This window comes from Panthera tigris, chromosome A2 (assembly GCF_018350195.1).
Source record: "Panthera tigris isolate Pti1 chromosome A2, P.tigris_Pti1_mat1.1, whole genome shotgun sequence".
Lineage (NCBI taxonomy): Eukaryota > Metazoa > Chordata > Mammalia > Carnivora > Felidae > Panthera > Panthera tigris.
Window position 1 is genome coordinate 4,003,399 of NC_056661.1, and position 274,279 is coordinate 4,277,677.

Consider the following 274,279-nt stretch of genomic DNA (forward strand, 5'->3'; position numbering starts at 1 on the left):
GGGGGCTGCGCCTTTTTGTTCGCTGCAAACATTCCACAAACATTTTTTATCTGGCTCCCCACCCCCCACAGCACACACACACACACACACACACACGCACACACATACACACGCGCGCGCCACACACACCCCACTGGTTCTTTTGTATACTTTTCTCCCTCCTTTCTCCCCCTGCCTTCTGAACCAGGCTAATGGCTTTTTTTTTTTTTAATTGTAGGCGTGTAGATTTTTATTTTTTAACGTTTATTTATTTTTTGAGAGACAGAGAGAGAGAGTGTGCGCAGGGGAGGTGCAGAGAGAGAGAGAGGGAGTCACAGAATCCGAAGCAGGCTCTGAGCTGTCAGCACAGAGCCCAACTGGGGCTGGAACGCACGAACTGCGAGATCTTGACCTGACCCGAAGTCGGAGGCTTAACCCACTGAGCCACCAGGCGCCCCATAGGCGGGTAGATTTTCAAGTGTAGATTTCAGCTGCCTTTTTTCTTAACTTTCTTACTGAGGTGTAACCCCTCCATGCCACAAACACACACATCGTAAGTGTACAGACGCATGCCTTTTTACCTAAGCAGGGGACCCGAGGCCAGCGCCCGGGGGGGGGGCGGGGGGGGGAGGCGAGTTTTGCAAGTGCAAGGTCGACCCCTGTTACTATTTGGAATTATGACATTTTGTTCATCCTGGATTTTTTTTTTGCATTAATTTTTATTTTCAAAAATATCTGCAGTCTTAAAAAAAAAAAAAAAAGGAGGGGACGCCTGGGTAGTTCAGTTAAGCGTCTGACTTTGGCTCAGGTCATGATGTCGCGGTTTGTGAGTTCGAGCCCCCCGCGTCGGGCTCTGTGCTGACAGCCTGGGGCCTGGAGCCTGCTTCGGATTCTGTGTCTCCTTCTCTCTCTGCCCTTCCCCTGCTCACACGCTGTCTCTCTCTCTCTCTCCTCTAAAAGTAAATAACATTAAAAAATTTTTTTAAAGATATTTGCAGTCAAATATTACTTACCTTGACTGCTGAGTTCTATGGTGCTTCCTTGAATTTGGTCACTGAGAACCGTGCCTCCCCCCACCATACCCTAGTTCTGACCCTGTATAGAACATTCCAGAAGACTTGGCGTGGGAGGTGGGGGCTACCCCACCCCACCCCCCTGCCCTGCCCCCCCCCCACTCCCGCCAGGTAGCTCTGGCTTCGTCATCACAGATTATTCTGGAAATGCATCTAAACAGAATCACACAGGGCACAGTCTTTGGAACCCGGTTCCTTTCGCTCCATGTCATGCTCTGGAGGTGCCTGCAAAGTCGCCACACGTCTGAGTAGCTCATTCCCTTCCGGGGCTGTCACTGCAGTGTGTGGACAGAGCTGGTGTGTTGATCTAGCCACCGGCTCCTGGGCATTTGGGTTGTTTCCTGTGTTTGGCTGTTCCGAATAAAGCTGCTACGAACATTGTCACACACGTCTCCGTGGGGACATATGTTTTCATTTCTCTTGGGCAAACACGCAGGAGTAGGATGGCTGGGTCATATGGTAGGTGTGTGTTTAACTTTGGAAGAAACTGCCACCCGGTCTTTCTGAGCGGCTGTAGCATTTCGCCTTCCAGCGGCCGGAGGGGGTTGGGGGGGGGCACCTGCAAGCCTGAGTTTGGGGGCATTTTTTTTTTTTTTTTTACTTTTTCTTAACGTTTATTTATTTATTTGGAGAGAGAGAGCGGGCGAGCGGGGGAAGAGCAGACAGAAGGGAGAGAATCCCAAGCCGGCCCCCTGCTGTTGGCACAGAGCCGGATGCAGGGCTCGAACTCACGAACCGCGAGATCGTGACCTGAGCGGGAATCAGGAGTCGGACGCTTAGCCGACTGAGCCACCCCGGCGCCCCCGGGGGGGGGCTTCATGCTTTTGAGCCTTTCCTGAGGTGTAATCTGACGGCCCCGTGAGTTTTGACAAATCTACACGCTGTGCAACCACTCCCTCTGTGGATGGACAGCGTCTACAGCGCCCCAGAAAGCTCCCTGAGACTTGTGTTTGTAATTTGCAAAGCGAGGGCCAGAGAAGAATAGAGACCTGGCTTCGTCTCTTGTTTTCCCGCGCTGCGTGCTGCGTGCTTCGTTTTGAAGTTCCCTCCGCGTGTCTCCAAATGAACCTCTTTGCCCGGCTTTCTCAGAGAGTGGGGGGCGCGGGGGGCCCTAATGTGAATTCTCGTGAGTGGTCTCCAGTCTATTTAATGCTTACTTTTAAGATTTGACAAATAGTGAGTGAGTACTTCCTGTGGCCAGGTGATAGGCCGAGCACTTCACATACATTAAATATCAACGAAGTTATGCTTTATCATCCCCATTTCACAGATGGGAAGACTGAGGCACTCAAAGGCCATGTCTCCGGCCCTCGGCCAAAGTCCCAAAGCGGGCAGGGCTGGGATGTGAACCAGGCCCCGTGCTCCCCGTGCTCTGGGCCTCCGCAGGCATCTCCTCCTGGCTCCCGGGCCCGTGACAGCACTCCATAGACATTGGCCACAGGCCCACAATCCCTCACCCACCATCCCAACATTGAAAAAGCTCCAGAAATAGGACTGCCTGGGTGGCTCAGTTGGTTGAGCGTCGGACTCCATCTCAGATCCCATCTTGATCTCAGAGCCGCGAGTTCAAGCCCTGCCCTGAGCTCCGTGCTGGGCATGGGGCCTACTTGAAAAAATAATAGCACGAAATAAAATATAAGATAAAATAAAATACAATTAAAAAGCTCTAACAATAGAGGTTTTTCATCAGCATGGCTTTAAAACTCATTGAACATCAAGAGTTAATAGTCTTGGGGCACCTGGGTGGCTCAGTCGGCTGAGCGTCCGACTTCGGCTCAGGTCATGGTCTCGCGGTCCGTGAGTTCGAGCCCCGCGTCAGGCTCTGGGCTGACAGCTCACAGCCTGGAGCCTGCTTCCGATTCTGTGTCTCCCTCTCTCTCTGCCCCTCCCCTGCTCACGCTCTGTCTCTCTCTCTCTCTCAAATAAACATTTTTTTAAAAGTTAATAGCCTTAGCTATTAATCAGCTTTCCTTATCTCATTTATTGTGAATATTCCCATTATGTTGCCACGTTTCACGGGGAGGGCGAGTGGACCGCCCAGGCCCAACCGGGGTCTTAGGGTCTCACACAAGATGTCTTACGTGTCTGGTGTCAATGTCCTAAAATCTAGGACATTAAATTCCAAAACATATCTGGTCTCAAGGGTTTCCGATAAGCTCTATGATTAGTTACTATTAAATAATCTATATTGCGCCTACTTGCATGCTGACCGTCCCAGGCAGTGGGGACACCGCAGGGACCAAAGCGGACCCCGCCCCCGCTGGGTTCACAGGCCAGTGGGGGAGGAAGGCAGACACCATAGCAGGCAGTTACGACATGGGCAACTAGGTCCGCAGTGGAGGCAACACAGGCCTGGTGAGGGCTCCGGGGACTCGGGCCGAGGTATCGGGGAGGCTTCCTGGAGGAGGTGTTACCGAGCAAAGACCTGAAGGTTAAGAAAGGGGTAGTGAACGGGCGGGAGGGGGCACCTGGGTGGTTAAGCATCCTACTTTTGAATTCGGCTCAGGTCGTGATCTCACGTCCGGCGGACAGCACGGAGCCTGCTTGGGCTTCTCTCTCTCTGCCCCTCCCCTGCTCACTCTGGCTCTGGAAATATGGCAACTCTGTGGATCATCTATTCATTTCTTCTGCTTCCTGGGCTGGAGACCTGAATCCCCCTTTTTTTTTCCTTTTCTCTTACCCTCCCCCTCCTCCACACGTCAGCCAATCCTGTTGCCTCCGCCCCCCTGCCTCAGTCCCCACCTGGTCCAGCCTCCATCGTGACTAGTCCTGCCTCAGGGCCTTTGCACTGGTCCTTCCCGCTCCCTGCGTATCCTTCCCCCTGCTCTCATATCTCCATTTATTTCCTTTGCTTTAAAAAATGTATGTCAAGGACGTCAGCTTCGAGACAGCAGTGACTTGGGTTTATCTCTGTGACCGTTGGGTCCCCAGCTACTAGCACAGCGCCTGGCACACAGCAAGGGCTCAGTAAAAATTCCTTCCGCGACGGAAGGCATGAATTCACGGAAGCTCAGAACACAGGCTGGTTGTGTTCCCAAGTCCTGGATGGGAGCATTTAGCCGTGGACACAGATAGAGATATTAGGGGGAAAAAAGGCTCCAAATTTTGGTTGCCTCCCTCTGCCTTTAATTATTTTGTCGACAAGGCTCACAATTCAGCAAGTCAAGGTGGCATTTGAGAGGGACGGTTCCCTTTAGCGTAGCTGACAGCTAATTTGTGGGAAGTTTAATTACAGGCGGCGTTAATTAACTGACAGAATGCTGGGCGAGGAAGGCAGCCATCTGTTCCTAAAAACGTCCTCCCCTCCTGGGCCCGGCTGGGAGGCTGGGAGGGGTGGGCAGGGAAGAGGACAGGGCGTGGAGAAGAGGCGGGGACAGAGGAAGAGGAAGGAAGGAGGGCCAGGTGATGAATCACAGGCTTCTCACCCCTCTTCCAGAAGCCACTGGGGTGAGGTCTTGGCACTCCGCCTCCTCGCGGCCTCCACCATTTCGCAGTTGCCTCCGGGAGCCGCGGGGAGGGGGCAGTAAGTTCCTTGGAATCTGCCGCTTGCTGGTTGCATCACGAGGAGCAGAGGGTGTGGAGTAGTGGAGGTGAAAGCACGCGGTCCTCAGCTCACACTGGAGCGGACGGGCACCCGCCAACGGAGGTCGGGAGGAGACGCTGGGCCAGAGGCCCGGGCTGCAGGATGCCCTGAGAAACCTGGCCTGGGAGAAATGGGTCAGTCTGCCCCTCCTGCCACCGTTCTCTCCTTCGTTTCACCCGCTCTCCACGAGGATGGCAGAGAGGCGACGCGCACGGCCTCCAAAGACGGGCTTCCGCGGTTCAAAACCAAACCCAGCTTTGTCCCTTCTGAGCCGTCTGCCTCGCGGCAGGTCACTTAAGCCTCTCTGAGCCTCAGTTTCCCCATTTGGCCACACTCCACCAACCCCCCCCCCTCCCCGTCGCCCCGGACAACACAGATGGAACACCGTCCGCGCGAGCACGAGGAGGCCTCTCCTGGTGCCTACTTAGAGCAGCGGCCAAGGCGGGGCCGATGGGGCTGGCACAGGCTGGCCTCGCTAAGCTGGCGGTCCTTGCCAGTTCTCGGCCCCCCTGAAGGCGGCTGGAGAAGGGCCCAGGCCTGGCTGTCGGGGGAAGTGAAGAGGCTCGGACGAAGCCGAGGCCGCTTCTCAGAGGAGGCAGGTTCCGATTCGGGGCAGGGACTCTATGCCCACTTATTAGGCACCTGCTGGATGCCAGACCAGGCCTTTGCCCCCGCTGTTCTGGCTGCCGGGGTCACTTGCCCTCCGCACGGCGCCGAGTCCTGCTTTCTGCTCTCAGTCTAGAAGACGCCACCGCCAGGAAGCCTCCCGCGTTCTCTGGGTTGGGCCGAGCACCTCCCTTTGGGCTAACACAGCGCCCGAGTTTCCCCAGCACATGGCTGCTCACCCAGTATCACGGCTGGGCTGCGGGCCGGTCGCTTGGCCGACTGCCACACACAGATGACCGTGCTTAGCATCGTCCACACCCGGGGAGCCCCGCGGGGCCGTTGCTTCCGCTGTCCCCACTTTACGGATGGGGAGACTGAGGCTCAGAGAGAGTTCACAGTGGAACCCAGTAGTGTAGCCTCTGCTTGTGGCCTTAGGGCCGGGAGCAAGGCGGGTGTGAGGTCCTGGTCACAGAGCTGTGGCCCCCCAGGGACCCCGTGCAAGGGCCTCAGCCCACCTCTGTGCACGCACGCGCATGCCACGGCCAACACCCTGTTTTTTGCCCTCCTCGATCCAGGAAGGGAGACCCTTTCCCTCAAACCGCCTCGGAGGCCCCCGGCTTCGTCGTGCAGGGCGGACAGCAAAGGACGAGCGGAAAACACTTAAGTGCCCGTCGCGCGGGAAACCTCTGACTCCACTCACACACATTCGCCTGTGGGGGCCAGACCGCCGGGTCCAGACCCCCACCATCACTCCTACACCGCATGCCCCCAAGCAAGCCACTTGGCCTCTCCGGGCCACGGCTGCCTCGTCTGGAAGATGGGGACCTAGCAGTGGCACCCAGGATTTTCTCGGAGCTACTTAAAACCCGTCCAGCGGTCTTACTCAGCGCCTCAGAGTCAAGACCGAATTCTCTCCCCAAATTTACAAGCTCCTGCGCAAGCCGCCCCCTCCCTCCCTCCCCTCCTCCCTCGCCCCCCCCCCCCGCTCCCCCTGCTCCAGCCACATGGGCCTCCTTGCTACAGCTCTTCCAACATGCCAGGTCTGGCCCTGCCCCAGGGCCTTTGCATGGGCCGTGCCCTCCGCCTGGACTACTCTTCCTGCACACGCACCTCCTCCCCACCATTCGTGTCAGCAGCATCAGATCGACTGGTCCCTCCCTGACCTTCCTGATCATGCTTCGCACGGGGCCATACAACTGTCCCGCACTCATTGCCCCGAAGGCCCCTTAATATGGCCCAGCCCTTCTCAAGGGGTGTGGGAGCCCCTTATCTGCTTGCCAGAAAATTAAACCACATCTGAGCTGATCTCTGAATCCAGCTGCAAAGTCCCGGGAGACAGGGGACAGAGAAACCTGCTAAATGGCACCCCAGGGACAGGCTTGGTGAAATTCCGGCTGGAGACGTCACCACATATGACCCATAGGGCTTCAACGAATACATTGCAAAGCAAAAGTAAGGGGGGGGGGGGATGGGAGGAGCTGTCCGTTAAGACTTAGAACACCACCGGGGCTCTGTTGGTGGAGCCGGGGACTCGATCTCGGGATTGTGAGTTCGAGCCCCACGTGGGGGGTAGAGACCGCTTAAAAATAAAATCTTCAAAAAAAAAAAAAAAAAAAACTAGGAGACCACCGACAACTCTAGATTTTACGTAGATCCTGAGCCAGACAGCCCAAAGAAACACACATCACGGGGTCCGCATTTCCGTGTGTCTCCTGGATGGATGTCTGAGGCTGTTAGGGAACCATTATTTTGAACACGATACTGAAGTCCGTGGGGTTTATTATTATTATTATTATTAGTTTAGAGGGAGAGTGTGCGCGAGCAGGAGACAGGGGCAGAGGGAGAAAGAGAGAGAACCTTAAGCCCAGAGCTGGACACAGGGCTCGAGCCCATGACCCTGGGATCAATCCAACCCCCACCCCCGCTGAGAGCCGCTGCTTTCGAAACACCCCATGCCTCCAAATGAAACCCATCTGGCATTGGCATCGAGATGACAAGGGAGGGGGTGAGTGGAAGGGCGCAGGAGTTGAGAGCGGCCCTAGACAGACACTGGCTGAATCTGAGTAATGGGTTTGTGGCAGGACGGTGAGGGGGGGGGGTCATTATTCCATCTCTCTACTTGGGTGCGTTCGACATTCTGCACCATGAAATTTTGCAAGGGTGGGGAAATTCAGATAAAAGCTGGACGTGAGTTCAGCATAACGTGCCCACGGTGCTTTCTCGGGCCACGTGAGAGGTGTGAGGGGTACGTGGGAACCCTCTGGAGTCTCTCTGCCACTCTTCCAGAAACCTGAAACCAGTGCAAAGTAAAACATTTTGGAAAAAAAAAAAAAAAAACCCACCCACACACAGAACGTTGAAATGCGTAACGAATAAGCCAACCGGGGGTCAGCAGCCCGCGTGCCCGGGATTGGAACGGAGGCGCGGGGCGTCCCAGGGCCACCGTCGGTGACCACACGGCGACTCCCCCCACCCCGCCCCCAGGACCCAGCCTCAGGCTCGGCTGGGATCCGCCACACGGGCGGCAGGAGGGGCCGGAAGCCCCGGTGGTCTCACAGCAGCCAGGGCGAGAATCCGCTTTCAGACCCACTTTATTCTCTCTAGACTAGAAACACTCCGCATTTCCACCCTCCCTGCCCCGATCTGGGTCGGCCAGGGGCCGCGGGGCCTCACGGCGGCTCTGGGGGCCTCTCCGGGGGCGCAGTGGCCTCGGTGCGGCCGTGCGAGCTGGCTCGGGCCAGCAGCCGCAGCCTCCGCGAGCGCAGCCGGGCCTGGACGGCCCAGAGCGGGGGCCGGTGGCCGGGCAGCGAGGGGTCCTCGTCGCCCAAGCTCTCGACGGTGGAGTCGGAGCCGTCCTCCGTGCCGGCCAGCGACCGCTGGCACACGGGGCAGGAGCGGCGGGCGGCCTGGGCGAACCAGGGGTCGATGCACTTGCAGTGATAGGTGTGGGAGCAGGGCAGGATCTTGAGCCGGTCGCCCTCCTCGTACTCGTCCAGGCAGATGGCACACAGGTCGTTCCTCCGCGTGAAGGTGCGGACCCGGGCCTTCCGGCGGGCCTGCGTCTGGGCCGCCGGCTCCCGGGGCCCCCGGGCCCCCAGCCAGGCCCACAGCCGTCGCAGGACGAAGACGGCGGACGTGAGCAGGGCCAGGGCGCGGCCCAGCACCCAGGACGCGGCCGGCACGGGGTGGCGGTCCGGGCTGGGGCACGGCGGGTAGTCGGGCAGCCGGAGGACGTGGGCCGACCTGTCGCGGCGCACGATGAGCCGCAGGTCCCGCGAGGCGGCCTCGCCCACGAACACCGAGGGGACGGCGATCTGGCGTCGCGGCCCCTCGAACCCGGGCGCCGTGCGCACCAGCTCGTCGGAGCGCGCGTTGCGCACGACGGCCGCCTCGAAGCCGGCCCGCTGCGCGCGCAGCGCCTTGAGGTCGAACGCGCAGTCGTATGGGCGGATCAGCGCGGTGGCGCCCAGCGAGCCGTTGCCGGGCCGCGGGCCCTCGAGGGGGCGGCGCGCGTCGGCCGGCTCGGCCTCCGTCAGGTAGCCCCGCACGCCCTCGGGGGCCAGGGGCACCCCACACAGGGCCGGCGGGTCCGCGAAGTCCAGGCTGCTGGCGTTGCCGGGCCGCACGGCCCGCACCACCGCCCCCGAGGGCGCCAGCAGGGCCATTAGGATCAGGGCGACCGCCACCCCACGGCCGCCCCCCCTCCGCCTCCTCCGGCCGCTGTGCGCAGCTAGGTCCCGCCGGGGACCGCAGACGGGAGGAGGCCTGCGGGCATCTCCAGGGCCTCCCAGGGCGCCCGTGGCCCGGGTGGAAGGGAGGCGAGCTCGGAGGGGGTGCTCAGAGGCGGGTGAGCGGGGCAGCCGGGCCCCGCGCGGCCCCAGGCAGAAACTGCTCCTGGTGGCACCCAGCGTGCATCGGGCGTGTCTGCGAAGGCCGGTCTCAGGAGCGGTCGACCCGCCCGGGAGGCCTTGCTGGAGGATGACACCGAGGCCAGGGGCCCCCGGGGGTTCCAGGTGCCGCTGGCCTCTGTGACATCGTCCTGTTACATCCTGTCCCCAGGAGCCCCCGGTTGCCTAGGGCTGTGGCCGGGACAGAACTCCTGGGTCTCAGAGCCGGCGGAGCAGCCTTGGAGGAAACCTGTGGGAGGTTCATGCTCAGTTCCTGGAGCCCGTAAGGCTCAGGGGTGCCACAGAGCGGCCCCCGGTGGCCCGGACCCGGCACTCACCACTCGTCCTCTACGGCATCATCTCCCCAGCCTCCCAGAGACCCACCCAGGAAGGTGCCCCCTTTTCAGATACCCAGAAGGACCCAGACTTGTTCACGACACCCTCCCCCCAACGAGGTCTGTTCTTAAAAAAGGACCCAGACTTGTTCACGACACCCTCCCCCCAACGAGGTCTGTTCTTAAAACCCAAATTCCCAACTTCCTCCCTCTCTCCCCCTCTATTCCCTCTGCTCCAGCCACAGGCGCCCCCTCACTGTCGCCACAACACGCCAGGCCTGGTCCTGCCCCAGGGCCTTTGCACAGGCTGTGCTCGCTGCCTAGAGGGCCCCTTCTCCGGGGCTGGCTCTTTCTCAGGACTTAGGTCTGAGTTCATAGGTCCTTAGAGTTTAACTAGATTTGATTGAGGGGGTGGGGAAGAAGGGTGCCAGGGGCGGGGGGGGGCTGGCAGGAAGGGGGGGGGGTCCCTGACCCACTGCCTGGTATGCCTTCAGTCCTGCACCAGCTTTATTCTCCCACCTCGGTGCCTCTTCCCCAGCCTGGTCCCCAGCTGTGTCCCCATCCTCCGCCAGAGCCCTGGGTGACAGCCTCCCGGCCCCCCCACCCCTTCTCCCCCAAACCCCCCACCCCGAGTCTGCCTCCTCCTGGGCTAGGCTAGCCTGCTCAGGTCTGGATTGCCGGTTCTGCCGTTCACAAGCTGTGTGACGCCAGGTAAATCACTCGACCTCTCTGGGCCCCCGGTTCCAGGTCTGGAAACTGAGCACAACGATGAGGAACCCATCCCGTAAGACGGACGGTGTGAGCGGTGAAGGAGACGAAGCGCGATCAGCACTCGGCTCTGGGTCTCACGTCCTCCCTCTCCCGGACCTGACCTGCCTCTGCTTTGAAATCCTTCTAGTCGGGGATCTGTCTGAAATCCCAGGCCTCTGGTCTCCCCGTGGCCCCCCAGTGCCCTCCAGATGAAGTCCAGGCTCCTCTGTGTGGCCCACAAGTCCCCCCACCCTCCCCGCCGCCCCCCGGCCACTCACGGCGGTCAGGACCCTGCCAATCTCTTAAGCCCGATGCTTTTCAACGCTCCGAATGCATCGCGATTCCTCGACCTCTGGGGCCTTGCAAATGCTGCTTGTGGTGCCCGGAAGGGCATTCTGTCCCCTCGTGGCACTTTGCCAGCCTGACTACTTGCTCTGTGGGACTTCTCGGCGGCCCCATGCCTCCCAGGACGGCCCTCAGCCGGCAATGGAGGAGACAGGGACACACGGGCAGAAGGCCATGTGGCAACAGAAGCAGACACAGGAGTGACGTGGTGGCCACGGCAGAAGCCGGGTGGGGGGGGGGGAGGACAGGGGACAGAGTCTCCCTGTGAGCCCTGGGAAGGAGCTCGTCCTGCCGACACCGACGTGGGGAAAGGACGGGTTTCTGCTGTTGGAGGACCTTCCCCCAGCCCCGCCCCAGGGGGTGGCACAGGTTACAGCGGCCCTAGGACAGGAATAGCCCCTGGAATCCTTGTCCCCGACAAGGTGAGGTGTCACCACGTGGAGAATGGAGGGTGAGTAAGCATGAACTTGGTGTCAGAGGGCAGGGAACAGCATGCCGGGAATGCGAAGAGAGTAAGAAGGTCTTGAGAGGAGGGAGAGAGTGGGGGAGAGGGAGGGAGGGAAGGAGAGGGAGGGAGGGAAGGAGAGGGAGGGAGGGACCGGGGGGCGGGGGGAGGGAAGGAGAGCTGCGTGTCTGGAAACAGGGTCTGACCCAAGGACAGGAGAGGGTGGGCAAGGCCACGGAGGACGATGGGAGCCACAGAAAGGCTGAGAGGGAGGGCAGGACCACATTGCCTTTTCCATTTCCACTCTCTAGATTTCTGCACTGCTTGGCTCTTGTGCGATGGGAACGAATTCACTGATTGCTCCTGAAATAAAAAGCAATTTGTGTTTCTGCAAGAGGCCTCTGGCTGCTGGCTGGAGAGGGACAGGGAGGCTGGGAAGCCACGGAGGGGACGGACACTCAGGGAAGGGACTCAGAGGGGACAGGAGCCCTGAGTGAGGAAGAGGACAGCAGGTGCTTGGGGCTCAGTGACGTTACCCCTGCCGAAGCCCTTCCCCCGGGATTCCTCCCCGAAGTCCCTTGGTGCCCCCGCCTTTCACGTCACTCGAGCAACTGATTTCCCTAAGGGACAGGTCCTTGTCCCCGCTGGGATTTTCAAACCTCATCTGGTTCTCTGAGTCTTTGTATTTTGCAAACCCCATCTCCCCGTGGCAAGATATTTGCGCTTTCTGTGACTCTCACGAAGTTTTGAGAGAAAGACGACAGGAGAGCCGATATTTAGGGAACGTTTTGGTCCATAAAGGAACAGACGGACGAGGATGGGGGGGGGGGGGGAGACGGAGAAAGCGGTTCGCCAAAGACCGCGGTGGGTGACGACGGGGCGTCTCGGCTCCCTCGGGCCTGCCGTGACAAAGAACCGCAAACTGGGCGGCCGAGGACATCGGGGATTCACGTTTTCGAAGTTCTGGAGACCCGAAGTCCAAGATCAAAGGCTCGGCCGCGTGGCCCTCCTTCTGGAGGCTCCTCTGGCTTCTGGAACCTTCTTGGCTCACGTGCAGGTGGCCTGGAACGTGCCAGCAAATGAACACCCCTGGGCGCGGCCGGGGACCCGGGACCGAACACCCCGTCTCTCTCCCTTCTCAGATGCCAGGGCTCTGGGGTGCGCATCCCACATCACCTCCTGGAGGACCCAGTTGGGCTGAACTCCCAGCTGCCCCCCGCCCCCCGCCCCCCGCCAACGTGCTTGCCAAGGTGCTTCCTTTATCAGATGCCCTCCCTCTCCGTCTTTCCGTTTCTGCGCCAGCCGGGGGGCGGCTCTTTTTGTCTTACCCCTCTTCCTCCTCCTTTGTCTCTGTGTCGGTACCTCCGCTGTCCGACCCTGCCCTCTGTCTCCGTCTCTGCCCTCTGTCTCTGTGTGGGTCTCCCTTCGTGCCACTGCGTCCCCGGCTCCTTTCGACGCGCTGGGTGCCGGATATACAGCCGTGACGAAGACAAAACCCCCGACCTTACGGAGAGTCTGTTCCAGCCGAGAAGAGGGAAGTCAGCCAGACGACGAATTAACTCAATGAATAAACCAGCCGTCAGGTGAAGCAATTTCAGGGTGTGAAACGCAGCGAAGGAAACGAAAGCGGGGGCAGCATGAGGTGGGGCGGTTCGAGGAAGGTCTCCCCAAGGCGGGCGCATTCGAATGGGAGCCCGAAGAGAGGAACGACCTTTGCTTCTAGAACATTCTTGGGGTGCCACCAAATCACACTCCCCCAAGTCGACCTGGGACGTGCTGGCTGGTGTCATTTCGTTCGGTGCATTTGTTCATCAGATATGTGCTGGGCACCGACCGTGTGCGAGACCCTGGGCTGGGCGCTGGGGACACGGAAGTGACTGGCACCAACCCAGTCCCCACCGTCCAGGGGCTCTGTCCAGTGGAGGAGGAAAACGACCCACGAGGGAACGGGCATATCTCACGTGGCGATCAGTCCCGTGACGGGAGCCAGACAACAAAGAGACAAGCCCAAGTGTCTGAGGAGTCAAGGTCAACCCCGACGAGCTGGGCGGAATTCGTGGGCCAGACCCGGGCCACACTGCCCAGCCCAGGCTCGTCCTGAGCCGATATCAGACAGACCCGAAGGGAGGGGCGGTCCCCCAAACTCTTCCAAAGGTCAAGGTCGTGGAAGATGAGAGACCCATGTGACAACGAAATACAGTGAGTGGCTCTGGCCGGGGTCCTGGGCCGGTCAAACCCCGGATAAGGTAAGTTTGTTGGCAACGTTGTACCCGCGTTAATTTCCGGGTTTTGCCCATCCTACCGGGTTCACGTAAAATGTCATCACTCGGGAGAGCTGGGTGGAGGGTGTCCAGGAACGTGTACTCTCTGTAGCGTGTGGTGACCCCGTTCTTCTGTGAGTCTATGATTATTTCAAAGCAAAACATTCAAAAAACCCAAACAGCCTTAAGGAAAAGAAGAAGAAGGAAGGAGGGGCGCCTGGGGGGCTCAGTCGCTTAAGCATCTGACTTCGGCTCAGGTCATCTCGCGGTTTGTGAGTTCGAGCCCCGCGTCGGGCTCTGTGCTGACGGCTCGGAGCCTGGAGCCTGCTTCGGATTCTGTGTCTCCCTCTCTCTCTGCCCGTACCCCACTCATGCTCTGTCTCTCTCACTCTCAAAAATAAATAAACATTAAAAAAATAATTTTTTAAGGAACAAGGGAGGAGGAAGAGGCGGGCGGAGGAGAGGAGGAGAAAGTCTCAGAAGGAGATGGTGGCTGGCCTAGAAGGTGGTCAGGGAAGTCCTCTCCGAGTGGGTTGTCATGTAAACCAAGACCTGAAGGGGGAGGAGGAGTTGACAGAAGGAGACGGGGTGGGGAAGACCAGCGTTCCAAGGAGCAGGAACAGCACACGGGCAAAGGTCCTGTGGCAGGAGGGGTCGGTGTGTCTGAAGAAAGGTGAACAGTGTGGCTGGCGTGGGTAACTCTGCCTTGATCCCGGAGGGCCTTGCGGATAGAAATGGGCATTTTGTCTTTTACTATAAGCGCAACGCAAAGCCTGTGTATCTGGGTTCCCCTGAGACGAGGATTCGGGTACAAGTACTTGACGGGGTAAGTGATTCCAGGAAGCCCAGGAGGGCCGTGGGATGGTGAGAGAGGGAGGGGAAGGAGCCAGAAATGGGGGCGGGGGAGGGCGGCACTCATGAGCAGGTGACCGTGGTAGGCAGAGGGGGCTCAGTCCCATCCGGGACTTCTGGGACACAGCGCAGAGGGAGGAGGGAGCTGGGGTATTTATGTTCCAGCCACCGGCCGGAGGCTACGAGAGGGAGTGACAGGATTCTGCAACACTTCTAGCCTGCACGGGCGTGAGCAAAGCAGGTTCAGGCGGAGGGCCAGAGCTGGGATGCCAGCCAGCAGCACGGGGAGCTGGTGGGGGACCAGGGGACCCGGGAAGGCCATCGACGGCATCAGCCACAGGGCCTTTACCCTTGCACTGACCGGTACAGCAGCTGCGCTCCACAGGGAGCACACGGGGGCGGTGACGGTAGTGGGCGGCACAGGTCTAGAACATTCCATCCTCAACGAAACATTCTACTGGGCAGTCCTGCGCTGGAGCATTTTAAGCGAGGGAGGGACACGACCCGATAGAGGGTCGAGGAAAACCCTGCTGGCTGCTGACGAAAAGCAGCCGGTTGGGGTTAAAAACGGAAACCGGGAGCCTAGGGAGGAAGCAATCCGGGTGGATGTAACAGAGGCTCAGACCAGTGCAGTAGCAGGCAGGGGTGGGGCAAAGCTTGTCGGAAGCAGCATCACCGGTGGGGGTGGGGGGTGGGGGGGGGGAGCCGCGTGACCATCTGAAGGTAAGAGGAGGAAGGGGAGGTGAGTCTGGCCCCCGCTGTGAGCCCCAGGTGGACACAGGATGGCCGTCCCCAGGATGGGGACCCGGGAGAGGAAGCCACTTCAGAGACGGACACGGAGTTCCGTCTGGGCCCTGCTGGGCCTGAAGGTCAGGGGAAAACCCAGGGGGCAACCGGACTCCAATGGCAGAGGCCGGGGTAGACACAGGAATCTGGGCCCGCGGGGCCCGCTGGCCACAGGCCCAGCTGGCAACCACTGGGCCGTGATGTAACTTGTCAGGCAGAAGCAAAGCCTCGTCCCCAGGCTCGAAGGCACAGCTTGCCTAAATGCTAACAAGTTTTGCCTCCAAATGGTGGCGGGGTGTGTGCGTGTGTATGTGTGTATTTAATTCTGGAATGAATTTAATTCTAATTCCGCCGACTTTGGGGATGGGAAACAGCTGTCTTAATGAGTTAAACAGTGGGTTTAAAATAGCGAGCATCTGTTCGCCGTCTGAGCCAGCACCCGCCGAGGCCACTCGGAGGCTCCGAGCTTCCAGTTCGGGGGCCCTGGCTGCGGCTCTGGGGACGGGAGGGAACACGGCCCAGGATGTGGATTCAAATCCAGCCCCGCCACTGGGGAGGTCGCCGCCCCCGACCCCGGGGGGTTTCTGCTGCCGTATCTGTACCAAGGGGGCTGTGTGCCCACCACACTGAGCGGGACCCTGTGCTGGGACCACAGCCGTCAGACGGGTCCCACGGGGCGGCAGACCGTGAGCACAGACCCCTGGCTGTGCGGCCCGAATCCCTCTGTGCCTCAGTGTCCTCGTCTGGAAGTGGAGATAACGACAGTTCCTAACTAATGCGGGGAGTTGTGGGGGGGAAAAAAAAGTTGAAAGGAGCTACCACAGGTTAAATGCATGTCTGGAACAGTGCCTGACAGACAGTAAATAAATATATAACAGAATTTCAAGGAGCAAAGAGGCCTAGGGAGAGGAAATAACGCCACAGAGAGGCCTGGGCGGGGCTGACTTGGATGGGGAAGTCAGGGAGGTGAGCGGTCCAAGCAGCGGGCACAGCAGGTGCGAAGGCCCTGAGGCAGGCCCATGTTTGGAGACTGCGTGAATAAGGAGGAGGCCAGTGTGGCTGGAACGGAAGGAGCAGGGCCAGAATTCAGACCCGGCTTTGGTTGCATTAAAGGGGTTTCAGTTTTCTCCCAAAGGCACTAGGGAGCCACTGAGGGTTTCAGGCAGAGGGGGAGTGAATCTGATTTGCAGCCAGACTTCTGGCTCTCGTCGTCCGGGCTTCTGTGTACATTTATTGAGCACCTACCAGAAACCAGGGCCTCAGGGGACAACACCGGGCGGAATGAGACTTGCTCGTGGCCAAGTTGAGAGAAAGGGAGATACTGGGTACGCCCACGAGCTTCCATTCACAGCTTGGCGTGGGGGTTTGAGTCCCAGCTCTGCCACCGTCCTGAGGCCCCCCCTTCTTGTCACGGAGTTGCCTCACGGATGGAACCAGACCTACGCCTAGACTTTCACATGCACGGCCATCACATTTCAAACGCATAGCCCTAATCTTAAAAAAGTGGACCACGCCCCAACCATACGACCCAGGAATCCCACTGCGTAAGCGGGTGAGAGGCGGAGAGTGAGGGAGACAGAGAATCCAAAGCAGGCTGTGGGTGCAAAGCCTGATTGATGCAGGGCTCGAACCTACGAACTGCGAGATCATGGCCCGAGCGGAAGCCTGGCGCTCAACCCACTGAGCCCCCCACCCCCACCCAGGCGCCCCACGCGCGGCAGTATCCCCAACAGCCCAACCCGGAAGCCACCCAAACGTCCACCGACAGGTGAGTGAGTAAGGAAGCAGCGATTCATGCCAACCATGGAACATTCCTCAGCCAGAAAAAGAAACAGAGCCCGGAGACACACAACAACCCAGAGGAACCTCAAAGCCATGAAGCTGGGCCACAGGAGCCGCGCTCAAAAGGTGCACTCTATAGCACAGCTAGAAAATGCAAACTAATTTATAAGGACTTCAAGCAGATCGGTGGTTGCCTAGGAAGGGGTGGGGGCGGGGGGTGGGACAGCACGGAGGATATTGGGGGGGGACGCAGGGATGGAGGACCTTTGGGGTGAAGGCGTGAAGGACGCGCGTGCTCTGGTTTTACGCGCGGCAGGGAGCCCTGCACACGCGCGCATGCGCGCGCCCGCGACTGCTCACGTGCGAGAGAATACGTCCAACTGCGCCCGTCCAATATTTGCAGGTTTTTGCCTGCCAGCCCCCCCCCCCCCCCGCAAGCTGTAAAAACAAAGTGAGACAACTACGAAACATTCACTTAGCTCAGCACCCAGGGTGCAGGGGGTTCCGGCTGGGTTGCAGACTCCGTGGCCCTAATGGTGAAGGGGCCTGGGGGTGGGGGGCGGGGCATCCCAGGGGACGCTCGTCCAGGGTCACGAGCTTGCCCGCAGTCCTCCCCCCTCTGCACGCCCTCCGCCCGGAGAAGGAGCCTGGGCCTCGCCAGCCTGCGCTTCCCCCGCCCGGGGCCGCCGCCGAAAGTAATTTCTTAACGCGCTGCTCTCTGCCAACGAGACGCAAGATTAATTACAGCCACAAACACACTGGGCACCACCTAAATATTTCATAGATCTGCGTGTGCGCGCACACACGCACACGCTCACACGCAGCCGGCGGGCTGGCTCTTGGTTTTTTTCTCTTCTTTCTGTTTTTCTTTTGCTTTTCTTTAAAGGGGGCTGCAGGTAGACACGTGGGGAGACTCCCCTCCCCTCCCCTCTTCTCTCCTGTGTCTTTCCTCCCTTCCTCCCCCCAGAGGGGTCTCCAGGGGGTGGGAGCCTTCTTAGGGCTCAAGGAAGGGATCAGTTCCCCTGGCTGTCTCTGTGCAAGGCGCCAGCTGTGCTGGTAGACTGGAAGAGGTGGCAGGGCCTCTTGGCCATGACCTTGCTCTTGGGGAAAACCGGAGGCCCCTGGGTCATTAGGGGAAATGGCCAAGAGTCCCCTCCCCCTTCCCGAAGAGCCAGTCAACGTGCATTTCTTCGCGTGGCAGGCGATCACTGGGGCACCGAGTGCGCACAGGATCCGAGAGACCCCTCAGCTCCTCGGCTGTGTAACCTTGAGTCAGTGCCTTCCCCTCTCTGAGGCTTGGTTTCCCCATCTGCAAAATGGGGGGATGATAGTTCCCTACGTCGCAGGGCTGCTGTGAGGCCCAAAGTAGGTCTAAAATCCTTATAAAGTCCTCAGCCTGCCACAAAATATACACATCCGAGGTTCGATCGATGCGGCTCTCACGAGGGAGGCACGATTACTGTTTGTTGAGCTCCGGGCCCTGTCCCGGGGGTGGAAATGGAACAGCAAAGGAGACGGCCCCAGCTCTCACACCCCTCCCCATGCCCAGACTTCACCTCTTTTTCTTTCACCCTTGCACTTTATATATGGAGGCTCGCGGGGACTCCGTGCGGGACGTGGACAAAGGAACTCAAAGATGCCTCAGCAATCTCAAGGCCTCTTCTTTTTGCTGATGGGGAGACTGAGGCCCAGGGAGGGGGCAGGGAGGGCTCCCAGGCCTCCACCCCCGAGCCCAGCCCTCAGTCTCAAGTGGGGCTCCGCATAGGCCCGGTCGAGTCCTCGCCCGTCCCCAGCCCTGCAGCCGCAGGAGATGCCTGCCTGCAATTTACCAAATGTGACAGGGTCTTGGCCCCGATGGTACAGCCTGAGCCAGTGGCACCTGCAGGGCCGTCACCTCCCCGCTCCCGGGTCTGAGCGATGGACCGAGGGAGCGAGAGTCGGGCAGGTACTGTTTGTCAGGGGACAGCTGGGGACTCTCTCCGACCCCAAGGATGGGCAGATCGGGACCTCGCCAGACAGCTATGGAAACTGAGGCTCCGAGGACAGAAAGTAAGTCATCCTGGATCATACGGGTATTCGTCGGAGTCCCCCTGGTTGCTGGGCCGGGGGGCTGCAGAAGAGCCTTCCTGGGGCTCATGCCCAGTGGGGAAGATGCACAACAAACAATAAACACTACAAATAATCGTGTGGTGTGTTGGTGCTACGGGGAGAGGGAGCAGGGAGAGGGGGATGGGATGGGGACCGGGCCTCACTGAAGGGGTGACATCGGAGCAGACAGCCCAGGGAGGTCGGAAAAGTAGCCAGGTAGCTGGAGGAAGGGCATTGCAGGCAGAAGGTCCGCCCATGCAAAGGTCCTGGGGCAGGAGTGGGTCTGGTGTTCTCCAGAAACAGCAAGGAGACCAGTGTGGCTGAAGCAGCGTGAGTAAAGGGGAGAGAGCGGGGAGGGGAGGACAGGAAGGGGACAGGAGGCGGTCCTGTAGGGCCTCAGGGACCTCAGGGAAAACTCGGGCTTTCCCCCCAGGAAGGTGGGAGCCCTGGAGGGCTGCTGGCAGAGGAGGGGGGGACCTGACTCGAGTGCTCATGGACGCCCTCTGGTGGCCGCTATGGGGCGGGAGGGGGCAAATTTAGCACAGGTGGTCTGGGAAGAAATCTCTAGAGAGGTGCGCTTTGAACTCGAGGTGAGTGAGAAGCCACCCTGGAAAGATCTAGGGTGAGAAAGGGCACACCAGGCAGACGTCGCGGCCAGAGCAAAGGCACTGAGGCAGGAACCAGCCTGGACTGTGTGGAGTAGCACCAAGTGGAATGAGATGGGAGGGGACAAGATGGGGACCACGCAGAGCCCCGTGGGCCCCAGGGAGGAGTTTTGGTTTTAGTGGAAGGCCACGGGGAGCCATGGGAGGGCTTTGAGCAAGGGGGGGACACAATATGACAGATGATGTGGTCCCCGAAAGGATGTCTCCACCCTAATCCTTCGAACCCATGAGTACGGCACCTTACGTGGTGCAGTGGGGTAAACAGTTTCCCCCGAAAATTCAGACCCACCCAGAAGCCCAGAATATCACCTTATTTGCAAATAGCGGCTGCAGACGTAATCAGTTGCGGATCTCGGCATGGAATCATCTGGATCCAGGGTGAGCCTTAAATCCAATGACCGGTGGGTGTCCAGGCAAGAAGAGGAGAGGACACAGAGACCAGGAGAGAAGCTGGAGGCAGAGATGGCGGGCGGCGGCCACAAGCCCAGGAACACCTGGGGCCACCAGGAGCCGGAAGAGGCAGGAAGGACCCTCCCGGAGAGCCTTGGGAGCGAGCGCGGCCCTGCCCACACCTGGACCTCCGACTTCCGGCCTCCAGAACCTCCAGAGAATAAATCTTTGTTGTTTTAAGCCGTCCGTTTGTGGTACTTTGTTACGGCAGCCCCCAGGAGAAAGGAAATTTGCGAGTGTGACTAGAGGAAGGATGTCGACATGAGGAAGTTCTTTTCGATCAGCCATTGGGCCCAATGTGATCACCTCCGGCAGAGACATGGGCAGACCCAGTGCTGCTGGCCCTGGAGCAGGGGCCACTGGCCAGGGATGCGGCGCCTAAAGCGGGGGGACGGGCTCCCTCCCTGGATCTCCCGGGAGGAACCAGCCCTGCCCACGCCTGGGTTTCTAGCCCACGGAATCCCTCGTGGACTTCTGGCCTCCAGGAGCGTAAGATAATAGATGTGTATTGGTTAAGCCCCTAAATCTGTGGTCATGTTACAGCAGCCACAGGGAGCTCGCACGGGTGGTTTCAGTGGCCTCCATTTGGAAGGAGCGCCATCGGGGGCGCCTGGGTGGCCCAGTCGGTGGAGCATCTGACTTCGGCTCAGGTCACCATCTCACAGTTGGTGGGTTCGAGCCCCACGTCGGGCTCTGTGCTGACGGCTCACAGCCTGGAGCCTGCTTCGGATTCTGTGTCTCCCTCTCTCTCTCTGCCCCTTCCCTGCTCATGCTCTGTCTCTCTCTCTCTCTCTCTCTCTCTCAAAAAAAAAAAAAAAAGAGATGAAATCTGGCCACGCTGGGCTTACGTTTTCTTATGGCAACAGGCTGATGCCAAGAGGTACCACCCCTTTAATTGAGGCAGGGGCCTCGGTCCCCCAGCGAGGCCACTCATCTGGGTGACAGTCATCACCGCCACCCGCTGACCCGGGAACCTTCCTCTGGTTTAAAGGTGTTAATAATAGTTTGGTGGCTCCTTGATAAGTTACCCATAAAATGACCATATGACCCAGCAATTCCGCTCCTGGGGATACACCCAACCTCGCACGGAGGTGCTCACGGCAGCATTATTTGTAACAGCCGACAGATGGAAACAACCTGAACGTCCATCTACTGATGAGCACACGCAGAAAACATGGCCCATCACACACTGGAATGTTCTTTAGCCGCGAGCAGGAGCGAGGCGCCCACCCCCACCGCCCCGCGGCCGGACCCTGAACACACGACGCTCAGGGAGGGAACCAGACATGAGAGGCCACACCTGTGTGAGTCCACGTGTGTGAAACGTCGGGAACAGGCTCATCCACCGACAGGAAGGAGGCTCGTGGGGGGCGGGGCCTGGGGAAAGGATGGGAGGTGACTGCTGATGGGGCCAGGGTTTACCTTGGGGTGATGGAGCCTTCTAGAACTAGATAGAGGTGGCAGTTGCCCAACGTGTGAATGTGCTCAATGCCATTAACGGTACATTTCACGGTATGTGTATTTCACACAATAAAAACTTATTTGAAAGTGTGAAAAGGGGGGCACCTGGGTGGTTCAGTGGGTTGAGCGTCCAACTCTTGGTTTCGGCTCAGGTCACGATCTCGTGGTTCGTGGGTTCGAGCCCCGCGTTGGGCTCTGTGCTGACAGCACTCTGCTTAGGATTCTCTCTCTGCCCCCATTTCGCTCACGTGTGCTCTCTCTAAACAAACAAACTTGTAAAAATAAAAATAAAAAATGTAAAAAAGTGGGGCACCTGGGTGGCTCGGTTGGTTAGGCATCCAAGTCGTGGTCTCAGGGTTGTGAGTTCAAACCCCGTATTGGGTTCCACACTGGCGTGGAGCCTACTTAAGAAATAAAAAATACAAACATGCAAAGAAGTAATATTTTGGGGTGCTGAGTCTTCTTTTGGGGTGATGGATGTGTTTTGGAAGGAGAGAGAAGCAGGGCTGCGTTGGGAGGGACTCCACTGGACTGGTGAATTTCGCCGCACGTTTGTGAATTTCACTTGGATTAAAACAAAGTAACAGTAAAACAAAACAAAATAAAACCCTGGGCAAAAACGCCCTTGCCTTGGGCGAACCCCGTTGGTAGTCTGGTGCAAATGCTTCCAGAACTTTCTCCTCCTCCGTCATTGTTCTGCAGCTTCCTCTTGCCCCGCCCACGTATCCCAGAGGTCAGTCCACATGGGCTCACAGAGCCGACCCCAACCTTTACCCTGTATCCTGCTTGCGTCGTGTTCCCTCATGTACGGGCGGCAGGGGCCGCCCACCCCTGGTGGTGAGCTTCTTTCTGGTGGTTTCCACATATTTGCACTTCGATGCTGAAGCAAAGGTGAACAGGTCTGTAGAAGGTGGGTAGAGACGGAGTTTGGTTTATTGGGTCACTGAATGCCACCGACATCTCCCTTTGTCCCCATATACGTGAGGGTGCTCCTTGCATGTGCCCCTCCCCTGCTCCAAATCCTCCCAGGGCTCCCTACTGCCCCTGGAGTAAAACCGGAAATCCTCCCTGCGGCCCCAAAGGCCCTGCACGACCTGCCCCGTCTCCTCCCTCTCCCCTGCTGCCTCACTCTGCTCCAGCCACATGGGCCTCGCGGTTTCTCCTTCACGCCGGGCACGGTCCTGCCCCAGGGCATTTGCACAAGCTGTACTCGCTGCCTGGATTTCTCTTGCCGCTCACCCCCCTCTCCAGGCAAACTCCTCATTCTGCAAACCACAGCTCCAATGACATTTGCTCATTCCACACGCATCGAGGGGAGAGAGAAAGGGGAGGGTGTCGGGGTGAGAATGTGGGACTGTCCAAGGGGAGAGGCCAGGTAGAGACTGGCGAGGAGGGGGGTGAGGAGCCGGGCCTGGGCCCTGGTGAAGGGAGGGAGGGGGCTGGAGGCCGAAAAGTCTGCTGGGCCGGGTGGGGCCCCCCGCCGGCCCCCCACCAACGTGCTAGCTCTCGCGCGTCAACACTCGCCAGAGATGCGGGAAGTATTTTCTCCCCGGCTGACACTTTTGGCAAAATACAATTGCTCCAGCTTTTTTCCTGTGCAAAAAACATGTCCATCAAAGCCGTCCCCGCGGTGCCTGCAGGAAAAGGAGGCCGCTGAATCTGGTCCGGGGATTGCAAGAGGGGCTCTGGGGAGGGGGAGACGCAGCTGCCTCGTCTCTCGCTGCGGTTGGAGGGCGACAGAAAAACAGTGAGAACGATAGTAAAAATGGTGGCTGCTCGCTGAGCGCTCGGTCAGAGCCAGATGCGCCCCCGTCTGCCCGCACAGCTCCACGGTTATCGTGAGCCCCGTTTTTCAGATGAGGAAGCTGAGCCCAGAGAGGGGAAGACACATCCCCACGGCCACACGGCAGAGCCAAGATTTGAGGCCAGACCGTACTTCACTTCCCCAAAGATGCCTGGAACAGCTCCTGCCCAGACGAGAGGGGGGAGGAAAGACACGGGAGGTTGAGGGATCAGCATACGCAAGGGCTTCAGGTGTGTCCAGCAGCCCTCAATTAAATCAGTCTGTGGCCATGTGGCGCCTAGGAGATCGAATGCTCTTGGCGTCCCCTCGCTGGCCAGTCATACCTTCTTCGACTGCCTCCATCGTCCCCGTCACATCCGAGTCCCCACAGACCCCTAAGCCAGGGGTACGTGTGAGCTGTGCAACCTGAGGCAAGTTGCCTAACCTCTCTGGGCCGCAGTTTCCCTGTTGGTTAAAATAGAAAACAAATCCGTGCCTCCCCATTAAAACAGCTAACGTTCCAAAACCACTTTGGACGCGGCCTGGCACGCCGTAGGTGCTTAGCGATGTGGAATATAATTAGATAAGTGACTCCTGACCAAGGACTGGGCCGCCCCGGGGGCATCTTCCTTTCTGCCCGCCCACCCACCCAACCCGGGGAAAGTTCCGACCTCTAGAAAGGCAACAGGAAGATGGCTCTGCTCCTGGAGTCCCAGCTGCTGCCTGTTCTCATGGCAAGGGACTGACTTTTCTAGAACGGTGCCCCTCCTCCCAGTTTCCATCCGGAGCCAGCACCGCCGCATAAATCCCGCTTTACGGCTGTTATTGACGGGGAGCGGGGAGAGCAGCCCTAGCGAGGCCCAATTAATTTTCCCGTCTGGCATCTGTGTGCCGGGTGAATTTCTGAGCTCCTGGAGGGAGGGGACAGAGCGAGCTGGGGACAGGCCAGGCTGAGGACAAGGTCGTGGGCAGGCGGGGGCATTCTACACTCCCGTCCTGGGAGCACTGTTCGGGGAGTCCCAGACTCGGAACCCCACGCTCTCGTCTGGAGCGTAGAACAGAACGTGGCTCTAAATCCTGAGTACAGGGCAGGGTTTGCGATTTTTAATTAGGAGAAAAGCGAGAGTTTCACTGCAGAGACGTTTGAGCAAAAAACACAAAGGAAGTGAAAGAGGGAGGAAGAGCTTGCCAGCAGCGGGAACAGCCAGTGCAAAGGTCCTGGGGCAGGACCCTGCTACCATGTCGGGGGACCAGGGAGGAGGCACGCGTGTGGCTAGAGCGGAGAGATGGAGGGGGAGAGAGGGAGGAGGGGAGGGGAGAGAGGGAATGGGGGCAGGTCACAGAAGGGCTTCTGGGCCTCAGAGTGGACTTGGGGCTTCCCCTCCCCCTTCCCCCCAGGAAGGTGGGAGCCCTGGAGCGCTGTGGGCGGAGGAGGGAGGGAGGGACAGGACTCACAGGCGCCCTCTGGCGGCTGTGAGGAGAACAATTCGGAGTCCACAATGAAAACAAAACCCAGTGACTACATTCTCCTGCTTCGGGGCCCCAAGCTGTGAGCCCACGGCCTCCTCTCTCTTTAAAAGGAAAATCAGGGGCGCCTGGGGGGCTCAGTCGGTTAAGTGTCCGACTTCGGCTGAGGTCATGATCTCCCGGTCTGTGAATTCGAGCCCCGCATCGGGCTCGGAGCCTGGAACCTGCTTCGGATTCTGTGTCTCCCTCTCTCTCTGCCCCTCCCCCACTTGCACTCTCTCTCTCTCTCAGAATAATAAATAAACGTTACAAAGCATTTTTCAAAAAGTTTTAGAAGGATGGAAAGGGAATTGAAGACAATCTATGTTCCCTTTCTTTGGTGTAATGAGAGAATGGTTAAGCGGTGGTGTATCAGTTAGCAACTGCTGCGTGACAAATTCTCCGAAACAGCAACTTCAATTTTTTTTTATGTTTATTTTTGAGAGAGAGACAGACAGACAGAGCACGCGCAGGGGAGGGGCAGACGGAGAGGGAGACACAGAGGCCGAAGCAGGCTCCAGGCTCTGAGCCGTCAGCACAGAGCCCGACGCGGGGCTCGAACCCACGAACCGTGAGATCGTGACCCGAGCCGAAGTCGGACGCTCCACCGCCTGAGCCCCCCAGGCGCCCCTCAGCTACTTCTCTGCTCTCATCCCCTAACTCTGAGCCCCCCTTTATGACCTCAAGACTAAGCACAACAACTACAATGATAGTAATCATGACATTGGTTGAGCACTCTCTGTGTGCCAAGCCTTACTGTCAACGCTATAAATACATCAGGGTCGGCCCAAGGTCAAATACAGCCTCCCCCCCTGTTTTTTTTGTTTTGTTTTGTTTTGTTTTGTTTACATTTTTAAATGGTGGGGGAAGAAGAATCAAAGAATAATATCTTGGGCCACCCAAAAATGATGAAATTCAAACTTCAGGGTCCGTGAATCAAGTTTTATTGGCACACAGCCAGTCATGGCATCTGCTGCACGATGGCCGCGTGGACCGTAGGGCCTGCAAAGCCTAAAATTGGGACTTTCTGGCCCTTTCCAGAAGGTTGGTGGTCCCTGCTGTCCGTGTATTAACTCTTTATAACAACTCTGTAAGTTAGACGCCATTGCTGTCTTTGGTTTATACAGATAGGGAAACTGAGGCATGGAGGGTTAAGTGGCTCGGCTACAGTCTCAGTGGATAAGTGGCCAAGCGTGGGTTTGACCCCAGGTCTGCCGGACTGTCCACACAGTGTTCTCAGCTCTACACCATACCTGGCCATGCCCTTTGGGCCCCCCCCTCAGCACTTAGGGCTGAGAGTGTCTGGTTCCAGCTCTTTCTCCCCACCAACCCGGGGAGGAAGTGGGTGGTCAGCCAGTGCCCGAGACAAGCTTCCTCCGGGCCATCCGGGAAGACAGCCAATTAAGAGCGAGTCAATTAAACAAACTCCATGCTGACCGTTGCCCCCTTTTTCTGACCTCGGCCAAGGGGCTCGCGTTCTGGACTCGGCCAGAACTTGGGTTCGAGCAAACGCATTTGTGGGCAGATCTGAGAAGGGGCTGCAGGATCAGGAATCCATCCGGAGAACTCAGACCCGGCCCCCTGGGAGCCTTGATATTGGATCGTATGATCTGACCCCCCCCCCCCCCGCTTAGGGAAGGGGGTGCTGCGTGAGTAAACACTGGGAGGGGAGAACCTCTTTTGCAGAAGCTGAACTGCTCGGTGGGACTGACAAGTGTGAGCGGAACAGTGAGGAAAGAAGGCTGTAATTTGCTCGTTTTGCCTGTCAATCAAGTAATGAAGTTGGCTGTTTCTTTGTCGCGTGCCATTGGAGAAATGTGACCCCTGGAAATGGAAATAGTGTTACCATGCAGACCCTTCCTGGGGCGCCTTGAGGTGGGGGGGGGGGGCTCCGTCAGTTGAGCATCTGACTTCGGCTCAGGTCATGATCTCACGGCTCGAGAGTTCGGGCCCCGCGTCGGGCTCTGTGCTGGCAGCTCGGCACCTGGAGCCCGCTTCGGATTCTCCGTCTCCCTCTCTCTGTCTCTGCCCCTCCCCTGCTGTCTACATGGAGCCTGAGAACAGAGCAACGCAGAGATAGCAGAATAGACAGAGAGAAATGAGTTCCTGGATCCAGCCACGCCTGAAACTCACATACACCCGGACTTGTCACTTACAACCTGGGTTTTTCTTCACGTGGCTTATGCGTGGTGACAAATAACGCCCTCACCAAGCACTTCCCCATCTCCCACCTTCTGGGGGCTGGAAGATGACCTCATCGTTCGACAAACTTCATTCAACCTCTCCCCAAACTCCGCGGGGGAGACTATACTTCCCTGCCCCACCGAGGTCAGGCCCAGCCGTGTGCCTTGCTTTGGCCAAGGCAATATGAGCAAAAGTGGCAGTGTGAACACTTCTGAGCCCGGGCCCTAAGAGGCACTGCGTGTTTCTGAGTGCCCTCTCCGTTCCTGCCTTTAGCCATGAGACAAACATGCCTCGAGGAGCCACCAGTCCAAGGAAGATCGGCAACACACGAACCAGATCTGGACACGATTCCCAGGTTAGAATGCAGTCCAGCTGGCCTGGGGGCTTGAGAATGAAACAAGTGTTTGCTGTTGTGCCACAGAGTCTTGGTGGATGCTTGTCACACAGCCATAGCTGACTGTTGCATGAGCATACAGGTGGGAAACGATCTGTGTCGTTTCAGAACCTTTACTGCCACCGAGAGACCTTCCGGAGTTCATTCTGTGTGCCGCAGAGACCACAATTTTCTTTTTTTTATATAAAAAATTTTTAGAGCTTATTTATTTTATTTTGAGAGTGTGTGTGTGTATGAGTGGTGAAGGGGAAGAGAGAGAGAGAAAGAGAGAGAGACAGAGAATCCCAAGAAGGCTCCACGCTGTGAGCACAGAGCCCAACACGGGGCTCGAACCCGCAAACCACGAGATGGTGACCTGAGGGACGCCTAACCGACCGAGCCACCCAGGCGCCCCGTCTACCTGTTGGAATTTAAATCAGCCCGGCTTCCCCGGGGTGGCCTCGTGGAATCACCACCCGGTGCTTCCATTCTTTCCACGAGCTCGCCAGGGTCACGTGGGAGGGGCCTTCCGGCCCCCAGACACCCAGAACTCGGTCCTCAGAGAGTCTGAACGTCCCCCCCATCGCTCTGCTCACCTTTGGGACACACCCTCCCACGAACCTGCTGGTGGCTATCCCCCACGGACTCTGGGATGCCACCACGCAGAAGATCCGCCTCCGTTCCGCATCCCGCGAAGGAAGACATCAGCCCCGCCGGCAAAATCACGGCCCCCAGCCAAGAAGACCCATCCCCATCTCAGAGATGTTAAAATGTGAGACTCGCACGCCTCCAAATCGGCAAAACGTGGTGTGGTCGCTGCTGCGTGGCTGTCTCTTCTGCTGGACCCGGGAGGCAGGACGTGGCTTGTCTTGGTCACCGCAGAGCGCCCAGTGCCCAAGACAGGTGTGGTTGAATGAGCGAATGGACCGTCTGGCCCGACGCGAAGAAGTTTCAGGCACTGTCTCGCGGTATCCTCACCACGCGGGCACCAGCACTCTCTGCGTTTTTAAAGGGGAAACTGAGGCTTCTGGAGGGACAGTGACTTGGCCAAGGCCGCGCCATCACGCCTGAGGCTAACCTCCGAGCCTGAGGCCTGCCTCCGGCCCCGGCCCCCTGCCTGCCCGTTCCAACGTCCCCCCGACACCCTTCTCCGCCAGCCACGCTTCCCCAGAACCTGTCTCGTGAAAACCAAATCACGCCTGCCTGAAAGTCGACATCGAAATTACTGCGGAGCCCTTGACTCTGGGTAATTAAGAGCATTTTGGGACGCCTTGCTTGATTAAAAGCAGATCATCCGTTCAGAATGAAAATTCAGAAGGCAAATTGCTTTTGTTGCCTTCACGATGCTATTTTAAACCCACGAGGCTCTCCAGCTAATAAAGGCCCGTCACTCGGGCTGTCGGCCTGCTCGGGGCCCATTTGCATGGCTCCCAGACGCGACACCCAGACCTGGAGGGACCCCTGTCGGGGCATCAGACCTCAGCGTGGCCCCAAACCTGCTCCCATCTCCCATCAGGGACACCCTGATGTTTGCCTGGCCCCCCACCTGGCCCCACTGCCCCACTTACAGACCCCGCCCTCTGCTCCGGGTCCCAGCCCCTGCCTCTCCCGCTGCCTTCTTGCCCCCCATTGTGGCTCTCAGCACCCAGGTTGTAACTGCCCAGTCACGTGTCCCTCCACCCCCCTCCCCAGACTGTGAGCTGGTGTCACCAGTGCCCAGAATAGATCATGTCACTGAGGAGGTAAAGAATGAATGAAGGAGTGAGTGAGTGAGCGAGTGAATGAGTGAATGAATGAATGAATGAATGAGTGAACGAATGAGTGAACGAATGAGTGAGTGAATGAATGAGTGAATGAGTGGGTGAATGAATGAATGAGTGAATGAATGAATGAGTGAGTAAATGAATGAGTGAATGAATGAATGAGCGAATGAGTGAGTGAATGAGAGAATGAATGAGTGAATGAGAGAATGAATGAGTGAATGAGAGAATGAATGAGTGAATGAGAGAATGAATGAGTGAATGAGTGAGTGAAGGAGTGAGTGAGTGAATGAGTGAATGAATGAATGTGTGAATGAGCGAATAAATGAGCGAATGAATGAACGAATGAGTGAATGAATGAGCGAATGAGCGAATGAATGAATGAGCGAATGAATGAATGAGCGAATGAGTGAGTGAATGAGCGAATGAGTGAGTGAATGAGAGAATGAATGAGTGAATGAGCGAGTGAACGAATGAGTGAGTGAATGAATGAGTGAATGAGAGAATGAATGAGTGAATGAGTGAGTAAATGAATGAGTGAATGAATGAATGAGCGAATGAATGAATGAGCGAATGAGTGAGTGAATGAGAGAATGAATGAGTGAATGAGTGAGTGAACGAGTGAGTGAATGAATGAATGAGTGAATGAGTGAGTAAATGAGTGAATGAGCGAATGAACGCATGAGTGAATGAGAGAATGAATGAGTGAATGAGAGAATGAATGAGTGAATGAGTGAGTGAAGGAGTGAGTGAGTGAATGAATGAATGAATGTGTGAATGAGCGAATAAATGAGCGAATGAATGAACGAATGAGTGAATGAATGAGCGATTGAGCGAATGAATGAATGAGCGAATGAATGAATGAGCGAATGAGTGAGTGAATGAGAGAATGAATGAGTGAATGAGCGAGTGAACGAATGAGTGAGTGAATGAATGAGTGAATGAGTGAGTGAACGAGTGAATGAATGAATGAATGAGCGAATGAATGAATGAGCGAATGAGTGAGTGAATGAGAGAATGAATGAGTGAATGAGCGAGTGAACGAATGAGTGAGTGAATGAATGAGTGAATGAGTGAGTGAACGAGTGAATGAATGAATGAATGAATGAGCGAATGAGTGAATGAGCGAATGAATGAATGAGCGAATGAATGAATGAGCGAATGAATGAATGAATTCATGTGTTGGAGTGGGAGGAGCGAGGGGCGGATCTCAGACATCAGGCTCTCAAACAGCCCCACCCCTCTCTAAAGCTGGCCATCTGCAGGACGAGACCCCCCCCTCCTACCACTTTGTCCCCTCCCGTCCCCAGCCTGTGACAGGGACCCCCATGGGAGCCCGGGCCAGCCCCCCAGTCCCCCGCCAGGCGGGGGTGTGGGGGCAGAAACCGCAAAGCGGGCCGCGGGCGTGCCTCTGGGGGTGGGGAGGCTCCTCCTCACAACTGGCCAGGGTTGCCGTTTGGGGTGAAGATGCCACGAGCACCGACAGCATCTGGAAGTATTGAAGCCAGGGGCACACACTTTGGCCCGAGGAGCCTTGACTAAGAATGAGTAACAATGTAAAGCAGCAGCGGGCAGGGCGGGGTGGGAGCCCTCCGTCCACCCCCTCGCCCCCAGGGGACAGTAGGAGCTCTCCGGAGACATTTGTAGCTGTCACAGCTGGGTTGAGGGAGCTCCCAGCGTCACGTGGGTGGGGGGCCAGGGATGCTGCTCAATCACCCCAGGACGACGCCCCTCCCCCCCCCACACAGAGTGACTGGCCCCATGTCGATGTCAGCAGGGCTGAGGTGGGGTGGGGGGGCCCCTGACGCCAGCTACTATTTAGGGACACTGACTGCACCAGGCTTTTCCGGGGGCTTTTCTGTTTTAACTCCCGGGGCGGTGGGCACAAACAGCAGCCCATTTTCCAGAGACGGAAAACCAAGGCCCAGAGCCGCACAGTCACGAAGGCCACACTCTGTTAGAAGGTCAGCCATGCAAGGGCCAGGCAGGTGGCCTGTGTCCTGTTGGCTGCTGGGTCCCCGGGGCCTAGCGCAGGAGCCTAGAGCAGGTGCTTCGGAAACGCAGCGGGAGAGCAGAGCCGGGATCCCAACCCCAGCCAGGCGATCCTTTGGTGTCGGATCCGGGTTGTTCTGACTGCAAGCCTCCCTCTCAGCTGAGAGACCCTTCTGCTGCCCCCCCCCCCACCTCGTGTCCCTGCAACTCCCGGGACAGCTGAGCCCCCTGGGTTCCAGGAGGCCGGGGGCGGGAGCTTAACTGCCCTTATTGATGCCTCTGAAAAGGGAGCAGGTGCCCGCGGCTTTGCCAGGAGGCCCCGGTCGTCGCCGCCTTTGTGCCCGAAGCTGGTAGAATCCTCCGCCCGAACCGGCTTCCTTTCAGTCCGAGGATTCCACGTTCCACTTCTGCTGCCACATCCTCGCCTGAAAATCCCTCATTCTGCTCCGGCCCCGGCCCAGAATGCGGGCGCCTTTGTTCCTCTTTTCTTGGCCTTGTCTGCGTTAATCGCTTCCTCCCGGAGCTTGGGGGGGGGGGGGCGAGAATAAATAATATGGAGGGTAAAATAAAAGAGCTTCTCCCAGCTTTGGGCGGCGGTTTCGCGGAAGGGGATTTTCACCTGGCACTTGGAGATATTGACAAAGGCGGGCAAGGGGTGCGGGGCGGGCAGGGGTGGGGGGGTCGGGGCGCGGCTTTGGGCGGGCGCACTTGGCCCGGGCCGCAGCGCCCTGAGATATTCACAGAAACACACTCATCGGGCCTGTCTTCACGAAGATCTCGCTGCCAGACCTTCATTAACCCGTGCCCGGGAGACCGCCATCAACGCTCCCCGGGCCTGGAGAAGGAAGGGAGGTGGCAGGGGAGGGGGGGCAGGGGGGGATGGGCATCAGCCCAAAGTTGGATGGAGGTTTGGGAAGCAGAGACTCCCCGAGCGCCAGCCTCCTCTCTCTCTCTCTCTGTGACTTGCTGTGTGACCTTGAGGAATCCACCTGCCCTCTCTGTGCCTTGCCAATAATCAGCCCTTTCTGTTCCCAGCCTGGAGGGCTGTACTCTCTAGGAGTGCTTAGACAGTGGAAGGTACTTGCTCAAAGCCACCCAGCCATGGAGAGGTAAGCCCTCAGTTCGGGGGCTCCTTACCAGAGGCTGGTCAGGGCGTCCAGATGGAGAACAAAAGCCACCGTGGCAACATCGTCCCAAGGCTCAGGCCCACATGGCCTCCGGAGCCCCTCCTCCCCCTCTGGACCTTTTCTATAATAATAATTCATCCAGTGTATGTTGATTCATGCGGTTATTCAGGCCAGAAGATTGGTTGAGCTCCGTGTGCCAGGCTGTGTGCTGGGCACTGGGGACACAGCAGCGACCAAAGCAGAAGGTCCCAGCCTTTCGGGGCGGGGGGTGGGGGGGGCCTCACAGATGGTCACATGACTAGGCAGTTCCAGCAGCCCCCAATGTGATGAAGTCTTCACTGGGGACACACAGGCGCTGTACCGCGCCCGTTTCTCAGATGGGAGCACAGAGGCTGCTCGGTGGCTGGCGGGTATGGCCCGGCCAGGGTCACAGGGCAGGGGGGAGCAGGGCGGGGATCAGGGCAGACCGGGCCACCCCGGGCACCCACCACCCTTCCGCACAAATACCCTTTACGCCGGGACGGGTTAGAGCGAATGAAGCCTGTCCTCACCGGTATTTCGAGGAGGAAAGGCTGTCAGAGCCGCCCCGTGAAAGTGAAAGCTTCCCGGCTGCTGTAGCCGAGGACCACAGCTCAGTGAAACACCGCAAGTTTGGTGCCTCCTGGCTCTTTTTTTTTAAGTTTTATTTATTTACTTATTTTGAGAGAGAGGGAGAGAGAGAGCGCAAGTACAAGGAGGGGAGGGGCAGAGAAAAAGAGAGAGAGAGAGAGAGAGAGAGAGAGAGAGAGAGAGAGAGAATCCCAAGCAGGCTCCACGGTGTCGGCACGGAGCCCGAGGTGGGGCTCGAACTCACCAACCGCCGAGATCATGAGCTGAGCCCAAACCAAGAGTCGGGGGCTTAACCAACAGAGCCACCACCCGGGCGCCCCCCCCCCACCCCGCTTTATTTTAAGGTTTATTTATTTGAGAGGGAGAGAGAGGGAGAGAAGAGGGGCAGAGAGATAAGGGGACAGAGGATCCAAAGCAGGCCCCGGGCTGACAGCAGGCGAGCACGACGACGGGCTTGAACTCACAAAACTGTGACATCATGACCTGAGCTGAAGTCTGACGCGCAACGGACAGAGCCACCCGGGCCCCCCTGTCATTGCCCAGTTCTTGAAAGTAAGAAGGCCAAGAATCTCCTGGAGCTGACCCCTGGCGTGGGCAGGGCTGGTTCATCCCGGGAGGGGGCGGGGGTGGGGGTCGGGGGGGGGTGTAGGGCTGGTTCATGGAGGGGGTGCAGAAGGGGGGGGCAGGGGCGGCCTTTTCCCGCTTGCAGAGGCCACGCCCCCTTCGTCCTTAACACCTATCCCTCCAGCCTCTGCTTCTGGCCGCGCATCCTCTCTGACCCTGACCCTCCTGACTCCCTCCTGGGAGGGCTCTGGTGATGCCTTTGGCCCCTGGCTAACCCAGGATAACCCCCATTTGAAAATCCTTACCTTGATCCCGTCTGCAAAGTCCCTTTTGCCGTGTAAGAGACACAATCAGAGGTCCTGCCCGCCACGCCCACCCTCTGAGGGATCGTGGCCCCGAGGGAGTCAGAATAGAGGGTCTGGGCAAAGCCTTGGCATCAGGGGGCCTCAGTGTCCCCATCTGTAAAATGGGGATCAATCGTCCACCTGGGCTCTTAGGGCCCTGGAAAAGTGCTGCTCAACCAATTAACGCCCAATATTCAGCAGGGACCCAGACTCACGTGGGCCCTGTACCCATGGGCAGGATGATGGACACCAAGCATGGGGCGATATCCGTGACCCTGGTTCGATGCAGTGAAACGGGGTCAGGGAGGCCCTCCCTGAAGGGGGGAACCTGTGAGCAAACCCAGCTGAAAATTGGGGAGAACGGTAGCAACCGTTCACAGACTTGGGTGAGGAGGAAGCGACTCCATTCATGACCCACTCTGGGCCGGAAGCACAAGAAGGCAGATACCACAGGCTCGTGACTTGCAGGCAAAACTCGCCCCTAATGACCCTGCACCCCTCCCCTCCGCCCCCCCCCCCCCGGCTCTGCCGCCTTCCTGGCTGGGGAGTCTCGTGTTGTCAAGAAACGAACGGGCTTGATCTCGCAGCCTCGCCCCAGGATCCGCTCACGACGGGCGGGGGGGGGGGGGTGTGCAGGGAGGGTGCAGGAGGGGGCACCGAAGCCCCAGTGACAAGGGCAGAATTAATCCCGACGCCGTTTGCATCTATTCGATAACACACACTTGTTCAGTCCCTTGAGGCAATGGAAGGAGGCTGTTGCATTAGGATTTCCTCTCTTCTGCTGCTGAAGAAAGTGCGGATTCAAATCCTGCTGGTGTGGGGCCCCGGTTCTGGGTTCAAGCCGGAGAGAAGCAGTCTGTGGAAAGGCGGCGGGGGAGGGGGAGGCACTGCGGGATCTTCAACCCAAATCCTGGACCTCTGCTCCCTGCAGACGCTTCCCTGCTCTTCTGTTCTGCCCACGGGCTCCGGTCCTTCTAAACGTCCCCTCCAGCCCCGTCTGGTGTCCGTCCTTTAGGGACACAGACGCCCCGCTCCTGTGGAACTGAGCGCCGCAAGGGGCCAGGGAGAGGTGGGAGGCAGAGATTTGACCCCGTGCTATCGCTCCGGTGGGTATCTCTTCCTTCAGTAGATATTTATTGAGCGCCTGCTGTGTGCTTGAGCCCTTGCAGAGTGTAGGGGACACAGAAGAGACCGGGACGGATTTTTGTTCTTTTTTAATGCTCGCCCTTGTGTAAGGACACGGACAGGCTGAAAAATAGGGCGATGGGGCTAATTTGGGAGGCAGGTGCACAGGACAAGGGGGCCTGACCCGGTGAGGGGAGGCATCACAGAAGGCTTCCTGGAGGAGGTGACTCTGAGCAAAGATCTGAAGGACGCGTCGGAAGGAGCCAAGAGAGGGCATTTTAGGGGCTGCAGCAAAGTCCCAGGGTGGGCGGGGGGGAGACGGTCACTCCCTCGGGTAATTGGAGGGGGCATGAGGGATGCTGGGGGACCAGGGAGGAGGTGGAGGTGGGGGCCCGGGTGGAGGCAGAAAGGAGGAGACTGATGGAAGAGAGGCTTTGGAAGGAGGGCAGGCAGAACCCGGGGGCGGACAGGCGTGGATGGAGTGAAAGGCCGACATCCAAGTCTCCAACTCAGGGACTGGGCGATGGGGCCACCTCGGGCCACCAGAGGAGGAGCGGGTCTGAGGGGAGACACGGCGGCCAGTTTGGGTCCTGAGGATAGAGGCACTGGGGTGCCCAGGGGAGAAGCCCAGGGTAGCGGCTGGGCCTGCAGGTACGGGCTAGGCTGGTTGAACCCTGGCTTCTGTATCCACCCAGAACACGCTTCCCCCCAAACCTCCACCCAACTGACACACTCTTCTCCCTCCAGGTCTCGGCCTAGAAGACACCTCCACCGGGAGGCCCCACGGGGTTCCCACGGTGCCCAAGCTTCCCCCATTACGGCGAGGAGGGTGCTCTGCCGTCACCGCCTGCTCGTGGTGAGCCCTTAAGGGCGGGGGCCGCACCCATCTGAGTCCCGCCGTGTCCCCTGGCACCCAGTCAGCACCCTAGACAACCGTGTCTCTGGCTTTGTCACCATTACACGCCAGGCACCCCGTGGAGCCCCTTGGGTAACTCCCCGCCAGGCGTCCAGTCCCGGGCGCTTGGAGCGTCTCAGGTGCAAGCGAGACCCCGGTCATTTGCAGCCCAGCGAGGCCCCAGAAGAAAGCAAAACCTGAGGACACATCAGAAGCACCGACAGAGACCATTTCGCAGGTGAGGGCTCCCGCTGCCCGCCACACACGATCCCGTGCAAGCGAGTGCGCTCTTCCCAAGGTCATTACCTGGTTCATTCTGAATTATCGATTCAAGGTGCCCCGAAGGCAGGGCCCATCCTTCCACCGACAGGTATGAATTGAGCACCGACTGTGCCAGGTGGTAAACCCTAGGCACTGTGGATGGGGTGGCGGCCAAGAGTCTCACCGCCAGCCCTCGTGTAGTCATTGGACTACAACGGGAGAGACGGCTAAGGGCCGCGTCAGCAAATACACAAACAAGGAAATGTCAGATGACGATAAGCTCAGGGCTAAAAGAGATAGAACGACAAAGTCGAGAAACTCAGGAATGCCGGATGAGTCAGGGACATCAGGGAGGGCCTCCTAGAGGAGGTGATGTTTGAGCTAAGAGAGTTAGTTGAAAGTTGAGATCGGACCCAGCCATGTGGATATCCGGGCAGAGGGCACAGCACGTGCAAAGGTCCGGGGCCAACACCATGCCCGGTATGTTGGAAGAACACAGAGAAGGTCCATGGGGCTGGAGCAGAGTGAGCTATGGGGAGGTGGGGGGAGGGAAGGGCAGGGAGGTTAGGGGAGCAGCACGTACAGGACCTTGTGAGCTGCTGGGAGGATGTGGGCTTTTATCCGGAAGGAAGGAAGGAAGGAAGGAAGGAAGGAAGGAAGGAAGGAAGGGTAGGAAAGAAAGAGAAAGGAAGAAAGAGAAAGGAAGGAAGGAAGAGAAAGAAAGAAAGAAAGAAAGAAAGAAAGAAAGAAAGAAAGAAAAAAAAGGAAGGAGGAAGGAAGGGAAAGAAAGAAAGAGAAAGAAAGAGAAATGAAGGAAGGAAGGAAGGAAGGGAAAGAAAGAAAGAGAAAGAAAGAAAGAAAGAAAGAAAGAAGAGAAAGAAAGAAAGAAAGAAAGGAGGAAGGAAGGGAAAGAAAGAAACAGAAAGAAAGAGGAAGGAAGGAAGGAAGGAAGGAAGGAAGGAAGGAAGGAAGAGAAAGAAAGAGAAAGAAAGAAAGAAAGAAAGAGGGAAGGAAGGAAGGAAGAGAAAGAAAGAAAGAAAGAAAGAAAGAAAGAAAGAAGAAAGGAAGAAAAAGGAAGGAAGGAAGGAAGAGAAAGAGAGAAAGAGAAAGAAAGAAAGAAAGAAAGAAAGAAAGAAAGAAAGAAAGAAAGAAAAAGAAAGGAAGGAAGGAAGGAAGGGAAAGAAAGAAAAAGAAAGAAAGAAGAAAGGAAGAAAAAGGAAGGAAGGAAGAGAAAGGAAGGAACGAAGGGAAAGAAAGAGAAAGGAAGAGAAAGAAAGGAAGAAAGAAAGAAAGAAAGAAAGAAAGAAAGAAAGAAAGAAAGAGAAAGAAAGGAAGGGAAAGAAAGAAAGAAAGAAAGAAAGAAAGGGAAAGAAAGAAAAAGAAAGAAAGAAACTTGAAGTTGACCTTTGAGGGTTTGGGGAGGATAAAATGATCCTCACCTCCCACACGGCCCTGGGCAGACCCCGGAGTCCCCTCTTGACCAAGCCCCTGCCCCGCCCGAGACCTCATCTTGGCTACCCCACCCCCCACAGGATGACCCCGCTGGGCCCCCCACACTGTCCCCACCCTTGTCCTGGCTCCCGCCTCACACACAGAGTGCCCCACAGAATCACTCATGTAGCTCCCCTCCCCCTTCTGTCCCCACACCTGCTCGGCCTGGGGCGGGGGGGCTGGGAGAGAAGCCACCTATCCCCAGTGCCCCCACCTAGTTTCTGGAGGGACAAGGTCATGGCCACAAAGAGAACCATAGTGACTGTCGCAGTGTCTGGACTGCACCCGTGCGCGCCAGCGAGGAATTCCTTTATTCCTTCCACAAACGCTGGCCTGGTGCCCACTTGGGGTCCGTCGGAACCAGGCCGAGCCCCGACTCCAGGCGGCCCCACGCTGGGTCTCAGTTTCCACATCCATCCCCGCAAGAGGCCGGGCCCCTCCCAGCCCCACCACCTCGAGATCCTAGACCCCGAACAACCTAAGTCCCGCTATGGGGCCTGGGGCGACAGACCCATGCTGGCTCGGCAGGGTCCCAAAGAACAGGGGTCCTGCCCCGCCCTCGCCCCTCAAAGCTCCCAGGACTGGAGGTTTCCAGGGGCCCCGGGGGGCAGCGAGTGAGGTCCTGGAGGTTTCCAGGGGCCCCGGGCAGCGAGTGAGCTGGTTAGGGTTAAGGCCTCGGCAGAGGAGGAACCTGCCGCTCTAGTCTGGGAGGCCCTGCCGGGAGCTCTATCTCCTGCCCAGCGGGGGCCGCATTAGCCGCTCAAAACCCATTCTGGGAAATTAGAGCACAGACCTCCGCGACAATCACGGGTCATTCTCGTCTCCGGTTCCCAGGCTCTCCCGCAGGGATGATAGCAGCCAGTCTTAGGGGGGGATGTGGGGGGACTGGGGGGTCCCAGCCGGCCGGCTCTGGGCCTGAGGCCTTCTCCAAGCAAGACAGAGAAAGAAAAGGGGAATCATTGAAGGATCTAAGGGAGTCAGGTCTCTGCTCCAACACCTTCCGTGGCTCTCAGCTGCCCAAGACTTCAGTCCAAATGGATGGACCTGACAAACAGCCCAGGGGACAAGCTTGCTCCGCCACCCCTCTCCATCTCTCTTCCCCCTGAGTTTGTGGGTTTTCTGAATGTCCCCCGACCCCAGCAGCCCACGAGGCAAAGCGGGGCCAGGTCTGAATTTATTTCAGGAGGGTGGACTTCAAGAGTGGCCTGATCCAGCATTCCAGCTGGGCCTCAAGAGTCAAAGTCCACTCTCTCTTCTGAGATCGAATCCCAGCCTCTTCCCCAAATTCCCCAAGTTTTTCCACCCCCAGGTTTTTGCCCACACCTGGCAGGCCTGTTTCACCACCACCCCCCCAACCACCCTCTCCCCCTAATTCCTTGGCAGAAATGTCCTGTCCAAAGACAGCACAGCCGTGGGGTCAGAGCAAAGAGAGGTCAGGAAGTTGTGTGCTGCCCAAGCCCACTCTTGTCTGCCCTTCTCCAGGCCTCAGCGTCCCAGGCTGGAAAATTAGAGGCGGTGACTCCGGGATCCTTAGGACCCCAGCCGACATTAGCACTGCTTCCTGTGAGCCCGGCCAGGAAGGAAGGACCAAAGTAGGTCCTCTGGTCTGTGATGAGGTGGGATTTCAATCCTCAGCTCCCGCGTGAAGTAGGTTCCGCTGTTAGCACCCTTTCACGACTTGACTCAGAGACGTCCCTCCTCTGGCAGAAGGTGACACAGCCGGTGGGTGATAGAGCTGGGACTTGACTGTGGACCTCATTCCAGACCCTACGAACTTAGCCCCCAGGTACAGCACCTTTGGGTCTCCTGGCCAAGATTTCTGGGTTCAAATCTTTAATTCAGGCAACCAGGAGAGGGGTAGAAGGAGGCCTTTTCTCCCAGGAATGCATCTCCAGTTTTGAAAAGGAGTCAGTGGACTCAGTTTACCTCCTGGGGAGTCCCGCTTCCCCTGCAGGCTCCCCCACGTTGCCTACGACGATGCCCCGTCATCTCACAGATGGGAAAACTCAGGTTCACCAGGCAGAAGCGATCTTCCCAAGCTCACCGGCCAGCCAGTGCTGCGGTGGCTTTTGTCAGGCAGGGCCAACTGGTGGCACAGTCCCAAGTGACCTTATGGAGACAGGCCCTGGCCTCCATGAAAGCCCCGGTCGGGCTTTCAGATGAGACAGCCCCAACCAACAGCTTGACTGTGACCTTGTGAGAGATCGCAAGCCAGAGCTACCCGGCTACATGGCCTCCAAATTCCTGACCCACAAAACCAAGGGCAGCAATATATTATTATTTTCAGCCGCTACGTCTTCAAGGGATCTACACAACGGTCGTAACGAAAGCAAATCCCGAATTCTTCGTGGCTTTAAGACAGCTAAGGTTTAGGGGCCTGGGTGGCTCAGTCGGGTAAGCGTCTGACTCTTGACTTCGGCTCAGGTCCTGATCTCAGGGTTCATGAGATCAAGCCCCACATGGGGCTCTGTGCTGGCAGCAGGGAGCCCGCTTGGGATTCTCTCTCTGTCCCCCTCTCTCTGCCCCTCCCCTGCTCGCACTCTCTTCCTCTCTGTCAAAATGAATAAATAAGACTTAAAAAATAATATCTTTAAAAACAAACAAACAAAAGGCGGGTGTGGGAGTTTGCGAGGGCTGCGGTAATAAGGTAACCAGCAGCCCAGCGGCTCAGACAACAGGAAGTTCGTGCCTCGCAGTTCTGGAGGCCAGAGGCCCAAGCTGACCGTGTTGGCAGGGCCCTACTCTCTCTGAAGGCCTAGGGAAGGATCTGTTCCTCCCTCCCAGCTTCTGGTAGCTTCTTGGCTCGTGGCAGCAGAACTCCAAACGTCACAGAGCCTTTCCCTTGTGTGCATGTCTCTGTGTCCAAATTCCCCCTTTTTTATAAAGGCATCGGTCACAGCGCATTAAGGGTCCACCCTGCTCCCGTATGACCTCATCTTAATTAATCACCTCCGCAATGACCCTGTTTCCAAATAAAGGTGCCTTCTCGGGTGTTGGGGCTTAGGCGTTCAACATACGAATTGAAGAAGACACAGTCCAACCCATAATAGCAGCAGCATACAATCGTACCCCGTTCCTCGCAAGACGAGAACTGGAATCCTACCAACAGCCTTTGTAACCACAACACATGCATCTACTGAGTGCCTGCTGTATGCTAACCTCCTTACGAGGCACCCCACACATGCTTGCTCACCCACCTCGCAAGACAACCCTGCCGAATAGGGACTCTGATCCCATTTTTATGGTTGAGGAAACTGGTGCCCAGAGATGGCAAAGCACTTACCTGATGCTGCACAGCAAGTCAGAGGTAGTGCCAGAGAAACACCCATTCCACAGCTTGCCCTCCTTCGTCCCACCGAGTCTGTGGGTTCCCTGAATTTCCTCCAACCTCAGTAGCCGACAAGGCAAAGCTGGGCCAGGTTTGTGTTTAATTCAGAAGTAGGGTGGCCTTCAGGGAGGGTTTGATCCAGTGTTCCAACAGGTCGGCAAGAATCCAGATTCCTTCTCTCTCTCCCCTCTGTCACATTCTTCCTAAATCTGCTTCCCTAAGGGTTGAAGGGGGAGCTGCTGACAGCTAAGGGGATGGGGGTGGGGGGGAGAGAAAGAAGATTCACGAACTGGCTGCACTTGTATCTGCCCTGTTCTCCTTATTTTCATCAACCGTAGCATCTATATGCATCCATAACAATTCTGTCTCCCTCTCTTTCTGCCCCTCCTCCACTCACCCTCGGTCTCTCTCTCAAAAATAAATATTTTTTAATGTTTATTTATTATTTTTGAGAGAGAGAGAGAGTGTGTGTGTGGGCACGAGCAGGGGAGAGGCAGAGAGAGAGGGAGACACAGAATCCAAAGCAGGCTCCAGGCTGCACGCTGTCAGCACACAGCCCCACGCGGGGCTCAAACCCATGAACTGTGAGATCATGACCTGAGGTGAAGTCGGACGCTCAACCAACTGAGACACCCAGGTGCCCCCCCCCGATAAATAGATATTTTAAAAACCAGAAATAGTACCTTTATTCAACTCACCACAAATTATTCAAATTCCAGTGGGCCAGCTCTGCCCTACTGGGACCGTCCACCTCTCCCTCTCCCTCCTTATTGCCCCTAGACTCTCTCCAAACTCCTCCCTCCTCTCTCAAATTACAGAAGAGCCTAGTGAACTGGGGTGGGGGGGGGGGAAATGTCTCTGTGAGTAGAAGTTTGGGCAACTTGCGCCAGGCTCCGTGCTCTGTGTTTTCTCCATGTTGCTGCCATTTAAGCACCATGGTGCTCTTATCAACCCCATTTTACAGATGAGTAAACTGAGGCTCAGCGAGGTCAAAGTAGCTTGCCCACAGAAGGAGGAAGTCCCAAAGCCAGGCGTTATAGGTTGAATCGTGTCCCCTCCAAAAAGCTATGCTGAAGTCCTAACACCCAATGCCCGTGAACATGACCTTATTTGCAAATCGAGTCTTGGCCACCATAATTGAGTTAAGATGAAGTCATTGGGGTGGGCCCAAGTCCAGGGTGAGTGGTGTCCTTACGAGAAGGGAGAGGCGGAGACCTGGGCCCACACCCAGAGAGGACAGTGTCACATGAAGACTCTCAGGAAAGACGCCCGTGGGAGGGTGGGGGCAGGGACGGGAGGTCTGCCCCCAGACGCCAAGGATGCCCCGGGGCCACCAGAAGCTGGAAGAGGCCAGAAGGCTCTTCCTCTGGAGACTTTGGAGGGAGCAGGGCCCTGCCAACACCCTGATTCCAGACCTGTAGCTTCCAGAACTGTGAGAGAATACACGTGTGCCCGTCTGTGATACTTTGTCACAACGGTCACAGGAATAATCGAAAGCAACACCCTTCCCAGACTGAAGAATCGGTGCCTGTTACAGAGGATTCCCCTAACTCTGCCCCCCCCCACCCCCCACCCCCCCCACCCCCCCCGAGCCACGCGAAGCCCGACCCACTTTTGCTCTGTCCTCCTCCGCAGGGCCACTAGAGCAAGGTTGCGATGCCGCCTCTCGCCAGCAGAGGCCGCTCACACACGGCCCCTAAAGCCGCACCACTGCCTTGGTTCTCGGACTGCCCTAGTCCCCCAGATCCTGTCCTCCCCGCGACCGTCCCCCCCACCCCCGCCAGGGCTCCTGCTGCGACATCACGTCCTCAGAGTAGCCTCCTGTGATGGTTCATTCACAGGAAGAGAATTCTCCCTCCTTTCCCATCGCCCTCCCTCCCTCCCTCTTTCCCTGACTGGTTGAGCTGGGACACCCCTCTTCTCCTGCCCTCCCTGGGACTTACTGGGACTTACACCACCTGCTTTCCTGGGGCTCCAGCGTGCAGGCAGCAGACCGGACGACTCGTCAGCCTCGGTGATCGCGCGAGCCAATTCCTTACGACAAATCTCCTTCTAGACACGTATACGTCCTATTGGTTTTGCTTCTCTGCAGAACCCTGACTGATACACGGCCCTGCGACTTCCCTGTCCTAGCTGCTCACGACCACCGGCCCCCTCCGGCCCGGCCCCGTCCTTTCCCATTTTATTTCCTCCACTGAGCTCTGAAATCACCATCTTCCCTTTCTTATTTACACTCTGACTCTCTTATTTGCACTCTGACTCTCCCGCCCCTGACTAGAGTTTCAACCACACGAGGACAGGCATTTTCTCCATCATCTCCGGGGCTGGATTCCCAGCACTTAGCACGGTGCTTGGTATACCGTAAGTGCTCAATGCACAGCAGCTGGATTGAACCACTGACTCCAGGATCCGAGGACCCAGAGGGCACGTGTGATGGTGGAAGAAATAAACGGCCCGCTTTCTCTGGATTACAACCGTCGGCCACAGACACAGGACTCGAGCCGGGGTCTCTGTCCCTCCCGGCTTTGGAATAACCAGGATACAGGGCTCAGAAGAGAAGATGGGGTACCCCAAACTGCCCTCCATGAGAGGCCCCCAAGGCAGGGTTTCCCCAGACATCACTCAGCGTCCCCTGGGGTGGCGGGGGCAGAACTGTCCCTGGGTGAGAACCCTGTCCACCTCCCCGCTTCCCGCACTGTCCTATGTACCCGCGGCCCTCGGGGGGGCCGGGCCGGGAAGGCCCGGGGAGCCCATGCATCTCGGGCTGGGCCGTGCTGGCAGGCCCCGTAGCCGCCAGACCCAGGGAAATTGGATTAACTCGGAGAAGCCAGCCAAGATGATCCGTCATGCCATCTGAAGGACAGCGTATTGATCTCCACGTGGCGAAAAAATGAAATGATATCCCTTTTTGTTATTTAAAACGCTGCTTAAGCAATTTCGTAATGGAACAGCCCGGCCCGGGTCCAGGAGCTTCCCTGGCTGGCCGGCTGCGCCCCCGGATCGGGTGGAGGACAGGGGAGCGTGGACGCGGCCCTGTCTTCCCCTGGGTAATTGATGACCCCCAGGGAACAGCTCCATTTTTGCCGGCGACGGGCGCAGCTTTGATTTATTAAAGACATAACAATTATGAAAATAGCTGATTTATAATCAACTTGCCCGGGGCCCTAATTGATTTCTGGGGCAAAATTTAGAACGGGAGGTATTGACACCTGGAGAAAGGAGGCACCAGGCTTGGGGATGGGCCACGATGGGGTGGCTGGCGGGGCCGCCCCGGGGGCAGGAGGGACTGGGACGGGACTGGGCCTGCATTTTTCAGGGACACAGTTACGCTTAATGGAGAATTCTTTGTGATTTATCCGGGCATTTTGTATTTTATCTGACAGTCCTACCACGATGGTCAGGACCCCAGCTCCCAACAGACCCACCCACGAGGCCCCATTCACCTGATGAGGAAGTAGAGGCAAGAGGATGTTCAAGGCCTGCCCAAGGTCACGTAGTGGCTGACTTCAGTCTCAAACCCAACCCTGGGGTCTGAGCCTTCCAAAGCCTTCAAGACTCCTAAGCTCCTTTCAGAGGGAAGGGATTACAGGCTTTCCTTCCTATGCAGGGACAGGTTAGACCGGCGGCAGGGACCAGGTCCGGTGACAAATGGACATAGCTTCAAATTTCCCCAGTTCAGCCTTGTTATTATTGCTGTGTGCCCTTGAAAAAAGAGCCTTGCCTCTCTGTGCATCGGTCTCCAGAACTGTAAATGGGCATGACCGCGCTATCTCCGTTACAGGGTGTTGAAAACAGAGACAAAAAGAGAGACAGCCATAGAGGGAGTCAGAAAGACAGGGTCAGAGAGACTGAGTCAAGGCAGAAAGGGAGAGAGCACGCACAATGGGGAGGCATGCGCCCCATTTGGAGATGGGGTGGCCCCAGAGCGGGGAGAATTAAGTCTACAAATAGGAAGGTTCAAGCAGTTTCTGGAAGGCAGGCAGAGAGCAAATCATAAGCCCGTGGGACACAGAGCTCACGGCCCAGCGGCCGCCCGTGCCCACTCCCCGTGATGGCCCTGCTGAGCAGTTTTAAGTATTGTTAAAGATAAAATAATTTTTCCCCCTCTGAGCCGTGTGATTGACGAGGTAATGGGCGCCGCCTGGGCCCTGCCGACGGGGGAGAAGGTCAGGCTGGAATGTAATCAGGTTTTTCCAGAGCGATGCATAAACATGATGGCACAGAGGCTGGGGAAGGAGGGACTTGTCCCCAGACACTCTGAGCTTTCAGCCACAGGGCATGATGAGCCAGTGATAGTGGGGGACCAGGAGGGCTTCCCGGAGGAGGTGTGGTTGCTGCTGGGATTGCAAGAAGGCATCACGGGCAGGGGAGACTGCAGAGGCAAAGGTGTGGAGGTAGGACACGTCTCTTCACGCACCTTCCGGCCCCCACCTGATCTCACCGCCAGAACATACAGCTCACTGCATTACGCCCAGCCCTCCATGAACCTTCTGTGGCCCCCAGCCACCTACTCCAGGGTTCAAATCCTGGCTCCCCCCTCTTATTACCTGTGTGATCTCGAACGTGTCAGCACGCCCTCCCAGCCTCAGTCTCCTGATCTGTAAAACAGGATGGGTATAGTCCTTCCCCACCCGGGGACGTGGTAGGAGAACGCCAAGAAAGGCACACTCATAGCAGCGCTTTTGGCCGCGAGTTCTGGAAAAATCCAAGTTAGTCTGTTTCAACGTTAAAAAAATTTTTTTTTTCATTTTATACAACAAAACACTAAGGTCTTTATTCAAAAAGCGCTTCTGCCAAGAACCAAGCTGATCGGTCCTTCTGTAGTCTCTCTTTTACCCTGTTTCTTTTTTCTCTCCCCAGCTCGTACCATTTCCTGACACTGTATTTGTTCATTACCCCCTCCAAGCGCCAGCTCCCCGAAGGCAGAAATGTGTGTCCGTTTTGTTCACGTGTTCTCAGTGGCATATGGAAGGTGTTTCCTAAATAAATGGATGGCTTTCTTATTCATCCAGGGATGATATACTCAGCTCTTCAAGAACAGAGACCCGTGTCTTCCTCAGTACGTCCACCACGTTGCTCCTCATGGATCTAAAGTGATTGCCAAAGCTGACCATCACACCCTCGTGCCGGCCCCAGGAAGGCAGAAGGGTGGCAGGGCAAAGGCTTTCTCCAAAGGACTGTCTCCTTTAAGGAATCTTCCCAGAAGCCACTCCCAACATCTCATTGGCCAGAACTCAGTCACATGGCCATGCCTGGCGAGCTAGCTGCAAAGGAGTCTGGGAAATGTAGTCTTTAACAGAGTGCCAGCCCTCCACCCCCTCAAGCCAGCCGTGATTGGCAGGTGAGGAAGAAGGTGAGTATGGGAGTGGGGGGGTGGGGAGGGGTGGAGAACGAGGGGCGTCCCTGGATCCTCGCGACGTCCCTGGATCCTCGCGACGTCCCCGGACCCTCGCGTCTGACAATACCTGTATTCATTTTCTAAGGCTGCTGTAACAAATTAGCACAAGTTATGAAGTTTTTAGTAAAATAACAGCAAAATGCATGATCCTGCGCTTCTGGACGTCAGCTCTCGCGGGGCTAGAACCAAGGTGCAGTCAGGGCGGGTTCCTTCTGGAGTCTCCGGGGGAGAACCGCTTCCTGCCCGTCTTCCAGCTTCCAGGGGCGCCCGCATCCCTTGGCTCCCGGCCCCTCCTCCCATCTTCACAGCCAGCCAAGGCTGGTCGAGTCCTCACCCTGTCCTCTCTCTGCTCCCCCCTCCCCGGCCCCCCTCTTCCACGTTTTAGGACCCTGGGGACTACACCGAGCACCCCGCACCCCTGACACCCCAGCACGCTCTCTCTCTGGAAGTCAGCTGGCTGGCTGGCCGTGCCCCCTGCGGATTGCAGCCTTTGCCCTCTCGGGCCTCCCCAAGGGGAAAAATACCACCGCACCCATGGCCCAGGTCAGAACATCGAGGCCCCCAGACGCCAAACCGCTAGCCCCAGGGTGGTCCCCCCAACCCCACCCCGAGTCCCATAAATTCCAAAAGCTGGGATTTAGACCCACGGACGTGCGATCGCAAAGCCTGTGCCTCCTCCGCCACCATGCTGTGCCGGCCACTCTTGTGATTTGTATCATTGCTATTATCGGGGATGGTCCCTTACTACGTGGGCACCAGCCTCCGGGGTTCACGTCTGAGCTGAGCCGCTAGAGGAGGGTGTTACAAAGGAGAGCGCGCAGGCGCAGGGAGGTGGAAGGGCACTCCAAGGTCGTCCAGTGCGTGGTAAAGCCAGGACTTGAACCCCAGTCCACCTGGCTGCGGACCACTGCCCTCCCCACCACGGAGGAGAGAGCCGCTGCCTGACAGAGGCCGCAGAGGACCCTGCTGGCTTATCGGGCGGCACCAGGGGGCTCGGTGGGCCCTTTTCCTGGCAGAGGCTGGGGAAACGGCGGTCACAGGAAGCCGGCCAAGTGCTGAGTCTGCAAAGCGACATATCTCCACAAAAGCCACTGGCCACGTGGCCACGTGGGCCCAGGGCTCTGCAGATGATCAATCTCGCCCCCTCCCTCGGTCGCTGCCTGCCACCCTCCTGCCTCCACCCCGGCGCCCTTCATCCCTCCATCCCCCGCTCTCCGCCCAGCTTCCCGCATCCTGGAGGGGGCATGGTGCCAGGGCCACCCAGGCAAGGACAGCCAGCCCGCCCATGACAGAAACACTCAGCAGCAGGATGCACCAGCCAGAGAGCAGGGCGTAGAAGCAGCAGCCGTGGGGGCCACGGGCCAGGTCCTCATCTCAGCTCCTGCTGTAGTGCTGGGCTGGGAGTTGATATGGCGACGTCTCCGTGTTTGTCTGCAAGGTGGGTTTTGCTGAAAAGAATCTGCCCCGTAGGGCCGTGAACTGTTGCAACCACTTCAGATGGTGACAGTAGATACATCCTGCATTAGGCCCTGGGAGCTTTCAGGGCAGCCCCGGAAGGCTCCCTGGAAGAGGCAACGTTTGCTCTGGGCCTTACGATCCTGGAGAAACTGAGGGGAGGGGGAAGTCCTGGTGGGCGAGTGGCGGGAGCAAAGGGGTAGAGGCTGGAAGTTACACAGGGCGTTAGAGCATCAAGAGGAGAGGGGGGAATAAACCGCCAGGCCTCAAACACCAGGTGGAAAAGGTCGGGGCTCTGCTGTGGGTCATGAGAAGCTGTGCAAAATTCTGGGGTGCCCGGGGCTGAGCCGTGACTCAGTGAGGAGGAATAAGATAAGCCTACGGGTGCTGGGAGGCACAGCGGGGTGAACTGACTTTCCCGGGGCCACAGAACAGCCAAGTTCCAGGGCCGGGATTTGAACCCGGGAAGTCTGACGCTGAGGTAGGAGGGCTTCTACCGCTGGCCTGAAGCTGCTTACGCAGCCGCTCTTGTGTAATGCCTCCCAGATGTCCTTCTAAGAAGAAGAGATCTGGACAGAGACACACACAGAGGAGAGACCATGTGGGGACACAGAGAGAAGGCGCCTTCTCTAAGTCAAAGAGAGAGGCCTCAGGGAAAAAAAAAAAAAACAAACCCAATCCTGCCAACACCTGCGCTCAGACTTCTGGCCTCCAGAATTGTGAGAAAATAAATGTCTGTTGTTTAAGCCGCCTAGTCTATAGTACTTGGTGACGGCAGCCCCAGCAAGCTCATATGGTGCCTGTGAGAACAGCTTCGCCAGCTCTGGAACTTCAGCAGTCAGGACTGTTTGGTCTGCAAGTGACACACACACACACACACACACACACACACACACACAATGACTGGAGCCAGATTCTTCTTAAGCCAGAAGACAGCTATTCTAACAAAATAGACAGCTGCAGGCATGGTGCGATCAAGGTGCTCAAATCACACCCGGGTCATCTGTTTCCCTTTCCAGGAACTCCCATTCTCAGGGGAGCGTTTCCCTCGTGGTGATCAGACCAGGCTCCCACCGGCTCAGCAAACTCTGAGGCAGAGGGGAAAGTGTCTTCGCCCCCATAGCAGAACTTTCCCCCCAAATGCAGCAAATGTCCAGGAGCTCACTCTGATTGGACCAGCTTGGGACGTGGTGGGTGGCCCTGAGCTAATCACTGAAGCCAGAGGTTTAGCATCCCCCGACTGGCCGGCACTGGGTGTCTTTGATGGGGCATCCCCAAAAAAGGGACACTGAGGCAAGGATTTGGGGTGGGGTGGAGCAGGAGGGGACAGGTAGTTTATGGGTTGATCCCAGGAAGCATCAAGGAAGAGGGGAAAGTGAGATGGGAAAGGAAGTGGCCAATAGAGGGGTACTGGCGAGCTGGTGGCTGTGGAGGGGTCTCTAGGGTACGGTAGAGGTCGTGCCTTGGAGTTACCCCAACAGTAGGGTCAGGTGGCTGCACTATTTACCCACCGACTCCCCGAGGGCTGCGTTAACTCTCCCGCCTTCTGGCCTGGCCTGCCCAGGGCCGAGTGAGCTCCGGCAGCCGGGAAAAGATCTCCAGAGAGCGGGTTGCCTGTTTCGGCCGTAAGCAGGCTGGCGTGCAAAGGTGAGTTCAAGGGCATATGGGTGGGGCTGCTGCATTTGGTCATCGCTTCCGTACCTGGTGCCCAGGCTGAAGCCAACCCTGCCTGAACCTCATGAAGTAAAACCAAGTCCAGGGAGGTCTCTTCCCCAGGGAAATCCAAGGCTCTGTTCCAAGGAAGGATGCGGGCCAGGTCAGTTCTCCTTCATTCTTCCCACGAATCTCGCACATTCCCGCTGGCTGCCCTCTTGACATTTCCCTCAAATTGTCCAAGACCCCCGAGACCCTTCTCAGTCCCCAGCTCGGTCACGCTTTCAAACATCAGATGGGGGGAGAGCCAGATGGTGGGATAGATGGGCCATTCCTGCTGTTACTTCTGTGGCTGCCCCAAGGTGACGGTGTCGAACACGTGTTTGTGCAGTCCTGCTTCCTTCTCCCTGCTTGTCCTAAGCCAGATCCTTGCACAAGCTAGACACCACGACAGAAGTGAGTGACGTAGGACTTCCATCCCCACCATGCCCTGCATTGGAACCCAGTCCCTTGCTTCTTTCCTTGTGACTAAGTCCCCACTGGGACATCACTGAGGGACCTTTCCCGCCCTTAGATCTCCATCAGGACCACCTCAACCCATCAGAGAGAACCTCAGATGGGAAGGAGCTCCGCACATCAAGGAGTTTGGGGAGACGTGTATCAGCTAGCTGTTGCCGCGTAACAAATGGGCCCAAACTTAGCGGCTTAAAACAACACTCATTTATCATCTGACAGTTTCTGTGGACTGGGAGCCCAGACACAACTTAGCTGCTCCTCTGCTCCAGGATCTCTCAAAAGGCTGCAACCAAAGGGTCAGCTGAGGCCACAGTCGTCTCCACGTTCAACCAGAACAGAGTCGAGGCCTCGAATGCTCCCGTTCCCTCTCCTGGAGCCCAGCTCCGTGCGAGCAACCCCAGGCTGGTCTGCCTAGACGAACATCCTTGATCATCATGGAAGATGATCGCGGAAGAAAATCTAGCTGTCCCAGCTGGCGGCCAGCTGACCCCCAACAAGAGCGCCCAGCCAAGACCCTCGGAGCTGACTCCTTGAGTGCGGAGTCAGGACTGAGGCTGGATGAGACGAGCAGAATCGCCCAGCTGATCTGCAGACTCGTGGACCCAAGTAAATGCTCAGTGCTTTCGGCTGTTGGATTTGGGGCTGGCTCGGCGGATGACGGCATCGTCATCACTGTCCGCCATAATCATGGGCACCCACTTAAACATAAGGAGACGGAGGAGGAATCCCTCACTCGGCTCTCCCCAGATAAAGGAGTTCTGCTCCGTAGAGTTTAGCTGTCTCCACTCTACAAAGGAAAGGTGGCTGGCAGTTCCTTCTGATTAAAAAATGTTAAGTTCCACTTCACCAGGCATCCCACTAGCCTCCTTTTCCGTCCACCTTCTCTGGAGGGCTCAGGAGCCAGGGATGCTTTTCCCAGGCTTGCAGGCAGAACCGGGGCCTGGCCAGGGGCTCTCAGAACCCTCTGGCCGAGGGGTCCGTTAAGGGGACCCCTCCCTGCCAACCCAGTCCCGGCTACTGGCCGTGGAGGCTCGCTGAGGATCCGCTGGCCTTTCCTTTCCAACACCTGAAGCCCTCTTTTTTTTTTTTTAATGTTTATTTATTTCTGAGAGGGCACAGGCAGGGGAGGAGCAGACAGAGGGGGAGAAAGGATCCAAAACGGGCTCTGTGCTCACAGCAGCAAGCCCGAGCCCAAGGTGGGGCTCAAACTCACGAACCGTGAGATCACGCCCCGAGCCGAAGTCGGAGGACGCTCAACAGACTGAGCCCCCCCAGGCGCCCCTCCTGAGGTCCTCTTAAGACGGAGGGCCAATATGTGCCGGGGAATGGCAGAACGGACTTCTGGAAGCCTCAGGCCAACGCACCAGCAGATGGGGAGCAAGACAATTTGCGTTCCGGGCTTGGCCGTGACAGTGGGCTTATCGCTGTCCAGGAATGCTTGGCGAATCAAGGATGTCTCCTGCCCATTCCCCAGGTGTATCCCTGAGCCCGCCGGGCCTCCTTCAAGGTCTGGCCCCGAACAGAGCTGCTGGGACTTACCCCAGCACTGCCAATCTCCTTGGTGGGTCCTGTGGCTGAATATGTTTAATATCACCCCAGAAAGCAAGGGCTCCCAGCCCCACTGCTCATGATCACTGAGCATGAACTCTAGAGCGTAGAAAGCTTAGAAAACCTGGAAGGAATGAGGGAGTGACTAGAAAACCTTGGGGTACCTGGGTGGCCCAGTCGGTTAAGCCTCCGACCTGGGCTCAGGTCATGATCTCACGGTTTGTGGATTCGAGCCCCGCGTCAGGCTCTGTGCTGACAGCTCGGAGCCTGGAGCCTAAATGAACATTAAAAAAAAAAATGGGTGGGGGCGGGGCGCAAGGAAAGGTTTTGCCTCCCACGGGAGGGGGGGACCCCACCTTCTGCTCGGAAGGTGGCTCGGAAACAGCGTCGGGAGCCAGTTGAGGGAAACCTGGGTCCAGGGAGGAGGAGAGTTGCCCAGCACCAGACGGCAAGGAGGGAGCCTGGCCAGAACTTGGGAGGCTCCGACACAGGCTGAATGAATGAGAAAGTCCCACCAGATCCCTCTCCAGGGAGAGGCTGACTCTGCTCGGGGCTCCTGGCAGGGGAGGCTGAATGTGAAGGAAGCGTCTTCTCTCCTTGCCCGAGTCTTGGGAACGTCTCCCTGGGGAGAGGTGGCGCCAGCTGCCGAGGACGTCCCTGTTAAGTCTCCGATCACGAGATTCGGTGATTTCATTATTGTCTGCAAAGCTCCCGGGAGGGTTCGCGCGTGCAGATAACCACCCGTGATACGGGGCACCGGAGTCATCAAGGCTCCCCGAGGCGGCTCAGGTAGTGGGGCCACGGCAGGTGCGCAGAGACGGCTTTGCCCGTCACCTCTGTGTGGAGACAGGGGCTGGGGCCAGAGCAGGGGCGTGGGGGACGTGGCCAAGGTCACGCAGCCAAAGCCGGAGAGGGGCTAGATAGATACTCCCCGGCAGCCGCCAAGGGTAAGCCTGACTCAGGTCTCTCTTCCCTCTGCCCACAGCCCTCCAGGGCTCTCCCCTGCCTGGGGTAGCCGCCCAAGTCCTCCCCTCCCCGTGCTCTCTGCACGACCTGCCCCATTCCCTCCCCTCCCTCCCTTCCCTCTCTCTTCCTCCCTGCCCAGGCCCTGGTACTTAATGCGTGCTCAGAAAAAATGAAAGGCCCGTCTGCAGAATAAATGGGCACCTTGAACACATTTGGAATCTGAAAGGATCTTCTAGTGCACAGTCGCTGCTTGGACTCCTCTCCGGATGAGGGGCTCACTACCTTCCAAAAAGCTCCCGTTTCCTGTCAGAGCTGTTCTGGCCGATAGCAGTGTCCTCGGCAAAGTCTGGGCTGGGTGTGTGTGTGTGTGTGTGTGTGTGTGTGTTGAAGGGTGGGGGAGCGACACGAGGTCGTGAGGGGGACATTCTGGAACGTTCGCAGAGTGGTCACTGTTTTGAAACAAGTTGAAAGCCTGAGGCCATCGGGTGAGGTTAGCCCAGGCTGACTTTCTCCCAGCCTCTCCCCTCCGCGTCTCTGTGTCTCTCTGTCTCTATCTCTTTCTTTCGATTTGCTTCTCTGATTCTGTCTCTCTCCTATTCCCTGTTTGTCTCCGCGTCTTTGTCTCTGGGTCGCTGTGCTGTTCAAAGTCACACAGACGGGAACGCAGCTTCTCAGCCCCAGAAGAAAATTGCCGGGCCGCCCCAGCAGCAGAATAATTGAATCCGCGGGTGGCCTGGGATTGAATGGATCGAGAGGGGTGGAGGCGGGAGGGCTGGGGGGGGTTGCATTCCGAGACAGGAGGAGATGCTTTGCCATAGGCATTGGGGGGGAGGGGGCACAGGAACGGGGAGGGGGTGGTGAGGGGCTGTGAGAGCGCTGGAGATACTGGGAGATCCGGAGGGCCCTGCTCAGTGGGAGTTTAGCATCTAGTTGGAAAGATAAATGTTACATTGTTGAAATTGTGACGGTTCCTTAAGACACACTCAGCCGGCTCTGGGACATATAACCCCGGAGCGGGAGCGGGGAGGGGGGGGTGACAATCAGGTTGGGAGGACATGACATGACAGGGCTCCAAAGGGGAACAGTGTCACAGGCAGAGGGAACAGCATACGCAAAGAAGAGCCAGATGCCCCACGGCTCAAGGGCAGGGCACGTGAAGCGGTCCCTGGACATGATGTCAGGACCCTGGACAAGGAGTGGGTTTCAGGGGAGGTTGCTGCCCCCGGACGGGGCGGGGTGGGGGGGGGGGCGCTGGGGAGTCTCCAGGGGGATGGGCAGGAGGCAAAGGAGAGGAGGAGGCCTGAGAGGTGGGAGGGAAACCAGAGGTGGGTGGAGTCTCAAAGCCCAGGGGAAGGAGACCCGGGCGTGGCCAGAGAACTTGAGGTCCTGCCCGCCAGCCCGGCCTCTGGCCCGTGACCTCTCTGTCCCTTCCTTCTGCTGGGGCAGCTGCAGGAGCCCTGAGGACCCCTGAGGGAGACCCCTGAGCTGTTCTGTTCTCCCCTGAGCCTTCGTGTTCTGTCTGTGAAATGGGAACATTTCGGCCCCAGAGGCCGAGGTAAATTGCCGAGGCCAAGACGACCACAGGGAGAAGTTATCGTGTCCTCCGCACGAAGACAAGCAGGGCCTTCTGCCCCCTGCATCATCCATCGTCCGTCCACGCGTTCATTCACTCATTCATTCATTCAACAAAGGATTGTGGGGCGCCCAGGTGCCGCTCTGGGTGCTGGGGATGCAGCTGTACACAAAACAACCACGGCCCCTCCGTCCTCCAGGGGCTGATATTTAAGCTGCGGGAGACAGAAGGCAGCACACAAACGCCTAATCTAACTTCAGGGAGCAGGGAAAGGGGACTTCACGGTTCGGGGAAGGTGCCCGCTAGCTGGGGTGATCGGGGGAGGCTTCCTTGAGGAGGTGACATGTGAGCTGAGACCGTAGAAGGACGCATCAGGCTGGCCACGATGCCGGGGAAAGCCCTCTAGGAACGGGGCTTTTCCTTATTGATCTCGCTTGTTTTCTCTCTCTTCAGCTGTCAGCTTCGTACAGGCGGAGACATCTTCCTTCCTGGCCGGCCCGTCTGTCCCCTGCTTCGCCTCCAGAGCCTAGAACAGTGCCTGGCACACAGGCCACTCTCGCGAGCAATTGTGAATCAGTGAACGAATGAATGAGCGAGCGAACGACTGAACGGGCGTCGTTCCCGTCAGAAGGGCCAGGTAGGAAGGCAATCAGAGCCTCTGGCCACTTCATGAGGCCCCTCTAGGAGGTCAGAGCTGAGAGATGTGGGGTCAGGGCCTCCCTTGATTACTGCGATTCTAATTAACTCCTGGGCCGAGAGGGCTGCCCCACTCGAGGAATTATAGATAAGTTGGCTTCCAAGTGTTTGAGCAGCGGCTCTAACGGGGGCGGGCGGCGGCTCCCCCCTCTCCCCCCACCAGCCAGCTGGCCTGGGAGGCGGGCGCCGAAAGAGGTCATTTGCATAGGCAGGTAATTGGTTTTGCAAATAAATCTGGTTCTTGAAATTTGTAGATTAGCAATAATACGTCTCCAGATGAGAGAAAAAGGTCACGGATGAATAAAACAACAATTAAACTTTCGGGAGATTATTAAACTAAACAGAAACCTGGCACAGGGCGGCCGAGGGAACAGGGAGCGAGGCCGGGAAGGTGGAAAGGGTCTGGGGTGGGCGGGGGAGGGGGGGTTGGTCTGCAGCCTCGGGGAGCCAGTTGATGTCCTCACCTTCCTGCCTCGCGGGAGCACCGTCCGTAGGCCAGGCTCTGCACACAGTGGGGTATTTCTCAGTAGAAACCTGAGGCCGGGGGCGGGTGGCAAAGAAGATACCCGAGGCCACGCAAGGCAGGATTCGAACCCGAGACCAAAGCTTTGCCCCACCCTGGGTGGCAGTGAGCCTCGCCCAACATCGGGGAGGAAGCAAGAGGCGTGCAACGGGCCGGAAGAACTTCGGGTGCGATTTTAAATTCGCACGTGCCTTTATACTTGCATGGCATTGAAATGCGACACAGCGGCCAGGGGCCCAGGCACAGGGGTGCCTCTTGGGTCACCCCAGGGGCTCTTCTCGGCTGCTGCGAGCATCAGAAATGTGTTCAGGCGTCAGGAATGTGCTCCAGGAAACACAAGCAGAACCTGAACCAAAACTGGTGAGTAGTTCACGGGGGGGGGGGGGGGGGGGGGGGGGGGGGGGGCGGCGGCGGGAGAGAAAGGTGGAGAAAGAGGCCAACAGAGAGGAGATGGGGGCCAGGCGGGCAACGCGGCCATATTTTGCCCACCACCAGCATGCGACCGTGGGTGAATCACCCTTCCCCCTGGGACCTCAGTTTCCATATCTGTAAAAGGGGAATTCTTTATATACTCAGGGCTGTCGTTCAGAATATTTCCTGAGCCCCGACTGAGGGCCAGGCACTGGTCCAGGCGCTGGGACCGCGACAGCGCACATAAGAGGCGGAAAGCTCTGCCCTGGTCCAGCTCACGGCCTGGTGGGGGAGACAGAGCGAGTAAACCTACAGGGCTTTAAAGAGTGCAAAGTGCTCGGAAGAATATGAGGGCAGGGAAGGCTTCTGGAAGGGGCAGGAAGAGGGCAGGGAGGGCAGGTTGTAATTTTAAACAGGGCATTCGGGGAAGGTCTCGGAGAGGGTGACAGCTGAGCAGAGAGCTGAAGGACGGGAAGGAGGGAGCCATGGAGAGATGTGGAGAAAGAGCATCCCAGGCGGAGGGAAGCCTGTGCAAGGGCCCTTGTTGGGCAGGAGGCTCGTGTGGCTGGAGCAGAGTGAGCGAGGGGGAGAGGGAGCAGGACGGGGTCGTGCCAGTCTCCTTGTCCAGAGATCGAGGAGAAAGGGCATCACTCTGCTAGGGTCATGGAAACAGTGACAAAGGTCCACTCTTCCTTCCCAGCCCCCTCAGTGGCAGAGGCTGTGAGCTGGCCCTTGATATTCATTCTGTTTTCTCCTTTAGAAATAGAATCTGCCCAGGGGCGCCCGGGGCGGGTGGGGGTGGGGGTGGGAGGTTCGAGTCCTGCCTCGAGCCCCTCACTGTCAGCACAGCACAGAGCCTGCTTGGGACTCTCTCTCTCTCTCTCTCTCTCTCGGCCCCTCCCTTGCTCTCTCTCTCTCAAAATAAATAAACTTGAAAGAAAGAAAGAAAGAAAGAAAGAAAAGAAAGAAAGAAAGAAAGAAAGAAAACCTTCCCCGCTAAAGACTATACTTCCCAGCCCCCCTTGCAGCTCAGCGTGACCATTTGGCTACAGAGTGGACGACAGGATATGAGCATAAATCACGCATGTAACTTCCAGGTTGTAACCTCAGCACGGACGCACAGGCCCTCCTCCAACCCTTCTCCCCTCCCGCCTCCACCCTCTTGGCTGGGAGGTATTTGTGATGGCAGGAGCTGGAGCAGCCACTATGGTCCACAGATGGGAGTTCAGCTGAGGGGCTAGAGGAACAAGGTAAAAGAAGTCTGGTCCCTGGTGATGATGCCGGGACAGTGAGGACGGGAACGGTGAGCTTCTCTTTCACTGAAGCCACGGTCTTAAGGGTTTCACAGACGGGGTCATGGAATCATGGCAACAACAGGTCTCCGATAATCAAAAGTCTTGCGCACCGTCACCGCCCATATTGCAGGCCCCGGACTTCCTCCCTTTCCCGCTAACCCTCCTCTGCTGCAAACTGCCCAGCGCCCCATCTCCGCCTCCCGATCTCCCCGGAAGTCCCCTGTGCGCGGCCCAGCCTTGCTGCCACCAAGCTGTAGCGTGCCAAACGGGCCACCACGTGGCCGGCCGCGGAACTGCCCTTCCCGGCTCCGGAAATCCTGCCCACTGCTTCCCCAAAAGCAGCCCAGAGAGCGCGAGTGGCCTCGGCCGGGTCACGCAGCCGGGCCACCCTCTGCAAAGGAAGCAGATGGCTGAGCCTGGCCCACGGAGGGCTGTGGGGACGCACAGTCGGAGCGGCCACCCCTCCTCCCCCAGGACATCCCCGCATCCCACATGGATCGTTTCATTCCCTGGCTCTTTCCACGAAGCCTGAACGCGGGCTGTGTGCCGTGTCCTTCTCCCGCCACCGGGGCTAGAGCGCGCTCTCCCCTCCCTCCAAGAGCTCGCAGGTTAGCGAGACGAGGCGCCCAGAAGAGGGCCGAGCTGGGCTGGGCGGGACTCGGGCTTCCCGGAGGAGGCGGTGCATCCGCTGAGGCAGGACAGGCGGAGGGGGAGAAGGCAGGGGGGCCCACGCGGAGGGAAGGGCGGGCACGAGCAGCGGCGGCTGCGGCGGCTGCGAGCCCCTGAGAGGCATCCAGAGGGAGTCAGGGCGGTCAGGGGAGCCGAGGGCGATGGGGAGCCAAGGAAGGATTCAGGGCAGCGCCGCAGGGAGATCAGAGCTGCCTCTGGGGACGATCTCGGGGAGCAGGGCCGGGCCCCGGGGCCGCGCGTCCCCGCCGCATCCTCCTGCGCCCGGGCGCCAGCGGGAAGCGGGGCCGGGAGGGGGTACCTGGCGGCCAAAAGCCCAGCGGCTAATGAGCCCGGTGCGGCGCGGGCTATTTTTAGCAGCAGCGACGCGGGACGCCTAATCGCTCCGGCCGGCTCCCGCCAGGCTGCCATGGAAACGCTCGGCGCCGCCGCCGAGCGCGGATCCGGGCCGCGCGGCCTCCCGCTCGTCCCCCACCCCCACCCCCCCTCCCCCCGCTCCGAGCCTCGGCCGCTCGGCTCTGCGCCCGGCCCGCCCCGCCCCGCACGACGGCGGGGACCCGGGCGGCGGCCTCAGCTTGCCCCGTGCGCGCGTTTGCACTCGCTTCATCCAGCGGCATTTGGCCGAGGAGGGTAAACGGTCGGCCTCGAGTCACACGGCTTGCTCGAGGTCGACCTAGGACTTGAACCCAGGACGGCTGGTTGCGGAAGCTGAGCACTGATCCATGATTGGCCTACAGCGTGTATCTGAACCGGAATTTGGGGGGTTTGTGTTTGTCCGCGGAGGAGGGCCTCGTGAATGGTGGTGGTCTCTGGGGGGGGGGAGCCGGGGGGGGGGCGGGGGGGACCTGGTCTCTACCACCCACCTTGCTTATGGGAAACAGAAGTGAGAGAGAGGCTTTGCTCCTACGGGGGACAAATGGGGGCATCGAGGCTGGGCCCCCAGCCGCAAGTTGCCCGATGCTGATGCCTGAAGCTGGGGTCTTTCCCCTCCGGGGGATGGGGGGGAGAGAGAGAGAGAGAGAGAGAGAGAGCTATTGTGCAGGACTGATGTCACGGGGATGCCCACCCTTGTTTCCCACAGTGGGAGCCAGCGGGGAGGGAAGAACAAAGTCCCACCCGGGCCAAGAGGTGGGGAGGCCAGCAGGCCGTCAGAGTGGTCTATAACATTGGATAGCTCCCGGGGGCGCCTGGGTGACTCAGTCGGTGAAGCGTCCGACTTCAGCTCAGGTCATGATCTCACGGTTCACGAGTTCGAGCCCTGCGTCCCGCTCTGTGCTGACAGCTCCGAGCCTGAGGCCTGCTTCGGATGCTGTGGCTCCCTCTCTCTCTGCCCCTCCCCCGTTCATGCTCTCTCTCTCTCTCTCTCTCTCTCTCTCTCTTTCTGTCTCTCTCTCAAAAATAAATACACATTAAAAAAAAGAACATTGGCGATTTTGCTCCACGTGGCCTTTGTTTTGCATTGGTTTGAACTCTTGAGACTATGACTTCAAATAGTGTTTATCTCGCTCACCGGCCCTGTTGGCGCCTCTGATCCTGGCCTGGTGATAAGCGCCAAGGTTGCTCAGTCCCCCGCCTGGCCCGCGGTAAGTCCTCCAGGACCGTGGCCGTCACCGTGGCTAACATTTTCAGAGAGCCACGTGCCACACTCACCGGCGGGATCTCATGTGACCCGGAGCGCTGCTGATTACTCACTCTTGTTGAATATTCAGCCTGGTGCCCTGGGACCTGGGGCCTTGGTGGACCCACCTGCACCCCTCCCCCCCCCCCAGGTATTTTTATCAATCCCGATTGGTGGACGGGAGGGCGGGACAGAAGGAGCATCCTGACCCTGGGGTGCAGTTGGCCTGAGCTGGAAATCCCACCTCTTCGCCCCCATCCTGCCTGTCCCCCCTGCCACCCCTCCCCCCACCCCCCCACCCCGCCCCCTACAGTTTCCCGAGCCATGAGGAGCATGCTCCCTGGGAGGAGGTGCTGGGAGGCTGGGGGTGCAGAGGGGGACACAGAGCCCCTTGAATTTGCCCCCACCGTTCCCCGGTCTCCCCAACGGCAGGAAGGGCGGGGGGCGGGGGTGGGGGGAAGCCAAGGTCACCATGCCCCTCCCCCAGCCTGGCTCTAATTAGCCGTGAAATAAATCAAACATGAGGCCAGGGGTCTGGGGGTGTTATGAGATCGAGGGGCGGGGGTGAGAGAGAGAGAGAGAGAGAGAGAGAGACAGGAGGACCTAAGCCTTCCCACCTGCATTTTGGACCTTTGGTGGCCAGAGAAAGCCTGGGGGGTTGGCCGGCTGTCCCTCCGGGGTCACCTTGCCCCACTTGGCACCGTTTAATTCCCTTGCCCCAAGGAAATGGTGAGATTCCCCCCCCAACCCCACCCCGGCAGCCAGCTGACCAGCAACAGGCCCAGAGAGGGAGGTGGAGAAGAGACAGGGAAGGGGGCGGAGCCTCGGTGTCCCCGTGGGTCCCATCCTCCTCCCCCCTCCTCCCCCCTCCTTGCCCCCCCCCTTGCTCCTCCTCCCATAACACTATTGCTGCCCTTGTAACCTCGCCCTTCCAGATCCACTCCCCCTGGGACAATGGCACTGTCCCCATCTCCACCCTGAGGACCGGCCGCGTGACCTCAGCAAGGCCGGTTTGCCTCTCAGCGCCTCAGTTTCCCCATCTGCACAACGGGGGAGGGGCCGTGGACCCAGGAGGCGACTCCTGTCACCAGCGTCAGAGTTGAGTCACCAGGCCTTGTGCCCCGCCCCCCACCCCCCTGGTGTGTGACTTAGGTCGTCGGTTCTCCCCCGGCCTCGGTGTCCTCCCCTGTAAGATAACGGTGCTTAAAGGAGGGAGATGAAGGACAAGCGGGGGGCCCCTCTCCCCACAGACTCCAAGAGCCACGAGTGCCCCCCTCCGCCACTACTGATATCCTACCCGCCCGAGGGGTCAGGCTGGGCGGAAGACAGGGTGCCCACGGTGGGGTGGGTGAAGCCTCAGTGTGGGGTTCACAAAGAAAGCCTCCTGCAGGCAGACTTGCGCCCGGAGTCTTGAAGACCGAGGACGATGCACACGCCAGAAGGAAAGGCATTCCTTGTGGAGGGAACGGCCGAGGCGAATGCTTGGAGGCAGAAAGAGAAAAAAAAAAAGTCACAAATTCTGGTCTCAGCTGGAACCCAGAGTGGCTCCCTCTGGACAGAGCAGCCTGGTGGGGCTTTGCAGGACAAGATCTCAAGTCAGAACCCACCCTGATGCAGACAGCCGGGCTCAGGAACGTAGATCCTAGAGTCCGAGAAGCACTTGCAGAGTGGGGGGTCATGAGAGCTGGCACCCCCAGAGCTACCGTTAGGACAAGAAGAGCTGAGCCAACTGTGTAAACACTCAGCGCATACTCAAGTACTCACAGGGCGGCTGCTGTTACTACGGTTCCAACCAGGACCACGCAGATCATTTTTTAACAGTTATATATTCATTTCAATGTATATCCTCCCAAATTTATGGACACCATCTACTCCGCTCAAATATATATATATCTGGGTTTCCACAGTAGGATATAAAGGTGCATTTTAAAAATAAATATATTTTGTTGGAAAAGAATGGGGAGGAGGTTGGGGGGGGGGGCGGGAAATGATGGAGCGAAGGAGAAGCCCGGAGTCTGGGAAAGGCTCGGGTAATAGATTTCTCGGCCTGCTCCCGGGCCCCGTAATTAATCCTGAGGGGCTCATTAAGTTCCGGCTTCCGCTCCAGCCACTCAGCGGCCTCCCTCCCGGTCTCCCCTCTCCCCCAGGGAGGCCCAGCCTGGCCTGCCCCCGCCAGGGCCTCCCTCCTGCGGTGCTGCTGGGCCCCCAGATCCCTGGGCTTAATCATGGAGAATGAAGGTTCAATCAGAAGCCTTTACGGCGGGGAGGGGAGGCTGTGCGAGGAGGGGAGGCTGTGCGAGGAGGGGAGGCTGTGCAGAGGAAGGGCCTCCCAGGTGCAGCAGAACCCGGAATAGGGCGAGGCAAGCGAGGCAGGGTGGAGGATGTCTATACTTAGCACTTTGATACTTTGTTCATTGTAGATGTTTTTGCATTCATTGTGAGTAGTTTTTACTTTTTATCTCTTCGTTGTGCTTTTTAAATGTGCTATCAAAATAGTACTTATCCAGACGGCTGACTTCGGCCGTCACCTCTTAACTTGTGTGGAGAGTCCGTGGTGCCTCCCTGGCCTCACCTTACCCGGGTCCTGATAGCTGCGGGGAGGCTGGAGCTCCTAAGTAAGCATCCTGAGGCCAGAAGCTGTCAGAGGACGGATGGTCTATTACTGGACTGATTTATTTTTTATTTTTTTTTAAACTGTTTTTTTTTAAATCTTTATTTATTTATTTTTAAATGTTTTTATTTTTTTTTTATTTTTGAAGGAGAGAGAGACAGAGCATGAGCGGGGGAGGAGCAGAGAGAGAGGGAGACACAGAATCTGAAACAGGCTCCAGGCTCTGAGCCGTCAGCACAGAGCCCGACGCGGGGCTCGAACTCACGGACCGCGAGATCACGACCCGAGCTGAAGTCGGCCACTTAACCAACTGAGCCACCCAGGGGCCCCTGGACTGATTTTATAGCTGGGAAACAGGCCCAGAAGGGCAAGTCACGGGCCTCGGGTTACTTGGCTAAAAGAACGCAGAGGCGGGATTTGAACCCTCGACAGCCTTCCGGGGCTCCCACCTTCTTTAGGATAAAAGCCCAAATCCTGTGGCCCCCGGGGCCCCCGCAGGACCTACCTCCAAGGGCAATGAGATCAAAGGAGGTCGGGGACCTGACTCGGGTGCTTACGGCCGCCCTCTAGTGGCTGCTTCCGGGAAGAGGACCCCACCGTGTACGGGTGGGGGAGGAGGGAACCCGAGCAGAGGGGACCGCGCTGGTCCACGCGGGCGATGGAACCGTACACCCTGATCCCATACTGTCCAGTGTGGGAGCCACTGGCCTTTCAAATGTGACTAGTGCAGATCGACATGTTCTCCAAGCACAAAACACATATCAGGTGCTGAAGACTTGGTGGGAAAAGAATGTTAAGATAGCTCATTAACAATTGTTTATATCGATTGCATGTTAAACTGACGTTTTGGCTGTATTGAGTTAACGAAAACATGTCAAAATTGGGGCCCCCCGGGTGGCTCAGTCAGTTAAGCGTCCGACTTGGGCTTAGGTCATGATCTCGCAGTCTGTGAGTTCGAGCCCCGCGTGGGGCTCTGTGCTGACAGCTCGGGGCCTGGAGCCCGCTTCCGATTCTGTGTCTCCCTCTCTCTCTGCCCCTCCCCCCTCTCAAAAGTAAATAAACAATAAAAATTTTTTTAAAAAAAGATATCAAGATTCATTTCGCCTGTTTCTTTTCACTTTTTTTTTTTCCTCTTGTGGCTACCGGAAAGTTTAAAAACATTTGTTTTGGTTTATTGATTTTTGAGAGACGACAGAGAGAAAGCATGAGCGGGAGAGGGGCAGAGAGAGAGGGAGACACAGAATCCCAAGCAGGCTCCAAGCTGTCACCACAGAGCCCGACGCGGGGCTCGAACCCTGAACCGTGAGATCATGACCCGAGCCGCAGCCGGACCCTCAACCGACTGAGCCACCCAGGCGCCCCTACCGCAAAGTTCTAAAGTACATCCGTGGCTTCCATGATCTTTCTACCATTTAAATGCCTTTCTACTAGGCATTTAAATTCTAATGCAGCGGCCTTTTCACTCACTGCCCACCAGGGGACGCTGTGTCCTTGCAGTGGGGTGGGGCAATCTGGAATCTAAAGGAAAAGGAAGCAGTAACTCAGACAGTTGCTCCTTTGTGGTCGTTGCCTTGGATCAGTTCTTACAACCCAGATCTATGTTTGCCATCTGCCATGGCTCACCATCTAAGGGGGGGCAGAGCCACCTGTGGGTAAGGATTCTGCCTCCCACCCTGCCTCCGGTTTATTCGGCCAGGGCCAGGGGGAAGAATTAGGCCTCCAGAGTCAACTCACAGATTCTGCAGCATCTATTGTAGAACCACTGCGTGCTCCGCGCTGTTAAGGTGATTCCTGCAACGAATCCTAAGCAAACTGAGGTTCAGAGAGGGAAAGCGGGTTGCCCGAAACAGCCCCGCAGAGCCAGGCTTGGCACCCAGCTCCATCTGGCTCCGGTGTCTTCCGGGCCTCTCCCCCCAGCCAGCTGCCTCTCAACCTCTTAGAAACTCCTGAGAAATGTTGGGCAGGCATGATGGCGAGGGCACACACTCTGTCCACATCGGGCCAGCTCAGCGGGGCGGTCAATAATTAATTCCGAATTGTTCCCATTTATCACAGTGGCAGGAGCCAGAGCGCATGGAATCCTAATCCCAAGCCTCTGTGCCCCTTGGCCAGCTGGAGCCGGACACAGTGCTGACGGCAGGGGTCCCTCACTGAGCCTGGGAAGGGAGGGTGTTCCCGGCTCCCCACTCCCTAACTGAATGTTGTGCGATCCAGCAGTGACCAGATGAGACCCCATCCCAGCCTTTGCAGTGTCACAGGCTCGTGGGAAAAATACATACTGCATAAGTAATAATGTAAATAATTAATGCGACAAAGGAAAGAAACAGGATGGCGTGAGAATGCGAAACTGGGGGGACGTGACTTGTTTAGGGCCTCCTCAGGGAAGTGACATTGAGCCTGCAAGTCGGAAGATGGAAGGCGGTGAGAGGGGGCTGCGTACACAGGAACAGCACATGCAAAGGCCCTGTGGCTAGGAAGAGTTTCTCCCATGTGGGACCCAGCAACAGCAAGAGGCTGAGTGGGTCTGGAGGTCGGAGCACAGGGGTGAGGTCAGTGCCAAGTCGGGAGCCCTGTAGAGCCAGGCCTGGAGCCCTCAGGGTGAGGCCAGCAGCCTGCAGTGGGTACCAGGGGCCATCAGGGGAAGGGACAGGCAAGTTTCTCTCACGTTCTTGGGGGCTGGCAGTAAGGCTGCTTCCACGCCGGGTGAGTCAGATGGTAGGCTGGGCAGCTGAGTCTGCTATTGTTTTGTTTCTTCTTACAACTGTTTCCCCCTTGGAGGATTCTTTCAAACCCAGTTGGGGGTGGGGGTGAGTCAGGATTTCTCTGCCAACAAACAGCCGATACCGTGCGAGCAGCTCCTGGCCCAGGCACTCCTTCCCCGGGGCAGGTGGGGAAACAGGCCCAGAGAAGGACAAGGATCCCCAAAGCCTTTCAGTGGAGGACTGTGGGCTTGGCCCAGAGGCGGGGGGTTCTGGGATCCCAGGAGCGGACTCCTCCCCGTAGCTTCGTGGGTCTTCTGCTGGCCCTGCAGTCTCATGAGAGCCAACAGGTGGTGTTTGGGCCACCACGCCGTCCCCAGCGTGCTGACGATCGGAGGTGTTCAGTCAGTGACTGCGATTCACCAGCCCAGCAGCTTTGGAAAACGCCCCCGAGGTCATGCTCAGGGCATGAGAGAGGTTCCTTTCTGATAGGGGGTGTGAGAGACAGAGAGAGATAAGCAGCCAGAGATGTGGGGAGAAAGAGAGGCAGGGAGACAAAGATAGAGACGAAGGGAGAGACCCAGATAGAGATCTTGGAGGGAGGCAGAGATAAAGACACACGGTGGGGGGAAAAAGAAAGAGAAAAGAGAAAAAGGAAAAAAGATGGAAAAAGAAAAGAAAAAAAGAGAAAGAAAAAAAGAGAAAAAAGCAGTGAAATGAGACACAGAGATGGATGGATGGATGGAAAGTGTGTGTGTGTATGAGGACCACCACTCACCTGAATAGGAGACATTGTGTGAATTGTAAAAAAGTATCCCCTTCCTGGGGCCCTCTCACCCCTCAGCTGGGTGCTTTTGTGCAGTGAACAACCTGTCCCGCCGTCTGTGGCAGCTGGAGCAGGGTCTGTCTTGATCTCTCTAGCAGCCAGCACGGGCCAGGCACACGGAGTACGCTCAGTACGTGCCCAGTGAACAAAGGAACAGACTCAGCAAATGCCAAGACCTGGCTGGGCGTCGCGGAGGGAGTGGGGCAGAGAACCAGCTCCGGGAGTCTGGGCGCCGGCAGCTTCTGGCTGGGCGACTGATGCCTCCTCTGGGAACCGCCTGGATTTACTCGCCGCCCCGGAACCCCCTCCCCGGCCCGGAACTCTGGGAGCACAAACCAAGCGGGCAGCCAGGGCGGGAGGTGGCCCCTCCCCGGGACGCGCTGGGCCCCCGCGGGAGGCGGTGGCTGCCAAGTCTCACTCGAAACTCCTTGCCGCCCAGACTTGCTCCTGGGGTGGAGCCAGGAGCCTGAGAGGCCCCGGGGGCGGGGGTGGGGGGAGGGACCAGGCCTCCCCTCTTTTCACAGCCCAGAGAGGGGTGACCCGGGCGACCTGGTTGGGGTCAGCCAGAATAGGAGTCGAGGGAAAAGGTGTTCCTGGGGAGGGCAGAGCTTGCAGGGTCCTGGAGGGGAGGCCGAGACAGGCACTCCCCGGGCAGAAGCCCCAAGACCAAGTTAGGGGACTTGAGCTTGACCTGTTTTCACGTAATCTTTATTCATACACACGCGAAGAGGGCCCTTCTCTGCCCGGTCCCAACCTGCCGATGTGATCCCGGGGCCCCAGGCAGGATCTGTCAGGCTGGGAGGAGGGAGACACCCCCTAGTTCCATGCATGAAGCCCATCCCCGTGGGATTGGAGGCTGCAGGACCCGGAGGCCGACTGGGAGCACGGCAGAGCGCGCACAGCGGTGAGGCATTCGTGCGAGGACCTCGAGAGTGTAGGAGCGTGCCAGGTGGAACAGACCAGAAAGGGCATTCTGGGCACAGAGTGTGCACATGCAAAGGTCTGGAGCCGTGTCATTCCCAGGCAGGTGCCAGAACTGCGCCTGAGTGGGCAGTGACCCTACAGGCCTCAAGGGGTCAGGGCTGGACCAGAGAGAGACCTAGGGTAACAGAAGCCCAGAGGGAAACGGAGACTCTTCGTGGAGGATCAGAAATGGCCGCATGAACAAGGGGGCGTTGTAGCTGGGCTTTGCAGGATGACTAGGAGTTTGCCAAACAGAGAAGGCAGGGCATGCCAGCTGGAGGGGGGCGGAATTCAAAGGCCATGCTGACGGAGTAGCAGGAGAAAGGAGGACCTGCGGGGCAGAATCAGGCGGTGTCAGGTTTCTCCAGATCAGAGGTCGCGGTGGCCACTCAAGGGCAAACCACACTGTAGGATGATTTCACGGAGCTCTGCCAGCCTTGCCAGGCCTGGAGCCTCCTCAGAGTCCTGCGGGCTCCAGCCACTGTCCCCTCTCCTTCCTGGGTCACAGGCTCTGTCCATTTTAGTCCATGACGACATGCGGTGGGGGCACCGCTTTCTGCATGTGGCTCTGGGACCTCAGGCCAGGCTTGTGCCTCCCTGCAGCTCCGTTTCCCCATCTGGAAAACGGGAACGCGGGGAGCTGCTTTTGTCGCTCTTTGCGTTCGCCTCAGGACTGGGAGGCATCCAACAAACCAAGTGAGGAAGGAAGAAAAGTGGTAACAGGAAGAAAGGGAAGGAGGGGGAGAGACGGGAGACGGGAGGGGAGGAAGGGAGGAAGGGGGAAGGGAGAGGCTTTGAACCCCTCCTCCAGGCGACCGGCCTCGGCCAGGTCCAGCATTACTGTCTCAGAACACGCCTGAGCTGTCGAGGCTTAAGAAATGGGGGGTGATTTGCATGTGATTTGCATAGTGTTTGTTAAATGTCAAAACGGCCTGAAACGCTCCCTCCCCCCTCCCTGCCACCACCGCCGCCCCCACCTTCAGTCAAGAAGCAGGAAACCCTCCCCTTCCTCCATCAGGGACCTCCGCCTGGGCTGGGACCCCTCAGTTCAGGGGCTGCTGCTGGGGCAGCCGCCCCGAGAAGGATGACCTCGGACACCCCCTCTGTAAAACGGGCCATAATCCCAGCCACCACCACGCGTGGTCCGTCTCCAGTAAGTCGAGGCCGGCCGAGGATGGGGCACCGACTCGGGCACGCAGTGGGGGCCGAGGAGTGGAGCTGGGTGGTCCCCAAGAGCCCCCTCCCTTCCTGTCCAGCTGGGGCCCAGCCTTCTACCCAGAGGGTCCTGTCCCCAGAGTTCCCACACCACGTCGCCTGGAATGCCCCCGTGATCACCGCCTGTGCCTCATGGCTCTACGCGGCCCAGCACCCCCCAACCCCACCCATTCAACCAGAGCCCTTCAGACCCAACGGGGAGACCCCGTGTAAGGGACAAGGCAGTGGGATTCAGGGGAAGGAGGACACCGCCGAGGGAGTGGGCACCGTTGCGGGGGTGAGAGGGCTGGGGTCCCCCCAGTCTCCACCTGTAGCCATTTGAGATTTCGCCAGTCACTGGCTGCACCCTCGGGCCCCCACGCAAAGGCCGTTCGCAGTACAGGGGGCTTGGGGTGGGCCCCAAGGAGGACAAAGTGCTCACTGACTGGTGAGAAGGGAATCCGAGAAGACGTCCCGGAGGAGGCTGCAATCTCAGGTGAGCTGGAGTGGCCGAGAGGAGCAGGAAAGGTGCTTCAGGCAGGGGGCACAGCTTGGGCAAAGGTGTGGCCGAGAGAACGTCCAAGGTGAAGGGATGACGTCCTCGCGCGCCTCGCCTCTCCCCTCTGTGGGTCTCTTCGGATCATACCCTCTGGCTGCACACGTTGGAGGCCCCCAGGGGGGAGCCATGGCCTCGGGGTCACACAGGCTCCTCCCTGCTGCCTGGGCTGGAGCAGCAACATCCCAGGTGGGCGTCAGGGACTGGGCCTCCCCCTGGGTGTGATCAGGTGTGTCTGGGGCAGCAGGCATCAGCTGGTCAGGCCGGGACGTCACCGCACGCCCCCAGGAGCCCGGAACTTGCAACAGCAGCAAGGAAGGAACAGAACAATTTCAATCCAGGCCCGTGGAAAGGTGAAACACCAGCTGTCTGGCCAGTTTTCCTTCTTCCCTTTCCCTAACATCCTCGACTTGGCGGGTGACGCACGTAGCCCTCTCCTTCTTCCCGCTGGCCCCGGTGCCTACCAGGAGGCAGAGACACAGGGATGGCAGGAGCCTGGCTGTTTGGAGCCCCCTGGTGACCGTCTCAGGAATTGCAGGCAAAGTGCAATTCAACCGACCCTCTTCGACCCGATCCCACTCTTGCCTCCTAAGAAGCCCAGCGAGGAGTGCTTTGCCCGAGGTCACACAGCAAGTCGGGGCAACATCATTCCTGCTAGCTAGGGGCAACAGATGTTGGTCTACCGGTAAGTGAGAGAGTAAGGCCCACGTCCTTACCCAGGGGGCAAAAATCATGAGGGTGTGCCGTGGGGTGAGAGTCAACAGAAGTGAGTCCCTTCTCTCTGGGCCTCAGTTTCCACATCTGTGGTCTCTACACTCTACAGTGTCCTTTCTGTATTAGGGACAGAGGCATCTGGCCGGCTTAGTCGGTACAGCGACTCTTAATCTCAGAGTTGTGAGTTTGAGTCCCACATGGGGTGTAGAGGTTACTTAAGAAAAAAAAAAAATCTTTTGGACGCCTGGGCGGCTCGGTCAGTTAAGCGGCTGACTCTTGGTTTGGCTCAGGTCATGATCTCGCGGTTTTGTGAGTTCGAGCCCCGCGTCCGGCTCCGTGCTGACAGCGTGGAGCCTGCTTGGGATTCTCTCTCTCCCTCTTTCTCTGCCCCTCATGCTGTCTCTCTCAAAATAAATAAGTAAACTTAAATAAATAAAAAAGGAAATCAATCTTTAAAAAAAAAAGAAACAGTACTGGAGACTTACCCAGAGTGAAGTCGGGGCTCCTGCCCCAGCCTGCTCCCTCAGCCGTCACCTCCAGTCCCCTTGGTCACGCCTCCACCTCCGCCAACTACCTGAAAGACGGGGACAGGAAGACACATGTGGCAGGCCAAATGCAGCCCTCATCTTGGCACTCACGGCCGTGATCTGCTCAACGTCCCGCCAACGCATCTTCAAGCACCCGCCCAGGACTCACCTCCCCCCCCCCTTCCAGGCACTGCCAGAGCTCCGGGAAGATGTGCTAAGCAGCCCCTGAACAAATATTTGTTGAGGACCTACTATGTGCCGGGCACTGAACTGGGAACACGGCAGAGAGCAGGAGGGACAATAGAGTGTTCATCGAGTTTACAGCCTGGGGGAGGAGAGGAGGTGAAAAAACCGATGAAACCTAAAGAAGTCAGCTGCCGATAAAGTGCTAGCGAGAGAGACAGAGCAGGGGTGGGGGGTGGGCCCTGTCAGCGGGATGCAATTTTAAACCGGGTCATCAGGGAAGACTGAACTGTGACGATACCCGAACTAAGGCCTGAAAGCGCTGAGTAAGGGAGGAGGGCAGGTGGAAAGCATTCCAGGCGGATGGAACAGCCAGTGCAAAGGCCCGGAGGCAGGACCCTGCCTAGAGTGTTGGAAAAACAGTGAGTTGGCTCTCTCGTAGTTCAGTCTCCACCACCGATTACCTGGACCTCTGCCCTGGTCCCCAGGTTTCTGCCCTCAACCCCCCCACCCCCCAGTCTGTGCTCCCTGCAGTGGACACCAGAGGGCGTCTGAGTAGAGCCTCCTTTCCTCTGCCCACCGCCCTCCAGGGTTCCCATCTCCTTCAGTAAAAACCCAAGTCCTCCATGAGGTCCCCCAAGGTCCTCCATGAGCTGCCTCCACCCCTTCATGGCCACCCCTCCTCCCTCTCTCCCCCTCGCTCACTCTGCTCCAGTCACATAGGCCTCCTCGCTGTTCCTCCAACACACCAAGCCTGGTCCTGCCCCAGGGCCTTTGCACGAACTGTGCCCTCTGCCCAAACTTTCCTTTGCCTGCATATCCACTTGATTCCCTCCCTCACCTCCATCAAGACTTTACTCAAACTGTCACCTCCTCAGTGAAGCTGTCCCTACAACCCTGTTTAAAATGACAACCCACAGGGGGCACCTGGGTGGCTCCGTTGGTTAGGCACCAGACTTCAGCTCAGGTCATGGTCTCACAGTTCGTGGGTTTGAGCCCCACACGGAGCTCTGCACTGAGAGTGTGGAGCCTGCTTGGGATTCTCTCTTTCCCTCGCTCTCTGCCCCTCCCCCACCTGCACTTTCTCTCTCTCTCTGTCTCAAAAATAAATACACTTAAAAAATAAAATAAAATAAAAAATAAAATAACATAAAATAACAAAATAAAATAAAATAAAATAAAATAAAATAACAAAATAAAATAAAATAAAATAAAATAAAATAAAATAAAATAAAATAAAATAAAAAACAATCCTCGGGGCACCTGGGTGGCCCAGTCAGTTAACCCTCTGACTCTTGATTTTGGCTCAGGTCGTGATCGCACCGCTCATGAGTTCAAACCCTGCGTTGGGCTCCACGCTATCCGCCCAGAGATTCTCTCCCTCCCTCTCCCTCTGCCGCTCACCACCCCCTCAAAATACATAAAATAAACATGTAAAATGACAGCCCCCATCCCTCCACTCTCGAATCACCCCACCCCTGAGACCCTCCTTCCAGAGGACCCGGGGAAGGCGGCTGTCCCCGCAACCTGGAGCCTCCAGGACCGGCTTCTGAGGCTCCCGCTCTCAAAGCATCACCCCAGGCTGGCAGATCAAACCTTAAGGGCCAAACCTGGCAAGTGTGACCTCCGTAAACCACGGTTACACATCTGGCTTCAGTCCATCCCCTGCCCACACTTGCAAGCCGGCCTCTGCCCTGGGACCAACCCCTGCCCACGTCTACGACCTCCTTGTCCCTCTTGCCACACGGCAGCCTTCACCGTCTCCCGGAGCCGCCCCAGGCCTCTCCGTGTGCGTGCCTGTCCCAGATGCCCTCCTGCGCAGACCCCTCCTTGGGCAGAGACGCCCCTTTGGAAAACTCGGATGGCCGGGTCAGAGTGCTGGCAAAGAAGCGTGTGGGCAGGACTGTGGGGGGTGGCACGGAAGGCAGAGAGACGCAGAGAGACGAGAGGGTCACACAGGCACAAGCGGCGGAGACGGCCACGGACAGAGGGACGGAGACCGGAAGAGTGACCGGAAGTGAAACACACAGGGCCTGCGCCACCGAGAGAGGAAGGAGACTGGGGCGGAGGGACGGTGAGGAAGACGGGGCAGGTCAGAGGGAGGGGGCAGAGCCAGAGAAGAGGCGTCGCGAAGGGGGGCCAGGCCCCTGCGTGCCGGCCTCCCGCCTCCTGGCAGCTGCTTCCCACAGTCGCCGGCGCTCAGGCCCCGGAGGGGCCCTGCGCCCGCCTCCCGGCCCCGGGACCCCGGCCCCCGCGCCCCACCGGGGACCCCAGCCCGCGGCCCTCCCGCCTCCTTGCAGCCCCCCCCCCCCAACCCCCGCCCGGCCCTCCCGCCTCCCCCCGCCCCGGGACCCCCCCGCCCCGCCACCTGGGGTCGCTGACGAGCAGCAGCACGGAGCCGTCCTGCAGGCGCACGTCGCGCACCGTCTGGTGGTCGTCCAGCCGCCGCGCGTTGTAGTAGAAGGTGCGCTTCCAGGAGCACACGCCCTGGCCCACGAGCTGCGCGCGCAGGTCGCTGAGCGTGTCGCGCGGCCGCACCGTGAGCGGCAGCAGCAGCGCCTCGTCCGCCAGGTGCACCTTGATGTGGTAGCGCTTCCAGCGCGACAGGCCCCGCCGCAGCCCCTCCATGGCGCCCGCCCGGCGCTCCGGCCCCGGCCCGGCCGCCCGCCCGCCCCCGCGCCCGCGCCCGCGCCCGCCCGTCCAGGCACGCCCGGCGAGCGGGCGGGGGCCCCGGAGGGCGGGACGCGGCGGCGGCGGCGGCGGCGGCGGCGCCCGGCCGGGGCCCCTCGCCGCCGCCCCCTCGCTCCGGCGGGGACGCGCCCCGGACACCTGCGCGCCAAGGGCGCCCCGAAAGGAGCGCGTCACGCGGATGAGTCCGGACGCACACGCGAGGCGTCGGCCCGAGGGGAGGGAAGGGAGCGAGAGGGGAGCCTGGCGGGCCATCTTAGACCGAGGCGAGGGTCAAGGGAGGCGTCTCAGAGGAGGCGGCGTCTGGACCGAGCCGTGAAGGACGAGGGGGGCGCGCCGGCCCCGGGAAGGGGCCTCCTGCGGGCGGAGGCGGGAGCGGCCAGTGCAAAGGCCCCGGGGCAGGGTCCCGACCGGGCCGCCGCCGCCGGAGGAACAGGGCGGCGGAGGCCTCTGGCTGGAGCGGTGGCGGGGCGGGGGCAGGAGGGAGGGAGGTTAAACAGACAGGCGAGGGGGGAGGGGAGGAAGACTTGGGCTTTTACTCGGAGGGAGATGGGACCCCTGGAAGGCTGCGGGCAGTGGAAGGAAGTGACTGGAGTTTACGCTTGTTACCCGTTTATTCCCTTATTTCCTTCGAGACACATACAACAAGCACCTAGTCTGGGTCTGGGCTGGTCTGGGCAGCGCTGGGCAGCAGAGAAGTCTCAACCTAGGGTCCTGCCCTCGGAGGTCTCCCAGTTGGGGAGGTGGGGACACAGAGCAGGACACAGACACTCCCGGCCCTGTGCACTCAGGGCTTGAGAAGTAGGAGCTCCCGGGCTGGGAAAGGCCAGGAGGTGGGGATGGCTTCCCAGATGGGTGGGCATTGGAGCTTGGGCTTTGGCAGATGAGTAGGAGTTCAACGCTCCCACTAAGGAGGCACCTGCCCACGGTCACCAACTATTAGTTCAATGTGCGCCTAGTGGGGAGAAACGGGAGTCAAGACTTATGGCCAGTATCAGCCACAAGAGGCTGTGAGCAGGGGATCGCCTACCCCCAATTCCTTGTTTGTTCTCTCCCCCCCACCCCCCACCCCCACCTTGCAATCCCTTTCTCAGGCCCAGCTGGCCTCTGCAGTCCCACTGATCCAAGCGCCCTCTTCCCAAAAGCCTTCCCTGATTGCTGCCTGCCCCTACCCACTGTCATACCTACCAGGACAGAACTGACCGGTTCTGGTATCTAGGATTCTGGCTTGACCTCAATGACTCTAAGTCTGTACTTAGAAGCCAGTTTCACTGGGCTCCCTGGGAAGTCCTGCTCCAGCAGTGGCTGGGAGGGCAGGAGGAAGGGAGGGAGGGAGGGAGGGAGAGAGGCTGAGGCCAGCACAAGACAGAGTGTGGGCTCCAATCCTGACCCTGCCTCTTGGAAGTTCCTGAGGAAGGAACGTACCCTCCCTGGTCCTGGAGGTCCCCATCTATCCAGTGGGAATTGCTATGAGGATAAATTGCTGGGGGTGAAGTACTTAGAATATTCCTGAAGCCTAGTCGCCCACTAATTGGCTATGCTGAGGGAGTAGTCACAGAGAAGGGCAATTTGACTCCTCCAAGAAAAGCAGATGAAAACAAAAATAGCAAACAGGAAAGTCACCTGCTCAGTGACAGATGGGGTTCCAGGTATAGGATTTAAAAAGAAAGAAAGAAAAAAAAAGCTTCTCTTAATTGTCACCTGGTGCGATCATCTCCCATTTTACAGATGAGTAAACTGAGGCCTAGAGAGGCTGAGTGACTTCTCTGAGGATACACAGTGAAAAATGGCAGAGCCAGAACCCTAGCCAAGGGCTCGCCGGCCACCTAACTTCATGAATCACGCCACTGTGCACTTGCTACCCAGCGTGTTACACAATCATCGGATTTCAGATGCAGATTTTAAAAGTGCCTAAAAGCAAAATAAATTTCAGGTGGGTCCCCATCCCCTGAATGTGCCTCCCCCGTGCAAAAAAAAAAAAAAAAAAAAAAAAAAAAAAAGAGAGACAGAGGCTATAAGACTACTAGAAGAGAACATGGGAGTTCAAAATAATAACAATCCCAGTGTGTTGAAGCATGACATTAAGCCTGAAGCCTTTAATTAAAAGATTAGTAATTGATGGCATACAAATATAAAATTCCTGCATGTGCCCGCGTGTGCACACACACATCACACATCCTAGGTCAATAGACAAAGTTAGGAAAACCTTTCCAAGACATGCTAGATGAAAAGCTGATTTCCTTAATATGTAAAAAGCTCCCAGAAATCAATAAGTAAGGGCCAACGACCCAATAGAAAAAGCAGCAAAAGACAGTCTTTGGAAAGGAAATATGCATGTCTTCTAAGCATATGAACGGAGCCTCTTTTCACTCACAGTAAACGAAATGTAAAATGAAACTACCACGAAATAACCTTTTAAAAAAAAAACACGAAATCTATCGAGTTGCTAGAAATGAAGAAGTTTGATCGTTGACCACGTTGCTGGGCCCAGCTTTGGGAGAAGGGCAGGCTCACGCCTTGGGGTGCGCAGTGCGAAATGGCATAATCTCTCTAGTGACAGCTACTGAAATGACAAACCAGCCGTATGTCCCTTCTGGTAGTCTCTCCATGGGCCCGAGGGCAGATTATCGCACAAGCGCTGAGCCATTTACGCGTAACCTGCAGCAAACTGTGAGGCCGAGCCCATAGGTCAAAGGAGAGAAACTAAGGCCCACAGAGCAGAAATGGGAGAACGAGGACCCAGGCTGGTGCACCCTCTTTCTAGGGCAGGTGGACGGGCCGGCTCGACCGGCACCCCGGCCCCAGCCACCTCCCTCGTCAGGCTAAGCTTCAGGCTCTCCCGTCGCACCCGCTGGTGTCTCAAACAGGTCAGAGCGAGGCCCAGGGACGCTGGGAGCATACGGGGGCCAAGGCAGCCACGCCGAGCCCTGTGAGTGTTGGGTGCCAGTTCCAATTAATTCTGACTTTCTCATTAAGCCGTTAGGAAAGCCAGGTGGCTGCAGGCAGTAGCCCTCTGCCTGGGCCGCCAGATTAAAGGGATCATGGTTTCTGCCTCAAGACACTATATTATCTGTCACGGGCGATTATAGGAGACCCAGGCGGACAGTGACAAGCTCAGAGAATCCCTGAGTTCCGGAACCTGGGAAGCTCCGAGTCGTGGGACCGCTGAAACTGCGGACTCCCAGAATCTTGGAATGCCTGGCGTTCTAGACCCGCAGAATGCATCCCCCTGAACGTTCCCGAATTGGAGAGCGATGGCCACTGAACCTGGCATCACAGAATTCTGGAATCCCAGATGCTCTTGTGATGCGGAAGAGATTTCTCACCTGGTTTTATCCCCTTGGATCGGGGGTCTGTCACACTGGAAGCCCAGAGGCTGAATCTGGTTGGCGTGTGCGTAATGCTTTTGAAAAAAGATCTGGGGAGTGGGAGTTTCCACGTAAGCAGTCGGAGCTTCATTGGTGTCCCCAGACCAAGTGGCAGCCGTGGGCGCTCTGTGGCTGCGTTCACCGTCCCTACAAGGTCCCGTTCACTCCTTGACCCCTGAAGGGCGCGTTTGCTCTCACTGGACCAGTGATAGTACTCACTTTGGTTCTTCATTTTACGACCGAGAAAGTGAGTTCCAAGGGGCAGCATTTTTGCTAAGGTCCCCCCCCCTGCCCCCCAGGGAAAAAAAATCACGTTCCCAGCGCCACATCAGAAGGCAGGGGCAGAGCCCCTGGAACGTGGCAGGAGTGAGCTAACGAGAGGGCTCAGGCGCCTCTCTAGCTGGGAGGCAAAAGGAGAATGTGGTGTGGGGGTAGAAAGGCTTTGTGAAGGGCATGGGACGGAGTTTGGATTTTCTTCTAAGGGCAGTGGGGAGCCATGGGAGGGTTTGAAGCAAGGGAATGGCATGATCTATTCTATGCATTAGAAAACACCCTGACGGTGCTGGGTCCATCTCAGAAGAGGGATACATCGATCCTTAGCTAGGAAAGGCCTTGCCTCAGGTCAGGGTGCCCTCCATAGCTACCACTTCTTGGACCTCTGGCCCCCTCCAATAAAATTTCATCGCTAGGAGGTCTGGCAAATGAGGGCTCACGACGGTCTCTGCTGGTAAGTTGTGTTATTCTAGTCTATCTCTCTTGTGGCATCCTTCATATATAAAGAGCTGTCGGAAACAAATAAGAATAGAGAGACACATGCAAAGAACATGGATGTTACTTTGGACGCCCAAACGATGTAGGCGGGAAATTATAAACGACAGGCTCACATACAAAAGTGTCTAATCTTCTAGAATTCTCCCACTCTTATATTTGAGAAAGATATCTGATCCCTGATAATATTTGATTTTTCGAGGATGCAAGGCAATGGGTACTTACGTCCATTGCTAGTATAAGTTAGTACCATCTTTCTGGAAGGCAAGATGGCTAAGTGTATTGAAAGCCTTTGATGGATAACAACCAATGGTAATAACTCACTTCTGCTGAGTAACAGATCGACTTCACTTACTGTGTCCCCCCCACTTGAACAGAAGCTCCCCTGGGGCGGGGATTTTTGTGTGTTTTGCTCACTGCTGGGTCCCTAGTACCACTAACAGCACCTGGATCTGATTTATATACCCAGCACGGTCTAGACTACTCATTTTTCTGTGCACTGGAGTTTGAGAACCACTGAGCTAGACTTCACCAAAAAGGAAGTTTTGGTGCGGAGAGATATCTGAGCATCCACTCTATTTAGGTCTTTTAAGACAACCAGTGGGGGCGCCTGGGTGGCTCAGTCGGTTAAACGTCCGACTTCAGGTCGCGATCTCGCGGTTCGTGAGTTCGAGTCCCGCATCGGGCTCTGTGCTGACAGCTCAGAGCCAGGAGCCTGCTTCGGAATCTGTGTCTCCCTGTCTCCCTGCCCCTCCCCTGCTCGTGCTCTGTCTGTCTCTCAAAAGTAATAAATAAACGTTAAAAACAAAATTTTAAAAATAAATAAAAGACAACCAGTGAATCCCTAGGAGTGGCAGGGAGGATTTTCAGGGCCTCCCACTGACCCCGCAGCTTAATGGATGTGCTTGTCATTCTAAGGAATAAGTGGGATGATTTCTGACGCCTACTAGTCCATAGGCTGGGCCAGACTGTGTCCAAAGAGCTTTACAAACACTCAGCTCAGTCGCTTCAGAGCGAAGCTCTACGTTAGGTGCTAATGTTTAGGCCCATTTTACAGATGAGGAAACTGAGCCCCCGGCATGAAAGCAGTGTCCCAGCAAGGGCCTGGCGCAGAGTAAGTGCTTAGGTTTAGCAGAACCGAAATCGTACTCAGTCAGCGTGTGGACACGAGTTCCTAGCTCTCTGGGAGGCGTGTCTTCTAGGGGCCTGTGAGAGACTGCGGTCCCATGGAGCATCTGCAAATGCTCCCTAGGCTCGGGCTCGGATTCCCTGGGTGACTCAAACAGAAGTGGTCGTGGCAGGTTTCCGGTGTCGTGGAGACGTGCTGCATATAGTCACCTCCCCCCCGCCCCCCGCCGCCCCAAGACAAACACAGACACCGCAGCCCCTGGGACACACACACACCTCGAGGCAAAGAGGCCTGCTAGGTACATACCCCAAGACAAATACACGCACGCCCACCCACATGAAAACACACACTTAGACGCACACATACCCGGGACCAATGCAAACACACACCCCAAGACAGACACACGCAAGCCGGGGCCTTGGCCTGACCTGGCCAGGTTAGGGAGGCTCTGGACAGCCTGGACCCCAGCCCTGGCTTCAGCCCCCACCTCTGTGCCTTCACCCTGGGGCCCAGAGCCACCCGCTAAGGCGGGGGCGGACTGGGGTGGGGGTGGGGGACCAGTGCAGGAGCCGCTGGCGGAGAGAAAGGAGCAGGCGGGGCAGGCAGGCCAGCTGAGGGCACAGAGCGCGGCTCTTGGGCGCCACCCGGTGGGCATGGGGGGCAGGGGGCACGGCACCCCTTCAACTCCACAGTTTTGCAGGTCTGTGGGTGTCTCTGGGCCCATGGGGGGGGGCCTTTGTCTCTGAGTCTGTGTCCCTTTCTCTCTGTCTCTCGCTCAGCCTCTGTCTCCCTTCTCTGTAAGTCTCTGTCTTTTGCACCCTCTTCCTCCCCTCCCCCCGTGCCTCCCCCTACCTCTGGAGCCCCAGCCCTCCCCCACAGAGGAGCCTGAGTGCCTCCAACGACCCCTCCCTACCCACCCCTCTTATCAGCAGCATCTCCTGTCCCCGGTCCTCCGATGGCATCTTGGCACTTCCTGCCACCCATGGGCTGCCAGCATGACTCAGTCCAGGTGGGGTGGGGTGACCGACCTCGTCAGCTTTGCCAGCCCGCCGCTCCCACAGCCTCCGTTCTGGTCTCCGGGGAGGGGACCGCATCTGCGCCCTCCGCCAGAGCCTGGTGCAGGAACCCACCTTGGCTCACGCTTTCCCTGGGGCTGGCCGACGCTGGCTGCCCGGAGGCGAGAAGTGCTACTTGTCTGGCGGGGAGGGGCACGGGGACGATGAGGATTTGAACGCCCTAAGCCAGGAAGGGCCTAGAGAGACAGTGATGGTCACCCTTGAACCCTGCGAGGAGGACAGGGGTCTCAACTGCCGAAAACCCACCATGGACCCCCCCCCCCCCGCCTCCATCACCCACGGGCCTACTCCCTGGGCAGCCCAAGCCTCAGAGCCCAGTCTGACCCCAAGGTCCCCAAGCTTTTCACTCTATTCCTTTGAGGTGCCACACCCTTTCCCCCCTGGGGGATTCTGCGCATTCTGTTCCCTCCCCAGATGCCCTTCCGGTCACCTCCTCCAGGAAGCCGGCCTCACCCCACCCGCTGCTTGAAGCCATCTGTTGAACATCAGAAAGCAGGTCTGTCTCAGTCACGGTCATGGCGGTGTCCCTGGCACGGAGCCCGGCTCACAGGAAGGGTCCGGGAAGCGTTTGCTAAACAGAGGAGGGAAGGGTTCAGGGCTGCGCCTTCGAGCCCAGATGTTTCTTCTTGCCTTGCTGGGGAGACCCTGGCCGAGTGGGTTGCTTCCCGCTCTGCGCCCTGTTTCCCCGGGATGGGGAGTGAGGGGACGTTTTCTGGGCCACTGGTGAAATCTACCCTGCTGGGTTTCATTTCAGCCGAGTCGGTAAATATTTGGTCCTCTGCGGCCAGCAGCATCTATGCGGGGGAAGCTTCAGTGCCTTTTACGAGCCTTCCCGCAGGCGCCTAACGCGAGGTTTCCGTGGCGGGGTATGTGGGACGCCCAGGCAGTGTCACAGCTGGCTGCCGTGAGGTGGGTAGGACTGTGGGGCCGCGAGAAGCCACCAGAGGCTTCTGGCACTTAACCCCGCCGTGCACGGCATCGGGAGGCCAGACCCGGGCCTCTCGTTTTACAAATGGCTAATGCCACATCATGAGATGACGGGCGTGGTTGAAGTGGAGACTGAGCAGCATCCCCTCCCAAGTCCGAAGGACATACTGAATCCTTAGGGGGAGGTATTTCCGGCAAGGAGGTGGAAGGCCTTGAGTACGTGTAGCTCTTCTCGAAGAATCAGAGGCCACTCTTGACCATCAAAGGCGAAGCACCTGCTCTGTGCGGAGTACTGAGCAGTTTAAATGCCCCGCCTCCTTGGGTCCTCAGAAATCACGCAGCCCCTTTTACACTGACACAAGTCAGAGGGGATCAAGGTAACTGGCTTGGGGTCACCCAGCTGGCGAGGGGCAGAGCTGTTGAGTCTGACCTTCTGGCCTGGCTTGGTCTCATCACCCAACCCTCCCCGGCAAGGGCCACCGTCTGGATACCCTGGAAACCACGGCGCTTCTCAATGGTCAGGATCCCAGGGGCGACTGGAAGGAAGGCCTGAATCAGACCAGCAGTTCTGAGTTGGGGCCTGGGAACCTGCACGGGAAGCTGGCATCTGCCTCCGCCCCAGGTAACTCTTGCTATAGAGTCCCTTCACAGAAACAGCAGCCTCTTTACTGCATCCGTCCGAACGCGTTTGCAGCGTCCCCTCTGAATCTCGGGGGAGACTGCCACCCGCTGTTTCCTGAGGACACCACTGAGACGTGAGGATTTGAGGGCCCATCAGGCACTAAACGGGGGGAAGTTGCCACCAGCCCTTGAGAGACCCCACAGGCCAAACAAGGGGTCACGCATTTGGAAAACTTGAAAATACAAGATTATTGTGTAGTTTTCTTCCTCCTCTCCGAGACTTGATGAGCATTTAGTGTGTGTCTGCCATGGCCCAGGTGTATTGGCCGTATCTTTGTTTTCTGCTGTTTGATGCTTTGACACTGGGGGCCTTACTCACCCTGGAGGCACAGCCCCTCCCGGGGGCCAGCTAATTCCGAGACAGCAAACGACCCACCGACCCACCCTGGACTGCCTCTCACATGCAAACTAACCGTCACAGAGCCCAAGCCCCAACCCTGTCCTCTGGAGGCTGTCCCACTCGGGGCCAATGTCCCCCTGCCCTATCACCCCAGGGCCCAGGACCACACAACTAGGCCATTCCCTACACCCCAGAGCCCTCTGGCCTTACTCAGACTAGCAGTCCTGGGCCTGCTGACCCGGCTTCACTGTTCCTGCTGGCCGGAACCACGCTAAAGTCCTTGTCCACTCTGTGCCCCCCTGCACCCCACCCCCGCCCCCTCCGCCTGACTGACCCGGGCACTTCCCCGTGTGGCCCTGCATGCCCCCACCCCTGCTCCTGCCGTGGCATCAGTGAGTAACGACCTTTCTATTTATTTATTTATTTATTTATTTATTTATTTATTTATTTAATGTTTATTTTTGAGAGCGAGCGAGTGGGGTAGTGGCAGAGCCGTCCGACGGGGACAGAGGATCCGAGGCAGATTCTGTGCTGACAGCAGAGAGCTCAATGTGAGGCTCGAACCCACGAGCTGTGAGATCATGACCTGAGCTGAAGTCAGGTGCTTAACCGATTGAGCCACCCAGGTGCCCTTATCTATTTATTAAAAAAAAAAAAAAATTATTATTAAAAAAAATTTTTTAATGTTTTTACTTACTTTTGAGACAGAGAGAGACAGAGCACGAGCAGGGGAGGGGTAGAGAGAGAGAGGGGGAGACCCAGAATCCGAAGCAGGCTCCGGGCTCCGAGCTGTCGGCACAGAGCCCGACGCGGGGCTCGAACTCACGACCTGAGCCGGAGTCTGACGCTCAACTGACTGAGCCACCCAGGCGCCTCGACCCCTATTTATTTTTTTAAAGTAATCTCTGCACCCAACGCGGAGGGCTCGATCTCACCACCCCAAGATCATGAGTCGCACACTCTACCACTGAGCACGCCAGCTGCCCCAGACCTTCTTTGCAGCGGCGGTCGCCTGCTGATCTGCTGGCCTCGTCAGCCCTGAAGCCCAATGGAACCTACGTCTGGGAACGCCTGCCGCTGGAGACACAGCTGAGAACGACACAGCGACAGAACGCGATGAGGACAGGCAGGTGTGACAGTGACCAGGTGGGAAGGGAGCCCTCGGGGTGGGTGGAATCTGAGCCCCGACCTTCAAGGTCGGAAGGGGCGGTCGGCGTGGCCAGTGCCACGGCACGGCCCTCACTTCACTGGATCCTGTCCTGAGAGCTTCCCGCGGAGCAGAACGGGGTCCCGTTGGGCCAGGATTTGCTGCCGGAGGCGACACTGGTGGCAACAAGTAACAAGCCAAGAGCCACGGGCCATCCTGCTGCTCCCGGTCACCTGCCTTTCCGGGAGTGATCTGGGGGCCTCGGCACTGCTTTCACCTCCGCGGGGGCCACTTCCAGCCCCGATGGCATCAGGGACACCGGAAGTTACCCTTGAGGTCAACTCTAAAGGTTAGGCGCACACACAGAGTAGCGAGTCACCCTCGAGTCCGGCCTGCAGGGAGGAACTGTCACTTCAGCACCACGTGACCTCAGTACGTGGCCCCCGCATCCCAGGGTGGACCCACGAGCAAGTGTCTGTCGGGCGCTGTCGGGCCGCGAGGGGGTCCTGGATTCCCAGGGGGGTCCAATCTGATCACACAAACCCTTAAACTTGGAGGCTCTTCCCTGCCTGTGGTCGGAGAAGGGACTCCGGCAAGGCCGGGCTCTGCGGATGGGGGAGGGGCGGGGCCAGGGCACGGGAGGGGGACCCGGAAACGCAGGGCACCTGTTCCTGTGCCGCAGCCTCCACAGGGAACCGGCCCTGCCCACCCTGAAGTGTGGGGCTTCTGGCCTCCAAAACCGGGGGATGATGAGTTGGTGCTGTTTCGAGTCACTAAGTTTGTCTTAATTTGTTAGGGCAGCCGCAGGAAAACGCACACACCCAGTTATCCTGCAGGTATTGTGTGAAACGCTCCAATCCCAAAATGAGCACAGCACTCTGGGGACAGGAGGAGATCACTGTTGCTGAGAACCCGGCGCCCCAGCGAGCAAAGGAGGCTGCCAGCACACGGGGTGGGGTGGGCCTGCTGTGGCCATCCGTCAAATCCTGCCCGGCTGAAGGCAGCACACACCCCTTTGAGACACGGGAAAGCAGTGGGCTCCAGAAGGGGTGAGTCACTTTCCCAAGGACACACAGCTCCAGAGGCGGAGCTGAGCTGTGAACCCACCTGACAAGGTGACAGCCCAGATTCAAACCATGACTCACCATCCTGTGACCATATGACTCAAGAGGGGGGGGGGATCTTACCTGGTGGGAGTAAGGGCCGGGGGGGGGGCGGGAGATGGGGGGGCACGCCCCCAGGAATATCGGTGGAGGCCCCACCCCTCATCCCCAGAAAGCCGCTTTATTTTTTGAAATTTTTTTCAATGTTTATTTTTGAGAGAGAAACAGAGCATGAGTGGGTTAGGGGCAGAGAGAGAGGGAGACACAGAATCCCAAGCGGGCTCCAGGCTCCGAGCGGTCCGCACAGAGCCCGACGCGGGGCTCGAACCCACGAACCGTGAGATCATGACCTGAGCCGGAGTCGGACGATTCACCGACTGAGCCCCCCAGGCGCCCCTCCGGCAAATCGCTTTAGAGGCACTACGTCCCCACTAGCTGGCGACTTTTGTGTCCGTATTTTTTTTTTTTTTAAACCCAAAGGGCTTTTTATAACTTTGTGTTTGAGATTTTTTTTGACTAGAAGTAACACACACAATTTAAGACTGGCAATCATCATGCAGGCTTGGGAATTCCTGCAAAGTGAGAAAATTTCACCTAGCAACTGTTTTGAAATGTAATGAAATCTGTATGAGTACAAAATTTAGCAGTTGATGAGGTTGACACATTTTTGTAGACGTGCAGACATTTGATAAGGTATTAATGCTGATTTGGGTTTTATTTGGGGAGCTGATAATTTCTTTCTTCCTTCTCTCCAGGCCTCAAAACTTCTTCCAGGTTCTCTGAACAGCACGAGCAAGCACCACCCCAGGACCTTTTCCTCAAGGGCCTCCCAGTGCCTGTCAACATTAAGCACTTACTGTATGCAGCCACAATTCTGAGTTTTTCACGTATTTGACTGACTTAATCTTCGCAAAGACTCTTTATGGTAAATACTACTATTGTTTTCTTCTTCCAGTTAAGGAGGCCAAAGCAGAGGGACCATGAACTCCCTGCGGGAAGACAAGGCAGATGGGGTGGATCCTGAGCCCGCCCTCCTGGCCTCCACACCTAGTGCTTCCTGATCCGATGGTAACCCACAGAACCCCCATCTTCAAAAATTACTTTTAGTGGCCCTGGGCAGCTCAGTCGGTCAAGTGTCTGACTTCGGCTCAGGTCATGATCTCGCGGTTCGTGGGTTCGAGCCCCGCGTCGGGCTCTGTGCGGACAGCTCGGAGCCTGGAGCCTGCTTCGGATTCTGTGTCTCCTTCTCTCTCTGACCCTCCCCTGCTCGCGCTCGGTGTCTCTCTCTCAACATTTTTTAAATTGTGATAAAATACACATAAAATGTAACCATTTCTAAGTGCACAGGTCAGCAGCACCAAGCACATTCACACTGTCGTGCAGCCACCCCCACCAGCCGTGTCCAGAACTTTCCATCTCCCCAAACTGAGACTGTCCCCATGAAGCACTGACTCCCCGCCCCCCCCCACTCCACCCCTGGCTCCCACCATCTACTCTCTGCCTTTGCGGACGGGACTCCTCTGGGGACCCCCTGTGCGTGGGGTCACGTGGGATGTGTCCTTCTGTGTCTGGCTTCTGTCCCTGTGCACAGTGACCTCCAGGGCCGTCCACGTGGTGGCAGTTCAGTGCGTGGATGGACACAGTTTATCCTTACCACCGCACACGACTGTCATAAACCCCAGAAAACCTGTGTTGGTGACGTGGAAAAGGCGCAACTTTTCCACATCGTGGAGAACAGGTGGTTCCTCCAAAGTTAAACACAGAATTACCATAGGAGCCAGCAATCCCATGCCTAGGCACCTACCCAGAATGGGAAACGTGCGCGAGCAAATACACGTACTCCGGCCTTCACCATAAGCAACGTTCACAGGAGACGAAAATGCAAACAATCCCCGTGCCCGCTAGCAGGCCCCTTCTAGAACACACGCCTGGTTCCACCTCCCTTGTCTCCTGACATAAAAATCAGACCTAATATAACCCAACTACAATTAGAAAAAAATACGATGCATTTCAGACACAAACACAAGAAAGAAGAAGAGACTATCACTGCTCAGGGGCAGGGCCCAGTTACAGGGCGAACGTGACCCGGTGCTCAAGTTGCATGCGCGCGCACAGCTCCGATCCTGGGTGGAGGCGGCTGGGAGGCATTTAGACCCCAGCAGCCCCGGCAGCCCCAGCAGCTCTGATCACAGAAATGGGAAGATCCTGGACTCGAGTGTTGAGCGATGCTCCACTTGCCCAGAAGTCACGTCCCGGAGGGGACGCCTGGGTGGCTCGGTAGGTTTAAGTGCTCGACTCTTGATTTCAGCTCAGGTCACGATCTCAGGGTTCGTGAGATCAAGCCCCAAGTTGGGCTCTGTGTTGCCAGTGCGGAGCCTGCTTGGGATTCTCTCTCTGCCCCTCCCCGGCTTGTGCCCTCTCGAAGCAAATAAACTAAAAAAAAAGGCAGTTGCATCCTGGGAAGATCTGTATGTATGAAAACCGTGAGGAGCACTTACGGGGGGTAAACTCTGCCAACCCCGTTGCTGTGTTGAAACGCTGGCCTCCAGGGCCTCAGAACGCGACTGTATTTGGGGACAAAGCCCTTATGTGAGTGATGGAGTTAAAATGAGGGCATTCGGGTGGGCCCCAACCCACGTGACCAGCGTGCGCACAGCAAGGGGCAATTTGGCCAAGGACACGCGCACAGGGAGGCCGATGGAGGAGGCGGAATTCAGGGTGACGTGTCGACAAAGCCAAGGGACGCCGAAGATGGTCAGCGATCCCCTAAAAGCTGGGCGAGCGTACGGAACGGACTCTCTCACAGTCTGGTAAGGAACCGGCCCAGACGACACGGGGACTTCCGGCCTCCAGAACCGTGAGAGAATAGACTGCTCTCAAAGCACCCCGTCTCCAGTACTGTGTTCCCGCAGGCCTAGCAAACGCTGCATCCACGTCAGCCAGACCCAGGCTGCAGGCTCGGCTGACTAGGAAGGGGCTGTTCTCGCCCCCGCGGCTCTCCGAGGCTCCCCTGGGGCAGCTCAGCAGCGGTGCCCCGCCTGAGGGCCACGGGTCACACCCTCGGTCACCCTTTCCCCCTGAAGGGCGGTCGCTCAACTGCAGCCAGGTGACAAGATCTCAAAACGGGTCTCACCCACACCCCCAGGCTGGGTATGGCTTTGATCACTCAACATGGGAAGCTCAGACCCGTTTCTAGACTCTGACTTGCAGAGAAGAGACGGGGCCCCATGCAGGAGGTGACGCGGAGACAGCATCTTGCCCAACTGTCATTGGAAAACGACTCTGAGGGCCCCCGTGGTGGGGATGGCCACGAGGTATTTACTTGCCGCAATTCAGACAGACGAGCAGGACGCCAAAGGCCAGCGCTGACCCGCCTTTAACGGTCTAGATTCCGCGGCAAGCTGGGCACATTTTCAGATCGCTCTTTTAAAACTAAACACCCCAGCGGGAACGCAGACTACTCCGGGAGAACTGGTGATCGTTCAGTAGCCTGTGGGGTGGCTGTCCTAGTTAGGAAGGGAATCCAGGTTCCCAGCAGGCGGCACTGAGGTTAACTCTCACCACGCCGGATCACGGCCAGGACTTGTGGGAGGCAGGCCCTCCGGCTTACCCCCAGACCCCCTCCCCGCCCCCCGGCACAGGTCCCTTGGATGCCCCAGCGTGCCCGGGGTCACCTATGCTCTCGGCTGGCATGGGCTCAGCCGTTCTCTGGTAGAAACTCTTCCTGTGGAGTCACACAGGAGGGGCCTGGATCAGAGGACTCATGTACGGCACTTATGGCTGGCCAGAGGCCTTGTCTGGCAGGCTTTGATGAAGAAAATTAGAATTGTTTATAGTGACAAATGAGGAAATTACATATTAAATGCAGGGACTGCCCTCAGCCAGACCCCAAGCCTGCACACCATCACTGGACGCCCCCCACCCCAGGCACACCAGCTTGAGGGGTGAAGCGACTGGTCTGTAGGCCCCATGATGCACACCGCCCCCCCCCCCTTGCCATTAAGAAATCCTAATTCTGGGGCACTTGGGTGCCTCAAGTTAAATGTCCAACTTCGGCTCAGGCAGGTCCCGATTGCACGGTGAGTTCGAGTCCCACGTCGGGCTCTGTGCCAACATATCGGAGCCTGCTTCCCATTCTGTGCCTCCCTCTCTCTGCTCCTTCCCCCCACTCGCGCCCGGTCTCCCTCGGTCTCAAAAATAAATGAACATTTACCAAATTAAAAGAAATCCTGGTTCTGATCCCAGCCCTGCCACCTCCTACAAGCTCTAGGACCTTGGGCAGGTGGCCCACACCCGTTTCCTCATCTGTAAGGAGGGGAGATGGACGTCCCACTCCCCGGGGAGGCCAGCAGAACTGGGTACGGGAGCCTCTACACACACATCGGTGCCGCTGAGGTCGGAAGTGTTCTCTGTCCTGCAATCAGTGCGACACACACCAGTGCGAACCATAAACTTTTATTAATGGAAAATGGAATGCCTTATTAACAGAAATCTTGTCTTAAAAATGGCAGAGATCACGTTTATTTAAAAAAAAAAAAAAAGTGAATTCACATTGTATTGAGCTACAACATGGTGGCAGGATTTGCTTTTTGTTTCTTAAAAGATTCCACAAGTTCAAGGTAACTCTGGCTGAGATTCAACAGTGCATCTGCCTACCTGGAAACTCGGAGTGGGGTTTAGTAGCGGCGGGTGAAGTGGGGATACGGGTGGGGGTGGGGGTGGGGGTGCGGAACTCTGCTGCCCCGGTCCTGGCCGGCCAGTCCACCTTCCAGTCCGCCACCGGGCACCATGTGACCCTGGGAATGCCCGCCTTGTGCAAAGCCGCCTCGCCTAGGAACAAAGGCACACGTTTGTCCCCTTGAAGTGCTTGCCGCTCTCACCGTTCTGGGGCGCAGCGAGCGCATGGCTGTGCAGCCTTTACGGCCCGTTGGCTCTTCCAGGTGAGGGAAATCAGAACCACAGACTGAGCTCCGGGCAAGTGTCCGGTGCGACTTGCACAAGCTGCCAAGAGCTGCTTTTCGGGTTTGTTTTCAAAACATTCAACCCGGCAGACCCACCAAACGTGCAAAGAAGGGAGAGGAAATGAGGAGTGGGAACAAATCAATTTTATCTGAGCGCAAAACTTCTTACCCCGACATCCCGCCCCGATTTGCCATGTGTCCTGGCCCCGAGGGCCCAGAGAGGCCCCTCTCACCACCTGGAAGAAAAGAAAGACTTTGCACACACTCCCTTCTTGGAAGTGCCTGGAAGCCTCTGCAACCGCTGGAGGGACCAGTCCCCAGGGAGCGTCCTGGGAACCCTCCTTCTACTCCTGGGCACAGGTCAGCCTGTACCTTGCCACCGCGCGTGCTCCCGGCCCGCCGTGCCTGCGTCCACCGAACCCGGCCACACGCGCTCCTGATGCTCCGCCCAGTCACGTCCAGCCCTGGGTCAAAACAAAAAGCCGACCGGAGAGTGTGCCACGTGCCTGCAAGGGGAGGCCGTAGCACGGCCGATCCCGCCCGATGTCACGCGTTTCTGAGGGACAACGGCGAAGCGTGAGGACGGACACGCCCCCGCGGAGACCCACGTGGCCAGTAAACACCCGGAGCAGCTCGGCGCAGCCACGTGCATGGGACGGGAGACCTCCACGCGACCCGCTGGGTTGGCCGGTGGCAAAGGGACAGACGCTGGGCGCTTCGGAGGACGCGGAGACAGCGATCCTCACACGTGGCTGGTGAGAACGGACAACAGTGCGGCAGGCTGACCCCGGGACCCAGCGAGTCCACCCCTGGTCATCTACCCCAGGGGAACGGGAAACACATTCACGGGAAGACCCGCGCACGAATACGCTTAGCAGCAGGATCCTCTGACAGCCCCAAGGTGAAACCACCCCAATGGCCAGCAGCTCACGAGTGGGAGACGCAAAACGTGCTCTCCCCACATGTGGCCTGTTACTGAACCCCAAGAGGGAATACGACTCTGACCCAGGTGACCGTGTGACCGGACCTTGAAAACACTATGCTGAAAGAAGCAGGACACAAAAGGCCGTGACACGTGACTTCACTTGTGTGAAACGCCCACAACAGGCCAACCCAGAGACAGATGGTGGATCAGGGGTGCAGGGGCTGCGGGGTGGGGAGGGACCGGGAGTGACTGCTAATGGAGCTTCCCTTGGGGGTGGACTGTGGTGATGAGCGTACAACTCTTGAATACATTAAAAAACATCAAATCGCACACTTCAGATGGATGAACTATATATGGCACGTGAATAAAGCTCAAAAGAGCTGTTTAAAAAAAAAAAAAAAAGTTTCAGACAGAAAGTCCAGGTGATTCAAACCAAAACACAAGTCCAATGTGCGGCCACCAGCAGCCACCAGGCGTGTCCAGGAAAGCTTCCCAGACTCAGGCTGAGTCTGGAATGGTCAGAGTACCAGCTGCCAGGCCGGCCAGTGCGCAGAGCCGCGGGCGAGAAGCCCATCAGAGCCCCCAACATCTGTCCTCGAGGGTGAAGGCGAGACTGCCCCGCATGGGGTGACAGCCACCCAGCCCTACAGTGACAGTGCTCAGTGTCCCCTCTTGTCTGCAGAGGAGCTCCCCGGTTACATTTCCCACGGATATTTAAGGCAAAACGGACAAAATGGCATTCAAGGACCGAGAGCTCAACGGGTCACCTGGGGAAGAAGACTTTTCATCGCTCCTCTACCGGAGTGGTGCACCCTTCGCTCAACCCCTGAAAACCCACCTCGAGATGAGGCAGAACCTTCTGACATGCAAAGACCTGCCTTAAAAACACCTACAGGCCCCTGGGGGACAGCGGCGGGGATGTCCTGGGGCAAGTCTACGAAAGGATCCAGGGCGGTGTCCCTCAGCAGACAGGGACCCCCAGAGCTGCCCGCTGCTTACCTGGGTGGGGGTGGCGGCCCCCGGCCCTCACTCATCCTCTTGTCGGAGCCGTAGCCCCCCCAGCCGTCTCGGGAGTCTCGGCTATGGCGCTCTGGTGGTCCTCCGTGGCTGTGGCGTTCATCTGAGTAGTGCTGGAAGGCACAAGAGGGACAGGGCACCCTAACCATGCCGTTCTTGGACGGGCCTGTGAACCTGCAGATCCCGCTGCAGCCGGCCGGGGTGTGGCCCCAAGGGGACCTGTCCAGGCCCCTTCCAAACCGCACACCTCACCGGATGCTCTGCTCCCAACCCTGACGAGGCCACAGAAGCTCCTGGTGGGCCCTCTGCTTCCTGATCTCCTCCTTGCTCGAGAACTCTTGGGCACCCCTAGAGCTCCATCTCTGGCACCACATAAAGTGCCAGCAGAGGCCTCTCTGGCCCTGTGAGCTCGGAGAGCCCTGCACTTGATGGCACTTGATGGCTCTGCTGAAGGGTCCTCTGAGAGGGTCACTTAGTCCTCCCCAGAAGAATCAGGGCACTTCCTTCTTGCTGATGCCAGGAGGGCCCCTCCCGCACCCCGGGACAGGCAGTGCCCTCAGACCCCTGTGGGCACCATTCTATGGAGGCAGCAGAGGCCTGTCTATGTGACACTGGAGGCAGGTGCTGAGGAGGGGAGCCACTCCGTGCCCCTGGCCAACCGCCAACCAATCCTGTGCTCAAAAACCCAGCACGTCTTTGTAGCGAGACATAATCGCATGATGTTCCCTCAAAAAACACCCCGGTATTTTAAACAGGCATGATTCTGATGCCCATCCCCTACCTCTCTCTTGGAGAGCTCCCCTTTTCTCTGAGCATCCCTCACAGGGCACCTGCAGATTGCTAGAGACACAGGAACCCTCCCCCGCCCCAACACAGGCAAAACGCCTCCCCCATTTGGGATATCGTGGGGCAGCTCACAATACCGAGACTCGAAGGCACTCTAAGCAAGTGGACAACCCAGAGATGCTTGCAATCTACTAGACCCAACTGAACAAAAACAAACCCTATGTATTGGAAACACACGTACAACTCCGTAATCAGAAAACAATTATGCGCACTTCACTCACCCTCGCCCACCCCAACACAGAAGCAGGGTGCCCCCAGGCTTGGGGTCGGGTTTTACTTACTTGCCCATCTCGCTCTCCCATCACCGACCTTGAACCTTCCCTCCTGCAAAAGGGAAACATCTCATTCCAACAGCTGCTGATGGCACTAGACAACATTTCGGCAGGCCACACACGAGAGTTTTCCACAATTGGGGTACTTATTCTATTTCACCAAGTAAGAACTGTAATATGCTGGCCTGTGAAAAAAAGCTGGCTTACATCTAAAGCCTTCTTCCAGGGAGTAGGAGTGAAGCTGGATCCTAAGAAGGTGGGAATAAAAATTTTACTGAACTAAAGTCCCTTGGAGGGATCTCAGAAACAGAGGCCCACCACGAAGCCAAAGACTAATATATCTGGACTGGTGACAAAATCTAGGGTCTAACAAGAAGCCTTTAGAGGATCCCTAACCTCTGGTTTGACCCAGTCAGTACACGATTCACAGGATTCTCAAACCAACTCCAGGCATGATTCATTAAATGAGTGGCTTCTCAGCCCATCTCCCCGCTGCTCTCCCTTCCCTTACAGAAGAGCTAACGAACGGAGAATTGGTTCAGGGATATGCGGCCCAGGGGACCATGATGAGAACCCCAGAGAGAGAATTCTTGAACTAGAAAATCGAGGGCTGCCTTTCTAATAAACTATATATATATATATATTTCTCATTTAAGAAGACACTGACAAAGGAACCAGCTTAAAAAAAAAAAAAAAAAAAAAATCTTCTCAGACACAGCCAGCCTAGTAAAAACTCTCCCACGTTGTCCGGTCAGTTCTTACACAGTATGCCAACGCAGGAGCCCGTGTCAGTCAGGGAACCCCATGGATGTGGACGCCAGCCTGCCCTGCCTGCACAGACTCAGGTGCCTTTCTGAAAACTTCTGTAAACAGCATCCTCACCATAAAAACAAGGAGGGACAAGGCGGAGGAGCAGAGGCTGGGCGAGAGCCCCGGGGAGCCGAGACATAGGAATCGCCCCAAACCCCCGATCCGTGAAGGGGACAACGAGTGAAAGGAGTGGAGGGCCTTCCCGCCATACAAGCTGAGGACACCCTAAGTGAGCCCCGAGTCCAACATCCTGCTCAAGGCCTGTGCTTCTAAATCCCACGCGCAGCCGGTCGGTCAGCCAGCCAGCAGGAGCCTCACAAGTAAATGAGACATCAGAGAATGAACAGAGACCTATCCCTGCACTGGGCTCAGTTGGCTGTGTCCGTGGCTTTGGGAGACGGTGGGTGCTGACCTGTCAGCCACGTGGTCCTGGTACTGGGCCCGGTCTCGATGGTCAAAGTCGTGGAAGCGGTGATCGGGCCGAGGGAAGTCTGGGCGGTACCTGTCCTCCATGGCCACACGCTTTCCTTCCGGCCAATAAGCATCATCTCGCCTGTTTTTTGTTTTTAAAAGGATATGAATTGCATTTATGAGCGAGAACGAGGGAAATAGGGAAGGGGGTGGAGGTGGGGAGAGGAGCTCTCTCCAGACCCGGTATCATTTAAAATGTCCTGCAGGGCTAATCTCTAAACATTCAATCATTATCGCTTTGATTTGATAAATTAAAATCCCCCAAACTGCCAAGAGGCATGCCGGCATTCTCATCTGACAGTCCTGAAAGGAGGGCTGCTGGGAGCTAATTGTATCACAAGGCTGTTAATACCTTGATCCCCGCATGAGCTCAGATGCAAGTGAAATGAAATATTTGATTCTTCTGGAATGGCATTCTGAGTTGCCACATTTTCACCTTCCTGTCTTCTATGATAACCTGAACCTCCCTCTGAGTTTTTTTTTGCAAAAGCAAAGGGAATTAGATCGGGTGATAGTGAACTGCATACGGCTCAGGATGGCATCCAATTATCTTCCTCCTGATTTTTTATCGGAAAACTAGGCTCATGGGTGGTGGGGTGATGGGTGACCGTCAATTACGAAGCTCAGAGGAGCTGGAGACCAATAAACCTACTTTGTGAACGGGAAGGCAACTTCTTCTTCCGAGTGCAGCCTGGTGCCTCTCCCCATCCCTGGCCGACCGGCGGCCGCGGCGAGCGCGGGCCTAGCCACCGCCCCACCGGGAACCACAGCATGGATGCGACGGGAGGCCTTGCTAAGCCACAGCACGGCGACCCCTTCAGCAAGTGGCCACCGCCAAGACTTGGCGAGTAACTCAGGCAAACACCGCAGAGCCCTGCGACGGCGTCCGGAGGCACCGGGGCCCCGACTTTCCAGGGCAGGGGGGCAGCCGAGGCCGGGTCCTCACCGGCCGTCGTCGTAGGGCCTCCGCAGCACCGGCCGCCGCTCCTGCTCGTAGCGCAGCTGCTCCTGTTGGCGCCGCAGCTCCTCGCGCTCCCGGTGGATGCGCTCCTGCTCCTTGCGGCGCTCGCGCTCCACGCGCATGCGCTCGCGCTCCAGCCGCTCCCGCTCCATGCGCTCGCGCTCCAGGCGCTGCCGCTGGCACTCGAGCTGCAGGCGCTCCCGCTGCAGGCGCGCCTTCTCCTTCCGCTCGTGGAAGGCCTCCAGGCGCTGCTCCCGCTCACGCTGCTCCCGCTCGCTGCGGGGACACACACGCAAGGCCGCCCTGACGTCCCCGCGCGCGCCCCCGTGACCGCGCGCCGGGCCGGGCCGCGAACCCCAACCTCCGGACTCTCCCTTCTCACAAAAGCAAAGCCAAGGGTGCGCGGGCAGGGAGGGGGCGAAGAGACCCAGCCTGGCGTCCAGGCCAGGAGGACTAAGCCACACATTAAAGGGAGGAGAGTGGGGCGCCTGGGTGGCTCGGTGGGTTAAGTGTCCGACTTCGGCTCAGGTCATGATCTCACGGTCCGTGAGTTCGAGCCCCGCGTCGGGCTCTGTGCTGACAGCTCAGAGCCTGGAGCCTGGAGCCTGTTTCAGATTCTGTGTCTCCCTCTTCCTCTGACCCTCCCCCACTCATGCTCTGTCTCCGTCTCAAAAATAAACAAACATTAAAAAAAAATTTTTTTTTTAAATAAAGGGAGAAGAGTAAGAAAAGGGGAGGAGAACTGCTACTATGAAAGCCGCCGTGCACACAGAAAACCCTGGAGGAACAAGTAACTGAGCGATGCCCCGAAACAGCCGTCCTCCCTCACCCTCTCCCTCCAAGGCGGCTGCGTGTGCTAATGACAGCGTCTGAGCAGACCTGGGGGACTGTGGGGCCAGAGGAAGGCTAGGCATGAGCAAAGGGGGCCGATGCTATGCGGCCCGGCACCAGGTCTCCTGTCACCGGCCCCTGCATCCTGGAAGCTGGGGGGGGGGGGGGGGTGGTGGTGGTGGCAGGAACAGGGGGAGACAGGGACAGGGTACACCCCCTCTGCATCCCAGAAAGGAGTCGCTGTCACTCCTCGTGCCCGCCCTCAGCGACTGGAAAGGCTCCAAAGCCGTTGGGAGCCAGTCGGAAACAAAAGACATCTGAATGGTGCTTCTACTTTCTAAAGCTACATACGCAGAGAGACCAGAACCACACCACTCGGGAAAGCAAATATAGCACAACCAGAGCAGTTTCTCCACGACCCGCTTTCACTCAGACAAGTTCTCCTAATGCCATGCTGTGAGGCGTGAGGCTATCGTTCTGCCGAGCAGCACGTGAAGCAAAATGACAAGGGAGCTACGGACGGAAAACGGCAGAAGGCGAAACTGGGAACGGCAGGCCTACTTCCATAAACTGTCTCAACAAAAAAAGGTGTGCGTGGCAAAGAACGTCTCGTGGGACCGAGGCCGCCTGAGAACGCTACTCCTCTGAGTAACACCTCTAGCAAAAGCACCACATCCCTTGGCTGCACTTGCGATCTTATCTACGTGCGGTTCGGCAGCGAAGACTGAGACCTCAACACTGGAGACCCTCCCACCAAAGCCACGCGTGGATGAGCTCACTCCACGTGCCGGGGCCCACCAGGGGCCAGGAGAGGTGCCGCTAGACAGACTCCAGCTCTGACGATCACCGTGCCGAGGCTGACCGCCGGCCCTCGCCACCCTGGCCCTTCTGTCTCCGGGGACACACGAGGCAGTCATCGAGCCTGGGCGGGCAGGAGACTCGCTCAGGGAGAAAGGCCGAGCACCCCCAGGGGAGCCCACCAACCGGCCAGCCTGCCAGGACCCACTCACCGCCGCCTCTCCGTCTCTCGGATCTCCCGTTCCCGCTGCCTCTGGCGTTCACGCTCCCTTTGCTCTTTGATTTTATCAAATGACAAGATGTCTCTCTTCTCCTTGCTTTCCGATTTGCGATCCTGACTCTTGGAGCTCTGTTTACCAAAATTGGCCGGTTAACATCAGAAAAATGCCAACAGACGCACGGTGAAAGTTACATTTGCATATCTAGGGTAGACAAAAATTCTTCTGTCCCACGTGGTTTCCGGGAAGGCCTGCCAACAAAGGGCGTCATGGAAGGGGAAGGGGGGATGACACCCCACAAAACCTACAGGCAGGTTTCTTTAGTGCGGCAGAGCCCAGGACTGTGTGTAGTCTAGAACAAGGCCTCACAGAGCCACGGGGCACGTGCATGCTGGATGCACGGCTGCACGACGGACCACACTTCTCAGCCGCTGACTCGGGCCTCAGGCAGGCAGCCTTCGAACAGAACAGGTCGAAGATGCTTAACGTAAAAGAGCGCTCCTCATCAGCTCCAGAGCATTAACGGGCAACTTCCGTGCCACTCTCATTTCCAGGACAGGGCACGAAACCTTAAATACTGACTCCTATTCCTGCCTGAGGCCTTCAGGGGCCACAACACCCAAGCTGCCCACGATCACTCTCCCAGGAAGCTTTTATAGCTCAGAACGCAGGGCTATCTGCTGACCCACAGCCTCAGAGTCTCTAGAGAATGGGCCTGGGAGACATTTAAAAAAAATTTCCTTAGCTTACTTTCTTAATTGCCTCGCGGGTGGTGGGAGAAAAACAGGCAGAAGTTTTGAACAGAAATTTTACCAAAAAAACAAACAAAAAAAAGAGAAGACCATCTCATCACAGAAAGATCCATAACCCAAAATACCACGATGACCCCCCTTTGTCGAGGAGACGGGCAAAATGACTGGAGTCTGATCACACACACTGTAGGTAGAAGGCAGGGGGACAGACACCCTAAGTGTCCAGGTGAGGGTGCAACCTCGTGCCGAGGCCAGCGCAGCACCGGGGTCTCGGGGTCAGAGCCCTGGGCTCACCACCTCCCACTTACTAGCGGCCAGGGCACCGGACGCAGCCACGGACTGTAGTATCCTGCTGCCTTCCGGAAGGGCACTCTGCTAACACCCATCCCAAAGAATGACATCCGTGTCCCTCTGCACCTAGAAACCCACAGTATGCCAAGGGGTGTGCACACAAACGTCCCGCCACAGCAGTTCTCAGCAGGGGACGAGAGACAACCAAGCGTCCGTAACCAAGAGCCTGGTTAAAACGATCACGGCTTCCTAAAGAGAAAGGACAACACCTGTGCACCCCGGATGGCTCTCAAGGGCACCATGCTGTGGTCACATGCTGCACGACTCCATGTTCTCAGAACAACAACATTCCAGAGATGGGAAACAAGACAACCGGTGTTCCCAGGGCTGGAGATGGGCTGGTGGCGTGGGTGTGACAGGCAGGGGATCTCTGTGGTGACGGGCTAGTCCTGTATCCTGATGGCGGTGCTCACAGCGGTCCACACCAGTAACAGAAAAGTCCCAGCACTACGTAGGCACATACACGCCGGATACCAATGTCACCATCCTGGCTTCGCTACTGTGCTACAGTGACACAAAAGAAGTCACTGGGGAAAGCTGGGGGAAGGGCACACAGGACCTCTGTACTATTTCTGCAACTTCCTGTGAAACTACCATTATTTCGAAATCCAGTGTACAGGCTTGGTGCTCAGCTGGGTGAGCCTCCGACTCTTCATTTTGCCTCGGGTTATGAGATTGAGCCCCCAATCGGGCTCTGTGCCGAGCGTGGAGCCTGCCTGCGATTCTCTCTCTGCCCCTTCCCCACTCGCACTCTCTCTCTCAAAGAGAAAAGAAAGGAAGTGCGAGGAGTCCACGTGAAAGCGAAGAGGCTTCTGTCCTACTTCTGTTGTCATCCTCCTATACGATCTGAAGATCTGAATGTTCTCATCGTGTGCGTGTTACTATTTATTTTTTTAACGTCAGAGTTACTTAGGTGGTGAGATTATGGTTTATCTAGGCTTCCTTGAGAGATTTTTCTATCTTAGTGTCTTTATGGTTTTCACGTACCCCAAAAGGAAAATGACGTCAAGAAGGGATGCATTAGAAACCAAACGTTCATTTCAAAAATAAATCTCAGCACCACAAAGGGTTCTTGGTTGAATACTGCTAGCTCGGCATTCACTGGAAGGGGCCGGCTCTCATGAATGGTTGAGCTAGAACCTTCAGGTGGTGAGCAGAGGGGTTTGTTTTTCGGAGTGGAAAAAACAAAACGAGGAACCACTAGCTGGTCCAGCTACGTGCACCACTTAAGAAATGGAGGTCCGCTCTCTGACAACGTGAGTCGATTTTCCAGCGGACTCCATTTTTCTTTCTTGTTAACATCACAGAAGATGAAGCATCGCCCGAAGCGATGAATCAGCTACCACTAGGTTAACCAAAGAGCAGAACCTGCCTTCTGACTTGAACAGCCTGGGTCCTGCCCATTCTACCCAATGGTCAGCTTTCTGCGAATCAATTCTTCCAGAAGATGGCGTAACCTGACAGAGAATCGGGGTCAACACATCGTGTGAAGTGAAAACATTCGGTGCTGTTTTGAAATAAGTTGTAGAATCTTTGTGTCTGTACGTACCATCCAACGGCTAATAACATGCCTTCTGAACACATCAAAGAACTCTGAAAATTTTAAAGGCGAAACAAAGCTGTTTTCGTAGTGCAGATCACAGTGGTCGTTAAACCACCCTCAGATCAGTTGGACCTGAGACGGCAGAAGCAATACTTACTCTCTCTTTTGACCTGCTTGTGGTTTTCACGCTAATGACAGGCTCTCCTTTCGATTTATCCATCACGACTGTCCGTTCCATTCCTCTGCTTCCTTCAGGGAAAAAAACAAAAAACCAGGCATCTATGAAAACCTGCCGAGGCCCCCACTTCCAAAGAGCAGGCAGCACACGGGCTGACCGGGGGCCCACCAGGCTCCCTCGAGTGACTAACGCTAACGTCTGGAGCCTCCGTGTCTCCTCCTCCTTCCCGCTCTGACACGAAGCACCCACTACCGACACGAGGCCCTCCAGGTCTCTGCTCACCTGGAATGAAGCGGCTGGGATTTCCTCACATCTTGCAACGTAAATCTAAGCCAAGGTGCCTTCTGCAACGCACACACATCCAACCCACAAGCTTCCTTTACCCTCGTGCTAAATCCTAGCAGCTCCAGGAGAACCAATTTTGATTTTTTTTCTCCTCCACATCCTGGAACGCTCTGCAGGATTCAGGCCCTCGTCGCAATCGGACGGTTGGGCTTCCCTTCGTTCATCCACAGCAATAAAGGCCTCCAAATAGAATCTTCCCCTCGATGACACAATAACCAGACTCTAACCACCAGGACTATTCCTGATTTGGGGAGATCTGCCATACTCGAGGAGCATTTTAAAAACACGTTCCTCGTGAGACTGCCGGTAAATTACACCAAACGCCAAAGATCCAATTTGTAACGCTCTGTAATGCGCTGTACCCAGTTCCAATGCTCCAGATGGCTGAATTTTGCTTGTTTTATTGGGGAGGAGAGGAGGGAAGCGCAGGGAGAATTGGTTTTATTTTTTCCAGACGACATTCTGTGGAGCCTCATGCAAATCTGAAGGCGCGGAACACGATGAACTTTACAAAATGTCAAGAGGTGGCACGCCCCAAGTGCAGCTACGTCAACGGGAACAGAGGTTCTGAGGTTTGCACCGTATCTCCGGTTTTGACTCTATCTGCCTTTAACACACGCGCAGGAGAAGCCTGACCACACGCCTGCATAACTGCATCAAATCAGTTTCAAGAACCAGGACGCGTCTCCCGCGCATACCCGTCTGCGCTCCTGCCAAATGTTACGCAGAAGAGCGAGAGGCCTAGTCGCGGGGCCGCCAGTGAGCAGAAGTCACCGGGGGGAGCGTCCCCACGTGTGTGACGTCACCAGACACTCCTTCAGGCCACGTCACCCTGGGGCTGCGATGCGTTCAGAGCCGCCTGTCAACAGAACCCGCGGTCCACCTCCCCCCCACCGAGTTCCTCCCTTCTTGTGGGCACGTGGAAAGCTCTGCTCACCTGATTTGGTGACTCTCGACCGATTTGCAGGTCCTGGTTTCGGCTCATCCTCTTCCTTTTCTTCCTTCTTAATGTCTTCAGGCTTTTTTTCCTCCTTTTTCTCCAACTTCTCTTCCTTCTTAATCACGGTTCTGTTGAAAAACATGGTTACCAAACTTGAGTTCCTGGGACTCGGGCGGCAGCTCACACCTCTTCAGACTTGCACACAAAACCAACCAGCCTGGCGGCAGGCGGACGGGCACGACTCTCGGAAAACCACGGTAGGGACAATATCCTCTTGAGAGGCAGAGCCCTCACTCCCCTGGGAGGTCTCTGCCACATCTAGAACCGTCAGGACAGAACTGCAGGCTTGTGGCTATTTTTGCCAACTGCTCGATGCCCGGGGATAGCAGAGCGGCTCACGGGCACAAACACGGGAAACTACGTCCGAATGCGCGTTAAAAACTAACTTCAAGTGTTTTGCCGTGTGTGGAAAAAAACATTTTTTCCAAATAAATACAGTATAAAATAGAATGGAGGGGTGCCCGGGTGGCTCAGTCGGTTGAGTGTCCCTCAGGTCGTGATCTCCAGGTCCGGGGGTTGGAGGCCCGCTTCTGGCTCTGTGCTGACAGCTCGGACCCTGGAGCCTGCTTTGGATTCTATGTCTCCCTCTCTCTCTCTGCCGCTGCCCTGCTCAGACACTCTCCCTCTCTCTCTCTCCCTCTCAAAGTAAGAAACGTTAACAAAAAACTTTAAAAAAAATGAAATAAAATAGAGTGGAGGTACGGGATGAGGACAGGAGGTGGCGGCTTACACGAAGCAGCGGGCCACGGGCCTGTAACAACACGCCTGGTCATTTCTGCATATTGTGGGGGAGTTAAAATGGCAGGCTACGTCCCAGCTTGTGCAGCAACTGCTGTCACATTTCAACCCGGAGGCAGCTTTTTTCTAAGCAGTGAAATAAATCCTCGTCGCCACCCAAACTCGTCTCCCTTATTCCTTAACGCTGTTATCTCGGGCGATCAAATCTCACACTCCTTAAATGCCCACCGTGTGCCAGGCAGGGTCCAGGACGGGAAAGCCAGGCCCCTCGGGTTCCCTGACCAGGTCCCTGCCCTGTCTTCCCTACCACCCAGGCAGGGCTCAGCCTGTTGGAGAAACCTCTCCCAAGGTCACTCTTCCTCCCTCCTCAACTTCCACAGCATGTCGTCTTTAAAATAATATTCACACTTTAAGAAAAACCTTGTTTAAAAAAAATTTTTTAATTTTTATATTTTAATTTTTCAGAGAGAGAGAGAGAGTACACGTGCAAGCAAGCTTAAGCGTGTGAACTGGAGAGAGGGGCTGAGAGAGAGAGGGAGAGAATTTTAAGCAGGCGGCACATTCAGCGAGAAGCCTGCTTGGGATTCTCTCTCCCTCTGCCCCGCCCCTGCTCACACTCTCGCTAAAAATAAACTTACAAAGAGTCCAAAGCTCAACCCACTGAGCCACCCGAGGTGCCCCTATTTAAAATTTATGAAAATGTAAATACACACAACAACTGATGGTGTGTACTAGAATCAAGACCTGTTATTTGGGGGTGCCTGGGTGGCTCAGTCAGTTAAGCATCCGACTTCGACTCCGATCACGATCTCACGGTTCCTGGATTTGAGCCCTGTGACGGACTCTGTGCTGAGAGCCAGGAGCCCGGGGCCTCGTTTGGATTCTGTGTCTCCTTCTCTCCCTGCTCCTGTTTCTCTCTCCCCCTCTCCCAAAAATAAACAAACGCTTAAAAAAAAAAAAAAAAGTGTGGGGGGGTGGCACCCGGATGGCTCAGTCGGCTAAGCGTCCGACTTCGACTCAGGTCACGATCTCACAGGTCGTGAGTTCGAGCCTCGCATCGGGCTCTGTGCTGACAGCTCAGAGCCTGAAGCCTGCTTGAGATTCCGCATCTCCCTCTCTCTCTGGCCCTTCCCCGCTCATGCTCTTTCTCTCCTTCAAAAATAAGTAAAAACGTTAAAAGAAAAATTAAAAAAAAAAAATTTTTTTTTAATCATATCGGTTTCACTAAAAACAACAAAGCCAAAACCCAAAACACCATACGTGTGTCAACTTACTCAAGGAACTTCCCTGTGACGGCCACCACAGGGCCTTTCCTGACCATCCCTGGGCTCCACCGCCCGTGTCTCTGCTGAGTGGTGCCTGGGTAGCCTCACAGCCTGGAGTCACCGGGACGGCACTAGAACGCTGCATCGCAGCGTCTCACCTCACGTCCGTGTCGGGGGACACACACAGACGTGGCTCCCTTCCACGGCTACGCAGTCCACGTCCCTTCCCTTCTGACAGAGGCGGAAATTGTTCTGGTGACTACGTGACTCCAGATAAAGCCGCGACGAATCACGGGTGACGCACGGCCCTCGCTATCCTGTGGTGGCGCCTTCTCTCTCCGAGACCCCTCCCGCTGTCCTGTACTCACGCGGCACCTCCCGCACGCAGAGGAACCTCTCGGTAACGAAAGTTAAAAATGTAATTTTGAAAACACGAATGCATACGGACACAAAAAGGCTGGAGGGACACACAGGAAGGGGCCACCCTCAGGCAGGGGCTGGTGCTGGACACGTGCGTGTGCTTTCCAAACGGCAACCGCACGCAGCAAACGCACCACTCATCCAAGACCGTGAAGACGAGCCACTTGTTCGGAAAAGTTTCTCTCCTTCGCTTAGACTACCTACTGAACCTAGAGATTCTTGAAAGGAAAGGTTAATGAAGGTGTTCACTGGAAGAAAAAAACTGTGGTTCAAACATATTGTGAATTCCTCAATCTCCCAGTCAAATCACTTCAAGGCACTGTGGCTGTCAACAGCCCCGAGTTCACTGCCTGCCGCGACCGAACCCTGGCCTTGCCACTTCTTAGCTGGGCTGCTCTGTGTGCCCTTCAGCCGGGCAGTCCCCGACCCGGAGCCTGCTCCCTCTGCGACACGAAACTCTTCCTGGGACCAAGGGAACCACCCGCTGCATGCTAGCCAGTTATTAGCCCCTTCCTTTCGTCCACAGACATATCTCACTGGGTGGTCAGACAAATCACTGAGGGAAATGGATTCCCAGACACCAAGAAGACCAAGAATTCTGAACAGCTACCGATATCTGACAAATACGGTTTTAGAACTGCGGACAGAACAGGTCTCTTTGGAGAAGCTGCCGACAGAATCGCTGGCCTCGCTTGTAAATACACGAAGGCTACTCTGACACCTAGTACTCACGGGCCCACAGACTAATTTGGAATGAAGAGCGGCAATTAAACAGTTAAAAATGGAGTCGAACTTAGGAGTGTTAACGATGTCCGCACCTTCGCTCGGCGTACATTTTCTTAACATAAAAGACAAAGGCAAAACTGAATCACTGAGACGGACAGATTTCCCGGCAACGGGTTCAATCTGCAGTGAGAATGGCCCCAGGTGTGCAAGAAGGTTGCACAGACAATATGAACGCACCGTGCTGGGCACTGAGAACTGTACCACCATCACGCACCTCACGGAAGCCTACCTCCTCCAGGAGATAAACCTATTAACTTTGAGAAAATTTTGTAAGTCAGCAATGCCTACTCTGAATGACCCGTCTGTCCCTATTTCCATCTTGGTTAAAGATACAAATCACCTCCTTCATAGATGGCATCCCAGACCCACAGTTCCCCAACTTCTGTGCCAAGGTACCCCTCAGGGTGCCACAGTGAACTCACAAGTGCCCTGAGGTACCTGACATTTTTGAGGGACACGGTAATACCTGACGGTGGTCAGACACCGCACAAACTACTAGCTCGACGATATTCTTTTCGGTACCAGTTCAGGTTAAGTTCCTTTGGATGACGCTACATTTTTTAAAAGCGGCTGTGATAAAAAGCAGGAACTGAACGAAAACCAGTCTGGATTAGGAAATGATTGCAAGGTTTGAGAGACTGTGCAAGGACCCAGAACGTTAGCAGTGAAATAAAAATCATTCTTTCGGGTCGCCTGGGTGGCTCAGTCGGTTAAGTGTCCGACTCTTGGTCTCGGCTCAGGTCATGGCCACGTCAGGCTCTGCAGTGGCAGAGCGGAGCCTGCCTGGGATTCTCTCTCACCCCCCCGCCCTTCCCTCACTGGCACGGTCTGTTTCTCAAAATAAACAAACTTAAAAAAATTACAAAATTATTATTCTTCCATTTTGCGTGTCATTTTTTCCCAACAGATTACTAAGTTGTTTAGACACAAACGCTTATTAAGGATCCTCCGAACACATTTCTTAGAGTTACACGTTACTTCACTCGACAGGCTTTACAGAGACAATACTCAAGTGGCAGCAAGATGCACAAATCGGACACTTCAGTGAGAAGCTGGAGAGGCAGGCTGCCCTTGGAGAGGAGGAGTGACCCTGTGGCTGTCACCTGCCCTCTTCCCGCCCGCTCCCAAGAGAAAAGTTAAGAGAAAGGCCACGCAGGGCTTCCACTCACAACCGTGAGATCAAGACCTGAGCTGAGATCAAGAGGCGGACGCCCCACTGACTGAGCCCCCCGGGCGCCCTGAGAAAGGTTTGAAATCACCACTTTACTTTTCCATTTTGATCTCCACGGGATGATGTCTGTCAACGCTAGTTAGTTTTTCCTTCTTCACTTCACACTCTTTTCTGTCGGACAGCTTTTTCCCAGCCGGTTCGTTTTTGGCCTAAAACACAAGACGGATAGAAATGGCTCACGGTCCAGGTCTTCTCGCTTGTCGGCTCCGTGGGTTACGGCAGGCAAGAACGGCCTCACCTTCTCGACGGAGATCATTCTTCCGTGAAGCTCGGTTCTGTGGAGATGGCTGATGCACTTTGTAGCCTCATCAGATGTCGACATGGTGACAAACCCATAGCACCGAGCTCCAGGACTGCGGGCGTTGGTCACCACTTTGGCCCCGACAACCTTCACGAGAAAGGGCACGCTTATTGTCCCGTACAGATCACCACACAATCTGTCAAAACTGACGAGCAGTTAACTGATCATCGGAACTACTTCCACTACTTTTTACTTCTCCACAAACTGGTGGTTCTCCAGGACTAGTTACGCAAGTGGTTCTAATCCATCCCATCAAAATACAATTGTTTTCGATGCAAGATCGGCCCTCGGAGTGACGAAAAACAAACAGGAAAAGCTAAAGACATTTAAACTTCACCAACCACGACTCATTAATTAACCAAAAGTCCTTCCCACTCGGATCATTTTCTCCAACCGGACTTCTACTTCCAGACAGGCTGGAGCACCAAGTAATTACCCTCCGGCTGCCTGAAACTAGAAAACTAGAGGAAAAGCAGGCAACAAGGGTTTTCGGACGCCGCACACCAGGCCACACGGGATGGTGACCTGCAAGAGAGGACACGCGGAGCCGTACGGGTGCCTGGGCTCACTTCCCAGAAGTACCTGGCCACGGGCAGAGAGGGGGGACGGCCTGTGGAGGGGTGAGGGGCGGTATCCCGGAGCGGCGCACAAGTCAACGTCTGAAACAATCGAGGCAGCGAGAGCCCAGTATCGAGGAGGGCAGCGCCGCATAAAGACCGCTGCGGGGAGCCCCACACCTGTGAGGAGCCCACGGGCGGCCAGGGGCGAGAGAACCACCCGTAAGAAGACAGCAAGCAATCCCCACGGCTGGGCTGCTCAGGGCCTCAAACGATTCACTTTTTCCAGAGTGAACCCAGCAGCTGGAATGGAAAAGCTTGCAATTCACGGGGCACGAGGCTGAGAAGCCAGAAGGGTGCCACCCCCGGAGCCGAACTAACCTAACCAACCTGCTCTGACCTAACGAAGCCGGACAGCAAATCTGAGGAATAAATAAGTGAACTGCGCCCCAGCAAAAGCTCAAGAACATTTATAGGGACATACGAATAACCAGAATACATGTAAATCACGTCTGACGTCCGATCGAAAATAACCAGGCAGGCCCAGAAGCAGAAAGGGACTCTAATGAAGAAAACAAACCAACCAATAGAGAAAGACCCAGAAGTGACGCCATAACAGAATTAGTCAACAACGATGTTAAAATTATTTTGGCTAGGGGCGCCTGGTTGGCGCAGTCGGTTAAGCGTCCGACTTCAGCCAGGTCACGATCTCGCGGTCCGTGAGTTCGAGCCCCGCGTCAGGCTCTGGGCTGACGGCTCGGAGCCTGGAGCCTGTTTCCGATTCTGTGTGTCCCTCTCTCTCTGCCCGTCCCCCGTTCATGCTCTCTGTCCCAAAAATAAATAAAAAACGTTGAAAAAAAAAAAATTATTTTGGCTATATCCTAAACCCTCAAGAAGCTGGAGAAACCACTCCACATGCCGGGTAAACACACAGAAGGTATTTGAAAATACCCAACCCGGCATTTTGGAGCTGGAAAATACATCAGAGGAGACGGACAGCAGACCCTGCAGAAAAAAAGGTAAGGGAACTTGAAAACATAGCGACAGAAGCTACTCGAAATAAATGGAGGGAAAAAGACAAAACACGCCAAAACAAACCACAGCAACAGCAGGCTTTACGACAGCGCATGGGTCGTCCAAGGCAAGAAGCACAGGAAAAACTTAGTGGATGAAACCCCAGAACATTCGTGGCAGCGAATCGCTCCAAGCCAGTGATCAAGAGAATCTTACAGGTAAGCCAGAGGAAAACAGACACCCGTGCCCTAAGGAACGAAGGTGAGACCCATAGCCACAGGTCAGATGACAGGAGCCGGAAGGAAAGAGGCAGCACTGCTGTCCAGGAAAAAAAAAAAAAAAAAAAAAAAAAATCAAGGAACCTGGAATTTGGCACCCGGCAAACAGAGTTTTCCAAACGAAGGCAAAAGAATGACATTCCCAGACCCACAAGAGCAGTGGAAATTATCACTGGCAAGCCTGTACCTTAAGGAAGGTTTAAAGATAGAATAAAATAATACCCAACAGGAACTTGGATGTCAACAAAAGGGAGTAAAGAGCACCTCAGAAGATAAACACGTAGGTAACTGAAAAGTCCCTGTTTTTTCTTATTTATGTACCTCTTTAAGGTATAAGCACAAAGCATGTTACACACGTAAATAAGCCAATAACGTACTGCGTTATTAAATAGAAGACAGACCACGATGGCAAGACCAAAAAGGCTGGGAGGGAAAATGGCGGTGCACTGTTACAAGGTTCGCACGCCTCCAGGAAACCAGATTATCACTGAAGGGATAGACTGGGCTAAATTGAGTCTTTTTTTTTTTTTTAAGTTTATTTATGTATTTTAAGAGGGGTGAGGGGGGAATACACACAGGGGAGAGGGAGAAAGAATCCTAAGCAGGCTCCGCACTGTCAGCGCACAGCCTGATGTGGGGCTCGATCGTACGAACCGTGAGATCATGACCTGAGCCAAAATCAAGAGTCAGACGCTTAACTGACCGAGCCACGCAGGCACCCCAAGTTGAACCTTGTAATAGAATTCCTAAATGCGGCCACCAAAGAGAAATGTTATAGTTCAACTAATAAGCGAAAAAAGAGTCAGGAAAAAAAAAATACCTTGAGACAAACGAAAAGTAAATACAACACACAATAATTACGGGATGTAGCAAAAGCAGTGAAGAGTGAAGTTCACGGTGATGGAAGTCCACATCAAGAAACAAGGAAAAACTCAAATAAACAACTAAATTTTACAACCTCCAGAAACCAGGCCATAGTAACACTAGTCCCATACACAAGTTACAGCTAGGGCAGAACAAATCATAAAAAGCACTCAATGCAAAAGGCAGCAAGAGAAGCAAGGAGGCCAAGAAATAGGTCAGAGAGAAGACAGAGCCAGAGCAGACTCAAACCCTCTATGCTCGTGCTCGTGTTACATGTGAATGTTCCCATGGGATGTGCAGAGAACCGAGGGGAGAGCCCGCACCTACGCGAGTGCAGAGCCCTGAGTCTGGCCCCGACCACCTGATTCAGGTCAACGTGAGCAAGTCCTCTCCTCTCTCCGGACCTCAACGTCCTCACCTGTGCGATGATGGTGGGGGTGGGGTGGGGGAACGTTCCATCATCTCTACGTTCGCAGCAGACTCGGGGGTCCGTGTTCCCGCCCGCAGGTGTGGAGGAGCGCTGCTCTCCCAGTAGAGGAGAGCCCCGCTCTGTCCAGAGCACCTCACAGAGGGCCAAAGGGGGTGGACTTTCTGAAGGGCACAGATGTCACTTCTCTCAGCGACGAATTTCCCATTCTTCACTCTCCTCAAGGTCAAGGGGCCGAGCCAATTGTGGGGTCACGTGACTTCCCCACCAAACTAAGTACCCTGGCAAGGACATCGCTTCTGATGGCCACGAGAGCAGAATCCAAGACAACCTCACCTGTCCCTGTCCCCTGGCCTCGCCCTCTGCCCCCCACAGCAGCCTCCGATTAGTTGATCCAAAATACAGACTTGTCCCACCACAGGGCCTCCGTGCCACTGCTCTAGTCCACAGCTGAGACCTGTGGGCAAGGTCAACTCCAGAATCACCCAGGCCTCACTTCAACAGCACTTACTTGGCAAGGTGCACCAAACCCCAGACCCACATCTAAATCTGGTGTCCCTCCCAAACGCTGATGGCATGCTGTTAACTTCCTGAATAAACCCATCATTTAGGCTATGTTTACTTTTTTTTTCAATGTTTACTCTTGAGAGAAAGCAAACAAGCAGGGGAGGGGCTGAGAAGCGGATTCTGTGCTAACAGCAGAGAGCCCAGCCCGATGCACGGCTCAAAGTCAAACCGTGAGATCATGACCTGAGCTGAAGCCACCCAAGCACCCCTGTTGTATTTACTTCTTAAACGATTTCCCCGTCAGACTGTTAAGACCTATGAGGACGTGACCTTCTATGTGCTGTTAGGCTTCATAATTGGTGTCTAAGTCAAGTAAATAACCGACAAACAGGTTACAGCGTCAGTTTGAAGCCCTTGTGAAAGACATTCACTGTGAAGAAAAATTCATCTTACAAACGCTCCTTCTGGGTCCTGTCCACTTAAGTCACTGACACATTTGCTGACGTCTAGTCAGGGACACAGACCTGAGCAAAGACAGGTCCAGGGCATCCAGGACATCTGTGAAGCTCCGCCTGGACTCCCGGCAGCTTCTCCATGCTGGGGGTGGGGTGTGTGTGTGTGGGGGAACCTCACACCTGCTCCCCCCTTGGAGGGCCACTCCCCACAGGCACCCACAAGACCAGGGCAGTCCTCCTGCCCTAAAATGAGACTGCTTCACTATCTAATTCCAGGATGATGAAAATCGGTTTTAAATGTTCTCGAGTCCTCAGAAGGCTTCTAAATTGTATTATTTTCTTCCTGCCCCTGTGAACAGCGTATTAGTTGATATATTTTTAAACCACTGTCGTGTTCCAGTTTTTGAACTATAGGTTTAAAAACGCCGGAATATATAAAGTTAACTCGTTACTTACTGTTCAGGAAAAAAAACCCAGCATGCCAGCTTTTAAGTTGTATATGGGCCACAAAAACAGCAGTTTCTTTAAGACAAGTTAGAATGAACCACAGCAATGTTTAGACTGTAGCTATTTACATACATTTTCTGTAACACGATGAACTACCTGTTGGCTGTTCCCCACTCTCAACTGGGAAACAAGGCCCACTACCTTGTGGGGTTTTGTTTTCCGTACATATGTATGTGTGCACGTACACACACGTGTATATATGTACAAGCCCAAAAAAACAAAAAAGACCACCGACCAGATTAACGATAGAAAAAAGAACTCCCCAAACTCTGAGCTTATTTTTTAATGCCAAATAGAGGCCGGGTGGCAGGACGTTAAGGGAGCACGTACCTTTCCATACTTGTTGAATAGATTCTTCAGATCTGTCGCTCGAGTTGTGGAGGACAGTCCACTGACCCACAGGTTCCTGCCAGAGCTGCTTCCGGTACGACCTGGGGCAGGAGGGAAAGGATCAGGCTTTGCCTCCAGGCCTAACAGGAAGCACGGCGTGCCTCAGAACGTGGCCCTCTCTTAAACCCCAGCCACATCCGATTTCAACTCTCCTGGTTTAAGAACGTAATTACTGCCAACACACGGAAGACCAAAAATACGGATTGTGGAAAACGGCTTCCTTACTCAAGGAATCCTCAGGTCCACGTCAGTTACAAATGGAAATGACTACTGGTGCCCATTCTCACCCAAGATGGCAGTTTCTACAACCTTGTTCCATTATTATAATGGGCAGAACAGGATGAGAATAGGACGCAGTGCAGTCAGACTTTCACTATCTCATGAATGACACCCACGACAGAGACAGAAACCACAGAAGCTCACCAACATTTACATCTAGTCTCTCAAGATACCGCTAGATGGGACTTCCGGTAATCCTCAATCAAACCAACTACTGGATCCCAAACGTGGGTACCTGTAGGCCCCTCCCTCCCGAAATAAGGGATCCACAGGCGGCTCCCTGCCACATAAGTTAAATCATACCTTTTTCATCTTTAATGATTGGCTTTATATCTTTTTCTTCCTTAAAAGAGCTAGAGACAAAAGTTAATGTTACTCACACAGGAAAAAAATGAAAGAGAACTAAATTAAAAGTATGGTATGTGCTAAAACTGAATACCTACCAGAAAATTAGTCTGAAATAAAATTTTAAGACACCTTTGCAAGCTTTTATAGGAAATCTGACCCCCAAAATACAATGTCAGATTCTTAAAAGTCAATTGGATTTAGCCGAAGATAAGAGTTAACAATTTAAGAACGCAACCGTTAATAGGTTGAGAAAAAGAAAAGAAATAGGTTCACTCATTAAAAATACACAGAGAGATATAAAACATCGTTTAGAAGTAAACTACAATTGCATCAGTCTGGCTGGCCAATTGCAGAAAAAACAGCTTATGTGTGTCATTAAATGACCAATGAAAAGGAGATAGCGTCTGGTCTAAAACTGAGAAAAAACAAACCTCATTTTCTGATCAGCGCCCTCACTGGCTGAGGACTCTTTAGGAGCCGGAGGGACTTCATTACAAGCTTCAAAAGCAAACTTCTTCACGTCTTCTTTGCTATCTCTGGGGTCTGGGCTTGAGGCTTCCTGGGGCGCTTCCGCGACCTCCTCGCTAGAGGCTTCCGTGTGCTCTGAGGCTTTACTACTCTGCTCAACTGGCTTCTCTAGCCCTACAGGCTCACAGTCCGTCCGCGCGCCATCGCCCGGCTGCTCCACGGGCTCCCTTTTCACTACCGCTAACAGGGTGTCTGCCCTGCTCGCCTGAGCTCGTGCTGTTGACTCGCTGGCCAAATCTAAGTCACCCTCCTCCGGATGGGCGCTGCCAAAAAGGTCCTCTTCCTCCGCAAGCTTTCTGTCTGGCCCCACGCTACTTGTATCCTGTGCAAAGGGCTGCTCCAGCTCGGAACCTTCTTCTTTTACTGGCTCAGATTTACAAGTTTCCCCCAAAATGTCGAGTATTTTCTCATTTTCTACGGATTTAACAGGAATAGAATGGCACAAGGTTTAATTACCAGGGAAATAAAGCAATCACAAATGCGGAACCGGCACGGCTGCCACGCTAACACGAAGAGAACCGCTAGCTACACAGAGATTGGAAAACCCGCGGGTACACAAAGTTACACTGGTTACACTACCTGCGCTCCAACCGACTGCTACAGTAAGCTGCTACGCTACATGGAAGAGAAAAGGCCCCCACAGATTTAAACACCTACAACCACGTGGCTGCTTCTCGACAGTCTTCGTCAGGTTTTTGTTCAAGTGTGGGTCTTCGACTTATTTTCCCAGTGTCCGAGGTGCGGAACCGAATGCGATCACCGTTTGACGACAGCTCAGTTTCCAAATTTCTTCGAATTTCTTTTAACGGGACAGTCCGACATGAAACCCAGAATCTCTTCCGACGGCAGGAGATAGACACGCAGTCCGGAAGGGGAGTGACACGTTGGAAATTTTCCTGAAGAAACTGTTTCCTCTTCTAGAATCCAGTCACTTCTCGGGTTAAAAGTGCCCTGACAACCGCTTTTTATCCTGCCTTAACTGTTATCACTCAGAAAGACTGGGGCAAAATATCACAAGATCTGTTTCATGTGTAGAAACACATGGAAGAATCACAGGGGGAAATTACTTAAAATGCCACTCTACGTGGTTAGAGAGATGAAAATAATCACTACATCTCACCAAATATATTTGACCTCCAGAAACCAGAACGGCACTTCCACAGATCTGGTGATACGAGTGGGTTTCCAATCTCTGATCCTCGTACGATCTGGATTGTCCACCATTAAAATAATTTACATGACCATACACAGCTTAGAATATATAGACAGCTTGAAAAACAAGAGTGGGAAAACTTTCAAACCATTAACTGTCGTGTTTCTCTTATCAGTACCTGGCTCCAAGAGAGGTTCTTCAATATCCTATTTTAAAAAAAGAAAAGAGAAAAAAATCCACAAGGCACTTAGAAACAGGGCAGATACCTTTCCCTGGCAGACACAGCTTCAATCAAGTGTGAATAAATGCCAGTTTCAAACGACTTTCTCCAGTGGTTCCAGTCAAAACACCATGTTGCATTCTAGGATGATCTCCATGAGAACAAACCCATTTTGCTGGCTTCTTTTTCCCCAGCAAAGCCTGGCAGGCAGCAGTGACACTTGGCCTATTCGAATTCCCCGGGGAGGGTGTGGCCACCCCACCCAAGTCTGAGCTGACCGAAGGGCCTCTGGAGAGGGCAACAACGGCCAACAGTGAGAGGTCACACAGTCGACTACTGCTTTATACATCATGCCAGATTTGAGTAAGATCTAGTTCTCTCCGAAGAAGCTGTTACTTATCACTGGAACCTGTCAACAAAACCATCTGTTTTCTCAAATCCTTTCCCTGGCTCCCCACTGTACTTAAGACAGCGGGCCAAATCTTTTCCCTGACCCCAGATGGGGGTAGTCAGGCCCACCAACGTCTGCAGTCTCACTCCTGCATCCTCCACCCCTACAACCAGCCATTCTCCCTTCGGGCCCAAAGTCCTCTTTCCCCTTTCTCTGGATTAACTCCTGACCTATGTGTCAGACCTCAATTTAGGTTGGGCTCCTCCGGGAAGCCTTTCAGGAGTTTTTTTATTGCCTTCTCCCTGATGAACTTCTTTTCTTTATTCTAGTTACTTTCTTTTTGGTTATTAACATGCCCCCAGTAGAATACAAAAAGCAAGACTGTAACTTGTTTGGCTTAACCTCTTACTCCAGGCACTTTGGCTCAAAATCAGTGTTCAAATCAATTTTTTACAGACGCGCATCCTTTTTCGCTATGGAATATTAAACACTCGCCTGATGTTTCCAACCACGCACAACCAGGTGGTAACTTACCGGAGGTACTTTGAAGTCCAATGATGAAGCATCCAAAGTATTCTCGAAGCCCTCCCCATCCACCTGAAAGACAAAAATGGAAGACCGCTTAATGGAGACAAAGTTATGAAGGTCAAGGCCTATACACCTCACCAGTTGTTTTTTTAATGTTTATTTATTTTTGAGACAGAGAGAGACAGAGCGTGAGCAGGGGAGGGGCAGAGAGAGAGGGAGACGTGGAATCTGAAGCAGGCTCCAGGCTCTGAGCTGTCAGCACAGCTCGAACTCATCAACTGATGAGATCATGACCTGAGCCGAAGTCAGATGCTCAACCGACTGAGCACCCAGGCACCCCATACCTCACCAGTTTCTAAGTGACTTACATGTCTGTTTCCCTCTTAGCGCCCGCCGCCACCTGCTAGTGCCAAGGGGTAGTTCACCATTGGATTATTCAGTTTATCGTTGGCCTCCCTGCCTCCTCTGACAGGGTCTCACACAAGGTGGCTGCTGTCAGTGCTGGCCCACAAACATACAAAGTCATTTCCCAGGCAGTTTCTATTTACTGGTGGTCCACATACGTGACCCAGACATTTTTCCAGAGCAGAACTCAAAAGGAAAATGAAAAACTTCACACTTCTCCACTTTCCTTTGGTAACGATACCTTTAAAAACATCCACTGGGCACTTTCTCCTAGAGGCTTTATTTAAAACATTTAACCAAACTGGTATCTTCTGTATTCAGTTTGAAAACTTTTTAACCTTCTTAAGTGAAATACAAAAATATGCTTTCCCGAATGTGCTTCCTTTTCCAGGTTTGAAGCTTATGACCTGGGTGATCTGATTCACCAAGAAGAAACCAAGTTCATGCTTGGAAATAATTAACACACAACAGGATCGCACTGAGAGAGGACAGCAAAACAGCTGCCCAATGGCACCCTAGGCGGAGATGCAGTGATATTTGGAGTTTGTGATTTTTGACCTTTACGGTTTAAGGTTTAAAGTTCAGTCTTACGAGGGTACTTTTTTCCCCAGTTTAAAGCGAGAACAGTTAAGGCGGGGGGGGGGGGGGGGGGGGAAGGGAGGGGGACCCAACAAACACAAACAAAAAATACCAACCAAACTAAGAGGACGGAGTATGCCAAGGTGGTAAGGCTAAAACGGCCATCAGTTTTAGGAAGGCCGCCACAGAGGGGTCTGTGCCAAATACTCAAAGTTGAAGCTTGAGAAAGCAACACTGGTAACAAGGTTAAAGCCCTCCCTTATGCACAAGGATATGAAAAGTGGTTTTCTTTAGGGGCGCCTGGGTGGCTCAGTTGGTTAAGTGTCCAACTCTTGGTTTTGGCTCAGGTCATGGTCTCATAGTTTGTGAGATCGAGCCCCACGTGTGGAGCCTGCTTGGGATTCTCTCCCTCTGCCCTGCCCCAGTTTGTGCTCTCTCTCTCAAAAAACAAACAAAACAAAACAACCAACAGGACAATCCAGATGATGAACTTATGACCTGTTTTCTTATCATCCCACACATTTTTAAAACCTATTTTCCAAAGGAAAATACTTTGACCAACTACATCAGTCTTTTAAGACTTATGCGTAGAAAGTGCCTCCCGCCCATTTATCAAAATATTCCTCGGAATTCTAGAGAAGTTCTCCGGTAGTTAACATCAGACTTCTACGGAGTTTCAACGGATGTAACTTGCCACGAAGGTTTAGACACCGAGTTCGGTGTCTACGGTGGATGCGGTCTAATCAACCAGCAAGGTGTTCTTGCTCACGTGAGCAGCACGTGAGCACTGGGGAGCCTCGGGGCTACTGGCACATTCCACCGCGTCTTCAAGTTACCTACAGCGTGCTCTGTGAGCTGCGCGGGGAGCTCTCGCAGCTGTGCCGCCACATATTCTTTGCTGTCACACAGGGAACCAAGAATGCTGTCCGTGCCGTCCTCCCCAAAGTCGGGAGCGGTGCTGTTTTCAACTTCGCTCTCTTCCAACACACCGACATCCATCACGTCCATATTCCGCAAGCTCTCTAAACCTGTCTCCATATCCTCCTGGAAAGAGAAGGAAACGCGTCAACGACCGGGAGGCTGGTGGTGGCGCTCCTGCTGGCATCTCCGCCTTCGATGCCACGTACCTGCCCATCTCTGGAATCTTCTTCCAGGCCGTTGTCTTCTGTGCCTTCTTCCTCCATCTTTTGTCCTAATTACAAAATAACCTTTCAGTTAGATTAACATTTAGGTTCTCACCTCCTAATTAGTTTATGCACGCTAACAGATTTCAACCTGGGTGAGGATACATCATAAGCAAACAAAAGTACCCGTTCTCCCACTGTGTGGAATTTTGCTGCAACCGGGACATGGAAATCGAGGATTTCTATACTATTGTCAAAGCATTTTGATTTTGCACAAGGTATCTAACTTTAAAAGACCTCAAAACCACTCCAAACTAAAAAAAAACACCCCGAAAGAAAAACGAGCAAAGGATGAACGGGCATTTTCCAACAAACAGACACTTACAAATGCCAAGTCCACCTGGTGATCAAAGAGCTTCATCCCAAAATAACACTAGATTAAGCTGCTGCTTCTCCCACACATTCCACCCACGTCAGGCAGGCTGACCACCTCTCCTCATTCTCCGGCTCAGGAACTTTTCTTTGCAAGGTACAAAGGTAAAGGCTACCACAAAGTCAATGGTCGTCCTGGATCTCGTAAATGCATAACTACTTAGGATTAATGCTAAATATTTCCAAGGAGGGCTGGAGGAGGAGGATGGAAACCTCTAGGCTTAGAAAGAGAAGTAAAACCTTTGGGCTCCATCGTGGATCAAAAAGCCTTAAAATTGTACAAACCTTTTATTCTAGAAATTCCCTCTATAGGGGCATGTGCTAACACTAAAATGTCTGACAAAGAACAAAACCAAAAGTACCCTATCTAGAAATATACAGAGCCCAAGCATTCGAAAGGGAAACACATCATGACAGTCTGTTCACTCGTGGGACACCAGTTGCTGTCAACAGGGGAAGTTGGGTGCAATTTGGCCATGACTGGAAACGTTTTTGGTGTCACAAGTGGGAGATGCTCCTGGCATCTAGTGGGTAGTGAGCAGGGATGCTGTTCAACCTAAGATAGTGCACAGGACGGAAAGAATTCCTCACCCCAAATTGTCAACAGTGCCAAGTTCGCAAAACACTGTGGCACACCACAAAGGTCTTAAAAAAAAAAAAAAAATCATGCTTCTAAAGAATATTTAAGAATACGTGAAAATGCATATACAATAAAAAAAAAAAATCAGGTACAGTACGTCTACTTTTACTAAATAGCACGTAGAGGTGCCTGGGTGGCTCAATCAGTTAAGTGTCTGACTCTTGGTTTCTGCTTAGGTCATGAGGTCACGGTTCCATGGGTTCAAGTCCCACGCTGGGCTCCGTGCTGGCAGCATGGAGCCTGCCTGGGATATATTCTCTCTCTCTCTCTCTCTCTCTCTCTCTCTCTCTCTCTCTCTTCCCGCCGGCCCCCCCCCCCCATCACTAGCAGGCCTCTCAAAATAAACTTAAAAAAATAGCACGTACATGTTTGTATACATCCAAACGTGAAGACGTATTTACAGCACATACGTAAAAGTAACAAAGGCAGTCATCAACAGGGGTTCAAACACAGTGGTAGAATTAGAGATAACATTTTATTTTCATGTGTGTACGTTTTACATGTTCTAAGCTATTTGATACAGCTTCTAAAGTATCTAAACCCTTCCATAATTTTTTTTTTTAATTTTTTTTTTCCAACGTTTTTTATTTATTTTTGGGACAGAGAGAGACAGAGCATGAACGGGGGAGGGGCAGAGAGAGAGGGAGACACAGAATCGGAAGCAGGCTCCAGGCTCCGAGCCATCAGCCCAGAGCCTGACGCGGGGCTCGAACTCACGGACCGCGAGATCGTGACCTGGCTGAAGTCGGACGCTTAACCGACTGCGCCACCCAGGCGCCCCCTTCCATAATTTTTTGAAATGAGAAAATTAAACAGAAGAAACCTCAATCTTTGAGTACAGATCCAAACAGTATGTACCCCCCCACACGCCCTCCGGGCCACCGTTAACACTCAAAACGTGTAGCTTTATCACCTGTCAGGCTCTGTGCTCTTTATATCATTAACACTCCCACAACACCAGCAGTTTATTAGCTGCATCTGACAGCTGAGAACTTGGTTCGGTTCTTAAAGACTCAGCTGCACTGGCTCCCGTTATGTGGGAATCCAGCACTCCCTCTCGCAACATGCGCTCGAAAAACGTTTGGCAGCTGGGGCACCCGGGTGGCTCAGTCGGTGAGGCGCCTGACTTCGGCTCAGATCATGGTCCCACAGTTCGTGAGTTCGAGCCCCGCGTCGGGCTCTGGGGCGGCAGCTCGGAGTCTGGAGCCTGCTTCAGAGTCTGGGTCTCCCTCTTTCTATCCTTCCCCTGCTGGTGCTGTTCCTCATAAAAGGAATAAACGTCAAAAAAAAAAATTTTTTTTTAATGTTTGGTGGCTGCACCCACTTTCAGGACCTCTAACTCGTAGCCTGCTGCACCCACAAAGGACGTAAACAGGACAGATGCAGACCGAGAAAAGCCCTCCCTAAAGGCCAACAGAACGACAAAAGCTGGGCAGGGGCCACGCCCCAATTCCGAGGGTCTGGTTTCAGCAACTAAAAGCTGAAGGGGTGGCGGACAAAGATGCTAGAAAACCTAATATTCAGAACGGTAATCTTTCAAAAATCACATCCACAAGCTTCAAAAATTTGCGTGTCTAAAGTTTAGCTACTTTTCACTTTGACGTAACCTTTGAAGATCTAACTTCAGCCAAGACACAAGAGGGTCTGGCACTTCATACCAACACCCACATGTGCAGACACCTGCAAAGAGCACGCTAGCTGAACAACTTGCAGGAGCTGCCCTCGGCCCCAGGACCCTTCTGGTGACTTCTCAGAAAAACAAAGGGGAAGGGACCGGTGCCCCTCCAACTCCAGCTACGGTTGTACTAGTATAAACATTTCTTTATACCAGCAGAAATAAAGACCACCGAAGCGGTTTTTTTTGACAAAATGGTAAGTCCAAGCAGTTTTAATGTCACCTAAACCGCAACCCACACGTTCAGACACGCACTGGAAGCACTCAGCCACGATCTGGTTTGTCTAACAATGCAAAGGTCCCTGTTAAGAGCCAAGAACATTTTTGACTCGTGAGCCTCGAACCTCCCAAGTTTTAAATGAGCACCTACATTAAGAACTTTCAGACACAACTTCTAACAGATACAGGGCTCTCAATCTGCATTCTCTTGACTAATCAGTATAGATACCAGACCATTACAAGAGCAGTAACAGCACGTTAATGTTTTAAAATTCAGCTTAAATGGAAATCCCTAAGGCAACCTAACTCAGAAGTTTAACCTTTCAAAACACACAAAGTTTTTAAACAGATGAGTCATGCAAAAGCCCTTCTAGAACAGCCCTTCTAAAAAGTAAACTGAAGTTACTGAAAACGCTACAAATTACTTTCTCCTTTTGTAAGCGGGTGTGCTCCACTGCCTAAATTTAACTCTTTTTCAGATGAACAGGGTATAGCCCACGGTGAGAATTCTTGCGGTGGCACCTTTCAGGAAAATAACCCACATCACACGCAAGTTCCAAAATCAGATTGTCCTCATCCATACAAAAACTGAGGACGAAAACCAATGATGGTAACAAGATTTCAAAGCTTTGTGGAACTAAATACTTCCAGAAACAGCTGGTCCCATCCACGAAAAGAAATGAACCACTGACAGATGTCACAAACCAGAAGACTCTTGGAAACACGCTCAATGAAAGAAGCTAGGCACAAAAGGCCACGTATTGTGCGATCCTATTTACGTGGAACAGAACAATTACACACTTCCGGCAGGGGAGGGGGGCGGGGAATGGGGAGCAAATGCTAATAGGCACAAAGACTTCTACGTAGGATGATGGAAACATTCTAGAATCACGTAGCAGTGACGCAGCCTTATGAATATACTAAAAAGTAACGAATTGTGCACTGTAAACAGGCGAATTTTATGGTATTTGAATCACATGTCAAAAAAAAAAGGGAGAGAGGGAGAAAAAAAAATATCTGACTGCTGAGCACCTGGCAAGCTCGGTCCATGGAGCACGTGACTCTTGACCTCAGGGGTTTTACGTTGGGTGCAGAGACTGCTTAAAAATAAAGCCTTGGAGCGCCTGGGTGGCGCAGTCGGTTAAGCGTCCGACTTCGGCTCAGGTCACGATCTCGCGGTCCGTGAGTTCGAGCCCCGTGTCGGGCTCTGGGCTGATGGCTCGGAGCCTGGAGCCTGCTTCCGATTCTGTGTCTCCCTCTCTCTCTGCCCCTCCCCCGTTCATGCTCTCTCTCTGTCCCAAAAATAAATAAAAAAACGTTGAAAAAAATAAAAATAAAAAAAAAATAAAAATAAAGCCTTAAAGTGAACAAGAAACAACTCACCAGCGGAAAATAGGCTGGGTGTAAACGCTCCCAACAATCTATTTTGGACCCTTCGAGCAGCTGGGTTCTATTTAGTCTCCTGCTGGTGTCCTCTCCCTCGGTGTAAAGCCTAGTTTTTGAGCCGAGGAAGAAGCCACAGCAGGTTTAAGAGCGGGCCTCACCCTAATTCAGCGAAAATCCCAACGACAAGAGCCCAGGCGTCCTACTTAGCACCCGCAAAGTCTCTTTCGTCTTCCCAGAACTACTCGCAAGGTGACGAAAGCAAAAAAGCAAGCGGAATCGTCAGGCGGGAACCTCCAAAGCCCCCCCTCCGGCCCGCGGACAGAACCGGTGCTGCAGGACCGGTTCCGCTAGCAGGTTCCCTGAGCGCCGGGCCTTAGGCGGCAAGCAGCACAAGCCGCTACCTTTGACGCCTCTCTTGGCCGTCTTCTTGCTGGAGGCCTCCAAGGCGACGCCGAGTTCATCGGGATCCTGCCCTTCCTCCTTAACCGCCTGTGAAGAAGAGAGAAAATCGAACGAAGTTGAGGAGCGCGGCAGCCGACACAGCCGACCCCTCGCTCGCCAAGAGCCACGCTGCTTCTGCTGCCTGAGCCGCAAGCCCTTCGAAAGGCTTGCACGTCCGGGTCCGGGTCCTCGCTGGGTGCGAGGCACCGGGGGATGTGCGAGCGCGGGTCAAGGACGGTCCTAAGCGGGCCCTAAAGATCGCGCTAACTTCCGCTTCAAGGTAACCAGCAGAGACCCCGCGCTAGACGCACCTTCTGGAAAAGCCTGAGCGGCGTTCAACAAGGGGGGGGGGGGCTGGGCAGGACTGGGAACTCGATGGCAAACTCAAGTCCCGCAAGGAGCCTGTTCTGGTTGGGGAGACACCCCCCCCCCCAATACTCGGGGTTGGCCCGGGGCGGGGGCGGTGCATAAACGCAGAAGCGGGGAGACGGAGCAACACGTTACAAAGGATGTTGGGGACACAGCTCAAGCGACCGAGAAAGACAAGGCGCCCGCCAGCCAGAGGACGGCCCTGGAAGAAGAGCCGTCGAGCGCAAGACCTGCGAGCCAAGACCCTGCAACAGGAACCAGCGCAGCTCCCTCCCCTGCAACATCTCCAAGGCCCCTCAGTCAGCCGTTCTCCAGGAGGGGAAACTGAGGCGCAAGGGAGAAGAAGGCACCTGTCCAAGGTCACAGAACCAAGTCTCCAGCCGGGGCCCGGAACAAGCCCCGGGGCCAGCCGGTGGCTATCAAGACGCGCTTTCGGCACTCGAGGGCACTGGTTGGAAGGGGGACCAAAGGCGAGACACACAGAGAGGGGCGGTGACGGGCCAAGGTCACACAGCCGGGCCCCCTGGTCCCCGCGAGCTCGGGCCGGGGTCCGTCACAAGCGGGGAGTGGAGGAAGGAGGTCCGGGAACCGCGGTGACAGGCCCGCGCGGGGGCGTGCCCCGACCTCCTGCTCCACCCCGGGACGTCGAGCCGCCTCACCTTCTTGAGCCGCTCCATCAGGACGCTCTTGTTGCCGCCCGTGTCCAGGTTCCGCTTCTTCAGCTCCGCCCGCAGGTCGATCACCCGCAGCTCGCTCAGCCGCCGCGTCCCAGCCTCCGAGGCACCCGACCCCACAGCGGCTGTGCCAGAACCCGACTCGCCGGAGCCTGCCAGAGTCTCCGCCATCCCAGGTCCCGCGTCGCCGCCACCTCCTTCCCACACCGCCGGCGGCTGTAGCGGCTCTGAGCACAAAATGGCGCCGCCTAAGAGGAAAACGCACTCGCTTTCTCCCGCCCCGCTTTCCGGCCGCGCATGCGTGCCACACATGCCAGCCTTGTTAGCAGCACGCGCGCTCGCGCGTCGACCAACCGCACGTTCCCCACCACAACGCGCAGGCGCCGTAACTGCAGCACGCATGTGTCGCGGCCGTCCGCGGCGGGAGGCAGGCGAGCTGCAACGCGCCTGCGCCCATCCCTGTGAGCGCTCACCACGCATGTGCAGACGCGACCGGCAGCGTCGGCTCCGCGCCGGGTGCGCTTGCGCAGAAGCCAGGCGCGCCAGGGCGGCTGGAGCGGTTCCCTCGCAGGCGGCGCCATTTTGTGCTAGGAGCCGAGATAAAACCGGCCCGGTTCTGTGTGAAGTGGGCGGCGGAGCCAGGGTCCCTGGAATGGCGGAGACTCTCTCAGGCCTAGGCGATTCGGGTGCGGCGGGCGCAGCGGCTCTGAGCTCTGCCTCGTCCGAGACCGGGACGCGGCGCCTCAGCGACCTGCGGGTAATCGATCTGCGGGCGGAGCTGAGGAAACGGAATCTGGACTCGAGCGGCAATAAGAGCGTTTTGATGGAGCGGCTCAAAAAGGTGGAGCTGGGGCCCTGGGGGCGGCAGGAGGTGGCGGGCGTGGGGGGGGGGTCCCTGCGGCCGCGACGGGGGTCCCCCGGTGTCTGGGTCCGCCTCCGGCCCTTTTCGGGGCCTGCGCCTGGCCTGGCGCCCCGGGCTTCTCCCCGGCTCCTCCGAGGCCTCAGCGGGAGCGCCCAGCCCAGCGGGTCCTGGGTGCGAAGCGCAGCGCCGCTCGGGAGAGAGAAGAGAGCGTCGGCGCGACCCGGGGACAGCGCCGCGGCCTTGCGGCGGCGGGCGGGCGGCGGGGCACCTGGGCCGGGGGGGGGCCCCTGTTTTCCGCACCAGACGCTGCGCGGAGGGCCTTCCTCTCGCTGTCCCGTCGCGGCCAGCGAAAACGATAGGAAGCCCGGAAACCCTCTTTTCCCGGGCGAGGCCGGGGGACTCGGCCAAGGTCACACGGCCGCGGAGACGAGGCGGCGGGATTGGAACCCGCGCCGGCCGCCGGCCGTTCTCCGAAGGTGGGGATGCGCCTTGACCCGTTAGGGCCGACGCACCTCGACCGGAGGGCTAATTCACAAAGGCGTGCCAAGAGCGCTTGCAAACGCTTAAAAAAAAAAAGAAAAAAAGAGAGAAAAAGCGGGTTACGGACTTGCCAGCCGCAGGTCCAGAAAACCCCGGGGAAGGCAGGCCAGTGTTTACCGTGGCGACCGGGGCCGCGGAGGCGTTGGCGGGAGGAGCGCGGGGGCCGCTTCAGGGCTTCTCCCGGACGCAGGCAGCGTGGGGGCTCCCGTCCGGGGGTCCGGACGCCGGGCTCCGCGGCCCGGTCGGGGGCCTGGAAGGCCGTGGACGCTCCCCGAGCAGAAGGGACGGTGGCGCCCTCGTGGTCGGATCAGCCGAGGCCGCGCGAGGCGGGCTTGGCCCGGGGCCTGGCACGTGCGGGTGCGCGGTGGGCCCGGCTCGCTCCGCTCCCCTGCGCGGCTGGTCTGCGGAGGCGGGATCGTCGTGACCCCCCGCCGTGGGGGGAGCCCTGAGGGGCCGGCGCGGGAAGCACGAGTCAGCTGCGCGTCGGGGCCCCGCGGTCCCGCTTTCCGCGCGTTGCTCTCGGCCTCTTTGCCTTTTCCCGTCCGCCCGGCGCTGTCTGGGGCCGTCTCCCGCGTAGTCTCGGCCTCCGCGGCCGGCAGCCCCTGCAGGCGACGTGGTCTGTGATTCTGGCCCCCGGACAGTCGCGTGTCGGGGCTTTGTTTGTTACCGATCACTGTTCAGAGGAAGCAGGGGTTCCTATTTTCCGAGCGAGGAAGCTCGGACTTGAGAACCAGAGTCGATCAGCTCAGAGTCGGTCGGGCCTTTCTCGCTGGAGCTTGTGTTTCTCTCGCTGTGGATTCCGACCTCCTTTGTTCGAGACTCGGCGTCGTCCGTCAGCCCAGACGTGCACCTTGACAGAAGGGCCCGCAGGCCGAGGGTCGGCACCTGGGGACTTGGGGTCGGCCTGCTTGGCCACCGGGGCCCCCCGCCGGCAAAGCCAAATGGGGACCTCCATCCTTCTTTCACCCCGGACGGTCTGCAGGGCTGCTAGGGTGGCGTTGGGCCTGCCTGTCACGTTGGTGGCTGAGACCGGTTGGTGTGTGACTGCGGGGACCCTCCAACTGTCCCCTCTGAGCCGTCTTGGCTTCCTCCGCTGTCCCCCCGTTCTCTCAGGGATGCGGTGGTCGTGCAGAAACGGCATCAGCGTTTGTGTGTATCCGCTCCCCCGCCCCAGCGGGTCTGGAACCACTGCTGCTCCTTTTCTTTTCTGTTTTCACCACCTGGTGTCCCTTCTCCAGTCACTTTTCCAGGAAGGAAATGAGGAGAAGGCGGAGGGAGCACAGAGAGTGCAGTTCGCCGAGCTCCGTAAGGATGGCTCAGAGCCCACAGTGCCCCTAGAGATGATCCTGTAAACACTGCACCCAGGGGAGACGCACCGAGGGGCAGAACGCTACGCCTTCTGTCTGGGGGCAGGTCTCTGTTCCCCCTGCAGGATTCCAGAACCCTCTGTTGCCAGGAAGAACATGGGGGACTTCCTGGTTGTGCTTTCCTGGGTCCCAGAGCGGAACTTCCACTTTTTCCTTCTTGCTCTGGCTTTGGACAGAAGGGAGAGACTTTCTTTGCTCCTGGTATGGACTAGATGTGGAAGCTCCTAAGACCCATTTCAAGTTCAGCCTTCCCCGCTGGAAAACTCCTTCCACCCTGAAATTTCTGAAACCACCGACGAATAAAACACAGCGTTTGCAGCTGGTTTAAATAGAACTCGTGCTCACAGGACAGTACAGTACCGAGAGAGAGGGTTCTCGGTAAAGCCGGAAAGCACAGCCCAGCATCTGGGGAGGTCATGAGCGACCTGCCCAGTACCCGTTTGCCGAGTGCCTCCTCGGTGCTGGGCATGTTGTGCCGCGCGTGGGTGTGGGCTGTTCAAGTGAAGGACAGGCTCTCAGGATGGGAGGTCCGGCTTGCCGGGAGAGCCTTGTAATTCTGTATCCTTTCAGGTGCGTCCCCTAGGGCTTAAGAGCGAGACCTTTGCAGGCCGTCATAGGTGTGGGTGACCTGATGAGGTAATACGTGTCGGTTCAGTCTTGTGCTGCACACGCTATGATCCCCGCCCGTGAGCGTTAGTAACTAGTCTGTCCAGACAGTGCTAAGTGTAGGCACGGCATGAAGAGGGGGTCACAGAGGGTCAACAGCACATTGCTGGGTGAAGTCGTAGGAAATGGAAGAGAGTGCTTTTCCCTTTTTGAGTTCTTCTTGGTCCAGGAAGAGAATAAACTAGGTTGTGGTGATGATAGCGTTGAAACAGCCGATTGTTGAGTGCTTGATTTACACACATGAGAGTTTTCGGGACGACCTTCTAGGGTGAATACTTTTATTAGCCTCACGTTCCAGGGTGAAGTATTCAGAGTAAGTAAATGCACCTTAATCCATACAGCTAAGGACTGGTGGAGTCTGTCTGACTCCAGAGTCATTGTTCCAACATAGAGCTAGACCACAGAGGAGTTGGGGGGCAGCCCTTTCCTGAAGTCTCCATGAAAGTCAAGTCTGCATGTTGCCTTTTTTGGTTAACTTTTTCTTTTTAACCTTCCCTTTAGGCAATTGAAGATGAAGGGGGTAATCCTGATGAAATTGAAATTACCTCTGAGGGAAACAAGAAGACATCAAAGAGATCCAGCAAAGGTATTGAGAATCTTATAAGCACTGCCAACTTTAGGAGCTCTCTTCACAATTACTTTCTCTGCTAATGTGCCTGCCTGCTTACTTGGCTGTGTTTGGGGCCTGTGGACTGCCCTGTGACTCCAGACGGCCTGGAATGAAGCTTTGCGTTTCCAGTAAGACTCTTCTGGTATATTTTGTTTCTCTAGTATTTAGGAACTCAGACAGAGTGGGAAGGGTATTTACGTATTTATTCATTTTACTCTGTAGATTTCTCAGCAGCTCTTGTTTGTCCAGACTCTTAACCTTCTTCTTTACGTAGAGAGTATTTAGGACTGCTTGGGTCTCCTATTTCTCTGACTTGCAAAACATAACTTCTTTTTTAAATACCACCTGGCCAAAACAAGGCTCGTCACTCTTACAGCATTGCTTTCAAAATCGCCTACTGCAGAAATGCCACATTGCACGTGGCATTAATGATCTTCACTATCTCACCCAAATCTCTATTTCTTTCTTCACCCCTACCACCTTCCTCTACTACATCCTGGGCTTTAGTCAGGCCCCAAACATGTTTCCTTTCTTGAACTTCTTTGCCTGAATTTACGTGTTGTACCTCCCCTTTTTCCCCCTCTGTCTGCATTCAAGTCTTTGTCCATCGACAGACAACTGTGATCCCATCGGCAGCAGCTCTTCCCTCCTTAGATCTTCTACAGTGCGATGACCTGGCTCCTTCTACTTTGCTTTAATGCTTATGTCACCTTGTCAGTGTTGAGATTGTGGAGGGCAAGGGCTCTATCTTCCTTGTCTTTCTTTTTCTTCAGTATTCACTCAGTAATTTAATTGAGTAACATCCAGCTACTCTTTTAAGAAAGAATCCACGAAAACTGAGCATTTGAACTGTTCTGAAAGTTGTTGATAATTGGTGGCTTTGTTGCTCAACCCCAAAAACAAAATGAAATATTTATATTGTCTGGCCAGTGGTGAAGAATTGGGTTTGAAGTGTCTAAGACCAATGTCAGTCCCTGTGTGTCACACTGTGTGGTGTGAGCTCTTGGAGAAAAGCAGCCAGGTGACTTGACTTTGGAATAAAGTCACTTCTGTGGTCTATAGTACATTATGCATTTTTGGCTTTGTCCAAGTAAATGTCTTTGCCAGGGCAAAGAGTACTGGAAAATTACAGAAAGATGGTCACCCTGGAGGGAAATAGAGCCTGTTGGATCTCTTTTTCTTTTTGATTGGAAAAAGAAGAAAGAAAGAAAGAAAGAAAGAAAGAAAGAAAGAAAGAAAGAAAGAAAGAAAAGTATTCTAAGTGGGTATTTTGTTTTTGATGTTTTTTAATCTTTTTTTTTTTTAAACATCTATTCAGTTTTGAGAGTTGGAGAGAGACAGAGCTTGAGTGGGGAAGGGGCAGAGAGAGAGGGAGACACAGAATCCAAAGCAGGCTCCAGGCTCTGAGCTGTCAGCACAGAGCCGGATGCGGGGCTTGAACTCACGAACTGTGAGATCATGACCTGAGCCAAAGTTGGATGCCTAACCGACTGAGCCACCCAGGTGCCCCAGTTTTTGTTTTTTAAACACAGACCTGTATTAAGTAAAATGTAGAAGTTACTTTTTTACCAGTTATTAGACGGTTGGGGATACTTTCCTGGACTTTCCTGTGTATATGCAGTCTTTTTAAAAAAAAAATGCACAAAGACATGTATACAGCTGTACAAATATATTTTTCTCTTTAAGAAAATGGGTCTGGGACACCTGGGTGGCTCAGTCAGTTAAACGTCCAACTTTGGCTTAGGTCACGATATCCCAGCTTGTGGGTTTAAGCCCCGTGTCAGGCTCTGTGCGGGCAGCTCAGGGCCTGGAGCCTGCTTCAGGTTCTGTGTCTCTCGCTCTCTACTGCTCCCCCACTAGTGTTCTCTCTCCTTTCAAAAATAAACTTAGGGGGGAAAAAAAAACAAAATAGGTCTTAATTTACAAAATATTTTGTAGGTTGCTTCTTTCACTTACCATTTTATGGGCATTCCCGGTGATTACAGGTAAAAAGACCTGATTTCTTAAATAGCTTAATAGTAATGTTTCGTATCAACATTCCACAACTTAGCTCATCAGTTTCTTTTTTTTTTTTTTTTAATTTTTTTTTAAGTGTTTTTATTTATTTTTGAGACAGAGAGAGACAGAGCATGAACGGGGGAGGGGCAGAGAGAGAGGGAGACACAGAATCGGAAACAGGCTCCAGGCTCCGAGCCGTCAGCCCAGAGCCCGACGCGGGGCTCGAACTCACGGACCGCGAGATCGTGACCTGAGCTGAAGTCGGACGCTTAACCGACTGAGCCACCCAGGCATCCCATCATCAGTTTCTTTATTACTAGACTGTTGAGATTTTTTTTTCCAGTTTTTACTTGGTATTTTCAATGATCTTTGCTGCCATGAATCAGAAATATTTTTGTGTATTTAAGGGAATATCTTTTTTGGTAACTTTTAATAGAAGAAGAATTGTGGGGTTAAGATATGTGCCTTTTATTTTAAAATAGCTACTGACAAATGGGGGCCCCTGGGTGGCTCAGTCGGTTAAGCGGCCGACTTCAGCTGAGGTCATGATCTCATGGTCTGTGGGTTCAAGCTCCGTGTCAAGCTCTTTGTTGGCAGTTCAGAGCCCGGAGGCTGCTTCGGATTCTGTGTCTCCCTCTCTCTCTGCCCCTCCCCTGCTTGCTGTCTGTCTCTCTGTCTCTCTTTCTCAAATAATAAGCATTAAAAAAAAAAAAAAAGCCACTGACAAATGGCTCTTCAACAGGCTATACTGGTTAATATCCCTACCAAGCACAGGGAGGGGGAGTGTCTATTTAAATTGTCCCTCAATGTTGAATAGTACGTATTTTTTTTAAATGTTGTCTCTTATGTAGAAGAAAGGTATCATACTTATCTGCATTTCTCCACAGGTAGTTTTCATTTGTATTTCTTTACGTAGATTAAACAGCTTCTGTTAATTGGCCATCTGTATTTTCTTAATTGCCTTTTCATTTCATGCCCTTTGCCCACTTTTCTGCTGAGTTTGTTTTACTGACTTTTGAGGACTATCTCTGTATAAAAACATTGCAATTGTTTTTTCCTATTTTAAAATTTAAACTTGTTCGTGATGTTTAGGTTGTTTTATTTAATTTTTTTTTTTTAGTTTTTTTATTTATTTTGCGAGGGACAGAGAAGAGAGAGAATCCCAATCTGCACTGTCAGCACAGAGCCCAACGCAGGGCTCACCCAAGAACTATGAGATCATGATACCAACAGTTGGGCACTAAACTGTCTGAGCCACCCAGGTGCCTCAGGTTGTTAAAGTTTTAATTTGTAACACAGGCTGCACTGTCAACCTACCCATTCTATATGGTTTCTAGATTTTATGTTGTGTTTTAAAAGGCCTTCCTTTCCTTTAAAACTATAAAAAATATTCCGTATTATAGAGTAACTTTTATTGTTTTGTTTTTTAATATGGGTGTTTAATTCATTTGGAATTTACTTTTGCGTATGGTGTGAGGTAGGTAGGGATCCAAGTATATGGAACAGTGTTATCCAATTCCTTGTCCTTTCCCAGTCACATTCCTTTGAGCCCCCTCACACCCTCCCTAAAAAACGTTTGTTGTGATTACTTGCACGGTAGATTACTTTTGCCTCTTCTAGGACTTCGTGTAAAACAGAACCATTCAGTACAAACTCTTGCACCAGGTTCTTTGGTTGGCATAATTCATTCTATTCTGGAGCTCTGCAGTACATTTTGATGTTTGATAGGGCAAGTATGTAAGTTCTCCTGAATTATGTTCAACAACTTTATTGCATTTTAGCAAGATTTTTTTTTAATATGTATTTTGAGAGAGAACTTGCACACTCGGCAGGCATGCGTAAGTGGGGTAGGGGGCAGAGGAAAAGGGAAACAATCCGAAGCAGGCTTCATGCTGTCAGTGCGTGCCCGATGCAGGGCCCCATCCCACCACCTCGAGATCATGACATCAAGAGTAGGACACGTACCTGACTGAGCCAGCCAGGGGCCCCCACTTCAGCAAGATTTTAATGAAAATAAAGTTCTTTTTTCTGGCCCGATTGGTGAACAAACTCCATGGTTTAAAATCTGCATGTTGGTTATTTTAATCAGAATCCTAGAACGTATGTCTGAGGTAATCTCAGCACTTGTCTAGTGTCATACCAGTAATCTGTTAGGTAGAGTTGTTTTTTTTTTTTTTTAACGTTCATTTCTTTTGCGATCAAGTGCATGTGCGTAAGGGAGGGAGGGGCAGAGAGAAGGAGAGCGAGAATCCCGAGCAGGCTCCAAGTTGTCAGCGGGGCTCCGTCTCCTGACCCTGAGATCATGACCTGAGCCAAAACAAGAGTTTAATCAGCTGAGCCACCCAGGCACCCCTAAGCAGAATGTTTTAAAATAATTGTCAGAAAAGTAAATTTAACTGGAAAAAGCAAAACTGACATGTTTGCTTTTTAGCCAATACCTGATCCTGTATTGCTGATTTGTTTGTTTGACACAAGTTAATATTAGAGAAAAGATGTAAGACTGAGAAATTTTTGTGTATCCTTTGTCCAGATTCCCCAGATGTTAGCATTTTACTAAATTTCTTTATTCTCCTCCCAGCCTTCATATGTATGTATACGTATGTATGTATGTTTTGTTCCTGAATTATTTGAGAATGATTTGCTGGCATGTGCCCTTTTGCCCTACATTCTCCAGTATTGCCTAAAAGCAAGGGTATTACGTAACCGTAGTCATCAAAATGAAGACGTTAACATCAATAAAGTTGTCTAAGCTCAGACCTTATTTAGACATTAGGTTCTTCACGGCTCAAAAGGAAGAAAAAGCCAGGGTCATACATTGCATTCAGTTGCCATGTCTCTTTGGTTTCCTTTTATCTAACGTTTTTTTTGTTTTTTTGTTTTTTGTTTTTTAATGTTTATTTTGGTGGGAGGGGAGGAGGGAGGGAGAGAAAAAGGGAGACACAGAGCTCGAGGCAGGCTCCATGCACTGTGCGGTGAGCACAGAGCCCGACACCCACACCAGGCTCCAGCTCATGAGCTGTGAGATCATGACCTGAACTGAAGTTGGACATTCAACCGACTGAGCCCCCTCCCCAGGTGCCCGTCTGTAACAGTTTTTAAGATTTCTATTGTATTCTTGATATTGCCATTTTTGAAGAGTACAGATTGTTTATTACAAAGGCTAGTTTGGTTTTTTAATTGGGGTTTGTTTATTCATTCATATTTCTTTTCCTCATTAGGTTCAAATTACACACTTTGGTCAGCAGTACCAACAGAAGTGTTGCTCTTCTCGGTGTATCCTCTCTGGAGGTACATGCTGTCCATTTGAGTAACTGACTTAAAGTGGTGTTCCTCCCTTTTCTCCACTGGAAAGTTACTATCTTACTCTTTGTAACTGTATCTATGAGAAGGATACTTTGAGACTTTTGTTCACATCTTGTTCTTTCTCCATTACTTTTGGCATCCGTTAGGTTATCCATTGGTGAGTTTTTAAATGTATTATTCTATCTACATTTATTCGTCTGTTTTCTGCCATAAGGGATGGCTTGCTCTTCTCCTTTATTTATCAGTGTGAATGTAGAGACTCTTACTTTGTTCAGTAAGTTGTTAAACCTTATGATGATTATTTTGATGATGTTCATTCAGATTGTTCCAGTGAGAGCCCTCCAGTCTGACTCACGTGTCTTTTGACATGTCCGTGTCACTCTTTGACCACTTTCTTATTTTTGGCGCAAGAGGGTATTCCTCTAGTACTTTCCTGCTGTACCTTGGGAATCAGCCATTTCTTCCAGGCACCCATGTTCTTTTTTGTGGAGAGCGGTACCCTGCTACTGTGATCTCCATTCCTCGTGGGCCAGTGCTGGGTTTGTAAGGTCTCTTGGACTGAATGTGCCTCATGAAATGAAATACTGTTGAAGCAATCAAGTTAGCCAGTGACAGCTTCAGAAATGTGAAAAAATAAAGTTCTGGCTAACAGGAACAGTGTGCCAACTGAACTTGCTAGCTAGTTAAAATTGTTTATTCTGTTGGATTTTGGAGGTGGCGGTAACACTTGTAAGTCAAAGACAAGGTGGGTGTAAAAGGTAGTATGTTTAGTGTCCCTAAATAGCAAAGCTAATAGCGATATTCAAAACCTGTGACATGACTAATTTTGAGAACATTTTTCTAGATGTGATGATTTCATATTAGAAAGTTGTCAGTTATTCCTGACACACATGCTTTTCTCTCCATCAAAAGAAATAAACATTTAAAAAAAAATAAAAAAATAATGGAAAACCAGTGATGTGGAGTTGCTCTAATTTTAATAGGATATCAGAAACTGGGAAGTTTGAGGATTTGTTCCTCTTAAAAATGGCACTGAGGGGTTTTCAGTAGATGATGCTGGAACAGCTGGCTGTCTATCTCATGGTGGGAAAAGATCTGTTCTTCCTCCTTCCAGGCCAAATAGAAAATTCTGGCTAGGACAGTACTTTGATAGTTACCCTGGTGAAGACCTGAAATGACACTAAAACCGACAGACAAGAAGGCTAATAAACTTAGCTGCACGAAAGGTTTAATCCTCTCAGCAAAAGACGACGTAAATAACTCAGATGCAACAGATTGAGAGCAAGTATTATAGAATAAGGAAAATAAGTACCTGGGGTCTCATTTGGTTAAGTGTCTGACTTTGGCTCAAGTCACGCTCTCATAGCTCATGAGTTTGAGCCCAGTGTCGGGCTCTGTGTTGACAACTTGTAGCCTGGAACCTGTTTCGGATTCTGTGTCTCCGTCTCTCTCTGCCCCCCCGCCCCATTCGTGCTCGCTCTCTCTCTCTCTGTCTCTCTCTCAAAAATGAATAAACACTAAAATTTTTTTTAATAAGGAAAATTCACAGTCCAGTTGACAAAGTAGAGATTATGAACAAGTGGTTCATAGATCAAAGAAAAAACATTGGCCTGTATAATGAAAAAAGATTCTTTTGCAGTAATTGAAGGAAAGCAAAGAAAAAAATAGAGTTCTCATTTTGGCCTCTCACCCTGGCAAAATTTTATACTGTTCTAATATTCCATGTTAGCAAGGATGCGCGGAGTTGGGCAGTTTTTGGAAATGATTTAATAAATCTCTTCGGGGCGCGCCTGGGTGGCTCGGTTGGTTAAGCGTCCGACTTCAGCTCATGTCGTGATCTCACAGTTTGTGAGTTCGAGCCCCGCATCGGGTTCTGTGCTAACAGCTCAGAGCCTGGAGCCTGCTTCGGATTCTGTGTTTCCTTCTCTCTGCCCCTCCTCTGCTTGTGCTGTGTCTCTCTCAAAAATAAATAAATGTGAAAAAAAATTTTTTTAATAAAGCCTCTTTGCGTGGGAGTCCCTAACCTAAGGAATATCCACAGTACAAAATAAAAGATGGAGGTGGATTAACATGTAGTGCAAGAAAACGAGGCTGAATCTTTTATTCGTGAAGTAAAAATGACAGTGAGGAGTGTGACTGTTTTGAGCATATGATTGCATAAATGTGTAATAGAATACATTTTATTTTATTTTTTTTAAGTTATTTACTTAAGAGAACGAGCAGGGGAGGGCCGAGACAGAGGGAGAGCGAAGCAGAGATCTGTGCTGACAGCAGAGATCCCGGCGCAAGGCTCAAGCTCAGGAACCATGAACCACCCGGGCACCCATAATCAGATACGTTTTAAAAGTAATGACCTGCCCGCGTGCATCTGGCCACTCGTGCTTTGGGGGGACCCTGGCAGAGTCGGAGGAGGCAGTTAACTGGTGAGTCCTGAGGCAGAAAGAAGCTCAGGGGAGGAAGAGGAGATGGAATCCCAGGCAAGAGGGCAAGGGACAGGTTCCTGCTCTACAGGTTACCGATGCCAGAGCAGAGTGAGTAGAGCAATACCTTGTAGTTAGGAGGCTGTGAACAAGGATGCTGTTTACTCCGGAGGGAGGATTTGAGGGGCCTCCTTTTCTCTGGACATAAAGATGGCACTTTGGCTTATTCTAGAGAGCTGTGGTTTTCATTTTTATCCATTTTGGATCGACTTAAACACCTGTCTCCTCTTTAGAAGAGTGGCTTTCCCAAATAGTTGCTCTCGGTAAGCTTCCCCACCGGCGTTACGCTTTTTGTACTGAAGCCTGTTCTTCCCAGCACACGTTCTCTTGAAGTGCCTGGGTGGCTCAGTTGGTTAAACTTGCAACTTCGGCTCAGATCACGATCTCGTGGTTCGTGAGTTCGAGCCCTGTGTCGGGCCCCATCTCGGGCCCTGTGCTGACAGCTCAGAGCCTTGAGCTGGCTTCCGATTCTGTCTCTCTGTCTCTCTCTCAGATAAATATTAAAAAACAAAAAGCAAACCACATACATGTTCGTCTTGACCTCTGCTGGTTTCTTACTTGAGAGAGCTCCCCTGTGAGGAGTCTGGGCTGCAGTGTGCCCGTGCTGCTGCTCTGGAGCAAAGGTGACTGTGAACGTGGAAAACTGATTTTGCTTGTGGGAAACCTGCTGCCTCTTGTGGAAGGGAGAGATCAGTAAAGGGTTGAAAGTTCACGGTGACCTACTTAGAGTTTTCCTAGTAACTAGGATGTATGAGGTATATATTCTAGAAGGATAGCAGCTTTATCAAATATAATCCGTGGACATGCTGCTAGTGCATCTTCTTGGTATATTTATATATAAAGAGCGCTGGGTTGAGTTCCAGACATTTTTTTAAAGCTTAAGGCATATTTTGCCATGGAGATATTATAAAACGCTAACGGTGTTTCCCGCCAGCCACTAAAGACTATTTGCACATAATGTATTGAATGGTGCTGTTAGTGTCATGTTCTTGGGGGGGGGGGGGAGGGTTAATGTTTATTTTTGAGAGAATGTGGGTGGGGTAGGGGAGGGGCAGAGAGGGAGACACAGAATCTGAAGCAGGCTCCAGGCTCCGAGCTGTCGGCACAGAGCCCGACGCGGGGCTCGAACTCAAAAACGTTGAGATCATGACCTGAGACAAGTCTGACGCTTAACCCAAAGAGCTACCCAGGTGCCACACGCTCTATGTTTTTGAAGAAGGTATTCCTAAAAAACTTTTCAGATTTCCCGATATTGCTGAATGAAATTAGAATATGGAAAAATCAGGGAACAGATGTTATAAGGAAATTCTTACCCCTGAGGGTTTTTTTTAGAAAACTCAATTACGGTATCCATGATTAGGTTTGTGTTTTTGCCGCTCCCCCGCCCTTTGCCCTAAATGTTAATGCATCTTGCACACTCACAAGATAAATCCTTAAATGTAAGCAGGTTAACGTTTGTTTCCCTTACGTGACTTGGAAAAACAGCTACTGGCTTTAAGAAACTGATCTTCATTTTGGGAAAAAGGTCTTGAAGGAAGTGAGTTTTTCTGAGGATTTGTGACTGAGTAAAGGTAGCCGATCAGCAACCCTTGCCGCATCCTTCCAGAAGCTGAGCTCTGCCTCCGTGACCAGGAGCTGTAGTTCGAAAGCATGTGAGCTCACTGCGTTGCACTGTGCTGTTGAGACTCGGCCTCCACAGCGTACTTCGTGTACTTAGTGTACTTCGTACCTGGGATTTCGTTCTTCGTGATGAAAAGGGTTTAATTTTCGCAAGCCTGTTCTCGGACCAAAAATTCCACTTCTGCCCTATAGTTTTCATTACTACCATGGCTAATGATTTCCCTTTTCTCTTTAGATCTGTCATTTCTATATCATTTGCATTTTTTCTATTTTTTTTATTCATCTGATAATTTGTATAAAAATTAAAGGCATTGGCTACATAATTACTATTTAGTTGAAAGTGCCAACCTGCTGGCCGTTGTGAACTGTTGTCTTCAGAACAGCTTGTGAATGTAGCAATCTATTCATAAGAAACATTAAGAGGTTGAGTGAGAAGGGTTAAGGGGTGAGTCCAGCTTCCTGAACAAAAAATGCAACCTAAGATAAATTGTGGTGAAGACAGTATTCCTTTTTTTGCCTAGTGCATTGACAAAGGTAAAAATTAATACCTGATTTTACCAAAGATTTGGAAAGATTGGCAGTTTCATTCATAGTTGATGGAGCTGTGTGAATTGGAGTGACCTATCTTGATAATAGGTAGGATCTTTTTTCTTTTTTAATAAAAGCCTTAAAAATACCCTTCGTCTTGGGAATGCCCTTTCTAGAAATATGTTCTAGAATGGTAATTGCCTATGTGCAAAAAGAATTGCCAGGAGGTTCTTGGGTTGCTTGGTCGATTTCGTGTCCGACTTCAGTTCAGGTCATGGTCTCACGGTTCGTGAGTTGGAACCTCGTGTCAGGCTCTGTGCTGACAGCTCAGAGCCTGGAGCCTGCTTCCAATTCTGTGTCTCCTCCTCTCTCTGCCCCTCCCCCATTCGCGCATGTGCTCTTTCTCTCTCTCTCTCTCTCTCTGTCTCTCTGTCTCTCTCTCTCTAAAATAAAAAAACGTTTAAGAAAACTGCCAGGATGTTCATCTTTATAAGCTTTTTCTTGAATTTCTACCTGTATGTATTAATTAGATCAATGGTGGTATCTCTAGATGATGCCGTTAAAGAATACGGAAATACGTTCATAAGATACTAAGTGACGAGATCACAGAATGACCGTACGGTGCCATTTTTGTAAGCATCTTACGCGTACGTAGGTATCAAGATAGGAGAGGATGTCTGTGTATGTAAGTATATGATAACATGGGGACTGATAACTCCAGATGGTAAAATTATGAATGGTTTTTCCTTTTTGCTTATTTATGTTGTCTTGTGTTAGTTTTGTAGGAAAATACGCTTGCTCTTTCTTAACTAAAAGGCAGCACACTGTGTGAAATACTCTTTTCCCACAACCAGAGCCACTCGACACGGAGGCCGGGCCTCAAAACAGGTCTGATCTGCCCCGACCTTCCTATGCACTCATTTCTAGCTCCTCACACTTGCACGGCCGCTTGTCGAGAACAGAACTCTTCTGCCTGGGGTAGGAGCAGGCTGTCCAGTCCCAAATGGTCTTACCATCCCTAAGTTGGGAAGTGCCGTGGTGTTGGTGTCTACTTCTGGAATGCTTAGGGCCTATAAAAGTTACTGCTTCTGGGATATAGATGTCACGGATCTCATGGCGTAAATGATTCTTTCTCCAGGACGTAAGCCAGAAGAAGAGGGTGTGGAAGACAATGGACTGGAGGAAAACTCTGGGGATGGACAGGTATGTGCAGCCTTGCTAGTGACTCAACTTGGTGGATTGACCCATGGCGGCCACGTGGTGGTTATGTTTTGTTTTGTCACAGGAGGACGTTGAAACAAGTCTGGAGAACTTGCAGGACATCGACATGATGGATATCAGCGTGTTGGACGAAGCAGAAATCGATAATGGAAGCGTTGCAGACGGCGTAGAAGACGATGATGCGGATAACCTCCCAGAGTCCCTGTCCGATAGCAGAGAGCTAGTCGAGGGAGAAATGAAAGACCTTCCTGAGCAGCTTCAAGAACATGCTGTAGGTAACTCGGCAGGGTCTCTGTCTAGGATGTACCGGGATTCGTCAGTTCCTCAAATATCTTGGTAGATGATAAGGTTTGCGTCTGGAATTGGGTCCTTTTAAAACTAGTTCATCTGTTCACGTGTAAAATTCAGACAGTTCTGAAAACACGCTTTGCTTGGAAAAGTAGTGTCTTGGTGAGGTACGTGAGTAGGTGCTATTTATTTGCATAATGCAGTCTTAAACATTCAGGGGCACTATTCAAGACCTTCCCATTCTAGGAGGTTGGTCTACGGTAATATGGCTCAGAAGCCTCGAAAATACCAAAATACAGGTTGAAAGTTGGTCTTTTCCTGTTAAAGAACCGTCTGGTACCCTCCTTCTAGTCACCCTTCCATAATAAGCTTGGACGGTTTTTTAAGCCTTAGTTTTTTCATGTTAGAAACAAATCAAATTATAATGCAGTTGTAATGGGTATTTTTTATTGACTGTTGTCTACCAGGCATTAGGCATGATGTCCTTTAATCTTTTTGGCACAACAGGACGTATGTAAATGACGTTTTGCCTATTTTCTCCTTGAGGAAATTGGAGAGTAAAGGTAAAGATCCAAGAACCCATAGCTCGTAAGAGAGTAAGAAGACCAGGCTGATGACAGAGTCCGTGTACTTAACTCCTACACCGTGTTGACTTGGTGCGAAAAATTTATTAGATTGTTGTATTTCTGTGAGGGTGAATGTTGACTAGATGGAAAAGGCGGTAAAAATTAGAAGATGTGAGGCATCTCGGTAGGAATGCTTATGTGTGGGTTCCTGGGAGGCACCTCATTTCTATAGTGGTTCTCAGATGTCTTCTGGTGGGTGCCTCCTGAGTCATCCTCAGGGAAGGAACCTCTGTTCTCTGCTAGTGGAACGGATCCTGAGTATCCTTAGAGGTAGCAGACTGTCCTTGGAATGGAAAGTGTGATTCTGAGAAATGACTCTCATTTTGATACAAATAGGGTATATAATTTTAGTTTTTGGCGTGAGTCTCATTCAGTGGCTTTCCTCAAAAGTACCCCAAACGCTAGAGCGATGAGACGAAGTACTTACCCTTCCTTATTAGCTGCTGCTTCTTGAAGTTGGTTTTTCCTCTCTGATTAGAAAATAATACATTCAGTCCCAAAAGCCTGGAAGTGTCTCGAGTGTCTGTCAGTGATGGTTAAGTAATTATGATTGATGGAAGTGGTATAGTGTAAGAATTAAGACCATTCAGTAAAGGTCTGCCACTTAATTTGTCGTGCGACCTTGGGCAAGTTAGTTAACCTCTCTAGACCTCACTTGCAAAAATAATTGGTTTGGGGAAGATTGAAAAGACAAATATTTCTTACCAGCTTAGATCCAAAGTCGTCATACTGGCCAAAGATCTGTTGAAACATGGCCACTCCTGTTGGGGACAGTCTTCTGTGGTTGATTTCTCCAACAGTACAGTAGAATAATCATGGCAAAGACCATTTGGCCTGCAGAGCCTCAGATATACACCAGCTGGCCCTTGACAGGACAAGTCTGCTGACCCTGCTTTAGAGCAGTGCCCAGCATATAGCCGCACCGTAGGGTCATTGCTGTCGTCGGTGTGAAATGTTATCACCCCTTCTGCTATTATAGTTATTGCTTTTAATGTAACCACGTACATGGACTAATTAGGTTTATAGGAATTAAAACAATCTCCAAGAGGAAAGTGAAGCTGTGGCAGGGTACACAATGTGTGGCCACTTGTGCAGAGAAAGGACAGATGGTCTTGCACTCTTGGGAGCACACACAGGCGATCTGGAGACAGCTGCGTCGGGAAGGAAGGAGTGGTGCAAGGGTGGCTTCCTAGCCAGATAAACGTAATAGGCCGTACATGTTCTTTAGCAAATACTTGAAACATTATTGTCCTCCCTAAAACATAACCAGCTCGGGGTGTTATGGCAAGCAGTTAAAATTATTTTGGTTCACCCAATAATTTTATGGATGTCCCTTATGTGTATGGGGAACCCCCACCTTATTGGGTAGAGCCCGCCTCTTAGAAGATCAGTACACCAGTCGTTCTTCCCCAACAGAGGTGCCTCTGGGCCACCTGACTTTGCAGTCCTGTGTTCCTATCCCCACGCTCCACTTTGGAGACTGATGAGGCTAGGAGTCAGGTACTCAAGGGATCCATCCCAGTCTAGGCCGGAGCCACCTTGGGGCAGCAGGCTCAGTAGCCGTAGCATTCAGGCTTGGAGAAGTGGCGGCCCGAGAAATCTGAGAATCTGTCCTGCAGTCTGGTTCTGGACATTGTTCATGGGAGAGCAGCCCCCAAACTTCGGGTTCCGACGGACTTGGGAGAGTCTGTACTACCTAATTTTAATCTCTTTTTAGATTAGACCTACTGTTTTTCCTTTTTCCTTTGGCTTGCATCTTAAAATCCTCACTGGTACCATTTTAGTGGGTTTCACGTTCTATCTGCAGGTATATACACTTGGAATGTTTCTTTAAACTGAGGTGAAGTCAAACTATAATGCTGTTTTGATTCCTGCACTGTGTCAGGAGTGATTTTCATGGCTGTTATTTTTCATTGTATGGATGTACCGTTGGGTTACCCTGTATTGACAACATAAGCTGTATTCTCGTTTATTTTACAGATGGAGGACAAAGAAACTCTAAACAATTTAGATACTTCATCATCTGACTTCACTATATTGCAGGTAAATTGTATGTCTCAATAATTTTAGAATCCAAGATGAGACTGCCATTTCTGGCAACCACTTCAGATGTTGTATGGCACTGCTAAGTACAAGGCATTGTGAGGTGTGTTTGCCCCTCTGGCACCTTCAGAGAGGGTTTTACTTTCCACTTTCTCCAAATACAATGTGCCTGTTGCAAAGGACTCCTCGTCTTTTCCTTCCCCTTCGAGCTCCGTGGCTTCTGTACAGCCAAGAGGAGGGCCCGTTTGGGAAGGTCTTGTTGGTTTCATTGCCAGCGGAAAGACCACCTGTCTGATCTGTTCTGGGTGGTGTCCTCTGTTGGGTGAGATGGGGTGGGGGTGGGGGGGCCGAGGGGAGCACTCCCTCCCTAGGAGAGATTCTCGGGGTCCAGATGAGGATGCAGGAGGGGTGGGGTGGCCAGAGCAGTGACGTCACAGCTGGGAAGGGTGGAACCTCGGGGGTTCTGGTTCCGTCTACGGGAATTTTCTCACAGCAAATGCAGAGCTTTATTTTGATGACTCTGTCATCTTGACTGTATCGTCTGTGTAAATATTAAATCTTAGATGAGAACAAATGAGATGTGGACTGACTTTCAGGTAGGATTTACATACCTGTGGGTCTTGAGTTTCCTTTTAATTTTTCAGCAAGCCTGCCTAGATAAAGACTGCTGGAATAAACTTATCTGGGTAGCAGTCTGATTTTCATTGGAAAATTTTGCAAGGAAATAAAAACATAGTATGTGCCAGTTTTTGTTTTTTGGGGTTTTTTGGTGTCATTTTTCATTTACCTGTACTGCTTAATTAGAAGCCGTCTTTCAGACACAATCCCCATTTGCTTCCGCCAGGCAGGGGCAAGGTTGGTTATTGGCAAGCCAGAATCCCAGCTGCGAGGAGGGTGCAAACCTCAAGAAAGTGTGGTGGAGCCCAGTTTACCTTTAGTCCTGATGTCTCGCTCCAGCTGCAAAGTAACACCACCCATTTCCTGACTCCGAAAGGAAAGGAGGGGCCGGGTCTTGCCATTTGCTCTAGTTTTTTGTTTTTTGGGTTTTTTTGGGTTTTTTTGGTCAAAGGCTCCTGTGTTAACGTGGAAAATATATAAACCCTTCGAGAGACAAATAGAGGTACATTAATTTTTTTCTGGAGAAAGTTGAGAGAATTCTGTCTAGAATGATCTTTGGCTTTAGTTGTAGGCTTAATTCCCAGGGTGGGGTACGTTGCATGAAAAAAAATACATAAAACGAAACTGAGAGAAGTGAACAGTTCCACAGTGCTTTCCAGGATGGCAGACTAGTTCCCAGTGGAGGTGCAGACCATTCCCCTCCATCCCACAAGCATGTGTCAGGTGTGTATACAGAGATGAAGGAGAAGAAAGGGTGGTCACCATCTTCCCAGAGCCCTTCCTCGCCATGGGAAGTACCTCAGCAGGGTCAAGCAGAGACCAGGACTGGTGTGAACTCCCACCCACACAGCCATTGCTTAGATTCTGGCTGTGCTGTGTGTCCTTGAGGAAGTTTGTCAGTCACTCTGTGCCAGTCTCCCTGTCTGTGAAAAGAAGTTTGATACTGATAGTTCCAACCTGTTAGGATTGTCTGATTAGTGTGTGTGTGTGTGTGTGTGTGTGTGTGTGTGTGTGGTGTTTAAATTTGTGCGTGGAACCTAGTCGGTTGACAGAGGGGCTCTTCCATAGTGGGCAGCCTCTGAAGCCATTAGGAGAAGCCTTTCTATGAAGAGATGGCCCCCAAGCCAAGTGCTGAGGGAGGTGTAGGCCTCGCCTGGGGGTGGGGCGGGGACACGGCCTGCTGGGGGAGAGAGGGTGTGGGGGCCATCGCTGAAGGCTTTAGGCCACGAGGAACCATATGCTCACCATGGCGGTAAAGTGCAGGCATATGGGGAAGGGAGAGTGAGACCAGATGCTGTTGTAGGTGAGGAGTGGCCATGGTCTGGACGGACAGGGCTCTCTGGGAAGGGTTTGGAGGATATTTACGGATTAGAGGGGGCCCCGTGGCAACGCTGGTTGGAAAAGCTGGGGGTGGGGGGGGGGGGGAGTAGTGTGTAATGCTGGACAGCACTCAAGTGACAGGCAGAGGTGAGGTAGTAGGACCATGTGAACTAAGAACAGAGGTCCAACCACCTGTACCTATGTTCCCTCACGCTTCTGAATTTTTAGAAATTAGCGCTACGTTGAGTGAAATGTCAGGCATTCTGTTACACGCCACAAGTAGACAAAAACACCGCTCTCTTGGCTTTTAAGAGTTCAGTCTAGGGGGACCGACAAGCCCGTGATGATGTCATCACCACTGAAAATGATACGATTGCCAGGTGCTGGGGAAACAAGGCAAAAGAAATAGTATCCGCAACCAGGGCCCAGGCCCCTGGAGAGTAGCCTGCAATGGGGAGCTTGGGGCGGAGGGGAGGGAGGTGGCGTGTCTGAGGGCAGGCTCTTTCCTGAATGCGCGAGCAGGTTCTCCACCTGGTGCAGTTGTGAGTTTCCTAGTATGTACTTCAGAAATCCCCCTTTTAGTTAGTTTTTAGCGTAAATGAACTAGATTGCGTTCATCTGGCACAATCTTATTTATGTTTTTTGTTGCAGGAAATTGAAGAGCCATCCTTGGAGCCAGGTACTGTTAAATGAAAAACTTACCAGCGGGGGTTTGGAACCATTCTAGCTTTCCACCTTCTCTAATTTAAATTCTTTAATTTTAAAAAGTTGCCTTACTGTAGTATACATTGTTCTAAAGGTTTACGATCCAGAACATACCAGGATCATAGAGATTGGAAACCCAGCCATATCACCAGATCTGTGAAAGTGGCTGACTTCTCATTTTACAAACTGTATTGGTGAGATGAGATTATCTCATGCCTTTTTAAACATAAACGGCATTTAAACATGTAGAAAGAGTTTGCATGCCTCTCAAGAGCTAATAACCTCTGCACCCCACAAAACAGATCTTGTGATATTGGGCAGTGTCTTAACTTTGTGGTTTTTAATTCAGGCAGTGCAGGTAGTTGTAGGGAGATGCGTTTTAAAACATTGAGACATAACTGGATTCCAGAAGAGGAAAGAGTTTCTTCATGAGAATTCCAAACAAATACCGTTCACTTTCTGGACTGCAAATATCTCAGATCACCGATGGAAGAGATTCTGGTTTTCATGTTGGACTGTTCTGTTAAAAGAAATTCAAAGAAATTTGGAAATTGAGCTGTTCAGTGAATGGTGATACATTCAGTTAAGCAACTTGGACTTTGGAAGCTAAATTTGGAAGAGTTCTATGTAAACGACGACAGAATGAAGACTGTCAAGAATCAGCCAGAAGGTTTTGGGGGTTAAATCTCTGGGATGCTTTTCTCTTCCATGTAGCGTAGCGGCTTACTGTAGCAGTCGGTTGGAGCGCAGGTAGTGTAACCAGTGTAACTTTGTGTACCCGCGGGTTTTCCAATCTCTGTGTAGCTAGCGGTTCTCTTCGTGTTAGCGTGGCAGCCGTGCCGGTTCCGCATTTGTGATTGCTTTATTTCCCTGGTAATTAAACCTTGTGCCATTCTATTCCTGTTAAATCCGTAGAAAATGAGAAAATACTCGACATTTTGGGGGAAACTTGTAAATCTGAGCCAGTAAAAGAAGAAGGTTCCGAGCTGGAGCAGCCCTTTGCACAGGATACAAGTAGCGTGGGGCCAGACAGAAAGCTTGCGGAGGAAGAGGACCTTTTTGGCAGCGCCCATCCGGAGGAGGGTGACTTAGATTTGGCCAGCGAGTCAACAGCACGAGCTCAGGCGAGCAGGGCAGACACCCTGTTAGCGGTAGTGAAAAGGGAGCCCGTGGAGCAGCCGGGCGATGGCGCGCGGACGGACTGTGAGCCTGTAGGGCTAGAGAAGCCAGTTGAGCAGAGTAGTAAAGCCTCAGAGCACACGGAAGCCTCTAGCGAGGAGGTCGCGGAAGCGCCCCAGGAAGCCTCAAGCCCAGACCCCAGAGATAGCAAAGAAGACGTGAAGAAGTTTGCTTTTGAAGCTTGTAATGAAGTCCCTCCGGCTCCTAAAGAGTCCTCAGCCAGTGAGGGCGCTGATCAGAAAATGAGGTTTGTTTTTTCTCAGTTTTAGACCAGACGCTATCTCCTTTTCATTGGTCATTTAATGACACACATAAGCTGTTTTTTCTGCAATTGGCCAGCCAGACTGATGCAATTGTAGTTTACTTCTAAACGATGTTTTATTTCTCTTTATTTTAAACTGATTACATAATCTTTTTTCTTTTCTCAACCTATCATGGTTGTTTTCTTTAATTCTTCCTAATTATCTTTAGCCCAGCAGAATTAATTAACTCCTATGGGTCTGAAATCTTATGGTTAGGTCAGATTTCCAATACAAGTTTGTCGGGGTATCATTTTTTCAGAACTAAATTTCGGGTAGGTATGCAACCTCAGCACGTGTTTTATAATTTTGAGTTTGTTTCCTCTCTGCTGCTTCCTTCTGGAGTGACATTATCTTTTGTCTCTAGTTCTGTCGAAGATGACTCGGATACAAAAAGGCTTTCCAAAGAGGAAAAGGGTAGGTCACCGGGGCGACCCCAGTCTCCTGGAGCATGTTGGGCCTTGGCAGCAGTGGGGTATCTGCTTCCGGTTCGTTGCATATGGTGTTTCTTTCCCAGATGTGCTTTGGGGCCTCTCATGAAGCCTTTCTCCCCTCCTCTGCTACTCATCTGCAGGTTCTGGGTTATAGAGGGCAGGCCAGGTCCTCAGAGTTAACCTGTCGATTTGAAGCAGACACTTGTTTTCGAGGGAGCACTTTGAGCTCTTCGATCCTGACTGGCCCTCTGATTTGCAGACTTCCTTAGCCTCAGTGATACTTGTAAATGGGAATAAATGTTCTGACTTCAGCTATCGTGGGGTTATCTGGTACTTCAGGTTTATCAACAGCTTCGCTCTCTATTAAAATCCCTAACGGAGACGACGTTTTGTTGGTTCGGATTCCTTCTTAGCAGTCTAGAAGAAATCCAGATGAGGCATAGGTGGGAAGGTATATATGACAAGAAGGAGAAGCATCTGGATTGGGTTCATCCTGATAGCAGCTCTTCTATGGGCAGAAGCCATTCCACCGGGCTGCCTAGTGCCATTTGGGGACTTTCTATGTGAACCAACCTCCCACGGTCCTGATAGCCCCTGGTTCGCTGCTGCTAAAGTGGCTTTGCTCACCACCCTGGTAGACCCGGTGTGCGTTTCCCAGCGTTGTGTGAGGACGCGGCAGGCCCTCCTGTCTTAGCCCGCTTGGGTTGTGCTGGCATCTGGGAGAAGTGGGGAAGTGTCTGGTTTGGAATGACTGTAGTCTTTAAGACTCAGGATCTCGTGAGTGTGGTGGTTTTGACCAGACTTTTCTTTTGAAATAGGTCGTAGCAGTTGTGGTAGAAATTTCTGGGTTAGCGGACTCTCTTCTACCACCAGAGCCACAGATTTGAAGAATCTTTTCAGCAAATACGGGAAGGTAAGACCAAGGGGTCATCGAGGAGAGAAAATGTTTTTAAGCCAATGTGGTACGGTCTTTACATGCAGATGATTGTCCCCTCTCAGGGACTGCTTTGAACGACACCGTGCCGTTCTTTGGCTCATGTTTGCTCACAGCCTGTGGTGGGTCTGTCCCTCCACTGCTCGCGGTGAGAGAGGTGGAAGCTCCCAGAGCCCACGCCTGCTCTGTATTGTTTCTCCCTTTTCCCGGGCCCCAAAGCCACCACGTAAATTTTAGAGGATTTTCTAAATCCGTTCCTGTGGTGTTGAGTCTTCAACTTCAGCAGTGGTGGCAAAGGGCAGGGCGGGGAGGTGCTGTCAGCACTTCTGCGAGATGGTGGTCACTGTGGAACTGGAGGGAGGCTGTAGAAAGGGGTTGTAAACAGGGCCTTTAGGGTCAGACTGGTCTGGGCAGCTGTGGGCCCAGCTCTGCTACTCACAGTCGAGTGGCCGGGAGCACGTCATTTCCCCTGTGTGAGCTCCCGTCTGCTTGAGGGCCCTCAGAGGTGCTGGCTCCTTCAGATGGCGTGTGTAGCTGTTGCAGAGCTGCTGGTGCCCCGGCCCGTGTCCCTCAGCCCGCCTGCTTTCACCCACAGCCGGGCCACTTCTCCTCTGCCTGATTCCCCTCCTCGCTCAGCCCAAGAGCGGTGGCCATGATGGATAGAGGCACCCGCCTCCCCCACCCCTCCAGGCCGGCTGCGGTTCGTGTTTGATTTAGAGTACCTGCGTTAGCTCTCTTCCCTTCTCTTTTTCACCATCTCCCCATGTGCTTTCTAGATTCACCTCCTAAATAAACTGCTGCATCCAGGGCTCATTTTCTCAGGGGTAGCTTTTGGGGCAAGCCAAAGTGAGACTTAAGCACAGGCCTCTGTTTATAGTAAGGATTCAACAATTTATAGCGGAGAAAACCAATAGTATTTGCTTTGGTTATCGATGTCTGGGAACCAAAAAGAGTGAAATTAAATACGATGGGGTTGTAGAAATAACTAATGATTCCCTGGGCCTCGGTAATGCGTGGTGGGCCTCTTTCACGATTCCCCTGTGGCCCAGATGGGTACTCTCAGCAGGGACATGTCACCTTGGAGCCTGCAGTGTCTTGGGTTCGTTCTCAGCTTAATGCTCTTGAATAGGGACAGCCCACTCGGAAACTCTCTTGGGTCTGAGTGTCCGTGTGGCATAATGAGGGTGAATACTGGCTTATGTGGGACGTCCCCTGAGCCAGAGTGCCTGACCTTAACTTGCCAGGGTCACTGGGAGAAGTAAGTAGTGTGCAAAGATGTGCCTCTGGTGCCAGAAACCTCTCCTACCGAATTTTGTCATCGCTCGGAGTAAGATGGGTTTAGCGTCCTTACGTCAGTCTCCACGTGCACATCTGTCTTCCCGCTTCACTGCCCACACGGCTAACGGAATGACGGCTGAGGTCTGATCCCCAGAGGGAACGGCCGGAAGTGGGGCAGATCCGCAGAGTCGTCCCAGTGAGGCAGTAGCGTCATCCTCCCTGGTTGTCATGTGCCACTTGTCAGGCACCGGGTGATGGGGCGTCGCCCACAGTCCTCATTCCAGGGCAGGTGCCGGGACTCCTGCATCAGAGGAAAGCAGCGCGAACGGGGATGTCCTGTGCGTTTCACGCGGCGGGTGTTGGGGGTCTGTGAGTGGGGGCTTTGTGTCTGAGTCCCGTTCGTGTGCTTTCCTTTGAGGTGGTGGGCGCTAAGGTTGTGACAAATGCCCGGAGTCCTGGAGCTCGCTGCTATGGCTTTGTTACAATGTCCACAGCAGAAGAGGCCACAAAATGCATTAACCACCTGCACAAAACAGAGCTCCACGGGAAGATGATCTCCGTGGAAAAAGTAAGTGATCTCCGGTTTTCTTACCGGGATGTGACCCTTTTAGGAAATAAGGTAATACTTGCACTTGATTCTTTTTCTCAGGCGAAAAATGAACCAACTGGGAAGAAAACTTCTGAGAAGAGAGAGGGTGAGGGGAAGAAGGAGAAGTCCAGCACCAGTGACAGGTACCGCTCTTCTCTGAGGGAACTGTGGACAAGATGGCCTTTCTACGTTTCGCATCCTGCACGTTTTCCACAGACAGGGAGGCCGCAAGGCCTCCCCCCCCCTTTAGTTTATACGAACGTTTGGTGGAGGGGGTTCACCTTCAGTAGCTCCCTGAGAGGATTCCTTCCTTCAGCCCCTCTTCCAAGGGTGCTTGGGGAGAGCAGGCGGCTCCCCTTGTCGGGCCTCGTCCCGCTGACACCCAGGCAGCCTCCTGGTCGCGTGGCGCTCACGGCAAGAGTCTCGTCGTGGCTGCTTTGCTGCCTAAATGTTGGACGTAACGTGCGTCTGTTCTGGGATGTCATTTATAGATCTGCGAACCTCAAGAGGGAAGATAAAGCTGATAGAAAAGAGGACAGTAAGAAGGGTGAAGATGTAAGCGGAGAAAAGAGTAAAGATCAAGATGATCAGAAACCTGGCCCCTCAGAGCGATCTCGAACCACAAAATCAGGTACTGTCACTGGTGATGCCACCCTATGCTCTGTTCCTGGCTGGTGTGGTTTGCGGTTTGCTGTTAGCAGTACATACTAGATTTCTTTTCCATAGAGAGAAATCCTTTTTTTCGAATCTGGGAGTTTTCTGTTTCTTCCATTACACAACTCCTTTCTTCTGTAGGAAGTCGAGGAACCGAGCGGACCGTAGTGATGGATAAATCTAAAGGGGTGCCTGTTATTAGTGTCAAGACTTCAGGATCCAAAGAGAGAGTGAGTATCAATTTTCTAACTAGGGTATTTAGTGTTTCTCTTATTTCACTTACTTATTTTTTTATTTTTTTATTCTTAAAGTTTATGTTGAGAGAGTGAGAGCAGGGGAGAGACAGAGAATCACAAGCACACTCCGTCCTGTCATCACAGAGCCTGACACAGGGCTCGAACTTGCAAAACATGAGATCGTAACCTGAGTGAAAATCAAGAGTCGGACGCTTGATTTCCGGTGACTGATCCACCCAGTTGCCCCCCCAAAACGGAAAGAGTTTAAAAGCTTTTGTTTGCGCATAACTTTGTTCTGATGAGAATTTTTGTTTTCTTACTACCTAAAGCTAATTTTAAAGTTCAAATGTGAAGGCGCCATGACTTTAGAGTTAGAGCACTGTCTTATAAAATTAAAACATGGGAATAGTTGGCTTCCCCCACCCGAATCCACATGTAGCTGGCCATTTTCATGGTTTCCCTTGAAAGTGGTGGCAGCTCTCCATCACACATTCCTAAACTCCTATGTAACCCAGCTGGGGTTTCATGCCCTTCTGAGTTGGCTCTCCACTTGGGCTCGGTCCCGTATTCTTTCTCCACGCAGATGCCCCGGAGAACACAATTCACAAAGTACCTGTCTTGGGTCCTTACCATTTCACTCCGCCTGCTGTGAGGGCTTAGGCAGCTGTCAGTGTCCCTAACTTCAATTTTTGGGTCTTGCAACTTGGATAGATATGGGGCCAGGGTCCTCAAGACCACCCACGTTCACCATTCACCCTCAGGACCACGGGGCTTGGCCTGTGATGGTCCTCACAGCTAAGATTGCCTACAGTGGTGCGGTAAGGATACACAGCCCAGTCATGGGGGAAAAGACACAGACAGAGTCCGGAGAGGACTTGTGCAGGCTCCCTCGTGCTCTCCCCTTCGTGTGGCCTGTGCTCTTGCCCAGGGAAGCCCGTTAGCCTGTTAGTGTCAGCACCCAAGGTTGTTATTTGGGGGCTGGTTACCTAGACGTTCTGCTAGATATATACCAAAATTCGTGACTTCGAAGAGGAAAGCAGGTGTTGAGCAGAAACCACAGTGGGCACAGTCTAGGCACAGTGACCACCCTGGGACTGTCAGCTGGAGACACTCTGAATGCCAGGTTCCCAGGCGCCAGCCTCAGGCCTGCCATGGTACCCTGTGCTGCGAGATGGCAAATCGTTTTAGCTGTTGCAAGCCAGTGTTCCAGTTCTGCAAACTTCCAGCATGCTTGTTTGTGCACATGTTATAATACATGTGACCGCTTTTACGGTTATTTTATGTAAAATGAGTGCAAAATGGCAAAATGGAAGTATGAGTCCCAGGGCTAAGATGGGTAGATCTCGTAAAGATAACGCAGTCACACAAATCAGGAATCCTCTGCTATACTAGAGGTAGCCATGGTTGGGCACTCACTGCATGTTTAGTTAGGAAGGAAAAGAACAGGAGTAAAGAGTTGAGAGTAAGGAGTTTAGTTTATGTTATGTTATTTTTTCAATGTTTTATTTATTTTTGAGAGAGAGAGAGAAACCGAGTGCAAGCTGGGGAGGGGCAGAGAGAGAGGGAGACACAGAATCCAGAGCAGCTCCAGGCTCCGAGCTGTCAGCACAGGGCCCAACGCGGGGCTCCAACCCATGAACCGTGAGATCATGACCTGAGCTGAAGTCGGACGCTTAACCGACTGAGCCACCCAGGCGCTCCAAGGAGTTTATTTTAATTTTTTTTTTTAACGTTTACTTATTTTTGATAGAGCATGAATGGGGGAGGGTCAGAGAGAGAAGGAGACACAGAATCTGAAACAGGCTCCAGGCTCTGAGCTGTCAGCACAGAACCCGACGCGGGGCTCGAACTCACAGACCGTGAGATCATGACCTGAGCCGAAGTCGGACGCTCAGCCGACTGAGCCACCCAGGCATCCCTCCAAGGAGTTTATTTTAGATGCAGAAGACCAAGTATTAAAAAAATTGGTTTTGGGGCACCTGGGTGGCTTAGTTGGTTGAGCGTCTGACTCTTGGTTTTGGCTCAGGTCATGACCTCACAGTTTGTGAAATCGAGCCCCTGTTTGGGATTTTCTGTCTCCCTCTCTCTCTCTGCCCGTCCCCTGCTTTCATTCCCTCTTTCTTAAAATAAGTAAATACATTTTTTAAAAAATTGGCTTTCATCGTATAAAAAGGTTTAGGGAGATAATATTTCTATTTTGACCCTGTTGAAAATTCTCGTTGGATATTTTGGCATGGTGATGACGTTTTGATTTTTAAGTATGGTCAGGAAAACATGAAGTTTCTTAGGAGGGAACACCCTGTTAACTGGTTGTCCCATTAAATGTTAACGTTCATTTCCAATTTTCGTGTTGGATGCTTGGATGTGGACTCGCCTGATTCTTCCTGTTGTCATTTCTACCTTAACTTGTGCATATTTTTTGGTGAACCAGGTTTCTAAGAGCCAGGATCGCAAATCGGCCAGCAGAGAGAAGCGGTCTGTTGTGTCTTTTGATAAAGTCAAAGAGCCTCGGAAGTCGAGAGACTCTGAGTCCCGGAGGTGAGTCCGTGTCCAGCAGTGTTCCTGTTTTGCTTCTGTCTCTGGACTAGTCAGACCATGTCATGGGGGCATATTTTCAGAGCCCCCTGTGGGTGGGATATTGCTTTAAACCTAGTTGCTCCTTTGGCCTTCAGTAGACTTGCTGTGCTCTTTCATCCTGCGGTTATTTTCAAATGATCTTCTCATGCAGATAGGCCCATCTCTTGATGATTCTGGGAGGTAACGGCAGGGAGTTGAAATGCCTAGCAGTGCTGGTTCACGCACCCGGTGTGCCCCCAGAGCGGTCGGAAGGGAGAGAAACAGTGGGACACACGCAGGGAGAGAGCAGAGATGTCCCCATCCTTAAAATAGCTAAAGAAAAAGTCTCCAGAAATGTTAAAAACTAAACGCAAGCAGTACTGAACACACCGTATGACAGTTTTCCTACAAAGAAACAATTCTTCAACTATAGTTGAAAAAATAAACAGCGCTCGTAAAACTGGCAGAGTAAGAATGAGTAGAGGGGGCGAGGCATGGCCTTTCTGGGGTGCGTGCACTCACAGCTTCCTGCTGCGCAGGGACGGGCGCCGGACAAAGGGCCCTTGTGTTGAAGTGACGTAGGGCCACAGAGCTGACCCATGCGCATGTGGGGACTTCATACGTCAGTAGTGACGTTTCTCACCAGGGACAAAAGGATGGGCTCTCCCATCCTTTAATAGCTTCAAGTCCCTTGGCTATTCCTTCGGTCGGCCCTCTGGGTCTGCAGCTCCCGTCAGTGGCAAAACAGTCCCCGTCAGCTGGTGACAGAACACAAACGTGAAAGCTGACAACACCCGTATACAGCGGAAGTTGGTGTGTTCAAGAGTCGGGGGCCGGAAGGAGAGGTTGGCCGAGAGGAAATGTAACTTCTGTCTGTACGTGAAAGATCCACGAGGGATGGGAATAAACGTGATGTGAAGTAAATGCAAGGAGGCAAAAAAAACCCTGCTAGGAAACGGACAGGAGCGAGTTGACAGAAGGGACGGGTCAGGTGCCGCAGGACTCAGGACGAAGGGAGGCTTCACTGGGCACCGGGAGCGCGCGTGAAAAGAGCCGCGAGACCAGTTTTTGCTTCTGCCGGTTTGGTTGGGTGCACTGTGTGCGTATTCCAGTGTGGGGGACGGGGGCGCGGCCCCTGGAGAGGGATTCCGCGGAGGCCCGCGCGGCTGAGTCTGGTGCCCCAGACCTAGAAGTGCCACTTCTCCAGACCTGCCCTAGAGGAACTTGTGCATGAGAAAGCCTCCGATTGTGAGCTTGTGAAAGGAGACCATCAAAAGGTCTGCCTCTGGGTGCTGCTTGTATAAACCGTGGCCTGTCCGCTCCACGGGGCCTTTCCTGAACCCTTGCCCTCGACCTGTAAAGGTGGATGTGGGAGGGCCTGGACATGTCGCATTAATCAAGGAGGCTGTAGCCATTCTCGTCCAAAACCCGGCAGTGAGGCAAGAGTATGCGTTTCTGCCGGTATAAGTAGGTGTCTATAAAGGCGTAGCAACGGGTGGAATGGGGACAACGTGGCCACTGTCTTCCGTGTCACACGTACAGGGACTGGCAGGAAATGCGCTGGGGTGTAGCCGGCGTCCCTAACAAGAGCAGAGCTGGCCGCGCCCTCGGGCTGGGCGGGCTCCCCGGCCCTTCGCTCGGCCACCACGGGCTGCCTGTCGGTAAACTCATCTGAGTTGACAAACATCGTCAGGATTTCAATTCTAGTGCACTCGCCCCGTCCCGGGGTGACTGAAGCTCGTTTAGGGACAAGAGGTCCTGACCGAGACTTAATTTCCCGTGGCAAGTGTGTTCTGTTTCTTCTTTTTAACGGACTGTTTCGTGGAATCAGATGCTTGATCTGCAGACGAGGTTTCGGGAAGTGAGGTTCAGCTCCTATCCTGGCGGAGCCCCTACGTGCCCGTGCCTCTCTGCTCTGATTCCCGCCGCTCGGGGACCGAACTGGGGGGCACCGAGCCGGCGGCGGAGCCCGTGCCGGCACCCCGGGGCTGCCGCCCCCGCACCGACGCCCTGGCCGGGCTCCCGGGGGCCGGTCCGCGCTCCGGGCGGGCGGGGCGGGCGGGCGGGAGCCGTGGCCGGGCCGGGTGACGCCTCCGGCACCGCGGCCCCTCCGGCAGCTGCTCTCCGCAGGGTGCGCGAGCGCAGCGAGTGGGAGCAGCGCATGCAGGCGCAGTGGGAGCGCGAGGAGCGCGAGCGGCTGGAGATCGCCCGCGAGAGGCTGGCCTTCCACCGCCACCGCCTGGAGCGCGAGCGCATGGAGCGGGAGCGGCTGGAGCGCGAGCGCATGCACGTGGAGCACGAGCGCCGGCGGGAGCAGGAGCGCATCCACCGCGAGCGCGAGGAGCTGCGGCGCCAGCAGGAGCTGCGCTACGAGCAGGAGCGGCGGCCCGCGGTGCGGAGGCCCTACGACGTGGACGGCCGGTGAGCCTAGCTGCCCTTAGCCGCCGCCCCCGAGGCGGCCTGTGGCCTTTAGGATCGGGCGAGGGTCCCCCACGTCGCGCTTCCGCGAGATTCTCGTTTCAGAGGCCGCACGCGTACGGGCTACGGCTCAATTTGACGTCGTGCTGTTCGTCGGGCACCTGAGATCGTTAGGGGTCAGTGGGGAAGTGGGTAGAGCAGCGCCTAAGAAAGCCTCACGTTCAAGTCCTAGCACAGAACCCCCGAGGGAAGGGAGTTCTTCAGCCCGGGGCCACATGCGAGTCAGGTGCGGAAGGGGGGGTGACCCGCGCCCGGAAGAAACTTCTTCAGGCCTCCGTGTAGGCTTTGTCATCGTAGCCACGTGTTGTGGCTCGTTTCCAGTAATATTAACTTTAATTCCCTGGACATACCGACATGACTTGGGCATGCTCCAACGCTAGCCCCAGTGAAAAACGGGCCCGGTTTTAGTCCTTGCTGGTGGGAGTCCAGGGTGGTAATCCCAGCACTGATATGACCAGCTTTTCTGCACGCATCGCCACTCGGGAAGAACCACGTTTTGTATTCCTCCCTCTACTGTGTGGATATTGCGTGGATTGCGTGTAATATCCAGCAGGACTTCTTTCCAGGGCCTTCAAGCTCTTTTAGGATTTTTGATGCCTTTGTGCGAAACACCGCCGCTGGGAGTCCGTTACGGTCATGCATGTTTTTGCAACAGTATATTTCAGGTGCCTCTCAACGTCCCCCCACTGGTGTCTTTGCTGGGTTAAGTTCACGTTGGAGGAAAAGAGGTAGTGCACTGAGGAGAGCTGGGGGTCACCACTCTCGCTTGCTGTCCTGATAGATTGAGGCCACGTGCTGTTCCCGGAGGCGACCTGCGGGTGTGCAGGTGTGCCCACGTCCCCTCCTGTTAGGGAAACCAAAGCTCTTCTCTTTAGGGTCAAGTGAGGCTTGTTGGATAGAATAGAAGGGGGTCCTTCAGTCGGATCCCACATCACCCTACTGGCCCCTCTCAGCTTGTGTAGCAAAGACGAAAAAGTTAATTCTCATTCTGTGGAATGACAGGAGCCAGGGACAGTTTGAGGGTTCGGTTCACCAGCTCTGCAAAGGTTATGAACTCGAAGGAGAAATTATATCACTTCTTTATTCCCCCTCCAGGCGAGACGATGCCTACTGGCCGGAAGCAAAGCGGGCCGCTCTGGATGAGCGCTACCATTCTGATTTCAACCGCCAGGACCGTTTCCATGACTTTGACCACAGGGACCGGGGCCGCTACCCTGACCACTCTGTCGACAGGTCAGCCAGGCTCCCAATGACCCTGCCCATTTGTACAAGTTCTCTTTTCCTCTCGTTCTGAATGATGAAGGACTAGGGTTGGCCCTTCCAGGCTTTGAGACCTTCAGGCTATGAATAACCTGGGTTCGGTTTGGGAAATGTTTTCTATGGAGGGGGGTTGTCTAGCCGACCTATCTTCTCTTCTTATGTTTTCATTTAAATTTCCTTTTTCAGGAGAGAAGGTTCAAGATCCATGATGGGAGAAAGAGAAGGACAGGTGAGTCAGAAACTTGAGTTGCAGCCACGGATTTTGCCGTGGAATCGATTCTCTCTCCGTGCCGTCTCCCTCCTCAGCTGAGGTTCTGTTCACTTCTGAATAGCGAAGTAGCTAAATGCCGTATCTGTATCAATGGCTAAGGAGCCTTGGGTGAGTCTCAAGGGCTCCATCGTCACCGTCTGCACAGCTCAGCCCATGAGAGGCCAGGGGCCTGTGCTTTGCAGGACTCACAGGTTAGAAAATATGCTGGAGTTTCTTCTTTTACTTGTCGAACGTTTAGATTAAGAACTTCTCCACATCGTGCTCTTTAGTGGGTTTACTTGAAATATCGGGGGGTGCGGGGAGGAATTCCGGAAGGTTGTGGTCAGGGCGGCGTGGGGGCACAATTGCTGCCCGTGAGTTTCCTTTCCCTGCTGGAGCGCGGCTCTGTCTGCCCTCCTTCCTCGCTTCCTGAGGGCGTGGCTGGGGACTGCGTAGTCCTGGCCGTACCCAGCGGGTCCCCTGCTACCTCCGGAGCGGTCGTCGCGTGCCTCTTTTTCCTCTTCTTGGAGGTGAATCTGAAGAGCAACTGAATCTACACCCGCTCTTGGCGGTTCTCTTAGGTGAAGTGGGGCTCGGTGGTTAAATGTCCAGGCTCCGGAACCAGAACCAGAGTCGCATTCTGGTGTCAGCACTGTGCTGAGCACTTGTCTCCCAACTCTGAAGTGAGGGCGCTCACTCCCCGCTGCTCAGGGTGTGGGGGCTAAATGGGTTGACAGCCATGTCCACACCGGTTGGCCCGGCTCCTGACACGCAGCTGCTAATCCCTGGCTGCTCTCTCCTGCCGCTATGGGCTGAAGCGCTCCCAAACCTGAAAGGATGTTTTCTCTTGTGTGTGCTGTCCTTAGTAACCCTGGTGCTGCCCTGGATGCAGGCAGTGACATGGGACACAGAAGGGGACACCAGCACAGGCTCTCAGGGTCTTGCTGAGCCGTTACACCAGCTGGTCGGTGGGCAGGAGAGTGTGGCTACCCTGTGAAAAACCGGGCAGAGCTAGAGATCGGCTTTGTGCAAAGTGTTCTCTGTCGGTTCGGTGTCTTCGGAAGGCTGCCGAGAAAAGCTCGCTTGTTCGTAGATATTTCCGTTTGTCGAAAGGAGGTGGTCTGGATCGTGAGCTGTTGTGGTTTTTTTTTTGTTTTGTTTTTTTTACAAGCTGGTGTGTCCTGCAGGTTCCTTGTGGAAGTGGGGCTTCAGGGTCTCATTGAAGCAGCTGTTGTCCTGCCCGGACACTTCGGCTTTGGCTTTGTGCCTGGAAGGAACAGTGCTGTGTTTGTCCATCTGGTACAGTTGAGCCCCACCTCCCCCACTTTGGTCGAGGGAGGTGTCCGCACACATTTGGGAATGCGAGGCCCGTGGAGGCAGGAGGCGGAAGCACACGTGGCCAGGGCTCCCGTGTGGCAGGCTGGCCCCGGCCCCGGCGAGCTCCTGGCCTAGCAGGCGCGGAAGCACGACGCGTGCGGCCACAGGGCAGCCGGAGCATCCGTCCAAGAGGCTTCATTACCAGGACTCCTTTCTAGGCTTTTCTCACTTAGAATGCGATCTTGGAGCAAAAGACCACAGGGCTACAGGTTGGGTTTGTGGGATCACGAGAGCAACAGTGGGGCCGAAGCCGCCTCACCAGCTCCCTAAAGCTTGGGGTGTCCTTCCGGCAAGCAGGGCAGGCTTCGGGTGAAGGGCCAGTGGTGAGCGTTTGTTGAGAACAGCATTTCCTAGAACGAGAACCCGCCACTCCTAGAAGGGCTCTCCCTTCCGTCCTTCCGATGGCGCATAGAACAGGGCCAGGCCAGCAGTTTCCACGGACCACGCCACAAGTGGCTGGTGGTCGGTCCGGTGAGGCACCGGGTCTGGGGTGCGTGTGAAAGGATCCCTAGTGGCCGTTTTGTCCTGGAGGTTCCTAGGGGCTAGAGCACCGGGCCCGGGCGCGCTGCTTGTCTGTCTGTTCCTGGCGCAGGGTGGCCACGAGGCCCCAGCGCCTTCTCTCCTTTGGTGCCTGAAGTGTCTCTCCTTCTGGATTAGGGTAGATCTCATCCCTCGGTTTCTTTCTCCGTTGTTTACATTCTTCAGTTTTCCTCACTTGTCCGCGAACGGACTTTGAGGATGTGGCTGTTGAGCAAGCCGAAATGGCCTCTGTGGCACACGACCGTGTGTAGAATGCTCGCCAGTACTTCTGAGTTACTGTCACTGTCGTCGTCATTATCAGCTTGTTGGTCCCAAGGCCTTGGGATCCAAGCTTGATACCGAAGCCTTCTTTCTGTTCTGGCTCTTTCACGTCCAGCATTACCCTGAACGCCACGGGGGACCAGAGCGCCATGGGCGGGACTCCCGGGACGGCTGGGGATACGGCTCTGACAAGAGGATGAGCGAGGGCCGGGGGCTGCCTCCTCCACCCAGGTTTGTGTCCCACCCCCCACGGCACCTGCTGGGGCCTCACACGCCCCTGGCAGGATCGGTGTGTGTTCCTGAGGAGCCCTGGCTCAGGGAGAGAGGATGGGGACCGGGAACACAGAACGCGAAACCCACCTTCCGGAACCCGTGGCGCCTGCTATTCTGAAAGGCGCGGGGGGGGCACTCCAAATCAGAGGCATCTTTTCCTAAGGGGCAGACGTGACTGGGGGGACCACGGCCGAAGAATAGAGGATGACCGTGCGTGGCAGGGTGCTGCTGACGGAGGCATGGTAGACAGGGACCACAAGAGGTGGCAAGGTGAGGACTGGCTCTCAGCCGGGGACGTGTCTGTCTTCGTGGGGGAGCACCCGGAAGGCTCAGGCTCCACCTGCTTTACGCCCGTCTTTGCTCGTCTCCCTGCTTCTCGAGGGCGGGAACGGCTTCCTCTGCTGTCCCTCCTTGGGGTCCTGCTCATTACTGGCTGGATGTGGGGAGGGAGGGGGGATGGACAGAAGCCATCCGGCACGGGAAGACGACGTGGGCACAGGTAGCTCCTCTCTGCCGCCGCTCGGCAAGGACGGCCGGCGTGTGGATCCGCGGGGGCCTGCGGGGTCTGGGTCCACTGGGTGGCTCAGGAAGGGTACTGGAGTCACGGGAGCCCCGCGTCGGTGTCCTCTGCGCTCCACGTGCGCTCCACGGTGCGCAGAGGCACCGTGTGACCGGCATCTCTCGTCTCGCAGGTGGCGAAAGGAGTATGTCCGGGCACTCTGGGCCAGGTCACATGATGAACCGGGGAGGGATGTCAGGGTAAGGTGTTGTGCCGCCCGTCCAGCTCAGCCCTCTCCCCTCTGCACGGTGGCCCGCCTGGGCCACCGGGGTGCAAATCGTCCGGGAGGCGCCCCACCCACCTCCTCCCTCTGCCCGCCGGAGGCGCTGCTCCCGGAACACGGGGGCGTGTGGGGCGGGCCCCTCGGACCCGGGAACGACACGGGAACCGTGTGTGTCGTGTCGTAGGCGCGGCAGCTTCGCCCCAGGCGGGGCCTCGCGGGGCCACGTGATCCCACGCGGCGGAATGCAGGGTGGATTCGGAGGCCAGAACCGGGGGAGCCGCCCCAACGACACCCGCTTCACTCGCCGCTACTAAGCGCTTGGATTCCTGTGTTCTGTCACGTGGCAACAAGAGTATGTTCTGTTAGGAGTTTCTCTTAAACTGTGTACAATAATTTTTTTTATCTGCTGCCATATTGTAGCTCAATACAATGTGAATGTTTTTTTGTGTTTTTTTTTTTTTTTGGTTTTTGTTTTTTTGTAATAAATGTGTTTCTGTTCACATACCCTTTATTTAAAGCGTCGTCTCTCTTCATTTCACGTGTTTTTGTAAGTTGAATCATACTCGGCATTGCTTACTTAGTCATGGTTCTTCCTTCGGGGAAGGAGGGAGGAGGACGGACGGGGGCAGCTTTATTTAAAGGGACCGTTAAGGTTTCCGGAAGCAGTCTGCTGGTGGCGCTCACCTGCCGCCTGCTGAGCCTGGGCCGTTTTGTCCCTCTTCCTCCGGGGCCTCTGATTTACGCCAGAGCTTTCTGTCCCCCGCACCCTGCCTCCCACCCCTGGCTCAACAGGCCGCTGTGCTTTTCTTTTAATCGGGTGAAAGACACATCCCGTGAAATTTGCCATTTTAACCATTTTTAAGTAGACAGGCCCGTGGCAATAGCGTAGGCACACCGTTGTGCCACCACCACTGACCTCCATCCACAGAACCTTCTATCTTCCCAAACACAAACCCTTATACGCTGCTCCCCAGCACCCACCTTCTACTTCCTGTCCCTGTGGCTTTGACCCCCCTAGGATCTCCTGAGTGGAACTGCATCCCGGGGGGGGATGCAACCCACCCGGTTGGGATGGGAGGTCCAACCCACCCGCGTAGGACACCGGTAGCGCGAGGGAGGCCTGCTGCCGCTTGGTCTGTGGGAACCAACCAAGGCTGGTTGCCCCTCTGGGCTCCCATCTTTGACATGTCCAAGTAGGGTCTGGCCCTGTTTCGGGCCTGGGGATGCCCAACCATTGGGGCAGCCTGGGCTCCTGTCCCCCCACAACCCACAGCTAGGGGGAGACAGACATGAGATCAAGCCCTCAGATGTGGGGGGCCAGACGAACCCCCTCTCCAGAGGGGCTGCAGACGACCCCACGCCAATCGCTGGAACCTGGACATACGGCACCTAACGTGGCCAAGGGGCTTTGCATATGAGATTCAGTTCGGGACCCGGAGACGGAGAATTCCCTGGGGTTACCCGGGTGGGCCCAGTGCCACCACCAGGGTCCTCACGGGGGAGTGGGGAGGCGGGGGAGCCGGAGACCGGCAGACGACACGGCCAGCTTTGGAGACGAAGCGGCCCTCATCCCAAGGAGTGCAGTGGCCTCTAGAAGCCGAAAAGGCAGGAAATGGATCACTCCCCCTGGAGCGCCCAGAAGGAGCCAGCCCCGTCCACACCTGCATGGTAGCCCAGCGAGACTCGTGTTGATCTGTGGTGCGGTCAACATGGGTTGCATCAAGCCCCTCAGTCTGTGGTCGCTGGTCACAGTGGACACGTGACTGCTACAAACTCCCGAGGCCATGGTTGTTAGCTGGGATGACCGTCCCCAGTGGGCAGACACCCGGCAGCACCTGGAGACGCCTGTGGCTGTCGGGACTGAGGAGACAGGGTCTGCGGGTATTTGAGGGGGGGGAGGGGGGGGTGCTGCTCGACACCTACGGTGCCCAGGCTGGTCCCAAGCACATGAGATGCTGAGCTGGGGAGACGCGGCCCCGGAGCGGTAAGTGCCATGATGGGACACCCACAGGGCGGTCACGAGGCCCAGACTCAGCCCCGGGGTGGGAAGGAGGGATCAGGGCAGACTTCCCGGAGTAGGCGGAGGCCGAGCTGTATGTGGGCAGGATGAGTAGGAGTCCGGAGGAAGGGTGGCAGGAGGGCTGTGGTGAAAACCAGCTGTGTTGTAGGAAACGGCCCTTTGAGGAGTCTGGGCTCGAGGGGAGGGCAGCAGGGAGCCATAGAAGGTTTCTGAGTAGGGCAGTGACCCGATCTTGGGACATTGGGAAACAGATTGAAGGGGCAGGTGGGAAGACCAGGGAGGTGGTCTCGGCACTGGTGACAGATACAAGGGGACAGAGGAGTTTGGGTCTGGCTGCACGAGGGGATGGCGGAGTCACGAATGGCGCCCCAGTCTGCAGGCTGGTGGCTGGGTCCGTGTGAGCAGGGGGCCAGCAGCCGGCTGACCCCTGGCCCAGGCTGCGGGTACACACCAGAGCTTGTTTCGGGGGACGGCCCCCATCGTGCCCCCGAACACAAGAGCCATCCAGGCAAGCAGGGAAAGCTGGCGGGGGGCCAACAGGGTAGACGGAAACCTCAGGCTTGGGGAACCTTGTGGGCCATCCCCACGGGGCTGCTGGGAGCCTGGGGGGCCTCGAGCAGCCGGAGCGGCGCCCTGGGGGTATCGGATCTCCTCCGTCAGATGACCCAGCCCCGCTTGCTCTGCGCTCTCTTGACAGGTGCATCCGCCTCGGCCCGTTTCCTCAGCTGCCCTGGGCCTGGCTGTGTGCAGCCGTGGGGGTGGCCGAGTGCTTCCTCAAGCCCTTCCTGCCCACCCAGGCCGCCCCAGGCCACCTCCGCCTTTTCGGAGCCCCCGCTTCACGGCCCCCTCCCCACCTGACACAGGCGCGCCCCGCAGGGACGGCAGTCGCTCCCGTGACCAGCCCTACTGATGCCAGCCGGCAGAGACGCTGCCCAAAGCCCAGAACTCGATGGACCTGCGGGACTCAGCTGCCTGGATGGAGGTGAGGGGCCCCGGAAGGGCCGAGCACGTTCCCAGGGTGGCTCATTAACGACCTGCCTCCAAAGGCTGGTTTCCCTTCCTATGTGCTCCGCTGGGAGTTGTTCAAGAGCGCGGCAGGGTGGCCCTGGCAGGCCTCTCTCCCTCCAGGTCTGCCTCGCCTTGTGAAATGGTGGTGAGGGTAACGGGAGGGTCGTGAGGATGCAAGGAGCCTCACGTGACACGTGCTACAGCCCTAGCTTCGTGTGCCCTGAGCACAAACCCTCCAGTTTTCAAAGGCCTTTTTTTTTTTTTTTAAGTTTATTTTGAGAGAGTAGGGGAGGGGCAGAGACAGACAAAAAGAGAGAGTGAGCATCCCAAGCAGGCTCCACTCTGTCAGCGTAAAGCCCGACGTAGGGCTTGAACTCACGAACCACGAAATCGTGACCTGAGCTGAAATCGAGAGTTGGACGCTTAACCGACGGCGTCACCCAGGCGCCCCACAAACCCTCCAGTTTTCAAAGGCCCAGGATTGGGTCATGGGAGTGAGGCAACTGGAAATCCTGTGCCCAGGGGAGGGCGTAAGCTAACTACCTACTACCTGGGCTCCAGGCGGAAGGAGCAGGGCTTGGACCCGGCCACGCACGCGGGTTTCTCCATCTGTACGATGGGCCCCCCATCTGCTTCCTTCCCTGTAGAAGGGCTCCGTGGATGGGGGGGGTCAGGCCAGGGTGCGTTACCGGCCTCACCTCTGAACCTGGGCTTGCTCCCTCCTGGGAGGTCCCAAGGATCAGGGATGTTCCCCGGCCCCACTCGTCCTGCCCTTGCCCTAGACTTGCTCCTACCCCTGCCACGGCCCAGGCAGGATGGGAGGGGCCCACTGGCCACGGGGGGCCCACCTACACTGTTCCTGGAAAGCAGAGTGGCAGGTCACTTTGGGCTCTCCCTCCCCAAACGCACCAGGCCAGGCCACCCATCCACTACCACACTCCTCCCCACACCTCCCGTGGACCTGCGCCAGCTTCTCATCCCCGAAGGGCCTGCAAAACGAAGTGGCTTCTGGTCTCTGCTTTCCTCACGTGTAACCGCTGTCCTCTCCTTGCTCATGGGCCTAGGGGAGCCCGACCACTAGACCAAGCAACAGAACTCCCACGACTCTCAGGCACGGGGGATCCCATCCCAGCTCAGGGCACCATTACCCAGGCCTGGTCAGTCTCTGCCTCCCACCCAAACCCACGCCCTATTGCCCGTCTGGGGCACAGGTTTCCTCCTGCTGCCATCATGGTGGGATGCCCTCGGGGCTGGGAGTATTTTCAGGGTCCACCCTCTTGTCCCGCCGGGTGGGGAGGAACACTCAGGTCACCAGGCAGCTGATCCAGGGCAGAAAGGCTTCCCAGGGGTGCAGGGGACGCTGGGAAGGCAGGACCTCTGTGGGCCGGGGAGCCCCCCTCCACTGCAATGACCGTGAAGCCTGCGGTCCCCAGGAATCCCCAGACCATGGGGGATTGAGGGTGGAAAGCAGGCAAGGGAGGGCCAGGACTAGACTAGACAGGGGTGATCAGTGAGCTGAGCCAGTCGGAGATTCGGCGGCCACACGAGCTCCCGGCCACGGAGACAGATGAATTCTGCTCACTCTGCCGAGTCCCCACCTCCAGACCGCCCCACCAGGGGCTCAGCCCTCCGCGAACTGAGGCCCCCAACCTGGGCGGGCCATCAGCACTGGCTCATTCCTTGGCCTGGAGCACTGCCTACAGAGCACCAGGGCCAAGCATCGGCTCTCAATCCCCACACCAGGGTGGGGACTCAGCGGGCAGGGCCCAGACAGCAAAGGGGTGAACCAATGCCTGTGGTCAGAGTTAAGCTCTGACGAGCCGCTAGGCACCAGAAGCCCAGGTCCCCTCGCTCTGGCACCAGCCGGGCCACCCCAAGCCCCTAGGGCAAGCACACGGGTCGGGAACACTTCCAAAGTCCTTTATTGGGCCAGCAAGGCCGGGAGCTGCCCTTGGCGTGGGGTCTCAGTCCCAGTCTGGAGCCTCCAGCTCTGTGGCATCCCTGCCCCTGTTCCTGGCTGGGGCAGGTGGCCTCCTCTGACAGGCTACTTGATTCGCTCCTTCAGGTAGTCCCAGCCCTCCCTGGAGTACTCGCAAGCCTTGGAGGGGGCCGCCGACAGAGCCGACATCACCTTAATGATGCCTGTGGGGAGGGAGGGCCCAGTGCCTTCAGCCACAGGGCTCAGCCACCGCTTCCCCGCTCCCCCCGGAAACCCTAGCTCCGCAAGGCTTTGAGAGGCCCCAGTTCCAGCCTGGTCAGTTCCACACGGGGAAACTGAGGCAGAGATGGGGCAGGGCCTCGCCTTGTCTGAAGTCACACGGTGAGCTCCAAAGTGACCTGTCTTCAACGGAGGCTCTATCTGGCTCCCACCCCCCTGAAATCTCCACCCCTTGTCCTCTCTTAGATCTGCAGGGGGTGCACAGAGCAGGAAGGAGAACCATGGAGAGGAATGGCCAGGAAATGGGGGCAGGGGGTGCTGACTGGGGTATCAGGGGCCGCCACCCCCAAGCCCAGGGACCGGGGCCTACCTGAATTCCAGGAGTCGCGGATGTGAAAGTTAAACTTTGGAGGGGCTGGGAGCTGGGAAGAGAGGGGAGAAGGGGCAGGTGAAAAGGGGAGGGCCCAGGAGCCCCAGCCCCCTCCGGAGGCAGCGGAAAGCAGCACAAAGCCCACTGCAGAGAACACCGCGCAGGGCTGGAGGGACCAGGGACCAAAAGCCACCCCAGAACTGACACCACACCCCCCCACGGCCCCCACCCCCAAGCCTTAGCCTCACTCCCAGTCCCAGGGTACCTGGGGTATCTTCAGACCTGTCTGCTCACACACGTACTGGCTGAACTGGTACAGGGCTGGGGGGACTACCTCCTCTGCCTTCTGAAGGACAGCCTGGCTCTTGTCACTTGGCCCCAGTAGCTCCTGGTCATACACCAGGTAGACGGCACCCCCGGCCACACTGCCCTTGATGAGGAACCTGCAGGCAGAGAAGGGAAGGACAGCAGCTCAGTAGCTCATGGGACGCCAGTGGCCACCCTCGGGGCTCCAGGCCCACTTTGGGGAGGAGTTGGACTCCCGGAGCTGCCACAGTCCTCGGAGCGCCACACCTGAAGCCAGGCAGCGGAAGGCACTTTGGAAGCGCAGAGGCTTGCCTGACGCCTACTACGCCCGTTGAGTGTTGTACTCAATTTACCCTGCAAAGCGGAGCTACTCGGCCCCGTTTACCTGGGAAACTAAGTCCCGGAGAGGAACCGTGGGTCACGCGTGATCCCGCACAGAGCACGGAATAGTGAAGACTTAAGACCCCTGACTTCCTGTCTTCCAGCCCCGGGAGGCACGACCCGAGCGCAACCCTCGAGGGGCTTCCAAGGGCCCCCGGTCATTTCTTGTGTGTCATACGTCGCTCTGGGCACGCGTTAACTTCCTGAAACAGCGCGGGCGGCATTCCCACCTTACAGAGGAGGCAACTGAGGCTCCGAGGGGTCTCGGACACAGACAATCAGGAGGCAAGGGTTCGCTGGGACGCGGGAAGGAGGCGACAGGAGATCTCGGGAAGCCCCTCCCCGCCTGAACCTCAGTTTCCCCATCTGGGCGATGGGGGACCTGACACCACGGAATTCGAAGATCCAGTCGGGAGCAAACCGGAGGGGGTGCCCACCGGCGGGGACTTTTTCGGGGGCTCCGAGCCCGCCCGGCGGCCCCACGCACCTCATCAGCGACCACACTCGGGGCACCATGGTCCCTCGGCTCCGCGCGCAAGGACACTCGACTCGCTCGCCGCTTCCGGTGGCGGCGCCGCAGAGGCCTCTGGGAAACGTAGTCACCCTGGTCGGCCGCAAAGGCCTCCGGGAGTCGAAGTCGCTCGAAGGCTCGGAGACTCCGGAGAGGGACGGCGGCCCTACAGAGAAAGGATTCTGAGAAGTGTGATCTTCAGAGCCCGGGAGCCGCAAAGCTGCCTGGGAAATGGAGTCAGCAGGGCCCCGTGAGGGGCCGGATGTCTCGCCTGGCCGCAAAGACTCCTGGGAAATGTAGTCCCGCCTGGCACGGTCCCGGGGGCGTGAGGGGGAAACAGGTGTCCGGCGTCTAGAATGAGGCCGGAGCGTGACCCAAGAAGATGTCGGAGCCCGGGAGATCCACCCGCGCCCGCGCGGGGGAATAAGGGCCCAGGCCCAGGAAAGAGTGTGCCAGTGAGATGGTCGTCAAGGCAACGAGAGGTCGGAATTGTGTGAGGGAAGCTGGCCCTCGGCCACGTGATCTGGGTCGGGGGTGGGGCTTTCGCCCAGGGGGCGGGACCAGGACCACGACTGGGAGGGGGCTAGCCTGGCCCTTGGCCGTTGCCCGGCAACGCCCGGGCGCTAAGTCTCCGCGGCCAGGCCCCTCCCCCTGAGGAGGTGGGCTCGGTGTCACGTGACTCGGGCCCTACGGGAGGGGGAGTGGTCGGGGGCCCGGCCGGACGCGACCACTTAGGGAGGTCCGAGGGGCGCGCGCCTCGTTCCCTGGCCCGGACCCCAACCCCTCTGCACCGCGGGGAGAAACTGAGGCCCGAGTGGGTAAGTGCGAGGTTGGGAGCGCGCAACACGGCCCGCGTCCTTTTTGTCCAGAGGGGAAACTGAGGCCCAGGGAGGTCAGGGGACCAGTACGTTCTGCGATCGTCTGGTTCCCCCTATTCGTCCCCCATCGCAGGCCGACTGCTTCATCCATCCATCCATCCATCCATCCGTCCGTCCGTCCGTCCATCCGCCCAGCCGGCCATTCATCCACCCGACCCCACCTCCCCCTGCGTGGCTGCTGTGGTCAGGGCCAGGGTCGGAAGAGGGTCAGGTTAAGGGTCAGGTTGAGGCGCTTCACAGCCTTTCCCTGGAAGTGAGGAGGGGGGGGGTGGCTGCCGTGACTGGGGAAGGGCGAGGAGTTCACTTTTCTGAGAACTGAGGGAGGTTCATAGACGGGAATGGTTGAAGAGGAGAATGGACAGGCGGGCCAGGGCCCGACCCGCTGGGCATTGTGGGCTGAGGTTAAGATCTTGGTCTCTATGGGGTCAGTGGTGAGCCCTAGGAGGGTTTGGAGCAGGAAGGGGAACATCAGACTTCTTTGGACAAAGATCCCTTTGGCTGCCTGAAGGGGGGGGAGGGAGGGCGTATGAAGATGGGGGAGCCCGGGGGGGGGGCAGCTGCAACTTTGGGGGGGGGGCAAAGGACTGATGGCTGGATCTAGTGAAGATCTGAGGACACCCAACCCCACCATTTCTCAGTTCTGGAAGTCCCCCTCTCTTGTCCTCCTGAGTTTGAAGGATTGAAACCCCAAGATGGGATGGACCTGTGCCTTTCCCCGGGGGGAAATGCATGACACCCCCCCCCCGCCCCCCCAGCAAACGTTAAACACTTGGCCTGTTTCTCTTTCACCTTCTCCCTGGAACGAGTAAATTCACTCCCACAGCTGACGTCACATCTTAACCCTGATGGCATAGGTTCTTGTGTCTCCAACCCAGGCCTAAGACTCCTTCTGGGTGTCCCTTGGCAGAGTCATGTTTCTGCGCTCCCCCAGCTCCTACCCGCAATGTTCCTCCTGTCACTCAGTGTCCATCTGGTGCCTGTTGAGTACCTACTGAGTGTCTGGCACAGTTTGGGGCATTGAGGACCCAAGAGTGAACAAAGCAGAAACAGGTTTCTGTTTCTTTCCTGCCTCATGGAGCACGACAGTCTAGGGGGAGATCAGTTTTGCTCTGACTTTAAAGAAGCGGGAGAGCAACTCGTTGGGTTATATTTGGGGAGAGCATTCGGGGCAGAGGGCACAGCCTGTGCAAAGGCCCTCGGGCAGGATGGAGACTGGCTGCTTCCGAGGAACAGTGAGGAGGCAGGTGTGGCAACCGGCAGCGTGAGCAAGAGGGCTGGTCCTCTGACCCTCAAGGAGCCTGGATATTGAGCAGGGCGAGGCAAGATGTGATTTGGCCCCTGGGGGGAGGGTGAAAGCCCAGAAGAGGCGAGGGGATTGGAGCAGGGGAGCTGTGTAGCCGTGTGACCTGGAGCAGGTGGTGGCTGCGGAGACGGAGAAGCGAGGGCAGGGCCTGGAGCCTCTTCACACAAAATCTCATTGGGGAAATGGGTGCGGCTGTCAGCCAGGCCTGTGCCCGCCACCCTCTCTCCCGCCACAGCCCCTGCAGCCCCGGGGAGGGCCATGAAGGTACTGCTCTTCACCGGGCTGGGAGCCCTGTTCTTCTCGTATTACTGGGATGACAACTTTGACCCTGGTGAGTGCCTGGGGGGGGGGGGGGGGAGGGGGGGAGGGAGGAATCTGGCCAGCTGTCCGGTGCACCCCCAGGGTTGACCACCCCCCCCCACACTGCCAGCCAGCCTCCAGGGAGCCCGCGTGCTGCTGACAGGGGCCAGTGCGGGAGTCGGGGAGGAACTGGCATATCACTACGCCCGCCTGGGCTCCCACCTGGTGCTCACTGCCCACTCGGAGGCCCTCCTGCAGAAGGTGAGACATCCCATTTCCCGTTTGGTGGCCGGGTGGGCGTGGGTGGAAAGCGGGGCCCGGGCCTACTGAAATCCTTGCAACGGTCCGGGCTTCCCGTGTGACCTGAGGCCACTTGTTTAACCGCTGTGCCTCAGTTTCCTCATTTGCAAACCGGAGACAATAAAAGTACCTTCTCGTGGGTTATGGTGTTGGGTTGGTACAGTGACACAGCGGGGGTAAAACCGGGAGGGTTCCTCGGTCAGTGGGCGGGTGGGTAGTGTCCACAGCCTGTGCTGAGTATTGAGAATGAATGATGGTGGGTGTTGACGCTCGGAGTAGGGGAGGGGGCTTTAGGCTGGGGCCCCAGTGGCCTAGCGGGTGGCGGGGGGTGGGGGCCGGCTGGGGCGGACGGGCCCACGGGCAGCTCTGGCCCCCCCAGGTGGTAGGGAACTGCCGGAAGCTGGGCGCTCCCAAGGTCTTCTACATCGCTGCGGACATGGCCTCCCCTGAGGTGCCCGAGCGCGTGGTGCAGTTCGCGCTGGACAAGCTGGGTGAGGGGCGGGGCCTTCGGGGCAGGACCCGAATGGGGTGGGGCCGTGGTAGTCGGCGGGTGGAGGTTTACGGGGCCCGGGGCGTGGCCAGGGGCTGGAACTCTGGACCGGGCCTTATAGGATCAGGGACGAAGCCTGGCAGGATGCAGGGAGGAGGGCCCGGTCTCTTTGCTATTAGGCGGGGCGCCACCCGGGGCCGAAGTCACTGGGTCGGCGCTCTGGCCGAGGCGTCGCTGGTTCAAGGCGACGGCGCTAGGGGCGGGGTCTCTTCGGGCCCAGGGGCGGAGCCTCAAGGACTAGCTCCTTGCTGATGGGCCTCTCCGGGCCAGGAGGACTGGACTACCTCGTGCTGAACCACCTCGGCGCCACCCCGGCAGGCTCGCGGTCCAGGAGCGTCCAGGCGACACGCTGGCTCATGCAGGTGCTCCGCCCCTCCGCGGCCGGCGCCCCGTCCCTCCGGTCCCCAGACTCCACCCCCTCCTAAATCCCCACCGCGGGCCCTGCCCCCCGCCCGAGGCCCCGCCCACGCCCCAGAGCCCCGCCCCTTCCGGGCTCGAGTTTCCCCGCGGTTCGGTGACTCGCCGTCGCCACCTCCAGGTGAACTTTCTGAGTTACGTGCAGCTGACTTCGTTGGCGCTGCCCAGCCTGACGGACAGCAAAGGCTCTCTGGTGGTCGTGTCCTCGCTGCTCGGTGCGTGCACGCGGGGCGGAGAGTCGGGAGGCCACAGGGCTCGATGCGGCCGAGCCCCAGGGCAGGAAGGCCCCCTGGAGGAGGGGGAGCGGCGGTGGTCACTCAGCTGCTGCCCTCCCGCCCTGCTAGGCCAGGTGCCCACATCCTTCTCCCGCCCGTACTCGGCAGCCAAGTTCGCCCTGGACGGCTTCTTCGGCTCTCTGCGGCGGGAGCTAGACGTGCAGGACGTGAACGTGGCCATCACCATGTGTGTCCTGGGCCTCCGGGATCGCGCCTCCCCCGCCGAGGGAGTCAGGTGAGGCCCGGGGCCATCAGGGGCAGGGGCAGTGAGGGGCCGCCCAGCCGCAGTTTCCACCGCACCCTCCTGTCCCCAGGGGCGTCACGAGGGCCAAGGCGGCCCCGGGACCCAAGGCGGCCCTGGCCGTGATCCGCGGCGGCGCCACACGCGCCCCCGGCGTCTTCTACCCATGGCGCTTCCACCTGCTCTGTCTGCTCCGGGGATGGCTGCCGCACCCGAGGGCCTGGTTCATCCGCCAGGAGCTCAACGTCACCGCTGCCGCTGCTGCCTGAGCTTCTGCGGGTGGCACCCCTTCAGCTTCCCAGAGGGGAACCCTCTATCCAGCCGTCCCTGAGCGGGGACACGAACCGAGACACCTCGGAGACGGTGGCCGTGGCTCAAGACAGAGTCATCAAGACAGAAAAGGAAAACCGAGAAACACTACCAGCACCTGGAAACACGGTCACCTCTCCCGGTGGGCAAGTGCTGATCGTGTGCCAGGCACCCTGTCAGTGACCTGGAAGGCATGACCTCAGCCTTCCGGGCCACCCCTGATGACATGGTTGCTGCTTCCATTTTGCAGACAAGAAAACTGAGGCTCAGAGAGGTGATGCGACTTTCGCCACGGCCCTGGCCGTGTGAAACAGGGCACACCACCCCTGAGCCACCCTGGGAACCCTATCCGTCTCCCACCTGGATCCTCTGCAGCCCTGATCTCTTCTTTCCACTCAGTTTTGGAGCATTCCCCTACCGTTGCCCCAAGCAAGGGACAGCCTTGAAACTGTCCACCTGCTGATGGGTTCTGAGGTGGGGGAGGAGGGAAAGAACGTGTTCTGGGCTGGACCCAGCCTCCTGTTTCATGATAAAAATCCTTCTACCCTTGCACACGTGTGTTCAAATTGCTTGGTCCTTCCAGTTTGCTGGTGGCAGGTGGGTCAAGAGGAATTTGTGTATGGGGACCAGACTTCTCAACCCTATTTTAGGGAGAAATGGAGGCGGAGAGAGAGGTAGCCCTTGCCTAGCAAGTCGCTGGTGAAAGGAAGGGTAGTGACTGGCACTGAGGTTGTATTTGCAGCATGAAGTACAGGGTTTGCACAGCAATAATGATAATGTGTATCAGGCTCTGTGTATCAGGCTCTAAGCCCTTGGCATTGCTGATCTCATGGCATCATCACAATCTGAAGCTGGTGTTGCCACTGTTCCCATTTCATAGGTAAGGAAAGGTGCTTAGAGAGAGGCTGGACGTCCGTGGCAGGAGCTGGGATTCTCTACCTGCACATCACTGGTATTTATATCAGTTAGTGAAAACGTGACGCCTCCTCTCCCTAAAATGATAGATTAGTGCAGTTGCAGAAGGAAAAAGCAACTATACAAATAAAGACTGTAGAACAAATACAATGTTACAATAGCTGTTGGCTATGCAGGGCTCTAGAATGAGCAAGGGTTACAAGGGTTAACCCCAAACAGATCACCCCCAAACTGGGACCATCATTTGGGAATAAGTAGAAGTGAAAGATAAAAAAACAGAAAAAAAAAATTTTTTTTTTGTTTTGTTTTGTTTGTTTGTTTGTTTCAACCCTGCCTGCTGTCCCGGAACCAGCTAAAATTACATCAAACTATATCAAGTGCCATCAGGGGGCACTATACCACATCTTCAGTTCTAAGAATTTAGGATCATATAGATTGAAACCAATATCTGTTTATGGAAGTTTTATTTTGTGCCAAGTACCATTGTATCTTAAACAGTTTGGAATAGGTACTATTATTGTCCTCATTTTATAAATGAAGAAATTCAGGTGCCGGGTGGTAAAGTTCCTGGCGCAGGGTCAGCAAGCCAGTGGCCAAGGTGGGATGTCAGCCAGGAGCCTGCAAAAGTAGGATTCGGACTCCCAACCCACCGGCGAAGGGAGTCACGGCAGCCACGGCCAAGGCTAGCGCTGGTCCGCTAGAGGAAGCGCGCATGCGCAGGGAGATGATTCGCGCCTGCTCGTGGAGACCGCAGGGCCTCCAGCCGCCAGGGGGAGTGCGCGGCGTTCCCGCCTCTCTGGCTCGCTCGACCCGCGGAAGCTAGATATCCCAGAGTTCCGCGGGCCTACAGCCCTTCCGCCGCGGGAGCCATTGAGGAGCAGCAGGTTAGTCCGGTGCTCGGTGTGTGGGATCTGTTGCCATCCGGCCTCCGGGGCCCCGGGGCGGCTCAGGGCTGCGCCTGGGTGCGGCGAGCGAGCCCCGGGGAGCCGGGACGCGGGGTTCCGGGCGGCGGGGACCGAGCCCGCACTCATCTCTTGCCCTCCCCATCCGCGTCTGCAGCCATGGCTCTGCGCTACCCTATGGCCGTGGGCCTCAACAAGGGCCACAAGGTAACCAAGAACGTGAGCAAGCCGAGGCACAGCCGCCGCCGCGGGGTGAGTGCGGGTGCGCGCGTCGGGGGGAGCCTCTTGGGGGGAGGCGGGGAGGGCCCCGGCGACCGTGGTGGGGCGCAGGCGGGGACTCGTGGGCGGCGTCGGGGGTGTGAGACTCGCCCGAGCAGCGAGTGGAGACCCGTGCGAATCGCCTGCGTGAGGAGCGCCCGCCCGGGCCGCACACCTGGAGGCGCCCCGCGCGGGTGTTTGCCGGGCGCACGGGGCCTGGGTCGAGGGGTCGAGGCTGGAACGTGGAAGGAAAGCGGAGGCCCCGTTAGGCTTGTGATCTCCGCTGCCCCGGGTTTAAGGGCTCCGTCGTTAAGCTGCGACTCCATGGTGCCCAGCCGCGCCCCCTGGCAGAGGTTTCCGGGCGCAGGCAACAGCCTAGGTCAAGGCCGGGCGGGAGGGCCCTGTCGAGAAGGCTGGGACTCGGGGGTGCGGGTGAGGAGGAGTCACGCTTCCGTCGTGGCGCGGGCTGCGAGCGCCTCGCGCTGACGGCCGTCCCCCCCCAACCCCCAGCGCCTCACCAAGCACACCAAGTTCGTGCGGGACATGATCCGAGAGGTGTGTGGCTTTGCCCCCTACGAGCGGCGAGCCATGGAGCTGCTCAAGGTCTCCAAGGACAAGCGCGCGCTCAAGTTCATCAAGAAAAGGGTAGGTGGATGGGGCGCCTGGGGGGGGGCTCGGTCGGTTAAGCGGGGGCTTCGGGTCGTGATCTCAGGGTTAGGGGGTGCAAGCTCCGCGACACCTCCGGCTCTGCGCGGACAGCTCGGGGCCCGTGTCAGATTGGAGGGATCTCGCTCGCTGTCTTCCTCTCGAGCCCCTCTCTGCCCCTCCCCTGCTTGCGTACTGCCAAGAAGAAGCGTGGAAAAAGAAGGCGGTCGGGGTGCCTGGGTGGCTCATTCAGTTAAGGGTTGACTCTGGGTTTTGGCTCGGGCCATGATCTCCAGGCTTCACGGGTTCGAGCCCCACGTGGAGCTCTGCACCGGGAGCAGGGAACCTGCCTGGGATTCTCGCTCTTCCCTCTCCCGCTCGCACTGTCCTGTCTCAAAATAAGTGAATGTCACCGTCGCCTTGGTGACGCAGTCTGTTAAAGCCTCCAGCTTTGGCTCGGGTCATGACCTCCTGGTTGGTGCGTTGGAGCCCCACGTGCTGACGGCTCGCAGCAGCCTGGCTGGGATCTGCCTGCCTCTCTGCCCCTGACCTGCTTGCGCTGTGTCTAAATATTTAAAATGTTTCGAATCTGAGAACCCAGTTTTCCCCTAATGATAGCTTTGAAAAAGAGGTGGGGGGGGGGGGGATAGGTGGACTGTCGGCAGGGCCGGGGCTTGGGGCGCAGACTGACCGCTCCGTCTCTTTTCCCGGCAGGTGGGGACACACATCCGCGCCAAGAGGAAGAGAGAGGAGCTGAGCAACGTCCTGGCGGCCATGCGGAAAGCGGCAGCCAAGAAGGACTGAGCCCCTCCCCTCTGTACGTAATAAAGCCTTTTTGGAACTTGGGGGTCTCGTATTGGTCTGGGGGAAGGGGCGCGGTGGTGACGTGGCGCACAGACACAAGCAGCCGGCCGGTACTGGAAAGGGTTTTAATCATAATTAAATAGTTCATATATGTCAGACTCTGTGATTAAGCCATAATTGAGGTCCTTGGGACTCCAGCCGCTCCCGAGCCTCCTGGGGACTCAGCTGCCCAGGGTCCCCGGCCCTGGCGCGTTTTTGGCCTGGACGGGGCCCGTGAGTGCCAGCAGCGCCCGGGCTGCGGTCACCGCTCCACCGCCACGGCCTCCGCCTGCTCCTCGGGGAAGGCGATGTTGAAGATCTCCCGGTAGTGTTCCACGAAGTGGACCTCCAGGCCCTCGGTGATGAAGGCGGCCAGGTCATAGAAGTCCTTCTTGTTCTCGGCTGGCAGGACGATGCAGGTCACTCCGGCTCGCTTGGCCTGGGAAGGAGGGGACCGCCGGCCGGCCGGGAGGTCAGGGCGGGCAGTGGGATGGGGCTCGGCCCAGACGGCCAGGCTGCACTGCATGAGCTCGCTCACAGATCAGGAAACTAAAGCCCAAACCACGTCACTGGCCTCCGTTCCAGGAACCTGCTCTCCCAGAGCCCCACTTTTCTGGATTAATCCACAGTCACCAGTGCTTTACCTTTAGCGGTTTGGCACGGGAGCCTTACAGAAACGTGCATTTAAGCACTTCTAGGCTTAGTGCACATCCCGGCCTGTGCACATCCCGGCCTGCCCCCTCGTCCTTTCCTGGGCCCTGGCTCACTGGGAGGGCCCCTCAGCCCGATGAGGCCCTTGGAGAACAATGGTTCCCATCTGTCCCAGGCTCCATCCAGGGACACGGTGCACATTCCGCTCACAGGCGAGGCAAGGCCCGGAGAGCCTCCGCAAGCCCCCTGCCTGAGATGGCTGTCCGTCCCCATCTGTGGGCACCCTGCCTTGTAGGCAGGTGGGGGGTAGGGTCAAGGTGGGGAAGGGAGGGGTCCCGACACAGGAAGCCCCGGACCGAGGGTCTGGTAGGAGCAGACCCCTCCACCCCCGCCCCCAGAGGCCCATGTCCCCTGCCTTCTGTGCATCTGGGCGCTTAGGCCGGAGGGTAGCAGATCCTACCTGCAATGCAGCGGCGGGGGGGGGGGGGGGGGGGGGGGGCCGGGGCCGGGATGTGCCACCGAAGGGGGGCGGCCAAGACTCGGGTCAGCAGGGCCCAGGCCTCACCCTCGTGGTCTGTAAACTGCGCTGTCACCCTTTCCCGCCCAAGGCTCGCTCCGTGTATGCGATGCCACAGCGCAGGGCCCCCGATCCAGACTCCCCTGAGGGTGCCAGCCCTGCCCGGGGTGGGGCAGACGCTCACCGCGATGGTCTTCTCCTTGATGCCGCCCACCGGCAAGATCTTGCCCCTGAGGGAGACCTCGCCCGTCATGGCCAGGTTTGGTCTAACTGGCCGGTCCGTCGCGAGGGAGAGCAGCGCCGTGACGATGGTGCAGCCGGCACTCGGGCCGTCCTTGGGGGTGGCGCCCTGGTGGGGAGGTGCGGGCAGGGGGTGGGCAGGCGGGACGAGGTGGGGGGCACAGGCGGCGGGGCTGCCCCCGGAGGCGGGAGGTGGAGCCTCACCTCGGGCACGTGCAGGTGGATGTGGGAGGTCACCAGGTAGTCGTTGGCCGGGTCGTGCTGCATCAGGAAGGCCCTGGCGAAGGTGTAGGCGATGCGAGCACTCTCCTTCATCACGTCCCCCAGCTGGCCTGTCACCTCCAGGCTCCCGTCCTTGTCCCCCTTGCCGTCCTTGTCTCGTGGCCGCCGAGGGGAGGTCTCCACAAACAGCGTAGAGCCTCCTGGGAGACCAGCACGCAGAGCCTGTGAACTCTGGGACCCTCGGGTTCTAGGGACCGTGGCTCCCCCGACCCTACCGGTGGGGCCACCTAGCGGATGCCCCTTCACTAACACTGTCCCTTCGCTAGCTCTCCCCGGCCTAGGGCCTGTTCAAGGCCCGCTCATCCGATGCAGCACCTGCACCAGCCCTACGGCCTAAGGGCCGACAGCCGCCCACTCGCCCTCTTGCCTGCTTGGCTGGTGCGGCTGCTTAACTGAGGTCCAAACAAGCAGACTGATTCACGGTTCAGAGCCTGCCTCGCACACCCCAGCCTCCCTGTTGGGCCGGGCAAGGTCACCGGGACCCCATCTCCAGGACTCCCCAAGCAAGGGGAGGGGGCCTCCCGTGCATGCGAATAAAGCTTGTGCGAGGACACTGCCACCTGGCGGCCGCATCTTTTTCCTCCTCGATCAGCCCCTGATCCCTTGGGACTCCCTTCAATGCCAGTGTATCTTGGGGGGACGCCAGCTGACCGCACAGGAACCGGTGTGAGACGTTCTCCAGGACCCCCCCCCCCCCCCCGCCCCGCACCGTCCCAGGCCACCTCCTGGCACGGGCTGCTCACCCATGGCGGTCCAGGCCAGCCCCATGACCACGCCGGGGGGCGTCACATCATACATGCGCTCCACGGTGAACACGGGCTTCCCCACAAAGTCCTGCAGGTTCTCGGGCGTCACCTCCACGAGCTCGGCCTCGCCACTCACAATCTTGTAGGCAGACTTCCGTAACACCTGGCCGGGGAAAGGCAGCAGGGTGGGTGCGGCCCCCACCCCGCTGGTCTTTAATCTTTAACATCACGGTAAAGTACAGAAAATGAACCTTTCAGCCACTTTGAAGTTTACAGCTCCGTGGCATAAGGGCATTCACGCGGTCGTGCAACCGTCTCCAAACTTCCCATCTCCCCAGACGGACTGTCCCCGTGAAACGGTGACTCCCCTCCCCCTGCCTCACCCCACCCTTGGAGCCCACTATCTACTGTCTCTGTGGACGGGACCCCGGTGAGTGGGGTCACGCAGGACGTGTCTCAGGGTTGGCATCCGGTCCTCACGATTCTCCACCTGCCTGGCCAGGCCGCAGAGCCCGCTCCCCCCCCCCCCCCCCCCCCAACCCCTGCCGGCCCGCCCGGCTCACCTTCTCCACCTGCTTCTGCAAGTTGCGCACGCCGCTCTCCCGGCAGTACTGCTTGATGAGGAGGGTCAGCACCTCTGGGGACAGCTTGGCCTTGCTCTCATCCAGGCCACACAGGGCGCGGGCCTGAGGCACCAGGTAGCGCTGGCAAGGAGGGGGGACGCTGTCGTCAAGACCCCCAGGGCCTCAGGGCCTCTCCTGTGGGCCCCGCTTACCCCTGAGCCTTCCCAAGACCCCAGGCTGCCCAAAGATCACGGAGGTGGGCCCAGCGCCTGCCCGCACAGAGCTCTCGGCCCCCAGTGGGTGGCTGGGGGACAGCTGCCCTGGGAGGCGACCTCAAAGCTGAGACCTGAGGGTAAGGAGCCAGCGACGCTAGGAGGGAGGGAGGCGGGGAGTCTGGGCGGAGAGCACGGCAGGCGCCAGGACCCCACACGTGAGCCCCGCAGCTGCCCAGCCCGCCTCCTCCGGAAGCTCCCAGGTCTCTGCCCAGATCCCAGCCCTGCCCTTCCTCCAGATGTCATCTGAGATGCCACTCCCCCAGGAAGGTCTCCCTGATCCCTGGGCTCAGCCCACGTACACACTGAGGACCCGTGAGTCAGGGCAAGCGGCCGCCACCCCGAGCACAGACAGAAGTGAGGATATCGAGGGGCTCCCATGTCACCCACAGCCCAGTCCAACTCCCGCCACACAGCGGTCACGGGACGGTCCTGAGCGCCAACTGGCGGAACAGGAGGGGAGACACGGGGACACAACCACACACATCAGTACATCTGCTGACGTGGGTTGGCCAGAAGCCTCTGGGAGTCCGTGTTCCTCTTGTCATTTTAAAGGTTCAGAAGCAGCCCCGGCCCAGGCCCCCCAGCCTGCCCCTCCTTGGCCGGGCGGAGACCCCAGTACCCCTGTAACCACCTCAGCCAAGAGCTCCTCTTGCCCACCTCCTACCCCACGGGAGAGGAGACCACGGTCAGCCCCTGACGGCTGTGATGGACTCAGGGAGAAACGTGCTCAACCCCTTTCCACAAAGACGACGCAGCCAGAAACCAAGACTCCCGTCCGGAAGAAAACCTGGCTCTCGGCTCTGCTCAACATCCTCCAAGGGTGCGAATCCAGTCTCCAGCCTCGGAAGACTGCTAACGTCTGAGAAGCGCACAGAGGCCCCCCGGATCCTGGGCTCGCCTCGGCCTAGGAAACGCGTTACGCACGCACAGAACCTGACCCAGCCGGCAGGAAGACGGCAGCGTCGCACCCGCACCCGCACCCACGGCTGCAAGCGTGCAGCCACGGAAGCCAGCCGAGGGGCCCAGAGCCCGCACCGGGGACAGACGCGCTGCGGGACGAGGCAGCAGCACGCTCACGGGGGAGTTTGCTAACAGAGCTGAGCACACAGCCCCCGACGGTGCACGGGTCCCCCGCGCCCTGAAAGCCCCAGAGACTGTGTTCTCCCCAACGCTGTGCTCACGGGCTGTCTTTCCCTTATTCCTGTTCTGGGGCCCGAGACAGTGGGGTATGAGGAGAAATCTGGGGGCGCCCGGGTGGCTCAGCCGGTGAAGCGTCCGACTCCTGGTTTCGGCTCAGGTCACGATCTGGCGGTTTAGGCGTTCAAGCCCCACGTCGGGCTCTGCGCTGCCAGTGTGGAGCCTGCTTAGGATTCTCTCTCCCTCTCTCCGCCCCCCTCCCCCTGCTCACACTTGGGTGTCTCTCAAAATAAACAGACCTTAAAAAATTTTTAAAAGAAGAAGTCTGTCCTTGGTCTTTGACCCCAGGTCCTGATATAAGAGCTTCCCACACCCTGTCGTTTTCTGAGTGACAGGGTGAGAAGGACAGCTGTTGGGATCTAGAAGCCCCTTTCCGCCACACCCGAGCTTGTGCCAGTGAGGTGGCCCCTGCTGAGGGCCAGAGGACCCAACCATGGGGGTAGAGGGATGGGACTTTCAGCCTCACCCCTGACCCCCAGGGAGAGGGGAGGGGCTGCAAGTAGAGGCCGTCACCAGTGACTCATGATTCACTTGATGCACCTAAAACAGCCTCCGTAAATACTCTAGACAAGGGAGCCGGGTGAATTCGGACTCACTGGGTGGTGCTGGGAGGGTGGCACTCCCAGGGAGGGCACAGAAGCCCCTGCCCCCTACTTGGCTCGAGAGATCCTTTTTGGCGGTTCCCTGGGTGTACCCTTTACAATAACCCGGTACCTAAGTAAACCTTTCCGGGGTTCTGTGAGCTGTCCTAGCAAATCCTCAAACCCAAAGAGCAGGCCGTGGGAACTCCAGATTTACAGCCAGCTGGCCAGAAGAAAGACCTGGAACGTGCAACTGGCATGTGAGTGGGCAGTCCGAGGCACCGAGCCCTTCCCCTGCGGGGTCTGACCCGAGCCCCAGGCAGGACCAGATTCTGACGGGAGTTGCCGGACACCCCACCGGAAGATGGGGTGGCGCAGGGAAATGCCGCGTTGGCGTCAGAGCTGTGCCGTTGCACGGTTCACAGCAGGCCCCGCCTTGCTCTCGGCGATACCTCACTGCACAGGCGGGCAGACCCCGGCCACCCCCTCTCCGAGCAGGGCCACCGTGGGCTGTCCGCCCCCCTCTGGTTAGGTGGCGGGCACTTAGCGGGGCTGGCCGCTTTGGTCCGGGGCTGGGCGGGGGGTCCCGGCCTCACCTCTGCGATGGCGAGCTTCTCCTGGGCCACGTAGCCAGACACGTTGATCATCTCCATCCGGTCCCTCAGCGGCTCTGGAATGGTCTCCGTGACGTTGGCCGTGCAGATGAACAGCACCTGGGGAGGCGGCAGGGAGGTGCTGGAGGATTGGCGCCTGCCGCCCCCCCCCCCCCCCCCCCCCCCCCCCCGGGCCCAGGCCCCGTGCAGGACGCACACCTTGGACAAGTCCACGGGCACGTCCAGGTAGTGATCCAGGAAGTTGGCGTTCTGCTCAGGGTCCAGCAGCTCCAGCAGTGCCGACGAGGGGTCCCCCTGGTAGCCCCGGCCGATCTTGTCCACCTGAAGGGACGGCAGACGGCAGACGGCTTCGGCCCCTCGCCCGGCTCCCCGTGTCTCCTGACCAGACGCCGCTGCCGGGAGGGCGCCAGTGGGACCGGACTGCGCCCAGGGGCAGGGACGGGGCCGGCCCGGAGCGGAAGCAGAAGGGTTCCCCCGAGGCTCGATCGGGGACACCCCCCCACCCGGTCAGCACTGCCCGGAGCTCTGGCCCAGGACGGCCCGAGGGACGGCGTCTGGGGAAGGGCACCGGGAACGGAGGCCGCGCTGCCCTGTCAGCTCTGAGCCCGGCCCCGTGCCCCGCCCTCCGTCCGTGCGCACCTCGTCTATCAGGATCAAGGGGTTCTCCGTCTTGGTCTTCTTCAGGCACTGGATGATCTTTCCCGGCATGGCGCCCACATACGTCCGCCTGGGGGGCAGGGCACAGCAGGAACGGATGGCACCTCACCTGCCTGGGGCTGGTCACGCCGGCACCCGCAGGCCCAGCTCACGGACAGGACCTCGGCGAGCCAGGTGCCCTCCAGGGGCCGCAGCGGAGGCAGAGCACGGTCACCCCAACCACCTGTTCGCCCCAGCAATGGGAAGGCCGCCCCGCCCCCGACTCGAGGCACAGACACAGACTTGAAACCGGGTCCCTCTCAGGGCCATCCCCCCAGCCAGCACCTCCTATCCAGACGGTGAAACCCAGCCCACGGCGCCCACCTCACAGAGCAGGGAAGGTCAAGAGCAGCCAGGTGCCGGCAGCGAACGACCCGCCTCCCAGGTCCTCCCCAATGGCAGGCACAGCATGGCCTCCCAGGCCTCGGGGCCACGGCGCCCGGGGCCCGGCCCCAGCTGGCGCTTGCTGGGTGTTTCTTGACCATCTACTTGCTCCACTGTCCCGGCTCAGCTGCAGGTGTCTGGCACTCACAGAGCATAAAGCAGACACGAGCCCTGTGTCTGGGAGGTTAAGGCCCAGCAGGGAAGACAGATGGCCAGGTAGAGGAGGAAATCACGAGGTAGGGAAACTTTTTCCACGCTACAAAGACAACAGAAGGATGGGGGTCCTGCAATGCCATCTCAGAGGCACACTACTCTAAGACGGGGATAAAGGACGCTTCGGGGAGACGCCCAGAGCAAAATAAGTGAAGAGGCAAACTGTGTGGGTATTCGAAGGAAGTTTTCTGGGCAAGAAAACAGCCTGTGCAAAGGTCCTGGGGCAGGACCAGGCCCAGGCCCAGAGTGCTGGAAGCCCACGTGGCTTCCAGAGTAGAGTGAGTGAGGGGGAGAGAGAGAAGGGAACAAACAGGGCAGGGTGTGCTAGGCCTTCCAGGCCTCAGTGTGGATCTGGGCTTTTACCCTGAGAGACGAGGGAGCCCTGGAGAGCTGTGGACAGAGAAAATGTTGCTGCTGTTACTAAAGGACAGCAGCAGAAGTTTCCTTCCTCATCCTTGTTTGGGGATCCCAGACGGACACCAATAGAGAACACCTGCCTGCCCTCCTGGGCCCCTTTCCCCCAGTGACTCACCCCCACTTGTCACAGACCTATACTTGTTTGAAACCTCAGCCAAGGCCCCTTCCCGGCCTGGGTGAGTGGTCCTTGTCCACACTCTTGGGCCTTCTGAACCAGGGGCCAAGGGGCCACCAGGGCCTGCCTCTGCCTCCCCAACCCAGCTCAGACTCCAGTCCCGAGCCAAGAGCCGGCACAGCCGCCCCTCTGCCTTTGGGGCAGGCCCAAAGGCCCCACGCCTCCCGGGCGCCCTTGCACCACAGGCTCCCACTGACTCCTCACCCAGCACCGTGAAGGCCTCATCCACTCCCGTCCCCCAAGGCCCTGCCAGACTCCGGATGCCTTCTCTGAACTCCTGGAGCTCCCGAGATACTCGTACACCTGTTACGCCTGTGTCTCCCTAAAGAAACTGCTCCGAGAACCACCCTCAGCAGGGGCTGGCGTGGCGGGAGGCCCCGGGAGGACACGACATCCTGACCGCCCTGACGGAAGGTGCCATGCACACAGCCGGGCAGTTCTGACACCCCGGACCCAGGATGAGGGAGCAAAGAACCAAGAGCCGTGCCGAGACCTCACCGGCGTGCCGCCCCGTCCTCGCTGGGGAGACCATCTCGCCCCTCGCCCTGGCCCACAGTCCCTGGTCCTGGGGCTGAGCACGCAGCCCCGGAACTCTGGCCGCAGCACTGGGGGCACTGAGTGCGCGGACGGGAGCTGGATCCACCGGGATATCTGTCCACGACCTGGCGAACAAACGCTGGGGGTGGTCCGCCCTCCCGGTGCTGAAGGCGAAGGCTTTGGGCCCACGTTCGAGCGGCTGCACTCGGTCACGTTACCGCAGCGCAAGCACAGGGCCCTGCTCACCGCTGACACCCCCTCTAACACACGGGAAGAGAGCCGGGGCGGGGGAACGAAGCCCGACAGGAGGCCGGGCCTACCTGTGCCCTTTGATCTCGGCCACGTCGGTCATGCCGCCCACGCTGAAGCGGAAGTACTCGCGGTTCAGGGCACGGGCGATGGAGCGGGCGATGCTGGTCTTGCCCACGCCGGGCGGACCGTAGAAGCAGAGGATCTTGCCCTGGGTGGAGCCTCGGAGCTGGCTGACGGCGATGAACTCCTGCGGGCAGAGGTGGGCTCCCGTGAGGCTCGCCGCCCTCTCTGCAGAGCAAGGGGCCCCGCCTGACGTGGGCCTCAGCACCATCACGCCGCCTTGCAGGGTTCCGGGGGCCGCGGAAGGGACAAGGCGTATCCCAGAGGGGCCGAGCTGACTGAAGGGTCACATGGCCCGGGGAGGGCAGGGACCGACCGTGGGGGACACGGCACCAGGCCCGGCTAGTGTGTCCCCTTCCTCCCACATCCTGGACCGTCCCGATCCTCTCTCTGCCCCAGCCACAGCCTACTGGCCCTGGGGCCAGGTCCGTCTGTCATCTCAGGCACTCTTGTCCCCCTCAGAAACCGGAGGCCCCTGGAGCAGGGAGCCTGGCCCAGACTGCCCTTGCCGCCTCTAGCTGGAGCCCTCCACCTCTCCTTCCTCACGGGGATGGGGTTGGGGGGGGTGGCCTGGGAAGTGGGGGGGGGGGGGGTACGGGGGGTCCGTCACTGGGATGGGGGTGGGGGGTGGCCCGGGAAGCGGGGGGGGGGGGGGGGGGGCATCACCGGGATGGGGGCGGGGGGTGGCCTGGGAAGCAGGGTGGTGCGGGGGGGGGCATCACCGGGATGGGGGCAGGGGGACGGGGGGGGTGGCCTGGGAAGCAGGGTGGTGCGGGGGGCATCACCGGGATGGGGGCGGGGGGGTGGCCTGGGAAGCGGGGGGGGGGGGGGGCATCACCGGGATGGGGGCGGGGGGTGGCCCGGGAAGCAGGGTGGTGCGGGGGGCATCACCGGGATGGGGGCGGGGGGGGGGGGGCGGCCTGGGAAGCGGGGGGGGGGGGTGCGGGGGGCCTCACGAGGATGCGCTTCTTGACGTCTTCCATCCCGTAGTGATCCTCCTCCAGCACCGCCTGGGCCTGGGCCAAGTCCAGATTCTCGTCGCTGTGCTTGCCCCACGGGATGGACGTCAGCCAGTCCAGGTAGTTCCGAGTGACGCTGCCACGGGACAGACCGGGGCCGGTGAGCGTGGCAAATCCACATCGCCAGCGCCCGCGGAACCCGCTGCGCGGACCACACCGAGCACCTCAGCCGGAAGGGCCGCCGACCGCCTGGGAAGGCCGTGCGGGCAGAGGCCACACTGTGGGCCCCGGCACAGTTCCCAGGACAAGCGCTTGGCCCGTTTCCCGAGCCAGACGGGGCGCGCACGGGGACTGGTCAGAAGCCTGTACCGCGGAGGCGGCAGCGGTAAACGCGAGACAACCTCACCCAGAGCAAGCGGGAAACGGGCCCGGCCGGTGGCAGGTCAGCGCGGCGATGAGAGACCCCCAGGCTGGGAGCCGTGTGCCCACCGGACAAGGCCGAGCCCCCAGGAAGACGCGCGGACCTCCAGGCCCTCGGAGAAATGCCAAAGAGGGGCCGCAAGCAAGCACCGCTTTGGGCCGACACCCCAGGGTTCAAATCCCCGTCCCCGTCTACCGGCTCAGAGGCCCCGCTCGCCGACTTCTCTGAACCTCAAATTCTCCAGCCGGGAGACGGAGAGACAAAGAAGTGTGTTCCGCCCAGGGGCACCCAGACAGGGCCGTCATGCGTCAAGCGTCCCTCGGGCGCCCACCGTAGCCAGAGTGCGCCCGAGGGACCCGACCTCCCGGCCTCTGGGTCTGGGCGGAGGGGCGAGAAGGGGCCGCCCCTGAGGGCGGAGGGCACGTGGAGCACGGCCCCCAGCGCGCTCACTTGAACTCGGAGGAGTGGTTGTCCAGCAGGCCCAGCTTGCTCAGCTCCTCGTCCACCACGGCCATGACGTGCTTGGGGACCACGAGCTCCTTCAGCCGTTCGCGGAGCTTCTCCTCGATGGCGTCCTTGTCCTCCTTCTCCAGGCCCAGCTCCTTCTTGATGATCCTCAGCTGCTCTTGCAGGAGGTACCTGCGGTGCGTCTGCTTGATTTTCTCTTCCACCTATAGCGCCCAGAGGCTGCGGTCACAGCGCACGGCAGGGACCGCGGGCAGGTCTGCAGACCCACACGGGCCGGGGCGGGGCCGCTGCTCCCTCGAGACACGGGAGGAGGAGAGTCCCCGAGGCCGCCTCCAGCTCCCCCCACCCCGAACCTAGTCTCTCTCGGTGCCGGATGAGCAAGCGATTTGCTCTTTGATCCCGACCGTGACCCCAGCGCGCCTCCCACGGGCACGGAGCTCCTCTGGACGGACAGGGCAGCAGGCGAGGGCTCGGAGGCCGGGCCGGGCCCCAGCGCCGCCTACAGCCCCCACCCCTGCGTCCCGTTGGGGGATGCGTTCAGAACTGCCTCGTGGGGGGCAGGGGCGGCGCCCGGGGGGGGCGCCGTCAGCGAAGCAGCCGACTTCGGCTCAGGTCATGATCTCACGGTCCGTGAGTTCGAGCCCCGCGTCGGGCTCTGTGCTGACAGCTCAGAGCCTGGAGCCTGCCACCGATTCCGTGTCTCTCTCTCTCTGACCCTTCCGTACTCGTGCTCATTCTCTCTCTCGAAAATAAGCAAAAAACATTAAAGAAAAAAACACACCCAACTGCCTCGTGGGGTGCCTGGTGCGCTTAGTCAGAAGAGCATGCAACTCTTGATCTCAGGGTCATGAGTTCAAGACCCACCCTGGGGGGTAGAGACTGCTTAAATAAATAGGCGTATACGTAAAAAAGAATTACCTCGTGCTGATAACTAAGGGTTAAAAAATTTCCCAGTTACAGATGTGACGTGGAAGGTTTTCCTCAAATAAAACTGAGTGAAAAAAGTCACTCAACTGTGAATGGCGAGCAACTGAAAATCCAGGCAGCCCACAGATTCGCCCGCAATCGGGAAGGTGAGCCGCAAAACGCAGAGTCGTGGGGAAACCGATTTTCAACCTCTCCCGGGCCGGTTCCCCATTCCCAGCATCTCCGCGGGGCTCTGTCCCGACGGGGGGCGTCCCGAGACCACAGGCTCCGGGCTCAGCTGCCAGGACCGGCCTCAGGGTTTGGCGCGCAGAGCCTCCCGAACCGGCGGCCGCCCCGCACGCCGCCGCCCTCCCCGCAGAGGCGCGTCGGCAGCCCGGGCTCACCTCGCGCCCCAGGCGCTGCTGCAGCTTGCTCAGCTCAAACTCCTTCTTGAGGAGGGAGAGGGCCTTATACAGCCGCTTGGGGATCTGCCGAGAAAGGGAAGACGCGGGCGACGGTCAGAAGCCGCCTCTGGGCCCGCTGAGGGTGGGGGGGCAGGCACCTCGCAGACGGGGCGCCCACAGGGCGGACCCACCGGAGGCGCGCGCCCTCGGACCTAACGTGCCCAGTTCCGCGAACACCTCCTACAGGTGAACTCCTGCAGGCCCGCGAGCTGGGGTCCGGAACGTTCGTAGCGGCCAAAGACTGGCGGCGAGCCGAGCACGCCACCCGGTGAACACAAGGCACCGCCCGCAGGGCCGCCAAGCAGCCACGCGAGAACGGGGACCCGTGCAGAGGGGACGCGAAATCGGAGAGCGGAGCCGCGGACAAGCAGCCGGGCCCGGGGGACCAGGGCGCACTCACGTTGGTCTCCTCCAGGACGTCCTGCAGCTCGTGCGACTCGGCTCCGGTCAGCGCGGCTCCCATGTCGCTCAGGTAGATGGGGTTGTCCACCACCCTCTGGCCCGCCTGCATCATCTGCAGCACAGACTCTCTGGAGGGGACAGAGGCCCCGCGGGGACCGCTGCAGCCGGTGGCCCGCATGCCCTCTCCCCGGCAGCACGGGGCAAGGCCCCGGGATGCCGAGAGCCGGGCGGCAGGGCGAGCGAGGCCACCCGTCCCAGAGCCGAGAGACTAACGTCCCCGTGCCCAGACACGAGCCCCTCCAGCAGCTGTGTGGTGCACCCCTCCCCCCCCCCCGCCCCCGGCCCGCCATGAGATTCTCTCCAGCCGCAGCTGAGGACGAAAAGGCTTCTGACCGAACCCAAGCCCTCGTCAGCACGAAGGAGGCAAAGGCCCCGGACTGGGTAGGCCACCCCACTCCCCCCGCCAGGGCCCCCTTGCCGCAGGGGAAGCAGGATCTCCTCACGCAGGGCCGGGCCCTGGGCCACGAACCCCCGCGCCAGCAAGGTTCTCTGTCAGGACGACGCTCTGAGAAAGCTTCCCGCCAACCCAGCGGCACAAAGAGGCAGGCGACCCCAGCCCGGCCCCAGGGATGGGGGACGGTCGGCCGTACACTCAGACGGCACAGGGGGGCCGGAGACCAACCTGTAGAGCGGGTTCAAGGCAATGATGTCCCGGATGGTCTTCACAATCTCGGCGGTCAGGGCCTGGCAAACGGGGGGGGGGCTGCCGTCGGTCCTGGGGCCAGCAGGGGCTGTGGCCCAGGCCAAGGATGGCCTCGGGTGCCCAGGCGCACGGCCTGAATCCAAGTCCCAGGGACTCAGGACCCGGGCAGGAGAAACGAAAACCAACACCTGCCCCCTCCCAGCACCTCGCCCCAGGCTCCCCGAGGCAGAGGATCCCCCCTGCGGTGGACACGATGGGACAGTCTAAGGTATAACGCCCAGAACCTCATCATTTCCAGAAGGCATGGTTCCCAGCACGCCACACCCCAGCGAAGGCACCGGTGGGCACCGAGAGCGGCCGCGTCCCTTCACCACAAGCACGTGGCCCCTAGCAAGCTGACCTTCCAGAAAGGACCTGCAGAAGGCAGCTAGAGGCCCACGGTGCCTGCAGCCCCGTCAAGTCTCCCTGATCTGTCCCCCGCAGCATCTTTGACTTTGGCCCCGTCTCTCTCCCACCACACGACCCTTGTAGGAAACTCGGAGCTGTGCTGTCAGTCTAGCAAGCGGCGGCAGCTACTCGCACTCAAGTAAATTAGCGCCACACGGGACTGGACGTTTCCTTCCAACCACGGGGCCAACGGCGTGGAGCCAGAGAACATTTGCACCACCACGGGGAGCTCTCCAGGACGGGACAACACTGCTCCGAGGGCCCCCGTGTGGCTCGTGGGTGTGACAACAGCAAATGCAGCCCCTCCCGGTACCGGGGGCAGGCGTCACCAACAGACTGCAGGACCCCTTCCCACCAAGGCCAGAGGTCCCCCCAGAACTCTGTTCAACACCGCGCTGCAGGCTGAGACCGAGGCCGTCGGCTGCGCACGCCGTGTTCTCGGGGAGACCACGCGCATGTAAGCTTTTCTTGTTCGTCCCCACCCACTGGCGGGGGTCACCCTGCCTCTAACGCGCCAGAAGAACAGGTGGAAGGACACGTTCTGCCACCCTGACAGCTGGCTCGCTGCTGGCAGGCCTGTGCCGGGGGTCAAGGTGGCCAGAAGGCTGCGGCTCTCCCGTCTCGAAGCCACGGGGAATGGCGGGTGGGCCCTGCTTCCCTCCCCAGCACCCCGGGCTTCAGGGGAAGGAGCCAGTACGGAAAGCAAGGCTGAGGGCTCCCGCGCAGCAGACACGGCTGGGGCCGGCCCCAGGTTCAAATCCTGCCGCCTTCATGAGCCGCTAAGGGCCCCAGCGCATCTCCTTTGCCTTCTGGATGCCAGTCCCTCCTAGCACTTCTGCGGGGGAGTACATTTTGCATCCCGCAACAACCCGACGGCCGCGACAGGCTGGAGCGTCGACGAACACCCACCCCGCTCAGGGGAGCTCCCTGGGCAGCTGCCCGCCGTACCTTCACTTCTTCCGTGACCTGGAAGTCCTCGTGGACGACATTCTCCACCTCCACCATGAGCACCTCGCCGGGGGGAGCCGAGGCGGGCTCCACCATCACCTCCGTCGGGTGCCCGGAGCTCAGGCCCTCCTCCGCCTCCTTCTCGCTGCGTTTCGGCTTCCTGCGGGGCTTCTGCTTGTTTTCGGCCTCGGCCTCGGCCACCTCCAGCTGTCTGCTGATGTGAATCCTGCAGACAGAAACGGGGCCGGGGTGAAGCTGCCGGGGTGGGTACAGGGCCAAGCCGGGGACCAAGCCGGTGTCTCAGAACCCCGAGACCGGCACGGCGCCCCCCCACCCCCGACACCGCGGGCCTCCAGCTGACCCGCCCAATCCGCGCGCACGCCAACACCCTGCTGTCCTCCACGAACAGGTGACGGGTGAGCCAGCGGTGACCGGCTCTGGGGCTCACCTCAAGCCGTCAGCTCAACCAAGCAGGACCTCCGGGACTCCGCCTGCCCTCCCTCGGCCCCAAGGTCACCGTACGGTGTTCCTTCGTGCGGTTCGGGCCTCGATTCGAGGGCACCTCGGCCGGAGCCCTCCCTGACCACTCCACGTGTGGTCTGTCCCCCATCTGTGCCTGCCTACCGTCACCCCGTCCGTCTTCGCTTCCCCCGAAAGCACCCACCGCCATCAGAACTCAGGCCGTGACCTGTTTGGATGCTCATGCCCTCCCTGCTGGGGAGAAGGGGGTGCTGGCCTCTTTCTGCCCACACCCAGGTGCCCAGCAGATACCAGGCCCCAGGGGTCGAGTGACACATTGAATGCAAACGTGCCCTTCCACCTCTGGGCCCTCTCCTGTCACACACGCCACCTTCCCCAGAGGGCGGGCCTGGGAGCTGGCGGGCGCGGACCCCACCCCCGGCTGACATCAGCAAGTTGCACAGAGCTGCCTCTGGAGCCCGCGGGACCCACTCCATAAGGCGCCTTGTAGGTGAGGACGGCACTCAGCAGCCACCCCAGTTTTTATTCATTTTGGTTGCATTCCCCTCCCCTCCCCCCACGAATCTCCCCAGGAGACAGCGGCAGCCACTTTCCCGAAAACAGCCTCTAACATGAGCAGATGAAAACGGGTGTGGGGCTCCGTGCGGTGGGAATGCCAGTGGGACCTTTCACAGAATCAGTGCGTGGAGCACCCCGCTTCCCCGAGTGTGTTCTGGGGTGCTGCCTTGCCGACCCCAGACAAGGCTCTGGGAGAGAAAAGAACCGGGAACTCTCGCTTCGACAAAGGCCGAGCACCTTCCATGAGGGGCTATTTGCAACATTTACTACATAATGGCGCAGGACTCAGAAGTGTTTCCCACGTGGATGTGACCGTGACGCTCCTGACGAGCACCTTGAGGACCGATGCTCCTTGGCGCACATGTGAAAACTGGACAGCGTCCACCCAGCCGAGCCGGCACATTTTTCACAATCAGCTGTGGCCGAACAAGGATTTAAGCTGGGCTCACCGCTGTGAGCGGCCCTTCAGCAGAGTGGAGGTGGAAACCACACCGCCCGAGAAGGGAAGGTGTCTGCTCGAGTGAAATACGACAGTGCTAGGCTGGATATCCAGCAGGACCTGCTGGCTGACGCAGTCAGGGCACCGGAGGAGAAGGAGCCCCAACTGGGAACATCTAACACCCAGACACACCCAGACAACTTGCTGTCTGCACCCGGGATGCTTTTGTGAATAACGTGCATGAAAGATACAGGTTGTCACCGATCACCCACGCTGCCACTCCAACAAGGGGACTCCGAGGAGGGAGGGATCCAGAAGTGATCCATCTCGGCCACCTCCAGCTTTGGCCCTGTCCCTGCCGTGGCAAGGCGACAGGGCTGAGCAAGAAGGGTGGTCCGTGCTGGCACCTGGGGGCACTCGGGGCCTCTCTTCCTGCCCCATCGCACGCACTCGGGGCCCCGCACCTTCTGTGTCCCATGACGATCATGCGCAGCTTGTCCCCGAGGTCCTGCATCTCGTGGATCTGGACAAACGTCCCCGTGTGGTAGACTTCATCCAGGCTCTCGACCACGTCCGACTCGTTGCTAAAGGACAGGGACACAAAGGAGCGTCGGCACGGGCCCTCTGATTCTCAGCAGGCTGCCTCGGACCGAGAGGGAGGAGGAAGAGAAGAGAGGCACCCCTACCAGCCTCAACTGAAAATGGAGAGCAACCGCCTCGCCTCGCTCCCACAGGTGCTCAGGGCCCAGCAGGGCGCCTGCTCACCGAGGGCGGCCCCTGGCGGCTGCCGACGAACACAGGTGAGCAGCTCCTGGCCAGGTCGGCTGGAAGGGCAGGCCCGGACAGAACGGATCCCATTCCACACCTCCCACTACCGAGCCTTCGAATGTACCTTCGAACTCAGAAGTGGAGCGGACTGCCACCGAGAGTCAAGGTATCTGCCCACCTAGCCCTGCGCTGAAGCGGCCTCGCGGGTGTCTTTAACACTTAGGGTCCTGGAGGTCAAAATCCACTCCCCCTCCCCGCCTCGCATCTTGACAATGCACGAGGCCAAGTCTTCAGCCTAGACTACAAAGTATGCTTGGCTCTCAGCCTTATGCTCGGCAGCTCAAAGGTCAGAGGTCCGGCTACTCTAGGGAGCAGGATTTGTGGTGAGCTACACTCCAGGGCAACTTCAACGAAGGAGTGAAGGAAAAGTTACACTTACTTGTCATCTCTCTTTAGAAAGACGCCGGCATACGGCTGGGCAAGACGGACCTTCCTTCTTAGCAGCTCAACCAACTTCTTATTTTTAACCTAGCATGACAATGACCCCAAAGTGAAATGCAGGTTTCCTAGCTGACATTTGGACAGCAGCTCTAGCGTTTTCTCTATCATTCTCGGGGATATGCTAAAAACCAAACACACAAAGGCGCGTGGGACAGATTGGCAGGGCTGCATTCCTCAGTGGTTTCCGCTGCTTTCTAAAGAAAAGTCAAAGTAGACCGACCAATGGTGAGAACCAAAAAAGTGATTTAACATTCTATTTCAAGAGTTGTTTCAGGGGTAAAATGTCTAGACTATTATGATTTTATCAATGACAGAAAATCAACACTGAACGCGCATAATTCAAACGTGGCCCATCCCACAGGCTGGTAACTTCCTCCAATTTCCACTGAAAGGATTTCCCAATCCCATCTGTACCCTCTTCATCAACGACTGAAAGCTCCAGGATGACAAGACATTATCTTGATGTCATTTCAATGGCAGGGAGAGGGCTAACGTCTTCTAGGAAACATCTGATGGGGCAGGAGCACAGACATCTGTAAGGCTCAACTGATTTCCATCCAGCAGACGTTAGACCCCACACCAGATTACAGTGACACTTAAGGGCCCTCAAGCTTCAGCCTGCACTGGAATTCCCTGGAGGACTTGTTCAGACAGACGGCTGAGCCCCAGCCCTGAAGTTTCTTGAGGAGGCCTGGAGTAGGCCTGACAATCTGCACTTCAAACAAGCTCTCAGGTGATGCTCATGTGGCCGGTCTAGGCACCACACTCTGGGAACAGTGCTTTAACTCATCCCTTAACAGGGACTCTTACGGTTCAGGAATTCCTCACCTCACAGATGCACCTTTCCCAGGGAAAAGGTCCAGGACAGCCAGGAGGGGTACATGGCCCACCGACACTTAAGAGCCACCGATCTATACCGAGGGGACACACGACTGGGGCAAATTAGCCACAGACAGGGTCAACCGCAAAAACAAGAGTAGATGGAGCTTTGCCGACTCGGTCCCATGCAAGTTTCTCCAGTTTGTCCTCTGCTAAAAGCTGCTGCCTTTCAGCCCCTGTCCCATCACTGACCAGGTAACAACGACAGAAATACAGGGCATACCCTGTGCCAGCCTCAGGCTTTCCACAGCAATTCATTTAACCCTCCTGGCTAACTCCGGGGCGGGGCAAACAGAATCTCTTGGAAGAATCCTACCTCTGGGGACAAGAGGCATTTGCCACTTTGCAGGGCCGCGGGGACCCTACCTGGTGAACACTCCTGGCCCCAGAGGTCGGCTGGGGTTGAGGACAGGAGAAAGTCCCCCAGGGCAAACTTCTGAGAGGTCAGAAGCATACCATACAGGAAACAGTAGCACCAGCTTCTGACTGAGATAGAAGGCTATACCCCTGACAAAGGTGAACTCCCCTCCCCCATGAGCTCTGAGAATTGAGGTACAATTATGATGCCCATTTTGCAGATGAGAAAATGGAGGCCCAGAGGAACAGCTTTCTGAAGGTGAAGGAGCTATGGATGGTGGAGCCAGGATATGAACCCACAGGCTCTGGGGTCTGCAAGTAACCACTACTCGAAACCAAAGAAGGCCCTCGGAATAGCTGCTCAGACACCTCAGAGGAGCTGGCAGGGGCTCCTTCGGTCCTGAGATTTGTTTAGCAGAGACTAGAGTGTAGGGAAAGGTTGGAGATGAACGCAGAGGCTGACTCATTACATGACCTTGCTCGGACAGTTAACAGATAACCATTTTCCACCACAGACTCTAATCTCCACGTCATTAAAAGAAAAAAAAGAGAAGAAGGCATTCGGGTCCTTTGTATTCTAAAACCTCAAGCTCCTTGCACTCGTGTTGCTTTCGGTTACATCACCCAGGTCCAGCCTCCCCACCCCTCATGGCTCTTAGTCTGAAATGATCTTGCTTGCTGTCTCTTCCATCAGAACACAAGTTCCTTAGGTACGGGGACTGTATTTGACTTGTTTGTTACTGTATCCTCAGTGCCAGCTACGCGGCAGGAGCTGAAGAACTCTCTACTAAACGAATAACCCAAGGCCGCGCTCCTCTGAGAGCATCCTTCCCCCTAAATCTCCTGTACTCTATTCCTGACTCTGTTATCCCTATAATATGTATTACCTTCCGACATACAATTTATTTACTAACCTGATTTATTGCCTTTTGTATCCCACATGCTAGTGGGATAACCTCCAAAGGCAGGAATTTTTATCAGTCTGATTCACTGCTGTATCCCTAAAAACCTCACCTGGCATGTAAGCGGTCAAGAAATGTTTAGGAAAGGAATGAATCCTGATCCCAAAGAGGCTCCTAGCTAGGTGGCAACCACCCTCCCCCCCCCCCCCGGCTGAGAGTGTTACAAAACATTTACCCAAACGCGCAGAACAGTTCCGGTCTTTCCCAGCATCGGATTTCTACGACTGGGTGGGACTCTAACTGGGCAATCCTAAACTCAATCTGGAAGGGAGAGGAATCTGGCTCCAACTCACCAAACTAATGAGAAGACAAGGACACGAATTCGAACTTTTAAGAAGCTTCATGCGTGGGAAAAGTCGTGAGGCATGAAGGTGCTCCTAAGGGATCCCTCGGTCCAACCCGCTGCTTGCAGAGGTGGGGAAATGGAGGTCAAGACGGGGGCGCTCATTACCTCGATAATCTTGATGAAGCGCGGGAACACCGGGTTGCGGGTGACGGCGATGAGCGGCAAGTGCGGGAACACGTCCGGAATCGTCATGGGCGTCAGCGCCGTTATGATGGGGCCTTCCCCGCCTCCCGAGCTGCTCCCCGCGCCCGCGGCCCCATCCTCGGCACCGCCCTCGGGGGCATCCTCGCCGCCGGAGAATGCGCCCCCGCCGCCGCGGCTGTTCGCCTCCCAAAGTCCCCGCCACTGGCTCGCGGCCACAGGGCCCCGGCCCCACAGCGCCCAGGGAGGCGAGGCGTCGCAGGCCCGCCGGCCTCTGGGCAACCACGCTCCGGCCGCAGTTGGAACCCGCCCCCCGGCGGCGGCCAGCAGCGGCCGCCGCAGCGCCCAACACCGCGCCGCGCCCCACAGCCGCACGTAGCCTGTGCCCGCCGCCATGGCCCGGCCATCCTGGCGACGCACGGCACTTGCGTCACTTCCTCTCGCCCGGCTAGTGCGCACGTGAAGCCCGGCGCGTGCCTGGGCGCCAGCGGGGGGCGTGGAACCAGAAGCGACGGGGGTGGGGCTTGCAGGAGCGTGGGGCGGGGCCCAGTCTTCCCGCTACATTCCCTCCCCTCCCCAGGCCTCCCAGCTGACGCGCTCAAAGCCCTTTTGGGTCAAGTTGGGGGCGGGGGGGGGCGTTGGCACGTTCCAGGGCCCCTGGAGCCACTAGTGCTGCAAGCGCACCTGTAAGAACTTGTAGGCAGCCCCGTGTATACACTTGGGTTTTGGCGCACGGGCGACAGGCGCTCAGGCTGCGGAGCGCGTCCCGGTGGGCAGATTCGGGCTTCCCGGGGCACGCTGTGCGCATGCTTACACCAGCCTGCTCATGCGCGACTGTGTGCGGGGGCCCCGGTGCTGAGTTCAGGGGACGACGAACGCACGCTCCAACTGGTGAGAGCGCGAGCGCCAGGGCGCTCACGTCCACGGGGGGCGGTTGAGGTGGGCGGCTCCGCGTTCCCTGGGAGAGAAGGTGCGCCTGCGCTGGCGGCCGAGTGCGCAGGCGCAGGCTCCAGTCGGCGCCTGCCCAAACCGTGAGGCGACACCCAGCGGCGGTTGAGGTGCCTTCGCGCCGGCGGTTCTGGATACGAGATGCTGGTGTTGATGCTGGTGGCGGCGGCGACCTTGCGGCTCTGCTTGGTGGCCGGAGCTCAGCAGCTGTGCCGGTGGGGCTGCCCTCCCCGGGGAGGGGTGTTGCCCAGGGTCGGGGAGGGAGCCGGCTTGTCCTGGAGCGGAGGCTTCCCAGTTTCTAGTTCTAGGAATCGAACTTGGTGTTGCCCCTTCTTTCTGCCCAACTCCAGCCCTTCACCAAGTCCCTCCACTGCCACATCAAAGCTTGGGCCCGATTCCCACCCCTTTGGGCCACGTCCGCCGCCACCGCCCCAGGCCGTGCGCTGCTTTCCCTCGCCCGCTCTGGCCGCAGGAGGGATTTGTAAACGAGTCTGATCTCGTCTTTCCCCTGCCCGGATTCTGTAGCACCCAGGATAAAGCCTAAGTTCCTTGCGCGGCCAGCGTTTTCCCGCATGATCTGGCCCAGGCTTTCCTCGACAGCAGCGCTGCTGACATTTGGGAGCCGTCCTGTACATTGTAAGATGTTGAGCAGCATCCCTGGCCCCCACCCACCACCGCCGGTAGCGAGCGCTTCCTTCCCCAGGCTTGACAACCAACCAAAAATGTCTCCAGCTACTGCCAAGTGTCCCCTGCAAATTTGAGAACCACTGATGTGGCCCCTGCCACCCGTGAATCAGTGCTCCAGTCATCTCAAGTCAAACTCCGTCCAGCCTTGGGGACAGGGGAGTCGGTGTTTGCTACTCGTTCTGCCTGGCACACTTTGGCTTCCATGACTGGTTCCTCATTCTGATCCTGACTTAAATACCACCTCTTTTTTTTTTTTTTAATGTTTATTTATTTTTGAGACACACACAGAGCACGAGCAGGGGAGGGGCAGAGAGAGAGGGAGACATGGAATCTGAAGCAGGCTCCAGGCTGTGAGCTATCAACACAGAGCCCAACATGGGGCTGGAACTCAACTGTGAGATCATGACCAGAGCGGAAGCTGGCCGCTTAGCTGCCTGAGCTCCCCAGGGGCACCTAGTACATCTTATTTACAGCGCCCCCACCCCCTACCGGTTTTTGCTATCAACCACTAACTTCTGTTACTGTTTTGACAAATGTTTTGTCTACTGCTGTCAGTAGAATATCAGCTCCATGAGGGTATGGAGTATTTATCTCACTCCTTACTCAGAACATGTTTAGATTTTGGTAAATATCAGATCAGTGAATACTGTTTGCAGGGTGCCACGGAGCTAGTCAGATGCTAAAGCCGAGTTCCTGCCCTCCGGCAAACCCTGCCTGGAGTAAGCTGTTCGGCAGGGCCCTGTCTGCCCATGGAATAGTAGATGTGAGCTTCTGGTGCATGGCCTAACTTGACTTTTACAACAAAGTCCATGGGCAGTAATTCCTTAACGTTCTAATAATAATTTTTTTTAAGATTGTTTTTAAATATTTATTTTGGAGAGAGGGAGAGACAGTGCAAGCAGGGAGGGGCAGAGAGGAGGGAGACCCAGAAGTCAAAGCAGGCTCCAGGCTCTGAGCAGTCAGCACAGAGCCCGATGCGGGACTCGAACGCATGAACCACGTTCATGACCTGAGCCAAAGTTGGAGACTTAACCGACTGAGCCACCCCGGAGCCCCAACCTTGTTTTATAGATGTGAAAACAGACCCAGCAAAATTAAAGACACACTTACCTAAAGACACAAAACCAGCAAGTGAAAAGTAGAGGTCTCCAGCAAGTTTTACCGGTGGGATTTGTCTCCACACTTGAAAAGACGGGTTCTATCCAATTCTCCCATTTCGTCACCCTGGTTCTCCAAGTGTGGTCCTCGACCAGCAGCATCAGCATCACCTGGGAATTTGTTAGAATTCCCTGGATCTACTGAATCGGAGGTGGGGCCCAGCAATCTGTGGTTTATCAAGCCTCCAGGTGCTTTTGGCACACGTCAAGATGCTGTACCAACATTTTCCAGCCACCAGCACCGTCTCCCTGCCCCTGGCCACAGCCAAAAAAAAACCAAAAACCTGGGAGTAGGAGTTCCTAATATGGGGTCTGCAAATGCGCCTTTATGAGCTCTTGGGAGTTACGTCCCCATTTTTGTGTATACCTAGGTCTGTCTGTGGGAGAGAAAGGCCCACGGTTGCACCAGATTTTCCAGGGGCTCCCATGACCCTAAAGCATCAGGAACAGGTGCTTTAGAGTTAGCCAAGAGGTACCTTGGTAGGAGTCATGCTGAATAAAAATGACAGATGGTCTCTCTTGTCACTTACCTCTAGTATTCACACGGTGAGGACAGGAAAGGTGTTTCATGTTAGTCAGCAAATTCAAGGGGTATGTGGCTCCATACTTCAGTCTCATTTTTCACTTCCAGAACTAACACTTCCTAGTGTTTCTTGGGTGTCAGTGTTGTGTCAGGCACAGAACACGGTCTAATCCCCACCACTGCGCTTTGAAGTAGAGATTCATCTTTCCCGTTTCACTAAAGAACTAGTTGAAAGAGATCAAGTAACATGAAGAAAGCCAGGAGGTGGAAATGGGTTTAGAACTCAGATCACCTGAGTTTTTCTCCAGTTTCATTTAATTTTAACTCTGGAGTAACAGGAAGCAGACTTACTTTGCGTAAATAACGCAGTGCAAGAGGGCACTTTTTTTTCACCCTCTGTGCCCTACGACGCACAAAGAATTAGTTCATCAGCTAAAGTGCGTTTCCTCCTGACATGGCATTATTTCAGAAGCGATGTCTGCATTTCTAAATCCTCTCCAACTGCCTGCTTTCTACCTTGTTAGCTTTATAATTCCCCGTCCTCTGACCTCTCTGTCGAATAACTGATCGTATGTATGTAAGTAAGCAGTAACATACATAAGGAATGAGATATGAATCATTAGCCTGTGAATCTCTTTTAACTTTATCTTGACCTAATTATAGATTCACGGCAAGTTGCAAATACAGCACAGAGATGTCTCAGGTACCCTTCACCCAGCTTCCCCTCCCCCACCGCATGACATCTGACTAACCAGTGTGTGATATAAAAACAGGAAAATTACATCGCTATTATCCACCTACCTCAATTTCGCCTTTACACTTTCAATGTTTTATATTTGGAAATTGCTTCTCGTCGGGTGCTTATTACTGATCTTAAGATTTGTGTGACTGTCTCTCTAGGACCATCTGTATTTTTCATCGAGGACACCACGCTTGATTAAACATCCTTGCAAGAAAAACATAGCCTTGTATCTAGGGTAAGTGACCTTTTTATGTCCTGTTACCGTCCTTTCTATTAAAACGTGAGATCTGCCCTCATTCATTCATCCATTCATTCAACAAACGTTACGGAAGATGGCTCTCCGTCCTGTGTTGCTGGTTACTGGTCTGTAGGGAGCTCGGAGTTGGTGTGGGGGCCAAAGGAAGAGAGAGGAAAACACCGGCAAATAAACTAAAATGATGACAACACTGTGGTGCCTCCTGTCAGAGATCCTTGGTATGATTAGTCATCACGGGGGCCCGAGCACGCAAAGCAATGGCAACACCGTGACGGCGTAGTCACTGGGGGATCACATGTCCAGCAGCCAGAGGTTCTGGTGAATCCGGTGGGAGGAGAGAAAGGGCGGTCGGAAAGCAGGAGACCTAGAGGCTGAGGAAGGCAGGAGCCAAGGAGGGGAGGGATGTCACGGAGAAGGCAGGGCACGTGGGTGGGGAAAACAGCCAACACAGCAGCGGGGCAGATGGGAGAGAAAGCAAGGACACAGAGGTCCAAGGTTGATGGCACTCTCTCCGGAAGCCAAGACAGACCGAAGAGAGAAGAAAGGTCACCAGAGAGAGAGAGAGGCTGCGTAGTGAGGGAGGCAGAGTCTGGACATGACTGCTGGTGGGAAGGCCTGGCCGAGGGGATGGCCACGGAAGGGGGGAGGGATGGGACCAGGCCCTGGGCCAAGTGAGGACTCAGCTACTCCTGATAAGATGTGAATTCTGTCCTTCCTTGAAAGTTGATCTGCCACTCGTGGCTATCTAAAGTTTCCATCAGCAGCTGAATGGATAAACACAGGGTGAGGCACCCACACACTGGAACGTTATTCAGCTTTAAAAAGGAAGGACATTCTGGGGCACCCAGGTGGCTCAGTGGGTTGAGCCCCCGACTCTTGACTTCAGCTCAGGTCATGATCCCTGGGTTGTGGATTCAGTCCCCTGCATCGGGCTCCACACTGAGCGTGGAGCCTGTTTAGGATTCTCTCTCTCTCCCTCCGGCCCTTTCTCCGGCTCATGCACACTCTCTCACTCGTTCTCAAATAAAAAATAAAAATAAAAAAGGGAAGGACATCCTGCCACCATGTGGATGGACCCTGGGGTCACTGTGCACAGTGACAGAAGCCAGACACAGAAAGACACATCCTGCGTGACCCACTCGCAAGGGGTCCCTAGAGCAGTCCCGTCCGCAGAGACAGAGAGTGGATGGTGAGAGCCAGGGGTGGGGCAGGGGCAGGGAATCAGTGCTTCATGGGGACAGAGTCTCAGTCTGGGGAGATGGAAAGTTCTGGAGACGGATGGCGGGGGCAGCTGCACGACAGTGTGACTGTGCTCAGTGCCACCAAACTGCACCCTAAAGAAATGATGATAATGGTCTATTTTATGTATATTTTATCACCATTAAAATAAGTTTGAAATACAGATTTTATATTGTGTGTATTGTACTGCCATTAAAAAAATTAAACAAAAAATTTAATTAATTAAAACTAAATACAGTGAAAAAGCCACAAACTAACCACATTTCAAGCACTCAGTGTAGCTGGTGGCAACCGTGTCGGACAGCTTTCCATCATCATGTCTGCTTTAGAGCAGGAGTCACAAACTGTGGCCTCCCAGGCACATTCAGCCTGCCATCTGATTTTGCCGGGCTGGCAAGATAAGAATCGTCTTTACATTTTTATATGATTGGAAAAAAAATCAAAAGTAGAATCATATTTTGTGACGTGAACTGATGTGAAATTCAAATTTTTTTTTTTAATGTTTACTTACTTTTGAGAGACAGAGAGACAGAGCGTGAGCTAGGGAGGGGCAGAGAGAGAGGGAGACACAGAATCTGAGCTGTCAGCACAGAGCCCGACACGGGGCTCGAACCCACAAGCCGCGAGATCATGACCCAAGCCGAAGTCAGATGCTCAACCGACTGAGCCACCCAGGTGCCCCATGAGACATTCTAATGTTTAATAAAATTATGGAATGTCACGTTTTGCCTATCGTGCTGGTGAGGATGAGGGCAAACGTGGATGAGGCCAAAGTGGGTCCCCCTCCTGTGGGGGACAATTTGGCAGAATCTGTCAAAATGGTCAGCACATGTTCTCAGACACGACGATCCCGTTTCTTGCCAGTTAACCTAAAATTATAACTTGTTGATATTCCTAGAGCACATGCTTCCTGAGACCTTTGGGTGGCGAACAGGAAGCAGAGAGGGGAGACAGCAGAAGGACACAAGTGAGGGGCTGAGGCTGTGGTCCAGAGAGAGACCTGGGAGGCAGCACTGGAGGGAGACAGGGGGAGAATAACGGGACATGGAATCTGGTGGCTCAGAGGAGAAAGAGTCTTGGGGGTGGCTCCACCCAACAATCCATGATGTTCTTTTCTCCCCCAGTGTTTTATTGGTTTTGATGTCAGCTGGATACTTGCTGAAAGTATCTCACCCTGTAAAAGAAACAATATAAAGGTAAAAATAACAGAGAATCTTATCACTCTCATTCAACTATGTATTGGAGGTCCCAGCCAATGCACTATGACAAGAGAAAAATGTGAAATACAAAACACATTAGAAAGAGACAGCATTTTGCCAAATCCAAAGAACTAACCAGCAGCACTGAGTACAGCAGGATGGCCAAATACAACACAGATATTAAAAACATCAACACCTCTCAGGGCACCTGCGTGGCTCCATCGGTTGAGCATCTGACTCTTGGTTTCAGCTCAGGTCGTGATTTCACGGTTTGTGGGTTTCAAGCCCCATGTCAGGCTCTCTTCTGTCAACACCAAGCCTGCTTGGGATTTCTCTCTCCCTCTCTCTCTTCCCCTCCCCTGTTCACATGTGAGCCTGTGCACTCACTCACATTCTCTTTATCTCAAAAAATAAACATTAAAAAAAAATCAACACCTCTCTCGTAAACTAGCCATGAACACTCAAAAAAAGCAGTTATGAAAAACATCATTCCCAGTGACAACAAAAACTTTAAAACACATAAGAATCAACTCAGCAATTCCTTTCTGTCTAAAACCATAAAACTCTCCTGGAGGGGACAGGAGAAAGAGCTCTGGATAAGGAAGCAATATACCATGTTCATGGATGGCCTTTCACTTCTTTCTTTCTTTCTTTTTTAGTTTATTTATTTATTTTGAGAGAGAGAGAGAGTGCAGAGGAGGAGCACAGATAGAGGGAGAGAGAGAGAATTCCAAACAGGCTTTGCACTGTCAGCTCAGACCTCAATGCGGGGCTCAAACCCACAAACCGTGAGATCATGACCTAAACCAAAATCAAGAGTCTGATGCTTAACCGACTGAGCCACCGAGGCACCCTGATGAATTTTCACTTCTTAAAAGTTTTCCTGCCTGAGGGAACACATTGTTTCTTTCATACACACACATTCCTAGTCTGAAACCTTTTACTTCAGTGGGATTAGAATCATATAAATGGCAAAACTGAAGTTCATCCTGGGTAAGGCAAGTGTCACATATATAAAAGATGTCATTTATATAATTTTATATTTGACATGGTCACACTTTTAAAATAACGTTATTTCAAGAATGCAAATATCCAGTCTATAGAAGTTTACTCATGCAAAAACAGATAGATGGATAGATAGATAGAACTTCAATGGTTCCTTGTTAAAAAAAAAGGTGGGGGGTATTTTGTTTCAACAGAACATTTTTAGAGTGTCTATCTTTGTCTCTTTTCTTTTCTTGTATGAAATTGTCCTAATTTAACTCTTTTATTGTCTATTTCAGAAGACAAATTTTTTTCACAAGAGATAATTTCAAAAGTAGTCTCCTTCCACTTTCCCTCCCTACATCAATAAAGGTAGTTATTTTACTTAACCATCTGAAAGATTCCCAACATAGTAACTCTTGGGGGGGGGGGGGGAGATACAGTTTGGAAATATCACACTAGTCTGTTTTTGTAAGCCTGGGGGCTTATATTACAATGTACCTCTTGAAAGACATTAAGAGCAATTTCTAAGCCAGAGGAAGGATTGATTCTATTCTAGTTCTATTCTATTCTATTCTATTCTTTTTCCTGAAAAAAAAAAAAAAAAAAAAAAGAGAGAGACAATTCTGAAGAGAATTGGAAGTGTGTGAGTTAAGGATAGATTACATACAGTAATCTTGGGCCCTCCCTTAATTGTCCTAAACCAAAACAGAAAAACTTTTACCCTCTCAGTAACTACCCTGAGAAATTCTACCACTGGCCCCTAGCCGAAGAAGGTTTTGCCATCAATTAGAATGCCAATATCTCTCTTATAAGCGACATGTTTATCATTTATGCTCATCGTCTGTTACTCTTTAGGCTTTACCCTCAGAGAAGGTTTTGGTAAGGAAGAAGGGGATTAGAGAGAATTCAGGTATCCGAGGGCACCAAACACCAACTCCAACCGCCCAGTTTTGGCTCCGACCCCAGGATATACCGTTCCCAGCACCTAGGAACCACACAGCTCTTGCTATAGCATGCATGTCTCTTAAATGTGCATCTAGACGTCTTACTTCCCGAATCCTCTCAAAAGATGCACTCACGGATCTCCTATGTGTCGTTATTTTTAGGTCGGCGTACCGGAAGTAACATCGGCACATATCGCTGGCTCGGTGTTGCTGTTAGTAGTGAATCAAAAAGTCTATGTTTATGATTACGAGGCCAATTTCTGGAACGCATCTATAGGTATATGTGTGGTTTTTAAAAAAATTTTGTTGGCGATCATCCGAGAACAGGTTGTTGATTTTGGAAATACAAACAGTGCTGCTCCTTGGATGTCAGCCCCTGGACATCACCTTGTTCTTTAAAATTCAAATGAAAATTGGTTACACGGTGGGAACCTGGTGTTTCTGTCCAGGATCGTGGTTACGAGCCACAAAATCCCACTCTGACTGATTGGAGTCAATGAGGGACATCAACGGGAACTGCGTGGGAGTGGATGTCAGGAAGGATCGAGGAGGGCTGAGAATGGCTTGTACGCACTTGGTGACAAGCCTGGGTGATGGGAATATTCAGTCCCACCTACTGCATGTTAGGGACAGAGAACAGGAGAGAAGGTAAGCCATATGAAGAGAGAGAAGAGAACCATCACGTAGCATGCAAGGTGGCGAGGTCGAGAATGAAGACAAGGAAGATACTATTCTTTGGAAAAGAAGGATGGTTGGGTACCCGTTGAGATGAGAAAGAAAGAGGTCCATCAAGGTTTCTCAACCCTACTGCTGCTGACATTTAGGGCCAGGTCATTCTCGGGGGGGGGGGGCTGGCACCCTGGGCACTGTGGGGTGTAGGGCATCCCTGGCCCCACCCACCCCATGTCAGGAGCGCCCCTCCACCGATGCATCCCGACACCCCAAATGTCCCCAGATATCACCGAGTCCAGAGCCACCGGGCTGGTAGATCGCCATCTGGCAACTCGTTCATCTTTTGCTTCCCTCGTGTTAGTTTTGGCAAAAGATTGTGGGCCCCACGAGACGGAACCTGGCCCAGCCAGTGTGGTACCTGCCAGGTGTCTGCTGAGCCCTGGCCGGCGAGGGGCCTGCAGCCCTGAGAGGGACCGAGAAGCACAGCAGAAGAGCCACACCTTGGCTTGGCCTCTGTCTGACTTTTCTCGAGCGCGTTCCAGGGTGACCTCCAAGAACAAGGCGACTGAATACACGGATCCCGGATACGTGGGGGCCGTGCGCAGGCGCGGTGTGGACTGCGGGCTGGTAGAGAACGTACGTATCCCCGAGTGGGGCTGCGAACCCGACGGTAGTTCCAGGCCACAGAAACTGCTGTGACCAGCCTTGGGGCCGTCTCATCGATTTTCACATCCAAACCAAATACAGAGCTGCCTCCAGAACATGAGCCCATCCGCTCTTTACAGCACTCACTGCCCGCAGCCAAACTGCCTCCTGGCCCTCCCCGCTTCCTCCCTCCCAACTCTCCCAGGCTGGCTCCCTCTAGCTCTGCAGCCCTGTCCTCTTGCCGACCTTTGACCTTCGGTTCAGTTCTTTTCAATCTTAGCTTCATGCCTCTTTCTCCTTTGGCGGGAGGTGGTGCGGGGGAAGGAAGCGTAAAATTCACATAAAAACTGGCCATTTCCAACCATCTTAAAGTGTACAAAGTACTCTGGCATTTAGAACATTCGCAATGTTGCACAATCATCACCTCTGTCTAGTTCCAGAACATTCCGTCACCCCAAGAAGAGACACTCCCCCATTAGCCGGCACCTCCCCCTCAGCCCCAGTCCCAGCCCCAGCCCCTGGCAGTCACGGTCCCCCTTCCTGTCTGTGGATGAGCCTGTGCTGGACGTTTCGCACACATGGACTCACACCCCTTGTGGCTTTTTTGTATCTGGTTCCTTCCCCCAGCGTCGTGTGTTCAAGGTTCCTCCCCATTTTGGCCGGTGTCACTGCCTCTCTCCTTTTTAAGGCTGAATAATGTTCCCCCGTGTGGATGAACCACTTTTGTTTATCCGTTCATCAGCCGGTGGACGTTCGGTTGGTTTCGTTCTTTTGGGTATTCGTGAATAGTGCTACTATGCACCTTTGTGCGTGAGTTTGTGTGTGGATGTAGGTTTTCAGTTCCCTGGGGTAATATAACTGAGGAGAGCAGGTGCCGGGCCATGTGGAAACTCCATGTTTTAATTTATCGAAGGAACCATAAGGGTTCCTCGTAACATAAGTCAGTCTGCTCTCCGTCCTTCCCCTTTTCTTCCTAACTTTCTTTAATAGCATCCAAAGGGCTAACTCCCCACCCTGGCTCCCACCACATACCTTCTGTCTCTGTGGACGAGACTCCCCTGGGATCATATAAGTGAACTCATACAGGATTTGTCCTTTCGTGTCCGGCTTATTCTACTGAGCATCATGTCCCCAAGGCTCATCCATATTCTAATAGGTGCCAGAATGTTCTATCTCTTTTTTTTTTTTAAGTTTATTTATTTATTTTGAGAGAGAGAAAGAAGGCATGAGTGTGGGAGGGGCAGAGAGAATCCCAAGCAGGCTCTGCACAGTCAGCACAGAGCCCAGTGCGGGGCTTAAACTCACAAACTGTGAGATCGTGACCTGAGCTGAAGTCAGATGCTTAATGGACTGAACCACCCTGGTGCCCCAGAATGTCCTGCCTTTTTAAGGCCAATTAATATTCCGCTGCGTGTATACGTGACGTTTCTGTTCACCCATTCATCTGCCGCTGGACCCTTGGGTTGCTTTCTCCGTGTTTCAGTTATTGTGAATAATCCTGCCATGAAGCACGGGGGCGCGTGTGCAAATATCTCTTTGTGTCTCTGCCTTCAGTTCCTTTGGGCATAGACCCAGAAGTGGGATTTCCAGAGCTCTATTTTCAATTTTTTGAGGCACCATCACCCTGTTTTCCATGCCCCGGGCACCAGCTTACATTCTCACCAACGGTGCACAAGGGTTCCAGTCACTCCCCACCCTCGCCAACGCTCGTTTGCTGTGTCTCCGATAATAACCATCCTGATGCGTGTGTGGGCTATCTCACTGTGGTCTTGCTTTGCACTTCCCTAATGACCAGGGATGTCGAGGGCAGCTTTTCATGTCTTGTCGGCCACGTGTATATTTTCCTAGGAGCTGAAGCTTCTGCTTTTAACATAGAATCCACAAGGGGCGCCTGGGTGGCTCAGTCGGTTAAGCGTCCGGCTTCTGCTCAAGTCAGGATCTCACGGTTCATGAGTTCAAGCCACGCGTCATTGGGCTCTGTGCTGACAGCTCAGAGCCCGGAGCCTGCTTCAGATTCTGTGTCTCCCTCTCTCTGCCCCTCCCCAGCTTGTACTCTGTCTCTCTCTGTCTCCCTCTCAAAAATAAACATTTAAAATAACTGAAATAGAATCAATGAATGCCTCGCCAAGAGAAAGGAGCCTTTCCTGCCATTTTGGCAGGGTCCTAAGAGTTCCTGCAAAGCCAGTGGTTCTCAGCTCTGACGGCTGTGTCCCTCAGGTGACACTTGCCATTGTCTGGAGATACTGCCCACAACCGAGAACGATCTGGCCCCAAATGTCAGTAGGGTCAAGGCTGAGAAACCCCGCTCTACCCTTTTCTCTGGAAATTAGGGAACTCGTGTTTTTTATGATTTATATTTTTTTCTAAGTAGTCTCCATGCCCAACATGGGGCTCGAACCCACAACCCAAGACCAAGAGTCGCATGCTCTTACAACAGCCAGCCAGACGCCCCACAAACTCATGGTTTTTTTTTGTTTTTTTTAATGCTCTTTCCCTTTTAGGTATAGAACACCCTGTTTCACATATTTCTGGTGATAATTGTTGTTACAGCGGACATCCCTTTTGTGTGGTGAGTATACAGTGTGTAGCCTGTCCATTTTTACAGTGCTTTGAACATAGATAATTAAGAATGAAAATAAGGACAGAGTAAGCCATGAGAGCTGGCACATCAAGTCCCAGGATGGGCTTGGGCAATGTCTCTTCTCCACGGTTCAGGAGAGGGATCCCCTGGCTGGCAGCAATATATCCACCTTTGTTCCTTTTTTTTTTTAATGTTTATTTATTTATTTTGAGAGGGAAAATGTGCGCACAAGTGGGAGCAGGGCAGAGAGAGAGAGAGAGAGAGCAGCAAAGAATCCCAACCTGGATCCCAACTGTGAGGAGAGCCCAATGTGGGGCTTGATCTCATGAACCACAAGATCACAACCTGAGCCGAAATCAAGAGTCGGATGCTCAACAGACTGAGCCACCCAGGTGCCCCCTACTCTCTCTCTCTCTTTTTTTTAAATAAGTTTCTTCCTTTTTTAAACTTGATATTTTGAAATAATTACAGACCCTACAAGAAGTCCCATGCCCCCTTTACCAATGGTTCTTCCAATGGTTCCATCTTATGTAACTACAGTATAAAACTAAAACTTGGGGGGCCCCCGAGGGGGCACCTGGGGGGCTCAGTCAGTTAAGCATCCAATTTCAGCTCAGGTTGTGATCTCACAGTTCGTGGGTTCGAGCCCCACATCAGGCTCTGTGCTGACAGCTCAGAGCCTGGAGCCGTGCTTCAGATTCTGTGTCTCCCTCTCTCTCCCTGCCCTTCCGCCATTCGTGCTCTGTCTCTGTCTCCGTCTCTCTCAAAAATAAACAAACGTTAAAAAAAATACTAAAAACTAAAACTGGGAAAGCGACATGGAAATAACACGTGTGTCTGGTTCTATGCCATGTTTGAAGTCACACGTGTGAAGTCCCAGAACTGCCACTACCCTCAAGATACTACCCTGTGCCATCACCCCAAAGCTCTCCATACATCCCTGCCCCACTGTCCCCAACCCCTGACAAACACCAAGCTGTTCTCCTTCGCTATAACCTCCTCATTCCAAGAGTGTTCTATACATGGGATCATACGACATGCGACTCTGGGGACCAGCTTTTCTCGGCAGAATGCTCCGGAAACTCGTATTGAACCCGCTCTGCTTCGTTGCTGAGTAATACTCCACGGAGTGAACTTGGTTGTTTCCATTTTGGGGGTTATTACGAACAAAGCTGCCATGAAGGTTTCATTCTTGTGCGCACAGAAGTTTTCGTCTCTAGGATAAACACCCAGCAGTGTGATCACTGACCTCTATCTCCTTTTTTTCTCCCCCCATGGAGATATAATTGAGATACAACAATGTGTCAATTTAAGGTGCACAGTGTATTGATTTGATACACGTATAGGTGGCAGTAAATGCCATCATAGCATTCACTAACACCTCCATCCCACCATTACCCTTTTTGGTGTGTGGTGAGAACAATTAAGATCTAGTCTTTTAACAACTCTGAAGTTGGTAATACACATTGTTGCCTGCCATGGCTATGCTGTGCATTAGACTCTCTAGAACGTATGTGTCTGTCAGTTGCAAGCTCCACCCTTTCTCTGCTTTTAAAGAGACTGTTTTATGGGGCCCCTGGGTGGCTCAGTCGGTTAAGCGTCTGACTCGATTTCGGCTTAGTTCATGACCTCAGGGTTTGTAAGTCTGAGCCCCATGTGGGGCTCTGTGCTGACAGCACTCAGCCTGCTTGGGATTCTCTCCCTCTCTCTGCCCCTCCCCTGCTTGCTCTCTCTCTCTCTCTTTCTCAAAATAAACAAACATTTAAAAACTTTAGGAAAAAAAGTAAAGAGACTTCTATGTGTCTGTTCTTCCAGGATATAAGTAATTCCGTGTTTGCTTATTTGCATGGAGATCAGATATCTCAGACCAATGTGTATTTCTCAAACACCCGGGGATACACATTTCAGAAGTTTGCCTACGAAAGACAGGTATGTTCAATTTGGTAGGAACGTGAACAGCAAAATCAACAAATAGATATTTACCTCCTGCATGGTGGGGGTAATCAGCAGTCGCTGGGTGGCCAAGGGCTTTTCTCTCTTTAAAGAGTCCAGCTGGCTGGGAGGGTAGGGGAAATTCAAGGTCCAAGGAGCTGGCTAGGGAGGCTAGGGAGTTAGGAAAGGATACAAAAGGTGTTAGGTCATAGGACACTGTGGTGAAGCCACAGTGAAGGCTGCACGGTAATTATGGCCCTTAACCCCAGGCCCATCCAAAGATCCGTACCATCAGGCAGCATCATCGTTCCAATTACACAGACGACAGAACTGTCCTGGGTCGAATATATGCCCCACCCTCCCCAAATTAGGTTCATCCAGAACCCCAGAGACCTCAGAGTGTAACCTTACTTGGAAGCAGGGTCTTTGCAGATTTAGTCAGTTAAGATGTGGTCACACTGGACCAGGGTGGGTCTTAAATCCAAAGGGACTGGTACCTTGTAAGAAAAGGAGAGGACACGGGGAGACCCGCACAGAGAAGAGGGCCGTGTGAAGACGCAGGGAGACCCTGCAGGGGTGCGGCTACAAGCCAAGGGATGCCGAGGATTACTGGCCACCACCAGGAGCTGGAAGAGAGGTGTGGCGTGGCTTCTTCCTCAGCCTCGGCAGGAGCCGGCTCTGCCAACACCAGACTTCTAGCTTCCACAAAGGTGACGGTAAATTTCCATGGTTTTAAGCCATCAAGCACACGTCAGCCCCAGGAAACCGATAGAGGGGTGAGGGCCCAGAGGAGTGCAGGGCAGAGCTGGGATCCCAACAGCTGGAGTGGACAGGCTGCTGGGGTAGCCCAAGGGATGAGGAGATTTTGTTCTGATGCAGAGAATGGCCTCACCCCCCAAACACCCGGGAAGTATGTGCAAAGGAAGGAAGAAAGAGTCTACTCTGCTCACAAACTCTGTGTCCCAAACGCTATTTCTCTGCCCTGCCCAGGAGGCCCAAGGGAGCCTAGAACCTAACTGAACTACATACTTTCATCCGAAAGTAGGCCTAGAAGGACTCAGGGTTAACGTGTGATTCGTTGAAAACTGTCATCACTAGAAACACCGAAAGGTAGATAGGTAGTAGATGATAGATAGATAGATAGATAGATAGATAATAGATAGCTAGAGATAGATAGATAATAGACAGATGATAGATAATAGTTGGATGATAGATAATATAGATAGATGACAGATAATAGGTGATAGATGATAGATGATAGATACATAGATGATAGGTAATAGATGATAGATAGATACATAGATAGATATAGATAGATGATAGATACATAGATGATAGATAGCTAGATATAGACAGATAGATAGATGATGACAGAGAATAGATAATAAACAGATGATAGATAATAGTTGGGTGATAGATAATATATAGATGATAGATAATAGATGACAGATAATATAGACAGATGATAGATAATAGATAATAGATGATAGATAAAGTGACAGATAATAGATAATAGATGATAGATAAAGTGATAGATAATAGGTAGATGATAGATGACAGATAGATAGACAGACAGACAGACTGATAATAGGAATTGGCTCACATGGTTATGCGGGCAGAGAAGCCCCACAGCCTGCCATCTGTGAGCTGGAGAACCAGGAAGTCTGGTTGCGCTGTTCAGTCTGAATACAAAGGCCCGAGAGAACCAGGGAACAGCAATTCCCAGCGTCTGAAGGCCCAAGAACCAAAAGCTCTGGTGTCCAAGGGCAGGAGAAGATGGACATCCCAGCTCAAGAAGAGAGAAAAATTCACCCTTCCTCCTCCTCTTTGTTCCACGTAGGCCCCCGACAGATTGGGTGATGCCCACCCAGACTGGTGAGAGTGGCCTTCTTTGTTGGGTCTATTGAATTGAATGCTAATCTCTTCCAGAATCACCCTCACAGACACACCCAGAGATAATGTTTTACCGGCTCCCTGGGCATTCCTTAGCTCCATCCAGCTGACACATACAACGAACCAACACAAGTCCACCCCTGGTCAGCTTGGCATCCATACACATCTCCGTACTTCATCTCCAAATAAAGACACTGACAAGGTCGTCATTCTGCCCAACACAATACAACTATCCTAAGTACAACCAAAAATGCACTCTTCCGCTCCCCAGGGGAGAAGGTCAAGTTCTAGGTGATGTTTACTCTTCTCCGCGACGTCCCCTTCACTCAAACACCGATTATTAATACAGTAGTCTTCCTGCTGTGTGTGCGCGCATGCGTGCATGTGTGGTTATTGTTATTTTTGTGCCGAAGGGCTGAGATTCCAAGCAATCGTGATTCATCCCCTTGGGGTTCCGCCAGCAGGGAAGGAATTGGCGTGTCTGGTGGGGAGCTGATGGGCAACTCCTGCCAGTTGGGATGGATTGACTGCCTGCTTTGGTCAGCTTGGGCCACCACAACAGACCCCACAGACTGGGTGACTCAAGCAACAGACATTTATTTCTCATAGTTCTAGAGGCTGCAAAGTCCAAGATTGAGACACTGGCAGATTCAGCCCTTGGCGAGGGCTCTCTTCCTGGCTCACAGATGGCCACCTTCTTACCGTGTCCTCACACGGAGAAGAGAGAACACTCTAGTGTCTCTTATGAGGAAGCTAACCCCATCATCAGGGCTCCACTCTTATGACCTCATCTGAACCTAATTACCTACCCGAGGCCCCACCTCCAAGGACTACCCCATTGGGGTTGCTGGTTTGAATGTTTGTGTCCCTCCCCCCAAAATGCATGTGCTGCCGTTCTAGTGCCTTATGTGATGGTATTAGGAGGTGGGCCTTTGGGAGCATTTAGATCATGAGGGTGGAGTCCCCATGATTGGGATTAGTGCCCTTATAAAAGAGGAGCCACAGAGAGCTTGCTAGCCTCCTTCTGCCATGTGAGGACACAGCAAGAAGACTGTAACCCAGAAGGGCCTTCACGTGACCCATGCTGGCACCTCGACCTCAGATTTGCAGCAATAAACTTCTGTTGTTTATAAGCTACCGCGTGGCATTTTGGCCAAAATGCACTAAGCAGCCAAAATGTCCATTAGCAGCCAAAACGGACTAAGACGGGGGGTTATGACTTTAACATACGAATTTGGTGGGGGAACACAATTCAGTTCATGGCACTGTCTATATTAGAAAATTCCCCTTAATAACTTAAGAGGCTTAAATAAAATAATAGTCCTTCTCTCTCTTACCCGGAGATGTCTGGAGGCAGCCAGCCGCGTTGTCCCATTGCCCCTAGGTTAGGGCCCTTGGGTGACCTCATGCCTCCACTTGGCTTCCAGACACTTTGCTGACCAACCAGAAATCAGGCATGAGGAACCAAGGCAGGAGGGAATGATTTAGGCAAGCATCTGGCAATCCGGGTCACACCACTTCCCCCAGCACGCCCCAAACAAGGCTGCCTTCATTCAAGGTTCTGTCCTACATGCTACATTTCCCTAGAGGGGAAATAGACCAGAACAAAATAGACTTTCCTTCATTTTAGCTTATTAGGTAATCTGGAGTTAAAACCAAACACATGTTAATGATTTCTTCATATGTGGTGTGTTTCTGTTTGTTTCACAGGCAGAACTAGTCGGGTCTTTGGGTGGGGTCTTCTACTTTCACTCCTTGTCACAGGTTGGGCTGCTTCTCATTGACCAAGGGAAGGTGAGTAGCTTTGGACTGGGAAGAAAGACTTAAGTGACCTTTGCCCTAAGCCAGGTTTTCGTTAAAACCCACACACTTGGATTTTCATGTCTGAAATCCATCTAGCTTTTCATTTACCTGTCTATCCATGTATCCATCTACCTAACCATCCATCCATCCATCCATCCATCCATCCACCTATCCTGCCTACTTATCCATCTATCCATCCATCCATCCATCCATCCATCCATCCACCTATCCTGCCTACTTATCCATCCATCCATCCATCCATCCCTTCATCCATCCACCCATCCATCCATCCCACTATCCCTCTACTCACCCATCCATCCATCCATCCATCCATCCATCCCTTCATCCATCCACCCATCCATCCATCCCACTATCCCTCTACTCACCCATCCATCCATCCATCCATCCACCTACCCATCCATCCATCCATCCATCCACCTACCCATCCATCCATCCATCCATCCACCTACCCATCCATCCATCCATCCATCCATCTATCCATCCATCCAACCATCCATCCACCTATCCTGCCTACTTATCCATCTATCCATCCATCCATCCATCCATCCATCCATCCATCCATTCATCCACCTATCCTGCCTACTTATCCATCCATCCATCCATCCCTTCATCCATCCACCCATCCATCCATCCCACTATCCCTCTACTCACCCATCCATCCATCCATCCATCCACCTATCCATCCATCCATCCATCCATCCATCCAACCATCCATCCACCTATCCTGCCTACTTATCCATCCATCCATCCATCCATCCATCCACCTATCCATCCATCCATCCATCCATCCATTTACCTACTTGTCCATCCATTCATCCACCCACCACTCCACCTACCTACTCAGCCGTTCATCCATCCATTTGCCTACCTATGCATCCATCTACCCACCTACCCACCCACACACCCACCACCCATCTCCGCCCGCATTCATTTGTCCACTCTTTCATGCACTTGGCAGTATTTAAGTGGTGTCCAGGAGGTGCTAAGCACTATGCTGAACACTAGGGATACAATACAAGGTGTGGGGCATGTGTCACTGACCGCGCAAAAGATCGTCTTAAATGTTTCATGTTGAACTATTGGCTAAAGATTATTTTCATGTGTATTCAGAAACTTGGCATATGAAACAGATATCACAGATACCCTTTAGAATAAGACTGGAAAGTGCATTTGAAGAAAAAAATATTAAGTCAGAAAAGGATTAGGTACAGTCAGTACCCAGGCATTTCAGATACTGTAAGTGGGATGTACAGCTCTGTGGTTCAGGGGAGCCCTGCTGTGAGGAAGCTTCCAGAATTTGGGCTGACCTCCGTGGCTGAAAGCCCCTCACCCCCTGATCAGGTGCGTGGTCCCGTCCCCACGTGAGTGCCCTCATTAGCATAAGGTTCCCTGGGCCGTGCATCGCTCTGGAGTGAGTGCGGTGGTGTCCACGTGGTTACCACGGGTGCACGATTTCTCAGGCCTGCCTACCCACAATCCCAGAGGCTTTGGCTGGCAGGCGTCTACACTGGGGGGTTTGCTCGCTGCACATTTGCATTCCTAGCCACTGGGCCCTTGACCCTAGGTCTCTGTCTGTAGTCCAGCTGAAGTCTGTCGAGGTGCCTTGACCACAGCCTCCTTAAGGAGAAGGAAGAAACCAGCAGGGCACATCTCTCTGCTTGGTACTCAGCACTCAGTACTCAGTGCTCAGTGCTTTTCCACTCCTGGCTTCCCTTCCCCCTGGCCCCTGAGTGCCTGAAACTTTAGGAGCCTTTGGTTTGGGGCTCCCTCTGCAGTGAGGGGAGCCCCTCGCCTGACCCCACGGCCCTCAACATGGGGGAGGGGTGGCCAGGAGCTCCGTGCTGTCTCTGGCCTCCCCTGTCAGCGATTCAAGTCTGACCTCCTTCGTGTTTGCTGTGTTGTCCTAGTTGGCTCCTCTGCCATCCGGCAGCCCAGCCTGGGGACAGGGGACGGGAGCCAGCCGGCGTATTACACAGGGGGCCTGGGTCGGGCCCGATGCGCCCTCACAGGCCCAGTGGGTCAGGGAGACGGGCCCGGCCCCCGTGTCCTCGAGGTGGGGGCACTGGGGGCCGCGTGCCATCCATCCTGCCCTGAGCGCGGTGTCTCTGGCAGCCCAGAGGGAGAGGGCAGGGCTCCTCTGCCTCGGCCGTGCGTGCCCTGTGGCAGGAATAGTTGTTTGGGGCCATCCCAGGCGCCCTGGGTGTGGAACAGCACCCCCGCCTCGTCCACCCCACGCCAGGAGCTCCCCCAGTCCCGACTGCCCCACACGTCCCAGACATCGCCCAGTGTCCCCTGGGGGCAGGGCCGCCCCAATGAGAACCACTGGCCCCGATAATAAGGTTTGAAGGAAGCCCCAGTGACCAAGCTCGCGGACGCCCTCGACCCCGTGACTCCTTCTGTCACCCCCCGGGATTCAGCGATCTCTTTCTCTCAGGCTATGTTCAGCTACTCAGAACACCCCCTGAACCGCAGTTTGGGGCTGCCCTTTGACTACAACGGGACCCTTGACATCCTCATCACCCCGGGCCAGAAAGGCATTCTGATCTTCTGGTTTGAGAAGAGCCTGTTGGTTTCTGGAAACGCAGGTGAGCGAGGCCCAGGCTTGGGGCCGCCCTCGGTGTCCCCACGGTGTCCCCTCGGGTGGGGAAAGCACAGCGGGTTTTTCTCTCCCTTGGCTTGAGCAGACTGGGACCAACCCATTCCCACTGTGAGCCCTCACTGTGTCCAGCACCCCACCACACCCCATTTCCTGCCTCCTCTAGTCTTTAGGGCCATGCGGGCAGGTTCTGAAAGTCACCCCTCACCCCAGTCACCTAGGACAACCCTGGTCTTCCAACCAGGAACCACGGATTCACGACTCTGGGACGTGGCTCAGGGCTTCCCCTGGCCGGGAAAAGTCACCACACCTCCGGCTGGCCTGCTACATGAGCCCCAGCCCGCCAGCCAGCATGAGACAGGGAGCAGAAGGCAGCCCCACCCTGGGAAGGCGGACTGTCAGGGCCCCCTGGGCACCAATGTGGCTGCAGGGGCACCTACAATCGCAGCCCGCTTCACAGCACCAGTCAGGCCGCCTGAACACCATTGTCCCCCCACCCCCACCCCAGCCCCACCCCACGCAAGGAAAGGGCTCAGGGCTGACTGGTCCATTCGGGGCGCTCATTCCAGAAAGGAAGCTCTGATTCCATGTTACCCATATAGTAAAAGGCATTCCAGGGCATTCACGCCTCCTGCGTGAGAAAACCAGTTCTCCGGAACCCTGCAGCCGGCGCCCGGTGTCCCTGTCCCACCCGGGCTTGCTTTGCTCAAACCTAAGCGCATTCTGTGCAACGCTCCACGGTGGTGCGGCCCCGGGCCATGTTTGCCTCCATTCGGTTACCACTTGAGTCGCTAACCAAGGGCTGGGGTGGGCGGGCGGCAGGGGTCCCTTTCCTCATGATCCTGCCCTGTCGTCTCATAGGTCAGCTCGTTTACCCTGTCCCCGTGGACGAAGAACCCCGCATCTCGTATTCTTCCGTTTCGGAAGCCAACGTCACCATCCACAACATCGCTGCCAGTGCGTGGCCAGCCTACGGGTAGCTTTCTAGAAGGTGCCCTACACTGGGCTTGTTCGCCGCCGACCCCGCTAGATCCGGTCCGGCCCAAACCAAACCACAGTGTGATCATCGCACGTTCGAGAGCAGCTCCCGCCATAAACTATTGTGCCTTTTCACCAGGATGGACCGTTCATCGGGTGCTCGCTTCCTAAGGCCGCTACACAAATGCCTACAAACCGGGGAAGGAGGGTGGGGGGAAGGTTCTAGAGGCCGGAAGTCCGACATCAACATGTGGGCTGGCCCGTGCTCCCCGCCAGAGGCTCTAGGACAGGATGTGCCCCAGGCCTGTCTCTCTGGGTTGTAGACGGTCCTTGTCCCCTATGTCTGCACACTGTGCCCCCTACTGGGCATGTCTCCATGTCCATATTTCCCCTTTAAAAAAAATTTAATGTTTTCTTAAGGGGGGCGTGGAGCAAGGCAGAGAAAGAGGGAGACACAGAATCGGAAGCAGAGACACAGAATCTGAGCTGTCAGCACAGAGCCCAACGCGGGTCTCGAACCCACAAACTGAGACCTGAACCAAAGTCGGACACTCAACCGACTGAGCCTCCCAGGCGCCCCATGTTTCCCCTTTTTATAAGGATGCCAGTCATATTGGATTAGGACCCACCCTGATGACCTCACTGGGACTTGATCACGTCTGGAAAGACCTGATCTCCAAATACAGTCCCCTGCTGAGGTCCTGGGGGTTAGGACCCCAATCTGTCTTTTTTGGAGGGGACATGTTTCAACCCCCACCAGCTGGCATCCCCAGGATTTCTTTGCAACCAAATCATTGTCCTGGTGCTGTCTTAAAAGATGACATTCGCCCGAGTAATTCTCCTCACACGGTTCGTGGGTTGGAAAGGCAAATAGTGGAGTAAACCGGGCGAAGGGGGCCGTCGCTTGAGTTTTAAGTCACTATTTCCCTCTGTGCATGGGGTCCCTTAGACCCCTTAGAGGTGCATGGTCCCTTAGAGGAATTTTTCTTCTTAACGTTACAAATACAATTAATTCCTGCATACCTGAAACCTTCTACCTGTTATACAGCCAAGTCCCCATTTCGTCAACCTGGGGACACTCGGCGGTGTCTGGGGACATCCGTGGTTGTCTCATCGGGGGGCGTGCTCCTAGTATCTACTGGGTAGAGGCCAGGGATGCTGCTTAACATCCTATAGTGCCAGGATGCACCCACCCCCACCCCCAAACTACCGCAAAGAAGGATCTGGTCCCTAACCTCACTAGCGCCAAGGTCGAGAAACCCTCAGTACATTAATTCACTCCTCGCTCCTCAAACACACCTCCACTTTTCTATATCAGAGGCTTTCCCCAAGGTTCAGCTTAAGCCTCACTTTCTCTGAAAGCTTCCTTGTTTGTCTTTTTTTTTTTTTTTTAAGAATAAAAATACACATCCGGTCATGTTGACCCTTTCAGAAAACCTTTTAGTGCTCTCCTGTGCTCCTTGGAGCTCTGTGTCTGCGAAAGACCAGAAACAACCTCCAGGCCCACCCGTGGAGGACCGGTTAGTTCAGTTCTAGTTCATCCGGGCACATGCATACACACGGAAGAAAACAATTTTTGTTTAGCATCCGACTCTGGGTTTCTGCTCAGGTCATGATCTCAACGGTTCGTGAGTTCGAGCCCCCCATCAGGCTTGGCGCTGATGGCTGAGCCTTCTTGGGATTCTCTGTCTCCCTCCCTCTCGCCTACCCTCCTGCTCATTCTATCTCTCTCTCTCTCTCTCTCTCTCTCAAGATCAACAAACTTCAAAAAAAAATACAGTTTTCTTAGAACGCAATCACATCCGTTCATTTACAACTAACTGGTCTGTAGCTGCTGTCAGAGAGCTGAACACTTGTAACAAAGCACCTGACCAGCAAAGCAGAAAACATTTGCCATCTGGCCTTTTTTTAAAAAAAAAAATTTTTTTTTAACGTTTATTTATTTTTGAGATAGAGAGAGACAGAGCATGAGTGGGGCAGGGGCAGAGAGAGAGGGAGACACAGAATCCGAAGCAGGCTTCAGGCTCTGAGCTGTCAGCACACAGCCCGACGCGGGGCTCGAACTCACGGACTGCGAGATCATGACCTGAGCCGAAGTCGGACGCTCAACCAACCAAGCCACCCAGGCGCCCCTGCCATCTGGCTTTTTACAAAAGAAGTTTGCTGACCCCTGGTCTATATGATGGAATGGGGCGGAATTGTTTTTTAACAGCTTGTTAGATTTGTTCCAGTTTTGTCCACGGAAACAGCCCTCATTTCCATTTTGTTCTGTCTTGTTTCTTTTCTCCTAGATCAGAATGAACTGGCAGTCTTAACTCGGGAGAACAGTTTGTATTATGGCAGCCTCGGAATCCTGCCAAGTTCTCTAATCAAAGTAGGTACAATCAAAGTGTTGCTTATCGCCGTGTCGGTGAGGAATTACGGTCTCGTTCTCAAGCCGCCGATCCTTTTCCTGAAGGCGGGAAATCATTCTAGTTATGAAAATAGTAGTGGTAGTTTAATAACAACGGCAATCGCTTAATGATTTTAATTAATATGGGATTTACGGCCACAGCAGCTAAAACTTACTGGGCGTTCAGGATATAGTAGGTGCTGGTCTGAGCGGTTTCCCTCTGTTAACCCCATTTAATCCCGACCATCGTCTTAGAAGTAGAACCTCGGGGGCACCTGGGGGGCTTGGTTGGCGGACCATGTGACTCTTGATCTTGGGCTGTGAGTTCGAGCCCCACGTTGAGGGTAGAGATAACTAAAAAAGAAATAAACAAATAATCGTAAAAAAAAAAAAAAAAGAAGTCGAAGAACCTTGTATTGTCCCCATTGGACAGACAGAAAAACTGAGTCACAGAGAGACCGGAAGCGGTGATGCCACAGTTATTTCACATCCCCTTTTACGTCATGCCTAATTTTATTTCACTCTCACAAAACCCCAGGAAGGAGATAATATCATCCAACTTTTACACGAGAGGAAAAACTGAAGTTCAGATTTCTCTCTTTCTTAAGGGCCCGTTAACTCATTAGCAGCTAAGCCAGAAAAGAAACGTGAGGACTGTTAAAGTTAACTTATTTTTGAGAGAGAAAGTGAACGTAGGAGGAGCAGAGAGAGAGGGAAAGAGAGGGAGAGGGAGGGAGGGAGGGAGAGAGAAAGAGAGAGAGAGAGAGAGAGAGAGAGAGAGAGAGAATCCCAAGCAGGCTACACGCTGTCAGCACAGAGCCTGATACGGGGCTCGAACTCACAAACTGTGAGATTATGACCTGAGTCAAAACCAAGAGTCGGACACTTAACCGACTGAGCCACCCAGGACCCCGTCACATTGACACATTCTTGACAACCACGGCATTTTCTGGGGGAGGGTCATTAGCTTTCGTCCGACTTTCCAGAGCGGTCCGGGACCTGTGGATAAGTCTAGAATTATTTCCTGTGTATCCTCTCTGCTGAGGAAATACGGAGTTTCCATCATTAATCACCAAGGAATGAATGAAGCGTACTGATGACTTTATCTGGTCTTCCTTCTAAATGTAAACCTGAATCGTGAGATAAAATTTACATCCTCAAAAAAGACTTAGAATGACCTGATCTCTCAAGTTGCTTTTCTCTTAGTTTTCAGGCCAAAACATCTGGTCCCAAGAGGCAGCCGTGATGTTCACTGATGTGGGGCAAGTGGAAATACTGACCCCGCTCCCCGATCCAATGTTTCCAGCTTTTGATTTCCAGAGGTGCCCTATGAACGTTCAGGAGATTCTCATGGATCCCCAACTGCAAGTTGACATTTGCAAAGTATGTGATCGTAACTGTTTAGATCAATGTTCCAGGCACCCTTTCTTTCTTTCTTTTTTTTTTTTAACGCTTATTTTTGAGAGAGAGAGAGAGAGAGCATGGGGCAGGGGCAGAGAGAGAGGGAGACACAGAATCTGAAGCAGGCTCCGTGCTGAGAGCAGAGAGCCCGATGCAGGACTTGAACCCATGAACTGTGAGATCATGACCGGAGCCGAAGTCGGCCGCTTAACCGACCGAGCCACCCAGGCGCCCCTAGGGTGTCCATTTCCAAATGGCCTTTGGATCCACGGCATTTAGCGATATGGGAAACAACTACTGAGTGTATCGATCTATGAAAATATCCTCTTATGAAATGATGGTGCTAGGAGACGGGAGTGATTTTTTTTCTTCTTTCCTCTACTTGCCACAATAAACTATCAGTCCCCAGCCATGGGGATTTTCTGGTGGGCCCTTGAACTCTTCTGGGGAAAAAGGCTGTGCCTTTAGCAAGTGGTTTTCCCAAATCCCACCCCCACCAAAAGCCCCACCCAAACCAGCAACTACACAGTGTAACAAAAACCCACGGGTGACGGGGCGCCTGGCTGACTCAGTCGGAAAAGCATTGTGATTTTTGATCTCCAGGGCGTGAGTTTGAGCCCCACGTTGGGCTACAGCCTACTTTAAAAACAAAAACAAAAACGCAGGGGCGCCTGGGGGGCTCCGTCGGTTAAGCGTCCGACTTCGGCTCAGGTCACGATCTCACATTTCGTGGGTTCGAGCCCCGCGTCAGGCTCTGTGTCAACATCTCGGAGCCTGGAGCCCGTTTCCGATTCTGTGTCTCCCTCTCTCTCTGCCCTTCCCCTGTTCACGCTCTGTCTCTCTCTGTCTCCCCAAAATAAATAAATGTTAAAAAAAAAAAAAAGCAAAACACAAAAATCCCCCGGATGAAAGCTGGGCAGCAAAGATAAATCACGCAGTATTAGATAATAAGCCAAAGTGTAATAACCCAAACCCGACAGGCCCATCCTCGAACGCCCACCTGCACCAGGAAAATCCAGACTGTGAGAATCTACGGGTCCAGCAGCCGGGGGGCTTCAGCGATGAAGAGACACGAAGAGGGCGGGGTGAGGGGGGAGCCTGTGGATTGCAAGGGGCTTAGAACAATGTTTGAAAACGGGCCGGACCAAGTTACATCACCTAGGGATGCACACTTGGCAAAGAAGCAACTATGGCAAAAATCAGGCGTGGTGGGGGGGGGGGGAGACTTCTAGAAAGAGGAGGCTCGTCTGCAATGGGGTGGGCCGCGAGGCTCTACGGGGGGGGGGGGGGCGGCTGCAGGATCCGGCAGGGAAGACAGTGGCGTGCACGAAAGACTAGAAGGTTCCATCCCCAGGGGAGACCGCTGCCTGCCCGCCCCCGAGAATCTGACGCGACGGATTGATTTGCGCGGCGTTTCTGCCCAGGTAGAGCTTCTGCAAGGAGAGTTTGACAACAGGATGTACAGCATCGACATGAACAGCAAACTGCAGCTCACAGCGCTCATGATTCCGCGGCCAGGCAGGTCACCGGTCCCACTGGTAAGGCCACCTCCTCCTGACGCCATCCGGTGCCTCTGGTACTTGGGGGCCCCCCAGCGTCGCAGGCCCTGCGAGTCCCCTGGCACCGCCGGGGAGAGCCCTCACCCGTGACGCTGTGGAGAAACGGCCTCCGCCCGGCTGGCCTCCTTCCCCGGGGCCTCCGTGCCTCCTTCTCCATCCTGCTTCTGGGCTGTTCTATGCTTCCCACTCCTCTTCCTCAGCCCAGCCGGACCCCGCTTCTGTGCTTCCGGCCAGCAGTCCCGCCTCCCGCCTCCCCTCACAGGGCGGGAGGTGCTCAAGAGACAGTGGGGGTCCCCAGACCTGAAACCCAAGTGGCCAAGCCCAGACTCTCGGGCGGTGGGGGGGAGGGTGCGGATTAATGTAAGGCCATGGGGTGAAGTCCAGCCAGGGGAGGCCAGGCTGGCTCCGGCTCTTATCTCGGGCTCTCCCCTCGGCCTCCTGCGCAGGACGGGCCTCCTTGGGGGGCCCTCTGGGGGGGTGGGTGCAGACCCACCAGCAGGGACGGGTCTGGGTCCCGCAGCTCCAAGCCGTCTGCAGTGCCGGGGCTCAGAGGCCACACTGGGGGGTAGACGAGGTGGGGCGGGGGCATGGGGATCGGAGGGGCGGCTGCCTTTGCAGAGCAAGCTCGGTTTTTAGTGTGAAGGGGCACAGGGGTCCCCTGTGGGTGAGACCCCAGTGGCGCCCTTTTGTGTCCCCCGGCCCCAGTAAATGGTGTGCGTCTCCTTCCCCACCCCCCACCCCCCACCAGGCAATGGTGAGCAACCCCCACTCCCTGGGGCTGCAGGTGGCCATCTACGAGGACGGCTATACCTACGACGGAAACACCAAGCACAGACTGGTGAGCAGCGCCCCTGCCCCAGGCCCAGGTCAGTGCAGGGAAGGGCACAGCCTTGACTGGGCCCAGCCAGGTCCGGCCGCCTGAAGGCTTCCTCGCCCGCCCGCCCGCCCGCGGCTGGATAAGGCACTAAAGCATCTGGAGAGGACACAGCCCTGCTGCTCCCCGCCCCTCCCCTGCTCCCTGCAGGCAGGAAGCACAGGGGACAAGCAGGAGGACGTGACAGAGAGCCTAACATAGCCCCAGGGAAATCTGGGTAGCTGGGTAAACTGAGGCACGAGGATGGAGGTGAAACGGGGGGCGGGGGGGCAGGAGGGTCTTGGCCAAACGGGAGGCCAGGGTGCTCCACGGGGCCGAGCCAGGCCTCACGGTCACACCGTGGAGTTCGCACTTGACCCCGGAAGCCTAGGGTAGGGTTGGGCGGTTTCCACAAAACGGGAACCTGACAAGGCATCAGTCAGCCACAGGGGGATTTTCGGACCGGTCCCCGTCACCTCCTAAAGAAGAGGGGAAACAAAGTCACCCCTCACTCCGGGTCCCTCAGACAAAGGCAGCCAGGAAACGAAGGAGCTTGGGGTCGGTCATTTCTATGAACTTCTAGAAGCCTCTCACCGGTGGTACAATTAGAATCAAGAGGCAGCTGGATGCTTTCCAGGCTCCTCCTCACAAAGCCCCGTCCTACCTCAGTGTCCCCCCCGAGCCCGGATCCTCAGCCACCCCGGGCTGCCCCACCGTTGTGTTTTTTCTCGGTTCCACAGAACATCTCCCTGAGGCAGCAGCACCACTGGGGCAGGGCCAACCCCAACTTCACCTCCAGGTACGCGGTCGCCTAGGTGGGAGTGGGCGGCCCCTGGGTATGGGGTTCCCTTGACAGATCTGGGAACGCGGGGCCGAGATCCAGACTCCCTCCCTCCAAGGACAGTAAGGCCAGAATAGTTGGCAACACTTTCTAAATGGTGGTTCCTCAAAACATTGAACATAGAATTACCATACGACCTGGCAACCCCGCTTCTGGGTCTACACCCGGAAGAATGGGAAGCAGGACTGGAACAGATACGTGCACACCCGTGTTTACAGCAGCCTGATTCACAATCACCAAAACGTGGAAACAGCCCCGTATCCGCAGACGGCCCAGTGGGTGGACACAGTGTGGTCCATCCACACGCTGGGATATCACCCAGCCTCAGGAAGGAGGGACGTCCTGCCGCCTGCCACCACGTGGATGGACCCTGAGGACGCTGTGTGCGGTGACAGAAGCCAGACACAGAAGGATACGTCCTGCGTGACCCCACGCACAGGGGGTCCCTGGAATATGTATTTCAACAAGTCTTCATTCTACATGTGGAATTTTGTATCACTGTATCACATAATTGGAATTTGCTAAGACATCGGAACTAAAGTGTTCTAGGGGCGCCTGGGGGGCTCAGTCGGTTGAGCGTCCCACTTCGGCTCCGGTCACAATCTCGCGGTTCGTGAGTTCGAGCCCCGTGTCGGGCTCTGTGCTGACAGCTCGGAGCCTGGAGCCTGCTTCGGGTTCTGTGTCTCCTTCTCTCTCTTTGCCCCTCCCCCGTTCACACTCTGTCTCTCTCTCTCTCTCTCTGTCAAAAACAAATAAACATTAAAAAAATATTTAACTCAATTTTTTATGTACTTGGCAATTAAAAAAAATCAACCAGATCTCCCAGTAGGGATTTTCAGACCACATGCTCAGACCACAATCCAACAAAACTAGAACTGAATGGCCAGAAAAACAAAACCAATGACAAAAAGCCCCCTTTCTTGGAAAGTAACAGACGCTTTTATAAATAACCCTTGAATCCTAGAATCCATGCAACACGGCTGAAACATACTCAGAGGAAAATCTGTATCCTGAGCACTTTTATTATGAGGGGGAAGAATGGGTTGAAGACGCATGAAGTAAACATTGAACTTAAAGAACCAGGGGAACCACAAAAAGAAGGGAGTTAACGATGATACAATCTGAAATGTATTAAACGGAGGGCAAAAAGACAGGATAAAGTCAAAGTGACACATAAAGCTGGTTCTTCAGAAGCCCGGTACACAAGGCGACCCCGCAATCCTGACGAAGGAGGAGAGAATTGAAATAAACAGTAGAACAGAAAATGACCAGTGTGGGGACTTATGAAAGAATAAGGGGAGGGGCTTCACCCAACTCAAAAGCTCCCACACAGTGAAGGAAGCCACCCACAAAATGAAAAGGCGGCCCACGGACTGGGAGAAGACGCCGATGTCCAAAACACGTCAGGAACACGCGCAGCTCAAGAACAACAACGACAACCCGATGAAAAAATGGGCAGAAGATCTGAAGAGACGCTTTTCCAGAGAAGACATCCACATGGCCAACAGACACGTGAAAAGATGCCCCCACGTCACTCAGCATCAGGGAAACGCAGATCAAAAGCACATCGAGACACCACCTCACACCCGTCACGATGGCTACAATCAACAACACAAGAAATGAGGGTTGGCGAGGATGCGGAGAAAGGGGCGCCCTGGACTGTCGGTGGGAATGAAACGGAGACCCACCACACAACCCAATTCCAGGTCTGACTATTTGAAGAAGACCGAAACGCTACTTTGAAACAATACACGCGCCCCTTTGTCGCAGCATCATTTACAAAAGCCAAATTATGGAAGCCATCTGATCTAAGCAATCCATCTAGAGGGGAATGGATGAAGAAGACGCGGTGTATGTATACAATGAAATACGCCCCCAGTTATAACATAAAGAAGTCATGGGGATGTACTGAAGTGCCTGGGTAACACGGTCAGTAATGTTGTATTAACTTTGTATGGTGACAGACGGTAACTAGCCTATTAATGGCGATCCTTTTGCAATGTATGCAGACATTAAATAACTATGTTGTATGCCTGGAACTAAGATGATATTGCATTTCTTTAAAGAAAAATTTTTAAATGCTTTTATTTTTTGAAAGAGAGAGAGAGAGAGACAGAGACAGAGACAGAGATGAGTGGGGGAGGGGCAGAGAGAGGAGAGGGAGACACAGAATCCGAAGCAGGCTCCGGGCTCTGACCTGTCAAAACGGAGCTGGACGCGGGGCTCGAACTCGTGAACCGCGAGATCGTGACCTGAGCCGAAGTCAGACGTGCAACAGACTGAGCCACCCAGGAGCCCCAATATGATATTGTATTGCAATTATACTTCAGTGAAAAACAGAACAAGAAAACATTATACGCAGCTAGGTGATAATAATGCTGTGATACGTAGCTAGGTAATAATAATGGATGTCAGATGTGGTTTTCAAGAAGTTGTTATACGTCAATGAATAAAACTGACTCAAGAAGAGGTAGAAACTCAAGGGAGGGTGGGGCCGCCACGTGTGAGCAGAGGTTCTCCGTCAGTATTCTGGAACAAATGGATGAATGGATGGACAAGCGGAGGCCTGGATGGATGATGGATGGATGGATGGATGGATGGATAAGTAAATCGGTGGGTTGGTGATTGTTTTTAACCCTGATACTATTTGTGACACACTGATATGCGATAATACGCACTCCCATTGCCTCGCAGCATAAAGAAACCCACAGTATCTACCATCACTCTGGACGTAGCCAACAAGGAAATTTCCTGTGTGGACCTCAAGCCACTGGTACGTCCCAAATTTTCCCTGTCCCATATTCTTTGTTGTTAGCGTTAAGAATAATGGTGGTGGGTCTCCCCTGGATTTCCCCTGAGGGGCTGGCCGAGCCTATGTTCAGGATTTGAAAATGGAGGTGATCTGGTCCCAGTTGCGAGGGTCACTCCCTGCCCCCCGCCGCCCCGCAACAGCATCCCCCAGGTCTGCCCCTCAAGACTCACCATCCTAGGAGCAGGTGTCTCGTCTCGTTCCTTGGTCATCCCCAGAACACCTCTGGCCAACTCTGGTGACAGCACTCCTCGGTGCTCCCAAGAGAACGGAAAACCGCACACATCCACACGGAAACCTGTACACATATATTCACGGTGGCCTTATTTGTAATAGTCAAAAGGTGTTAGCTACCCAAGTGTCCACTGATGGATGAACCAATAAACACAGTGCGGTCCGTTCTGACACCCACCACAACATGGATGGATCTTGAAGATGTTACGCTCAGTGAAAGAAGTCAATCCCAGAAGTACAAATACTGTCTGATTCCTCTTCTCTGAGGTCCCCAGAGCAGTCCCGTCCACAGAGACAGATGGTGGGCACCAGGGGTGGGGCAGGGGGTGGGGTGTCAGGACTCATGGGGACGGTCTCAGTTTGGGGAGATGAGAAGGTTCTGGAAACAGTTGGTGGGGGTGGGTGTACAGCCGTGTGAGTGCGCCTGACGGCCTTGAGCTTTGCGCTTAAAATCGTTAACATGGTACATTTCACGTTATGTGTATTTTACCACATTTTTAAAGTTTATTTATTGATTGATTTACTTATTTATTTAAAGTTTATTTACTTATTTGGAGAGAAAGAGAAATAGAGAGAGCAGGGGAGGGGCAGAGAGAGAGAGAGAGAGAGAGAGAGGGAGAGAGAGAATCCCAAGACAGCAAGGCTCTGTGCTGTCAGCACAGATGTGGGGCTCGATCTCACGAACCATGAGATTATGACCTGAACCGGAAAGGAGTTAGACGCTTAACCAGCTGAGCCACCCAGGCGCCCCTTTACCACGATTTTCGTAAAATTGATAGGAATATTGCGTCCTGTCCCGTGGTAAATCCGTGTTTGTCTTTTGTATGCCAAGTATTGTCCCACGTTTATCAACTGGCCTCTGGTTGGAACTAAGATATAAGCTAGTGACGGGGGACTTAACTGCACCCCCATAGCTCTGGCAAGCCCTTAGGGCTTGAGCTCCGCGGGGCCAGGCCCAGTTACGGTGAGTCCCGGGAGACTGGGTCACCGTGTCAGGATCTGGGCACACCGTTTCCTGTCTCTCCTGGGTGTGAGTGTCCCCACGTGGGTTCTTACCACAGCCGGGCCATCAGCGGCCCTCACCGACCCCGGTCAGCATCCCTGCCTCTCTCCTCCGCAGACGGCACTCATTTCAGTGGGTTGTGACCAGGAGAAAAAGATCGTCATTCAGAAGTAAGTGTGTTGATATGGGGGCGGGGACCGGGACGTGACAGGCTTGGTCACAGTTGTTTCACAACTGTTGAAATCGGGTGACATTTTCCTGTGCGTTTTTATGTATATTTAACATTCTCATAAGAAATAGTTAAATAATGGGGCACCTGGGTGGCTCAGACGGCTAAGCGTCTGACTTCAGCTCAGGTCATGATCTCGCGGTTCGTGGGTTCGAGCCCTGCGTCAGGCCCTGTGCTGACAGCTCAGAGCCTGGAGCCTGGATTCTGTGTCTCCCTCTCTCTCTGCCCCTCCCCTGCTCACGCTCTGTCTCTATCTCTCAAAAATGAATAAATGTTAGGGGAAAAAAAAGAAATAGTTAAATAATGAATACTGACGGGCTGAGTTTGGTTTCTGGCACAGTGTTCGCCCCTCCTTTACCAGCTTGGTGATATTTACACTTTGCTCTCTTTCCTAATCATGTGTTTGTTCGCTTTCTTTTCTTTCTTTCTTTCTTTCTTTCTTTCTTTCTTTCTTTCTTGTCATCTTTTACGAGTCCCTGAATTCCTCATTTTGATTAAAATTGCTTACGGTTTTTGGGGCGCCTGGGTGGCTCAGTCGGTTAAGCGTCCGACTTCAACTCAGGTCACGATCTCGCGGTCTGTGAGTTCGAGCCCCGCGTCGGGCTCTGTGCTGACAGCTCGGAGCCTGGAGCCTGCTTCCGATTCTGTGTCTCCCTCTCTCTCTGCCCCTCCCCCTTTCATGCTCTGTCTCTCTCTGTCTCAAAAATAAATAAACATTAAAAAAAATTTTTTTTTAATTGCTTACGGTTTTTGGTTTTAATTGGTTGCTGATATTTTGGGGGAACTTTGCTCCAGTATCCATAGTTACCCCCAGGGAATGCAGCCCTGAGAATCCAAGGCACAAAAAAGGGAAGAAACCAGAAGATCAGCCAAATTGCCATACTTTTCCCCTGCAGGCAGTGGCGTGCTGGTAAATGGGTGACAACCAGTTCTGGGTGGAGGGGGAGGCCCTGAATCGTAGCCCTTGCCAATTCCTGTGGTGTGAATACTCCCGTGTAGATTTCAAGTACCATCGTGAATGATCCACCGGCTCACAAAATTCCAGCAGATTTAATGCTTGGCTCTCAGGAGCTAGTCGGGGCCAGCTTCAATGTCCCCTGCTCAAGGGCACTAATAAACACAGGTGATGATTTTACCACACTTCCCCCAAATGGAAACATTTTGTTGAATCAACAAATGAGATATTTATATACAAGGACATAATGTGCAGGGAACATTTTTTAAACAACATACAAATAGCTTTTGCCATAAAGAGCGTGGGGAAGATATTTGCACGTGCATAACCAGCAATGGACTTGTAAACGGACTGTATTTGGGTGGGGGTGCCTAGGTGGCTCAGTCGGTTAAGCATCTGACTCTTGATTTTGGGTCAAGTCACGATCTCACGGCTGGTGAGTTTGAGCCCCACGTTAGGCCGTGCACTGACTGTGCAGAGCCTGCTTGAGATTCTCTCTCTCCTCTCCCTCTCTGCCCCTCTCCCACTCGCACTCTCTCTCTAAAGAAATAAACCTTTAAAAATATCTCATAAAAAACTAAAAAAGCAGATTTTATTTTTTAAGTGATCTCTACGTCCACTCTGGGGCTCAAACTCATGACCCCAAGATCAAGCGTCACACGTGCTACTGAGACTTTATGAAGAATTCCTACCAATTAATAATTAAAAAAAAAACTAATTTTTTAAAAATGGGCAAAAGTCTTGAACAGGCACTTCCAAGAAAGAAACAAGAAAGGAATCCAAACGGCTGGTAAGCATAGGAAAAGGTGCCGAAAATGCGGTCAGCCTCACTTCATAGGGAAAAGAAAATGAAAACTTTTATTAGAGACCATCACTCTCATCCACCAGCGTGGTCAAATTTGCAAAGCCCGGCCAGGCGCAAGTACTGGTAAGGACCGGGAGCCCCCGGCAGCCTCCGGAACGCCCAGACTTTGCCGCGGGTATGTACGTTTTTCAGCTGCTTTAGAAAACACATCTGTTGACCCAGCAATTCCAATCTGGCACGTTTACATTGGCAAGGGTTCCAGAATGTTCTCAGCGGCATTATTCCTAATAGCTCCAAGCTGGAAGCAGGCCAGCTCGAATCCCATTGACAGGAAATAAACAGGTGCAGTGGCTCGATGCAATGGGCTATCATAGCCGTGTGCCAGGGATGTGGAACAGAAGATTCGAAACGACACACACAGCATGATTCTAGTCCTTAAAATCTGAAACCGGCCCAAAATAAACCATATTGCATAAAGAGGCAGGCACAGATGTAACACTACAAAGAAAACCCAGGAAATGATGGTCTCAAGAGCCAGGACACCCAGCGCCTAGGTCCTGGCCTCTGATGTCGGTCTCCCACACGAGTTCTGGCTCCTTGGAGACATTCTGGGCCTGGTAGGGAGGATGGAAGTAAGAAAGTTCTCCAAAATCAAACCAGCGGGGGTATACGCGTCCAAGGGAAGAATTCACAATCCTTTGGCGCTGTGTGGGGTCTGGAAGCTTCTCACCGCTTTTTCTCGCTTGCAGCGAAATCTCAGCCTGTTCCAACGGCATCCTGGACCCCGTGGGCCTTCAGGACAACTACAGCTACATCATCGAGAAGTGAGCCTAAGGTTTCCATTGGTGAAACCTTTGACTGTCCCTCCCTTTGACTGTCCCCCAGCCCCAAAGACAACTCAGAAATCGTTTTTAAATTGGTTTCCCGACAGAAGGGAATCCGGGGCGGGGAGAGGACAGGTAGGGGAGGTGCCGGGCCTGTGGGAGGGCCACTGTGATGTGGCTCAGGTCTGTCCACCTACCAGGCCACCTTTCTGCCATCTTGCCAGCCTGCCACCAGCTCATGGGGCCCGGGCACCTGTTCCTCTGAGCTGGCAGTTAGCCCAACACTGTCTGCCAAGGCAGGAGGGGGTGAGGGCCAGGGTGACCCTCTGTGCAGTGCAGCTGGTCCCCAGGGCCACCAAGTGGGCATGGGGTGGGATGGGTGGGACTCGACCCTTCTTGGAACCCGGGGAACAGAGAACTCCGACCCCCAGCATGAAGACACGCGTGTGTTTTATACACCACGGCCCCCAGATACAAGCCAGGAGTCAGTCACCTTCCTGTCCACACCCACAGCCAAGGCCCAACGCGGCCAGTGAACCTGCACTCAGACTTGGGGGGGGGGGGCACGGACAGGTGCGTGACACGGACCTCCAGGGAGAGAGAAAAGTGACGGGACGCACTCGGAGATACAAAGAGCCTAAGAGAGAGACAGAGACAGGAGGAGAGACAGAGAGAGGGCCAGAGATAGGAGAGGCACGGAGATTTATTTTAAGGACTCGGTTCCCACGACTGCAGAGGTCTGGCACGCCCACAGTCTGATGGGGGAGGCTGGCGGCGCAGGGCCATCCACTGCCCCCTCCCCGTGTCTGCCTAGGGAAGCGTATGACCCCAACTTCCGGGGGCAGATGTCCCGCGAGGACCTGGTGGTGAACTATCGGTACGAGAAGCTGGGCTGCCCCCGCCTCGTCTACTACAACACCCCCTGGAGGCCGGTGGTGGAACTGTAAGACCCAGATCACGCTCCCCACTCCGCACCCCTCTCACCGCCGCCCTCCCCACCCCTCTCTCCACACCTTCCCCCGCCCTTGTTTTGTCCCCTCCCTGCAATCTCTCAGCTCCCGCCGCTATAACGAAATTTACCGCCGACTGGGGGCTCAAACGGCAGACAGTGATTCTCTCACGGTTCCGGAGGCCAGAAGGCCAAGGTCAGAGCTGGACAGGGCGCGGGTCCCCCTCCTGGGGAGGCTCCCTCCTTGGCTCACAGCCGGCCACCTTCTCTCTGCGTCCTCCCGCGCGTCCTCCCGCGCGACACTGCGTCTCCTCCCCTTCCTGTGGGATCAGGGCCCTCCCTGAGGACCTCATTCCACCTTAATTCCCCGTGTAGAGGCCCCACCTCCAAATACAGTCCCCGGGGGTGGGGGGCGCTCTGGGGGACATGGTTGAGTCCATAGCATTCGTTTGCCCCCTCTGTGGATTCTGCCGTCTTCCTCCACGCCCCCTGCACACCCCGCCCTGCGTGATGGCTACACTTTGGTGGGTACTGGATGAGCCGGGGGGCCGGGGTTGGGGGGGGTTGGTACGTGGGGCCAGTGCGCCTGAGGAAGCAGCTTTTCCATTTTGCTGAATGCCAACCGATTTAAGTAAGCACTTGGAGGCCGGGGGCTCAGCTCAGTGCCCTGCAGACCATCTGACTAAAGAGCAGTTGATTGACGGCAGCAGGCACCCACTCACACCTGCAAACGGGCGGGTTGGTGGCCTCGATCCCGCGCCCCGGCGAGGCTGTGGGCCGCGCACACGGGACCCGGCCGGCCCGACGGCCGAGCCCCATACTCAGAGCTGCCAGGCGGCGGGGACGCAAACCCACACGGGGTATGGAGATCAAGGGAGGCGTCCGGGCAGAGGAGGGGTGTGAGCTCCCGCCTGGCAGGAGAGCACAGGACGTGTGCCAAAAAATAATGATTTAGAACAACCCTCATTAACGGCCCTAATATACACCTTTTGAATGTTGGCAGATGTCGTTAGAAAAATGTCAGAGGACAGCTGTGAAGGGTTTTCTTTGTTGGCTTACTTGCTTATTCATTCATCTATTTTTTAAAAATTGTTTAATATTATTGAGGGAGAGAAGAGAGAGCACATGCGGGAGCAAGGAAGGGGCAGAGGGAGCGACAGACAGGATCCGATGTGGGCTCTGTGTTGACAGCATAGAGCCCGATGTGGGCCTCGAACCCACGAACCGCAAGATCATGACCTGAGCCAAGGCCGGACGCTTCAGCGACTGAGCCCCCCAGTCGCCCCTCATCTACTTCTTTACCAGTGCCATTTTTTGCCTGTAGAACATCCCATCAATTTCTTCCAGTCTCTGCTTCTCAGAGAGGCCTCTGGTGGCCACCCACAGGACACCGTGCCCGCGCCCCCCCCCACCTTCTGGCCCTGCCCCGTCCCGCCTGCTGCTGGTCCCCTGCCAAGTGGCAGCCGGGTGAGGCCAGGGGACCTCGCTTGCCGCCCCCGCCGTCCCCAGAACTGTCTCGTGACATCTCGGGGCTGCTGCACCCCCCTGCAGCCAAGCCCTGCGCGTGTGTCCTAGGTGGCGGGAAGGAAAGTTCCAGGAGGTGACGAAGGCAGAGTTCGTCCTGCTGGAGGTGAACGGGCTGTTCACGTACACGTACTCCCTGACGGCCCAGATGGCGCTGTGCAGATCCCAGCCGCAGAACTGGACCACCGTCCTGGAGAGCTCAGGCGACAAAAGGCCCTTCTTCGCCTGGGACCGAGAGGTGGGGTTTACTCTTCTTCCAAAAGGGGTCCGAACAACCCGTTGTCGGTCACCTGCGGGTGGCGATGACTGGTCACGTGGCGGGGGAAGTTCCACGGCGGGGGGGAGGGGGGAAAGTGTCAGCCCACAGGGGGGCTGCCCTCACGGAATATTTACTGGACGGCTTATAACAACAGACATTTGTTTCTCACTGGTCTGGAGGCCGGGAGTCCAAGTTCAAGGCGCCTGTTGGCTCTGTGTCTGGTGAGGGCCTCTTCCTGGTTCACTGACCACTGTCCTCTCCCCGTGTGCTCACAGGACGCAGGGGCAGGGAGCCCTCTGGTGTCTCTCTCATCAGGGCGCTCATCCATTCGTGGGGGCCGCACCCTCTGACCTGATCCCACCCCGAGGCCTCACCTCCCCAAACCACCACCTTGGGGGGCAGATTTCAGCACAGGGATTTGGGGGGTGGGGAGGGGACACAGACCTCCCACAGCAAGGTGGCTGGGGGTGGGGATGCCCGCTAGGACATCTGGGGACTATGAAGTGAGCAAGCTCTCTCAAGGGAGTTGGCCAAAGGCACCGAGGCATGCTCATAATATGCAAGCTTCCAGAACCATCCAAATGCCTATCACCACTGGGACCGATTAAATTCACAGTCGTTCCTGCCGCGGGAGCGTTTCTGTCGTGCACATGGGGTGTCGCACAATGGAGAAATAGGGCGTGATGCCAGTGTAAGGAAGGGACCCCGCGGGCCCTCTTGTGAGTCTCCTGATTTCCCACGAACCGGTTCTAACCGCTCAGGCTCCAGATGCGAGCGCGCGACCGCAGCGCAGCACCGCCGCCAGCAGGTGGCGCTCGCTCCCCACACCTGATGCCCGTTCCCGCGCGTAGACACTGGACTCCGCTTTCTTTAACATTTATTTTTTTGAGACAGAGCACGAGTAGGGGAGTGGCAGAGAGAGGGAGACACACAATCCAAAGCAGGTTCCGGGCTCTGAGCTGCCAGCACAGAGCCGGAAGCGGGGCTCAAACCCATGAACCGAGAGGTCATGACCTGAGCCGAAGTCGGCCCCTTAACCGACGGAGCCACCCGGCCGCCCCTGGGCTCCCTTTTTTCTTTTTTTGTACGCTCTCTTTCTTAGCTGGGCACCTTCGAAGTGTTCTCACACTCCTTGTGTTGAGTGAGTTGGATCATTTATTTTGTTGGGAACAATGATTCTACTTGGGTTTTTTTTGTTTTTTTTTCAATCCAAGGTGAACTTCACCTAAACTATAGGAACCGTTTTAAAATGCACAGCTCAGGCATTCTGTGGGTTCACACTGCCGCGCAAACACCACCTCTCTGATCATTTTCTCTAAAGGAGAAAGCCACATACATATAATTTGTGTATTATTTTCCGACCGTGCCCGCATATAGCGTTGCATTCTTTTGATTAGTGCTGTCATTCAACGTAGCCTGCATTTACCAGTTTGTCCCGTTACTTTTTTTTTAAATATGGTCTTTATATGGCCCAGCTTTTTCAATTGTTTTTCCTCCTGAAGGATTAAAAAATATTTTTTTTTAGCGTTTATTTCTTTTTGAAAGACAGAGAATGAGCAGGGGAGGAACAGAGAGAGAGGGAGACACAGAACCTGAGCTGTCAGCACAGAGCCTGACGCGGGGCTCGAACCCACGAACCGTGAGATCACGACCTGAGCTGAAGTCAGTTGCTTCAGCGACTTAGCCGCCCGGGCGCCCCTGTGTTCTTGTTTTTGTTTTTAATTCTGAGAACTTCCAAACCTCCAGAAAAGCCGAAAGAGCTAGCCATTATGGAGTGCTGCAGAAGGAACCACCCCAAACCCAGCAGGGTCGTCCTCCCAGTCCTGCACCTGCACCTCAGACCCGTGGCTGTGGCGTCAGCCAGGACCGCCCCTGCAGGGGCCATTCAGCTGGGGGCGGGGTGTCCAAGAAGGCCCCTCTTCCGTGTGGGGCTTCTGTTAGCCAGCCGCCGGGTTGTCCATGTGCTGTCCTCCCCAGCAGGGTAGCCTGGGCTCCCTTACAGCATGACCTCACGGTTCCAGACCGGAAGTCTCCAGACCCCTGAAGTCCCCGGCCCAGCCCCTTCCCCCAGGCCCCCCCCTCCCCACCCCGGGCCTGTTCTACTGGTCAGAAGCAGTTTCCAGGGCCCACCCAGACCCCACCTCTTGATGGGAAGAGCAGTGTGCGCGAAGGGGAGGAGGCATGGGGGGGCGTCTTCCTTTTAAAGTCACATGACCACCCTCCACAGGATGGGTGCTCCAGGGTTTTTCTGCTGCCCAACAGCCGGGCGCGGGATGTTTCCGGTCTCTCACTTCTACCCACCAGCTTGAGTCCCTTGGTCCTGCAGGACTGTTTTCAGGCCAGGGAAGTGCCTACTGGCTTATAGGCGGATGCCACTAAGGCCCCCTCCGTGGGTGGTGTCACGGTGCCTCTCAGCACAGTGCACGGACACCTGTCTCTCCACAGCGCACCAGCTAGGTGTACTATCTCGGGAGGACCTTGTCTGTTTCCGCGTGCACTTCCTCCACGGCGGACCAGGCTGTGTCTTTTCCTGTTTGAGGGCCATTTTCACTTCTCTGCACTGTGGATTGTGTTCAGTCTGTGTCCACTTTTTCTGCTGGGATTTCAGACTCTCCTCACTTTTCAAGAGCTCTTTATAGATCTGTGAGGTTAACCCTTAACTGCAACATGAGTTGCAAATATTTCCCTCAGTTTATCTTTTATGTCTTTCAGGTTTTCGCTTTTGCCATGCAAAATGAGTCTTTTGGTTTTTTTTTTGAGAGAGAGAGAGAGAGAGAGAGAGAGAGAGAGAATCCCAAGCAGGCTCCATGCTATCAGTGCGGATCCTGACTCGAGGCCCGATCCCACAACCCTGGGGCCGATTTCTTGCAGAAATCAAGAGTCAGATGCTCAACCAACTGAGCCCCCCAGGCGCCCCAGTCCTTTATTTTTCATATTGCTGGGCTATTACTTTGACTTTCTTGCTTTAAAATTTTCTTTCTCTTCTTTTGTCTACAAGCCCAGCTCCCTCCCTTCTGGGTCCACCAGCAAATAGTGCAGAAGAGACAGGTCTTCAGCTCAGGCAGGCAGCCTGATGCACCTGTTGAGTTTTCAGGGAGGTTCCCCCTTTATATGAAATCCTTGGATCTGAAGACGGGGCAGAAAAGCTCCTGCCCCCACCCAGCCACATCTTGGTGCCACGACCACGCTCGGTGGCCGTGCCAGCAAGAAGCCCCGGGAAGGTGGCTGGGTCTCCTCTGTATCTTCAGATTTCCCAGGTGCCTTAGCTGGCCGGGGCTGCCGTAGCAAAAACACCACGAACCGGAGATTTATGCTTCCCCGGCTCTGGAGGAACTTTCCCAGGCGTCTGGGACCAACGTGCTGGCAAGGCTGTTTCCTTCTGAGAGCGAGACTCTGTTCCAGGCTTGGCTGCTCGTGGTTTGCTGGCCCCCTTTGGCGTTCCTTGGCCTGTAGACACACAGCCCAGTTTCTGCCTCTGTCTTCACACTGATGTTCTCCCTGTGCCTGTGTCCAAACGTCCCCTGTTGATAAGGACGCCGCTCATACTGGAGCAGGGCCCATCCTGATGACCTCACTTTAACCAGATTTACGTGAAAAAGACGCCGTCTCTGGATAAGGTCACATTCTGAGCCGTCGGGGGTTAGGACTCCAACATGCGACGGGGGTGGGGGCTCACCTCAGCCCACAACACCAGTTGTACGTGTAGCCGGCAGCGCCCAGACCCAGACTCAGGACTGTAAGGGATTCTGTGAAGCTGCCGCCCCCGTAGCTTGGGAAGGCCCAGAAGCAGGGGGGCAGGATAAAGACCGAGCAGCCATCCACGGCGTCCCCCACGAAGGCCACGAACCACCTGCCCGCCAGCACCCGGCCCTGGACGCCCACCCATGAGCGTTTGGTGAGACGTGGCACAGGCAGGGCCGTGCACGCACGGGGCGCATCTGCGGGCGCTGGCCCAGCCCTCCCCGGCCCCTGAGCTGGTGGCCACGCCTCTGTCCTTCTCCCCAGAACTACATCAGCTGCCATGACCCCGACAACGACGCCCCTCTGAGATGGCCAGATGTCCCGTATCAGATCTTGGGAGGCCCGACAGCAAACAAGGTTATTTTTGACCAAAGGAACGGGATCTATGTCTTCTTCCTTTCTATCGTGGATCCCTACTACAGGTGAGCAGGGGCGGGTCGCCCTGCGCCAGAGGCCTGGGGGCGGGGGGATGGCTCCCCTAGGGCAGGTCACACACGTGAGGGACCCACCTTTCTCCCACCCCTTGGCGCGTCCCGGATAAACATCAATTTTCCCGGCAGCCCAGACAGTCCCTGGGAAGGATGATACTTTTAAGTTCTGAAAGACATCTGTTCACTCGCTAAATAAGTCCTTACTCAGAGCCCATGCTGGGCGCTGGGGCAACAGCAATGACCAGAGGCCACGTCCCTGCCCTCGGGGACCAGAATCCCCCCCGCAAACCACATCCCGCTGGTGGAGTACAGGAGCTGACTCTTAAATATGCAGGGGTTTGGGAAGCTAACTGTCTTTGCCCTGGTAGCCTGAGGTCAGCTACGGGGGCAGAATTCACACCATGGGAATCGGCGCTCCCTACAAATGGTTACCACCCCCGTGCGCGAGGACGTTTCTACGTGTGCTAGTCTGGATCATCAACGTCTCCCACCGGACGGGGCACTAGGGGACAATCCCCCGCATCATCTGTCCTCTCCAAATACAAAGTCCGCCCCCCTAAGCACATGGAGACCCTGCCTTCCCTTGAGAGCCACACCCTGACCTAGGGGGGCCAACTCTGGGATGGCCATGGGCGGGAGGCTTGGGGTGGCACATCCGGAGGAGAGAGGGGACTGCCTTCGAGCCCGTCACCTCCTCTCTCCGCACCGCGCTGCCAGCTGAACCCTGCCGAGTTCTCCTATACGCTGGGTCCCCTCTCCTGGGATGCCCTTCCCTCCTGGCCTGCTGCCCCCGCCTGCTGGGTGCCTGTGGCCCCATCGTGCCCACCCTCCGCTTCCGGTCAGCAATGGGTTGGTCTGTTTGCGTCTCTAGGTTGAGCCTGGGCACGGAGTTGAGGGGACACCCTGTCCCCAGAGGAGGGGAGGACAGGGATGCTGGGAGGGAAAACATGACTGTCGCCAAAGCACTCGGATACGAGCTGAAGCGGACACACATGAACCCGGTGTCCCAGCCCAGCACCCGGGGCCCAACGGTCCCGTCTGTGGGTTTTAACATTTACCGGGGTGAAGGGCAGTGCCCCATGGCCTGTCCCCAACTGCCCCTTTGCAGTTACTGTCACCTGGAGACCACCTTCAGCGTCTACGTCTACGGGGCCTTGCCCCCGTCCATCATCCCGACGACGGTCACCATCATCCCGCTCATAATGGCCATGCTGCTGTCCGTGTGGTCGGCCTACATGATCCCCAAACTGCTGCACACCGAGAAGGGCCTCAGGCTCCAGGAGTTCTGGATGAATCTGTGCAGGAGACTCAGAAACCTTTGCCCGTGTTTCCAAGGCAGGCGCTGAGCGCACAGCGGAGGAGCCCAGAGTTGTCTTAAAACAAAGCATTCTGGAAAAGAGCCAGCGGCAGCGCGTATCAGGCGTGGTTTGTTTTCCCGACCCCCCACCGTCACCGTCTCTCCGCATCCTCACGTCCGAGTTCCTCTGCACGTGGCACCTACGTGGGCTGGGACAGGAGGTGGGCAGGCCGGTGACATAAACCAGCACAGGCATCGGGGGGACAAGAGGCAGGTCTCCGAAAAGCAGGAGACGCGGCAACGTGTCCTGTAGAGGACGAGGCCCAAGGACAAGTGGGGGGGATGTCTGTAGGAGACCGCGGCCTGAGGGATTGCATCTCCTGGGTACAAACCCTAACGTGTATACAAACACGTACACGTGTGTTTTGCTACGTGCACGAACAAGTCGGGCAGATTTGCCACGTGTACATGTGTATACCTGGGACTCGTGTGCGTACGTATGCACGTGTCCACGCAGGTGCGTGCAATGCACGTATACGCCCATAGCGTGTATTCACCTAGGTTACACACACGCGGGCACAGACCTATACACGTGTATAGATATGCATGCCTGTTCTACACATGCATGTAGATAGCACGTACACGTGTGCACAGACGTGTGCACACGCGTATATACAACGTACACGGGTACGTGTAGTCTACCTACCCGTTCACCGGGGTTTCCCTCCCCACCCACCGCCTCATTCTGAACCCCAGGCGGCCCGGGACAGCCATCCCATCCTAAGTCCCATGACTTTCCTGATTATTCTTAGGTGTATATTGTGGGCGTCCTCAGTTGTCCCAAACAGTCGCGATCCAGTGGTGGGGAACCTCCACGCGCACACCTACCCCGCCCTCCCTGGGCGGGCGTCTCTTGGCAGCGAACATTTCTCCAAGGAAGCCGAACCCATCCTCTTACGTCACGTGCCAGGGCCTTCCCTTCACCGAATGCCCTGGAGTTTCGTCTCAAAGATACCCCAGATGGGGCTGCGGGGAGAGGGGGGCTCAGGAGGAAGCTGGGCGAAGTGAGCTCCCGGCCTCTCTGTCCAGGCCCAGAACAGGGCCGGGCGGGGTAAGCGCAGACGCGGCCACACAGCCCGCAGCACGGTTCCAGCAGCTGTCTCTCCCCCGAACTTAGGAATGAGGGTTCAGGGAAGGGGGGCCCACCCCAGCCACCCCCAGGGCTACCCCAGCAGAGCCCAACAACGAAGGTCCCAGGGACCCAGCCCAGGCCCTGGGGCAGGAGGGTCCCTTCCTCCTCTGCAGGGGGAGAGAGGGGTGGGGGGAGGCCTCATCTCCCACCCCTCTCTGGGCAACCCGTTCACCACTCGGGCAACAGATCCTTACAGAAATGGACGGCATCTCCCCACCTTCCGGAAGCGCCCATCCCTGCAGGCTGACTCCCGATTTTCCGGGGCTCGGAGGGGGGGGGGGGTTTAGGATTCCCCAGGACTCTAAGCCTCCGCAGCTCAGCTCTGGAAGCCCAGCACCCAGGAGGTGCCGAGGGGCTGCTGGGCCTTCCCGTGCGAACCAGCGCCCCCGCGACAGGGCGGAGGAGGGGACAGCCCCCCACGGCCAGCCTCAGCCCACCGTCCCTGGGCCCCGATGCGACCGAGCCGACAGTGAGCCGAGAGGTCAAATCCGTTTTAATGGGGGCCGGCTCCCAGGTCCTGCCTGGGCCCCGAAGGGGCAGCGCTGGCCGGGCCCGCAGCCTGCCTGCCCTTGCCTCCCTGCCTCCCCTTCTTGGTGGACGAGGTGCCAGCCTTCCTCCTGCCGGGCAGCTCAGGTCGCAAGGCAGGGGCCACGGTGCTGGCGGCGGGGGGCCCTGGGCGGGGCGCCGGCTCCTCATCAAGCGCCTTGAAGCTGAAAAGGCAGTCCACGTTGGACACGGTGTCCAGGATCTCGGGCACGCTGTAGTCAAAGGACAGCAGTTCGTCCGGCAGGTGCAACGAGCGGATGTCACTGGACGAGTCGTCTCCGCCGCCCCCGCTATCCGGCAGGGCCGGCCCGGGGGCCTTGCGTGGGGACCCCTCGGGCTCGGCGTTGCCCGGCAAGCAGTCGAAGAGTTTCATGGCGTCTTCCAGAAGCACCTTCTCAGGCAGCACGAAGGCCCTGGCTGCCTCGGGGGCCCTGGCCTCGCCCGCCCCCAGCGGGGCCGCCTCTGCCTCGGCCACCTTGGGCTCCCCGGGGCCCGGCGGGTACAGCAGGGCCGGCCCGGCCCCACCGCCCTGCAGCTCCTTGGAGGGGAAGGCCAGGGGCTCACCGGGCCCGTGGAGCTGACTGAGGCTGCCCTTGAGGTGGCCATAGGCGCCGGGGGGCAGCGCGGCCTCAGCGGGAAGCGTGATGAGCAAGGGAGGCAGCTTGTTCTCCTTGGGGACAGGTGGGGGCAGCCCTGGGCCTTCCTTGAGCAGGGGTGGGGGCAGCTCCATGAAGGCGGGGGGCCCCCCTTCCCCCACAAAGCCCAGAGCCTCCGGCCCCGGCCCCTCGGGGGGGAAGTAGGGCATGAGGTACTGGGGGCCCCCGGGCACCGGCAGGTAATGCGGGTAGGGCGGGGGTGGTGGGGCCGGCACTGGGGCTTTGAGGTAGTGCTGGGGCTCTAGGAGGTAGGTGCCTGGCGAGGCGGGGCCCCCCGCCGGACCCCCGGGGGGCCCCCCACCGCCCACTGCCGTCAGCTTGTACAGGGACGACTGGCCGAAGTCAGTGGTGGCCCACTCGATTCGGTAGATGCGGGGGTCAAAGAAGCACCCGCAGGGCGCCATCTGGAAACCTGCAGGCCAGGGAGGGAGTTCTGAGAGGAGCTCTGGGAACCCCCATGAGGGGAGGAGTACGGGGGGATGGGGGAGAGGCACAGCCCAAACCTGCAGGGCCCATCTGGGGACGGGAAACACAGACCTGGCTTTGGGGCCCATTTGAGGGATGGGGACATAGCTCCTGCCTTGGGGACCCATCTGGGAGTCAGGGGCCCTGGGCATCATTTGGGGGGGGGACCTGTCTGGGAATGGGGGCACAGGCTTTGCCCTTAAAGGCCTGAGGGACAAGAGACACAGGCCTTACCTTCTGGGGGCCACCTAAGGTCAGGGGCATGGGCAAGACAGGCCTAGACGGCTCCACATCCCCCCCAACCTCCCCGAGTCCTCGTCAAGGGTTGCGGGGAGGCTGGTACCTGCCGGAGGGGCTGAAAACACCTCTTTCTCCGGGTTTAGGGCCTGATACAGGTTGGAGGAACCTGGGGACAAAAGCAGGCAGGTGGGTGGGGGCCCGAGCCCCGGTCCCCCACCCCATCGGGCACCCCCACGCCCGCCCCACATCTAGCGCCCTCCGACTCATACCCACAGTAGGAAGAGGCTCCGTGCAGGTGGGGAGAGGCTGACTGCCTGGCCCCTCAGTGCCATCTGGGCCCCGGGAGCTGAAGCCTTCTTGGGGAGCTGTGGGCGCATAGAAGGGTTTGGGGTGCTGCATGGGGAGGCAGGGGTCCCGGCCCGGGCAGGCCAGGAGGGCAGCAGGCGGGAGCACTGGCGGCCCACCCGGAGAACAGGTTCAGAGTCCTACAGAGTTCTGTTTGCCTGGTTACTCTGGGCGGCGGGTTCCAGGCTGCGGCCCGCCCACTGGTCGGGATTCCGGCGTCAGGGGCTGTGGGGGGGGACGGCCAGAGACAGGCCTCACAGACGGCAGGGCAGACCCCGGACTCCCGTCTGCTGCCTCCGGCAACGCTCTGGACTGCTCCAGAGCGCCTTCCTCCAGGCAGTCCGCCCGGACCCAAACCCACGCAGGCCGAGGCCCTCGCCTCGTGAGCCCTTGTGGCTTCCTTGCGGTTTGAGCCTCTCTGGGCGGCAGCTGCGGGCGGCACAGGGCTGGGCCCATGGGGACGGCCGGGGACTCTCGCAGATGAGAAAGAAAAGGGAACCGAGGGGGATAGGGATGGCCCGGTGTCGAGACAAAGCTGACTGGAGCGGGACGGGGAAGCTTTGGGGTGACAGAAAGGCCTGGGCTTTAAAAGAATAAAATTTATTGTCTGCTCACACAGCACGAGACCCCGCCGGGCCCTCAGACGCCCCTTCCCACCCCCACGACTACTTGTACGCGTTGGCCTTGTGCTTTGGCAGAAAGACGAAGTTGGGTGGCACGGGTCCCAGCAGCATCTCACTGTGAAGAGGGCAGAGGGCAGAGGGCAGGGTCAGGCCTGGGGCCCCCTGGCCCCCCCAGCCGTCCACACCGCGGCACCTCGGTTTCCTGGCACCTGATTCGGATCCAGTCGGCCGCCTTCTGGCTGGCCATGAGCGTCTCCAGGTAGTTGCGGCCCAGGTAGTAGGGCGGCCGCTCGTTGATCCTCTGCGGGAGCCGCTCCAGCAGGCCCACGGGCACGTACCTGCAGGTGGCGGGCGCGGGGTCAGGCCAAGCCGTCCACCCGCAGCCCCCCAAGCCGCACAGCGCGGGCGCCCACCTGCACAGGAAGGAAAGCCACTCGAGGAGGAATCGCCGGGTCTTCTCCACGCCCTGCGTGTCTGAGCCCCAGTGCTCCAGGCCGTAGCGTGTGAAGTCCTGCAGGATGGCCAGGCGCTCGGACGACGAGATGTCCCAGTGCCGCTGCTCCTTGATCTCCGTGAACAGCCACGGCTTCAGCAGGGCACCGCTGCGGGTGGGCGGGCGGGGCAGGGCAGGGCAGGGGGCCGTCAGGACGGAGCCCTGGTCCCTGCCTCGCAGCTAAGCTCACCCGACCACCAAAGCCCAAGAGTGCCAGCCCACACGGGCGCGAATGTCCGGTCCCCTCCCGACCCCCGCCGGCGGCCGGGACCCCATCTCTCCGCCCCGTGTCCTGGCAGAGCCACCTGCTGGGGACGGAGAGCGGGGGGAGCGAGGCAGCGAGGCTGGGGGCGGCGGCGGCCGTAACAAAGCTCGGATGCGCCGGCGCCTTCCCCACGCTCTGCGATACTTCCACGCACGGAGCACACTCACCGGGCGATCATGATCCCGGCGACGCCAGTCTGCATGGCACGGTTGGCATCCTCATACGACAGGATGTCCCCGTTTCCTGAGGGACAGAGGCTGGGGTCTCAGGGAGCCGCGTGTCGATGGGAGCTCTGGGAGAGCTCCTGCCAGCCCAGCGACACCCACGAGGGCAGGGAAGGGTCCCGGCGGTGCGGGGGGGGGGGGAGGCGGTCCAGGCATGCGGCCCAAGAGAGCGCAGGGCTGGCGGGAGGTCTGAGCCAGGTGGCGGGGGACCCACCGAACAGGGGCATGGGGCTGGCCGCTGTCACGCACTGCTCGATGTACTGCCAGTCGGCCAGCTTGGTGTAGCGCTGCTCCCGAGATCGGCCGTGGAGCTGAAAAGGCAGCCACGCACGGGGAGGGAGGACCCAGGAGGCGGAGAATCAGACACAGAGAAAGAGACCCAGAGAGATCAAGAGGGACAGGCTGAGAGAGAGAGACAGAGAGACAAAGAGACAGACGGAGACAGAGATGAAGGGAGAGCCAGAGAGCAAGAGGGAGAGACGGGCAGAGAGGGACCATTAGGAAGGGCGGCCGAGCGCTCCCGCGGCCCCGACACCCTCTGTGCCCCGAGACCCACCGTGACCAGGGCCGCGCCCCAGTCCCGCAGCTCGGGCAGCAGCCGGTGCGCCAGGTTCACGCGCTCCTGGACGCCCGTGCGGATCTTCACCGTCAGGGGAACGTCCAGCACCTGCGGCGATGGCTACAGTCAGCGGGGCCCGGGGCGGGGCTGGGCTGGGCTGGGCTGGGCTGGGGACAGGGCAGGGACGTCGAGGCGCGTACCTGGTTCATGCCGCGGACGATCTGCTGGAACTTGGCCGAGCGGTTCATGAGGGCACAGCCCCCGCCCTGGGAAAAACGGGAGCAAGGGAGGCCGGGAGGCAGGCCGGGCCTGACGCCCTTCTCAGCCTCTGCTGCCCAGACGGGCAAACCGAGGCACAGGGATGCCCGCGGGTCTCCAGGGACTCGGCAGGCGGCAAGGCCAGATCCCAGGCTTCTGCCCCACCCACACCGTGGGGGTCCAGGGCCGAGCGGCCGTTACCTTCTTGTATACGAGGTCAATGGGGCACCCGACGTTGATATCCACGAAATCCACCTCGATGGTGCGGTTGAGCAGCTCGGCGCACTTGGTCATGGTGTCAGGGAAGGCGCCCTCGAGCTGCGGCAGGTGGTGAAGAGCTGGTCCAGACCGCCCCCGCCCACCACGGGGATCCGGACAGCGGCCCCGTCTTCCCGCAGTGGCCCCGGGCCAAGGCCCTCAGCCCTTGACGGGGCATCGGGTCAGCGCTCCGGCCCATGGCTGAGGCAAGAGGGGTCTGGGAGTGACTGAGTCGGAGATCCGGCCCCGAACCCTGCTCTAAAACCAGACAGCCAAGAGCCCCTCGGCCCTTCCCGCCTCCCTCCCTCGGGCAACACCCACCTGGACGCCAAAGACATCCTCGCATTGGTGGCGTCTGAGCAGAGCCCACTCGGACGTCTGGCCCTGCAGCAGGTTGGTGCACACGGCCATCTCCCCACACGTCACGTCGGCCCCGAAGCGCTTACAGATCCGCCGGAAGGGCAGGTTCCCGCACTGGGGGGCGGCGGGGGGAGACGCACACACATGAGGACGCGGGGGGTGGGGACCCCGGACGCCCGCCCCAGCCCCAGGACCCACCAGGCAGGGGAGGTCACTCGGCACCGTCGGGCTGACCTACCGTGGTGAGGGGGGCCAGGTACAGTTTGCCGTGGATGTCCAGCTGCAGGGCAGTAAACACAGGGAAGCTCGCCCCTCCGGCCAGGCTTGCGAGGGCTCTCGAGCCTCCCATCTCCCCGGCCTAGCACCTGCCCTGCCCTGCCCTGCCCTGCCCGGCAGTGCCCCCCTCTGCGCCTCAGCACACGTCAACGCATCCCTCCACGAGGACCGCTCCGTTCTCCGCGCGCTCCCCTGCTGCAGAGCTCCGACCCGACTGCCAAAACCCCACCCCGATGCCCCTTCCTGCAGGAAGCCTTTCCCTGTGCCTCCCTCCGTCCCAGCCCTGACTCTCTGTCCGGCTCTCTCTGCCCCCGCCGCTACCGCTGCCCCGAACAAGAAGCCCGAAACAGGTACCTTTCTCTTCTCACAAGGCCGCAGCCTGACTACGTCCTCATCCGTCAGGGGCCCACGGGTCCACACCGAGCCGCTGGGAAGGGCACCGGCATCCGGCCCCGGGAGGGCCTGCTGGGTGTCACCACTGTCCTGCCCGGGGGCGCTTTCGGCCCCCGTGACCTTGGGGACTGCGGCAGCGGGGGAGGGGCCTGGCACCCGGTCCCTGCTCAGCCGGCGTAGGGCCTGCTCGGCGCGTTCAAAGCGGACCTTGCGCTTTCGCAGCAGCTGCTGCAGGGCCTTGTCCAGGCCGTTGCGCACGGGCGGGGCCTGGACCCACTCCTCCCGCACTAGGTTCTGGCCGTCGGGTCCCAGATGCGCCCCGGCGAAGCGGCAGGTGACACCATAGGGACACCTGCCAAAGGTCTCGAACAGCACACAGCGGGGGCCCAGGTCCGACGGCTTGGTTTCCAGGTAGCGGCCCACATCATGCAGGAAACGGCAGCGGTCACCGAAGAAACACTTTGCGGCTGATTCCTGCGTGGAAACGAAGAGGCAACGAGGGAGGGCGGGAAGGGGCTGAGACAGCCAGGCAGCCTGGCGGAGAACCTCAAATCCCTCCCCTCCCGGCCGTGTGTCCTTGGGCGCACGGGTGACATCATCGAGCTTGTTAGTCCAGCTGAAAGATGGGAATAATAATGACTCTTATGCCCTAACTTCCTGAGGATCAAACTGGGGGCATGGCGGCTCAGACCGCAGGTCTCTGGGACTTTCAAGCAACAATTACTCACCTGGACCAGGGAGGGGCAGAGCCTATTATTGTCATAGTGGGTGGGTTTCATGTGGGGCCGCCCTTTGTTCTGGCCCCGGGCTCTCTTCTGAACCTGCGGCTGCTCCCCAGGTTCAGCTGCCTCCCCCGTCTGCCCATCTTCCAGTCGGATCCGCTTGGCCTCAGGTTCAACCAGGTCATTGCCACCAGGGTCTCCTGCCTCGGTTTCCTGGCTGGGCTTCTCCTCCCCTCTGGCTTCCAGAAACTCGTGGAACTGCTCCTTGGTGGTGAGGTATCTGCCAGTAGAGAGGCGGTCGGAGAAAGGGCTTGTGGAGGGAGTCCTTTCTGGAGCTCAGTCGCAATGCACGCTGGGGAAAGGGGCTGAGAACGCCTGTCCCTGCTTAAGTGCTTCTGCTGATGCGAAGCGCACTGCTTAGAACCCGCCGACTACTGGCCCGGATGCACCTCGAGGCCACAGGCAGGACCTATTTTGTGCCTGGGTCCCACTGCCCACAGCGTTGAGCCAAACTACAAACAGACCTGAACGTCCCTGGCGACGCTCGGCCAGAGAAAACTACATGTCCCTGCATGCCTTGCAACGGGGCCACAGCCGCCACATTCCCCAGCGTGCCCCACGGCCCTCGCTTCAGACACAAGCCCGAGGTTGGCCGGAGGTGCCCCAGTGCCGTTCCCGCCGTACGCGGAGACTACAGTCCCCAGCACGCACTGCGGCCCCGGCCGCAAACCCTGCCCGCCCCGGCAGGCACCGTGGGGTCCTCAGCACACGTGACAGCCCCCAACGCGCGCGGTGTCCGGAGGCGCCGCGGTCCCCGCGGGCGCTGGGACGGCCCCGACTGAAGAGCCTGCGAGCTTCCCGTGTGGGCTGCTGCCCCCGTCGCCCAGCACGCCCAGCACACCTGGCAGCCGCCGGGAAGGCCTCGTGAGGTTCTCCCCCGGCCCCGGCGACTCACTGAGGTTTAATGGGCGCCACCCCCCGCTCCGGCGCGCTGGCTCCCGAGTCGCCGCCGCCACCACTCTCTGCTGGGGCCTCCGCCGCTCCCTCCGCCATCGACCCCCCTCACGCCCGCCTCCGAGTGTGGCGGGAAGGCCTTCCGGGTCGCGAGTGCGTCTTCCCGGTCGGGCGGGGGAAACGCGCAGGCCGGGGCGCTCCAAGTGACGCCATTATACGAGCGTCGACGCGTGGGGGCGGAGCCGCGTGGGGGCGGAGCCTCGGGTCCCAGGCCCGGTGGTACCGCTGAGCTGTTTGCGGGGCGAGCAGATGCTTGTTGACTCTCCCGCCGCACGCGAGCCTCCCCCGACGGGCCGCAGTCGGCCCACAGGAGTGTTTGAAAAACTTTAAAGCTGGGGCTTTAAGCAAACTTAAATTCCACCACTTTTACGCGGGGCATTCATTCGACAGGTAGTTAGTTGAGTGCCCGCGTGCCAGGTGCTGTCCTAGATGCCAGAGCTACAGCAGCGACTGAAACAGACGAATCCCTACCCTTGAGCGCTGGTGTAGGAGCCGAGGTGTGGGCGGAGCGGTTTGTCCCCCGTCGCTGGCCTCGGCTGCCCTCTGTAGGACAGTCTGGGAATAAAGCGGTGGAATTAGTGGAATCCAAAACTGGGAGAAGCCACTGCAGTCCATGCCGAGCTGTGCTTGGGCCGGGAGCTCACTCCTCCCTCCTAAGATGCCCGTGCTATTGTTCGATGAGGGTCCATCAGGAGTCTCCCCGCACCGTCCGGCAGGCTCCCCAGCTCCCTAGGGAGATAGTTGGATCGGTGGGCAAACTGAGGCCCACAGAGGGCTGCCTGAACGTAGCCTCCCCTCTTCCGGGGCCTCCAAGGGCTCCCTGGGTCTGCCTTGCGATGGCCTGCCCTTTCTGTGTAAGGCAATCAAGGAAGGCTTCCTGTAAGGGGAGGAGAGGGTACTGTGGACTGCCCATTGATAACAATATAAATATTGATGATGTAATATTAATTGCTAATTATAATGGAGTAGTATTAATTATTTACCAGTAACTAAGCAATGATTGAGCGCTTACTTCATCTAAGCCCTTTTCTTGCATTAACTCACTTACTCTACTCTCTGACCTTGTGTAGAGGGAACGGGCATTCATCCCAAATCCACCTGAATCCATGGGTCCCAGAGGTTGCTGGCCCAGGGACCGCTCCACCGTCCTGAGCCAGAGCCCAGGGAATCAGCTGCCCGCCTCTCCCCCCACAGCCTGTGGTTCCTGTGTCCTGCTCACTTGACCTCCAGAGTCTCTCTCTAGTCCATCACCACCTTTCTGGGCATCAGTCTTCCATCCTGCCCGTGACAGCCCCATCCTGACCCTCCCAGCCACAGATCTGGCCACGGCCTTCCCCTGCTCCCAATCCTTCCATGTCTCCCTGCTGCCCCAGCCCTGTACCACAGCCTCCAAGTTCCTACAGGACCCAGCCCCTGCTGCCTTCCCCAGCTTCATTCCTCACCACCCCCTCAACTCAAGCATCGAGTTCATTCCTAGACCTCCCACGAGCCAGTCTTACCTCTCAGCCTCTGCATATGCCGTTCCCTCTTGCAAGAAGTCTCTTCCCTGCTCCCAATTACCTTGTTCATTCCACTCACCCTCTAGTTCTCCCCTCCTCTCCCTCCCTCCTCCTTCTCCTCCAGAAGCCTCTCTAACTGCCCCCTGCTGGGGATACTGCCCCCTTCAGGCTCTGCAGCACACCTGAGCATGTCCCCCCAACCCCCCGCCCGGGAATCATGGCCCTCATCATCCTGTGGCCTGGCAGGCCACATACCATCTTCCCCACTGGATTATGAGTTCAGAGAGGGTAGCAGTTGGGTCCACCTTAGTCACTCTGTGTCCCCAGCACTCAGCACCAGGCCCAGCACACAGTAGGTGCTCAATGAACACTTGCCAAGAGAACGCATCTTTTTTTTTTTTTTTTTTAATGCTCATTTTTAAGAAAGAGCGCAAGTGGGGAGGTGCAGAGAGGGAGGGAGACAGGGGAGGATCCTAAGCACAGTCGCTCTGCGCTGACAGCAGCAACCCCAGTGCGGGGATTGAACTTGCCGAATGGTGAAATCATGCCCTGAGCCAAAGTGGAACCTCAACCGACTGAGCCACCTACGCACCCCTGAATTAGTGCGTCTTATCATGGCTGGGAGACTGAGGCACAGAGGGGCTGGGAATGCTCTAGGGGATCCTGCCCTCACTGAGGCTGTGGCAGGGGATGAGAACTTGTGTGGAGTGTCGCCTGATTCAGCCCTGAGTCATCCTCTGAATGCCTTTTTTTTTTTTTTTAAGTTTATTTATTTTAAGAGAATAGGAGAGTCCTCTGTGCTGTCAGCTCAGAGCCCGATTTGGGACTCGATCCCGTGAACTGTGAGATCACCAACTGAGCCAAGATCAAGAGTCAGATGCTCAACCGCCTGAGCCACCCTGGTGCCCCTGGATGCCCTCTCTGGACTCATTTGAAGAAGGAGGAAGGAGGCAGGGGCACAGGGGATACTGTACAGATGGGGACACGGAGGCACTCGGATGCGGGGAGGCAGGGCCCAGGGCAGGCGCTGCTGGCACTCTGGCCGGTCACTATGTATGCTGCGTGCACTCTCTCTCCCTCCGTCTGCCTGCCTAGGGGTCTCTGTCTGTCTCTCTCCCTCTGCTTCTGTCTACATCTCTCTCTCCGAGCCCCTCTTCTCTGTCTCCCTGCCCCCTCCCCGTGTCTCTCCCCCTCCATGTCTCTGTCACTCTTAGCCAGGCCGGATGGGGTGGGAGCAGCAAGGCGGGTGCGGCCCGGGCTCAGTGCCCGACTCAGCCGGGGCCACCCCGGATTTGTGGCTGCTCCTCCTTTATCTGGGACTGCAGCTGCCCCTTATCTTCTGGCTTCAGGACACGAGACAGGGATTAGGGCAGCCCAGGCCAAGGACACGAGACAGCAGTTGGGCGGGTGGATGGCAAGAGCCAGGGTGCTGGGGTGTGTGTGTGGCACAGGGCGCCCGCGAGCCTTGGCAGCTGGGGCTGCTGTGAGTGTGTGTGTGTGTGTGTGTGTGTGTGTGTGTGTGACTGCTGAGTGTGTGTGACTGCGGGGTGTGTGGGTGAGTGTTGATGTGTGTCTGTGAGGGTGTGTCTGTGCTTATTGTATGTGCGTGTGTGACAGTGTGTAGACACTTGTGGCTTTTGCGTGTGTGCGGCTGTGCCTCTGTGAGCCCCAGCCCGCCCCCACCCAGCTGCCTGTCCCGCCGCCCGGGCTCCCTCGGGCCGGCCTGATGGCTTTCCCACCTTGCTGACCTGGGGCCCCCGGGGACATGGCCCCTGACCTGTGTCCTGTGGCTGCAAATGGCCCTGCAGAAACGGCTGCCAGCCCTCCTGTTCCCGTCCTCCCCCGCCTGGAACCGGCCGGCCCCTTCCTGCCACCCACAGGCCTCAAGGGCCCCATCCTGGCCGAGGCCACCAGCTCTAACCGGCCCCCCCAGACCCTAACTCTGACCCTGGGCTGTGTCCCCCTGTCGGGGCTGAGGCCTCTCTCCACTCTCAGCGTCGTCCAGCGTGGGGATGACTGTCAAATTAAGAGCCCTTAAGTCTAGTTTAGGGGAGCCTCTTGGCCACCATCCCAGTGACCCCCGACAAGCCCTCTCATTTCCCCGTGGGAGAACGACACTACCCACCACTCAGGGTCTGCACGGGGCACAGGGCAAATATGGGAGCAATTTCACAGCTGAGGAAACTGAGGCCCAGCAAACCCAGTTAGCAGCTCACTGTGGGGTGGGGCCACGTTCAGGGTATGGAGATGGCTGAGGCTCCAGCGGGGGGTGCCTGAACAGACAGAAGACACAGAGGCCTCCGGGCCACCCCCACCCCTGTAGGACCGGTTCCTGGGGGTCCTGGGGTGTAGCCCTGGGCCCGCGGGGCCTGGACCAGCTCCTGATGCTAAGATGGAAACTTCTCCACCGGCCAAGTCCGTGTCTTGGCCAGCAGCCGCTGGCCTCCCAGAATCTCTGCATGGGCCTCCACCAGTGAACAGAGCGCTCCCTTGGGAGCAGTGACTGCCCGGGGAGGGCAGGGGGCCAGCCCCCGGGGGAGGGGGTCAGGGGTGGAGGAGTGGCCAGGGCAGGGGCTGAATGTTCTGGAATCATCCGGCCCCAGGTTGGAGCCTCTTCTCTACTGTGTGACCTTGGGCCAGCCTCTTGACCTCTCTGGTCCTTGGGTTTCACAGCTGCCGAGCGAGCACAGAGCCGTGTGGGGGGCGGGGGCATTGCCCGGAGCTACCTGGGGGAGACATCCTAGGAGGCAGTGAGTACGTCGAACTGATTCCCAGGCAAACACCACGGAGGCCAGGCAGGTGGCAGAGCTGGGTCCTGGGTGCACCTGTGCTGTCCCACCCCCGCCTCGGCCTTGACCCTGGGGTCAGCAGGCTCATGTCACCGCAGGGGCCGAGTGCCCCCTGCTCCTCACTGAGCCTCGGATTCCCTGCGCCTCTCCGTGTGCTGGGGAGACCGCAGTCCCCTGCACTAGATGCAGGCGACGCTGGAGGCTCGGTTCCACCCACCCCCGCCCCACAGCAGCCACGTCTGGGAGAAGGAGGGTTTAAAAATAAAGCGTCGTAAATACCCGTGTTTCCTGCAAATGGAACCGGCCCCTGGATCCTCTTGGCCTCCCGGGCAGCCGGGCCCAGACAGCTCCTTTGAGGGGGATGGGGGCCGGAGGGAGGGCGCGCCCACGGCGCCCCAGTTCCCAGCTGCCGTGTGAGTCAGCCAGCGTGACGGGGTGTCTGTCACCGCCTGGCCAAGGGGTAACAGAGTGTGTGGGTTGGTGCCACAGAGCGGCCAGGGGTGCAGGGTTGTGTGAGGCGACGCGCTGGTGTGTGAGGGTGACAGGAGGGAGTGCACCTGCGTCTCCTGTGGCCCCGTGGCGCTGGCCCGGGGCAGAACAGGCTTCCTGGGGGCCTGAGTGGGACGGGGTCTCCGAGGGCGTCCCGGTGTCCCACCTCCTGCCTTCGTCTCACCCCACCCACCGTGGCCTCTGCCGGGAGCCCCTGCCCCTGCCCACCCCGGAGGAAGAGGCGAATCTTTCAAGTTGCTGTTGCCATGGCGACCATTTTACGAGCGTCCACATGCTGGGCACATGTGTGTGTCCTGCGCCCCATGTGTCTGCACGCCCCCACCCCCATGGCCCCCGCCACGGCGGGGAGGGGGCGACAGGCAGCGCGGGGCGAGCGGGAGGTGGCCAAGGGGCAGCTGGTGACAGCTTAACGGTGGCTGTGGGGCGGGGGTGGGCTCCTGGTTGAGCTGCATGTGCGCCGAGGGGCGACGCCTCCCAGACTGGCCCGGCATGTGTGCGCGCGCGTGTGGGGGTGGCTGTGGGGTGGCGACCGCACACTCGGGGTGGTGCGTGTGTCGTGAGTTATTGGGTGAAAAGTACCCCCGAGGGCTGTGTGCGTGCACACCGCGGGGGAGTGAGTTGTGTCCGTGCGGCCACGCGTACCCGCAGTGGGTGTGGAGTGGGTCACACGCCACGCCCACGCGTGTGTCCGTGCGAGTTGTATGTATTGGTGCCGGGTGGCGTGTAAATATGCACGAGCAATCAAGGAGCCACTTCGAGGGCCAGTGAGGTACCTGTGTCCGTGTCTCCACTGGGAACGGTGTGTGCGTGTGTGTGTGTGTGTGTGTGTGTGTCAGGGAGCAGTGTGAGCTTTGTGTCCATGTGTATAAGTGTCCGGCTGGAGGCGAAGTGAGGACACCTGTGTGTGTGCCCGGACCTGTCCTCAGGCAAGGACTTGGGTGACTGCGGCCACCCTGTGCGTGTAGGGTCAGCGCCGTTCTCATGAGGGCCCTGGGCGTGACCCTGCCTGGATCAAAGATCTGGGGTGGGTCTCCGTGTGAATGGTCATGGGTGCCGTACCTCTGTCTCCAGGCCAGGGTGTGCGTGTCACTGCACATGGTGACGACGGGAATGGCAGGCGCTTGGGGCGCCTGGGTGGCTCGGTCGGTGAAGCGTCCGACTTCGGCTCAGGTCACGATCTCGCGGTTCGTGGGTTCGAGCCCCGCGTAGGCCTCTGTGCCGACAACTCAGAGCCTGGAGCCTGCTTCAGATTCCGTGTCTCCCTCTCTCTCTGCTCCTCCCCTGTTCACGCTCTGTCTCTCTCTGTCTCAAAAATAAATAAACGTTAAAAAAAAATTAAAAAAAAAAATGGCAGGCGCTCGGGCACCACTCACCACCAGCAAGGCATGGTTACTCACGTTTACTCAGTCTTTACTACAACCCTAGGAGGATCTACTGATAATACCCCGTGTTACAGATGGGGAAACTGAGGCACGTACAAGCGGTATCGGCCCAAGGCCGCGGGGAGCAGACACCTGTCTTTTCCATCCTGGAGCAGGACCGGGCGGACCCGATGCCACCACTTCTCTCATACCTGCTCGTTCTTATGCCCCCACTCTACCCACACGCTCACACCCCGGCAGACTCCTGCTCCTTGAGCCCACACCCAGACATCCTACGCCGCCATGAGCCCCAGTACAGGGGGTGAGGCTGCCTGAGCGTCCCCCCATCACCGCGTAGTGATGCAACTTGCACAAGCCCTTTGGGGGGTGTGCGTGCGTGCACGCGTGTGTGTGTTGAGGGCGGGGTGGGGGGAGGGTGTGTGTGTGCGGCGAATCCTAGGAAGGTCTAACGCCCAAATAAACCCCAGGGTTGCTGGCATCAGAGGAACGCAGGCGGCCTGGGCCAGAGTGAGGAGGCCCCAAGAAATCGGGCGGCAGTAGAGAGAAACCAGAGCACCCGGCCCAAGGAACGCGGGAGGCGGCCGGGACCGCGCGGGAAAAAGCCCTATGCGGGGGCCGAGGGCGGGTGTTTTTCGGTAACTAGGCCGGGGTGGGGCGGGGCCACGGAGGTTCCAGCCCCGCCCACCCCTCCTCTTCACCCACCGCCCTGAATCGGCTGGCGCCGCCAGGGGGCGCTTTAGGAACGCGGAGCCGTCGAGGAGGGGGCGCGGTGGGTTTGGGCTCGCAGGTGGGAGGGGCGGCGCGGGGTCTTGATTCCCAGGAGAGCGCCGTGGAGCGCCTGGGGTGGGAAAGGGATCCCCCGCAGGGCTCTGAGGTCAGAATGGGGAGAACGGCCACTCGAGGAGGGGCTCTGTGGCTGCGGGTATCATCGGTCTTAGGGTATCGATTACTGTCTCGGGGAAAAACTTTAGGTCTTAGTTCCTTAGAACGGCTTTGTCATGGGGGGGGAGGGCTTCTTCAGCTTTCTGGAAAGAGGACCCGGAGCAGGACTGGGAGGACCCCACAATCATCAGTGGGGTGGGAGGAGATCGTGGGCCGCTGTCACCGCCGTCTTGGGTAGTGCTGTAACTCTTAATTCCCTGGCGGGGGATCTGGGGGCGGGGTGCTTCTTGGGGACCCAGATTCATGGAAGATGCGCCGTCGGGGTCTCTGGAGTAGGGGTGGAAAACGGCTAATTAGGGGGCAGCTACTCTGGGAGTTTCCTTCAAGGGCTTCCTTGGTGAGGGTACATCTTGGGGCCCTGCCTTCCGGAAGGGAACCAGGCAGGACCTGGGAGCCTGGCAGTAAAGCCAGATCCTCAACCGAGCGTGGGGCGCTGAAAGCCGCGGGTACTGGCGTCGGGGGCGCTGTACCTCCTTTCCCAGAAGGGGGCCCTTGTGGGGACGTCTTGGGGCCCCGGCTTTCCCAGAGGGGCGCCGCCGTTGTCTCCGGGGCCCGGGGAGATCACCTTCACCTCTGCACCCCAGCCACCTGCGCTCCTCCCGCCCCCCCCCCCTTAGGCGGGGGCGGCTCCCGTCCCGGGAAACCCGAGCCACCGCCCCTGGCCCCGCCCCCGGCCCCGCCCCCGGCCCCGCGCCGGCCAAGCCGTCCGCGGCGGGAGCGGCGGAGGCGGCGGGAGAGCGCGCGGTGGAGCCGCTCCGAGCGCCCCGGCCCCTCGCGCCGCAGCCCCGGAGCCCAGCGCCGCGCGCCCAGGCCGCCCGTGCCGTCCGTGCGCCCCCGCACCCAGCGCTCTCGGAGCCGCCGGCCGTCCAGGGCACCCCCAGCCCCAGCCCCAGCCCCAGCCCGGCCGGGATGGCCGCAGCCCGCGGCTGATCGAGCCCGGGGTGGGGGGGGCTCCATGGGCCGGCCCGCGCCGCGTCCCCTCCGCGGCCGCCCCCTCCGGCCCGGGCCCCCCCGGGCGCCGCGGGCCCAGGCGGCCCGGATGGCGGTCGCGGCGGCAGGGGCAGGGGCTGGGGCCGGCGCGGGCGGCAGGCGCGGCCACCACTGACGGGTAGTCGGGCACCCCGAGCAGGTAAGCAGGGGCAGGCGGGGGACCCGCAGGGCACGGGTGGTGGGAGGGGGGACCGGCCCCCTGGACGGAGGTTTGGGAGCTTACTGGGGCTCGGGATAGACCGGTGGCTTCCCTCCTCCAGCCATGAACCGGTATGTGTATGAATGTGGGGTCAAGGGGGCGACAGGTCCGCGCACGGCCGGGGGGAGAGGTGGGCAGGGCGATCTTAGGTGCCTCTCCAAGCCAGGATCTGGCCAGGGTCCTTGTCCGACGGGACGAGAGCGCCTCCGCCTCCTTGGACCCCCAAGCGTGCGTCTGAACAGGGGTTGAAGCGGGGGCAGCCGAATCCTCTCCCCAGCCTCTAGGAGAGCGAGACCCAGACAGCCGCGCTGCCTTGTGGTGTGCACGGGGCTGTGGAGGGCGGGCATTCGGATCCGCAGACCCCAGCCGGGGAGCTGCCGTCGCGGCCCAGCTGCCCGCAGAAGTAAACATCTGTCAGTGGTGCGTTCCAGCCGCCGCCGCCTCCGGGGACACGGTGTCCTCCGGTAAGGGCCCGGCGCTCTCGGCTCCTGGAGCCGCCTGTTCAGCCACAAGAGGGCGCGAAACCCTTATTTGGGGGGCGGGGGGGGGGGAGGGTAGTCCCTTAAGGGCAAAGCCTGGATTTGAAGGAGAGGGGGCCGTGCCTTCCTTGCTTTTTAGAAAAGGCATTTCTTGCTCAGGATAGTCTCACAGTTCTCCCAGAAGGTGCAGTTTGTGGGCTAGGAGTCATTAGGCAGAAGTGGCCGCAGGCAGCAGATTTGGGGTGGGACTGGAGAAGGAAACGGCCACTTCCAGGGGTTGGCGCGCCACTACCCTCTCCCCCAAGAAACAGCATGCGTTGTGGTGTCGTCACTTGCTGGGCTCAGCGGGCCTGTGGTGACCTGCAAGTCTGGGACCCCAGCCTGGATCTGGGGAGCAGGGCCAGGGTCCTGGGAGGCGGGGGGGTTGCTGGAGGCCAGACCCCTGACTTTCCTCACTCCTGCCTGCCCGCCCTGCCCTTTCTCTGCCCAACATCCTCCCCTCTGTGTTCCATGACACTCTTTGTCTGTCTTCAAGTGCCCCAGGCTGAGGAAGCCCCAATGGGGCGTGACTGGTCTAGGCGGATGTCAGTGGAGGGACGACTCCCAGCTTTACCAGTTTACCCCACCCTAACCCCTTGCCTTGGGGCCTTTTGGACACCCCTCCCCATTCCCTTCATCCTAGGATTCCTGAGGTTCAGGGTTCTGAAGGCCCCACCCCCAACCCCGGGCTTTATAGACCACTCCCAGTGACGAGCTGCAAAGAGCTAATTCTAGGGGTACAGGGAAGAAAAGGAAACACCCCCCTCCGTGCCAGGGCACACTGGCTGAAATTCTGCCATCAGTGCTTGTCCCCTTAGGTTTCAGGCCTCGGTTTTTGGGAAAGGAGCAGAGGATATAGCTTTCAAGAGTCTGGGGCAGGAGAAGAAACGAGTTTCCAGCCAGGCACAAGGACACAATCAAGAGATTGTTCCCACAGATGTTTGTTGGAGGGTGACGGTGTGGCTGACTGTTGGTGTCAGGGCTCCTGGGCCTCGTCCTTCGAGGAAGACAGACGTAGACCCAGGGTGGAGCCCAGAGTGAGGAGCAAAGGGTCTCCTTCAGGATAGGAGGATCAAGGGAAACTTCCTGGAAGAGGGGCACTGGGGCTGGGGCTGTGAAGGATAAGTAGGAGTTTTCCAAGTGGGAAAAGAAAGGGCATTCCAGGTAGGAGGAACTGCACATGCAAAGATCTGGAGGCAGAAAATGGCACTGCCGCTTTCGGAAAACCCAGGGTGTCTAGGTGAGTGTGGGAGGGAGAGGCTGTTCTGAAAGGTTGGCACAGGGAGAACTGGGCTGGGGCATTCAAGGACGGATTCCTGGAGGCTAGGGCCGGAAACACAGAGGAGGGAGGAATGGGCCTTTAATGCCTCTGGCATCACTGGGCCCAGCCTTCTTTGCTGAGGCTATAGATTCCTCTGCAGATGCATCCTTCCTGGTCCCCAAGGTGGAGCGGGGAGTCTGGGCCTCTGGGGGGAGGCCCACGTGGGGAGATGGAGGGAAGATGGGGTCTTCACTCTGCTTAGTGAGCACCAAGGAAGCATTGGGCAGGCCCAGGAGGAGGCTGGTTCTCCCCAGTTCACAGCTGAGGAAACTCGGGCTGGGCTAGCCAGGGGATCGTTCCTTCATGCTCCGCGTATCTCCCAAGCATCGAGCTACTATGTGCTGGGTTGAAGCACAGGATCAGACAAGCCTGGTGCCTGATACGCCTGGGGGTGGGGGGTGGGGGGGGATGAGAGGCTCCCGATGAACCAGCCAGCCAGATCTTTGCGTGTGCAATTCCTGCTTCTTGGAATTCCCCTTCTTTTCCCACTTAGAAAACTCCTACTCATCCTTCACAGCCCCAGCCCCAATGCCCCTCTTCCAGGAAGTCACCCTTGATCCCCCTATCCTGAGGTACACCCTTTGCTCCTCGCTCTGGGTCTACCCTGAGTCTAAGTCTGTCTTCCTTGAAGGACGAGGCCCAGGAGCCCTGCCACCAACAGCCACACCATTACTGTCCCCGGACACCTTTGGGAGGTTACTTTCAGGGGAGGTAACAGCCACACTTGCGCTTCAGCAAAGGTATCCAGGAGCAGAATGATCTTCCCTTCAAATCCAAGGGAAACCGGGGTTCGGGCTGTTGCCGGGAGAAATCAGACAAGGGGCTCCCGCCTGCCACAGGTGGGTCTCACTTCCCAGTTGGGGAAACCGAGGCCTAGAGAGAGGGCACCATCTGAGGCTCAGAAGCACAGTGTGTTGGGGACCTGAAGCAGGATTTGAACTCTGGGGACTCAGGTGCCCTGGTTCCCAGGAAATCAGCGTTAGGGTTTGAGTCACGCCTGAGATCTGTGCCTCTGGTCCCCCTTCTGTCTAATGGCCAGCTTGGAGTGGCACCGTCCTGGCTGCTTGCAGAGGACCCACGTCCCTTGTGCCACCCTCCGGGCCCCACACCAGCTGCTCAGCCGTGCCAGGCCTAATCAGGCTGATCCTGTTATCCCACCCCAGGGAGCCCCCTCCTGCCCGCCCCGGACGCCTGCAAGGCCAGCCCCGGGCCAGCCTGGCCAGTCTGGTACGGTCAAGGTGGGAATTTTACAGGCCAGCCGCACGCAGAGGGCGGGGCCGGAAGTGGCGGGTCTGAAAAGCTGGCGGCCGCATCGCACAGGCTCCCCAGCCCGGCCTCCCCGAGAAGACACCTGCGTAGCCGCAGGTTCTGGAAGAGGACTCCAGGCACCGGTGGGGAACCGAGCCCCGGTCCCGCAGGTCACACGGCCCCATCGTCTCCCCGCCCTCATCTCCCCACACCGTCCCCCGACTCCCTCCGCCCCTCACACTGGTCGCCCTCAACGGGCCTGGCCCTGCTTCCGTGATCCTTTGCTTCTGCAGCTTCTCCACCTAGAACACTCGCTCCGAGTCTCCACTTGGTCTCAGCGCCAATGCCGCCTCCTCTGAGAAGCCCCCCTTGCCCACTCCACCTAAAGGCCGCCCCCCCGCCCCCGGTCACTATCGCTTCGCCTTGTTTCGTTTTGTTCTTGGAACTGCCAGCATCTCAATTACCTTGTTTATTTCTCACTTGTGACCCCCCCCCCCCTCCCTGATTGGATGGGGAGGAGTGTGGCAGGGGTGCGGCCCAGGTTAGCCTTGGTCAGCCCGCGTTCTCCGCCGGGTGCCACACACAGTAGGCACTCAGTAAGTGCTGATGTGGCGTGTTGGGGGCAGAGCTCAGCCCGGCACACTGGGTTTGCTGCCATGTGGGCACCTGACTCGCTATTTCTGCGGTGCTGCGTGTCTTTGCCAAAGCCTCTTACTCCTGTGGATTTCAGCCCCACCTTCTCCCAAACAGCAGGACCTGTCATGCCCTCCCACTGCCCCCCTGCCCCTCAGCATTACCCCTGCTACCCAGGTCCCGGGGACCGTGGAGGCGTTCGAGAGAACAAGTTCAGAGTCAGACCTAAGTTCAACCTCAGCTCAGCCACTGATTTGCTGCGTCACCTTGAGCAAGGTGCTCTATGTCCCTGCTCCTCAGCTTCCCCGTGTGGGAAATACCAACATCTTTTCCAAGGTCTGCGGGCACAATTAAGCACGTGGAGAGCACTTAGCACAGTGTTTGGCACTAAATTAACATAACAGCCAACGTGGCAGGGCGTTGATGTTATTGTCATTAGAGAGGTCATACGGTACAGTGAGGAAGAGTGTGGAGGGGGCATCGGGGCTGGGACTTTGAGGGATGAGGAGGAGTTTGCCTGACCATCTGTGTTCAGATCTCAGCTTGGCCCCTTACACTCTGCTTGATCTTGAGCCGATACCTTCACTTCTTTGGACCTCGGTTTTCCCAACTATGAAATGGAGAGAAAATAGTCCATACCTCACTGAGTTACTATGAGGAAAGTGCTTAGAACAGCGCCAGTAGGGGGCGCCTGGGCGGCTCCGCGGGTTAGGCCTCCGACTCTTGATATCCACTCGGGTCATGATCTCACCACGGTTAAGATCCAGTCCCACCTGGGGCTCCAGCAGAATGTGGAGCCTGCTTGGGATTCTCTCTCCCTCTCGCTCTCTGCCCCTCCCCCACTCATGCTCGCTCACTCGCTCAATGAATGAACGAATGAATGAATACAATACAATAAAATAAATAAATGAAAAGAAAAAGAAAGAGGGGCGCCTGGTGGCTCAGTCGGTTAAGCGTCCAACTTTGGCTCAGGTCATGATCTCTCAGTTCCTCAGTTCGAGCCTTCCATCCGGCTCTGTGCTGACAGCTCAGAGCCTTCTTGGGATTCTGTCTCCCTTCCCGCTCGCACTCTCTCTCTCAGAAATAAATAAACATTTTTAAAACATTAAAAAAAAAATCAACAGCGGTAGGGTTGTTCACTAGTGCTGGTGTTACCTATTCTCCACCGGCACAGGTGTCCCCAGAAGTCACTCTGTCTATACATCCATTGGCTTCGCTGGGGTGAAGACAGACCCGGAGCCCCCTAAGTCAAGCTCAGAAGCTCAGACTTGATTCTCAGAGTAGGAGGGAGCCAGCGATCGTTCTAGCAATCAGGCAGCAGAGAGCTTCTGGCTTGGGGGAAGCAGAGAGGCCGGGCCCCCACCTCCGGCTGGGCGTGGAAGGTTGGCTGGGGGGTGTTTGTGACTGCACCCCCCCCATGAGGCCGCCCCACAGGCTGGCCCCCAGCCCCTGCAGACGCAGCATCGGAACCAGCTGTGCTAGCCAGATGTTCCTGGTTTACCCCCAGATGTGTGTCGCCGGCTCGCGGCTGCCCTGGCTTCCCCACCTCCACCAAGGGGCGGGGCTGGGCCCTGGGGCCTCCCAGGGAGGGGGCACATTTTTGTGGGCTGCGGAATTTGTTTCTTGTTTTGCAGGACCATTGAGTCCTGCCTTGAGAGAACCTAAGTCCTGCCCCTGCTGGGACCTCAGTTTCCCCATCAGTGGGACCTCCAGGAGCCATCTAGGGGGACGGAGAGGAGCCGGGCTGCCTTAGAAACGGGCCCGGCCACCGGCCCTGGAGCTGTCAGCGCGGAGGGAGGAAGCGTGCCAGCATGCTGTCTGAGGCCCAGCCTGCTGCCATCGGCCGGGCCTGCGGGACTTCACTGAATTAGATGGCCCTCCAAATGTGGGAGGGTGTCTCGGGCAGCTCATTGTACGGATGGGGAAACTGAGGCTCAGATCGGCAGCAGTTGGCCCCATGGCATCCAGCAGGGAGGAGGCAGAGCAGGGATCGGAAATCAGCCCGTCTAGAGTCTAGAATCTAGAACCCCGGATCTGCAAGCCTCTTCTCACAAGCTCACCCATACGTGCGGGCCGCCCACACATCCGTCCTCATGGCCGCTCGGCCCGTGGGCAGTGAGGACGGTCCCAGCAGCTACCGGTCAGGCTCCCCTGGGTCCTCGCTAGTGTTCTGGGTGCTGAGTGGCCCCTTTCGGGGAGATGCCCCCCCCATAGGAAGGTCGGGGATGTGTCCAGGGGTGAGGTGGAGAAGGACAAGGCTGGACGCGGAGGGAGGCACCCTGTGAGCAAAAGTACGGAGACTGCAGAGCTGAAGCAGGTGCGTGCCTTTGTGAATAGAAATACTGAAGCCTGCCTGCCCTTGCCTTGAAAGGACCCGGCCCAGGCTGTCCTTCCCAAACCCCCCAATCCAGAGAAGACAGCTGTGGACCCAGACGCTATGCCAGCAGGACTGGGTAAGAGGGAGGGACCCACGGCTGGGATCCAAGAGGGGAAGCAGGGATGGCTTCCCAGAGGAGGGCATGTGGGAGCCAGGGCTCTGAAGGATGAGTAGGAGTTTGCCAGATGCAGGCAGGCCCCGCTTCTAGGCCTCCCTGGGACTACAGAGATGAGTGGACGGAGGGAAGGGTCCCCTCCCAGCCTTCCTCTCCCTGGGAATGAGCATGAAGCAGGTACCTCCCCGAGGCCAGGAGTTCTGCAGGAAGGAGGCTGTTGATCTTAGGAACACGTATGCCCGGCCTGCGTCTCCTGGGAAGCTCCATGGAAAGGTGGAGCCTCAGGGCGTTCCCTGGGCACCAGGATAATGAGCAGCATTCTTGGCACTAGCACGGAAGCTGCTAGAAACACCCACATGCCCACACCCTCACCCCAGCTGTTCCTTGGGTGATCGGAAGCGCCTGTCTGGCTGTGTGACTTTGGGTTACTCATCACCCCTCTCTGAGTCTCCTCCCAGCCCTGGGCACGTTGTGGCCTCCGGCTAGATGTGGAAGTCCTCCTTGATCCCAATGGCGAAGTTCGGACTGTCACGGCCCCTAAGAACGCTCCCGTCCCTGGGCAGTGAGGACTCTCCAGGGTCGGGATATTTTCTGAAGGTTGAGAAGAGACCGCTGGCCAGGCCCCGTCTGGGCAGCGTGGGAGGCACCCGAGCCGCGTGGACCAGGGCCGTGTACCAGTCGTCAGGACGGGGCAGCTCCCTCCTGGGTCAGCAGCCTCCCTTCCGCTCACCTAACTCACGGCACTCCGCGTCTATGCCGCTCGCTCGCCCCCAGAACGTCCAGAGCTGACCGCCTGGCAACACCAGCGGGGTGTTCACACGTGTGCCCCCGTGTGTGTGAGTGTGCGGCCGGGGTGTGGGAGTGGCAGGAGCAAGCACGGGCGGCCCCAGGCCAGGACGCACACGCGGCTGGACACCCATGAGCCTGCAGGTATGTGTCCCTGGGCGCACAGAGGTCCCAGTGCGTGCGTGCAGGGCGTGCATGTGCGGCCGTGCCCGTTCTCCGTGCAGCATGCCGGAGACGACGTGTGTCTTTCGGGAGAGTCTGAAAATGCTGGCGTGGGAGCCCCCAAGGGTGCAAGAGGCTAAGAACACCCGAGTGGCTGGGAGCGTGAGCGCTCGGGGGTGTGACAGCTCCCCGGATCGGGTGCAAGCGAAGCCGGCCTATCCTGGGTGAGGGCGTACAAGTGTGAAAGCGTGCAAGTGTGTAAGCTGGTGTGAGCGTGGCTGTCAGAGCGTGGGGGTGTGGGTGGCAACATGCCCCGGGGTGGGGGTTCGAGCACGTGAGTAGCGAGACCGAGTGACCCCCGTAGTGATCCATGCCGTGTAACGGGCTGAGCTGGTGACTGTGTTCAAAACCGAGGGTGTCACCACGTTTGCAGGTGGGGGTGTGAACACACCCGAGTTACTGACCGCGTTTTTGTCCGTCGGTGTCATCTTGCTTGAGGAAGACTTGTGAACGTGGCTGGGGGTGTAATAATGTTGCTGGATGTGTGCGAAAATGCCCCAGCCCATCGATGTGGTCGTCTTTGCATATGGATGTGAGAACAGCCACGCGACTGAGTGGGATGGGGTGGTCGTGCGAGTCCTGACGTGTGTGGAAACGCCCGAGTGCGTGAGGCCCATCGATTCGAGGGGGTGAGTGTGAAAACACAGAGCATCAGTGGGACCGTGTTTGAGTGGCCGAGGGACAGCCAGTCCCAGTGGGCGCAGGCAGGCGTGTCTGGGTGTGTATGGGAGTGAGGACACCCAAGCGTGCCTCCGAGGACAAGAAGGCCGAGCGTGTGACCCCCACGTGTGCTGGGAGCGCACGGCCCCAGGTCCGGGGGCTCCACGACACCGAGAGGCTGATGGTGGACACCGGCCCCTCCCCGAGCCATCGGCCACACCCGCGGCACCCCTCTGGCTCAGGTCCCAGCCAGAGACAAACCAGTTGGGTGACCCCCATGCTGAAAGGCCTATTGTTAGCAGCCGCTTATCAGCTGCGCCTACTGGCCCCCTCCAGCCTCGGCGCTCTGCTTTCCGGCCCCCATCAGGACTCCGGGGGGTCCCGTGGCTCCAAGGACACCAGGGGCTCCCGTGGCCTGGCCTTCTCAGGGCCGGAGTCCCATCGGGCCTGGCAGCGTCCCACCCCCTCACCCCCACCCCGAGGGAAGCCCTGAGCAGAAACAGAGGACTAGAGCCGGGCATCATGCAGGGGCCTCGTTCAGCCTCACAGGGAAACTGAGGCACCCCCCCCCATCTCCCCGCCTCAAAACGTGGGTGTGAGAGCTGGCGGGGTGCCGGCGTCCAGAGAGGGCCTTCCCCAGGTGAGGCCCACGGGGACCCGGCATAAACCAGGGGCACTTTTAGAGCAAAGGAGCGCGGTGTGGGCACCTGACAACTTCGGGGCGGGGGTGTCTCCCGCTTGCTGTACAAATTGGACAATGAAATATTCTCCCCGCGGCCCCCGCCGCCCTGCAGGACCCGCCCCGGGCCCCTCTCCGGACTCCCCTCCCCCCTCACTCACTCTGTTCCAGCCACATGGGTCACCGCTGTTCCTCCCACGTGCCAGGCACAGCCCTGTGACCTCTGATCTCCAGGCTGGCCCCAGGTTGCTTGCACGCCCCCTGTGGGGGAGGAAGCTCATTCTCCACCAACACCACCGACAGCCGCGCGAACGGCCCTACCAAACACCCCCAAAGCGGCAAGCCCTCAGGATGACCCAGCATCCGCTCCCAAGCACAGCACAGCCCATGCGTGTGGGTCCCGCCAAAGACCCCGGGTTCAAATCCCAGATGCTTTCCTAGCCGTGCCCTTGGGTAAGGCCCTACCTGCTTTGGGCCTCATTTTCCCCAGCTGTAAAACGGCGATCATGGCGCCTCCTTCGTGGGCTCAGCACGGGATCTGCTACACAGCAGGCGCTTAATTAATGTCCCCTGCTGCTGGGTGGCGGCTGTAGGTCCTGCGCCCGCGCCTCCACGGGGCGGGGGCGGGGGTGGGGACGGGGAGAGGCGGTTCCAGACGCCCTGCGCTTAACCACCCAGGGCGGCGCCCATGCAAAACCGAGGTGCAAATCTCCCGCAAATCCCGGCTGCGCGCAGTGGCCAGCAGCACCAGCGGCCCGAGGTGCGCGCGCGGGGGTGCCCGGCACCCGACAGCCGCGCACAGGCGCTGCTGACCCGCGTCCAGCCCGGCTTTCAGCGCTCCGTGCAAATGTTTACACCGGGCCGGACGCCAGGCCCCGCGCGGGCCGGCACCAGACGGCCAGGCTGGGAATGTAAACCAGCGGCCGGCAGAGGTCCCGGCGCGGGTGGGCGGGGGTGCGCATGCGTCGTGAAACACCTACTGTGTGCACTCAGGGCGGACTCGCCTAGGCGATGCCAGCAGGGAGTCTTCGGTGCCCTAACGGGGCGGGTTGGGGGGGAGCTCAGGACATTGCGGTGGCCCAGAGGGTGCACACCTGCGCCGCCCGGGGCTGGGGAGTATGAGCAGCCACAGAAGGCTTCCAAGGGGAGGCGCCCTCCAGGCGGAGACGAGAGGGGAATGGGGGGCTTGGAGGAGGAGGGGAAGAGAATATTCTGGGAGGAAGGACCAGCTTGTGCGAAGCCTGGGGGTGGGTCGAGTGCAGCTGTGGTCCATGGATGCCCCTTCTGGGCATCAGTTTATGTGTCGGGGGGGGGCGGGGGGAGACCCGGGCTCAGAGAGGGACAGGAAGTCACTCCCAAGGACCTCACTATGTGAGGAACAGTCTCAACCCCAGGGATCCTGCCTCCTAGAACGTGCTGTAAATCACCAAATCTCCACCACACCCTGGTCCCACAGTGCCCCCTGCTGGGAGTGGCCCTCCTTCCAGTCTTCCCCCAGGCTCACCGGGCTCCACTCACCCCAGCCTCCTGGGTGCACTGGCCAACCTCAGTCCAGCCTCAGGACTTTTGCACAGGCTGTTCCCCCGCCTGCGATGCCATTCTCTTCTGCCTGGCCAACTCCTACTATCATTCAAGTCTCAGCTTTCCACACTCCTCGGGGGAGCACTGTGGGACCCCCCCCCCAGGTGGGGGTGGTTCCCCCGTCCCCCCCCCCCGGCACCCCGCCCACCCCTTTCCTTGGCAGCATTTTTCACAACCTTGTTCAGTGGCTCCTAGATGAATCATTTCTATGTTATATCTGATCATTAAGCAGAAGTGGTTTGAAATCAGGGGCCCCACCATGTCCCCGGTGTCTGGCCCAGTGCCCCGTGCCCGTTTGTCGCCTGAAGAGACGGACGGAGGCCATGTGGCTGCCCATCCCGTGCCCGCAGGCCGAGTATGCAGCGCTGGAAGGCGGCAGCCTTAGCCTCGGTGCTCTGCAGCTGCGTGCTCTCCATCTGGATGTGTCGGGACGGCCTGCTCCTCAGCCACCGCCTGGGACCCGCGCTGTCCCCACTGCGCCGGCCACCTCGCACCCTGGACGCCCGGATCGCCCGTCTGGCCCAGTGTAAGCCCCTCCCCGTCGCGGGTCAGATGGCGGGATCCAGGGGCGGGCACAACGGTGGAATTTCCGGCAGGGGCCACGGAGGCTTCTTTAGACGGGGTGTAGGGGGTGCCAGTCTTCCCAGCGGCCTGGCAGGGGTGGCATGGGGGCGGGGGTGGTGGTGGCTGAGACCCGGGTGGCGGGGGGTCTCTTGGCTCAGCTGTCATAAGGAATTAGGCTCTGGCCCCGAGGGGACCGGGGGACCAGATGGAGATTAGACCTGGGCCTCGGGCCCGGAGGCCCCCACCGCACAGCGGGGAGTGTGCGGAGACGGAGGCTGCGCCCGAGTCCCCACTGACCTGCCCGGTGGACAGAGACCAAGCGGAGGGGGAGACACGAGAGACCTAGAACCGGGGAGAGAAACAGAGGCATAAAGGCTCAGAGACAAAGAGACAGGAGTTGGGAGAGGTGGACATACTAGAAGGCGGGAGACGCAGACTTGAAATACGGCCTCCCCCCCCCCCCCCCGGAGGGGCGTGGCCCCCACGGCCCAACTCCCCACTCCTTCCAGGCACCTGCCCTCTGCCCTCCTGCCAGGCATGGGCCGGGCGTGGGTCCCACGTCTTGTGTGCGTGCGCGCGCACGTGTCCACGCGGAGCCGCGCGGATGACCGAGGTGTACGTCTGGGCGCGTGCAACGGGCCTGTGGGTGGGGCGACGGGCACACCTGCGTGCAAGTCCTCGCCGGCCCCGTGGGCCCACACAATCCCCCTTTCTTGTGCTCACAATGGACAAGGGTACGGCCGCTTGGCCGCTGCTTCCTGCGGCGTCAAAGTCCTTCCAGGACACGGGTCCCAGAGACCCCGGATGAGGCCCCAAAACGCTAGCGTTCCAGAACCTGAGGGCACAACACCCATGGTGAAATCTCAGGCACCGGGAAGGGGCTCGGTCCGTGGGCCGGTGATTTCCTCCCTGGACCCCGTCCCTGGGCACAGCCCTCCTAAGGGAAGCGAGTGACCACGGACTCCCCTCAGAGCCCCAGTGTTAGGCCCCGAGACCAATGCGCTGCTGGTGAAATTTCACGGTTGGGGCGGTGGGAGGGGGAAGGGCAGAAGCTGCTGCCGACCTCACCCCTATGTTCCAGCCCCTGTGCCGGTGGCCAGGCCTGCCGGAGGGAGGCAGGGCAGCAACACCAAGAGATTATTCACTGTTTATCTGAAATTCAAATTTAACTGGGCATCTGTGCTTTATCTGGAAAACTCTCTAAGTGTATCCCTTAGGGCTGGGCACAACACGGTGCAATTTTAGGCAGCATTAAGTGAGGTAGGCCCGAACCTGACCCCAGAGCCACCCCAGTCCTGCCCTGGACTTCAGGAACTGGATACATGATGCTCATTGGATCCAGCTTTCCACTGTCCAGCCTCAGCCAAAGCAGGGACCCTACGAGCCTCCTTGAGCAGAAGGGGCCACCGAGGCCCGGGGCAGGGCCATCACCTGAGTTGTACCGGGCTGAAAGTGGCAGAACTAGGGTTTGATTCCTGAGACACCCCCCCACCCCCCGTGGGAACAGACATCCCCATGGTGACAGACTCTCCCACTTGGGCCACGCCGTAAGCTATTTCTTTGGGAGCCGGGGGTGCCGGCCTGGGGGCCCTTAGGGGGCTAAACTCGGGATCTCCTTTCCCAACCGCAAGTATGAGGCCACCTGCGGAGGGCTTGGGAACCCCTCCCTGCAGTCCCACAGTCCGCACCACCTGCCACGTCTATACTTCTCTCCTGAGGCTGCAGGGTACTGGGGCAGGCCCAGCCGCTTGGGAAATCAATTTAGGCTACGGGGCCCTGGGAATCGGTGACTCAGGGCACCTCCCGGCGACCGTGGGAGAAGACGACTGGATGGGGGCCAAACTTGGGCACACGATGGAGGCGGGAAGAAGGCTGTTTGGGCTTGTCTCTGTCTCTGCCACCTGCTAGCAGCGTGGCCTTGGGCAAGTCTCTGTCGGGTTGGATGCCCAATTTCCTTACCTGTACCACGGGGGCGGCTGTGACATTAGGTGGTGCCACGCGCAAGGCCTCACATGCAGGCCTGCTGCTCCTCTGCTCGTGCCGAAGCCCAAACTTCTGACTCAGTAAACTGAGTCCCACCACGCAGTGGAACAGGAGGAACGGGGCGGCGGGGGGGGGGGGGAATTGGGGGTGGGCCCCAAAGAGTGACGTAGAGACCCGTTGACAGCTCAACCAAGGGTGAGCGGTTGAAGCCTGGTGTGGAGCTCCCCAACACCGGTCAGAAAGGGTGTGCCGGTTCCCCGGGACAGCCCAGCATAGGGGTGGGGCCAGCGGGGGACCCAATCAGGGACAGGGATTTGGCCCAGGATACCCCCCCCAGCTGAGTGCTCCCTTCCTTCCCTGCCAAGAGGAGGGAGCAGCTCTGTGAAAGGGAAAAAGTCCCAGTGCAACGGTGCTTAGGGACAGGGTGCACAGAGAGGGTGGGGGGGGGGGGGGAATGCGGCAGCTGCGCCAGCGCCCCAGCGCGGGGCTGTTTTTTGCCGGGGAACAGCGAGGGTCCGGCGCGCTCCCCCAGCCACCCGCTGACGCAGCCCTTTGTCCCCGCAGATCGCGCACTGCTGCAGGGCGCCCCGGACGCGGTGGAGCTGAGCGAGCTGACGCCCTGGGTCGGAAGGCCCCCGCGTCCGCGCCGTCGGGCGGGGCCCCGGCGGCGGCGCGCGCGTGCGCGGTCGGGGACGCGGCCGTGCGGGCTGCGCGAGCTCGAGGTGCGCGTGAGCGAGCTGGGCTTGGGCTACGCGTCCGACGAGACGGTGCTGTTCCGCTACTGCGCAGGCGCCTGCGAGGCGGCGGCGCGCGTCTACGACCTGGGGCTGCGGCGGCTCCGCCAGCGGCGGCGGGTTCGGCGGGAGCGGGTGCGCGCGCAGCCCTGCTGCCGCCCGACGGCCTACGAGGACGAGGTGTCCTTCCTGGACGCGCACAGCCGCTACCACACGGTTCACGAGCTGTCGGCGCGCGAGTGTGCCTGCGTCTGACCCTACCTCACCGGCGCCGGCGCGACGGCGCCCACCGTCCCGCCGGGCGGGCCCCGCGGCCGCAGACTGCCCCTACGCAGACGATGCCGTCGAGGCCCCGGGACTGTCCAATACCCGCTCCAGATAAAGTGTGGAAAGCGGAGCGTGCGTCGTGATTCCGCGTGCCGGGGGTGCCCACCTCTCCGAGGGACCCGAGGGCGGGGGCGGGGGGCGGGGGGAGAGTGGGGGCGGGGGCGGGCTCCACCTGCTGGATGGTGGGAGGATCCCGTGGGCTTTGGGGAAAGGAGGTGGACAAGAGGGTCCTCCTCCCGTGGGACAAAGAGCCGAGTGGGGCGAGTGGGGGCGACGTCGGCCGGGACCGTCCTTCCCGCTCGCCTGCAGGTCCCCGTGCCCCTTCCCCGACGTGTCCCTCGTCCGCCGCCCCGTCAGGCGAGCTTGTGGGTGGGAGGAGAGAGCCCAAGGCGGATGACGAGTCCGAGGTCCAGGTGGACCCGGCCTCCCTCCCCTAAAGGGCCTCCTCAGGCCGGTGGGCCCCCACCGGAGGGAACCGAGCACTATCTCCTTCACTAGCTAAAAATATATGCGCGCTGCCCATCTCCCTGTGGGGATAGGTCTGGGGCGGGCGCCAGCCCTGTCCAGCCCGAATCCGGCGCCTGCCGGGGCAGAGCGGGTCCCGGGGGACGTAGGTCCTGGGCCCATAAAAGCCCTGGCCGGAGCTCCGGGGGGATTTAACATCGTGTCCCCTTGGAGGACAGAAAAAGCCCGGCGCGCTGTTGAGGTTTGCCCGCGGTGTCACCTTGATGCTTGGCAAGCCTGGGACACCCCAGGGTGTTGGGTTCCCAGACCGTGGGGAGGGGTGGGGGTCCCAGGCTTGGAGGAGGGCAGGGCAGGGGGCGGGTGCTGGGCCCCTAGACTGGCACCCTGGACCAGAGGGCGTGGACCAGTGGCCTCCTGCACCTCCGAGTGAGGTTCTGGAGGGGCAGCCCCCTCCCTACCCCAGACAGCCTTCCTGAGGATGTGCTGCCCTCTCCTCTTCCCTCACCCCCAGCTCCACCGAGGCTCCCTAGGGCACAGCCCCTTCCCTCCTTCACTGTTCCCCAAGACGGACCCTGTCCTCTCCCGCACGGCAGAGCACAAGACCACCTTCTAACACCGTGTCCCTCCCAGACCCAGTCCCGTATCCCGAAGCTGGAGGGACCAAATCAGAAGGTGCCCCAGGAAGGTTCATCCAGCCCAGCAGGAACATCCCTAGTTCCCTGCTGCCCGGGTCGCCAGCTGCAGCTGGCCACACCGAAGGCAGCTAACGGGCAGGACTGCCAGGGGCCCCGTGGGCAGGGCGGGCAGCCAGGCCCCAGCCCATGGGTGGTCTGCCTGGAAGGAAGTCTCAGAGCTGAGGCTGGATGGGGTCCCCGCCCACCCGTGCAGTCTTCTGGCTCTGAGGTTTGGGGTGGTGGATTCCTGTTAGTTTGGGCTGACTCGGCTCAGCCGTGTCAGAGAAGCAGCCGGGGTCCCTATCTGCTTGAAGCAGAAGCCAAGCCTCAGTTTCCCCATCCCAGATGGCCTTGAGCCACAGAGACAGAAGGTGCTCAGCCCAGGATCCACAGTGGGAAAATCGACCTTGGAGCCCAGGTCTGTGGCCCCTGAAGCCCGATGACCGTGTGTGTGTGTGTGTGTGTGTGTGTGCACGCGCGTGCGTGTGGATGACGTCCTGGCACCTCGGTTCCTCATCTCCCACTCAGTTCCAGAATCCCAACCACAGGGCGCTGGCCCAGACCACCAGAGAATTGGAACACATACCCGGCGGCCCCCACGGATCCCTGGGGCCGGGTTCCCTGTAGTGCACACACACACACACACACACACACACGGAGACTGGGCACCTACATGGGGCTCGGCAGAGCAGATCACTCACAGACGCCCGGCCCACGCACACGCGTTCGGTCGTCACGGTCAAAACTGCACGCTACGAGGGACACCTCAAGGTCACCGCTCATCTGTAAAGCACATGGGGTCTGGCTTTCGCCCACACACAGCGGGGACACTTATGCCAATGGTCACGCTCCCCGCCCCGCATGGTCGCCACATGTCACACTCGCACGGCACCACACCCGCCCCTCCCCCCTCCTTCGCCGGAGAGCCTCTGGCCCCCAGTGACCCCCAGGCAGCCTGGTCCCCACTCCCCACTGCCTAATGGGCTTGACCTCGGGGGCTTTTCCATCTTTTGACATCCGGGACCAGGCCATTCGTGGTTGTGGGGGACGTCCTGGGCACCCTAGGCTGTTGCACAGCATCCGTGGCCCCCCACCCACTCGAGGCTATCGCCCCATCTCCAGCTGTGACAGCCACAAGCCTCACGGCATCTGGCCGAGTGTGCCCTGGAGGGCAGAGCCACCCTGGCGTGAGAGCCGCTGTTGTAAAAGAAGGGAAAAGACCTCGGTTTTCCTGGGAACATTCCCATCTGGAGACTGGTGACAATATTGCCCACCTGCCACCCCACAGGCGGTTAACAACAGCCAGGGTAACCACAAGCAAACCCAGCAGAACCGCGTCCAATGGGTGGGACCCCCAGGCCGGTTCCCCAGGGCCTGAGTGCCTTCGTGGGGTGGGGTCCTCAGCGGGTGAGGCTCCTCGCAAGTGGGTGAGACTCCCCGGGCGGGAGGCCCCTGGCAGGTAAGGTGGCCAGGGCCGGTCTCCTGGCAGCAGAGGTGGCCAGCGGGTGAAGCCCCAGCTAAGCGAGCTCCCCGGCCACCCGCGTCCCGGCAGGTGTGTCCCCAGGGGTGTGGTGTGGGGCGGCCCCCGCCCCGGCCCGGCCAGCTCACGTGAACCAGGCAGCTATGCTGGGCACAGTCTGGTAGGTGGAGTCCTGCTGCAGCCGCCGGCAGGCCTTGCAGAACATCAGGGCCCAACTGAATAACCGAGGCCGCAGCGTCTCCCTCCAGCGGAAGTAGCTCAGGTAGCGGGCGTGGTCCTTGTCCAGCGCCTGCAGGTACCGGCCCAGTTCCTCGGCGCTCTGGAAGTCGTGGACGTGGATGAAGGCGTCGGGGGGCAGGAACTGTTCGTAGTCACTCCTGCTGGGGCCCAGCACCACGGGCACGGCCCAGGCTTCTAGGGCATTCCGCCACAGCTTCTCGGTGATGTAGTCGGGGTGCAAGGAGTTCTCGAAAGCCAGGTAAAACTTGTACCGGGACAGCTGCTGGGCCATGGCCTTCTCCGGCAGCGGCTTGTGGGAGCGCCCATACACGTCCACTTGGACGTGAGCTTTCAGCAGGTGGTAGTAACGCACCCTGGCTGAGTCTTCCCTCCAGTTGGACACCACCCAGGCCACCAGCTCCGTCTTGGCCGAGACGTTGACCACCGTGGAGGCCGGCTGGCCGGGCCACGGCTCCAGCCAGCCATAGGGTGTGAAGATGTCCGAGTCTCTGCGGTAGGACATGGTGAGGTTGAAGTATCCGTCCAGGGCCTTCAGGTGCGCGCAGTGGCTGGGCGATTCCATGCTGTACCAGACCCAGCGCTGGCCCGGCGGCCGTGGGGACGTGGGGAGCTGCTTCCTCGGGTCGTAGCTGACCTCGCGGTGATGCACCAGCACCGCGTCCGCCTGAGGGTACGCGCTGCGGTCCGCAGTCAGCCGGCAGTCGGCCATGCCCGGCCACAGCTCCGAGCAGCGGGACAGAGGCACGGGGTGGTTGAATGGCCATGTCCACAGCAGGAGCACCAGGGGCGGGCGGGCAGAGGACCCGGGGGGGGTCGGGCAGGGCGCCCCCTGGCAGGACACCGTCCCTGAGGACCCCTTGGGAGCCGCGTCGAGAGCTTCTGCCGCATCGGCCCCCGACCTGGTGGACCACAAGGGCGTGTCCTGGGACACTCGCAGGTAAGAGAAGAAGCACAGAGCCAGAAACAGTTGCAGCAGCAGCCCGAGGAGACACTGTTGCCAGGGCCATCGGGTCTTGGTCCAGCCGAGTGCATCCATGGGTCAGAGCAGCTGGGAGGAGGGGGGAGTGGAGACGGCATCATTGATAACAAAGGAGACAATCGTGGGTTACCAACGTGTCAGTCAGGTGACGTACGTGAGTCCTGAGGCTGGCACTGTTGTCAGCTGTATTCTGCGGTTGAGGAAACTGAGGCCAGGTGACTCAGAGGGAGACAGTGGCATCGCTGGTGTCCCAGCAGAGAGCGCCTGGCCCTGAGCCCAGTGTCTCCAGCCACCTGGCCGCACAACCTATGTGGGGAGGGGTCCCCAGGGAGGTGGCATTGGTCCCAAGGGCCTTCGGGTCCCACCTTGACCCTGCCCTTCCCATAGTGTCCCAGCCTCTTCCCCAGTGCCCTGGAGTGGAGGCTTGAACCCGGGGATCTGTCCAGGAGGGGTACGAAGGGCTTGGGTTTGAAGGTCAGGCGAGAGCTCACCAGGTAGAGTAGAGCTTCGGGCACAGGGCGTTCCTGGCTCCTGGACAAAGCAACAGCCAATCCTGAGGTCTGCCGTGAACGGGAGCCTGGCCGGTTTGTGGGGAGAGCAAAGGAAGTGGTTAGAGGTGCCGGTGTGAACCTCATGTTGGATTTACTCAGTGTTTCTTTCAGTAGTGCTCCAAGGTAGCCCCTCTGGTCCCGTGCTGGGTGGTGCCGCCCGCGTCCCTGCATTCCCAGATGCTTCCTGTGCCCGCCTGTGGTCACAAAGTCCTCCCAGACCGCAGACCCCAGACCCCAACCGCTGGAGCAGAAATCTAGAACCTTGTCTCTGCCCCAGCAGCCTCCTGCAGCCCAGCCCCTCCCGTCCCCCGTTTTAGATGAGAAAACTGAGGCTTCGAGAGACTCATGCATGTCTCGCCCAAGTACACTGAGCCACAGCCATCATGACCCAGAGCCCAGACTCTCCCTCTCGACATAACCCGCAACGCGTCCCCCACTCTGCCATCGGGGCAACGCTCTGTGTTTGCAGCCTCTGATCCAGTGGCCACCAGCCCCGTAATGCTATGGAGCCTTTGAAATGTGGCCGTTGTGTCTGAGGAACAGAGTCTTTAACGCTAATTTCAGTTGAAAAAGTGAGTCAAAAACTGCTTCAAAACAGCAAGTAGGGGTGCCTGGCTGGCTCGGTTAGTAGAGCAGGCGACTCTTGATCTCAGGGTTGTGCGTTCGAGCCCCGTGTTGTGTGCAGAGATGATTTTTAAAAATCTTTAAAAAAATGCTTATTTATTTATTATTTAACGTTTATTTATTATTGAGAGACAGAGAGACACAGAGCGTGAGCAGGGGAAGGGTAGAGAGAGAGGGAGAGACAGAATCCGAAGCAGGCTCCAGGCTCCGAGCTGTGGGCACAGAGCCCGACGGCAGGGCTTGAACCTGTGAACCGTGAGATCGTGACCTGAGGCTAAGTCAGACGCCCAACGGACTGAGCCACCCAGGCGCCCCTTGTCTCTCTACTCTTTTTAATACAGCTGGCAGAAAATTAAAAAAAATTCCGGGGGCGCCCGGGTGGCTCTGTCGGTTAAGCAACCGACTTCAGCTCAGGTCATGATCTCCCGGTTGGTGAGTTCAAGCCCGGTGCTGGGCTCTGTGCTGACAGCTGGGAGCTTGGAGCGCCTTTCGGATCCTGTGTCTCCCTCTCTCGCTGCCCCTCCCCCGCTCCTGCTCTGTCTCGCTCCTCCAAAAATAAACAAACATTAAACAATGTAAAACAAAATTACACATGTAGCACAGCAGCACAGCCGCTCAGCCAGCAGTCCTACTCCCTGCGGTCTGCAAAAAAGAACTTAAAGCAGGGACTCAAATATTTGTACACCTGTACTCCTAACAGCATGACTCACCAACACCATAATTTGGAAATAGCCCAAATGTTCTCTGAGGGACGAATGGGTACACAAAATGAGGCCCATCCTCACCAGGGAATGTTACTCAGTCTCAAAAGGAAGGATATTCCGATACCTGCCTGTAGTGTCACGAACCTTGAGGGCACTGCCCTTCTCTTGTAAGAGAAGCCGGACATAGATTCCGCCCGCCATCCTACGTCCATGAAACATGGAGAATAGGCAAATTGAGAGGGACAGAAAGGAGATTAAAGATTGCCAGGGGTTTGGGAGGGTGGAAAGGGAGCCCGGAGTCTTTGCTACCTGGGATAGAGTTTCTATTTGGAGTGACAAAAAAGTTGTGTAAATCGATGCGTTGGCTGCACTGCCGTTGTGAACCGCGCGCTTGAAAATGGTTAAAACAGCAAATTTTGTGTCAGGTACCTTTTGCCACAATTTCTAACATGATGTAACATTTTGACAGGCAATGTTACATTTTAATGTTTGTTTATTTATTTTTGAGGGGGAGAGAGAGAGAGAGAGAGAGAGAGAGAGAGACAGGGACCCTTAACAGACAGAACCACCCAGGCGCCCCTATTTTAAAATGTAACATCTGGTGGGGGGGGGGTTCTTGAGTGGCTCAAACATCGGACTTTAGCTCAGCTCATGATCTCACGGTTCGTGCTTCGGTTCGTGCATCGGCCTCTGTGCTGAGAGCTCAGAGCCTGGAGCCTGCTTTGGATTCTGTGTCTTCCTCGCTCGCGCTGCCCCTCCCCCACTAGCACTCTGTCTTTCTCTCTCTCTCTCTCTCTCAATAATAAATAAACATTAAAAAAAAGTCTTAAAATGACGTTAACTATTGAATTGTACACCTCAGATGGGTGGATCGTACTGGGTGTGAATTATAGATCAATGAAGCTGTTTCAGAAAATGTCCTCGGTGGCTGGCAGGACAGTGCTCCCGGGCAGAGGGGGGTAAAGCTGTCGGGGTAGCATGTAGCACCCGGCAGGTGGCCTTGAATGATGGAAAGGAGTGGAGTGCAAAATCACGTATTCGTGCCAACACTTCTGGAAGGGAACCCAGCACACAGGCTTTTCAGGAGATAGCCGAGACAGGACTGGGAAAGGGACAGAGCTTTGCCCATATGCTGCCGTGCGTCTCAGGGCTTCTGGCCCTGCACCAAAGGTTAATATGTAGAAATGTAGTGAAAGTGAATATAGCCGGTGCTTTTCAGTATGGGCCCTGGGTGTGTGGCACCCCTCCTGGGAGACAGGAGGTCCTTGGCAATGACCTTGAAGGAGCACAGATTTGGTGGGGGGAGACGGGGGGTTCCCACCCAAACTGAACCCAAGATATTTTTTTCTTGGAAACAGAATGAAAAATGCCCTTGTGCTATGAAGCCACACAGATCGGCAAAAAACAAAACAAAACAAAAAGCGAGCAAACAAAAACCACAAAGAAAGAAAGAAAGAAAAGAAAGGAACCAAATGAAAACCCAGCCCTAAACTTCCCTGCATTGTAAGTCCTTTTCCCACCAGACAGGCCAGAGAGAGTCCCAAGTCTGGAACTCCAAAGGGCTCGAGGTTACCAATGGAGGCCAGGGCGCAGGGGGCTCTGAGGTCTGGCGAGGCCTGGCACCTACCTCGGAAGTTCAGGTGCCCCACCCCACCACCCCACCGCAGGCCCCCCTGGACTCTGGAAGGCCCCAGGAGGGCAGCCAGCAGGCCTCACCCAGGGGGGCATCCGATGCATTCCGGCAGGGGTTAAATTTGCCCCAAGAGGCCTTACCTGGGGAGGGGTGGCTAGCAGCTGACCAGGAATTTGAGGACTGAGGAGAGCTGGTTCCTCAGGGTGTGGATTAGACAACGCCAGGGAGGAGAAGGAAATATATTTGTCACGGCAGCACGGCTCAGCCCAACCCCCAGAGCTCTCATCAGGTGACCCGGGGTGCCCCGTCCCAGGAGCCAGGCCATCGCCAAAAAGCGAACCGTATGACTCCCCTGAACTTGGCTGTGACACAATGATTGATAAGGACTGCACATATATTTGGCCATTCAAACGACCCAAATTGATTTCTCCGATATAGTTGGTCTTCATCCGTGGTTCCTGAAAATGCTTCGGGGCCATAAAAGTGAAATGGGTGTCTTGTCCTTCCATGAGATGACTTTTGGACCCACCCAAGGGTGGGAGCCTTGTGCCAGGAGGTTGAATCAGCCTGCGCCCCATGACTAAGGCTATTGTGCCTGTGTATAAAGAAGGACAGGGTTCGGAAAGCTTCCAGGTTGGTACGAAGGTGGACATAGGCCCAGTGTGGCTTGCCTGGAAGGGCAAAGAAACCCTAAGCCCTCCCTGGTACCTTGCCTTGTGCCTCTGTTCACCTGGCTCTTGATTCATACCCTTTATCATATCCTTTAATGATCGGGTAAATGTTAAATGTTTTCTCGAGTTCTGTGAGCCGCTTTAGCAAATTAATGAAAGCTTAGGAGCGGGTCCTTGGAAACTTGTCTCTAGCTGGTGCGTCAGAAACACAGGTAATGGCCTGGGTTTGTGGCTGGTACCTGAAGTTGGGGGTGGGGGGGTGGGGGCGGGGCAGGCTTGGAGCCGTGAGCCCCTAACTTTGTGGGATCTGATGCCGTCCCTGGGCAGATGGTGTTGGAATTGAATTGGATTCTCTGAGAACTGCCTGGCGTTATGTGTGTGGGAACCCCACCCCCACATCGGAATCGGGTCCGGGAACATGAAGAGTTGAATTCCCCTTAAGATCCTATCACGGATGGTATTAGAAGTTGGGGACTAGAGTCACTGCCTGGCCTCACCGGTGGCCCCGAGGCTTGTGTGGCTTTGGGCATGCAGTGGGCCCATCCTTCAAGGGAAAAGGCTGACCTAAATCACGGGTTCTAGAAGTGGGTTCTGTCTAGCGGTGGGCAGGGGTTCCCTAGAGGGTGGAGAGGGGCAGGTGAGCAGAATGTCCAGCTACCCATTAGTTCCCCCACATCCCACTCCTATGTTTAGCCCTTCAACGAACATTTCTTGACTTCTGGCTACATTCCAGGCCCCAGGGATATTGCAGGAAGCAAGTGGGAAAAAAAAAAAAAAAAAGAAAAAAA

At 56.4% G+C, this 274,279-nt stretch overlaps 13 protein-coding genes and 2 long non-coding RNA genes across 29 annotated transcripts; 6 read left to right on the forward strand and 9 right to left on the reverse strand.

Moving 5' to 3' along the window:
- Nucleotides 1-7,814: 7,814 nt before the first annotated feature.
- On the reverse strand, nucleotides 7,815-9,294 carry ZNRF4 (zinc and ring finger 4). The gene has a single exon (XM_042977886.1). It carries the CDS (start codon nucleotides 8,904-8,906, stop codon nucleotides 7,911-7,913), a length of 996 nt encoding a protein of 331 aa, XP_042833820.1. The 5' UTR covers nucleotides 8,907-9,294; the 3' UTR covers nucleotides 7,815-7,910.
- Nucleotides 9,295-9,602: 308 nt separating this feature from the next.
- LOC122236551 lies at nucleotides 9,603-11,097 on the forward strand. Its single transcript, XR_006214592.1, has 3 exons — nucleotides 9,603-9,637; nucleotides 9,703-9,827; nucleotides 10,211-11,097. It is a non-coding gene; the product is annotated as an uncharacterized LOC122236551 (long non-coding RNA).
- A 54,764-nt stretch (nucleotides 11,098-65,861) lies between these two features.
- Nucleotides 65,862-71,888, reverse strand: LOC102955365. Of its 2 annotated transcripts, XR_006214428.1 has the most exons (4): nucleotides 71,671-71,888; nucleotides 69,372-69,444; nucleotides 69,078-69,166; nucleotides 65,862-68,176 (listed from the first exon to the last, which is right to left on the reverse strand). It is a non-coding gene; the product is annotated as an uncharacterized LOC102955365 (long non-coding RNA). The 2 variants fall into 2 exon arrangements; XR_006214429.1 differs by lacking the exon at nucleotides 69,372-69,444.
- A 15,080-nt stretch (nucleotides 71,889-86,968) lies between these two features.
- Nucleotides 86,969-120,218, reverse strand: SAFB2 (scaffold attachment factor B2). 2 transcript variants are annotated; one of them, XM_042977890.1, is made up of 21 exons: nucleotides 119,925-120,218; nucleotides 118,857-118,944; nucleotides 114,107-114,171; nucleotides 113,820-114,023; nucleotides 112,002-112,064; nucleotides 111,035-111,062; nucleotides 109,607-110,117; nucleotides 109,131-109,180; nucleotides 108,489-108,589; nucleotides 103,487-103,636; nucleotides 103,285-103,397; nucleotides 98,746-98,876; nucleotides 97,443-97,534; nucleotides 94,634-94,770; nucleotides 92,778-93,068; nucleotides 91,773-91,913; nucleotides 90,560-90,602; nucleotides 89,415-89,545; nucleotides 87,863-87,954; nucleotides 87,660-87,726; nucleotides 86,969-87,359 (listed from the first exon to the last, which is right to left on the reverse strand). In XM_042977890.1, the coding sequence occupies exons 1-21, from the start codon at nucleotides 120,108-120,110 to the stop codon at nucleotides 87,206-87,208; spliced, it is 2,838 nt and encodes a 945-aa protein (XP_042833824.1). In that variant the 5' UTR covers nucleotides 120,111-120,218; the 3' UTR covers nucleotides 86,969-87,205. The 2 variants fall into 2 exon arrangements, with proteins under 2 accessions (XP_042833824.1, XP_042833826.1); XM_042977892.1 differs by lacking the exons at nucleotides 118,857-118,944; nucleotides 119,925-120,218 and adding an exon at nucleotides 118,453-118,837.
- Nucleotides 120,219-120,459: 241 nt separating this feature from the next.
- Nucleotides 120,460-156,625, forward strand: SAFB (scaffold attachment factor B). Of its 3 annotated transcripts, none has more exons than XM_042977888.1 (21): nucleotides 120,462-120,780; nucleotides 123,876-123,960; nucleotides 135,052-135,116; nucleotides 135,199-135,405; nucleotides 138,029-138,091; nucleotides 140,681-140,708; nucleotides 141,650-142,160; nucleotides 142,580-142,629; nucleotides 143,465-143,559; nucleotides 145,277-145,426; nucleotides 145,508-145,590; nucleotides 145,939-146,078; nucleotides 146,243-146,331; nucleotides 148,769-148,875; nucleotides 151,024-151,314; nucleotides 152,467-152,604; nucleotides 152,818-152,860; nucleotides 155,175-155,290; nucleotides 155,502-155,602; nucleotides 156,025-156,091; nucleotides 156,299-156,625. In XM_042977888.1, exons 1-21 carry the CDS (start codon nucleotides 120,592-120,594, stop codon nucleotides 156,426-156,428), a joined length of 2,748 nt encoding a protein of 915 aa, XP_042833822.1. In that variant the 5' UTR covers nucleotides 120,462-120,591; the 3' UTR covers nucleotides 156,429-156,625. The 3 variants fall into 3 exon arrangements, with proteins under 3 accessions (XP_042833823.1, XP_042833822.1, XP_042833821.1); XM_042977887.1 differs by having other exon boundaries at nucleotides 120,463-120,780; nucleotides 155,496-155,602; XM_042977889.1 differs by lacking the exons at nucleotides 152,818-152,860; nucleotides 155,175-155,290; nucleotides 155,502-155,602; nucleotides 156,025-156,091; nucleotides 156,299-156,625 and having other exon boundaries at nucleotides 120,460-120,780; nucleotides 151,011-151,314; nucleotides 152,467-152,598.
- A 4,421-nt stretch (nucleotides 156,626-161,046) lies between these two features.
- Nucleotides 161,047-163,326, reverse strand: MICOS13 (mitochondrial contact site and cristae organizing system subunit 13). The gene is made up of 5 exons (XM_042977899.1): nucleotides 163,140-163,326; nucleotides 162,845-163,034; nucleotides 161,936-162,113; nucleotides 161,671-161,722; nucleotides 161,047-161,284 (listed from the first exon to the last, which is right to left on the reverse strand). Exons 2-5 carry the CDS (start codon nucleotides 162,871-162,873, stop codon nucleotides 161,187-161,189), a joined length of 357 nt encoding a protein of 118 aa, XP_042833833.1. The 5' UTR covers nucleotides 162,874-163,034; nucleotides 163,140-163,326; the 3' UTR covers nucleotides 161,047-161,186.
- A 252-nt stretch (nucleotides 163,327-163,578) lies between these two features.
- On the forward strand, nucleotides 163,579-167,993 carry HSD11B1L (hydroxysteroid 11-beta dehydrogenase 1 like). Of its 6 annotated transcripts, none has more exons than XM_042977898.1 (8): nucleotides 163,579-163,686; nucleotides 165,249-165,380; nucleotides 165,480-165,610; nucleotides 166,029-166,140; nucleotides 166,470-166,561; nucleotides 166,738-166,831; nucleotides 166,961-167,126; nucleotides 167,206-167,783. In XM_042977898.1, the coding sequence occupies exons 2-8, from the start codon at nucleotides 165,308-165,310 to the stop codon at nucleotides 167,399-167,401; spliced, it is 864 nt and encodes a 287-aa protein (XP_042833832.1). In that variant the 5' UTR covers nucleotides 163,579-163,686; nucleotides 165,249-165,307; the 3' UTR covers nucleotides 167,402-167,783. The 6 variants fall into 6 exon arrangements, with proteins under 6 accessions (XP_042833832.1, XP_042833831.1, XP_042833827.1 ...); XM_042977897.1 differs by having other exon boundaries at nucleotides 166,966-167,126; XM_042977893.1 differs by having other exon boundaries at nucleotides 163,614-163,686; nucleotides 165,285-165,380; nucleotides 166,966-167,126.
- Nucleotides 167,994-169,135: 1,142 nt separating this feature from the next.
- On the forward strand, nucleotides 169,136-171,006 carry RPL36 (ribosomal protein L36). Its single transcript, XM_042977901.1, has 4 exons — nucleotides 169,136-169,240; nucleotides 169,416-169,510; nucleotides 170,027-170,161; nucleotides 170,876-171,006. Exons 2-4 carry the CDS (start codon nucleotides 169,418-169,420, stop codon nucleotides 170,963-170,965), a joined length of 318 nt encoding a protein of 105 aa, XP_042833835.1. The 5' UTR covers nucleotides 169,136-169,240; nucleotides 169,416-169,417; the 3' UTR covers nucleotides 170,966-171,006.
- Nucleotides 171,007-171,076: 70 nt separating this feature from the next.
- Nucleotides 171,077-191,024, reverse strand: LONP1 (lon peptidase 1, mitochondrial). The gene is made up of 18 exons (XM_042977900.1): nucleotides 190,578-191,024; nucleotides 187,867-187,955; nucleotides 187,124-187,243; nucleotides 185,183-185,408; nucleotides 183,767-183,828; nucleotides 183,083-183,212; nucleotides 182,623-182,706; nucleotides 181,295-181,515; nucleotides 180,421-180,559; nucleotides 179,413-179,591; nucleotides 177,310-177,397; nucleotides 176,869-176,991; nucleotides 176,653-176,769; nucleotides 174,004-174,144; nucleotides 173,438-173,603; nucleotides 172,617-172,834; nucleotides 172,357-172,521; nucleotides 171,077-171,443 (listed from the first exon to the last, which is right to left on the reverse strand). The coding sequence occupies exons 1-18, from the start codon at nucleotides 191,007-191,009 to the stop codon at nucleotides 171,267-171,269; spliced, it is 2,877 nt and encodes a 958-aa protein (XP_042833834.1). The 5' UTR covers nucleotides 191,010-191,024; the 3' UTR covers nucleotides 171,077-171,266.
- A 587-nt stretch (nucleotides 191,025-191,611) lies between these two features.
- CATSPERD (cation channel sperm associated auxiliary subunit delta) lies at nucleotides 191,612-234,624 on the forward strand. The gene is made up of 22 exons (XM_042977902.1): nucleotides 191,612-191,776; nucleotides 193,942-193,996; nucleotides 194,829-194,905; nucleotides 198,648-198,720; nucleotides 199,458-199,572; nucleotides 203,114-203,181; nucleotides 205,009-205,122; nucleotides 208,729-208,812; nucleotides 211,277-211,427; nucleotides 212,300-212,395; nucleotides 214,708-214,790; nucleotides 216,015-216,191; nucleotides 217,634-217,747; nucleotides 218,517-218,606; nucleotides 219,362-219,420; nucleotides 222,157-222,235; nucleotides 223,626-223,678; nucleotides 226,247-226,321; nucleotides 227,136-227,264; nucleotides 228,846-229,032; nucleotides 233,059-233,216; nucleotides 234,334-234,624. Exons 1-22 carry the CDS (start codon nucleotides 191,703-191,705, stop codon nucleotides 234,569-234,571), a joined length of 2,349 nt encoding a protein of 782 aa, XP_042833836.1. The 5' UTR covers nucleotides 191,612-191,702; the 3' UTR covers nucleotides 234,572-234,624.
- A 1,565-nt stretch (nucleotides 234,625-236,189) lies between these two features.
- Nucleotides 236,190-238,467, reverse strand: PRR22 (proline rich 22). 2 transcript variants are annotated; one of them, XM_007075194.3, is made up of 3 exons: nucleotides 237,891-238,467; nucleotides 237,725-237,787; nucleotides 236,190-237,328 (listed from the first exon to the last, which is right to left on the reverse strand). In XM_007075194.3, exons 1-3 carry the CDS (start codon nucleotides 238,018-238,020, stop codon nucleotides 236,208-236,210), a joined length of 1,314 nt encoding a protein of 437 aa, XP_007075256.2. In that variant the 5' UTR covers nucleotides 238,021-238,467; the 3' UTR covers nucleotides 236,190-236,207. The 2 variants fall into 2 exon arrangements, with proteins under 2 accessions (XP_007075256.2, XP_042833838.1); XM_042977904.1 differs by having other exon boundaries at nucleotides 237,895-237,987.
- An 83-nt stretch (nucleotides 238,468-238,550) lies between these two features.
- DUS3L (dihydrouridine synthase 3 like) lies at nucleotides 238,551-243,536 on the reverse strand. 2 transcript variants are annotated; one of them, XM_042977903.1, is made up of 13 exons: nucleotides 243,353-243,534; nucleotides 242,404-242,677; nucleotides 241,637-242,149; nucleotides 241,245-241,286; nucleotides 240,968-241,120; nucleotides 240,590-240,706; nucleotides 240,331-240,396; nucleotides 240,128-240,238; nucleotides 239,786-239,882; nucleotides 239,515-239,590; nucleotides 239,003-239,191; nucleotides 238,799-238,927; nucleotides 238,551-238,704 (listed from the first exon to the last, which is right to left on the reverse strand). In XM_042977903.1, the coding sequence occupies exons 1-13, from the start codon at nucleotides 243,448-243,450 to the stop codon at nucleotides 238,632-238,634; spliced, it is 1,938 nt and encodes a 645-aa protein (XP_042833837.1). In that variant the 5' UTR covers nucleotides 243,451-243,534; the 3' UTR covers nucleotides 238,551-238,631. The 2 variants fall into 2 exon arrangements, 1 of the variants encoding a protein (XP_042833837.1); XR_006214594.1 differs by lacking the exons at nucleotides 238,551-238,704; nucleotides 238,799-238,927 and having other exon boundaries at nucleotides 239,100-239,191; nucleotides 239,786-239,973; nucleotides 243,353-243,536.
- Nucleotides 243,537-251,587: 8,051 nt separating this feature from the next.
- NRTN (neurturin) lies at nucleotides 251,588-265,511 on the forward strand. 2 transcript variants are annotated; one of them, XM_042977266.1, is made up of 3 exons: nucleotides 251,588-251,662; nucleotides 262,213-262,388; nucleotides 264,974-265,511. In XM_042977266.1, exons 2-3 carry the CDS (start codon nucleotides 262,220-262,222, stop codon nucleotides 265,396-265,398), a joined length of 594 nt encoding a protein of 197 aa, XP_042833200.1. In that variant the 5' UTR covers nucleotides 251,588-251,662; nucleotides 262,213-262,219; the 3' UTR covers nucleotides 265,399-265,511. The 2 variants fall into 2 exon arrangements, with proteins under 2 accessions (XP_042833200.1, XP_042833201.1); XM_042977267.1 differs by lacking the exon at nucleotides 251,588-251,662 and having other exon boundaries at nucleotides 262,066-262,388.
- On the reverse strand, nucleotides 262,052-264,514 carry LOC102972414. 3 transcript variants are annotated; one of them, XM_042977268.1, is made up of 3 exons: nucleotides 264,386-264,514; nucleotides 263,150-263,261; nucleotides 262,052-262,768 (listed from the first exon to the last, which is right to left on the reverse strand). In XM_042977268.1, exons 1-3 carry the CDS (start codon nucleotides 264,409-264,411, stop codon nucleotides 262,598-262,600), a joined length of 309 nt encoding a protein of 102 aa, XP_042833202.1. In that variant the 5' UTR covers nucleotides 264,412-264,514; the 3' UTR covers nucleotides 262,052-262,597. The 3 variants fall into 3 exon arrangements, 1 of the variants encoding a protein (XP_042833202.1); XR_006214430.1 differs by lacking the exon at nucleotides 263,150-263,261; XR_006214431.1 differs by lacking the exons at nucleotides 263,150-263,261; nucleotides 264,386-264,514 and adding an exon at nucleotides 262,940-263,039.
- Nucleotides 265,512-268,117: 2,606 nt separating the features above from the next.
- Nucleotides 268,118-270,141, reverse strand: LOC122236363 (3-galactosyl-N-acetylglucosaminide 4-alpha-L-fucosyltransferase FUT3-like). The gene is made up of 2 exons (XM_042977269.1): nucleotides 269,800-270,141; nucleotides 268,118-269,377 (listed from the first exon to the last, which is right to left on the reverse strand). Exon 2 carries the CDS (start codon nucleotides 269,363-269,365, stop codon nucleotides 268,214-268,216), a length of 1,152 nt encoding a protein of 383 aa, XP_042833203.1. The 5' UTR covers nucleotides 269,366-269,377; nucleotides 269,800-270,141; the 3' UTR covers nucleotides 268,118-268,213.
- Nucleotides 270,142-274,279: the final 4,138 nt, after the last annotated feature.

Coding starts and splice junctions, on each gene's coding strand:
- LONP1 (XM_042977900.1), bottom strand. CDS start 191,009: ATGGCGGCGGGCACAGGCTACGTGCGGCTGTGGGGCGCGGCGCGGTGT. Junction 187,244..187,866: donor TTTCTAAAGAGAGATGACAA/GTAAGTGTAACT, acceptor CCTGTCCTTTAG/CAACGAGTCGGACGTGGTCG. Junction 183,829..185,182: donor AGGTCACGGAAGAAGTGAAG/GTACGGCGGGCA, acceptor CCCGTTTGCCAG/GCCCTGACCGCCGAGATTGT.
- ZNRF4 (XM_042977886.1), bottom strand. CDS start 8,906: ATGGCCCTGCTGGCGCCCTCGGGGGCGGTGGTGCGGGCCGTGCGGCCC.
- HSD11B1L (XM_042977897.1), top strand. CDS start 165,308: ATGAAGGTACTGCTCTTCACCGGGCTGGGAGCCCTGTTCTTCTCGTAT. Junction 165,381..165,479: donor GGATGACAACTTTGACCCTG/GTGAGTGCCTGG, acceptor CCACACTGCCAG/CCAGCCTCCAGGGAGCCCGC. Junction 165,611..166,028: donor CGGAGGCCCTCCTGCAGAAG/GTGAGACATCCC, acceptor TGGCCCCCCCAG/GTGGTAGGGAACTGCCGGAA.
- LOC102972414 (XM_042977268.1), bottom strand. CDS start 264,411: ATGTCACAGCCGCCCCCGTGGTACAG. Junction 263,262..264,385: donor CAGCCGCCCCCGTGGTACAG/GTAAGGAAATTG, acceptor TTGTGCCCTCAG/GTTCTGGAACGCTAGCGTTT. Junction 262,769..263,149: donor CGGCCGTACCCTTGTCCATT/GTGAGCACAAGA, acceptor CCCCGGTTCTAG/GTCTCTCGTGTCTCCCCCTC.
- CATSPERD (XM_042977902.1), top strand. CDS start 191,703: ATGCTGGTGTTGATGCTGGTGGCGGCGGCGACCTTGCGGCTCTGCTTG. Junction 208,813..211,276: donor TTCTCATTGACCAAGGGAAG/GTGAGTAGCTTT, acceptor TCTTTCTCTCAG/GCTATGTTCAGCTACTCAGA. Junction 211,428..212,299: donor GTTGGTTTCTGGAAACGCAG/GTGAGCGAGGCC, acceptor GTCGTCTCATAG/GTCAGCTCGTTTACCCTGTC.
- SAFB (XM_042977887.1), top strand. CDS start 120,592: ATGGCGGAGACTCTCTCAGGCCTAGGCGATTCGGGTGCGGCGGGCGCA. Junction 135,406..138,028: donor AGCAGCTTCAAGAACATGCT/GTAGGTAACTCG, acceptor TTTATTTTACAG/ATGGAGGACAAAGAAACTCT. Junction 152,605..152,817: donor CCTGACCACTCTGTCGACAG/GTCAGCCAGGCT, acceptor TTCCTTTTTCAG/GAGAGAAGGTTCAAGATCCA.
- MICOS13 (XM_042977899.1), bottom strand. CDS start 162,873: ATGGTGCCCCGAGTGTGGTCGCTGATGAG. Junction 161,723..161,935: donor CAGGTCTGAAGATACCCCAG/GTACCCTGGGAC, acceptor CTCTCTTCCCAG/CTCCCAGCCCCTCCAAAGTT. Junction 161,285..161,670: donor CCGCGACTCCTGGAATTCAG/GTAGGCCCCGGT, acceptor CCCTCCCCACAG/GCATCATTAAGGTGATGTCG.
- NRTN (XM_042977266.1), top strand. CDS start 262,220: ATGCAGCGCTGGAAGGCGGCAGCCTTAGCCTCGGTGCTCTGCAGCTGC. Junction 262,389..264,973: donor GATCGCCCGTCTGGCCCAGT/GTAAGCCCCTCC, acceptor TTGTCCCCGCAG/ATCGCGCACTGCTGCAGGGC.
- RPL36 (XM_042977901.1), top strand. CDS start 169,418: ATGGCTCTGCGCTACCCTATGGCCGTGGGCCTCAACAAGGGCCACAAG. Junction 169,511..170,026: donor GGCACAGCCGCCGCCGCGGG/GTGAGTGCGGGT, acceptor CCCAACCCCCAG/CGCCTCACCAAGCACACCAA. Junction 170,162..170,875: donor TCAAGTTCATCAAGAAAAGG/GTAGGTGGATGG, acceptor TTTTCCCGGCAG/GTGGGGACACACATCCGCGC.
- LOC122236363 (XM_042977269.1), bottom strand. CDS start 269,365: ATGGATGCACTCGGCTGGACCAAGACCCGATGGCCCTGGCAACAGTGT.
- SAFB2 (XM_042977890.1), bottom strand. CDS start 120,110: ATGGCGGAGACTCTGGCAGGCTCCGGCGAGTCGGGTTCTGGCACAGCC. Junction 118,945..119,924: donor TGATGGAGCGGCTCAAGAAG/GTGAGGCGGCTC, acceptor TCTTCTTCACAG/GCGGTTAAGGAGGAAGGGCA. Junction 90,603..91,772: donor CAGGACCACGTGGCTGACAG/GTCAGCACCCAC, acceptor TCCCTTTTGCAG/GAGGGAAGGTTCAAGGTCGG.
- PRR22 (XM_007075194.3), bottom strand. CDS start 238,020: ATGCAGCACCCCAAACCCTTCTATGCGCCCACAGCTCCCCAAGAAGGC. Junction 237,788..237,890: donor GGAGCCTCTTCCTACTGTGG/GTATGAGTCGGA, acceptor TTTTGTCCCCAG/GTTCCTCCAACCTGTATCAG. Junction 237,329..237,724: donor GTTTTCAGCCCCTCCGGCAG/GTACCAGCCTCC, acceptor CCTGGCCTGCAG/GTTTCCAGATGGCGCCCTGC.
- DUS3L (XM_042977903.1), bottom strand. CDS start 243,450: ATGGCGGAGGGAGCGGCGGAGGCCCCAGCAGAGAGTGGTGGCGGCGGC. Junction 241,287..241,636: donor GGCCTTGTGAGAAGAGAAAG/GTACCTGTTTCG, acceptor ACTGCCCTGCAG/CTGGACATCCACGGCAAACT. Junction 240,239..240,330: donor TCGTCCGCGGCATGAACCAG/GTACGCGCCTCG, acceptor CCATCGCCGCAG/GTGCTGGACGTTCCCCTGAC.